This window comes from Rhinoderma darwinii, chromosome 7 (genome assembly GCF_050947455.1).
Source record: "Rhinoderma darwinii isolate aRhiDar2 chromosome 7, aRhiDar2.hap1, whole genome shotgun sequence".
Lineage (NCBI taxonomy): Eukaryota > Metazoa > Chordata > Amphibia > Anura > Rhinodermatidae > Rhinoderma > Rhinoderma darwinii.
Window position 1 is genome coordinate 139,344,084 of NC_134693.1, and position 236,047 is coordinate 139,580,130.

The 236,047-nt window shown below is 42.5% G+C and overlaps 7 protein-coding genes across 8 annotated transcripts; 4 read left to right on the forward strand and 3 right to left on the reverse strand.

The window, feature by feature from the left end:
• The first annotated feature begins 39,162 nt into the window (after window positions 1–39,162).
• Window positions 39,163–139,031, forward strand: PLXND1 (plexin D1). The gene is made up of 36 exons (XM_075831841.1): window positions 39,163–40,424; window positions 73,837–74,013; window positions 92,205–92,336; window positions 92,421–92,521; window positions 94,070–94,202; window positions 96,148–96,328; window positions 97,297–97,405; window positions 97,487–97,583; window positions 102,022–102,126; window positions 103,180–103,269; window positions 104,177–104,270; window positions 105,822–105,985; window positions 106,207–106,358; window positions 106,823–106,922; window positions 107,493–107,632; window positions 108,158–108,331; window positions 108,576–108,666; window positions 108,818–109,090; window positions 109,201–109,350; window positions 111,770–111,884; window positions 112,042–112,149; window positions 112,618–112,730; window positions 115,748–115,855; window positions 120,475–120,605; window positions 122,525–122,723; window positions 124,048–124,194; window positions 128,887–129,043; window positions 130,426–130,529; window positions 130,855–130,918; window positions 131,491–131,525; window positions 133,613–133,717; window positions 134,003–134,166; window positions 134,865–135,012; window positions 137,027–137,167; window positions 138,344–138,418; window positions 138,509–139,031. The coding sequence occupies exons 1-36, from the start codon at window positions 39,270–39,272 to the stop codon at window positions 138,623–138,625; spliced, it is 5,649 nt and encodes a 1,882-aa protein (XP_075687956.1). The 5' UTR covers window positions 39,163–39,269; the 3' UTR covers window positions 138,626–139,031.
• A 1,843-nt stretch (window positions 139,032–140,874) lies between these two features.
• H1-8 (H1.8 linker histone) lies at window positions 140,875–142,853 on the reverse strand. The gene is made up of 4 exons (XM_075832426.1): window positions 142,594–142,853; window positions 141,999–142,158; window positions 141,676–141,731; window positions 140,875–141,150 (listed from the first exon to the last, which is right to left on the reverse strand). Exons 1-4 carry the CDS (start codon window positions 142,831–142,833, stop codon window positions 140,956–140,958), a joined length of 651 nt encoding a protein of 216 aa, XP_075688541.1. The 5' UTR covers window positions 142,834–142,853; the 3' UTR covers window positions 140,875–140,955.
• An 8,691-nt stretch (window positions 142,854–151,544) lies between these two features.
• On the reverse strand, window positions 151,545–156,523 carry RHO (rhodopsin). The gene is made up of 5 exons (XM_075832427.1): window positions 156,066–156,523; window positions 155,532–155,700; window positions 154,675–154,840; window positions 154,316–154,555; window positions 151,545–153,476 (listed from the first exon to the last, which is right to left on the reverse strand). The coding sequence occupies exons 1-5, from the start codon at window positions 156,424–156,426 to the stop codon at window positions 153,348–153,350; spliced, it is 1,065 nt and encodes a 354-aa protein (XP_075688542.1). The 5' UTR covers window positions 156,427–156,523; the 3' UTR covers window positions 151,545–153,347.
• Window positions 156,524–163,786: 7,263 nt separating this feature from the next.
• On the reverse strand, window positions 163,787–205,673 carry IFT122 (intraflagellar transport 122). Its single transcript, XM_075831842.1, has 29 exons — window positions 205,489–205,673; window positions 201,681–201,747; window positions 201,310–201,394; window positions 200,551–200,629; window positions 200,341–200,417; window positions 200,073–200,139; window positions 199,581–199,727; window positions 199,350–199,425; window positions 197,644–197,835; window positions 197,420–197,558; window positions 195,171–195,373; window positions 194,388–194,525; window positions 192,501–192,665; window positions 192,100–192,297; window positions 191,386–191,526; window positions 189,867–189,920; window positions 185,025–185,186; window positions 183,725–183,891; window positions 180,511–180,682; window positions 179,582–179,684; window positions 179,314–179,454; window positions 178,342–178,439; window positions 176,733–176,833; window positions 176,446–176,611; window positions 171,724–171,835; window positions 166,292–166,420; window positions 165,737–165,813; window positions 164,940–165,104; window positions 163,787–163,994 (listed from the first exon to the last, which is right to left on the reverse strand). Exons 1-29 carry the CDS (start codon window positions 205,545–205,547, stop codon window positions 163,902–163,904), a joined length of 3,573 nt encoding a protein of 1,190 aa, XP_075687957.1. The 5' UTR covers window positions 205,548–205,673; the 3' UTR covers window positions 163,787–163,901.
• Window positions 205,674–205,678: 5 nt separating this feature from the next.
• Window positions 205,679–215,136, forward strand: MBD4 (methyl-CpG binding domain 4, DNA glycosylase). Its single transcript, XM_075831843.1, has 7 exons — window positions 205,679–205,774; window positions 207,150–207,362; window positions 208,289–209,043; window positions 210,704–210,838; window positions 211,314–211,463; window positions 211,649–211,752; window positions 214,931–215,136. The coding sequence occupies exons 1-7, from the start codon at window positions 205,752–205,754 to the stop codon at window positions 215,006–215,008; spliced, it is 1,458 nt and encodes a 485-aa protein (XP_075687958.1). The 5' UTR covers window positions 205,679–205,751; the 3' UTR covers window positions 215,009–215,136.
• Window positions 215,137–216,497: 1,361 nt separating this feature from the next.
• On the forward strand, window positions 216,498–227,151 carry EFCAB12 (EF-hand calcium binding domain 12). 2 transcript variants are annotated; one of them, XM_075832429.1, is made up of 9 exons: window positions 216,498–216,575; window positions 216,894–217,495; window positions 218,002–218,202; window positions 224,679–224,838; window positions 224,947–225,188; window positions 225,528–225,741; window positions 225,838–226,012; window positions 226,543–226,668; window positions 227,006–227,151. In XM_075832429.1, the coding sequence occupies exons 2-9, from the start codon at window positions 217,040–217,042 to the stop codon at window positions 227,124–227,126; spliced, it is 1,695 nt and encodes a 564-aa protein (XP_075688544.1). In that variant the 5' UTR covers window positions 216,498–216,575; window positions 216,894–217,039; the 3' UTR covers window positions 227,127–227,151. The 2 variants fall into 2 exon arrangements, with proteins under 2 accessions (XP_075688544.1, XP_075688545.1); XM_075832430.1 differs by having other exon boundaries at window positions 226,546–226,668.
• Window positions 227,152–227,779: 628 nt separating this feature from the next.
• Window positions 227,780–232,728, forward strand: RPL32 (ribosomal protein L32). Its single transcript, XM_075831844.1, has 4 exons — window positions 227,780–227,886; window positions 230,262–230,362; window positions 230,449–230,630; window positions 232,550–232,728. The coding sequence occupies exons 2-4, from the start codon at window positions 230,267–230,269 to the stop codon at window positions 232,677–232,679; spliced, it is 408 nt and encodes a 135-aa protein (XP_075687959.1). The 5' UTR covers window positions 227,780–227,886; window positions 230,262–230,266; the 3' UTR covers window positions 232,680–232,728.
• The last annotated feature ends 3,319 nt before the right edge of the window (window positions 232,729–236,047 follow it).

Genomic DNA, 236,047 nt, shown 5'->3' on the forward strand with positions numbered 1-236,047 from the left:
CAGCTGTACATATATAATTATATACAGAAGATACCCAGGTTATACCAGCATGCTCCATATCACTATATACAAGAAGATGTATAACTTATACCAGCTGTACATATATAATTATATACAGAAGATACCCAGGTTATACCAGCATGCTCCATATCACTATATATAAGAAGATGTATAACTTATACCAGCTGTACATATATAATTATATACAGAAGATACCCGGGTTATACCAGCATGCTCCATATCACTATATACAAGAAGATGTATAACTTATACTAGCTGTACATATATAATTATATACAGGAGATACCCAGGTTACACCAGCATGCTCCATATCACTATATACAAGAAGATGTATAACTTATACCAGCTGTACATATATAATTATATACAGGAGATACCCAGGTTATACCAGCATGCTCCATATCACTGTATACAAGAAGATGTATAACTTATACCAGCTGTACATATATAATTATATACAGGATATACCCAGGTTATACCAGCATGCTCCATATCACTATATACAAGAAGATGTATAACTTATACCAGCTGTACATATATAATTATATATAGAAGATACCCAGGTTATATCAGCATGTTCCATATCACTATATACAAGAAGATGTATAACTTATACCAGCTGTACATATATAATTATATACAGGAGATACCCAGGTTATACCAGCATGCTCCATATCACTATATACAAGAAGATGTATAACTTATACCAGCTGTACATATATAATAATATACAGAAGATACCCAGGTTATACCAGAATGCTCCATATCACTATATACAAGAAGATGTATAACTTATACCAGCTGTACACATATAATTATATACAGAAGATACCCAGGTTATACCAGCATGCTCCATATCACTATATACAAGAAGATGTATAACTTATACCAGCTGTACATATATAATTATATACAGAATATACCCAGGTTATACCAGCATGCTCCATATCACTATATACAAGAAGATATATAACTTATACCAGCTGTACAGATATAATTATATACAGAAGATACCCAGGTTATACCAGCACGCACCATATCCCTATATACAAGAAGATGTATAACTTATACCAGCTGTACATATATAATTATATACAGAAGATACCCAGGTTATACCAGCATGCTCCATATCACTATATACAAGAAGATGTATAACTTATACCAGCAGTACATATATAATTATATACAGAAGATGCCCGGGTTATACCAGCATGCTCCATATCACTATATACAAGAAGATGTATAACTTATACCAGCTGTACATATATAATTATATACAAAAGATACCCAGGTTACACGAGCATGCTCCATATCACTATATACAAGAAGATGTATAACTTATACCAGCTGTACATATATAATTATATACAAAAGATACCCAGGTTATACCAGCATGCTCCATATCACTGTATACAAGAAGATGTATAACTTATACCAGCTGTACATATATAATTATATACAGAAGATACCCAGGTTATACCAGCATGCTCCATATCACTATATACAAGAAGATGTATAACTTATACCAGCTGTACATATATAATTATATACAGAAGATACCCAGGTTATACCAGCATGCTCCATATCACTATATACAAGAAGATATATAACTTATACTAGCTGTACATATATAATTATATACAGGAGATACCCAGGTTATACCAGCATGCTCCATGTCACTATATACAAGAAGATGTATAACTTATACCAGCTGTACATATATAATTATATACAGGAGATACCCAGGTTATACCAGCACGCTCCATATCACTATATACAGGAAGATGTATAACTTATACCAGCTGTACATATATAATTATACACAGAAGATGCCCAGGTTATACCAGCATGCTCCATATCACTATATACAAAAAGATGTATAACTTATACCAGCTGTACATATATAACTATATACAGAAGATACCCAGGTTATACCAGCATGCTCCATATCACTATATACAAGAAGATGCATAACTTATACCAGCTGTACATATATAATTATATACAGAAGATACCCAGGTTATACCAGCATGCTCCATATCACTATATACAAGAAGATGTATAACTTATACCAGCTGTACATATATAATTATATAGAGAAGATACCCAGGTTATACCGGCATGCTCCATATCACTATATACAGGAAGATGTATAACTTATACCAGCTGTACATATATAATTATATACAGGAAGATACCCAGCTTATACCAGCATGCTCCATATCACTATATACAGGAAGATGTATAACTTATACCAGCTGTACATATATAATTATATACAGAAGATACCCAGGTTATACCGGCATGCTCCATATCACTATATACAAGAAGATGTATAACTTATACCAGCTGTACATATATAATCATATACAGAAGATGCCCAGGTTATACCAGCATGCTCCATATCACTATATACAAGAAGATGTATAACTTATACCAGCTGTACATATATAATTATATACAGAAGATACCCAGGTTATACCAGCATGCTCCATATCACTATATACAGGAAGATGTATAACTTATACCAGCTGTACATATATAATTATATATAGAAGATACCCAGGTTATATCAGCATGTTCCATATCACTATATACAAGAAGATGTATAACTTATACCAGCTGTACATATATAATTATATACAGGAGATACCCAGGTTATACCAGCATGCTCCATATCACTATATACAAGAAGATGTATAACTTATACCAGCTGTACATATATAATAATATACAGAAGATACCCAGGTTATACCAGAATGCTCCATATCACTATATACAAGAAGATGTATAACTTATACCAGCTGTACACATATAATTATATACAGAAGATACCCAGGTTATACCAGCATGCTCCATATCACTATATACAAGAAGATGTATAACTTATACCAGCTGTACATATATAATTATATACAGAATATACCCAGGTTATACCAGCATGCTCCATATCACTATATACAAGAAGATATATAACTTATACCAGCTGTACAGATATAATTATATACAGAAGATACCCAGGTTATACCAGCACGCACCATATCCCTATATACAAGAAGATGTATAACTTATACCAGCTGTACATATATAATTATATACAGAAGATACCCAGGTTATACCAGCATGCTCCATATCACTATATACAAGAAGATGTATAACTTATACCAGCAGTACATATATAATTATATACAGAAGATGCCCGGGTTATACCAGCATGCTCCATATCACTATATACAAGAAGATGTATAACTTATACCAGCTGTACATATATAATTATATACAAAAGATACCCAGGTTACACGAGCATGCTCCATATCACTATATACAAGAAGATGTATAACTTATACCAGCTGTACATATATAATTATATACAAAAGATACCCAGGTTATACCAGCATGCTCCATATCACTGTATACAAGAAGATGTATAACTTATACCAGCTGTACATATATAATTATATACAGAAGATACCCAGGTTATACCAGCATGCTCCATATCACTATATACAAGAAGATGTATAACTTATACCAGCTGTACATATATAATTATATACAGAAGATACCCAGGTTATACCAGCATGCTCCATATCACTATATACAAGAAGATATATAACTTATACTAGCTGTACATATATAATTATATACAGGAGATACCCAGGTTATACCAGCATGCTCCATGTCACTATATACAAGAAGATGTATAACTTATACCAGCTGTACATATATAATTATATACAGGAGATACCCAGGTTATACCAGCACGCTCCATATCACTATATACAGGAAGATGTATAACTTATACCAGCTGTACATATATAATTATACACAGAAGATGCCCAGGTTATACCAGCATGCTCCATATCACTATATACAAAAAGATGTATAACTTATACCAGCTGTACATATATAACTATATACAGAAGATACCCAGGTTATACCAGCATGCTCCATATCACTATATACAAGAAGATGCATAACTTATACCAGCTGTACATATATAATTATATACAGAAGATACCCAGGTTATACCAGCATGCTCCATATCACTATATACAAGAAGATGTATAACTTATACCAGCTGTACATATATAATTATATAGAGAAGATACCCAGGTTATACCGGCATGCTCCATATCACTATATACAGGAAGATGTATAACTTATACCAGCTGTACATATATAATTATATACAGGAAGATACCCAGCTTATACCAGCATGCTCCATATCACTATATACAGGAAGATGTATAACTTATACCAGCTGTACATATATAATTATATACAGAAGATACCCAGGTTATACCGGCATGCTCCATATCACTATATACAAGAAGATGTATAACTTATACCAGCTGTACATATATAATCATATACAGAAGATGCCCAGGTTATACCAGCATGCTCCATATCACTATATACAAGAAGATGTATAACTTATACCAGCTGTACATATATAATTATATACAGAAGATACCCAGGTTATACCAGCATGCTCCATATCACTATATACAGGAAGATGTATAACTTATACCAGCTGTACATATATAATTATATACAGAAGATACCCAGGTTATACCAGCATGCTCCATATCACTATATACAGGAAGATGTATAACTTATACCAGCTATACATATATAATTATATACAGAAGATACCCAGGTTATATCAGCATGCTCCATATCACTACATACAAGAAGATGTATAACTTATACCAGCTGTACACATATAATTATATACAGAAGATACCCAGGTTATACCAGCATGCTCCATATCACTATATACAGGAAGATGTATAACTTATACCAGCTGTACATATATAATTATATACAGAAGATACCCAGGTTATACCAGCATGCTTCAGATCACTATATACAAGAAGTATAACTTATACCAGCTGTACATATATAATTATATACAGAAGATACCCAGGTTATACCAGCATGCTCCATATCACTATATACAAGAAGATGTATAACTTATACCAGCTGTACATATATAATTATATACAGAAGATACCCAGGTTATACCAGCATGCTCCATATCACTATATACAAGAAGATGTATAACTTATACCAGCTGTACATATATAATTATATACAGAATATACCCAGGTTATACCAGCATGCTCCATATCACTATATACAAGAAGATGTGTAACTTATACCAGCTGTACATATATAATTATATACAGGAGATACCCAGGTTATACCAGCATGCTCCATATCACTATATACAAGAAGATGTATAACTTATACCAGCTGTACATATAATTATATACAGAAGATACCCAGGTTATACCAGCATACTCCATATCACTATATACAGGAAGATGTATAACTTATACCAGCTGTACATATATAATTATATACAGGAGATACCCAGGTTATACCAGCATGCTCCATATCATTATATACAAGAAGATGTATAACTTATACCAGCTGTACATATATAATTATATACAGAATATACCCAGGTTATACCAGCATGCTCCATATCACTATATACAAGAAGATATATAACTTATACCAGCTGTACAGATATAATTATATACAGAAGATACCCAGGTTATACCAGCACGCACCATATCCCTATATACAAGAAGATGTATAACTTATACCAGCTGTACATATATAATTATATACAGAAGATACCCAGGTTATACCAGCATGCTCCATATCACTATATACAAGAAGATGTATAACTTATACCAGCTGTACATATATAATTATATACAGAATATACCCAGGTTATACCAGCATGCTCCATATCACTATATACAAGAAGATATATAACTTATACCAGCTGTACAGATATAATTATATACAGAAGATACCCAGGTTATACCAGCACGCACCATATCCCTATATACAAGAAGATGTATAACTTATACCAGCTGTACATATATAATTATATACAGAAGATACCCAGGTTATACCAGCATGCTCCATATCACTATATACAAGAAGATGTATAACTTATACCAGCAGTACATATATAATTATATACAGAAGATGCCCGGGTTATACCAGCATGCTCCATATCACTATATACAAGAAGATGTATAACTTATACCAGCTGTACATATATAATTATATACAAAAGATACCCAGGTTACACGAGCATGCTCCATATCACTATATACAAGAAGATGTATAACTTATACCAGCTGTACATATATAATTATATACAAAAGATACCCAGGTTATACCAGCATGCTCCATATCACTGTATACAAGAAGATGTATAACTTATACCAGCTGTACATATATAATTATATACAGAAGATACCCAGGTTATACCAGCATGCTCCATATCACTATATACAAGAAGATGTATAACTTATACCAGCTGTACATATATAATTATATACAGAAGATACCCAGGTTATACCAGCATGCTCCATATCACTATATACAAGAAGATATATAACTTATACTAGCTGTACATATATAATTATATACAGGAGATACCCAGGTTATACCAGCATGCTCCATGTCACTATATACAAGAAGATGTATAACTTATACCAGCTGTACATATATAATTATATACAGGAGATACCCAGGTTATACCAGCACGCTCCATATCACTATATACAGGAAGATGTATAACTTATACCAGCTGTACATATATAATTATACACAGAAGATGCCCAGGTTATACCAGCATGCTCCATATCACTATATACAAAAAGATGTATAACTTATACCAGCTGTACATATATAACTATATACAGAAGATACCCAGGTTATACCAGCATGCTCCATATCACTATATACAAGAAGATGCATAACTTATACCAGCTGTACATATATAATTATATACAGAAGATACCCAGGTTATACCAGCATGCTCCATATCACTATATACAAGAAGATGTATAACTTATACCAGCTGTACATATATAATTATATAGAGAACCGGCATGCTCCATATCACTATATACAGGAAGATGTATAACTTATACCAGCTGTACATATATAATTATATACAGGAAGATACCCAGCTTATACCAGCATGCTCCATATCACTATATACAGGAAGATGTATAACTTATACCAGCTGTACATATATAATTATATACAGAAGATACCCAGGTTATACCGGCATGCTCCATATCACTATATACAAGAAGATGTATAACTTATACCAGCTGTACATATATAATCATATACAGAAGATGCCCAGGTTATACCAGCATGCTCCATATCACTATATACAAGAAGATGTATAACTTATACCAGCTGTACATATATAATTATATACAGAAGATACCCAGGTTATACCAGCATGCTCCATATCACTATATACAGGAAGATGTATAACTTATACCAGCTGTACATATATAATTATATACAGAAGATACCCAGGTTATACCAGCATGCTCCATATCACTATATACAGGAAGATGTATAACTTATACCAGCTATACATATATAATTATATACAGAAGATACCCAGGTTATATCAGCATGCTCCATATCACTACATACAAGAAGATGTATAACTTATACCAGCTGTACACATATAATTATATACAGAAGATACCCAGGTTATACCAGCATGCTCCATATCACTATATACAGGAAGATGTATAACTTATACCAGCTGTACATATATAATTATATACAGAAGATACCCAGGTTATACCAGCATGCTTCAGATCACTATATACAAGAAGTATAACTTATACCAGCTGTACATATATAATTATATACAGAAGATACCCAGGTTATACCAGCATGCTCCATATCACTATATACAAGAAGATGTATAACTTATACCAGCTGTACATATATAATTATATACAGAAGATACCCAGGTTATACCAGCATGCTCCATATCACTATATACAAGAAGATGTATAACTTATACCAGCTGTACATATATAATTATATACAGAATATACCCAGGTTATACCAGCATGCTCCATATCACTATATACAAGAAGATGTGTAACTTATACCAGCTGTACATATATAATTATATACAGGAGATACCCAGGTTATACCAGCATGCTCCATATCACTATATACAAGAAGATGTATAACTTATACCAGCTGTACATATAATTATATACAGAAGATACCCAGGTTATACCAGCATACTCCATATCACTATATACAGGAAGATGTATAACTTATACCAGCTGTACATATATAATTATATACAGGAGATACCCAGGTTATACCAGCATGCTCCATATCATTATATACAAGAAGATGTATAACTTATACCAGCTGTACATATATAATTATATACAGAATATACCCAGGTTATACCAGCATGCTCCATATCACTATATACAAGAAGATATATAACTTATACCAGCTGTACAGATATAATTATATACAGAAGATACCCAGGTTATACCAGCACGCACCATATCCCTATATACAAGAAGATGTATAACTTATACCAGCTGTACATATATAATTATATACAGAAGATACCCAGGTTATACCAGCATGCTCCATATCACTATATACAAGAAGATGTATAACTTATACCAGCTGTACATATATAATTATATACAGGAGATACCCAGGTTATACCAGCACGCTCCATATCACTATATACAGGAAGATGTATAACTTATACCAGCTGTACATATATAATTATACACAGAAGATGCCCAGGTTATACCAGCATGCTCCATATCACTATATACAAAAAGATGTATAACTTATACCAGCTGTACATATATAACTATATACAGAAGATACCCAGGTTATACCAGCATGCTCCATATCACTATATACAAGAAGATGCATAACTTATACCAGCTGTACATATATAATTATATACAGAAGATACCCAGGTTATACCAGCATGCTCCATATCACTATATACAAGAAGATGTATAACTTATACCAGCTGTACATATATAATTATATAGAGAAGATACCCAGGTTATACCGGCATGCTCCATATCACTATATACAGGAAGATGTATAACTTATACCAGCTGTACATATATAATTATATACAGGAAGATACCCAGCTTATACCAGCATGCTCCATATCACTATATACAGGAAGATGTATAACTTATACCAGCTGTACATATATAATTATATACAGAAGATACCCAGGTTATACCGGCATGCTCCATATCACTATATACAAGAAGATGTATAACTTATACCAGCTGTACATATATAATCATATACAGAAGATGCCCAGGTTATACCAGCATGCTCCATATCACTATATACAAGAAGATGTATAACTTATACCAGCTGTACATATATAATTATATACAGAAGATACCCAGGTTATACCAGCATGCTCCATATCACTATATACAGGAAGATGTATAACTTATACCAGCTGTACATATATAATTATATATAGAAGATACCCAGGTTATATCAGCATGTTCCATATCACTATATACAAGAAGATGTATAACTTATACCAGCTGTACATATATAATTATATACAGGAGATACCCAGGTTATACCAGCATGCTCCATATCACTATATACAAGAAGATGTATAACTTATACCAGCTGTACATATATAATAATATACAGAAGATACCCAGGTTATACCAGAATGCTCCATATCACTATATACAAGAAGATGTATAACTTATACCAGCTGTACACATATAATTATATACAGAAGATACCCAGGTTATACCAGCATGCTCCATATCACTATATACAAGAAGATGTATAACTTATACCAGCTGTACATATATAATTATATACAGAATATACCCAGGTTATACCAGCATGCTCCATATCACTATATACAAGAAGATATATAACTTATACCAGCTGTACAGATATAATTATATACAGAAGATACCCAGGTTATACCAGCACGCACCATATCCCTATATACAAGAAGATGTATAACTTATACCAGCTGTACATATATAATTATATACAGAAGATACCCAGGTTATACCAGCATGCTCCATATCACTATATACAAGAAGATGTATAACTTATACCAGCAGTACATATATAATTATATACAGAAGATGCCCGGGTTATACCAGCATGCTCCATATCACTATATACAAGAAGATGTATAACTTATACCAGCTGTACATATATAATTATATACAAAAGATACCCAGGTTACACGAGCATGCTCCATATCACTATATACAAGAAGATGTATAACTTATACCAGCTGTACATATATAATTATATACAAAAGATACCCAGGTTATACCAGCATGCTCCATATCACTGTATACAAGAAGATGTATAACTTATACCAGCTGTACATATATAATTATATACAGAAGATACCCAGGTTATACCAGCATGCTCCATATCACTATATACAAGAAGATGTATAACTTATACCAGCTGTACATATATAATTATATACAGAAGATACCCAGGTTATACCAGCATGCTCCATATCACTATATACAAGAAGATATATAACTTATACTAGCTGTACATATATAATTATATACAGGAGATACCCAGGTTATACCAGCATGCTCCATGTCACTATATACAAGAAGATGTATAACTTATACCAGCTGTACATATATAATTATATACAGGAGATACCCAGGTTATACCAGCACGCTCCATATCACTATATACAGGAAGATGTATAACTTATACCAGCTGTACATATATAATTATACACAGAAGATGCCCAGGTTATACCAGCATGCTCCATATCACTATATACAAAAAGATGTATAACTTATACCAGCTGTACATATATAACTATATACAGAAGATACCCAGGTTATACCAGCATGCTCCATATCACTATATACAAGAAGATGCATAACTTATACCAGCTGTACATATATAATTATATACAGAAGATACCCAGGTTATACCAGCATGCTCCATATCACTATATACAAGAAGATGTATAACTTATACCAGCTGTACATATATAATTATATAGAGAAGATACCCAGGTTATACCGGCATGCTCCATATCACTATATACAGGAAGATGTATAACTTATACCAGCTGTACATATATAATTATATACAGGAAGATACCCAGCTTATACCAGCATGCTCCATATCACTATATACAGGAAGATGTATAACTTATACCAGCTGTACATATATAATTATATACAGAAGATACCCAGGTTATACCGGCATGCTCCATATCACTATATACAAGAAGATGTATAACTTATACCAGCTGTACATATATAATCATATACAGAAGATGCCCAGGTTATACCAGCATGCTCCATATCACTATATACAAGAAGATGTATAACTTATACCAGCTGTACATATATAATTATATACAGAAGATACCCAGGTTATACCAGCATGCTCCATATCACTATATACAGGAAGATGTATAACTTATACCAGCTGTACATATATAATTATATACAGAAGATACCCAGGTTATACCAGCATGCTCCATATCACTATATACAGGAAGATGTATAACTTATACCAGCTATACATATATAATTATATACAGAAGATACCCAGGTTATATCAGCATGCTCCATATCACTACATACAAGAAGATGTATAACTTATACCAGCTGTACACATATAATTATATACAGAAGATACCCAGGTTATACCAGCATGCTCCATATCACTATATACAGGAAGATGTATAACTTATACCAGCTGTACATATATAATTATATACAGAAGATACCCAGGTTATACCAGCATGCTTCAGATCACTATATACAAGAAGTATAACTTATACCAGCTGTACATATATAATTATATACAGAAGATACCCAGGTTATACCAGCATGCTCCATATCACTATATACAAGAAGATGTATAACTTATACCAGCTGTACATATATAATTATATACAGAAGATACCCAGGTTATACCAGCATGCTCCATATCACTATATACAAGAAGATGTATAACTTATACCAGCTGTACATATATAATTATATACAGAATATACCCAGGTTATACCAGCATGCTCCATATCACTATATACAAGAAGATGTGTAACTTATACCAGCTGTACATATATAATTATATACAGGAGATACCCAGGTTATACCAGCATGCTCCATATCACTATATACAAGAAGATGTATAACTTATACCAGCTGTACATATAATTATATACAGAAGATACCCAGGTTATACCAGCATACTCCATATCACTATATACAGGAAGATGTATAACTTATACCAGCTGTACATATATAATTATATACAGGAGATACCCAGGTTATACCAGCATGCTCCATATCATTATATACAAGAAGATGTATAACTTATACCAGCTGTACATATATAATTATATACAGAATATACCCAGGTTATACCAGCATGCTCCATATCACTATATACAAGAAGATATATAACTTATACCAGCTGTACAGATATAATTATATACAGAAGATACCCAGGTTATACCAGCACGCACCATATCCCTATATACAAGAAGATGTATAACTTATACCAGCTGTACATATATAATTATATACAGAAGATACCCAGGTTATACCAGCATGCTCCATATCACTATATACAAGAAGATGTATAACTTATACCAGCAGTACATATATAATTATATACAGAAGATGCCCGGGTTATACCAGCATGCTCCATATCACTATATACAAGAAGATGTATAACTTATACCAGCTGTACATATATAATTATATACAAAAGATACCCAGGTTACACGAGCATGCTCCATATCACTATATACAAGAAGATGTATAACTTATACCAGCTGTACATATATAATTATATACAAAAGATACCCAGGTTATACCAGCATGCTCCATATCACTGTATACAAGAAGATGTATAACTTATACCAGCTGTACATATATAATTATATACAGAAGATACCCAGGTTATACCAGCATGCTCCATATCACTATATGCAAGAAGATGTATAACTTATACCAGCTGTACATATATAATTATATACAGAAGATACCCAGGTTATACCAGCATGCTCCATATCACTATATACAAGAAGATATATAACTTATACTAGCTGTACATATATAATTATATACAGGAGATACCCAGGTTATACCAGCATGCTCCATGTCACTATATACAAGAAGATGTATAACTTATACCAGCTGTACATATATAATTATATACAGGAGATACCCAGGTTATACCAGCACGCTCCATATCACTATATACAGGAAGATGTATAACTTATACCAGCTGTACATATATAATTATACACAGAAGATGCCCAGGTTATACCAGCATGCTCCATATCACTATATACAAAAAGATGTATAACTTATACCAGCTGTACATATATAACTATATACAGAAGATACCCAGGTTATACCAGCATGCTCCATATCACTATATACAAGAAGATGCATAACTTATACCAGCTGTACATATATAATTATATACAGAAGATACCCAGGTTATACCAGCATGCTCCATATCACTATATACAAGAAGATGTATAACTTATACCAGCTGTACATATATAATTATATAGAGAAGATACCCAGGTTATACCGGCATGCTCCATATCACTATATACAGGAAGATGTATAACTTATACCAGCTGTACATATATAATTATATACAGGAAGATACCCAGCTTATACCAGCATGCTCCATATCACTATATACAGGAAGATGTATAACTTATACCAGCTGTACATATATAATTATATACAGAAGATACCCAGGTTATACCGGCATGCTCCATATCACTATATACAAGAAGATGTATAACTTATACCAGCTGTACATATATAATCATATACAGAAGATGCCCAGGTTATACCAGCATGCTCCATATCACTATATACAAGAAGATGTATAACTTATACCAGCTGTACATATATAATTATATACAGAAGATACCCAGGTTATACCAGCATGCTCCATATCACTATATACAGGAAGATGTATAACTTATACCAGCTGTACATATATAATTATATACAGAAGATACCCAGGTTATACCAGCATGCTCCATATCACTATATACAGGAAGATGTATAACTTATACCAGCTATACATATATAATTATATACAGAAGATACCCAGGTTATATCAGCATGCTCCATATCACTACATACAAGAAGATGTATAACTTATACCAGCTGTACACATATAATTATATACAGAAGATACCCAGGTTATACCAGCATGCTCCATATCACTATATACAGGAAGATGTATAACTTATACCAGCTGTACATATATAATTATATACAGAAGATACCCAGGTTATACCAGCATGCTCCATATCACTATATACAGGAAGATGTATAACTTATACCAGCTATACATATATAATTATATACAGAAGATACCCAGGTTATACCAGCATGCTCCATATCACTATATACAAGATATATAACTTATACCAGCTGTACATATATAATTATATACAGAAGATACCCAGGTTATACCAGCATGCTCCATATCACTATATACAAGAAGATGTATAACTTATACCAGCTGTACATATATAATTATATACAGATGATACCCGGGTTATACCAGCATGCTCCATATCACTATATACAAGAAGATGTATAACTTATACCAGCTGTACATATATAATTATATACAGAAGATACCCAGGTTATACCTGCATGCTCCATATCACTATATACAAGAAGATGTATAACTTATACCAGCTGTACATATAATTATATACAGAAGATACCCAGGTTATACCAGCATGCTCCATATCACTATATACAAGAAGATATATAACTTATACCAGCTGTACATATAATTATATACAGAAGATACCCAGGTTATACCAGCATACTCCATATCACTATATACAAGAAGATGTATAACTTATACCAGCTGTACATATATAATTATATACAGAAGATACTCAGGTTATACCAGCATGCTCCATATCACTATATACAAGAAGATGTATAACTTATACCAGCTGTACATATATAATTATATACAGAAGATACCCAGGTTATACCAGCATGCTCCATATCACTGTATACAAGAAGATGTATAACTTATACCAGCTGTACATATATAATTATATATAGAAGATACCCAGGTTATACCAGCATGCTCCATATCACTATATACAAGAAGAAGTATAACTTATACCAGCTGTACATATATAATTATATACAGAAGATACCCAGGTTATACCAGCATGCTCCATATCACTATATACAAGAAGATGTATAACTTATACGAGATATACATATATAATTATATACAGAAGATACCCGGGTTATACCAGCATGCTCCATATCATTATATACAAGAAGATGTATAACTTATACCAGCTGTACATATATAATTATATACAGAAGATACCCAGGTTATACCAGCATGCTTCAGATCACTATATACAAGAAGTATAACTTATACCAGCTGTACATATATAATTATATACAGAAGATACCCAGGTTATACCAGCATGCTCCATATCACTATATACAAGAAGATGTATAACTTATACCAGCTGTACATATATAATTATATACAGAAGATACCCAGGTTATACCAGCATGCTCCATATCACTATATACAAGAAGATGTATAACTTATACCAGCTGTACATATATAATTATATACAGAATATACCCAGGTTATACCAGCATGCTCCATATCACTATATACAAGAAGATGTGTAACTTATACCAGCTGTACATATATAATTATATACAGGAGATACCCAGGTTATACCAGCATGCTCCATATCACTATATACAAGAAGATGTATAACTTATACCAGCTGTACATATAATTATATACAGAAGATACCCAGGTTATACCAGCATACTCCATATCACTATATACAGGAAGATGTATAACTTATACCAGCTGTACATATATAATTATATACAGGAGATACCCAGGTTATACCAGCATGCTCCATATCATTATATACAAGAAGATATATAACTTATACCAGCTGTACATATATAATTATATACAGAAGATACCCAGGTTATACCAGCATGCTTCATATCACTATATACAAGAAGTATAACTTATACGAGCTGTACATATATAATTATATACAGAAGATACCCAGGTTATACCAGCATGCTCCATATCACTCTATACAAGAAGATGTATAACTTATAAGAGCTGTACATATATAATTATATACAGAAGATACCCAGGTTATACCAGCATGCTCCATATCACTATATACAAGAAGATGTATAACTTATACCAGCTGTACATATATAATTATATACAGAAGATACCCAGGTTATACCAGCATGCTCCATATCACTATATACAAGAAGATGTGTAACTTATACCAGCTGTACATATATAATTATATACAGGAGATACCCAGGTTATACCAGCATGCTCCATATCACTATATAAAAGAAGATGTATAACTTATACCAGCTGTACATATAATTATATACAGAAGATACCCAGGTTATACCAGCATACTCCATATCACTATATACAAGAAGATGTGTAACTTATACCAGCTGTACATATATAATTATATACAGGAGATACCCAGGTTATACCAGCATGCTCCATATCACTATATACAAGAAGATGTATAACTTATACCAGCTGTACATATATAATTATATACAGAAGATACCCAGGTTATACCAGCATGCTCCATATCACTATATACAAGAAGATGTGTAACTTATACCAGCTGTACATATATAATTATATACAGGAGATACCCAGGTTATACCAGCATGCTCCATATCACTATATACAAGAAGATGTATAACTTATACCAGCTGTACATATAATTATATACAGAAGATACCCAGGTTATACCATCATACTCCATATCACTATATACAGGAAGATGTATAACTTATACCAGCTGTACATATATAATTATATACAGGAGATACCCAGGTTATACCAGCATGCTCCATATCACTATATACAAGAAGATATATAACTTATACCAGCTGTACATATAATTATATACAGAAGATACCCAGGTTATACCAGCATACTCCATATCACTATATACAAGAAGATGTATAACTTATACCAGCTGTACATATATAATTATATACAGGAGATACCCAGGTTATACCAGCATGCTCCATATCACTATATACAGGAAGATGTATAACTTATACCAGCTGTACATATATAATTATATATAGAAGATACCCAGGTTATACCAGCATGCTCCATATCACTATATACAAGAAGATGTATAACTTATACCAGCTGTACATATATAATTATATACAGAAGATACCCAGGTTATACCAGCATGCTCCATATCACTATATACAAGAAGATGTATAACTTATACCAGCTGTACATATATAATTATATACAGAAGATACCCAGGTTATACCAGCATGCTCCATATCACTATATACAAGATGTATAACTTATACCTGCTGTACATATATAATTATATAGAGAAGATACCCAGGTTATACCTGCATGCTCCATATCACTATATACAGGAAGATGTATAACTTATACCAGCTGTACACATATAATTATTATACAGAAGATACCCAGGTTATACCAGCATGCTCCATATCACTATATACAAGAAGATGTATAACTTATACCAGCTATACATATATAATTATATACAGAAGATACCCAGGTTATACCAGCATGCTCCATATCACTATATACAAGAAGATGTATAACTTATACCAGCTGTACATATATAATCATATACAGAAGATACCCAGGTTATACCAACATGCTCCATATCACTATATACAAGAAGATGTATAACCAGCTGTACATATATAATTATATACAGAAGATACCCAGGTTATACCAGCATGCTCCATATCACTATATACAGGAAGATGTATAACTTATACCAGCTGTACATATATAATTATATACAGAGGATACACAGGTTATACCAGCATGCTCCATATCACTATATACAAGAAGATGTATAACTTATACCAGATGTACATATATAATTATATACAGGAGATACCCAGGTTATATATAGTGATAGGTTACCCATATCACTATATACAAGAAGATGTATAACTTATACCAGATGTACATATATAATTATATACAGGAGATACCCAGGTTATACCAGCATGCTCCATATCACTATATACAAGAAGATGTATAACTTATACCAGCTGTACATATATAATTATACACAGAAGATACCCAGGTTATACCAGCATGCTCCATATCACTATATACAAGAAGATGTATAACTTATACCAGCTGTACATATATAATTATATACAGAAGATACCCAGGTTATACCAGCATGCTCCATATCACTATATACAAGAAGATGTGTAACTTATACCAGCTGTACATATATAATTATATACAGAAGATACCCAGGTTATACCAGCATGCTCCATATCACTATATACAGGAAGATGTATAACTTATACCAGCTGTACATATATAATTATATACAGAAGATACCCAGGTTATACCAGCATGCTCCATATCACTGTATACAAGAAGATGTATAACTTATACCAGCTGTACATATATAATTATATACAGAAGATACCCAGGTTATACCAGCGTGCTCCATATCACTATATACAAGATGTATAACTTATACCTGCTGTACATATATAATTATATAGAGAAGATACCCAGGTTATACCAGCATGCTCCATATCACTATATACAGGAAGATGTATAACTTATACCAGCTGTACACATATAATTATTATACAGAAGATACCCAGGTTATACCAGCATGCTCCATATCACTATATACAAGAAGATGTATAACTTATACCAGCTATACATATATAATTATATACAGAAGATACCCAGGTTATACCAGCATGCTCCATATCACTATATACAAGAAGATGTATAACTTATACCAGCTGTACATATATAATCATATACAGAAGATACCCAGGTTATACCAACATGCTCCATATCACTATATACAAGAAGATGTATAACCAGCTGTACATATATAATTATATACAGAAGATACCCAGGTTATACCAGCATGCTCCATATCACTATATACAGGAAGATGTATAACTTATACCAGCTGTACATATATAATTATATACAGAGGATACACAGGTTATACCAGCATGCTCCATATCACTATATACAAGAAGATGTATAACTTATACCAGCTGTACATATATAATTATATACAGAAGATACCCAGGTTATACCAGCATGCTCCATATCACTATATACAAGAAGATGTATTACTTATACCAGCTGTACATATATAATTATATACAGAAGATGCCCAGGTTATACCAGCATGCTCCATATCACTATATACAAGAAGATGTATAACTTATACCAGATGTACATATATAATTATATACAGGAGATACCCAGGTTATATATAGTGATAGGTTACCCATATCACTATATACAAGAAGATGTATAACTTATACCAGATGTACATATATAATTATATACAGGAGATACCCAGGTTATACCAGCATGCTCCATATCACTATATACAAGAAGATGTATAACTTATACCAGCTGTACATATATAATTATATACAGAAGATACCCAGGTTATACCAGCATGCTCCATATCACTATATACAAGAAGATGTATAACTTATACCAGATGTACATATATAATTATATACAGGAGATACCCAGGTTATATATAGTGATAGGTTACCCATATCACTATATACAAGAAGATGTATAACTTATACCAGATGTACATATATAATTATATACAGGAGATACCCAGGTTATACCAGCATGCTCCATATCACTATATACAAGAAGATGTATAACTTATACCAGCTGTACATATATAATTATACACAGAAGATACCCAGGTTATACCAGCATGCTCCATATCACTATATACAAGAAGATGTATAACTTATACCAGCTGTACATATATAATTATATACAGAAGATACCCAGGTTATACCAGCATGCTCCATATCACTATATACAAGAAGATGTGTAACTTATACCAGCTGTACATATATAATTATATACAGAAGATACCCAGGTTATACCAGCATGCTCCATATCACTATATACAGGAAGATGTATAACTTATACCAGCTGTACATATATAATTATATACAGAAGATACCCAGGTTATACCAGCATGCTCCATATCACTGTATACAAGAAGATGTATAACTTATACCAGCTGTACATATATAATTATATACAGAAGATACCCAGGTTATACCAGCATGCTCCATATCACTGTATACAAGAAGATGTATAACCTATAGCAGCTGTACATATATAGTGAATGATTACACCACAGGTCAAGTCTATATGTTAGTGATTTCCATCCATAAAATGATTTCTCCCCGGGGATATTACAGAATGATTTGCCGGCTACTAGTCTGAGATCCCCCACAGTCCCGGCTTTCCTGTATGGACATTGTACTTATATCCTTTTCCTCATGATGCTCCCGTCTCTTTTTTGTCTGGTTCCTGCCTCTAAACCTGCGTTTCCTTCAGCCATTTCCTTGTTTTAACATAACAGCAGATCCCTCCGGGTGCAGCCTGTTCTTATATTACGATTATTTGTGGAATTACAAATCCCAGCAGTGACCGGAGGTATCGCCAAGTGGGCAGCTATAGGGGGTGCAGGGGCAGCAGTTGCCAAAAGCCCCTCTGCCGCTGAGGAAGACACCAGTATTTTAAATGGGAGGTGGGGGGCCCCGTTACAGATTTTGCATTGGGGCCCCGGAGCTTCACGTTACTCCTCTGGGTATAGCTGGAAGGTCCTGGGCCCCAATGCTGAATCGATACCAGGGCCCCTCAACAGTCACATGCCAGTGCTGTTCTCTTATGTGGAAGGGGGAATCTTTAGACCCCCCCTCAGTCACTTTGGCAAAGGGTATTTACTGCAACCACTGACGCACCCCCCCCCCCCCCACCCGTATCTACAGCAGCGATTTACCAACCTTTGCACGATGCCGGGAGAATAGTAATGTTTTGCAAAAATAGTTGGGTCCCCAAAATACCAAAAAGTCCTCAAATTGTTCTCCCCTGCGTTTAAAATCCTATTTGTCTGTTTGGCCGAATTCAGACGACCGCATTAAAACGTGTGACGACCGCATTGAGACGTGTGACGACCGCAGTGAGACGTGTGAAGACCGCATTTAGACGTGTGACGACCGCAGTGAGACGTGTGACAACCGCATTTAGACGTGTGACGACCGCAGTGAGACGTGTGACGACCGCATTTAGACGTGTGACGACCGCAGTGAGACGTGTGACAACCGCATTTAGACGTGTGACGACCGCAGTGAGACGTGTGACGACCGCAGTAAGACGTGCGACGACCGCATTTAGACGTGCGACGACCGCAGTAAGGCGTGCGACGACCGCAGTAAGACGTGCGACGACCGCAGTAAGACGTGTGACGACCGCAGTGAGACGTGTGACAACCGCATTTAGATGTGTGACGACCGCAGTAAGACGTGTGACGACCGCAGTGAGACGTGTGACGACCGCAGTAAGACGTGTGACGACCGCAGTGAGACGTGTGACGACCGCAGTAAGACGTGTGACGACCGCAGTGAGACGTGCGACGACCGCATTTAGACGTGTGACGACCGCAGTAAGACGTGTGACGACCGCAGTAAGACGTGTGACGACCGCAGTAAGACGTGTGACGACCGCAGTAAGACGTGTGACGACCGCAGTAAGACGTGTGACGACCGCAGTAAGACGTGTGACGACCGCAGTGAGACGTGTGACGACCGCAGTGAGACGTGTGACGACCGCAGTAAGACGTGTGACGACCGCAGTAAGACGTGTGACGACCGCAGTGAGACGTGTGACGACCGCAGTAAGACGTGTGACGACCGTTAAAACATTGGAAATCACACGGACGCACGTTTTTCAATGGAGCCGTTTACACGGCCGTTGCTTCAATAAACCGTGTGAAGGGTCCGTTGAAAAATAGAACATTTCCTATTTTCTTCCGTTTTCACGGATCCCTCCATAGGGTCAAGTCTATGAGGATCCGTGAAAACGGGACCCACACGGGTGCAACTCGTACGTGAAAAACTACCGCTTTTCACATCCGAGTTTGCACTCGTTCATGTGAATCTGGCCTCATTATTATAGTTATATCTGTTGCTGGGAAAGCTGGGTGACGACTGATATGGCTGCCATAGTGACCCAGCTTTTCTATTCTCAAGAATGGCAAATGTGGCGATTTATTTATTGATCCGCCGCCTGCTCCCATATTATTACATAAATGGGCTGATTGGTTATTCAGGAGTCTGAGAAAGCTGAGTGACAGCTCATGTGGGAGCTCCATCTGCAGCTTTATATTGTAACTTCCGGAAAGCAGAATAGCTGGATATAACTTTTTGTAATGAATGAACATTGTCCACCCATCGTCCACTCGGTGCCAAGACAAGAAGCAGCCGCTGTCTAAACCCTTTGTAGGCCCCCGAAATCTGCGGCGGGTCCAGAGTACAAGCGTTTGAAGCGTGTGATCTCGTCGTGTTCCAGCGGGATCTGTTATATGTCACATGTGCCGCGTGTTGTGGAGGTGAGCGGGGAGTGGGTTTTATTTAGAAAACCTACAAAATCTGAGGTCGCTCATCACACGCAGCCATAGAAATGTATAGAGTCCGGACTGTCCTATATAAAAAACGCAACACGACCGGAACACTAGAAGGTGCCAACCAAGAAACATGGCAACCTTCCCAGAAACGACTGGACTACTGACAGAACAGGTAGTCCGTACAAATAAGGAGTCTGTCCGACAGTCACTGACCGCTCTGCCAGATGAATGGCTTTGTCCACTATTATGGAGGCACCCGGATACTTGTTATTAGGGCACTCTGAAATTGTTATGGGGCACTCCGGCATTCTTATAGGAGCACTCCGGAACTATCGGGAGACACTTTGGAAGTGTCATGGGGCACTCTAGAAGTATTTTGGACACTGGCATTGTTACGGGGCACTCTGGCACTGATATGGAATATTCTGTAATTGTTATGGGGCAATCTAGCATTGTTACAGGAACTCTCTGGAACTATCGGGAGAGACTCTGGAATTGTTAGGCTAGGTTCCCACGTGTCGGATACGCTGCGTAAAAACTGTGCAGCGTATCCAACCTGCAGCACCTTCCGTCCAAAAAATCGTACCATGTGCGGTTTTTCAGACAGAATTTCCGCTACAGAAAGCAGCGCTTGAAAAATAAAAAATAGTCGATACTTACCCCCTCCCTCTTCTCTGCGCGTAGTCCGGCCTCCTCTGAAGACGTTGCAGGCCATGTGACCTCTGCAGCCTGTGATTGGCTTCAGCGGTCACATGGGATGAAACGTCACCCCAGGAGGCCGGACTGCAGGAAGGAGGAGGGCGTTCTGGGTAAGTATAATTAATTTTTTTTCGGAGTTGCGATTTTTGCGGTGTAGTAGCTGCGGTTACGCCGCAAAAGTCGCAACACTGGGCTTTATGTTGCGGGTTTTACATCTCCATTCAATTCAATAGGCAAACCCACAACAGAAAATCTACAAAAAAGCAGCATGTTGTGGAATTAAATTCCGCACTGCTGGTCAATTTATTAACGTTTACGCTGCGTTTTTTTTGCGCAGAGTGGGCATGCGATTTTCAAAATCTCATACATTTTGCTGCTACTGTAAATGCTGCAGAATTTCCGTACTATGGCATTTTTTTTGGGCACTTGAGAATTGTTACGGGGGTGCTCTGGCATTGTTATGGGACACTCTGGCACGGATATGGAATACTTTAATTGTTATGGGGCACTCTGGAGACATTATGGGGCACTCTGGAGACATTATGGGGCACGCTGGAAACATTATGGGGCACGCTAGAGAAATTATGGGGCACGTGGAGATATTATGGGGCACGCTGGCGATAATATGGGGCACGATGAAGATATTATGGGGGATGCTGGAGATATTATGGGGGACGCTGGAGATATTATGGGGCACGCTGGAGATATTATGGGGGATGCTGGAGATATTATGGGGCACGCTGGAGATATTATGGGGCACGCTGGAGATATTATGGGGGATGCTGGAGATATTATGGGGGATGCTGGAGATATTATGGGGCACGCTGGAGATATTATGGGGCACGCTGGAGATATTATGGGGCACGCTGGAGATATTATGGGGCACGCTGGAGATATTATGGGGCACGCTGGAGATATTATGGGGCACGCTGGAGATATTATGGGGCACGCTGGAGATATTATGGGGCACGCTGGAGATATTATGGGGCACGCTGGAGATATTATGGGGGATGCTGGAGATATTATGGGGGACGCTGGAGATATTATGGGGCACGCTGGAGATATTATGGGGGATGCTGGAGATATTATGGGGGATGCTGGAGATATTATGGGGCACGCTGGAGATATTATGGGGCACGCTGGAGATATTATGGGGGACGCTGGAGATATTATGAGGCACGCTGGAGATATTATGGGGCACGCTGGAGATATTATGGGGCACGCTGGAGATATTATGGGGCACGCTGGAGATATTATGGGGGATGCTAGAGATATTATGGGGGATGCTAGAGATATTATGGGGGATGCTGGAGATATTATGGGGGACGCTGGAGATATTATGGGGCACGCTGGAGATATTATGGGGGATGCTGGAGATATTATGGGGCACGCTGGAGATATTATGGGGCACGCTGGAGATATTATGGGGCACGCTGGAGATATTATGGGGCACGCTGGAGATATTATGGGGCACGCTGGAGATATTATGGGGCACGCTGGAGATATTATGGGGCACGATGAAGATATTATGGGGGATGCTGGAGATATTATGGGGCACGCTGGAGATATTATGGGGGATGCTGGAGATATTATGGGGGATGCTGGAGATATTATGGGGCACGCTGGAGATATTATGGGGCACGCTGGAGATATTATGGGGGACGCTGGAGATATTATGAGGCACGCTGGAGATATTATGGGGCACGCTGGAGATATTATGGGGCACGCTGGAGATATTATGGGGCACGCTGGAGATATTATGGGGGATGCTAGAGATATTATGGGGGATGCTAGAGATATTATGGGGGATGCTGGAGATATTATGGGGGACGCTGGAGATATTATGGGGCACGCTGGAGATATTATGGGGGATGCTGGAGATATTATGGGGGACGCTGGAGATATTATGGGGGATGCTGGAGATATTATGGGGCACGCTGGAGATATTATGGGGCACGCTGGAGATATTATGGGGGATGCTGGAGATATTATGGGGCACGCTGGAGACATTATGGGGGATGCTGGAGATATTATGGGGGATGCTGGAGATATTATGGGGGACGCTGGAGATATGATGGGGCCCGCTGGAGATATTATGGGGGATGCTGGAGATATTATGGGGCACGCTGGAGATATTATGGGGCACGCTGGAGATATTATGGGGGACGCTGGAGATATTATGGGGCACGCTGGAGATATTATGGGGGATGCTGGAGATATTATGGGGGATGCTGGAGATATGGGGGACGCTGGAGATATTATGGGGGACGCTGGAGATATGGGGCACGCTGGAGATATTATGGGGGATGCTGGAGATATTATGGGGCACGCTGGAGATATTATGGGGCACGCTGGAGATATTATGGGGCACGCTGGAGATATTATGGGGCACGCTGGAGATATTATGGGGCACGCTGGAGATATTATGGGGAATGCTGGAGATATTATGGGGGATGCTGGAGATATTATGGGGCACGCTGGAGATATTATGGGGCACGCTGGAGATATTATGGGGCACGCTGGAGATATTATGGGGGACGCTGGAGATATTATGGGGCACGCTGGAGATATTATGGGGCACGCTGGAGATATTATGGGGCACGCTGGAGATATTATGGGGCACGCTGGAGATATTATGGGGCACGCTGGAGATATTATGGGGCACGCTGGAGATATTATGGGGCACGCTGGAGATATTATGGGGCACGCTGGAGATATTATGGGGGATGCTGGAGATATTATGGGGCACGCTGGAGATATTATGGGGCACGCTGGAGATATTATGGGGGATTCTGGAGATATTATGGGGCACGCTGGAGATATTATGGGGCACGCTGGAGATATTATGGGGGACGCTGGAGATATTATGGGGGACGCTGGAGATATTATGGGGGATGCTGGAGATATTATGGGGCACGCTGGAGATATTATGGGGCACGCTGGAGATATTATGGGGGATGCTGGAGATATTATGGGGCACGCTGGAGATATTATGGGGGATGCTGGAGATATTATGGGGCACGCTGGAGATATTATGGGGCACGCTGGAGATATTATGGGGGATGCTGGAGATATTATGGGGCACGCTGGAGATATTATGGGGGACGCTGGAGATATTATGGGGCACGCTGGAGATATTATGGGGGATGCTGGAGATATTATGGGGCACTCTGGCTGTTGATAAAGCTGCGTGGTTAGTTTTGGTGGGTGATGTACCTCATTTAGGGTCGTTGGTAAGTTTGTCTTAAACACGTCTTGACTTTTCATTGTCTTTAGTGATTACCGTAAATGAAATACTTATCAACAGTCCCAATTTTAACAGGACAGTCCAAAAATGGTGGGGGTTTTATATGAGTTTGCATCAAGTTTTTTTTTAGTGGCATTGCTGGGTAGAAGGGGTGATTTGGAATAGAAATGTTGGTAAGTATTAGATTGTAAGCTTCTGGGGACAGCGACACTTTTGAATGAAATAAAGCTTTGCAGTAGTCAGTGGCTATTGTCAGCCCAAAAATATTTCTGAAAAACTTTGTGCATAAATTGTATTTTCTTGCTCCCACATATTTGTCTCTGTAGTGGAGACGTCTGGTCAGCAGGTTAACGGGATGAGTCGCGAATCTGAAGCGATAAAATAACTCGTCTACACCGCGCTCACAGTGATGATGACTCAGATATGTGTTCACTGAGTAAACACAACTAATTATATCTATACAACATTTTAAAGAGCAATTCCTCGCCATTTTTAAGATCCCTGCTTGCTGTTGGTGCATGGGTACATCCATTGTTTACATTCATAAACTGAACACCTGTAGGAACCTAAAACTTCTCACAGCTGATTGTTGGTTACAATTGTATCCAGTCTGGACAATCCTATGTGAGATAAACAGCCTGGACTTCAGACCGATACATTTTGCCTGCACTGATACATTGTAACAAACTATCGGGACAGGAGAGAGTTGTGCTGCTAATGTGTTCAGCTCACAGGGCATGGTTCAGACTGGATAAAATTGTACAAAAAAACAAAACCACAATTGTGAGAAGTATTTGTCTGTACAGGTAAACAAGAATGTCCCCATTCAATGACAGCAAGCAGAACACCTGACAATGATAAGGAATTGAAACGCAAAGTAAATTAGAAAGTTACAATTCATTATACAATCATTAAGCTTATTTGCATAAAACTGGAAAATTATTTTACGTTGTCAGGGCTCCACCCCCTGTGGTTGTCATCACAGAATAATAACATTTTGTTTAAAGCCACAACAATATATTCAGGGTTGGACTGGCACGCAGGATCCTCCACAGGACAAAGCCCTATGTGCCTATGAGATCCAGCACTAGACCAAGCCATACGAAGCTGCGAGCTGAGCGCGTCTCATGCAACTGCGGTTAATACGTTTTCTTTATCAGAGTTATTTCACATTAGAATTGGTCAGTAAAATAAATAATTGGGTGGAGAAACCATTTAAATCCTCTTGTGTGCGGTTCAATAGTTATTACTGTGACTATTACATTTTTATTATTACTGTTAAACTGTTAATAATCTTACATGTTGTTCCACGGATGACCACTAGGGGCACTACCTCACCGGTTTCTAGGAATTGTTATATTATACAGAGCTGTAAAGGATGTTCATATTATTGCTAAATATTAATGTAGAAATACCAGAAATACATAACAACAAACTCCTCATCACCAGATATCAGAACTTCTCCCGGGTCAACTCCTGCCATAACAGGGTCACAGCTGATACCGAAGTCAAGTTTTCAGCCAAGACCTGAAAAATCAAGGAATTCCTCATCCCAGACCGGGCGGGAAGTCTCCAAACAACAGGAATTGGTGTTTCTCAGTCAACAGGTTAGCGCTGCCTGAAAACTTCCTTCCAACTGCTTCTAAGGTCTTACAGAGTCACAAACTCCCTTTCATCATTACCCTGCTCCTGTACAATGCCCCGAACCTTACACAATTTTTCCATTATAGATTTTGGGTTAAAACAATGACAGGAATTCAGCAAAGAAAATGTCTCTAAGATGTGATTAGAGAAAGTGTCCGGTTATACGCCCCACATGACAAAGATAATGAATGAGATTTCTGCCTCAAGAAGTGGTTGTCACTTTTCATTCCCATTATGTTAGTACTAGCGGATATAATACTGCCCCCTATGTACAAGAATATAACTACTATAATACTGCCCCATATGTACAAGAATATAACTACTATAATACTGCCCCATATGTACAAGAATATAACTACTATAATACTGCTCCTATATACAAGAATATAACAACTATAATACTGATCCTATATACAAGAATATAACTACTATAATACTGCCCCTATATACAAGAATATAACTACTATAATACTGCTCCTATATACAAGAATATAACTACTATATTACTGCTCCTATATACAAGAATATAACTACTATAATACTGCCTCTATATACAAGAATATAACTACTGTAATACTGCCCCCTATATACAAGAATATAACTACTATAATACTGCTCCCTATATACAAGAATATAACTACTATAATACTGCTCCCTATATACAAGAATATAACTACTATAATACTGCTCCCTATATACAAGAATATAACTACTATAATACTGGCCCTATATACAAGAATATAACTACTATAATACTGCCCCCTATATACAAGAATATAACTACTATAATACCGCTGCTATATACAAGAATATAACTACTATAATACTGCCTCCTATATACAAGAATATAACTATTATAATACTGCCCCTATATACAAGAATATAACTACTATAATACTGCCCCTATATACAAGAATATAACTACTATAATACTGCCCCTATATACAAGAATATAACTACTATAAGGGCGGGTTCACACATGGCGGAATTTCACTTAAATTCCGCTGCGGACACTCCGCAGCGTTAATCCGCAGCGGAGCCGTTTCTCCATTGACTTTCACTTTAATTTAGCAGTGTTCGTTTACACGATGCGTACAATTCCGCTGCGGAGCATAGGCTGCGGAGCGGAATTTGGTGTCCGCAGCATGCTCTGTCTGTTGCGGAGCAGTGGCGGACTGGTTGCGGACTCATGGCGGAATTTCTCCATTGACTTCAATGGAGAGTCAAAATTCCGCAATGAAGTCCGCAGATCTTATGTGTGCTGCGGAGCGTATTGATTTTACTACCATGACATTTCTTCATTCTGGCTGGACCTATGTATTTCTAGGTCTACAGCCAGACTGAGGAAGTCAATGGGGCTCCCGTAATGACGGGAGCGTTGCTAGGAGACGTCTGTAAATAGTCACTGTCCAGGGTGCTGAAAGAGTTACGCGATCGGCAGTAACTGTTTCTGCACCCGGGACAGTGACTACCGATCTCAATATACATGTATCTGTAAAAAAAAAATATAAGTTCATACTTACCGAGAACTCCCTGCGTCTGTCTCCAGTCCGGCCTCCCAGGATGACGTTTCAGTGTAAGTGACGGCTGCAGCCAATCACAGGCCAAGCACAGGCTGCAGCGGTCACATGGACTGGTGCGTCATCCAGGGAGGTTGGGCCGGATGCTGAAAGAGGGACGCGTCACCAAGACAACGGGCGGTAAGTATGAATTTCTTTGACTTTCACTAGGGAAAGTGCTGTCCCTTCTCTCTATCCTGCACTGAATAGGGAGAAGAGAAGCACTTTTCCTGCAGTCCGCAGCGGCCAGTCCGCATCAATTTTCTGCACATTTTGTGCAGATCCGCTGCAGAATCTGCAACGCAGATTCTGTGCGGCATTGATGCGGACAGTTGCGGAGGAATTCCGCCATGTGTGGTCATGCCCTAATACTGCTCCTATATACAAGAATATAACTACTATAATACTGCTCCCTATATACAAGAATATAACTACTATAATACTGCTCCTATATACAAGAATATAACTACTATAATACTGCTCCTATATACAAGAATATAACTACTATAATACTGCTCCCTATATACAAGAATATAACTACTATAATACTGCCCCCTATATACAAGTATATAACTACTATAATACTGCCCCCTATATACAAGAATATAACTACTATAATACTGCCCCCTATATACAAGAATATAACTACTATAATACTGATCCTATATACAAGAATATAACTACTATAATACTGCTCCCTATATACAAGAATATAACTACTATAATACTGCCCCCTATATACAAGTATATAACTACTATAATACTGCCCCCTATATACAAGAATATAACTACTATAATACTGCCCCCTATATACAAGAATATAACTACTATAATACTGATCCTATATATAAGAATATAACTACTATAATACTGCTCCCTATATACAAGAATATAACTAATATAATACTGCCCCCTATATACAAGTATATAACTACTATAATACTGCCCCCTATATACAAGAATATAACTGCTATAATACTGCCCCTATATACAAGAATATAACTACTATAATACTGCCCCCTATATACAAGAATATAACTACTATAATACTGCCTCCTATATACAAGAATATAATTACTATAATACTGCTCCTATATACAAGAATATAACTACTATAATACTGCTCCTATATACAAGAATATAATTACTATAATACTGCCCCCTATATACAAGAATATAACTACTATAATATTACCCCTATATACAAGAATATAACTACTATAATACTGCTCCTATATACAAGAATATAACTACTATAATACTGCTCCTATATACAAGAATATAACTACTATAATACTGCTCCTATATGCAAGAGTATAACTACTATAATACTGCCCCTATATACAAGAATATAACTACTATAATACTGCCCCTATATACAAGAATATAACTACTATAATACTGATCCTATATACAAGAATATAACTACTATAATACTGATCCTATATACAAGAATATAACTACTATAATACTGCCCCTATATACAAGAATATAACTACTATAATACTGCCCCTATATACAAGAATATAACTACTATAATACTGCCCCCTATATACAAGAATATAACTACTATAATACTGCCCCTATATACAAGAATATAACTACTATAATACTGCCCCTATATACAAGAATATAACTACTATAATACTGCCCCTATATACAAGAATATAACTACTATAATACTGCTCCCTATATACAAGAATATAACTACTATAATACTGCCCCCTATATACAAGAATATAATTACTATAATACTGCCCCCTATATACAAGAATATAACTACTATAATACTGCCCCCTATATACAAGAATATAACTACTATAATACTGCCCCCTATATACAAGAATATAACTACTATAATACTGCCCCCTATATACAAGAATATAACTACTATAATACTGCCCCCTATATACAAGAATATAACTACTATAATACTGCTCCTATATACAAGAATATAACTACTATAATACTGCCCCTATATACAAGAATATAACTACTATAATACTGCTCCTATATACAAGAATATAACTACTATAATACTGCTCCTATATACAAGAATATAACTACTATAATACTGCTCCGATATACAAGAGTATAACTACTATAATACTGCCCCTATATACAAGATTATAACTACTATAATACTGCCCCTATATACAAGAATTTAAAAACTATAGTACTGCCCCATATATACAAGAATATAACTACTATAATACTGCTCCGATATACAAGAATATAACTACTATAATACTGCCCCCTATATACAAGAATATAACTACTATAATACTGCCCCCTATATACAAGAATATAACTACTATAATACTGCTCCTATATACAAGAATATAACTACTATAATACTGCCCCCTATATACCAGAATATAACTACTATAATACTGCCCCCTATATACCAGAATATAACTACTATAATACTGCTCCCTATATACAAGAATATAACTACTATAAGGCTGGGTTCACACGTGGCGGAATTTCACTTAAATTCCGCTGCGGACACTCCGCAGCGTTAATCCGCAGCGGTGCCGTTTGTCCATTGACTTACACTTTAATTTAGCAGTGTTCGTTTAGACGAGGCGTAAAATTCCGCTGCGGAGCATAGGCTGCGGAGCGGAATTTGGTGTCCGCAGCATGCTCTGTCTGTTGCGGAGCAGTGGCGGACTCATGGCGGAATTTCTCCATTGACTTCAATGGAGAGTCAAAATTCCGCAATGAAGTCCGCAGATCTTATGTGTGCTGCGGAGCGTATTCGTTTTACTACCATGACATTTCTTCATTCTGGCTGGACCTATGTATTTCTAGGTCTACAGCCAGACTGAGGAAGTCAATGGGGCTCCCGTAATGACGGGAGCGTTGCTAGGAGACGTCTGTAAATAGTCACTGTCCAGGGTGCTGAAAGAGTTAAGCGATCGGCAGTAACTGTTTCTGCACCCGGGACAGTGACTACCGATCTCAATATACATGTATCTGTAAAAAAATAGATAAGTTCATACTTACCGAGAACTCCCTGCGTCTGTCTCCAGTCCGGCCTCCCAGGATGACGTTTCAGTCTATGTGACGGCTGCAGCCAATCACAGGCCAAGCACAGGCTGCAGCGGTCACATGGACTGGCGCGTCATCCAGGGAGGTCGGGCTGGATGCCGAAAGAGGGACGCGTCACCAAGACAACGGCCGGTAAGTATGAAAATCGTTTACTTTCACTAGGGAAAGTGCTGTCCCTTCTCTCTATCCTGCACTGATAGGGAGAAGGGAAGCACTTTTCCCGCAGTCCGCAGCAGCTAGTCCGCATCAATGTACTGCACATTTTGTGCAGATCCGCAGCAGAATCTGCAACGCAGATTCTGTGCGGCATTGATGCGGACAGTTGCGGAGGAAATCCGCCACGTGTGGTCATGCCCTAATACTGCTCCCTATATACAAGAATATAACTACTATAATACTGCTCCCTATATACAAGAATATAACTACTATAATACTGCCCCCTATATACAAGAATATAATTACTATAATACTGCCCCCTATATACAAGAATATAACTACTATAATACTGCCTCTATATACAAGAATATAACTACTATAATACTGCCCCCTATATACAAGAATATAACTACTATAATACTGCTCCTATATACAAGAATATAACTACTATAATACTGCCCCTATATACAAGAATATAACTACTATAATACTGCTCCGATATACAAGAGTATAACTACTATAATACTGCCCCTATATACAAGATTATAACTACTATAATACTGCCCCTATATACAAGAATTTAAAAACTATAGTACTGCCCCATATATACAAGAATATAACTACTATAATACTGCTCCGATATACAAGAATATAACTACTATAATACTGCCCCCTATATACAAGAATATAACTACTATAATACTGCCCCCTATATACAAGAATATAACTACTATAATACTGCTCCTATATACAAGAATATAACTACTATAATACTGCCCCCTATATACCAGAATATAACTACTATAATACTGCTCCCTATATACAAGAATATAACTACTATAATACTGCTCCCTATATACAAGAATATAACTACTATAATACTGCCCCCTATATACAGGAATATAACTACTATAATACTGCCCCTATATACAAGAATATAACTACTATAATACTGCTCCTATATACAAGAATATAACTACTATAATACTGCCCCTATGTACAAGAATATAGCTACTATAATACTGCCCCCTATATACAGGAATATAACTACTATAATACTGCCCCTATATACAAGAATATAACTACTATAATACTGCCCCTATATACAAGAATATAACTACTATAATACTGCTCCTATATACAAGAATATAACTACTATAATACTGCCCTCTATATACAAGAATATAACTACTATATTACTGCCCCTATATACAATATAACTACTAGAATACTGCTCCTATATACAAGAATATAACTACTATAATACTGCCCCTATATACAATAATATAACTACTATAATATTGCACCTATATACAAGAATATAACTACTATAATACTGCCCCCTATATACAAGAATATAACTACTATAATACTGCCCCCTATATACAAGAATATAACTACTATAATACTGCCCCCTATATACAAGAATATAACTACTATAATACTGCTCCTATATACAAGAATATAACTACTATAATACTGCCCCCTATATACAAGAATATAACTACTATAATACTGCTCCTATATACAAGAATATAACTACTATAATACTGCCCCCTATATACAAGAATATAACTACTATAATACTGCTCCTATATACAAGAATATAACTACTATAATACTGCCCCTATATACAAGAATTTAACTACTATAATACTGCTCCTATATACAAGAATATAACTACTATAATACTGCCCCCTGTATACAAGAATATAACTATTATAATACTGCTCCTATATACCAGAATATAACTACTATAATACTGCTCCTATATACAAGAATATAACTACTATAATACTGCCCCCTATATACAAGAATATAACTACTATAATACTGCTCCTATATACAAGAATATAACTACTATAATACTGCCCTCTATATACAAGAATATAACTACTATAATACTGCTCCACTATATACAAGAATATAACTACTATAATACTGCCCCCTATATAAAAGAATATAACTACTATAATACTGCCCCCTATATATAAGAATATAACTACTATAATACTGCCTCCTATATACAAGAATATAACTACTATAATACTGCTCCTATATACAAGAATATAACTACTATAATACTGCTCCTATATACAAGAATATAACCACTATAATACTGCCTCCTATATACAAGAATATAACTACTATAATACTGCTCCTATATACAAGAATATAACTACTATAATACTGCCCCCTATATACAAGAATATAACTACTATAATACTGCCCCCTATATACAAGAATATAACTACTATAATACTGCCCCCTATATACAAGAATATAACTACTATAATACTGCTCCTATGTACAAGAATATAACTACTATAATACTGCTCCACTATATACAAGAATATAACTACTATAATACTGCCCCTATATACAAGAATATAACTACTATATTACTGCCCCTATATACAATATAACTACTAGAATACTGCCCCCTATATACAAGTCTTTTATTCTATTGTCTGGTAATCCAGAATATTTGATAAACTGGTATATCTGTGGTTACAGGGATTCTAGGTCTATATAATGAATAGTTGGGGGGGGGGGGGTGAACTGCTCTGGTTGCCAGGACTCGGTGTCAGTGCTGTGCCCGGGCAGATTGGCATGTTGTGACACCGCCACATACTTTTATCATACATTAGTAGTGACACAGCCTGTGGCAGTGGGTGACACATATAGACGACACGCCGTGCGCTCTCTGACACTTTTCCTCGTGTTAAACAATCTTATTTTGGGGATTTTTTTTGTAAATCTCCAGGTGTGAAATATGTGAATCAGCCCCTAAAGCTCCGACACCTCTCAGGATCTTGTAAGACGTGAATGGTAAAGAACATCGCCCCTTAATCTTTAGGTCATTCTTGTCTATCAATTCTATTTAGTCATTTCCAAGGCTCCTGAACTGCAAATATTTCAACCTATGCAATGAAAGGGGAGCACGGATGTATCTGTGCAAATTTGGGCATTTTTGTTTTTCAGTAATATGAGAAAGTCAGGGTACAAGCAGCTGTAACTGCAGCCCTATTAGTGGTCACCCAGCTTTCCTAGACTCCTGAATGGCAAACAATTCTACCTATGCAATGAAATGAGAGTGAGGATGTATCAGTGCAGAAATGGGCAGATTTGCCATTCAGGGAACTAAGGGTATTAAACAACTGCAGCCGCATTGCCAGTCACCCGGCTTTCCCAGGAACAGATATAGCATTACGAGCTGAAAGGAATTCTTAACAATTGGATAGAAGAAGACAACTCAAGGACTTATATTTTCTGGGGATTTTTTTATGCCCCCCCCCCCCCCCAAAAAAAATACTGTGCAGGATCAGGTCCCCAGCTGCTCTGCCCCCCTCTTTATACGGGGTAATGGCCGCTGATTGGATGTACAGTTAAATTTAGGCAATTTATTTTTATCTCAGGGCCAAGGCCGGAACAGGGACTTGTGAGTATTGGGTGTCAGATCTCCAGTCAACTCCGATGAGGTTTAACCGCTTCAGTCTGAGCACTGCCGGTGCCTGATCATTACATATCACCGAAAATATTTCTGCTGCCTCAGCTTTTCTTGGGAATTGTTTCCACAAAATATTATTGTGTGTTATGCATCATAAATAAACCCGGAAATCCTCTCCGGTTTGTCAATGACCTATAGATGCATTCATCTTGAGTTTTTTCATTTTCATGAATGGAATGCAAAAATGCAGTGAAGACTGACACAAAGCTGAATAATAGGAAAAAATTATCCGGGTGGTGATGATGGTCATTCTGCATAATAATTCTAATGTTATTGCCATTTATATGACAAAAGTAAAAATGTCAGACCCCCACACGAGTACATGCAGATGTAGCCTAGGTCAGTGCCAATGACCCCAATGCTGCAGGGTATATGTGACTCTCCTTGAATTCTCTTTTTGCTTATTCCCAGCTCAGTGTATAACAAGGAATTATTTATTTTTTAACCAATAACAAGACGTTTGCCAGTTCTGGGTCTTGTGACATACCCGCTACATGATGAGATCATTGAAAAAGTATCGGCAGAAATGTAGCCGGGCACATGGATGGGCATTGTGGTGTGGAGGATAAACATGGCAACATCTACTCCTATAGGCATGCAGGACCGGGTAACTTATGCCCAATATCTAGCGCCCCCTTGTGGAAGGAATTTGTGCCAATGGTATTATCACAGAACTTCACTGCATGTTCTTTTTAAGGACTATTCCAACATAGCAATGCTGCATCAGGGACTGCCATCTATCTACAATCCCATGATCTACATACAGCATTGCTCATCCAGATCTTCAAGGTTCATGAAAAGAACTTCAGAGTGTATGGAGATAAGTATTTAGAAAATAAAAGGAGCGTGGAGGAGAGGGGGATAACAGCAGATTTATATGTCGTTCAGGGTCAATGGAAAGCGGAGTGATAAACCCTATTGGATGCTTTATAAATCTGTGTGCAGCGAACTCCCACTGGTGGCAGCTGGAGGAAGTACAACAGCAAATGGGTGAAGCAGCTCAGTGCCCCAGGGGCCCCTTAGTAGTCCAGTACCCTGCCTCTATGGTTGGCATGCCACTGCCCAGTCCAAATAATGAAATTTTACTTGAGTTAATGTTCCTGATTTCTTAGTCTGCGCCGTATTCCGCTCCTTCTTGTAGCAGTTTTTGCCCCAGAGCTGAAACAGGAAGTTAAAACTCTAGTCGGCCATTTTGGAGTCTATGGAGAGCAGTTGTTGGTCACCCAACCTTTATAAGACACTTCTCTGCTCTGTAATTCTTCCTCCATCTCTCTGTGGTTTTTTATTATGTATGTTGCCTCTTGAACACCCACATGACAGCCCACATGGGAGCCAGCAATAAAAACTTCTCCTTTTCGGGTTTCCATTCATTTCAGTGGAAGGTTCAGGCTGATAAAATACAGAAATGGAATGTAATATGGGAAGCGAAATGTTTTTTCGTGAACAACTAATCATTTTTTGTGTATTTCCAATTTATTTTTATTTATTTTTACAAATCGTTTGGGAATTTTTTGGCTTCATTGTTCATTTAGTTACCACATAGATGAGATTACGAGACGGCTGCACTTTCCAGAAATTCTATTTCATCATCCTAATGGAGCGCACACTGCGGTAACTGGGTCAAAAGCCCCAAATCAGGATCAAAGGAGACAACCAAGAATTCCCCAAGATCTGTCACCCTTCAGGACCCATGACACAGGGTTGATGGGACTTGTAGTTCTACAGCCAATAGACAGAGACCAGAAAAAGCCATTATGCTGAAACTTGTAGTTCTACAGCCGATGCTCATAAGACCACTTAGGTGCCAATGTGCTGGGACTTGTAGTTCTACAGCTGATAGACAGACCACTTAGGTGCCACTATGATGGGACTTGTAGTTCTACAGCCGGTCGACATAGACTGCTTAAGTGCCAATATGCTGGGACTTGTAGTTCTACAGCTGATAGTCCACTTAGGTGCCACTATGCTGGACCTTGTAGTGCTACATCTGATAGACATAGACTGCTTAGGTGCCACTTTGCTGGGCCTTGTAGTGCTACATCTGATAGACATAGACTGCTTAGGTGCCACTTTGCTGGGACTTGTAGTGCTACATCTGATAGACATAGACTGCTTAGGTGCCACTTTGCTGGGACTTGTAGTGCTACATCTGATAGACATAGACTGCTTAGGTGCCACTTTGCTGGAACTTGTAGTTCTACAGCCGATGGATATATGGCACTATGCTGGGACTTGTAGCTCCACAATAATTAGATCGCCAGTTGTCAGCGTACCCTGAGATGAAGTGCATGCAATGATTTCTTCCATATTATGCCTGGTACAATTAGAATCTGCCCAGTAGACAATGCCCAGTGCCCTGCTCGCTATACCCACCCTGTGCCGCTCTCTCATCAAATTGGTTTCATACAAAGGATTACATCTCTGCTAATGAGACCCTAAAGATCCAAATAATCTCCCCCTCCCCCAGTCATCCACCCCCTTACTCGTTATTCTGAATCTTATGAAGAGGGTGACAACGTTTATTTTTGCAACATTTGCAAACAAAATGATACAAAAAAAAACTCCCCAATGTAATGATTGTCACAAGACAAAACTGGGGAACAACGTGAATAGTAGAGAGGAGGGAGCTGGGGAGAGGGGAAGAGACGGGGCCGAGGATGAGAGAGACAATCTACAGGGATAAGTGACAGGCTACAAAGTTAGAGAACAAATGAGAGAGTGGAGCGGAGGGTAGAACTTCTGCAGGAGGAGTGGAGACAGAGGGGGAGGGTCACTGAGGCTGGGGGGGCTGAGAGACTGAGCATCAGTTTAGTAGAGAGATCCAGGAGAATAGAGAGAGGCAGAGAAGGAGCAGAGACCGCTCCAGTCACCCAGCTGTGCGGGACCTGATGCCATGCAGGACTGTGCCAGGACCAGCTGAGCTTGCCCTGTGCCCTCATGGCTCCAGTCCTTTGCATTGCGCTCAGCCGGTTCCTCCTGCTGCTGGTCCCGATTTTTGGGCTTGAACTGGTCAACAGGTTCCACTCCAGCCAGCCCACGAACAACTTCGCCCTGGACGGTGCAGGACACCGGGTCTACCTGGCTGCTGTCAACCACCTGTACCAGCTGAGAGCGGACTTACGCCTGGAGTTGGAGGAGGAGACGGGACCTGTGCAGGACTCCCCCCTGTGCCATGCCCCCCAAATCCCGGAGTCCTACTGCGAGTTCCCCAAGACCAGAACCCTAAACTATAACAAGATCCTGGAGCTGGACCTGGATCAGGGGCTCCTGCTGGTTTGTGGCTCCGTTCACCAAGGACTTTGTGAATTGCGGGTCCCGGGCAACATTACGCAGCGCGCAGTGCCGTTCCCCCCGCGCAATGTGGTGCCAAGCATGCTGAATGTCGCTGCCAATCACCCCAATGCCTCCACGGTGGGGCTGCTGCTCAGGAGCCAAGAAGGGGACACCAGGCTCCTGGTAGGGGCCACCTACACCGGCTATGGGAGCCAATTCTTCTCTTGGAACAACAGTGTGTCGGATTTGCGCTTTGAGAACAGCCCTGAGATCTCCATTCGGGCGCTAAACACCAGTCACCCCTCCAGGCTCTTCACCTTTGACATTAGCCCCTCGGATGATAATATATTCAAGGTCAAACAAGGCAACAAGTTCCAAAACCGCATGGTGTTCGTGCGAGCGTTCCAGCAGGGCGGGTTTGGTTATCTGGCGATGAATGTTGACCCCGCCTCCACGGAGAAGGAGAGTTTACCCAGCAGCGTCATAGCGCGAATCTGCCTCAAGCCGGACCCCAGGGGGGAACCACGGAAACTGACGGAATCTTACATCCAGCTAAGACTGCGCTGCGAGGGGCCCGCGGGATCACTGTATGGGCGCCTGCTGTCAGTGTATGCGGAACCTGGGCGGATATTCGGGGTGTTTGAGGGGCGGAGGGAGGCTGCGCTCTGCGCGTATGGGTTGGAGGAGGTGGGAAAGCAGATCCGCGGGGCGCGCAGAGGCTGCTTCGAGAGCCGGGACAATGGAGAGGTGTCTGTGCTGGCCAGTGTGGTGCAAGGAAGCGGACCCAGCTGCAAGGGGAGGAACAACGTCAACGTAAAGGTAATCTATGCAAATATGCATTATATGTGTATAAATGGTGAGTTCTGGTGACGTCACCATTCCGGTTTTCTTATATTGCATGTTAGAGATATAGTACCAACAAGTGTCCAAAAATATATGCACCCTACGGTAACCTTGGTAACATCTAAGCCTTTGTTATACCCCCCATCCCTACTTTGGAGAACTTTATATTGCTACAGAGGTGTCACCCCAAAAAATTATAACTGTTCGAAAAAGTTTTTAAAGGGGAAACGCAGTCAAAGATGGAGGTGAGAAGATCACATTAGTGAAGTCTATGATCTGGGGCACTACTGATTTCCAGAATGAAAGGACTCTATAGAGCTCAAAGCCCTTTATTACTGCTTAGAGATCCACACAAGGTCTCCATGCATCTGACGGAAATCAGAAGGGGCATGTTTTATCAGAATGTCTCAGTAGTGCAGCCTCAGGCTTTGGGCCTGCAACTTGAATCCTATCAATGAGTAAATTCGTTTTGGGATTATTGACCTGGAAGAATCCACTCTGACCCTCATAGTGACTGCTTTACAAGAAAACCGCGATCCCTCTCGCCAAACAGCCCAGAGAGGTGCTGTGTTGTAAATGATGTTCTCTTGGTTGATGATGGAAAGTCAGTGGCAAAAAAAGATCCTATTGAAAACAAGGGGATCAGTGAGAATTCAATGGGGTCATTGGATCGCTTGCATTTTTTTGGTCCAAAACCACATATGGCAGCCGTGGATTAACGCGGACAGAACTGATTGACCTGTGGTCGACTCTTATTGTCTGGTCCTTCGGCTCTGGCGATGCTAGGAGCCCGGCTCCCTGCAGTGTGTTCGGTCCGGGACTTGCGGCCGAAATACGTTCCGTCCTTTACGGACCAAACATGCTCGTGTGAATCCAGCCTCAGTGTTGAGAACACAATAGAATTGCATTTCATGGTCTCATCCGGTCTATCAGAACATGGCGGAGATCTCCAGCAGCAGAGTCTTTTTTCCTGTACCTGCAGAGACAACAGGAAACGTTCGCAACCCTTAGCAGAGCTGTGAATGACCTCTATTGAGTCCAAGATGTTCTGCAGCAGCATTCCCACACATATGACAAACTAAAATATTTGTGTTTCAATTCCCCTCATTTTTAAGAGCTATGCTTGCTGTAAATGAATGGGAACGTTCTTGTTTATATCCAGAGGCTGAAAACCTGATACTTCTCCCAGCTGAGTGTTTGTTACAATTGCATCCAGTCTAGACTCCTGTCCTGATAGTTTCTTACAATGTATCAGTATCTGGAGTCCAGGCTGTCTCTCTCATAGAGGAATGTATAGACTGGATGCAATGGTAGCAAATCCTCAGCTGTAAGAAGGGAAGTATGGATTTTCAGCCTCTGAATATGAACTAGAATGTGATCATTAACTGACAGCAAGCAGAGATCTTGAAACTGATGAGGAATTGCAACTTTATTGCAAACAACGAAAAACCTTCTTAACTATTGTCTGTGTCAGACCCGTAAACGCACTGGAATTGGCGCTGCTGATCTTGTGCACATAGGCAATTAATAGACTATTAATCACGTGTGACTTCGGTTGGGTCATTGCGCAACTAAGGCTTCGTTCACATCTGCGTCGGGACTCCGTTCATGGGTTCCATCAAAGTTTCCGTCAGGGGAACCCATGAATGGAATCCAAACTGAAACAAACGGAAACCATAGGTTTCCGTTTGCATCACCATTGATATCAATGGTGACGGATCCGGTCCCAATGTTTTCCGTTTGTCTCAGTTGTGCGAGGGTTTCGTCGTAGTTAACTGCGCTATTCATTCTGTCAAAACAACGGAACTTTTACACAACGGTGACAAATGGAAACCATCTGCACCGGATCCGTCACCATTGAAATCAATGGTGATGCAAACGGAAAACTATGGTTTCTGTTTGGATTCCGTTCATGGGTTCCCCTGATGGAAAGTTCCGATGGGAACCCATGAACGGAGAACTGACGCAGATGTGAATGAAGCCTAAGAAATCGTCTTTGTAGCCTGAAGTCTGTTGCTTTAAGAATGACCACACTTTAAAGATGCAAAAATTCCCATGGATTCTGCGGAGGTCGCTCCTCCGTAATTGTTAGACATATGTTATTCGGTTCCCACACACGTCACCTTTACAAACTGAAGACTGACCCTTGGCTGTGGGTGACCTCTCTGTTGCACCAGGGGCATGACCAGCATAACTGACCTTATGTAGTTTATTTATAGCTGTGGGTGAGAGTTGTCCGCTATTATTTGTCTGCCATGCTGCCACTTGTAGTTCTACAACTACCAAATTTCCTAAAATATTTTGTATTGTTTTTATGCCAAAATATGTGACGTCATCTCTGCACAGTGGAACCAGCCATTCAGATCACTAAGGACTAGTGACATCATCGACTTTGTGCCTCCCTGATGTCACTAGTGATTTAATGGCAGCCACTATCAAAAATCACCACCAACAGCGCACAGTGGCCTACAAGACGTCCAGCGTGAACCCGGCCAAACTGAGAAAATAAATATGTGCACAAAATATTTTTCTTTATGTCCATTCAGAAGGAAGAATAAAACCCAATAATCCTAATTAAAAGGGATGGACGTCATTCCGCACGTATATTTCCTGCGGCAAACAAGTGGCGGTTGTCAAATCTGACTAAGAGGAATGGGATCGTGTTTTATTGCTTGTTCTAGTAAAAAGGAAGCAAAGTGCTGGATTTTATGGACTGAGTAAACTTCCTCTCGCTACTTCAAGAAAAAAAAGATCTCGGGATCCGTTGTAAAATCGGAGCAGGGAACCTTTGTTGTGGCCGACAAATACGCTGACACCAAAATGTAACATTGTAACAGTCGCAGAGAACACAAAGACATTTAAATGTAAAATTTGTAATTTTGTCTAGAAAGTCGGGCTCAGTGTCTGTCCTTATACGGTCCCCAATAGTCCCTATTTTTGCATAATTTGGGGGAGAGACTTTAGTGCTATATGGATTGTTGCAGATATTGGCGTACAGTTGAATTTGACCCCAGCATGGCTTGCTGTATTGTGTCATGCACTGCTAAAATTGCACACAAAATTTGACAAAAAATCTTTACACAAATTCGTGATACACTTTTTCTCATGGACAGGATGTGACATTGTTATTCTTCATGGGTTCGGGGCCTTCGTTAGTGAAGGCAGCAATTTTGTGACGGTAACTCAAGTTTGGTAGTAAACTTTCTGGGGAATCCAGGAACGTTGTGTGGGAAGATCTCACAAAAATTAAAAAGCGGTCGCAAATAGTTAAAAACAACCGTCCCTTAAATGTAGACAATACATCTTGTAACCAGTTAGAGTTATTTCCCATCTTATCCTCCAATCATCACCAGAGCTGCTCTCAAAATTTTGCTGGTTGTCCTTGGAAACCGACAGCCTCTGATTTTCAGCCGTTTTTAAAGCATCAAACGTTTTTTAATGCGTTTTTTGGAACTGACTTTGTATTGACACAATGAAAACGGCTCCAAAAAAGTCTCCAGAAGTGACATGCACTTCTTTTCACGGGGCGTTCCTTTATGCACTTTTTCAAAAACGCGTATATAAAAATGCCTCGTCTGAACGAAACGCGTTTTTCCCATTGAAATCAATGGGCAGAGGTATGGAGGCGTTCAACTTCAGGTTTTTTCAGGCGTTTTTCGAAGGGCTTATGCCCCGAAATACGCCTGAAAACTCTGCGTGTGAACATGCCCTATTTGTGTACTTATCGTCTAAGCTTCCACAATGCACTGTGGTCTTGTATCAGGAAATCAGCAGAATTCTATATGCAGCTCTGGATGTGACTGGAGTATAAGACCAAATGTAATTTTGGATAACGTAAGCAAGGGCAACGTCACTCAATATTGTATGGATTCTATCTGATTACCGCCGACAATGCCGACAGGCTGGTTGTCTGCCCACGTTCAAGAAGGGGGTGGAGTTAGACCCTGTAGCCCCACCCTCTTAATATTACAAAAAAATTAGACAGATTTCATAGGAATGCTGCGTGACCACCCTAATGGGAGCTCTACTGGCGGCCATATTGGTTACCCAGCTTTTAATAGAAGACGACTCCATGACTTCTATTTATTATGGGATTTTTTTTGTTTTGTTATTTTAGGGGTAACTGTTTTTTCAATGGGGGCAGTGCAGGTTTAATGGGGGAAGAAGTGTCTGTTGTGTGACCCTGGTCCCAGCTGTGTGGGCAGACCTTGCTCCGGGACCTCGCTTATCAGCACAGGGGACAGGTTACAATTTGCAGCTACTCTCCTGGGAACAATGGGCTTTACGACATGTATATACACAGTACTGCTCCATTTGCATTTATGGGCTCACACCTGCACGCCGCACTATGAGAGGATCGGTACAGCGGCGGCGGTGAGGTCACACATTCAGCACCACAGGTGTTGGGGACTATTGACAGCACAATGCACAGGAGATGATTGAGCGCTATATAACAGTAAAGCGCTGATTGTAAAGCCGCCCTACACAATGCTCGCAATTTCATTAGATACTGCAAAAAAAAAAAAAGTTAAAAATTGGATGTTTTTCAAATTTTAATAGAATTGCTAAATTCTCTCTCCCTGGTCTAAAATTTTTGTATCCTGTCGTTTTCACATTGGACAAAAAAAAACCATTTGATCTTCTCATTTCTTCATTTCATGCTGATCTTTTGCTCCCTGTTATCAGTTCTTTCCGGCTGGGGAGCCGCTGACTGCCCCACACGTCCACATACAACATTCCACAGGTACAACGACATAGAACGTAGAATAACCTTTTAGCTTTATTGATCTTGTGTTACATGATGATGGTTTCTTCTCCATTCACATCTGAAGCTAAAGTCAGAATTCTGCTGGTTTCCGGTTACCAGAGAGCAGTGGACATGTGGGAGCCCCAATCTCAGTATTCAGGTTACATGGCTGACGACAGGGTGGGGCTAAACTGCTGTCTGTTTCCAAGGGCAACCAGCAGAAATTTGAAAGCAGCTTAGGATGTGAATGGAGAAAACATGAAAAACCAGTAAGACAAAATATTTGCAACTTTTTCTGTACCGCGTTTCTTTCAACACAAGGATCCCACAGCAGCCGCTTACGCATAGAATAACGTAAGTATATCTATTTGACGTGATACTCGATACCGCTATATATTTACGTTGCTGCTTTATGAGAGGGTTGTGGATTTAAAGATGCCAGAAGAGTGAATTCCGACTCCTCTTGTAGCCAATAAAGCATTTTCTGGGAGGGAAATAAAGGTTTTCATGAAGAGTGAGTTTGTTTTCCCACGTCCTCTGTCCCCGGCGCCTTAATGAGTCACAGACGCTCGAATCCCGCAGTGAGCTCACAGCTGCTCCATTTCCCACGTCCGCTTCGTGTGGAGATCCGGAATAGCGGCGCTACCTGAGATCCTTTACCTCATTGGTCCGCAACCTGTGGCCATTGGCCTGCGACTATCAGAGCATGCTGGGAGTTGTAGTTTCACAATAGCTAGAGAGCCACAGGTTGGAGTCCACAGAGATATCTGGATTCCATAGACAGAAGTTCCTTCCAAAATCAGCTGCATTGGCCACTTTAAATAATATTTCGAGGAATTACATTACAAGCAATTGTCTAATATGTTCTTAATGGGATCAATCCTATTACAGTCAGAAGCAGTTCCAGCAGTGATCCTATAAGGCTACATTCGCACGAACGTGGCCAACCTCGGACGTGAAAAACTTCAGTTTTTCAAGTCCGAGGTGCACCCGTGTGGGACGCGTTATCACGGATCTCCCATAGACTAGAGGGATGGGTGACGCACAAAAAATATGACATGTCCTGTTTTTTCACGGACCCTTCGCACGCTCCATTGAAACAATAGTCGTGTGAACGGCCAGAATGAAATACATGAGTCCGTGTGACGGCGGTTGTTTTAACTGCCGTCACACGGAGGTGATACACGCTCGTCTGAACGAGCCCTAATGCCTTATTCGGACGAACGTCGTATGCGTCCGTGTGCTGCGCATGGAAACAACGGACAGCACACGGACCTATGCATCTCAATGGGGCTATTCAGACATGCGCGATTTTTCACGCAGCGTGTTTCCTCTGCCTGTCCTATTTTAGTCCGTTTTTGCGGACCACGCAATGGGTGCGTGAAAACCACAGACAGCACGCGGACGTCAACTGGGGGGTGACGAGAGTGGATTTGATATTCCCCTAGCAAATGTATATATATATATACATATCTATATCATCCTTTATGTTTCTATTTCTGTGTTCTATAAAGTTTGGAAATGCTGAAAATAATGGTCTGCTGTTTCGGCGCTGCCGGAGCTGGAGGAACATTGATGTCTGGGAGTAATTTATAAAATGGCCATTTGGAGCACAATGCAGATTACATGATGTTTGTCAGATGTGTTTGCAGCGCAATGTTTGAGCTGGTTATAATAATCGCTCACCCGCCTCCTATGCAGCGTCTGCCATAGATTACCATACGGTTATGCGTTGGCTTCGTGACTGTTGCGTTGTACGTCCCTCCATTGTCCTCCGGTGACTCATCGTCATGTTGCAGAATTCGAGCCCAAAATGTTTCCTGGTAAAATAAAAAAAAAATTAAAATCTGTGGAAATTGTAAATGAATCTGCCTGATCTGTGGGTTATGAAAATAGACCCTACTCTGAGGAATCCGGGGGAAGCCGTGGCCTGTCAGGAGCATTTGGATTCTTTTCCAGGCTCCTGTGTTTTGTATTAACTCTTTGCCAATTGTCAGCGAGCGATCCAAGGTCGTCCGTCTGTGAACGAGACATTATAAATTACCGCGTCGTGGCCGTTTAAATATTGCATTGCCGAATCGGGAATCGAATTTGGTTTCAGAATGAAAAGTTTTAAGTTTATATGAAAGGGTTAATGAACGCCTCCAAATTCCTTTTCCTTAAAAATCAAATGTTCCTCAATGACTTTTAAGGCTAGGGCTACACGGCGACTTTAGTCGCGTGACATGAAGGTCACATTGCGACATCGCAAAATAATGCTCGGCAATGTGGTCGTGTTGCTACACGCGCCGTAATTATTGCAAACTCTAAATCGCGCGCTGCAACCAAATTGCAATCTAAAGTCGCGTGACTTTGATGCAACATCAGATCCCAGACAAATTTTATGTTGGGTGAATTGAAGCAGCGCAATCAACGCCACTGTGTAGCCCACGCCTCAGACCACATTCAGACCGGGCAAATTTGATGCGGTTTTCAATGCTGCTTCCGGGTTTTGAAAAATCTCATCCGCACGCAGCCGGAAAAATCTGTGCGGATTTTAAAGCGTGCTGCAAATCTTACAGATTCTCACTGCGGATTTCACTCCATGCAAATCCATGTAAGCCATGCGGATATTCCTGCGGAATTGTAGCAAAATCCAGTGTTAAATATCTGCCTCGTCTCAGCCCAACCCAAAGCCATGTTCACAAGGCAGATTTTCGCACGTATTTTGGCGCAGAAACTGCGCATATGCCGCGCCGAAATACTTGTGAAAACAGCGTCTCATTGATTTCATTGCAAAATCACCCCGTTGTTTATACAGGGCAAAATTATCCACGAGCGGAGTTGGAAGCCAGATCGCGGCTTTCAAGCAAAAACCGCGTCATGTAGCCACACGTGGATTAGCCTGATTGAATATCCCCAGCTGGTCAAAATGCAAATCCGCAGCAGAAATGCGAGGGCCAGAGTGTAACTAAACTTTTTAAATATTTTGACATGCCATAGTGACATATCAGAAGTTTTGATCGTTGGGGGTCCGAGCTCGGAGACCTCCACCAATTGCGAAAACGTAGCAGCAGCAGCGGTTGGGTGAGCGATGTACCAATCAATTTCTGAACGGCTTTGCTCGGAAAACTTCTGACACGTCACTATGGCATGTCAAAAGATTTTTTTAAGGTTTACTTAACCTTTAAATTGACATTTCCACTTGAAAAATCTGCCACGTGAGCATGGCGCAAGGGTACCCGTCCCACACACGTAGCGAATTTGTATTGGATTTTCAGCAGCAAAATCTGGACGTGTTACGTGTGGATTTTGCTGCGGATTTCACCACTTCTACATTAAAAAGGATAAAAACCGCCAGGGGGACATTCGTAACAGAACGAGCACGTTGCGGATTTGAGAAAGCGCAGCGTGCTCCGAGTTCTGTGCGGAAAAGTTCATCAACATGGGAATGAGATTTATTCAAATCTCCACCTCGTGGCTGTAATAAGCTGTTCATACAATATTGGAATATTCCAGGACGCATACATTGATAAGAAACGGGCAACACGTATTACGCCGCAGTCTGTGTCGTCGCACGATCATTTTATGCACGAATACAGAGGATTGATGACGCAGATCCCTATTTCCGGGCCTCACACTCTAAATGTTTCTTCACAGCCATTTTTGAGGCTTAGTGGAGTTTGTTCACTCGTCACATTCGTCACCGTCATATCCTCGGGGAACGGTGGTGGCGGGTGTTTTACTGGCTGTCATGGAGCATCCATAGCGTTTACGAGCCGCTCCCAGCATGCACTGGGAAACCGCAATGGCTCCCTGTCTCTAAAATGTGCGCTGGGTTTGTGTAAACAATTCATTGTGTCGTTTTTATAGAGTTACTCAGAGAAGAAGAAAAAAAAAAGAAGCCACAGACCAATTTTCCCAAATCTGGAGGACAATCCCCTCGGGGGAACGCAGAGAACATGCGTTCCTTGAATAATTCACTGCGGTTACAACAATATTCCCGCTATCAATCAATTTCAGATGAATATCAAGATCGGAAGAGCGTCAAAAACATGACGCTGGTAGCGCTGGTAAACGCGTCTTCTAAGGCCCTGTTCATACAGAGGGTTTTTTTTACACTTTTTTTGACGCGGAAACCGTCTCGCGGGAAAAAGAAGCGACATGCCCTATCTTCAGGCATTTATGTTTCTGACCTCCCATTGACATCAATGGGAGGGAGAGAAAGCGGTTTTTTTTCAATCGCCGCGGGTAAAAAATGCGGCAAATGGCGTGCAGGCAGATCAAATTCTGCCTGCAAAAAACTGAGTGTGAACAGGGGAGATTTTTGTACGCAGAAAAAAGGAATTTTGAGGCTGATTTTGAACTGCCAGCGTTGTTTTTACGTTGGTTTAACATGTTTTTTTTCATGTGTTCCGCTGCGTTTTTTGCCCACGGCCGTTAAATCTAATGCAAGGACAGACCAAAGGCAAAAAAACACCGCAAAAATAACAATGACGCTTTTTTCCCCGCAAAAACAAAACGCCTCTGCCTCCTATTTAAATCAATGGAGGAGGATTTCGGCAGTTTTTTGGCACTGATTCCGACGTAGTTTCTCTGTCGAAATAGCACCAAAAAACTCAGCGTGAACTGACCCTAAGAGTATGTTCACACGGCTTATTTTCAACCGTTTTTCAGGCCTTAAAAATACGGAGGCTGAATGCCTCCAAACACCTGCCCAATGATTTCAATGGGAAAAACGACAGTTCGTTCCGACGCGGGCGTTGTTTTTTACACGGCAGTTTGAAAAAACGGCCCGTAAAAAGCCTCATAAAAAAAGTGCATGTCACTTCTTGAGCCATTTTTTGGAGCAGTTTTTCATTGTCTCAATAGAAAAACAGCTCCAAAAACGGGCGTAAAAAAATGCAGCAAAAAACGCCTGATGCATTAAAAACGTATGAAAGTCAGAGGCTGTTTTCCCTTAAAAACTGCTCCGTATTTTACAGCCGTTTTTTTGTTTAGCGTGTGATTCACGTATCAAACTCCTTTAGGGCATGTCTACACGTAACGGAATTGCTGCATATTTTCCGTCCAGAATGGCAGTAGCAGCAAAGTGGCGTGAGATTTAACAAATCTCATCCACACGCTGCGTAAAATTTCCGAGCTGAAATTTACCTGCTGTGCGTTACTGCAGCGTGTCAATTCCTGCTGCGGAAAGTGAACTGAATTGCTGCGTTTTTCAGAGGAGACGTCACCATCTCCCATCATTGAAAAAAACGCCGCAAAGTCTGCTTCATTTTCCGCAGTAAAAAAAGTTTCTGCTAGTTTCTGTGGCAGAAGATATGACTCTTGAAAATGTTCCACTTGTGACCAATCCCCATTGGTGGGACATTTTCTAAGCCCCTTAGTACCCCACAAAACATCCAGGAAACTCCCTTAATCATTATTCTGGCACTGTTTATGGGGACACTCTTTGGCTGACTGTTTGTGAGGGCTGTTTGCCTGACACCGCACCGCTTATAGGGGCACTCTTCCGGACACGGTTAATGACGACACTTTTTGTGGGAGCATTTTGGGGCATGGTTTATGGGGTGACTCTGGCAGACACTGCTAATGGAGGCACTGTTTATGGGGTGACTGTCTGACACTCCTTATGGGGGCTCTTTGCCTGCCACCATCTATAGGAGCAGTCTGGCTCACACCAGGAGGGGACTGTTTATTGGGACGCTCTAGCTGTCGTTATGGGGCCTGGTCCAATATCTAACATCTCCCTGGAATCAATTATTGAAAGTTGTCACCTATGGTCTTTATAAAGAGACCCATATTGATAAAGCAGTCTAATAGTCTAATACCGAACCCATAATCGCCAGTCAGATGTTGGTTTATGTTACACTTGTAAAATGGCAGCTAGAATCTGGTAGCCTGAAGTCATAAAATGTCTGCCTCTGCTGTAGCCCATGGCAACCAATGAGATTGCCGCTTTAATTTTTTCAGAGCAGGTTGGACACATATAAGGAGTGATCTGATTGGTCGCTCTGGGTAACTACTGTCTCTGGTAATGGAGGCCCCGGCTGGTAGTCTTGTCTGTGAGACTTAGGGACAGGACAGACTCCTTTGTCCTGCTGACCCGGCCATTGTTTTAGTCGACGGTTCAGACGCCGTTATTACTAGTGACAGCTGTGTGTCTTGGCGCTCGTTACATCTCCATATTTATATTTTTCTTTCTCTCATCAAAGTGTGTGGTCCAAACTACGGTATGTGTTCTTTCTATTTGGTGTCGATGATTGAGACGGAGACGCAGATGGACGGCACATTTTTTAGTTAGGCCTTATTTACACGAACGTGTGCGTTTTTGCGCAGCGTTTTGCACGCGTCGCAGTTCCGTGCGTCATCAGTGCTTGGTGCGTGGCTGCGTTATTTTCGCGCGTATGCCATCCTTATGTCACGCGGTTTTGACGTTTAAAAAATGAAATGAAGGAGGTGTTTTTTCTTTTTCCCATCATTTCTTCAGCAACTGTTGCGCGAATCACGCACAGCACACGGAAGTGCGTCCGTGTGCTGTCCGTGATTTTCACGCACCCATTTACTTCAATGGGTGCGTGATGCGCGAAATACGCACAAAGAATGGACATGTCGTGAGTTTTTCGCAGCGGACACGCAACTGTCTGCACGGCCCCATAGACTTGCATAGGTCCGTTGCACGGACGTATATCCCGTTCGTCTGAATAAGCCCTAAAGGCGTTGTACAGGATTAAAAAACTGATTTCTTTTTTTCATCTATTTCTTGGTTAGATATTTAGTGGCGCGCGCCTTTCTTTGTTATACACGTGTTGTTGCAGCTCCGCTCCATCAAAGTAAATGAAGCTGAGCTGCAATACCACACACAACCTGTGGATCAGTGTGGCACTGTTTTTGGAAGAAATCAAGCATGCTTTTCTAATTATGTACCACCCCTTTAAGGGGGCATGGCTGGCAGACACTGTTATAGGGGGCACCGGGTTTTACTTTTCAATTTCAATGTTGGAGGATATGAATCCTAGAGAGGTCTCTGCAGTGGCTGCTGGGATCTCCGCTATTGGGGGGTCTTGTGGTTTATGGTGATTTACAGTTTCTGTCTGGAATTATCCATTAAACGGAGTTGCAGCCGGTGCCGGTTTTGCTTGGCATAGGTATAAATATCTTCAAACTTCATAACTGTGTCTTTCTGCAGGAAGTGGCAGCGTCGCCCTCATAGCGGCGCCTTCACAGACTTGACCCATATTAAAGGTTATAGCGGTTATTAACGAAACTTCTCAGGGTATGTGCACGCGCTCACTAAAAAACACGTCTGAAAATATGAAGCGGTTTTCAAGGGAAGACCGATCCTGGTTTTCAGACGTTTTTCTTTAGCAACTTGCGTTCTTCACGGCCGTTTTTCTATAGAGTCAATGAAAAACGGCTCAAGAAGTGACATGCACTTCTTTTACTTGGGCGTTTTTTTACGCGGCCATCTTCTAAAAACGGCCATGTAAAAAACGCCCCGTCGGAACAGAACACCGTTTTTTCCCATAGAAATCAATGGGCGGATGTTTGGAGGCGTTCTGCTTCCGATTTTTCGGCCGTTTCTGGCCCGAAAATAAGCCGTGTGCAAATCCCCTTAGGGTTTATATAGAGCCAAAAGTGCATCAGGCCTCGGACGTGTTGCTGTGAAGTGGACGGACTGACACCCTTAGGCTGGGTTCACACGAGCACATTAACGTCCGTAATGGACGGACGGATTTCGGCCGGAAGTCCCGGACCGAACACAGTGCAGGGAGCCGGGCTCCTAGCATCATAGTGATGTACGACGCTAGGAGTCCCTGCCTCGCTGCGGGACAACTGTCCCATACTGTAATCATGTTTTCAGTAGTTCCACGGAGAGGCAGCGACGTTAATGTGCTCGTGTGAACCCAGCCTTAGAGCACATTCAGACGTGGCGTAATTGCAGTGGAATTCCTTTGCAGACAGTTTGTCCGTTGGTTTCCACACCTTTTTAGTTATCTTCGTGCAGACGTGGCGGAAAACTCGGCTGCGGACCGTAGGCTGCGGTGCAGAATTTTCCCTCCCAGCATGCACTGTCTGTTTCGGAGAAGAAGCGGAATTTCACTGCGGATTTCAGCCTCTGCAATGCAAAAACTGAAATCTGTGGCAAGTCTGTGATATCTGCAACGTCTGAATTACCTGTCACATATGCAAATGTTGCTGCAGATTCGTTGCGTAATTGCCCCAAATCTGCACCAACATTTGCAGCGGAAAAACTCTGCCACGTCTGGCCGTGCCCTTATCTACTCACCACGCCAAACTCCTTGCAGCTGGCGTTGTGGGTGCTTTTTTCCCTATTATAACACTACAGTATATTCACATATTCTCTGAAGTTCTTTCTTCGTCATTTCAGGGGATACTATGATCAGTTGGACAGACATTTGGATTTTATTTTAGTAGTGATCTTAGTTTAGTACGCACTAAGGGTATGTTCACACGGCAGCGTCCGTTACGGCTGAAATTACGGGGCTGTTTTCAGGAGAAAACCGCTCCGTAATTTCAGCCGTAATGACATGTTGAGGCACTTTTTCGCTGCGTCAGTTACGGACATAATTGGAGCTGTTTTTCTATGGAGTCCATGGAAAACGGCTCTATTTAACGTCTGAAGAAGTGACAGGCACTTCTTTGACGCGGGGGTCTATTTACGCCCCGCATTTTGACAGCGGGGCGTAAAAAAAAAATGACCGTCGGAACAGAACATCGTAAGACCCATTCAAATGAATGGGCAGATGTTTGCCGACGCTATCGAGCCGCATTTTCGGACGTAAATCGAGGCGGAAAACGCCCGAATTACGTCCGTAAATAAGCCGTGTGAACATACCCTGACACTAGTGATGGTATTGAGAGTTTTTCTGCTGCTGGGACCCCACAGCGATCTGCTGCTATTAATGAGGGGAACCTGGCGCTGATTGTTAGTGTCATTACTTGACCCTTCCATAGCAGGCAACTATTCGCAGCGGCATCTTTAGGGCATGTCCGCACGTAACGGAATTGCTGCAGAAAATGGTGCGGATTTTGCTGCGTTTTTCTCAATGCTGGGACATGGTGACATTTCCTCTGAAAAACACAGCAATTCAGTTACTTTCCGCAGGAGGAATTTACATGCTGCGGTCTGAAAAATACGCACCGCAGGTCAATTTTCTTGTCTGAAGTTTTCCGCAACGTGTGGCTGAGACTTGTTAGATTTCACCCACTTTGCCGCTACTGTTTCCGGATGGAAAAAACACAACAATTCCGCTACATGTGGACAAGCCCTTACTTTGGTTTATAGAAGCGGGTCCCAACTGGGGACCACCCTCATTGCCTCAAAATAATTGGGCATTTTACAAGGGGCTATCTGACAACTCATTGTAATATAAACCCTTTTCTAATTCTAACTCTGGGCACTTGCGGTAGGGACAGTGTTGGGGGGGGGGGGGGGGTTTAAAGGCCTTGTTCACAGAGTGCAGATTTGCTGCAGATTTTGCATGCAGTTCTTAAGCTAAAACCATATTTGGATCCAGGAAAGCGGACCTATAAGTTTTTCCTTTATATATTTCTTCCCTTTAGGTTCCGTTCCCAGTTTTGGCTTAAAAAAAATGCACGCAAAAGCTGCATCAAATCTGCACTGTGTGAACAAGGTCCTAGAGTGCGACTCATCCAAGAAGTACTATCCGATGTGAAGACGTGCTGTATACAGGGGAGTACAGAGACGAAAAGGAGCCCCATGACCATGATTAAAATAGGGCCCTTTTTTGGTGCTAGGCGCCGTTTTAACCCCTAAACACCTTAGACAGTTTGACTTGATGCATCTTCTTTCCAGGATCCTTGGGTTTATTTCCCACACCTTTTCATGCTAATGTTGTAGGACCTGTGGTGACGGGATCCCTGCACTGGATCTCATTACAAAAAGGAAGCGTCTAACCTGATCTTGTCTTCTTCTTTTCACTAGCCTCATAGCAGCTGGCTCTATAGTATGAAGGGAGGAAGTAGCTAACTTCTCCTCCCACTTGGGTTCAAATAGAAATGAATATAGCTACAGCCTGGGACATCACTGCTGGGAAAAAAAAGGTCAGACTTACAAACACACGTAGCAGTTTTATTATTACACCCTGAGACACCGAACTTAAAAAAAAAGGGTTCGGCTACAATAATCTGCAGCTAGCTGTAGACTAACAAAACTGCACGGCCTGTGCTGGGTCCTACAAAGCGAGAGCTGTGCTGTGGTAAAAGAAGAGAAGAAAGGGACTACATCTGATTGAAAGATGCCGCTCCGTTAACTCCATATATCCTACCGACTGGGGGTTGTCCTCTTTACTATTAAATGTCTGGTTAATATCTATCATTTTGCAAATTATTTCCTTGTATTCTTCTGCTGTCACGAACTACAACTCCCAGCATTGCAGTACACTGAATTATTTCCCATGGGGCGGCGCTTGCATTTCCTCAGGGTCTCTTTTTACAAGAATTCTCACAACTCCTTTTCGGATGTCTATTTAATGGTGATACCTTCCTGACACAGCAAGTCACAAGCTGGAAATAAATGAGTTGTAAATAGACGTTTTACACCTTGAGCTGCTGCTTCACCTCGTTTTACCGTCACTGTTTATGGGGCTGAAATGTATCTCGGTTGTGTCAGTGCCCGGTGGTCTCTGGGGTTATTCATTACAGGACACTGACTCATATTACCGATATTCAACTAGAGATATTTCCCCCTAAAAAAGAAAAAAGGTAAAATATGGGATGTCCTTAAACTTTTATAGAGTCCTGAATGACATATCTGCCTAGTAATGTAGCCATAGGGGGAGAGGATAGATCACTGTAGAATTAGGCTGATTTACCATTCTGCAGAGCTGCAGTTACAATTTTGAAGGATCAGTACAGGATAAGTAATGTAATATATGTACACAGTGACTCCACCAGCAGAATAGTGAGTGCAGCTCTGGAGTATAATACAGGATGTAACTCAGGATCAGTACAGGATAAGTAATGTAATGTATGTACACAGTGACTCCACCAGCAGAATAGTGAGTGCAGCTCTGGAGTGTAATACAGGATGTAACTCAGGATCAGTACAGGATATGTAATGTATGTACACAGTGACTCCACCAGCAGAATAGTGAGTGCAGCTCTGGAATATAATACAGGATGTAACTCAGGATCAATACAGGATAAGTAATGTAATGTATGTACACAGTGACTCCACCAGCAGAATAGTGAGTGCAGCTCTGGAGTATAATACAGGATATAACTCAGGATGAGTACAGGATAAGTAATGTAATGTATGTACACAGTGACTCCACCAGCAGAATAGTGAGAGCAGCTCTGGAGTATAATACAGGATATAACTCAGGATGAGTACAGGATAAGTAATGTAATGTATGTACACAGTGACTCCACCAGCAGAATAGTGAGAGCAGCTCTGGAGTATAATACAGGATGTAACTCAGGATCAATACAGGATAACTAATGTAATGCAAGTACACAGTGACTCCACCAGCAGAATAGTGAGTGCAGCTCTGGAGTGTAATACAGGATGTAACTCAGGATCAGTACAGGATAAGTAATGTCATGTATGTACACAGTGACTCCACCAGCAGTATAGTGAGTGCAGCTCTGGAGTATAATACAGGATGTAACTCAGGATCAGTACAGGATAAGTAATGTATGTACACAGTGACTCCACCAGCAGAATAGTGAGTGCAGCTCTGGAGTATAATACAGGATGTAACTCAGGATCAGTACAGGATAAGTAATGTAATGTATGTACACAGTGACTCCACCAGCAGAATAGTGAGTGCAGCTCATGAGTATAATACAGAATGTAACTCAGGATCAGTACAGGATAAGTAATGTAATGTATGTACACAGTGACTCCACCAGCAGAATAGTGAGTGCAGCTCTGGAGTATAATACAGGATGTAACTCAGGATCAGTACAGGATAAGTAATGTAATGTATGTACACAGTGACTCCACCAGCAGAATAGTGAGTGCAACTCTGGAGTATAATACAGGATGTAACTCAGGATCAGAACAGGATAAGTAATGTCATGTATGTACACAGTGACTCCACCAGCAGTATAGTGAGTGCAGCTCTGGAGTATAATACAGGATATAACTCAGGATCAATACAGGATAAGTAATGTCATGTATGTACACAGTGACTCCACCAGCAGAATAGTGAGTGCAGCTCTGGAGCATAATACAGGATGTAACTCAGGATCAGTACAGGATAAGTAATGTAATGTATGTACACAGTGACTCCACCAGCAGAATAGTGAGTGCAGCCCTGGAGTATAATACAGGATATAACTCCAGATCAGTACAGGATAAGTAATGTAATGTATGTACACAGTGACTCCACAAGCAGAATAGTGAGTGCAGCTCTGGAGTATAATACAGGCTGTTACTCAGGTTTAGTCATGTAATGTATGTACACAGTGACTCCACCAGCAGAATAGTGAGTGCAGCTCTGGAGTATAATGCAGGATGTAACTCAGGATCAGTACAGGATAAGTAATGTAATATATGTACACAGTGACTCCACCAGCAGAATAGTGAGTGCAGCTCTGGAGTATAATACAGGATGTAACTCAGGATCAGTACAGGATAAGTAATGTAATGTATGCACACAGTGACTCCACCAGCAGAATAGTGAGTGCAGTTCTGGAGTATAATACAGGATATAACTCAGGATCAGTACAGGATAAGTAATGTAATGTATGTACACTGTGACTCCACCAGCAGAATAGTGAGTGCAGCTCTGGAGCATAATACAGGATGTAACTCAGGATCAGCAGTACAGGATAAGTAATGTAATGTATGTACACAGTGACTCCACCGGCAGAATAGTGAGTGCATCTCTGGAGTATAATACAGGATATAACTCCGGATCAGTGCAGGATAAGTAATGTAATGTATGTACACAGTGACTCCACCAGCAGAATAGTGAGTGCAGCTCTGGAGTATAAAACAGGATATAACTCAGAATCAGTACAGGATAAGTAAGGTAATGTATGTACACAGTGACTCCACCAGCAGAATAGTGAGTGCAGCTCTGAAGTATAATACAAGATGTAACTCAGGATCAGTACAGGATAAGTAATATATTTACAAAGTTACATGGCAACTGAAACAATTGCGGTCACAATGTGACTTAAATTTATTCCCTACGTTGACTCTCACAATCGGAACTTTTGCAGTAGTCGCTTGGTTTCTTACAACTTTGCAGCTTGAGCCTAAATGTTAAGGTATTTTTAGGTCAGTTGGTTTCGAGCCAGACCCTAATGGAAATATATAATACTCCACCCAGGGCAGACCACTAATTTAAAGCACAACTCCAGTCATTCGGTTGTGATTGAATCCATGAACAGCAGCCTGGTGTAAATTAAAGGATGAACATTTGTTAGCATTCAATTAAATAGAAGCCACATTAGTTGCAAATACTTACTGTTTTTTTAGTTAAAAAAGCGAGAGTTTTAATTCATTTCGTTTCTTTGTCATTTGCTTTTGATTTTGTCTGGCAATTTAAAGGAAAAGAAGACACCCAAAAAAATATCCCACCCCCCACAAATGTAATACTCAAGGACATTCTATAGGGTTAGCCCTTGTTTAGGGATGGAGTAACAAGTGTTGGACATGACAACTCCTGCCTAACCAGTAGGTGCAGCCAATAATAATAATGCCCATATAATTGTGTCACCCACATCATATTATTCATACACTAGTCCAGCAATATTGCACTGTCCGTCGGTCAGTGCTTTGCTATAACAGTGTCCATAACATAGTTCAAACGACATATGAGTGCCCTATTATTGCCCATATATATGTGCCAGCCTCAAAGCAGTACACATAGAATAGTACCAGCTTTAATAGTGTCAATATAAGGCCTTATTCACACGGACCTATATAATTTAATGTGTTTCAACGGACCGTGTGAAGGGTCTGTGAGAAAATAGGACATGTCCTATTTTTTCACGCTTCGCGCATCCCTCCACAGACTCTAGTCTATGGGGGATGCGTGATATTTAATCCCGAAGCGCAGAGCGTTTTTCACGTACGAAATGCACAAAGCCTGTGTGAATTAGGCCTAATAGTACCAACCATACTAGAATTTATATTATAGTATCAGCCGTACCAGTGTCCACATAACTGTACCAGCCCTACCAGGGGCCATATATTAGTACCAACCCTATCGGTGTCTATATATAAGTGTAACAACTCTACCAGGTAAATAGAAGGAGCCTTATTACTCATAAAATACTATCCTTATTAGTGTTCATATAGCAGTACCAACCCTACCAGTGGGCATGTAGTAGTACCAGCCCTACTGGTGCCCATTAAGTAGCAGGAGCCCTATTACTGCCCATATAATAATAATAATCTTTATTTATATAGCGCCAACATATTACGCAGCACTTTACGATTTAGAGGGAACATGAACAGAAAATATCAGACATTACATAGTGACAATTCAAACCAGAGGAGTGAGGACCCTGCTCGCAAGAGCTTACAATCTATGAGGAAATAAGGGAGACACAAAGTGTAAGGGGGAGTTCACACAGAGTGTTTTGGCAAGTTTTTCTACACGGAAACTGCGCCGCAAGACGCGCCAAAAAACGTCCGAAAATGTCTCCCATTGATTTCAATGGGAGGCGGAGGCGTTTTTTCCCGCGAGCGGAAATACCGGCTTGCGGGAAAAAGAAGGGACATGCCCTATCTTTGGGCGTTTATGTAGAAATTCCAAACTGAATTTTGAGGCAGATTTTCTGCCTGCAAAAAACTCAGTGTGAACCCAGACCCCAAACACAGTGTTTGCTTGTTCAGTACAATGGTCCGGCCATTTTTATGCACATGGGGTGGTAACATAAAGCTGCACGAGCCGGTCACCAGCCAGTGTCAGTGTATGACGCACATGAAGAGAAGGAGTGTGAGGGAATCCTATTCTGATTAATCTAAAAGGAGGGACATGGAAAGGAGTCAGACTAGGGAATGTTATCGGCCGGTCTAAATAGATGTGTTTTCAGGGCACGTTTAAAACTGTGGATATTGGGAATTAATCTGATTGTCTGGGGTAGCACATTCCAGTGGACGGAGCAGCACAAGAGAAATCCTGGAGACGGGAGTGGGAGGTTCGGATTATGGAGGATCTTAATCTAAGGTCGTTGCCCATGTTATATTATCCTTATACCTGCTCATATAATAGCATCAGCCCATCCAGTGTCCCTATAAGAGAACCAGCCCTACTAGTGCCCATATAATAGTACCAGTTCTAGCAGTGCCCATTAAATAGTAGCAGCCATATTACTGCCCATATGATACCAGCCATATATTTCTGTGTTGGACGCATTAGGTTCACCATCAGCTTCATCCCAGCGCGGCTTCCACCCCAGTCAGTAACTCCTCTTGTGCAATGAGCCCTTTAAAGGTAACTTTACCCAAAATTGAAAATTCATTCTTTGCAAGACCACGGATTTGTAGTTCTTCTACCTCTGACTGGTGATACTTTTCTGAGCCGTCAATCAGGATAAAACCCGTGCGCCGGCTGAACAATACAAAAAGCATGCAGGGCTGGAAGGAATCAGATTTCCGGTGTATTACATATCTCAGTAATAGAAACATTATGAAATTCTAGGTGAACATGCCAAAGAACAGGGAAGCGCATGTCAGACCGCAAATCTGTTCGTTATGTGGGATTCAAATTCATGTGTTTAAGATTCACGCAAGAATCCGGCCGTCTGTGTCATAATAACCGTAGATCGTAATATAGAAAGCTGGCCGGCTATTTCTTACTCTTATCAATTTGAGATCAAGCATTGCCTGGGCACCCCGTGGTTTATCAGCAATTGTAGCGCTACCAACAGACTTACAACATTAGACACTGATCTACAATGAGCTGCAGAGCCGTGTATCTAAGCCTAGTATGTGTGAGAATTCCTGCTGAGCCAGCGTATCTAAGCCTAGTATGTGTGGTACTGTCTACTAAACATGTATCTAAGCCTAGTATGTGTGAGAATTCCTGCTGAGCCAGCGTATCTAAGCCTAGTATGTGTGAGAATTCCTACTGAGCTAGCGTATCTAAGCCTAGTATGTGTGATACAGTCTGCTGAGCCAGCATATCTAAGCCTAGTATGTGTGAGAATTCCTACTGAGCTAGCGTATCTAAGCCTAGTATGTGTGATACAGTCTGCTGAGCCAGCGTATCTAAGCCTAGTATGTGTGGTACTGTCTACTAAACATGTATCTAAGCCTAGTATGTGTGAGAATTCCTGCTGAGCCAGCGTATCTAAGCCTAGTATGTGTGGTACTGTCTACTAAACATGTATCTAAGCCTAGTACGTGAGAATTCCTGCTGAGCCAGCGTATCTAAGCCTAGTATGTGTGGTACTGTCTACTAAACATGTATCTAAGCCTAGTATGTGTGAGAATTCCTACCGAGCCAGCATATCTAAGCCTAGTATGTGCAATACGGTCTGCTGATCCAGTGTATCTAAGCTTAGTATGTGTGATACTGTCTGCTGAGCTAGTGTATTGAAGCCTAGTATGTGTGAGAATTCCTACTGAGCTAGCGTATCTAAGCCTAGTATGTGTGAGAATTCCTGCTGAGCCAGCGTATCTAAGCCTAGTATGTGTGAGAATTCCTACTGAGCTAGCATATCTAAGCCTAGTATGTGTGATACAGTCTGCTGAGCCAGTGTATCTAAGCCTAGTATGTGATAATTCCTGCTGAGCCAGTGTATGTAAGCCTAGTATTTGTGATACTGTGTGCTGAGCCAGCGTATCTAAGCCTAGTATGTGTGGTACTGTCTACTAAACATGTATCTAAGCCTAGTATGTGTGAGAATTCCTACCGAGCCAGCATATCTAAGCCTAGTATGTGCGATACGGTCTGCTGATCCAGTGTATCTAAGCTTAGTATGTGTGATACTGTCTGCTGAGCTAGTGTATCGAAGCCTAGTATGTGTGAGAATTCCTACTGAGCTAGCGTATCTAAGCCTAGTATGTGTGATACAGTCTGCTGAGCCAGTGTATCTAAGCCTAGTATGTGATAATTCCTGCTGAGCCAGTGTATGTAAGCCTAGTATTTGTGATACTGTCTGCTGAGCCAGCGTATCTAAGCCTATTATGTATGATACTGTCTGCTGAGCCAGTGTATCTAAGCCTGTCATGTGAAAAATCATTTAAATACTGACCAGGATTCAATCGTTTTATGGCCACAGCAGTGATTTGTGTTTCCATCCGATATGATTAACCACTTTTCAGTAATCGTCCTGATTTCCTCCCCCGGCACCCAGGATTGCGAGCGTATTAGTAAGATGATCTACTTCAGTCACTCAGTTTTTCCCCACAAACCTTATAATGTGACAAGCAATTATATCACTCATTGAGATAATTCTAAGGGTATGTTCACATGTGGCAGATTTTGTTGCAGAAATTTATGCAACTGAAAATCAGTTCCACTCATCGGGATGTGATTGTCTCTGCAGCAAATACATGGATCTCTCAGATGAATAGAGCAGATCTTCAGTCACGGAAACGTCTGCAATAAAATCTGCTGCGTTTGACTGCACCCTAAGGCCTTGTTCACACAGTGCAGATTTGATGCAGATTTTGTATGTATTTTAAGCCAAACCCAGGAACGGAACCCAAACAGAAGAAATATCTAAATGAAGACCTTATAGGTCTGCTCTCCTGGATCCAATTCTGGCATTGGCTTAAAAAGTGCATGCGAGATCCTCATCAAATCTGCACTGTGTGAACGACGTCTAAGTGTATCAGAATATGCTCATTGAATCTGTAGGGTTACTATACACCATACATCTGCTGACCGTACAAAAATCACTACCCGTCAGTAAAGCAAAAACCACTGAAATGGGAGGAGTTTCCATTTACTTACACTTCATATGGGTCACGACCTCAAACCTCTCTTTATGGGAAATGGAGTTGTCACAGTTATTAGTTTATATAACATAACGGCTGTGAGAAGACGGAAACAAGAACATCTTTGGTGGTTTCCTTTTACGAACTGACAACACTAAAGATCTCATGGAAACAAGTAGCTGAGTGCGGAAATTAACAGAAAACGCTTAGGGTATGTTCACACGCACTAATTACGGACGTAATTCTAGCGTTTTTGCCCCGAATTACGTCCGAAAATAGCGCCTCAATAGCGCTGACGAACATCTGCCCATTGAAAGCAATGGGCAGACGTTTGTCTGTTCACACGAGGCGTAATTTACGCGCCGCTGTCAAATGACGGCGCGTAAATAGATACCCGCGTCAAAGAAGTGACCTGTCACTTCTTTGGGCGTAATTGGAGCCGCTATTCATTGACTCCAATGAATAGCAGTGCCAATTACGTCCGTAATGGACGCGGCGTTCAAGCGCCTGCACATGCCGTTACGGCTGAAATTACGGGGATGTTTTCAGGCTGAAACATCCCCGTAATTTCATCCATTACGGACGCCCTCGTGTGAACATACCCTTATATAGAAGTTCCAGAATATCATTGTCGCAATACCTCAAGAGACCACTGAACGCGATCTTCAAGGATACGTACACCTTTGAAATAGTTTACATATATATATATATACACACACACACACACACATATACCTAAATGTCTATCACTGTATTTGGTGCAACTTTCTAAATACTTTTTATTAAAATCTTTTTACTTTTTGAGATACAGCTGCTTTGTTTCCTGTATATAGAGTAGCTGTATTTAGCGCTGAGACCTGAATCCATCCGGTCAGTGGGACTGACGGGTTCAGTGTCAGCGGGTCCTGCTAAATTATGAACTGTCAGAGACATTCAGGACCCGCTGTCACTGAACCCACCATTCCCACTGACCGGATGGATTCAGGTCTCAGCGCTAGATACAGCTGCTCTATATACGGGATACAAAGCGGCTGTATCTCAAACAGTAAAAAGTTTTTAATAAAAAGTATTTTGAAACTGCACCAAACACACTGATTCACATTTTTATTTATAAAAAAAAAATAAAAAAGATTCCAAAAGGTGTACATAGCCTTTAATCTACTACACAGCTCTTCGAATCCCCAAAAGCTTCTCTGCCAGTCCGTCAGCAGGATACAGAATTATTCACCAAAATCTATTATCTAGATGCCTTGTAGTCTGCCAAGGACAAGGCCCATCCCCCAAGAGTGTATAGATTTAGATCTTTCCAGCAGCTAATAGAAGCAATTTTCCTTCATAGTGGTATATATATATATATATGTTTATGTGTGTATATACCGGGTATATTAAGTAATTTTTATGCAAGCAATTCCAAAGGGAATCCACACTTTAATAAATGCATGTAGATATAGGATTTTCTTCATTGCCTATCGGAAGTATACAGGATGCTTTCAAGAAAGTTGAATTATTGTAATGTGTTTGAATTCCTCACCATTTCTGCTTGCTGTCAGTAAATGAAAACCTTTTTTATATCCGGAAGCTGAAACCCAATCCTGAGCTCAGGACTTCAGTTTGTTACAATTGTATCCAATCTGGACTCCAGACTGATACATTTTACCTGCAGCTGATACTTTGTAGCGAACTATCAGGACAGGAGAGAGATTTGTGCTGCTGGTGTGTTTAGTTTATGGAGTGGATTGGCTAGACTGGATACAATTGCAGCAAACCCTCAGCTGTGAGAAGCATTAGGTTTGTTCAGTTTCATTCACTGACAGAATAGATTTTCAAAATGATGAGGGTTTCAATAAGGCCGGATTCACACGAGCGTGTGCGTTTTGCATGGGCAAAAAACGCGGCGTTTTTTGCGCGCAAAAGGTCCATAACCGCTCCGTGTGTCAGCTGCGTATGATGCATGGCTGCGTGATTTTCTCGCAGCCGCCATCATTATGACACTCTGTTTGTATGTTTGTAGCACGTGGTGCTTTTCTGTTTTCATTCATAGTTTTTACTGCTGTTGCGCGAATCACGCGCGTCACACGGAAGTGCTTCCGTGTGCTGCGCGTGATTTTCACGCAACCATTGACTTCAATGAGTGCGTGATGCGTGAAAAACGCACAAATATAGGACATATCGTGAGTTTTACGCAGCGGACACACGCTGTGTGAAAATCACGGACAGTCTGCACGGCCCCATAGACTAACATAGGTCCGTGCGAGGCGCGTGAAAATCACGAGCGTTGCACGGACGTATTACACGTTCGTCTGAATAAGCCCTAAGAAAGTTTTGCAGAACTATTCAGTAAGGGCTTATTCAGACGAACGTATAATACGTCCGTGCAACGCTCGTGATTTTCACGCACGTCGCACATACGTATGTTAGTCTATGGGGCCGTTCAGACTGTCAGTGATTTTCACGCAGCGTGTGTCCGCTGCGTAAAACTCACGACATGTCCTATATTTGTGCGTTTTTCGCGCATCACGCACCCATTGGAGTCAATGGGTGCGTGAAAACCGCGCACGGCACACGGAAGCCCTTCCGTGGGACGCGCGTGCTTCGCGCAACAGCAGTCAAAACTATGAATGAAAACAGAAAAGCACCACGTGCTACAAACATACAAACAGAGTGTCATAATGATGGCGTCTGCGCGAAAATCACGCAGCCAGGCATCATATGCTCATGACACACGGAGCTGTTATGGACCTTTTTCGCATGCAAAACGGCGTGTTTTTTGAGCGTGCAAAATGCACACGCTCGTGTGAATCCGGCCTTACACATTTGTCTGAATAAGCCCTTACCCTCTGACATCCTAGAGACCGGCCTTCTGGGATAACGTTTCATCCCATGTGACCGCTGCAGCCTGTTATTGGCTGCAGCTGTCACATGGGATGAAATGTCATCCCAGGAGGCCTGCCTGGACAAGGAAGCACAGAATTCTGGGTAAGTATACATATATTTATATTTTCCGACGCAAAAATCGCAACATCTGCTATTTGTCGTGGGTTTTACCTCCCCGTTGAATTCAATAGGGAAAACAAAAGCAGCGATAACGCAAATACAATTGATATGTTGCGAATTAAAAAAAAAAAAAACAATTTCAGGTCAAAATAGTTTTTTCCGCTTATCATTTACGCAGCGTGTGGAGGAGATTTGTTCAGATCTCATCCACTCTACTGCTACCTTATTATGCTGCGGATTTTCTGCCACAAAATATGTTGCGGAAAATCTGGAGTATTTACGCTACGGTAATTACACTGAGGTTATATTCACACATGCCAGATTTGTTGCAGAATTTACTGTGTCTGATAATCCATCCCATATGGAGAAGATTGTGCGGCGGGTGCACGGGTTTCTGCAAGTCTCATTGAGGCTGGGTTCACACGACCTATTTTCATGCGTAAACGAGGCGTATTATGCCTCGTTTTACGCCTGAAAATACGGCTCCAATACGTCGGCAAACATCTGCCCATTCATTTGAATGGGTTTGCCGACGTACTGTGCAGACGACCTGTCATTTACGCGTCGTCGTTTGACAGCTGTCAAACGACGACATGTAAATTGACTGCCTCGGCAAAGAAGTACAGGACACTTATATACATTATATGCAGGACACTTATACATTATATGCAGGACACTTATATACATTATATGCGGGACACTTATATACATTATATGCGGGACACTTCTATACATTATATGCAGGACACTTATATACATTATATGCGGGACACTTCTATACATTATATGCAGGACACTTATATACATTATATGCGGGACACTTATATACATTATATGCGGGACACTTATATACATTATATGCAGGACACTTATATACATTATATGCAGGACACTTATATACATTATATGCAGGACACTTATATACATTATATGCAGGACACTTATATACATTATATGCAGGACACTTATATACATTATATGCGGGACACTTATATACATTATATGCGGGACACTTATATACATTATATGCGGGACACTTATATACATTATATGCAGGACACTTCTATACATTATATGCAGGACACTTATATACATTATATGCGGGACACTTATATACATTATATGCGGGACACTTATATACATTATATGCGGGACACTTATATACATTATATGCGGGACACTTATATACATTATATGCAGGGCACTTATATACATTATATACGGGACACTTATATACATTATATGCAGGACACTTATATACATTATATGCGGGGCACTTATATACATTATATGCGGGACACTTATATACATTATATGCGGGACACTTATATACATTATATGCAGGACACTTATATACATTATATGCAGGGCACTTCTTTGCCACGTAATTTGAGCTGTTCTTCATTGAACTCAATGAAGAGCAGCTCAAGATATACGAGCGTCACAGACGCCTCGCAAAATGCGAGGAGGAGCATTTACGTGTGAAACGAGGCAGCTGTTTTCTCTTGAAAACAGTCTGTCTTTTCACACGTAAATGACAGCTAGCGTGTGCACATACCCTGAGACGAGTGGCAGTTGCAGAAATTTCTGTAACAAATCTGCCGCGTGTGAATTCCGACCTTGCATATTCTGCCGTCTGACCAGTGTAGCGACTTGCAGTTTGGCTGTGAAGGGTTAATGAGATGAGGAGATGATAACGCCCGACACTTTGTAGCATTATGGATTCTGACGGGTGTTGCTTTACTGCTGCCTTGATGCGGATAGAAATGTCTCTACGTCCCGGCCTGTCAGCACCTCCTAATCCCACTTCAGATGCTTTGGAAACACTAGTGCAGGGGGCAGCAGTGGTCCGGTAGCGATGATTACTTCTCTTAACATAAGGATCAGATTCTGGAGGCCGCCTCATGACCGTCACAAGTGAACAGGACAAGGGCAGCCGCAGTGTCAGGTTCCCACTTGGGGTTACAGGGCAAAGCCGAGCACCCACAACTACAATCCCAAGAGGGAAGTCTGATGGACACGTGGAAATGCTGCATCCCGTCGTCTGCCACCTAAATAAATGGGTAAAATATGTAATAAACTTGGCCGAGCTCCGCTGGTACCTGAGTATTACTACCAGCTGATGGTGGTGAGTTATTAAAGGGACATTGACCAAAAAATATAAGGTTGTGGGCCTGTCAAAGTGTACCTCAAGTATTACATAACTATTTATATGGCAAAGAGATGTTTCAAAAGTTTACATTGGTGGCGGTCCATGGGCTGGTACCCCCCATCAATAGAATAAGGGAGCTCCCAGCGCTCCTCTGAATATCAGACCCCTTCAAGTTTTAACTTCAAAGTCTCTGGATCTCCAAGACAATGCTGATGGCGCTCCCAGAGGGGTAACTTAAAACACCTGGACCTCAATGCAAAATCTGTAACAGGGCCCCCCATCTACCATGTGCCATTTATAAGACTGGTGTCTTCTTCTGTGATGAAGGGGCCCAGTCAGGCACCAGGTTATCTCTGCACCCCCTATAGCTACACCCCTGGCCGGTCCCATAGGTTTTATAAGTTCCAGGTTCCATTGCTTCCTTTGGGAGCACCATTAGCGCAAAGGAAATTACTATAAAAATCACTGGGGGCTTCTTCCTACTAGTGATCAGTGGGGGCCCCAGTTCATGGATCCAGTATAAATCTACATCTGTGTAATGGTGTATTTTACAGTCTTTTTACAGTGATTTGGTGCAATTTTACAAATGGCTGTAAAAACGCATGCGTTTTTCAGTGCGGTTTTGACACGCACGGCAAAAAACGCACAGTGTGAATACACCCCGAGGCCGTGTTCAGTTTGTGTTTCAGCATTACGTTCATTTGGACCATTTCAAACATGCATTTCAATGAATGCCCAGATCTATGCAGCTGTATGCCTAGGCACAATTATTTTGCGATGAGTGTTTATTACCCATTGAATTGACCTAAGAATCCGTGTGTTGTGCAGTATAACCCCCAGTGTGGTGGTGTCTAGGATCATGGTCCTGCTGATCCGTAAAACACATTGTATGGTTCACAGCCGATCCTCTGATGACTGGCGCTGAGATCTGTTCCGTTAAGGTTAATGTGAGACGCCACCTGTTGAATGTGACAGAAGCCAGCTGAGCTCGCAGGTACCCGCGCCGAGTGTCAAGAGCATCTGCTCCGTGCTCCAGATAACGTGTGAACAGCAGCGTCAGCCTGCCTGGAACCAACACTCTTTGACTCCATCTCCCTGCCACGCTCCTGACACTAATCTAATGAGTGCTGATAAAAAGCCTGATAATGCTCCACTCCATGATCTCGTATTCTGCTGAGCGTCAGCTGCCAGAGACCGCCACTCTTTACCCCCCAGAGCTCTGCAGGGGGATGCTTTATTGCAGCTGACTATGTGTGCCACCTGGGCCTGCCTGGGAACAGCTGCATCACTTCACCAGCAGGGTATGACTGAGTACAGCTGGATCAGTGTGCCACCTGGGTCTGATTGTCTATAGTCTTACCAGGGAACCATCTGAGCATGGCTGGGTACAGCTAGATGAGGGCACCACCAGGGTCTTAGTACAGTTGAATCAAGGTGACGATGGGTCTGATTGACTACAACCTTACAAGGGAACCACCTGAGCCTGGCATGGAACAGCTGGATGAGGGGGCCACCATGGTCTTACTGGGTACAGATGTATTAAGAAACCTATTGTCTGTCTGGTCACAACTGGATCAGGGCATTGTCTGGGTATAGCCGTATCACTTCCGTTTTTTGGGTACAGCTGTATCAGGGCACCACTTAGGTCTTCCTGGGTACAGCTGTATCAGGGCGCCACTTAGGTCTGCCTGGGTACAGCTGTATCAGGGCGCCACTTAGGTCTGCCTGGGTACAGTTTCATCAGGAAATCACCTGGGTTTGCCTTGGTACAGCTGGATACATGCTATCTGTTACAGTTGGATCGGTGTCTCACCTGGATAGATTAGAGTGTCTACCTGGTTACAGGTTGCCTCTTGTTTGTACATTGCAACGAATCAATTCTACCAGTCTAGTTCTGGAGCAGTGCATCACCTGGGGTTGACTGGGTACAGCAGGTTCCGTGCCACCCGAATCAGCACACTGGCCAATACAGGCCAGTCCTGTCGGCCCTGTTCGCACGGAGTAATTTGCAGGCAGAAAAATCTGCCTCAAAATTCCTTCAGGAATTTTGAGCCACAGTTTGACGTGCCGGCAGAACACTTGCCGTGTTTTTCGCAGCGTTTTTTAGCCAGCGGCCATTGAGCGCTGCGGGCAAAAACCGCCACTTAAAATGCGATCTCTGCCTCCCATTGATGTCGATAGGAGGTCAGAGACAGAAACGCCTGAAGAAAGGTCATGTCGCTTTTTCCCACAAGCGTTTTTACCACTTGCGGAAAATTTCAATGGGAGGTGATTTCGGGCGTTTTTTTTTTTGGCACTGTTTCCGACGCGGTTTTCTTATAAAAAAAACAGCGCCAAAATACTCTGTGTGAACTAACCCAAACAGTTCTAATCCGACCAAAAAAGGGGATTATACCAGTTGGTTGGCACTTACTCAATATTCAGACCAAATAATGGATAGCGCTATTTTATAGGTTGAATTGAACACCACAAACTGGTTACTTGGCCCTAAATTTTAAAAAACAACAGACCTTCCAGTCATTGTGCCACCATGAGGTCCTCGTATGCGGAGGAGAAATTTCAGAATACAATTTGACAAAGTCTATATCTTTCTATAGAGCCCTTGGGGGGCTCAACGGTCATGAGAATGACTGACTACATCCACCAGCGTTTCTGAAAGGAAATATGACTGGGCAGACGTCCGGAAAAATATAGAAATAAGCAGAACTTCTATTATAGTTTACGCCTGGTATTTGTGGGGAAGAGATAGGCCGTATACAAGGGGGTCCGGACCAACCTTCCTAACTCCATAGCGGTCGCTTTTAACCATCGTACTACCCTTGTTGGATTTATTGGACCAGTTCTTTTAATGGGGTTACATAACCCTTTGTCCTTTATTAATGACCAGTGCCAGAAAACGCCGGGCTCGCTTGTAAGCCATCATTGATGTCCCAGATCCTCTCCCTCTTTGTTTAACTGGCAGGGTCTGCAAACAGCTGTGACTATAAGGGGGGAGGTATTCCATAGACTCTTGATATATTCACACAACTGGAAACATCTGTGGCTGGAAATCCTGGAGAGCGCAGTGTGTGGGGAAGTGTGTGCGGCCAGCGGTATAATCCGGGCAGACCTACACATATTGCCACACCAGGCAATATAAGCACTGCGAGCATTCCTTCCAGCCTATAGCCAGGGATAGGATATCCAGGATAATCTCTGTCTGGGTCTTCACTGGAAAATCAGTGATACCTAATGAACATAATCCTTGTCCAACTTCCATTGTACAGTGGTTGAATAGAGTCTTAAAGGGGAAGTATTACCCCTGTCAATCGACCCTTTAAATGTTATTATAATTTAAAGGTTATGTCTACCTACGAAACTATTTTTTATTTACATTTTTTGTCGCAATGCATCTAAAATTAAAAATTAAGCAACTTCTCAAAAAGTCTTGATTAAAAATTTCCGATTTATTTTGTGTCTACAGCACCTTTGCAGACTTGTGTCTCCATGGTAACAGACTACAAACAAACCCTGTGTAGTCTGATCCTGCAGTCATTCTCCTTTCCGCCTGTCCCTTACTTCTTTCTAACCTATCGAATGTGTGTTAGCAAAAATAGGGTAGAGATGAAAGGGAGTATAACTGCAGGATCAGACTACACAGGGTTTATGTGTAGTCTGATACCATGGAGACACATAGATCTGCATAGGAGCTGTATACAGAAAAGGATAGGACTTTTTAGATCAAGTTTATTTGCATCATTTTTCATTTTAGATCATGCATTGGGACACTACAATAAAAAATGGTTATGAAAGTGGACATATCTTAAAAAATTGCAGTACCCCAGTGGGTTGGTGCCATAAATATCAATGCAACATGAATTCTGATAGTCTGGTCCTGTACGTTACTGATATAATAATCTTTGTGATAGATTTGGGATAATGTATCAGCAACAGGTTTCACTACCTGTGGGATTGTAATATGGGACAGTATCACCTGGCGACCTCAGGGTGAGATACTGAGCGCTTCTTGGCCGATAAGGATATGTTCACACGCAGTGAGCAAAAAAGTCTCAAAATACGGAGCTGTTTTCAAGGGAAAACAGCTCCTGATTTTCAGACGTTTTTTGAGCCACTTGCGTTTTTCGTGGCATTTTTTACGGCCGTTTTTTGGAGCTGTTTTCAATAGAGTCAATGGAAAAAACGTCCCTAGAAGTGTCCTGCACTTCTTTTGATGAGCCGTCATTTTACGCGCCGTATTTTGACAGCAAATCGTAAAATAAAGGCTCGTGGGAACAGAACATCGTAATTCCCATTGCAAGCAATGGGCAGATGTTTGTAGGCGGAATTGAGACGGTTTTTCAGGCGTAATTCGAGGCGTAAAACGCCTGAATTACGTCTGAAAATAGGTCGTGTGAACATACCCTAACAGGAAAGTTCTTGGCTGGTGTCATTCTCACAAACATCTGAACAAATACTGTAATAATTTTATAAATGTTGCTGACCCCTAATCCGTGACAATGGACCCAGAATGCAATATTTGGGGACTTGGGAATCCTGCAGCATAAGTGCAATGGAATTTTCTAAATTTAGGCTGAATGCTTCCCAGGGCTGGGAAAAAAGAAGAGGGGCGGGGGGGGGGGGGGGGGGTCTACATCTTGAGCACAAAAAGGAAGGAGGAAGAGAAGCCGTATATCCCAATAGATCAGAGGAAGCTTCCCTATAGAGTAATTCATAGGTGACATTACATCATATTAGATAAGACTGTAAGTTCTGACGTGTCATGTGACGCTTTATACCTATAGACCAGTGGTCCACACCTGTGGCTGTCTAGATATCGGGGAAACTACAACTACCAGCATGCTCTGATAGCTGAAAAAATGAATGTTCTGCAACTTTCTAATATACTTTGTTTCAATTCTTCACTATCTCCAAAATCTCTGCTTGCTGTCATGGAATGTCCTGTCCTAATTATTTCCAACATATATATAGTGATTCACCCCCCCCACCCAGTCATGACATATCTGTATCCTACATACAGGGTCATCTCATTTTCTTCTTCTTCAGTAAATACAAATGCACCAGCCAGGATGCATGCTGGGATTGTGCAGAGCGTTGCGCTCGTCCCCTGGGTGCAGTTTGTTTGAGAGTGTTTCTCTTTAGAAAAGTATTTTTATATTGTGTTTTATTTGCATGTGCACCAGCGGAAAATACATGGTGAGGGGGTGAGGCAGATGGGTGGGGTGGGGGTGGCAGCCGCCTTGGCACTATCCCAAATAACAGTTTGTAGTAATTATCCGGAGACTCCAGACAGAAACAATTAGACCCTGATTATTCAATCCCATGCTCAGTGGCAACTGTTGCGTGCGCCCTGGCAACCGTAGAGTTAATTGTCGAATCCTTTGACCTTTTTTCTGAAATGAGGGATTTACGCTACGAGGAACTCTGTTTTTTATGATCTGAAAATAATGCCCCCCCCCCCCCCTTAGTATTCTTCTCCTCTGGTTCTCGTAGCGTCTCCATGAAATTGATTGAGATAATGATGCCAATGTCTGCGTATAATAAGTGTGTTGTGTGCTGAGTGTCCTCTGTGCTGCTCTGACCGCTTCCCTTGTCTCACACTGCTCTCTATTCTTTACAGCTGCAGGAAGAGCAGTTGGACTGTGGAGCGGCTCATCTCCAGCACCCGCTAGCTATCAATCGGCCTCTGTCTGCCACCGCGCTCTTCACGGCTCCGGGTTTGACCTCGGTGGCAGTAGCCAATGTCAGCGGCTACACGGTGGCGTTTTTGGGCATGGCCGGCGGGCAGCTTCAGAAGGTAATTCACAAGATTGTGCCACTTGCTTCATAAATGAATGTGAAATAAAAGTTTATTTGTGGCATGTGATAAAGAGATTTATTTCTGTTACTTATTTACTGTATTTATTTTTGTTGCTTATATAATGGCAACATATTCTGCGGCGCTGTACAGAGATTGTCATCACTCACAATCTAAATTCCCTATCAGTATATTTGAGGAGTATGAGAGAAACACGAACACAGAGAGAACATACAAACTCCATGCAGATGTTATCCATGGTCGGATCCAAACCCATGATCCCAGCGCTGCAAGACAGCAAAGCTAGCCACCGAGATAGATAGATAGATAGATAGATAGATAGATAGATAGATAGATAGATATGAGATAGATAGATATGAGATAGATAGATATGAGATAGATAGATATGAGATAGATAGATATGAGATAGATAGATATGAGATAGATAGATATGAGATAGATAGATAGATAGATAGATATGAGAGATATGAGATAGATAGATAGATAGATATGAGATAGATAGATATGAGATAGATAGATAGATATGAGATAGATAGATATGAGATAGATAGATAGATAGATAGATATGAGATAGATAGATAGATAGATAGATAGATAGATAGATAGATAGATAGATAGATAGATAGATAGATAGATAGATAGATAGATAGATATGAGATAGATAGATATGAGATAGATAGATATGAGAGATAGATAGAGAGATATGAGAGATAGATAGAGAGATATGAGAGATAGATAGATAGATAGATTGATAGATAGATAGATAGATAGATAGATAGATAAATGGTAGATATGAGATAGATAGATAGATAGATAGATAGATAGATAGATAGATAGATAGATAGATAGATAGATAGATAGATAGATAGATAGATAAATGGTAGATATGAGATAGATAGATAAATGGTAGATATGAGATAGATAGATATGAGAGATAGATAGATAGATAGATAGATAGATAGATATGCGATAGATCGACAGACTCGTAATTTCAAATGTATTTTGCGTTTGTGTGTGAACATGGCCTTATGGTACCTGCAGACGTCTACATTGAGGGCGTCACTACTTCTGAGCACCCCCGGATGCTGCGCTCACTCTCCCCCCACATTTCCTTCTTTGCTGGGCACATATTTTGATATTCTCCACAACCACCAAACTATTACTAACTCCGCAACACATGGTCAGACGGTCACAAGTGTCACCGGTTATTCAGAGGGTGGGGGAGGGGACAGACGGCAGCAGCAAAATGTTTCCTTACACCAAACAACTGCACCTGTTCCTGTCTGACCCCACGGGGCGAGGTGACTGCCTGCTTCATCACATAACTCCACATTCATCAAACTTGGATTATTTTGAGAGGAGGGGTTTAAAATCCCAGCTTTCCAGGCTCCTGAATGGTATTTCTGCCGTTATGTAACAATATTTGAAATCGCTACTTACCCTGATACGTTTTCCATTCAGGATTCTCGGGAACGTTGTGTTGGGTCTGTTGACACTCCCCAAATTTTCACCTGTGCTTTCTTTTCCATCTGATGGGGGAAGGGTGGGGAAATGTACAGACAAGCAGTGGAAAAGTCTGGACTTTACTGCTCAAGGTCCATTCACACGTTGCGGTTGAGGCGCGGTTAGAACCGCAACCAAAAAACGCATTCTGTTTCACCATGACGTGGGCCGTTTTTAGATGCGGTTGTGGTAAAGTAACGCAACTTTATCAAAAAATGCACCAAGTTGCAAAAAAATTTAATAAAAACCTGCATGCGTTTGTTTTTTTTGCGGTTATAACTGCACCGCAATGTGTGAATGGACCCCATTAGCTAGGGGGGGGGGGTTCTAAAGTCTAACTTCTGTTTTGCCGCCACCCCCCCCCCCCCCCCAAAAAGAGGATATATCTATAAGACTACGGCCCCTGTATGTCCGCCACTGGAAATAAGATATGGCAGCTGAACAGACAGTATCACACATGGTAGGATTAGATACACAGCCCAGCAGACAGTATCACACATGATAGGATTAGATACACAGCCCAGCAGACAGTATCACACATGGTAGGATTAGATACACAGCCCAGCAGACAGTATCATACTTGGTAGGCTTTGATACAGCGGATTAGCAGACAGTATCACACATAGTAGGCTTAGATACAGGGCCCAGCACACAGTATTACACATGGTAGACTTAGATACAGCTTCTGAGCACACAATACCACACATGATAGGCTTAGATACAGGGCCCAACAGACAGTATCAAACATGGTAGGCTTAGATACAGCAGCTCAGCAGACAGTATCACACATGATAGGTTAGATACAGCAGCTCAACAGACCATATTGCACATGATAGGCTTAGATACACAGCTCAGCAGACAGTATCAAACATGGTAGGCTTAGATACAACAGCTCAGCAGACAGTATCACACATGATAGGATTAGATACAGCAGCAAAGCAGACAGTATCCCACATGATAGGCTTAGATACAGCAGCTCAGCAGACAGTATCACACATGATAGGATTAGATACAGCAGCTCAGCAGACAGTATCCCACATGATAGGCTTAGATACAGCAGCTCAGCAGACCGTATTGCACATGATAGGCTTAGATACAGGGCCCAGCAGACAGTTTTGCACATGATAGGATTAGATACACAGCTCAGCAGACAGTATCCCACATGATAGGCTTAGATACAGCAGCTCAGCAGACCGTATTTCACATGATAGGCTTAGATACAGCAGCTCAGCAGACCGTATTGCACATGATAGGCTTAGATACAGGGCCCAGCAGACAGTTTTGTACATGATAGGATTAGATACACAGCTCAGCAGACCGTATCACACATGATAGGATTAGATACATGACCCCAGTGTTCTTATACTTATCCTCTTTGCTCCTGAATCAGGTCTTCTTTGGCTGCGGGTGCAGCGCGGGTCGCGACGCCATTCAGCGTCATGACATTGTGTGCAGCATACATAACATTGTGACGCTGAAAGGCGTCCGGACTCAGCGCTACACTTGGACCTGTTTGAGGAGTGAGGTGGGTTACTGTTACACTGTTACTGTAGTTGCAGGGGCCCGTGTAGTTTAGTACAGTAACTCTGGATAGACATTGTGAGGAGAGTCATGTGGCCCCCCTGGCGTTGATCGCTGCGACCCCTATAATGCAGTAGGTAGGGGACAGTATGGGACTATAGATTTCTATCGTCGTATTACAGATCTGGACAACACGGATCCATAATGCGGTTGGTAACATCATTTTTTTCGTTACCTCTCTACCCCTGCCTCTATGTTACACTATGGAATATAGAATGAAATCCTTTCCTACCTTTTTCCTGGATGTAACGCGCAGAGGCCCAAAATGTGCTGCTCCTGATTCATGTCTCACCTTTACCTGGTAAATATGCGCTGCCTCCCCTCCCCCGCAGTACTTGTGTATTCTGTATTACACATATCCCTCACTGGTTCGTACCTTTCCTGTGAAAACTGCAAATTCTCTTAGCAGCAAATATAATTATTTTGCATGTAACGCGGCACATTCTGTGTTTGCAGCTTTGAAGTCGTAGACTGAAGCACAGAATATAAGTAATTATAACTGTTCACTATACAAAGCTCCGACTATGCATGAAGAGCAGGACCTAAATAGTATGGGAAATGGAAAAAAAGTATCTGGGTGCCTGCCACTATAGCTCCCATAGAGGTGGTCACACTGCTTTCCCAGGCGTCTGCATGGCAAGCCTGAAATGTTATGCACTGATATATCCAATGCCCCCTGTACTGTGAAAGCTGTAAAACTCCATCAGGCAACTTTATCTTCTCCTGGGATCAGCAAACAGGAGTTATTGTGTGAAGACCTCCACTTATCTTCAGTCCTGTGAAAGCCATCAGCAAACTCCCATCTTCTCTTCATTTGCTTTGCAATCAATCTATTGTTCCCTGTTATCAGCCATTACAGAATAGAGCGAGGCTGATTGTAGTGTTCTTCAAGGGGCAGTGCACAAAATAAACTCCCTGCCCCTCATAATCACTACATTATGTCACATTTCTCCAGTGCTGAGAACCTCAATATGTGTGACTGATATCAGCCGCTACTCCTATAACGCTACTGTACTGTTCTAAACTCCATAGGGGGCAGTATTATAGTAGTTATATTCTTGTATATAGGAGTAGTATTATAGTAGTTATATTCTTGTATATAGGGAACAGTATTATAGTAGTTATATTCTTGTATATAGGGGGCAGTATTATAGCAGTTATATTCTTGTATATAGGGGGCAGTATTATAGTAGTTATATTCTTGTATATAAGGGGCAGTATTATAGCAGTTATATTCTTGTATATAGGGGGCAGTATTATAGTAGTTATATTCTTATATATAGGAGGCAGTATTATAGTAGTTATATTCTTGTATATAGGGGCAGTATTATAGTAGTTATATTCTTGTATATAGGAGCAGTATTATAGTAGTTATATTCTTGTATATAGGGGGCAGTATTATAGCAGTTATATTCTTGTATATAGGGGGCAGTATTATAGTAGTTATATTCTTATATATAGGAGGCAGTATTATAGTAGTTATATTCTTGTATATAGGGGCAGTATTATAGTAGTTATATTCTTGTATATAGGAGCAGTATTATAGTAGTTATATTCTTGTATATAGGAGCAGTATTATAGTAGTTATATTCTTGTATATAGGAGCAGTATTATTGTAGTTATATTCTTGTATATAGGGGCAGTATTATAGTAGTTATATTCTTGTATATAGGGGGCAGTATTATAGTAGTTATATTCTTGTATATAGGAGCAGTATTATAGTAGTTATATTCTTGTATATAGAAGCAGTATTATAGTAGTTATATTCTTGTATATATGTGGCAGTATTATAGTAGTTATATTCTTGTATATAGGAGCAGTATTATAGTAGTTATATTCTTGTATATATGTGGCAGTATTATAGTAGTTATATTCTTGTATATAGGAGCAGTATTATAGTAGTTATATTCTTGTATATAGGGGGCAGTATTATAGTAGTTATATTCTTGTATATAGGGTCAGTATTATAGTAGTTATATTCTTGTATATAGGAGCAGTATTATAGTAGTTATATTCTTGTATATAGGAGCAGTTTTATAGTAGTTATATTCTTGTATATAGGGGCAGTATTATAGTAGTTATATTCTTGTATATAGGGCCAGTATTATAGTAGTTATATTCTTGTATATAGGGCCAGTATTATAGTAGTTATATTCTTGTATATAGGAGCAGTATTATAGTAGTTATATTCTTGTATATAGGGGGCAGTATTATAGTAGTTATATTCTTGTATATAGGGGCAGTATTATAGTATTATAGTCGTCTTGTATATAGGGGCAGTATTATAGTAGTTATATTCTTGTATATAGGGGCAGTATTATAGTAGTTATATTCTTGTATATAGGGGCAGTATTATAGTAGTTATATTCTTGTATATAGGGGCAGTATTATAGTAGTTATAGTCTTGTATATAGGGGGCAGTATTATAGTAGTTATATTCTTGTATATAGGGGCAGTATTATAGTAGTTATATTCTTGTATATAGGGGCAGTATTACAGTAGTTATATTCTTGTATACAGGAGCAGTATTACAGTAGTTATATTCTTGTATATAGGGGCAGTATTACAGTAGTTATATTCTTGTATACAGGAGCAGTATTATAGTAGTTATATTCTTGTATATAGGGGGCAGTATTATAGTAGTTATATTCTTGTATATAGGGGCAGTATTATAGTAGTTATATTCTTGTATATAGGGGGCATTATTATAGTAGTTATATTCTTGTATATAGGGGCAGTATTATGGTAGTTATATTCTTGTACATAGGGGCAGTATTATAGTAGTTATATTCTTGTATATAGGGAGAAGTATTATGGTAGCTATATTCTTGTATATAGGGGGCAGTATTATGGTAGTTATATTCTTGTACATAGGGGGCAGTATTATAGTAGTTATATTCTTGTATATAGGGGGCAGTATTATAGTAGTTATATTCTTGTATATAGGGGGCAGTATTATAGTAGTTATATTCTTGTATATAGGGGCAGTATTATAGTAGTTATATTCTTGTATATAGGGGCAGTATTATAGTAGTTATCATCTTGTATATAGGGGGCAGTATTATAGTAGTTCTATTCTTGTCCATAGGAGAGGATAGACGTGTGCTTGTGAGCTCCCTGTTAGGACTATGCATGGCTTCTGACCCAGGTGGAGGGGAGGGGTCCTGGCTGATGATCCTGGGAAAGCCCAGAGTCTGGAGTTTGGCCTGCAGCATGGAGATGGTGGAGGTGATGATCTGGAAATGGTGGCTGGTGAGTCAACTGAATCTCATGATGTTGGTGAATTGTGCACAAAAATGACAAAGAAAAATATCTTTAAAATGGAAATGCAAGTTCGCAAATTGAGAACTGAAATTAACCAAGAGACTGATCCAAAGGCAAAGCTGATGAAATGTGAGTGTCTGGATGTTTGCACACGTGAGCTGGTGATATTGAAGGAGAGATTGCAGAAAGAATCATGCACAGTACCCAAAATAAAGAACTGGGCAGTTGAGAACAAAAGGGAGACCAGAGCCCAAACTGTGAAGAGAAAAAATATCATTGCAAAAAAAGACACTGACTATAATATTGTGGCACAGGGAAACCCTGGAAGATATGAGTGTGCAGTGGCTGGAGGATCACATCTCTCATCATGTGTGAGGTCTGTGCAATCAGCCAACACAAATGCTGCTAAAGCTGCAGAGAAATTTGTGCCAGCTGACGAGGGGTTAACTGCAGTAGACTCTATGTGCAGTACAGATGAAGTGAATGCGAGTGGCACTCCTGGGAGTGAGCAAGAAAGTGCCGCATATACTGACATTGTAAGTGAGACCTCGCTCAGCGCGGTGATTGACAGTCTGATATCGGATGAACCAGCGGCACAGGCTGAGGCGGACATTGCAGACCCTGTTCTGGAGGTTCAGCCGTCCGCAGTGTCAGTGAATGGAGTGCAGGTTACACAGCGATCAGGAGCAGACACAGGAGGTTCTGCAGTACAATCAGCTGAGGAGAGGTCCAGTCCTGACCCACCTGCTGACAGACCTCAGTACAGGAGACTGTTCTCCAGCGTCACAAGACCGACTAACCCCGCACCTCAAAGGAGAAACGCGGTCAGAATCAGGTACTCAGGACCAGAGGAAAACCTCCCCTCCAGACTCCACATTGGGAAAGTTTTGCTGAAGGAGTTTATGAAGTTTAAAGCTTCTGAGGTGTTCGCTCTGATCCACGTTCCCTCCAGCAGGAATTATGACATCAGTTTCAAGCTGCAATATAGTCTAGACTTGTTCTGGAGTATTTATAACGATACAAAGGAGCACGCGATGTGGGAGCATCTACATGTCATCCAGCTGACTAAACCCCAGGTAGTCACCGCCACCGTCCTGTTCCAGTCTGAGGTGGTGGCTCTGGCAGATTTGCAGCACTGGTTGAGCAGATATTGTGAGGTGAAGAGAGTGCCAACAAAGATCTATGATGAGGAGGAGATCTGGAATGGAGGATATTCTGTCAAGATCCAGCTGGTTCAGGAGAATGGAGTGACCAGACATCTGCCGCACTCCTTCTACCTGGGCTCGGAGAGAGGCGTATGTTACTACCCTGGTCAACCGCGACTGTGCCATAGATGTGGGGCAGACACCTGGCATTCAACTGTTCCCGTATTAAGTGCTCACTATGTGGTCAGTTTGGGCATGTGAAGGACGATTGTACAGGACCTGTCATCTGTAACCTGTGCTTAGGACCTGGACATACATTCCGGGAGTGTCCACATGCAGAACATAATAAGGAGGAGACCTTTAAAGGAGCCATGGAGGAAGAGCAGGAGGATGTCTCCATATGTGTAGATATGACCCCAGAACCTGGAAGTCCCAACGATGATGTGAGCCAAAGTACCAGAGACCCTGCTCCAGGGACGAATGTCCCATCTGTGGATGCTGCACAAGTGTCACCAGCCACTGAAAATAGAGGTCATGCTAAAAGTAAAGTATCCAGTCACTCTGTCACCAAAACATCTAAACATCTGCCCAACACCAGTAAGGAACCAGCTGATCCAGCCGCAGCGACCAGTAAGGAACCAGCTGATCCAGCCGCAGTGACCAGTAAAAAACCAGCTGGGCCAGCAGCAGCGACCAGTAAAAAACAGCTGATCCAGCCGCAGCAACTAGTATCGATGAGGAGGGATTTCAGATGGTTAAAAGGAGAAGTAAAACAGATGATTCTTCTAGGAAAAAAATCACTGCTGCAAAGAAATCACCGGAGTCTCCAGTGCTGGCGATAACTGGGGGACGTTACTGTGCGCTGGGGGAAGATGACCAGGAAGAAGAAGCAGAGATGGAGCAAGTTTCCTCACACAACCCAGATGACGAACCTCAGGATGAAGATGCTGACCCCCCAATGTCCACCAAAAGATGGGGTGTTACAGGACATAGTAGTGGAAGAAGGAAAAAAAGTAGGAAAGACATGTAACCAGGATGAGGCTGAAAATCACCTCCTATTAATGTGAAGAATAGGAGCAGGCGGCAGGCGATATTCCAGCGTCTGTCTGACGACCAAAACCAATGTCCTCTTTATATAAGAGACTTATCTACAGAGTAATGTCCCTGCAGTCACCACATCTAGTGGGACAGTGAAACTCTCAGCTGCTGTATGGAGACTTCTAGCCCGAACTCAGTTCATATCATAGAGGTTTCCTATATGTCATAAATGTGGTGACCGTGTACCATCTGTGGTGTGCGCGATGCTGCCTGGTCACCAATAAAGAAGAACTCTCCTGTAATACTGTCTAGAATAATATCATGAAAAATAGTTGAAACAATCTATACTGGTGCAATATTCATATATTATGGTTTGTTTAATTGTGATGTTATTAAGAGACAAATGTTTATTTTCTTTATCTGTTATGAGTGTATTGCAAAGATATTGTAATAATTTGGTTGCAAGTTTTCAAATAAAAAAGATAATTAAGTAGTTATATTCTTGTATACAGGAGCAGTATTACAGTAGTTATATTCTTGTATATAGGGGCAGTATTACAGTAGTTATATTCTTGTATACAGGAGCAGTATTATAGTAGTTATATTCTTGTATATAGGGGGCAGTATTATAGTAGTTATATTCTTGTATATAGGGGCAGTATTATAGTAGTTATATTCTTGTATATAGGGGGCATTATTATAGTAGTTATATTCTTGTATATAGGGGGCAGTATTATGGTAGTTATATTCTTGTACATAGGGGCAGTATTATAGTAGTTATATTCTTGTATATAGGGAGAAGTATTATGGTAGCTATATTCTTGTATATAGGGGGCAGTATTATGGTAGTTATATTCTTGTACATAGGGGGCAGTATTATAGTAGTTATATTCTTGTATATAGGGGGCAGTATTATAGTAGTTATATTCTTGTATATAGGGGGCAGTATTATAGTAGTTATATTCTTGTATATAGGGGCAGTATTATAGTAGTTATATTCTTGTATATAGGGGACAGTATTATAGTAGTTATATTCTTGTATATAGGAGCAGTATTATAGTAGTTATATTCTTGTATATAGGGGGCAGTATTATAGTAGTTATATTCTTGTATATAGGGCCTGTATTATAGTAGTTATATTCTTGTATATAGGGGGCAGTATTATAGTAGTTATGTTCTTGTATATAGGGAGCAGTATTATAGTAGTTATATTCTTGTATATAAGAGCAGTATTATAGTAGTTATATTCTTGTATATAGGAGCAGTATTATAGTAGTTATATTCTTGTATATAGGGGGCAGTATTATAGTAGTTATATTCTTGTATATAGGGCCAGTATTATAGTAGATATATTCTTGTATATAGGGGGCAGTTTTATAGTAGTTATATTCTTGTATATAGGGGGCAGTATTATAGTAGTTATATTCTTGTATATAGGGCCAGTATTATAGTAGTTATATTCTTGTATATAGGAGCAGTATTATAGTAGTTATATTCTTGTATATAGGGCCAGTATTATAGTAGATATATTCTTGTATATAGGGGGCAGTTTTATAGTCGTTTATATTCTTGTATATAGGGGGCAGTATTATAGTAGTTATATTCTTATGAAAACTCACTAAACAGCAAGGGTTAAACATTGCAGGCTTCCGCTGTGACTGACTACAAAATAATTGTTTCTGACCACTAGAGAAATTCTATTAAAGCATTTCCCAAAATCGCACCCCACTTACTCCTCTTTTTCTCATTCATTGCCTTCATCACTGATAACATCAGATTCCTCACTCCTACATCCACGGCCCTTTGAGAATATCAAGCACATCAGTACCCCCGCAACATCAGCCATTCTCTCCTGCAGCCTCAATTACAGCCTTTTATTTTCATCTGTGTGGAAATGATTACATTAGTGCGACAGTGATGCCAAACATTGGGGTACCAGGGAAATAGGTGTGAGATTAAATACTGTGTCCGGGATCCCTAATGACAACTGTTCCCTCCGGAGGATTAGATCCTGGGGAAGCTTTCATTCCGAGTGTTAATGCAATATCACAACCTCTCCTAGAATTATAGATCTCAATTACACGCTATTAACGGAAGGTTAGAGATCTCCCTAAGTAGGTAGAATTGGATTAGTAAAGTGTCAGATGGGAAAATCAGTGATCGCTGTAGATAGGAGGTAGCTTACATTCAAATGCATCAAATCAAAAGTTTATCAGATAAACTTAGTTTGGCAAAAATGACTAGTGACCACTAATGGCCCAAGCCAACAGTGGAAAGTCTTAAAGAAACAGTATACCTAAAATCTATTTACCTTAATACAGCCCTATATGTACAGGAATATAACTACTATAATACTGCTCCCTATATACCAGAATATAACTACTATAATAATGCCCCTATATACAAGAATATAACTACTATAATACTGCTCCTATATACAAGAATATAACTACTATAATACTGTCCCTATATACAAAAATATAACTACTATAATACTGACCCTATATACAAGAATATAACTACTATAATACTGACCCTATATACAAGAATATAACTACTATAATACTGCTCCCTATATACAAGAATATAACTACTATAATACTGCCCCTATATACAAGAATATAACTACTATAAAACTGCCCCTATATACAAGAATATAACTACTATAATACTGCTCCTATATACAAGAATATAACTACTATAATACTGCCCCCTATATACAAGAATATGACTACTATAATACTACACCTATATACAAGAATATAACTACTATAATACTGCTCCTATATACAAGAATATAACTACTATAATACTGCCTCCTATATACAAGAGTATAACTACTATAATACTGCCTCCTATATACAAGACTATAACTACTATAAAATTGCTCCTATATACAAGAATATAACTACTATAATACTACTCCTATATACAAGAATATAACTACTATAATACTGCTCCTATATACAAGAATATAACTACTATAATACTTCTATATACAAGAATATAACTACTATAATACTGCTCCTATATACAAGAATATAACTACTATAATACTGCCTCCTATATACAAGAATATAACTACTATAATACTGCTCCTATATACAAGAATATAACTACTATAATACTGCTCCTATATACAAGAATATAACTGCTATAATACTGCCCCCTATATACAAGAATATAACTACTATAATACTGCTCCTATATACAAGAATATAACTACTATAACACTTCCCCCTATATACAAGAATATAACTACTATAATACTGCCCCTATATACAAGAATATAACTACTATAATACTGCCCCCTATATACAAGAATATAACTACTATAATACTGCCCCCTATATACAAGAATATAACTACTATAATGCTGCCCCTATATACAAGAATATAACTACTATAATACTGCCCCCTATATACAAGAATATAACTACTATAATACTGCTCCTATATATAAGAATATAACACTATAATACTGCCCCTATATACAAGAATATAACTACTATAATACTGCTCCTATATACAAGAATATAACTACTATAATACTGCTCCTATATACAAGAATATAACTACTATAATACTGCTCATATATACAAGAATATAACTATTTTAATACTGCCCCCTATATACAAGAATGTAACTACTATAATACTGCTCCTATATACAAGAATATAACTACTATAATACTGCTCCTATATACAAGAATATAACTACTATAATACTGCTCCTATATACAAGAATATAACTATTATAATACTGCCCCTATATACAAGAATATAACTACTATAATACTGCTCCTATATACAAGAATATAACTACTATAATACTTCTCCTATATACAAGAATATAACTACTATAATACTGCTCCTATATACAAGAATATAACTACTATAATACTGCCCCCTATATACAAGAATATAACTACTATAATGCTGCCCCTATATACAAGAATATAACTACTATAATACTGCCCCCTATATACAAGAATATAACTACTATAATACTTCTCCTATATATAAGAATATAACACTATAATACTGCCCCTATATACAAGAATATAACTAATATAATACTGCTCCTATATACAAGAATATAACTACTATAATACTGCTCCTATATACAAGAATATAACTACTATAATACTGCTCATATATACAAGAATATAACTATTTTAATACTGCCCCCTATATACAAGAATGTAACTACTATAATACTGCTCCTATATACAAGAATATAACTACTATAATACTGCTCCTATATACAAGAATATAACTACTATAATACTGCTCCTATATACAAGAATATAACTATTATAATACTGCCCCTATATACAAGAATATAACTACTATAATACTGCTCCTATATACAAGAATATAACTACTATAATACTTCTCCTATATACAAGAATATAACTACTATAATACTGCTCCTATATACAAGAATATAACTACTATAATACTGCCTCCTATATACAAGAATATAACTACTATAATACTGCTCCTATATACAAGAATATAACTACTATAATACTGCTCCTATATACAAGAATATAACTACTATAATACTGCTCCTATATACAAGAATATAACTACTATAATACTGCTCCTATATACAAGAATATAACTACTATAATACTGCTCCTATATACAAGAATATAACTACTATAATACTGCTCCTATATACAAGAATATAACTACTACAATACTGCCCCCTATATACAAGAATATAACTACTATAATACTACTCCTATGTACAAGAATATAACTACTATAATACTGACCCTATATACAAGAATATAACTACTATAATACTGCTCCTATATACAAGAATACACTACTATAATACTTCTCCCTATATACAAGAATATAACTACTATAATACTGCTCCTATATACAAGAATATAACTACTATAATACTGCTCCCTATTTACAAGAATATAACTACTATAATACTGCCTCCTATATACAAGAATATAACTACTATAATACTGCTCCCTATATGCAAGAATATAACTACTATAATACTGCCTCCTATATACAAGAATATAACTACTACAATACTGCTCCTATATACAAGAATATAACTACTATAATACTACTCCTATGTACAAGAATATAACTACTATAATACTGACCCTATATACAAGAATATAACTACTATAATACTGCTCCTATATACAAGAATACACTACTATAATACTGCTCCCTATATACAAGAATATAACTACTATAATACTGCTCCTATATACAAGAATATAACTACTATAATACTGCCTCCTATATACAAGAATATAACTACTATAATACTGCCCCCTATATACAAGAATATAACTACTATAATACTGCTCCTGTATACAAGAATATAACTACTACAATACTGCTCCTATATACAAGAATATAACTTCTATAATACTGTCCCCTATATACAAGAATATAACTACTATAATACTGTCCCCTATATACAAGAATATAACTACTATAATACTGCCTCCTATATACAAGAATTTAACTATTATAATACTGCTCCTATATACAAGAATATAACTACTATAATACTGACCCTATATACAAGAATATAAATACTATAATACTGACCCTATATACAAGAATATAACTACTATAATACTGACCCTATATACAAGAATATAACTACTATAATACTGACCCTATATACAAGAATATAACTACTATAATACTGCTCCCTATATACAAGAATATAACTACTATAACACTGCCCCTATATACAAGAATATAACTACTATAATACTGCCCCTTTATACAAGAATATAACTACTATAATACTGCTCCTATATACAAGAATATAACTACTATAATACTGCCCCCTATATACAAGAATATGACTACTATAATACTACCCCTATATACAAGAATATAACTACTATAATACTGCTCCCTATATACAAGAATATGACTACTATAATACTGCCCCTATATACAAGAATATAACTACTATAATACTGCCCTATATATACAAGAATATAACTACTATAATACTGCCCCCTATATACAAGAATATAACTACTATAATACTGCCCCTATATACAAGAATATAACTACTATAATACTGCCCCCTATATATAAGAATATAACTACTATAATACTGCCCCTATATACAAGAATATAACTACTATAATACTGCCCCCTATATACAAGAATATAACTACTATAATACTGCTCCTATATATAAGAATATAACTACTATAATACTGCCCCTATATACAAGAATATAACTACTATAATACTGCTCCTATATACAAGAATATAACTACTATAATACTGTCCCCTATATACAAGAATATAACTACTATAATACTGCTCCTATATACAAGAATATAACTACTATAATACTGCTCCTATATACAAGAATATAACTACTATAATACTGCCCCTATATACAAGAATATAACTATTATAATACTGCCCCTATATACAAGAATATAACTACTATAATACTGCCCCTATATACAAGAATATAACTACTATAATACTGCTCTATATACAAGAATATAACTACTATAATACTGCTCCTATATACAAGAATATAACTACTATAATATTGCCTCCTATATACAAGAATATAACTACTATAATACTGCCTCCTATATACAAGACTATAACTACTATAAAACTGCTCCTATATACAAGAATATAACTACTATAATACTACTCCTATATACAAGAATATAACTACTATAATACTGCTCCTATATACAAGAATATAACTACTATAATACTTCTCCTATATACAAGAATATAACTACTATAATACTGCTCCTATATACAAGAATATAACTACTATAATACTGCCTCCTATATACAAGAATATAACTACTATAATACTGCTCCTATATACAAGAATATAACTACTATAATACTGCTCCTATATACAAGAATATAACTACTATAATACTGCTCCTATATACAAGAATATAACTACTATAATACTGCTCCTATATACAAGAATATAACTACTATAATACTGCTCCTATATACAAGAATATAACTACTACAATACTGCCCCCTATATACAAGAATATAACTACTATAATACTACTCCTATGTACAAGAATATAACTACTATAAGGGCGGGTTCACACGTGGCGGAATTTCACTTAAATTCTGCTGCGGACACTCCGCAGCGTTAATCCGCAGCGGTGCCGTTTGTCCATTGACTTACACTTTAATTTAGCAGTGTTCGTTTAGACGAGGCGTAAAATTCCGCTGCGGAGCATAGGCTGCGGAGCGGAATTTGGTGTCCGCAGCATGCTCTGTCTGTTGCGGAGCAGTGGCGGACTCATGGCGGAATTTCTCCATTGACTTCAATGGAGAGTCAAAATTCCGCAATGAAGTCCGCAGATCTTATGTGTGCTGCGGAGCGTATTGTTTTTACTACCATGACATTTCTTCATTCTGGCTGGACCTATGTATTTCTAGGTCTACAGCCAGACTGAGGAAGTCAATGGGGCTCCCGTAATGACGGGAGCGTTGCTAGGAGACGTCTGTAAATAGTCACTGTCCAGGGTGCTGAAAGAGTTAAGCGATCGGCAGTAACTGTTTCTGCACCCGGGACAGTGACTACCGATCTCAATATACATGTATCTGTAAAAAACATATAAGTTCATACTTACCGAGAACTCCCTGCTTCTGTCTCCAGTCCAGCCTCCCAGGATGACGTTTCAGTCTAAGTGACGGCTGCAGCCAATCACAGGCCAAGCACAGGCTGCAGCGGTCACATGGACTGGTGCGTCATCCAGGGAGGTCGGGCTGGATGCCGAAAGAGGGACGCGTCACCAAGACAACGGCCGGTAAGTATGAAATTCTTTTACTTTCCCTAGGGAAAGTGCTGTCCCTTCTCTCTATCCTGCACTGATAGGGAGAAGGGAAGCACTTTTCCCGCAGTCCGCAGCAGCTAGTCCGCATCAATTTTCGGCACATTTTGTGCAGATCCGCAGCAGAATCTGTGCGGCATTGATGCGGACAGTTGCGGAGGAAATCCGCCACGTGTGGTCATGCCCTAATACTGACCCTATATACAAGAATATAACTACTATAATACTGCTCCTATATACAAGAATACACTACTATAATACTGCTCCCTATATACAAGAATATAACTACTATAATACTGCTCCTATATACAAGAATATAACTACTATAATACTGCTCCTATATACAAGAATATAACTACTATAATACTGCTCCTATATACAAGAATATAACTACTATAATAGTGCCCCCTATATACAAGAATATAACTACTATAATACTGCCCCCTATATACAAGAATATAACTACTATAATACTACTCCTATGTACAAGAATATAACTACTATAATACTGACCCTATATACAAGAATATAACTACTATAATACTGCTCCTATATACAAGAATACACTACTATAATACTGCTCCCTATATACAAGAATATAACTACTATAATACTGCTCCTATATACAAGAATATAACTACTATAATACTGCTCCCTATATACAAGAATATAACTACTATAATACTGCCCCTATATACAAGAATATAACTACTATAATACTGCTCCTATATACAAGAATATAACTACTATAATACTGCTCCCTATATACAAGAATATAACTACTACAATACTGCCCCCTATATACAAGAATATAACTACTATAATACTACTCCTATGTACAAGAATATAACTACTATAATACTGACCCTATATACAAGAATATAACTACTATAATACTGCTCCTATATACAAGAATACACTACCATAATACTGCTCCCTATATACAAGAATATAACTACTATAATACTGCTCCTATATACAAGAATATAACTACTATAATACTGCTCCCTATATACAAGAATATAACTACTATAATACTGCCTCCTATATACAAGAATATAACTACTATAATACTGCTCCCTATATACAAGAATATAAATACTATAATACTGCCTCCTATATACAAGAATATAACTACTACAATACTGCTCCTATATACAAGAATATAACTACTACAATACTGACCCTATATACAAGAATATAACTACTATAATACTGCTCCTATATAGAAGAATACACTACTATAATACTGCTCCCTATATACAAGAATATAACTACTATAATACTGCTCCTATATACAAGAATATAACTACTATAATACTGCTCCCTATATACAAGAATATAACTACTATAATACTGCTCCCTATATACAAGAATGTAACTACTACAATACTGCTCCCTATATACAAGAATATAACTACTATAATACTGCCCCCTATATACAAGAATATAACTACTATAATACTGCTCCTGTATACAAGAATATAACTACTACAATACTGCTCCTATATACAAGAATATAACTACTATAATACTGCCCCTATATACAAGAATATAACTACTATAATACTGCCCCTATATACAAGAATATAACTACTATAATACTGCCTCCTATATACAAGAATATAACTACTATAATACTGCCTCCTTTATACAAGAATATAACTGCTATAATACTGCCCCCTATATACTTTAGTCAACTGGACTTCAGCTTTAACTAAGATAAAAATGTAATACGACAGAGGGATTCAACTTCAAGATCTCATTGGTTTATATTTCTGCAGCTTAACCTTGATGCCGACATGAACATTGTCAGCAGACAGACCATACAGATAGCCCGGGGGCAGCCGGTCCACCACATCATGCAGTTTGACCCCGTCAATCCCACCTTCCTCTACGTGATGACCTCCCACCAGGTAACCTGTCATTTGTGTCCTATTGGTCCAAGTTTCAAAAGCTTAGTGTATTATGTGTATTCCTCAAAAATTCTCATTTTACAGATTACTCGAGTTAAAGTTGCAGATTGTGAGAAGTTCCTGACCTGTTCAGAGTGTCTACAAGCCATGGATCCTTATTGTGGATGGTGCACGATGGAAGCCAGGTCAGTTACTGGCCAGCCACCACCTTCACCTTTCTTGAGATGTTCATGGATCATTCCTTCTCACGTTCTTCATCTACTGACCTTAATAATCTTCCTTACTCTATCCCATCATTAACCATGTCCATCATTTTTTCTTCGCCACCTCTTATGTAATACATGTCTGATGTTGACTACCCCAACCCATTCTTAGAACATAGTGTGGAAGAGTGGTGGCCACAGACCTTGACCATCTCAAATAGGAACTCCAGTGTGTCCAACCAGGATACTATAGACTCTTGATGTTCCTCAGAACTTGGTTAGGGGTTCTCTGGAAGTCCCTTTCTCCATAGGGATGAAAGTGGTTCCTCTGGAGATGCCACCAAGGTGCCACCATGATGAAAAGGTTGGGATTTTCTGCTCTCAGGATTATTTTCTGGGGACAAAGATATCCCTCAGTGGTTTCCTGGATAGTTCTGCTTTATGTAGTCTTAAGATGCCATACACAGGACAATTTAGTCCAGACCTGCATTCTGATATTTGGCCCAGACAATGTGAGATATCTGCAAAAACCAAAATGATTTTCGATGTTCCCGTTGTAATTATTGCATTGCTACTGGATCTTCACATTCCATTGCACCCTCTTAGACCCACCCACTGACCTCAATGTTCTGCTTAAGCCACACCCCTTACAGTGCTCCTCCAATAATGGCAGCCATAGTACCAGCCATATCCAATATGTCGTCCCAGTATTATTATCCCGTTTCTTCTCGTGTGGTATGGAGACCATTGGTTAGCGCTGCAGCATTCGATGGCTACGGACTCAGTCCCAATACTTTTAGTATGTACCTTGTTCTTGTGTGTTTCCTTTATGCTCATACTTGATTAGATTGCAAGCTCTTCAGGCAAAAGGACTAATGTAATAGAATAAGGCTAGGTCCAGATATAGCAGACTTTTTCCCCCTGCGGATTTCATTGTAATTCTATGTTAGTTCCGCATCGAATCCGCTTTGTTACATTACAGATTTTATCGCAGGATTTGCCACGGATTTCACCCCTGGAATGGCCGGATTTGCACTCAGATCATTATCTGTTATAGTTGTGGAGAACTTAATTTGTCACTTGTCATAAAATCCTCTCACCTGTTAGCGGCATATCAACTAATCACGCGGCGCCAACAATATAACATCCAATGCGCTCATTATCGGCCCGGACGTAAATCACCGCCGACGTTCCTTGTTCACTCAGATGCTTCCATCTGATTAATTAGGCGGCAGATTAATATATGCTGTTACCGCTGATGGGAGCTCAGATACTGTCACTGAGTTGTGAAGGTCACCGGAAGCGAAACTGTCCGATACGCAGCTAATTACTCATCACTATTCCGGCTCAGACCGTATCAGTCTCATTAATTTCACATCAGCTCGCTCCTATTAACCTCGGAAATTTTCCATTGTCTCTGCTAATTCTGCATCTCCAGAGGGTGATATAAGGAGTCAGTGTACGTAGCGCTCTGGATACAGATAACCTCCTCTCGGTTTTCTCTCTTCATATATATATTTGTATATACAGGTGTTCCATTCAGCGGGAATGTCGGGATTCCGTGGACTCCATGTTCTGGACCGGCCCGAGCAGCGATGGCATGTACCGGTGCCCTGCCCTACAAGTCATCCCTAGTGAGATTGACATATCCTCAGATACCCAGGTGATAATACACAGGGTACTGAAACCTGTTACTATGAGGTAGGGGCGTAGATACGATTTTGTCAAGGGTGCATTCTGAGGCATGGACATAGATGTACGCACACACTTGCCAGTCACAGCCAGCGCACTCAAAACAAGGGCCCTAGAAATGTTACAGCAACAGCCACAGTGCCTCTATAATAGTGCCAGCCACAGCACCTCCTTATACAGCACCAGCCACAGTACCAGCAACAGTGCCTCTAAAACCGCACCAGCCACAGATCCTCCGTAACAGTGCCAGCCACAGTGCCTCCATAACAGCACCAACCACAGTGCCTCTACAATAGTGTCCCTATTACAGCACCAGCCACAGTGCCTCCATAACAGTGCCAGACATGGAGCCTCTATAACAGCACCAGCCATAGTGCCCCCATTAGAGTGCCAGTCGCTGATTCTTTCACCGTGAAAGTCAAAGTATCACCACATTAGTGCCAGCAACGGTGCCCTTATAAAAGTTTCAGTATTAATGCCCCCATTAGAGTGCCAGCGATAGTGGCACCATAATATTACCATCCACAGTGCCTCCATAACAGTGACAGCGACAGTACTCACATAACCATCCCAGCCACAGGCCCACTTACCAGTGTCTCTACTACATTCACCGGATTCACATTGTAAGGCCTCATGCACACGACCGTGCTCGTAATTACGACTCGTAATTACGAGCACGGGCGGCCACTGGCAGCCGGCCGCTTTTGCGAGCCGTGCTGCCATTATAAAGTATAGCATCATGGCCCGTAAAATGAAAAAATAGAACATGTTCTATTTTTTTAACGGCACGGGCACCTTCCCGTGAGAAAACGGAAGTCTATGGGCCCGTTATTGCGGGACGTAATTACGACCCGCAATAACGGGTGTTTTTACGGTCGTGTGCATGAGGCCTAATGGTGAGGAAATCAAACTGCACAAAAAATTCAGGTATAATTGCAGTTCACCCCGATATCCCACACCCTCCGATATCCCACACCCCCAGATATCTCACATCACCAGATATCCCACACACCCCAATATCCTGCACCCCCAGATATCCCGCACCACCAGATATCCCGCACCACCAGATATCCCGCACCACCAGATATCCCGCACCACCAGATATCCCGCACCACCAGATATCCCGCACCATCAGATATCCCGCACCATCAGATATCCCGCACCATCAGATATCCCACCCCTCTCCCACCCCACCCCCGATATCCCTCACCACCAGATATCCCACCCCTCTCCTCCCCCCGATATCTCACACCACCAGATATCCCGCACCACCAGATATCCCGCACCACCAGATATCCCGCACCACCAGATATCCCGCACCATCAGATATCCCGCACCACCAGATATCCCACCCCACCCCCGATATCCCTCACCACCAGATATACCACACCACCAGATATCCCACCCCTCTCCTCCCCCCGATATCTCACATCACCAGATATCCCGCACCACCAGATATCCCGCACCACCAGATATCCCGCACCACCAGATATACCACCCCCCCCCCCCCCCCGATATCCCTCACCACTAGATATCCCACACCACCAGATATACCACCCCTCTTCCCCCCCCCCATATCCCTCACCACCAGATATACCACCCCTCCCCCCCCCCCCCCCCCCACCGATATCACGCACCATCAGATATCCCACCCCTCTAAACCCCCCCCCCCCGGTATCTCACACCACCAGTCACAATAATCTGTTTCTGGCTACTTGACCCTGCAGAGCTGTTATTTAGTCAGAGATAGAAAATCCCCAGATCCTCATATCTCAGCTTCCTGGAGCTCTGTGAGTCTGACATGGAGGAGAGAGGACTGCGGAGGCGATCTGCAGTCACCCCTGAATATTCACGTTTTGGAAGGAGTCCTTGTATCCTGTATCTGCTGGTCTGACTTCTTCTATCTTCTCCCTTAGAAAATTCTTCTAGAAATCACAGGGAATCTCCCCAGCCTTGCGCTGATGAACACGTCCTGTGACTATGGGAATGGCGTTTCCATGCCGGCGACGACCGTCTACGATGCAGATGCTCCCAAGCACTGGGCCTGTTGCTCCTTCCTTCCAAATGACAAAATTCCAGAATTCCCTCCAAACCAAGGTACACAATTTCTACCTACTGGTGTCCGCTGCAGTCCCATGATACACATTTTTATTAACCCAAAAAAAACCTAAGGCCATTCTGCAACTTTTTTATATACTTTGTGTTTAAATTCTTGAATATCTCTGCATGCTGTCAGTAAATGGAAAAATTCTTTACATCCCAAGACTAAAAACCCACTCTGACCTAACACTTCTCACAGTGGAGGGTTTATATCCAGCCTGGACTCCAGACTGATACATTTTACCTGCACTGATACACTGTAACAAACTTTCAGGACAGGAGAGAGATTTGAACTGACATTTTGTTGAGCTCACAGAGGAATGTCTAGTCATGAAGATTGCCAGTTCTCTGATGTGTTGTAACAAACCCTCCTCTGTCAGCAGGACTACTGTAGGAGTTTTCATCCCCTGGATTTAAACAAGAATGTCTGCAAGCAGAGATCTTGAAAAAGTTTATTAGAAATTTACAATACCTTTTATTTTATGATTAAAGGGTAACTAAACGTTTAAGTGACATGTCAGAAGTTTTGATCGGTGGGGGTCCGAGCACTGGGACCAATCACCAAAACGAAGGGGCAAAAGCGCTCGGGTGAGCACTGAGCCACTTATTTTCGGATCGGCTTTTCTCAGAAAGCTGGGCAGTTGGTGTACGGGCTCATAGACTTTCTATTGAGCCCGTACACCAATTGCTCAGCTTTCCGACAAAAGCAAATCAGAATCAAAGCGGCTCAGCACTCACTCGAGCGCTTCTGCCCCTTCGTTCTAGCGATCAGTGGGGTTCTAAGTGCTCGGACCACCACCGATCAAAATTTCTGACATGTCACTATGATATTAATATAGTAACCCTGTACCTTTAAGGCATATCTTTCTTTCAAATATATATAATATCCCAATGACAATGTATTTTTTTTATAAGCAATTTTTGTATTTTTATAAGTCCTCACGCCCCCTCTGTCCATCATTCAGATCACGTGACCGTTACTATTGCTGTCACTGTAAACGGGATAAACATGGCTCAGCAGAACTTTGTCATCTATGATTGTGAGAGGACGCAAAGGATCCACCTTAAAACATCGTAAGATATTTGTTTGTCTAGATTTCATTGTAGAAATCACCTGATATAGAAGCGTTCACTAACCTTATCCTTATATTGCAGGTGCACAAGTTGTGTGACATCTCCATGGCCCTGTAAGTGGTGTGAGAAGCAGCACAAGTGCATGTACAACACTTCACAATGCGACATCGCTGTCAAGGTAAGAAAAACATTAAAGGTTGTTACAACACACTGTTCAAAGGTAGTAACCCGAGGACAACTTCTTGTCGGCTTCTCCAAATATCTGATTCCATTCTTGAACTGACCCAATGGATAGAAGTTGTTACTGCCCCTGCAGATTACACCATCCTGCTATGTAAAGATGCCCAAAACATTAGATAATTGGGTGATTTTGTGCTGCAGTCTTCCTGTCTATGATCAACATTGACCCGCCTTTCTCATGTAATAGCATTTCCACCTTTGATCTTCACTTTACATCCTATATATAGATAAAATCTACATAGTCACCGTGTACATACATTATATTACTTATCCTGTACTGATCCTGAGTTACATCCTGTATTATACTCCAGAGCTGCACTCACTATTCTGCTGGTGGAGTCACTGTATACATACATTACATTACTTATCCTGTACTGATCCTGAGTTACATCCTGTATTATACTCCAGAGCTGCACTCACTATTCTGCTGGTGGAATCACTGTGTACATACATTACATTACTTATCCTGAGTTACATCCTGTATTATACTCCAGAGCTGCACTCACTATTCTGCTGTTGCAGTCACTGTGTACATACATTACATTACTTATCCGGTACTGATCCTGAGTTCCATCCTGTATTATACTCCAGAGCTGCATTCACTATTCTGCTGGTGTAGTCAATGTGTACATACATTACATTACTCATCCTGTACTGATCCTGAGTTCCATCCTGTATTATACTCCAGAGCTGCACTCACTATTCTGCTGGTGGAGTCACTGTGTACATACATTATATTACTTATCCTGTACTGATCCTGAGTTACATCCTGTATTATACTCCAGAGCTGCACTCACTATTCTGCGGGTGGAGTCACTGTGTACATACATTATATTACTTATCCTGTACTGATCCTGAGTTATATCCTGTATTATACTCCAGAGCTGCACTCACTATTCTGCTGGTGGAGTCACTGTGTACATACATTACATTACTTATCCTGTACTGATCCTGAGTTACATCCTGTATTATACTCCAGAGCTGCACTCACTATTCTGCTGGTGGAGTCACTGTGTACATACATGACATTACTTATCCTGTACTGATCCTGAGTTACATCCTGTATTATACTCCAGAGCTGCACTCACTATTCTGCTGGTGGAGTCACTGTGTACATACATTACATTACTTATCCTGTGCTGATCCTGAGTTACATTCTGTATTACACTCCAGAGCTGCACTCACTATTCTGCTGGTGGAGTCACTGTGTACATACATTATATTACTTAGGCCCCATGCACACGGCCGTAATTTTGATCTGCAATTACAGACCGTAATTGCGGATCAAAATATTGATCCATTAATTTCTGTGGCCCACAGACACCTTCCCATATATTTACGGAAAGGTGTCTGGGCTATAGAAAGACTCCGCAAAAAATAGGACATGTCCCATTTTTTTATTTTACGGACTGTTCTCCCATACTTTTGCAAATGCGGGTGACTGTGCGCAGTTAAGGGGAACCCCCTATAACTCATGTGGTTAGGATATAATATAGAAGCAATTCAGTAGCAAATTAAAAAATTTCCTCTTGTGTTTGATGCCCATGCTGTGCCCGTCATGCAATTGCTGTAGGTGTAGCTGCCATTTGAGACTCAGCAAAACTAAAAGATTTGTTCATTAGTTCTTACCCTGAGTGTTTCTAAGGTGTCCACACAAACGACACAAAACTAATGAGGCCGCTACCTGAACTGTGAGGCCTCAGCCATAATCCCATTAAGCGTGCCCTGTAACAGGACTGAAATTGAATCTTCCTTTACCGAGCAATCTCATCTCCTAATTAAAAAAGATGGTCTGAAAACTCATTACCTTATTACCAACTGCATTAGGCCTGGTGGCTGGAGATGATTTTTGTTGTTTTTTTGTCCTGTTGACGTGAGAGATTGCAGGAAACTGTCATATACATTCACTGATATATCACACAGCCCTATGTGTTTAGTTTCATCTATGGCTATACATAAAACGTTGTGCACTTCATTTATACAAGTTTTCAATGTTTTTCACACACAGTTAGAAGTATGCAGGGTTATGGCCGTAAGAATTGTTTGTATACACAAGAGGGTTGAGTGCGTTCACAGTTTACTCAAGATGAGCAGCATTTCCTGTAGTATTGGGTTTCACATATAAGTAGTAAGAAGCTTTAGTGGCTTTATTGTTACTATCTAGCTCTATATACACTAGAGTTACTAGTACTGTTAGGGAGACAAGCAATGCCTCCTGGGAAAATAATATGCAAATTAAATGATCTCATAGTAAGACTTCTCAGCAAATGTTGATACATTGAAGAGGATTCTGTTAGTAAATGTTCAGCTTTTATTGGGCAATATACACAAACCTTAATCTACGACTGGCATAGTTTGCGCCAGTCACAGTGGAGGAGGTAGTTGAAGTGATTTGCGCCAAATTTATTAAAGGACACAATTAGCAGGTATATTTGAATATTTTTGGGGGTTTATTATTAGTTAATAAATGTGGCCTAAAATATGTCTCCTCAGAGAACTGAGGAGAAAAGTCACAAATGTTTATACAAATTTGGCGCGTGTCACGTTGCGAGTTTATAAAAGTAAATAAAAACTGTTCGATAAATGTGAGGCAATAAGTGACAGTACGGACAGAAGCAATAAGCAGTAAGATCTGCCCCCTGACACCACAAAAATGGGAAACATTATATTTTTTGAGGGAATCAGGACTGTAATGGAATTTCTCATGTGATTCCTTTTGGCTCGGCTGAAAAGCTAAGAGGACTCAAAAAGTGTAGGGTTATATGTGGCTTGTTATTTTTTCGAGAATTATTAGATCATCCTCAAGATACTCTAATGAAAAGTTATAATTTGGTGTCATAGAGTTTTAAAAAAAGAAATTCTAATATGTAACTTTTTGAAATTTTTTGAACATTTTGATACAATGTTTTACATAATTATCGAAGGGGTTGGATCTTCAGGTTCCTCAAAAATGAAGAGTCAATTTATCCCTGACACGCAGCCAAAATACCGACATTCCTGTGTGCGTCCTCATCCTTCATTGTACAAAAACCTGCATTCCCCATTTCAGACCACACACCACTCAACCTATTATCCAAATCCGAAGTAAAAATAACCGAGGTCACCTGTCCATGATCTGATCTCCCAAAACGGAAGCTCTAAAGACTCTGCTATTGTTTGCTGAGAGACGTGAATTGGAGGAAACTTGGACATTGAACAATAGGAGTACAGTATAAAATCCCATGAGATCATATGACTTAAGACTAAAGAAATATGTCAACCCACACCACTTCCTGCCGTACTCTATTATGTTCTTTATACGTGTGCTGATAAAGTCTTTTTGGGCAAATAGTTCATTCCTTCTTGAGCCTTGCACTATTCTGCACTATATTATCACTATGCCCTGCCTTCTGCACAATATGGGAAATAGAAAAAAGTAAAAAAATTGCTTGAAAAAGCCGCTGGGAGATTGCAGAGGGTAGGTGCACTAAAATAATGCCAGGTTGGTTGCTGAAAGCCCAAATAAAAAGGTATTGCAAAAGTTGAAGCAGAGCATGATAAATGATAGAGGTTATAGTTGTTTTTTATCATGTAGGTGCAGCCTAGAAGGAGTATGCAGTAAGGGAAAGAGCCAGGCATAGGTCTTACAGAGGATAGAAGGGTAAAATGTAGAAAGATAAGTGAAGAAAAAAGAAATAGCAGCAGCTCATTAAAAAAAAATGGACAAAACCATGAGTGTGGTGGCTACACTTAAGGGGCACTAGGGGGAAGTCTGGGCGATCTGCTTTTCCTCTGTTCCATTCCATTTTGGTCATGTGATTTTTCTTCTTGTCCTTTGACCCTCAGACTGATTTGCGTGTTGTGTTTAGATTTTTACCAGGATAAAAACATATTCATCAACCCAAGGTCAGCTGAAACCCCCGGGCCTCTTAATGAGACGATCTGATAGCTCCCTATAGTATATTTTCAGTAACAGAAAAAAATCCCATTTCAAAAAGTCCAGTAATAGATCCAAATCCCAAACGTGATGTTATGTTCCCTTTATGCAGTGCATTATGGGAACTAACGTTGATTGCCACAGTCATATGGTGTAGTATCATTGCAAACTGCCCTTGCTCCCACTTAAACTGATGTTTGTACAGACCCACGGCTGGAAAAGGCCATATTTGTGGTTCAGGTTCTGTAAAAAAAAAAATTTGGATCCAGGCAGAAAGGTTATCCTATCGAGGGAACATGGACCACACATATATAGTAATGTAAATGCAGTTCCTACATTTGGGGTGAGAGATTAAATATAATAAACAGAGACATAAATATAAAAAATAAAATAATTTACAGCACTATTTAATACGGCAGCTGTGCGGCACCTTACTGACATTTTTATTTATCTTACATAGAACAGCACAGATTGTCCCCAGATTTCCACCAGGCACATTGTACCTACACCAACGGGTATCCCCAAGAACTTCATCCTGTCTGTCGCAAATGTCAACATGTCCAAGGTAACGTATCTACTACTGCAGACATGAATATGGTCAGGAGCCGGGGCTATAATATAGTTTGAAATTCTGTAAGTCATATCAGTAACTTCTTATGACGCTAGGAAACCATTGTATGTGGCTAGAGGTATTATACCGCACCCCAAAATGGAAATAATGAGGGATTGGTAAGGAAAATTCCATCTAAATTGCAGAAAATTCATAATTTTTTAGTGGTGACAACTTTTCTAGAAGTTGTCACAGCCCCGCCCCTGTTACTCCCATTATAGAGGCCCTTATTTTTAAAGCTGGCCATAGAAATTAGATTTTATTGTCTATATACCCTAATATCATTTGGATCCACTGACCATGTTACATCTATGGTGCCAGTCAACCCTGATGTCAACTGGGTTGTATTTTTAGTTGTCTGAAATAAGTGGCATTAGATATGTCTGGCAGCCCCTTATCTCTTTCTTCCATATGTCTCTTTCTTATCCAATCTTCTCTTGACAAGGCTCCATCAAATTAAGCATCAGGATTGGAGTGCCATTCGTTTTGTTTTTTTTATTACATACTGTACCTAAAACTTTCTATTGGGTGTAGATGTCCCTTAAGTGACCACTCCAGAACTCCGCCTCCTGGTATAGATCTAATTTTCAATTATTTATATACAAATATATAATTATTTGTAGCATTAAAGGGGTTGTCTCAGTTGATCGCCACAGTTCTGGTTTGTCTGCCAGCTAGACACTTCCCCTGCAGCGGCCACTACAGGGGAAATGTAGTATTACATGGAATCTGTTTGCTCATAGAGGAGGTCCTGAGCGGGATACCCCCCACTATGACATCCATATACCCTAATAAGGCATATTAACAGGGGTTGTCTTCATGAGAAACCCCTTTTAGATATTCTGCAGCACTGCACATTAGCTTCTCTATCTCCACATACAAAGGCCGTAGTGTTCTGGAAGTTCCCACTAACATATACACAGAAGCGCTCAGTGGATGGGCTCGTACAGTATAAAGATAGCGGCGCTGCAGACCCGGCAGATGTTTTCTATGTCTCTCGCCCTCCAGGATCTCCCCTTGGAATGTGACTTTGGAGCAGAACAGAACTTCCCGGCCAGATGGTTAAATTCCACGTTGGTCCTGTGCAGCAACGTCCTGGTGAGGAGCATGATCTTCTATATGTATCAGTGCTGCATGTGTGATCCTGCTATAGTGTCACCCCGTGTATGTCACAGCCAGTCTATATGTATACTGACCCCATTGTGTGTCCATTACTGGGATAGTGACCGTCCTTCATGGACACAACTCCTCCGCTCTCCATCATCTGCAAAATCTGGACCAGACCTTCTCCAGGAGTGGTGTCCTAATGTGGTGGAGTGGACGTTGGGCCCCCTCAAGCACCCGGGGCTGGGTACCACTGCAACCTCCGCTCGCCCCTGTAACTCCAGTGCGCATATGATGGATGTTACCCCACAAAAACCATGCAAATTATAATAATTATAATTTATCTGTCTCTAGGAAAGCTGAGTAACAGCCTATATCAAAAGGTTGTCAACCTGATTTCTGAGTCACCTGAATGGCTAATCGTTTAGATATATTGATAAGGGAGCAGCGGATGTATCGCTGCATAACTAGGATGCTTTATCATGCAGGAGACTCAGAAAGCCTGGTGGCATATTGGTTGTTACCCAGCTTTCTTAGACTTCTGAATGGCAAATCATCCTAGTTACGTGATGGGTGTCCAGGATCTTGGACCCCAATTTGTGTCCTGAGAGGAAGGGTCCCAGCACCCAGTAAATGGTCAGGCTACCTCGGCTTTGATGACCACTTAACTGGGAATGTCCATCGCTCCGGATAGCAAATCATGGAAACTTGTTCATTTCAAAGGCGCAAAGTTCCTGCAAGACGTAGTATTGGATTTAGGTCTCTGTCTCCAGACCTGTGGCCTCCTTCTGGGTCTAGAGGTGCGCCCATATATCTCAAGGGTTGATGACCTCCCTAGAGAGGGACACGATACGTCTGTCTCCAGGACCCAGCACTGATCGACCATTTTTCCTCCTACCAGCTCCACACATCTGAGAGCAGCCAGAAATTCCCAGTGAATTTGCAGCTAATGGACCATTCTGGACAATTTCTTGACAATCCGCACATGCTGGCTGGTGAGATAATCGCATTTATCGTGGCTATTGCATTTATTATCTTGTATATTAGGTTTATTAGATAGGATTTATTGTGTTATTATATTGCATATGGATAAAATCAGACACTAGGCAGTGCCAGCGGTACCCAGATGGAGCAAGAACGTACAGATTGGGGGGTGGGGGACTTGTGGCCATGATTTTCTGCTTCGAGAATTTTTTAAAGGGCAACTCCAGACTCCCTTAATATTAACATGAATGATACAGTGACCATCCCTAAGATACATGCAGAACACGTTTCCTGAAATAGAGTTTGCAAAATACCTTTTCTTTGTGTTTTCCCATCATGTCTGATATATCTCGTAAATGTTGGAGAGAGGCCGGCCTGTCATTCTTACACTAAATGATATATAATATATACAAGGCGACAGCTCAGGATGATGAATTTGGCCACTGTTCTTTTTAAAAGTCATAAAAGTTACCCTGAAGAAAGACTCAGGAAGTTTTATCAGTGTGGGAGGAAGAGTCCGGGAGTTCAGACTTTTGGGATGTCTAATCATTTTTTACGCCCCTGTGCAGACAGGGGGAGATCTTTACAGTAAACACATAGGATATATGGTCTGCATGATGACCCCTGGGCGGACTGTCTGCTTGGAATGGGAGCAGACACATTGTAAAGGAAATTTTTGGGAAATGTTTTTGCTAGTTAACTACATACAATGTTAAATATAGCATGAAGTGTCTGTATGTAATTGCTTCCCTACCACATGGTTTTACAGTTTACATCTACATATAATCTACATATAAATAGGAAGAATTTTGCTTTACTTATCTTCTTGAATTATCCTGAGTTACATCGTTTCATACTCCAGTCACATCCAGAGCTGCATTCACAATTCTTTTGACTGCTGCTTGGAATCAGTCGATATTGTGTCAACAGACACACCCCTAAACTGCACTAAATTCTGGGAGTGTTTGTTATTTCTACATCTGACTACTGTGCCATTTTTTATGGGAAGACTACAACTCCTAGAATGAAAATCAGCAGACACTGAATCAGTAGGGGTTGCTGGAACTTGTGATATCAGAGCTTAGAATAAGCCAGCTTTGTGTAGGAGTATATGTGACTGGCGTATACAATAGGATGACAAGATCATCACAATAACATTTATGCAAATGTTATGTAAATTGTATTTAAAGCGAAATTTGCATTTTTAAAGTGCCCATCTCCTTTAATTTCCAAGTCAATGAGCAAAAGTAGTAAGCACTAGGGACAAGTGCTGTGAGACAGACAGACATCCGTTTAGCTGCGTCTGATTCTGGATAAGCTTAGTTGCAACCAATATGGCCACTAAAGGGGTTGTCACCCAGCTTGCCCAGATTCTGGTATGTCCCATATTGCAGGCCTGTCTTTTTGGACTTCATAACTGGGGTGTAAATAGGATTTGAAACAACTTGATAGAAAAGTTATAGACACTTTATTTAAGGGGGGAGTTGCTCTTTAAGAAAGATTCTTCTTCACCTTCTCTTTGACATTAAGATGAGGCTCTGAATCTGCATTTTGTCTTCCAGTTGAAGTCTATAACTGCGCTTCAGAAACCACGGACTGCTCTCGATGCCTTGGACGGACAGATTTAGGACACCTGTGCACGTGGAGTGAGAGCAGCGCCTCCTGCAGGCTGAACAGTGAACTGCTGCCCATGCAGAACACCTGTCCATCCCCTGAGATTAGGAAGGTAGCACCAACTATATATTTCTGGAATGAGGCCATAATTTTTGGAAAATAAAATCTGCTTTTAATATAAACTTGCAATGTTTTCCCCATGAAGACCTGCTCATTATTACAATTAACGGATCTGGCTCATAAATATGGCGACATTATCAGGAGCTCTGGGGACTCGCTGTGCAGCTCATGTAATTTTAATAACGCGGTTTGCTCATTTCCTTCCCTTTGCAGATAGAGCCGGTGAGCGGCCCCCTGCTCGGAGGCACATTGCTCACTATACAAGGGCGTAATCTTGGGAGTCGCTTTAGCGACATTGTTGACAAAGTGAAGATCGGAGACGTTCCTTGCTTCCCCGTCATGGAGAGATATCTGGTGTCCGAAGAGTGAGTGTTACACACAATTATTAATTATAAGGCATTACCACCTTAAATACCCAGTAAATAAAAGTCCTTATGGAAACCAATATGGCCGACTGCATAAGTAGCGCAATTTTTCAGGTGTCTAAGAAAGCTGGGTGACAACCAATCTGGTTGTCATTACAGGACATGTCACCACATAGTTCTGCAGGAATGCATTTTCTATTCCATATAACGCCATAACTAGTCAGCTTTACCGTTCGGGACACTGGGAAAGCTGAGTAATAACCCTGATAATGACAGATTTGACTATTTTAAATGCCTGATAAAAGCAGACAATAGCATGTAATGCTGCAGAGTAAAAGCCACCTATTCCAAATTTTAGTCATCATGATGCGTATATATTATGGGATCTACTATTGGATCCGCTTTTTATTACAGTGACATATAGAGGTATTGTCGACATTGTACATTGTGTTCTTTATTTAAAGGATTGTGTGTGAGACCGGAGAGTCCCCAACAGAGCTCAGTGACTGGGTGTCCGTGGACGTCAATGGGAGAGGTAGATCCAAGGAAAAATATTATTTTATGGTAAGTTTACTGTTAACTGATTATATTGGAATATCTGTTATGTCTCAGAAATTTAGTAATGAAAGTATCTAGATACTCCAGCTGGAATGGACCAAGTCACATTTAAGAAAAACTCTTGGCAGAAGATAAACACTGCTATGTCTAGTGCAGGATCTGCGGGGGCGGAGCCTGACAGGTATACTCTCCTTGGTGTTCTTAAATATCATGCTCCGCCCCCGCAGACCCTGCACTAGGCAAAGCATAGTGTATCCGTTCCGCCTTGAGTGTTTCTTTATTGGCTCTTTGCAGAGGATACATTGATATTCTTTATGAGTGTAACTACCAGAGTAGCAGCCACTATGGTAGTAGAGGGGGGCCCGTCTCCACTGGTCAATCACCTCAAAGATGGACAGGTAGTGGGGGGCAGGCAAAGAATTTTAGAAGTGATGAATAAAAAAACATCACTTGCCATTGATGGTGGTCGTGGTAGAGTGTGAGCTAGGTTCTTCATGGAGTCCCTCTGTTAGGCTATTATGTCATTATGATTTCAAGCATGTACCACAGATCTTTCCATATTTTGGGTGTTTGCAGTTACCAGAAGTCTTCAATCTGTTTCCAAATCTTGGCCCCAGAGCTGGAGGAACAAAGATCACCATATCCGGCAAACAACTAGACATCGGTGGAGAAGTTCATGTTCTGTTTAATGAAACCCTGGACTGCAGAGACCTTGTGTGAGCTACAAAATAAACTACATAATCACAAAATGTTTCCTCTTATCTCAGAAGTCTCCAGTTACCACCATCGGAATTGAAGTCTTAAGGGCCTTTTACACCGGCCGACAATAGGCCGATGCGGCGAGCGCCGATTAACGAGACATCGTTGATCGGTCTTCGTTTGATCCTGTCACACGGAGCTATGGATGGGGACGAGCGGTCGTTACTCCGATTGCTTGTCCCCATACATTATTATCATGTCGGCAGCGCGTCTCTCTGTAAACACCAAGATGTGCGGCCGACAACCAGAATATTTTAGTTTTTTAAAACGATACGATCAGCGGATGATCCAGTGTTTGCTCGTTCATCTGCTGATCGTTTCCCTGTTTACACAGCACAATTATCAGCATCGATATATGAACGCTCGTCTGCACGATAAGCGCCTGGTGTAAAAGGGCCTTTAGTATCTTTTTATCCATCCCCTTTCTTCTACTGGTTTCCATCCTTCATCTGAATGTCTTCTCCTTTACGTTATTTTATCAGGCGAACGGAGAATAGCATTCGGTGCACTGTTCCATTTATAGGGTCCATTCCCACCATTAGCGTCAACGTCTGTGTCCAGTTTGAACGGAGGTCGTGTCTGAATGGCAACCTCACATTTCAGTACAAGGAAAACCCAGTAATCGGCAGTATGGAGCCCCGGAGTAGTCACATGAGGTAAGGACATCTTATGGGTTCCACACCATGAGGACTACAGATGGTACCAAGTGATGGTACATCAGACACAAAGTAACCTTTCCTTTGCTTACATTGACTGACGGGCACTTTGACAGTTCGTAATGGGGCCTGTATTCAGATGATCACCCTTCCAAGACAGTCACAGAGTTAGGTGGACACATCATAATGGCTGAAGCACTTGTCAAAGTTTGCACGCTTACAATGTGTTTTATGTTGTCCTCAGCGGTGGCCGGATCATCACATTGACTGGAGAAAGATTCAACATGGTACAAGATATAAAGATGAAGATCAAAAATCACAAGGGGGGATTAATGGTGAGTATTCCTATTTCTAGAAGAACAGTGGTAAATGAAGTCATGAGCAATGGATAAGGTTGGGTCTACACAGCTGGAATATGTTCTGCTGAGTTAAAGGAGGCCATAGATCTTCAGAAACCATGCCTGACCCTTACATTACTCTTCCCAGAACTGCACCGTTCTCAGTGACGTGATGATCACGTGCCCTTCCCCCACTGCGCCAAACTCCACCCTGGAGAGAAAAAATGTCAGTGTGGGGTTCTACATCAATGGCGTCTATGTTTCCGATGAGAGAACCGACCTAAATGACGACCCAACTGCAGAGGAACATTTAGGCGACCGATTCAGCTTGGAGTATCAGCCCGACCCAATGTTCTTCACTGCTAAGAAGGAGAAGTTGATCAAGCACCATGTCGGGGAACCTTTGACTCTAGTGATACATGTAAGAAATCCAGAAAGTGATACCTTTACTTGGAGTCATGGAAGAAATCACGCATTGAGTTAATGAGGTTCGATTCTTGTCTAAATGTTTGTTTTCCTGATGTCTAACAGAAAGAACATGATGAGCTTGGCTTGAGGGTGGATGAATATCAAGTGAAGGTTGGACAAATTCCCTGCGAGCTGATCGTCTTTAATGACAAAGTTATTCACTGTAGCATCAATGAATCATTAAGTTCATCGGAACACTACCTACCTGTCACGGTAAGTAGTAACGGGTACTGAGATTTTCATGTCATCTGAACAATGTCCTCGTCAATGTCATCATCATATCACCGGTCAACATATCCTTCACCATATAATATTGCTCTATTATTACCATTGTAAGGAGGATAGTTATCCATTGACTGGTCCCAGTCATTCGTTATTACCTTAAAGTCATGAAAATGGTGTTATCTTGGTTAATATTTACCATGTTTGACTACATTTACTGGTTGTCGACGTCACATGGTCTCACCTTCATTCTCTTGATGGTCATCAAAACTTCAACTACAACACCTCACATGACCACCACTTCATAATGGTCTGCAAAACTTCAGCAAAGGGTCGTGAAAAGGATATGACCACATGACCGTCATAAAAACTTCTACCAAAATTCATCACTTGACCACTTCATCATTGTGATGGTCACCAAAACTGCTTCAACCATCTCTGCACTCTCTATAACTACAGTTTGGCATATTTAGTTATGACCATCTCTACTGATTCTTTTTCTATCCCCAAGTCCTTCCTATCCCCAAGTCCAATGTATCCTTGAATGAGACCATGGTTGACGAGTCCATGCCTGATGGTTTAATGAGTCCATGGCTGATGTCGGATGAGTCCATGACTGATAAGTACATGGATGATGTTGATAAATCTGTGGTTGACGAGTCCATGCCTGATGGTTAATGAGTCCATGGTTGATCGCGGATGAGTCCATGACTAATAAGTACATGGATGATGTTGATAAATCTGTGGTTGATGAGTCCATGGCTGATGTCGGATGAGTCCATGACTGATGAGTCCATGGTTGATGGCTGATGAGTCCATGGCTAATAAGGACCTGCCTGATGAGTCCATGGTTAATAAGTCCATGACTGATGGTTGATCAGTCCATGGCTAAAGAGTATTTGTTACATTGATTGGACACTAAGTGAAACGGGAAAAATTTCAATGGAGAACTGACCGGATATAAATGCAGGTTGTTTTGTTTGCAGCCTTTATAATGTGCCTTGACTAAGGACAGGCGATCTGTCTGAAACAAACGCGTAGGCTTACTGCTGAGGCAGCTACCTCCATACAATTTTATCTGAAATAAAGTTGGAATACCATTTCCTTTTAAACATACCAGCACAGGATCACATATTTTCCACTTGTTCCTAAAGAGTCCATGTCTGATGAGTCCATGTCTGATGAGTCCATGGCTGATGTCTGATGAGTTCATGGATAATGGCTGATTTCTGCTGGACTAAACCAGTTATTTCATGTAACCGCGTTTTATGTTACCCTTGTAATATCTGAGGTTGTCCAGCTGCACTCTTTTCAGTTGTGTTCATTGTCTTAGAATGACCCAGAGCTACACAGCAAATATCTAGTAATTTACAATGGTCACATGCTGGCAAAACCCTTCATCAAAAATGAAAATGATCAAAATAATCCTTGTTCTCTATTCTTGGCTTTATCTTTCCATGAAACGAAAATAAAATCCTGAAGTCTGGTCAGATGATGGAAGCCTTTACTGTAAGAGAATGGCTGAAATCCCCTATAAAATCGGAAATTCCCCATTGGGCTGGGAACAATGTAAAATGAAGGGAACTGATGGATACGTTGTTGACTTGCCAATGAGTTACAAAGATCTTGGTCTTAAAGGGGTTGTTCAGAATTAAAAAAAAAAAGGGTCTGCTTTTTTCCTGAATCAGCTTGTCCATGTGGCTGTGTTTGGTATTGCATCTTAGCCTTATTCAAGCCAAGTTTAGCCACTATACAACCCAAAGAACCATTGAAGCTGCACAGTCCTTCCACCTTCTCAATTTACTGGTCAAGTGGGCGGTGCAGTGTGAAGTAAACCCCGCCTACACCCAGACTCTCAGCCAATCAGCATCATCACGAGCTCTCTCGGTGATACTGATTGGCTGTGAGCAGGGATTCCTATACGTTGCACTAGTTTAATGAGAAGGCTGCCCCCAATGTTTACTGGGTTGCATAGTGGGTGCACTTAGCTTTAACCCCTTAACATGTTTACGTGGAAATTCTTTGAGCTTGCCTCAAATTGGAGCCAATTCCCATCCCCATGGGCACAATAATATATAACGTTGTTACTTTTACCCCAATCCCATATCCTTGCCCGTTCTATATAATATTAGGTATACATTTGCTTTGTGTATGGCAGCGTTTTCATCATTTATATCAGAGCATGGAGCTATTATTATATGCAGAGAATATATATTTTTTTTAATTTATTCAAACTCTTCTACGACGACGAAAAGTGACACGTTCCCTTGTGAAAACCAAGTGTGAAGTGTTGTCAGGTTGTCATTGGCAGGTACGAGTGTGTAGTCACTTTCAGCCTGACTGATACGAGTGTCACTTTCCGTCGCCTGCAGTGTATGTGTCACTATATATATATTTTTGCATTACATAGATACAAGTGGGTAAATTCAACCAGACCATCACCATGCTGCATTTGGCCGGGATAGAAACGTCAATCATCGTCTCCATCGTCGTCTTCGTCGTATTGTTACTACTCTGTGTAGTGGGTAAGTTTCACACCCAACACTCGTACAGTTGACTTTCTAGTTTACCAGCGCCCCATTGGGGGATTATCGGGGTCACCTGTATGATGTGACCATTTGTCAACCCGGCTGATCTTAAAGCTGTCATCTCTCTCCTCTCATTCTTTCTCTCATTTTTTAGCTCTCTTTGTTTTCTGCACCAAGAGTCGCAGGGCCGAGCGTTATTGGCAGAAAACTCTGGTGCAGATGGAGGAGATGGAGTCCCAGATACGGGAGGAGATTCGGAAAGGTAAAGAAAGAGATCACTTTTTTGCAGCAGCGTCACCTGTGAATGTGGCAAATACAACATTTCTCTAAAGTGTCCCTCCAATTCCGATCTCTTGCCCGATCTGACATCGGACTTGGAGATACGCCAGTGCACGCTGGGCAGTAAAGTTACCATTTAATTCAAATGCACTTGTTTTTATGGAAATTCATTATGATGTGGATGCAAGCAGAGGTGGAGTGTGATGCCCTATGGTCCTGGTGCTAATGATTTATCTTGGCCCACTACAATACAATACAATATAATATTAAGATCCGGTATTCATTTGGGCCCCCCCAAGATTTGAGGCCCAAATGTGGCTGATACCCCTGCTCCCCTATAGCTACACTACTGGGTGTAAGCTGTCAGTTTCTTCCTATCACCTGGATTATCCCGGGTTTTCAGTGCAGGATTCTTGATTTGTCGGTAAAGTTTCCGTTTTTTTCTTTGTAGGATTTGCAGAACTGCAGACCGATATGACAGACCTGACCAAGGAGTTGAACCGCAGCCAAGGAATCCCATTCCTGGAGTACAAACACTTCGTCACCCGCACTTTCTTTCCAAAGGTAAAGCAGCCTAAAAGAACAGTAAAGGGGGTTTTACACAGGACGATTATCGGGCAAATCATTAGTTCATATAACGCTCGTTTCCAATAATTGCCCAGTGTAAACAGGGGAACGATCAGCAGATAAACGAGCAAACACTCTATCATCTGCTGGTCGTATCGTTTTAACTGGTTGCCGACACAAGACGAGAATGCTTGTCCTGAGCGTTAGGACGAGCATTCTCGTCCTGTGTGACAGCCGTCTCTGCGGGCGATCGAGAGCGGGGCAACGGCTGTAATACACAGCCACGGCCCCGCTCTGACAGCGGAGAGGAGAGAAACATTTTCTCTCTGCCGTTAACCCTTTGAACGCCGCGATGAAAGCTGATCGCGGCGTTCAAAGAGGGGGGGGCTGCACATTGATCGCGTCACAGAATATGACTGTGACGCGATCAAAGCCCACAACTCGTATGGCCAGACAGCCCAGGGTCCATTGAAGTCCCAAAACATGAAATAATATAGACATATTTGGTATCGCCCCGACCGTAACAACCTGTACAACAAATGTATAACATTATTTATGATGATTGGCGTATGGTGTAAAAAAAAAAAAAATTAAAACTGCTGCGCAACTGCTTTTTTTCTGCATTTTCGCCAAAATAAAAATTTATAGAAATTAAACGATAATGTATTTGTACCAAAAAATGGTACCTACATAAAGTACAACTCGTCCCGCAAAAAACAAAGTCTCATACAACTACGTCGTACACAAAATAAAAGAGTTATGAGCGTCGGGATGCAAAGAGGGAAATGTAAAAAAATTGCTCTGTCCTCAAGACCAAAATTGGCCGTGTCCTTAAGGGGTTAAAAAAGTGAAATATTATCGTTGTCGGCAGCACGTCTCCCTGGGTAAACAATGTACTGCCGACAGGATAATAACGTATGGGGACGAGCGATCGGAGTATTGAGCGCTCGTCCCATACATAGCTCCGTGTGACAGGAGCAAACGAGCTGTTGATCGGCACTCGCTGCACCGGCCGCTTATCGGGCGGTGTGAAAGGGCCTTTACCCTATAGCAGGCGGCTTGTAATAGTGCAGCAGAGGAGACGCTGGTACCAGTCACACATATGGATGGAATTGTGTCTCCAATTGATGAACACTACTGTTAGCCTTTGCTCAGCCTGAAATGGCTGATAACAGGGAACAATGGATTGTATTCACCTGTCCCACAGTCCGTCTCACCTAGCCTAAAATGACTGATAACTGGGGACAATAGAGTGTGTTCACCTGTCCTATTGTCAGCCTCTCCCCAGACTGATAACAGGGAACAAAAAATTGTATTCATCTGTCCTACAATGTCTCACCTAACCTGAAATGTCTGATAACAGAGAACAATAGATTGTATTCACCTGTCCTACAGTCATCCTCCCCCCAGCCTGACATGTCTGATAACAGAGAACAATAGTTTGTATTAATCTGTCCTACAGTCCGTCTCTTCTAGCCTAAAATGGCAGATAACAGGGAACAATAGATTGTATTCACCTGTTCAGTCAGCCTCACCCAGCCGGAAATGGTTGATAACAGGGAACAATAGATTGTGTTTACTTGTCCTACAGTCAGACTCTTCCAAGTTTGAAATGGCTGATAACAGCGAGCAGTAGAATAAACTCAAACCAGCAGAATATGGAGAGAATTAGAAGTTTTTATGTTTTATGGGAGCGGCAACTTGCGGAGGCGCAGATTAAAAATCCCATTTCCATTTGCAGTGTGTGGATACGAGACCTATTTATATATAAGAGATACACAGATAATTACACAGGAGACAGAACAGACACATTTTATTTCTTTTGTAATTAGTATCTATTGTAGGGATTTGGATGAAGACCATGGATGTGGCGGGGGCTTCATCACGGGCACTAGGAGGAATGATAGTTGCAGGGGGGTCCGGCGGTATACGGAATCTGAGATGTGAGACTAAACTGCAAATATATAGAGGAAGTCACAATGAGTTCTCATCGCCAAGAGATGATTGTGGTGACCGCAGATCCTCATGTTCTGGTGATGGCATCTTTATTTTAAGTGGAAAAAAGGAAGGAAACCACATGTCTATATAATAAGGTGACATATTGTGATAGTCTCATGTTCTATCACAACTTCCCATTCTAGGTTCATAAAAAACAAGGGCAAAGATCATCATCATTGTCAGTCAAAGCTAGTGATATCAGTGGTGCATTAAATCTGTTAAAGGGGCTATCCGATTTAGAAAACCCATTTTCAAATACCTAATAGTGAATTCTGATATAATCGAGGGGTAAGGGGTCCCTCATTCAGAACCCTCTTCTTTTATCCAAAGCAAAGAACAGGCACAAAGAACATCTTTTGGTCTTGGAATATATCTGTACATGTGTAATTCCTAATTTCCCCTGTGGTGGCACTGCAGGGAAATTGAACACTTGTTCACAAGTGATCGCTAGGATTTCCAGCAGCAGAACACCCTGTGATCAAGTGATTATTTGGAAAACCTTCAAACAAAAAGGCATTGTCCAAAACCCCTTTCAGTGACTGGTGAAAAATTCCTTTAAAATACATTTTGCTAAATACCTATTTTTTAATCCCAAATATCACACTCATCATTTCTTACGAGGATGCACAGAGTTTTACATTCTCTTGGGAGGAGATTTCTCCTGTTGTCATTGTCGCCCCCTGCTGAGTAATACATTTTGTATGAGCTGCCAAGAGGAGTGGGGGAAGGGATGTGACAACTCCTATGAGCATATTTTTGTCTCACAAAAGTGGTTGTCAGTTTTCAAGCCTTATTTAGCCCTCGCCTGACAAACTGAGCTACACACCAGCACTAAATATAGTTATACTTTACCCAACGGCAAGAATATGGATGTTCTCGGGTAGTGGAGCTTTTATATATATGTGTGAAGAGTTCCACTTTAACCCAATGTGTAGTGAGAATTATAAATGCTAGAGATTAGGAAGAACTGTAGGACCATTCAAGAGACATATTTTTCACGACCCGTCCTTTCACAGTGTTCCTCCATCTATGAAGAATGTTACATCCTGCCCCCGCAGAACTTCAACAACCAGCTGGGGATACCGGTACCGGAGACGCACCCTTTACTGAGCTCAGAATGGAAGGTGAGTCTATTCCCCATTTATTGACATCAGATTTTCCCCCCGTGTGACTGAAAGTCCCCCAGAGATAATCGGCAAAATATTCTGAATATTGGAAATTTTCCGCTATTTCTACCCATTTCGGGGGTTTCCATTACTGCCTCGTAGGTCAAGGAGTTCAAGCTGCTGTATGCCTATTTCTGCTTCTTTCCAGCCTTCAGTTCCCTTCTCACCCTGCCTATGTTCTTTCTATATCCTGAATGTGTTGCCTCCCCATGCTCATCCTGCCTATCTTCTGTCCATATTCTGCTTGTTTTCGCTTCCCGTCTTGCCCTTGATCTCTCCTCGTTTTCATTCTGTCTGTATTTACTCCATATACTGCATATGTTCCCTACCTGTCCTGTCTATCTTCCCTCCCTGCCCTCTCTATATTCCCTTCCTGTCCTGTCTATGTTCCCTCCCTGTCCTGCCTATGTTCCCTCCCTGTCCTGCCTATGTTCCCTCCCTGTCCTGTCTATGTTCCCTCCCTGTCCTGCCTAAGTTCCCTCCCTGTCCTGCCTATGTTCCCTCCCTGTCCTGCCTATGTTCCCTCCCTGTCCTGCCTATGTTCCCTCCCTGTCCTGCCTATGTTCCCTCCCTGTCCTGCCTATGTTCCTTCCCTGTCCTGCCTATGTTCCTTCCCTGTCCTGCCTGTGTTCCCTCCCTGTCCTGCCTATGTTCCCTCCCTGTCCTGCCTATGTTGCCTCCCTGTCCTGCCTATGTTCCCTCCCTGTCCTGCCTATGTTCCCTCCCTGTCCTGCCTATGTTCCCTCCCTGTCCTGCCTATGTTCCCTCCCTGTCCTGCCTATGTTCCCTCCCTGTCCCGCCTATGTTCCCTCCCTGTCCCGCCTATGTTCCCTCCCTGTCCCGCCTATGTTCCCTCCCTGTCCCGCCTATGTTCCCTCCCTGTCCCGTCTATGTTCCCTCCCTGTCCCGTCTATGTTCCCTCCCTGTCCCGTCTATGTTCCCTCCCTGTCCCGTCTATGTTCCCTCCCTGTCCCGTCTATGTTCCCTCCCTGTCCCGTCTATGTTCCCTCCCTGTCCCGTCTATGTTCCCTCCCTGTCCCGTCTATGTTCCCTCCCTGTCCCGTCTATGTTCCCTCCCTGTCCCGTCTATGTTCCCTCCCTGTCCTGTCTATGTTCCCTCCCTGTCCTGTCTATGTTCCCTCCCTGCCCTGTCTATGTTCCCTCCCTGCCCTCTCTATATTCCCTCCCTGTCCTGTCTATATTCCCTCCTGGTTTTCTCTATGTTCCCTCCCTATCCTCCCTATGTTCCCTCCCTGTCCTGCCTATGTTCCCTCCCTGTCCTGCCTATGTTCCCTCCATGTCCTGCCTATGTTCCCTCCCTGTCCTGCCTATGTTCCCTCCCTGTCCTGCCTATGTTCCCTCCCTGTCCTGCCTATGTTCCCTCCCTGTCCTGCCTATGTTCCCTCCCTGTCCTGCCTATGTTCCTTCCCTGTCCTGCCTATGTTCCTTCCCTGTCCTGCCTGTGTTCCCTCCCTGTCCTGCCTATGTTCCCTCCCTGTCCTGCCTATGTTGCCTCCCTGTCCTGCCTATGTTCCCTCCCTGTCCTGCCTATGTTCCCTCCCTGTCCTGCCTATGTTCCCTCCCTGTCCTGCCTATGTTCCCTCCCTGTCCTGCCTATGTTCCCTCCCTGTCCTGCCTATGTTCCCTCCCTGTCCTGCCTATGTTCCTTCCCTGTCCTGCCTATGTTCCTTCCCTGTCCTGCCTGTGTTCCCTCCCTGTCCTGCCTATGTTCCCTCCCTGTCCTGCCTATGTTGCCTCCCTGTCCTGCCTATGTTCCCTCCCTGTCCTGCCTATGTTCCCTCCCTGTCCTGCCTATGTTCCCTCCCTGTCCTGCCTATGTTCCCTCCCTGTCCCGCCTATGTTCCCTCCCTGTCCCGCCTATGTTCCCTCCCTGTCCCGCCTATGTTCCCTCCCTGTCCTGCCTATGTTCCCTCCCTGTCCTGCCTATGTTCCCTCCCTGTCCTGCCTATGTTCCCTCCCTGTCCTGCCTATGTTCCCTCCCTGTCCTGCCTATGTTCCCTCCCTGTCCTGCCTATGTTCCCTCCCTGTCCTGCCTATGTTCCCTCCCTGTCCTGCCTATGTTCCCTCCCTGTCCTGCCTATGTTCCCTCCCTGTCCTGCCTATGTTCCCTCCCTGTCCTGCCTATGTTCCCTCCCTGTCCTGCCTATGTTCCCTCCCTGTCCTGCCTATGTTCCCTCCCTGTCCTGCCTATGTTCTCTCCCTGTCCTGCCTATGTTCCCTCCCTGTCCTGCCTATGTTCCCTCCCTGTCCTGCCTATGTTCCCTCCCTGTCCTGCCTATGTTCCCTCCCTGTCCTGCCTATGTTCCCTCCCTGTCCTGCCTATGTTCCCTCCCTGTCCGGTCTATGTTCCCTCCCTGTCCTGCCTATGTTCCCTCCCTGTCCTGTCTATGTTCCCTCCCTGTCCTGTCTATGTTCCCTCCCTGTCCTGTCTATGTTCCCTCCCTGTCCTGCCTATGTTCCCTCCCTGTCCTGTCTATGTTCCCTCCCTGTCCTGTCTATGTTCCCTCCCCGTCCTGCCTATGTTCTCTCCCCGTCCTGCCTATGTTCCCTCCCCGTCCTGCCTATGTTCCCTCCCCGTCCTGCCTATGTTCCCTCCCCGTCCTGTCTATGTTGTCTCCCCGTCCTGTCTATGTTGTCTCCCCGTCCTGTCTATGTTGTCTCCCCGTCCTGTCTATGTTGTCTCCCCGTCCTGTCTATGTTGTCTCCCCGTCCTGTCTATGTTGTCTCCCGGTCCTGTATATGTTGTCTCCCCGTCCTGACTATGTTGTCTCCCCGTCCTGTCTATGTTGTCTCCCCGTCCTGTCTATGTTGTCTCCCCGTCCTGTCTATGTTGTCTCCCCGTCCTGTCTATGTTGTCTCCCCGTCCTGTCTATGTTGTCTCCCCGTCCTGTCTATGTTGTCTCCCCGTCATGTATATGTTGTCTCCCCGTCCTGACTATGTTGTCTCCCCGTCCTGTCTATGTTCCCTCCCCGTCCTGCCTATGTTCCCTCCCCGTTCTATCTATATTCCCTCCCTGTCCTGTCTTTGTTCTCTCCCTGTCCTTCCTATGTTCACTCCCCGTACAATCCCTTTTCTTTGCCTTTTCTGCATCTGCTCCCTCCCTGTCCTGCCCATAGTTTCATCCCAACAAACAAAACATTGACCATTACAACGGTTCATTGGAAGACTTTAGAAAACATGACAATTGTTCTAATGATATTGTATTCTCCGGGTATCAGTAGCATTATACACCGGGGTATTATATGGTGGAGGTTATAGTCCCATGATCCTCAGACAGCAGTATGTAATGGCTGCCAATCCCTGCACTATATATAGAGAGGTTTTGTAAAAATACCACAATCTCCCACATCCCCGTAACCCGCTGCTGATCCCGGGCGCTGAAACCCGAGCTGAGTTTAGGGTTGGCGTAGAATTTAGAGTTAATGAAGTGTCCCGTGTGTTTATGTGATGTGATTAGTGAGGACGTCTCCTCATCCTCATTATAGAATTTTTGGGCTGCGACACTTAAATCCCTCAATCCTGTGGCCTAAATCCTGAGGTGGGGGAAACAAGAAAATCATCTGGACTGTTTTGTTTTGTCACTGGAAAGAGGATAAAACCCGGGCGGCGGGAAAGGGTTCTTTTACTTAAAATACGGGGAATCTTGGTTCACCGGCAACGCGCCATGTTTGTCATCCTCACTGTAAAATGTAACTTTTATGTGGTATACAGAGAGATCCGGACTTGTATATACTGGATATAAACCCCATCCACATCAATATCTACATCCTGCCTGTATATGTATATGTGCAAATATTGATGTATCTGGTCATCTGGATCTGAGCATGGTCTCCATGACGACTGACAGAAACCAGTTGGGCACATGTAGTCATCAGGATCTCTCAGTAGTGCAGCCTCAGGCTTCGGGCCTGTAAATTCAAGTTATCATATCTCAGCCTAGAAGTAAGATATTACAAAACCGTTTTGACATTTTTAATGCACACTAAAGAAACTTCTTTACATTCCCTCTTTAATAGTCACACATTTTGAAAAAAAATTCTACTAAAGGCTAGATCATACCAAGACTAAATAATCAAATTTCATTACATTAATCTAGGGAATGAGGACAGTCACATAATCTCTTTGAAGGTGGATAAGTGCCACATGATAAATCCTACCCCCCCCCCCTTATCGATTGGAAAGCAAGAAAGTCATATCTGATAGGTTGCAGGTAGGTCTCTGCTAGCTGTCAGTAAATGGAAACATTCTTGTTTGGACTTAGAATCCAACCTGACACAGGTACATGGCTCACTACAATAGAGAGCTCTGATACCCTGTAACAAGATGTGAAAAGTTACTTTGACATGATGGGTTTTCATCCTCTGGATAGAAACAAGAACGTTTCCATTCACTGAGAGTAAGCAGAGATCTTTAAAATGGCGAGTAATCGAAACACAAAGTATATTGTCATATATCTACCATACAACAGTGTTTGATAATTCCACAATAAATCCCTTGCAACGCTGCATATAAACACTTATAAGGACAGTTTTTATCCCCATTGTCCCTGTGGCAGGTTCCAGAAAATTGTCGTACAAACATGGAGGAAGGAACCGCGGCGTTGTCCACTCTACTCAGCAACCGTCACTTCCTCATCACTTTTATTCACGCGGTCGAGGCACAAAAGGACTTTGTCGTGCGAGACAGGTACCAGCGATATTCCACATTATATCTAACACGAACAAGAGACGATTAGGAAAAACATTATCATCATTTGGTTACTTTAGCCTCAAGCCTTGATGTAGGGACGTGTTTCATAGAAGGAAAAAATCTGCAAGTGAGAATTATATCCGAGATCTCACATATAACATTCACGTTTATTACATTTGAATGAATTTACATTTTTAAGCTTTTTTTTTTTTAATAGTTTTTGCTACTTGGTCTTATGTGTTTCATTTATATAAAAATAATTGGGTAGGGACTTAGGGTAGTGGCATAGCCTTCAAGGAGGGGTGGGGTTTAGGGTAGAGGGACAGCCTGTCGAAGAGTGGTCGGTCTTATAGTGGGACAGCCTGTAGAGTTGGGGCTGTGCTTGAGGTAGCGGGATAGTGTAGCCTATTAAGAATGGTTGGGGCTTTGGGTAGTGTGAGAGCCTATAGAGGAGGGGTCGGTCTGTCTTATAGTGGGACAGCCTGTCGAGGAGGGGTCGGTCTGTCTTATAGTGGGACAGCCTGTCGAGGAGGGGTCGGTCTGTCTTATAATGGGACAGCCTGTCGAGGAGGGGTCGGTCTGTTTTATAGTGGGACAGCCTGTCGAGGAGGGGTCGGTCTGTCTTATAGTGGGACAGCCTGTCGAGGAGGGGTCGGTCTGTCTTATAGTGGGACAGCCTGTCGAGGAGGGGTCGGTCTGTCTTATAGTGGGACAGCCTGTCGAGGAGGGGTCGGTCTGTCTTATAGTGGGACAGCCTGTCGAGGAGGGGCCGGTCTGTCTTGTAGTGGGACAGCCTATTGAGGACGGGTGGGGCTTATAGTGGGACAGCTTGTTGTGGAGGGGTGGGGCTTATGGTAGAGGGTCAGCCTGTCGAGGAGGGGTCAGTCTGTCTTATAGTGGGACAGCGTATCGAGGAGGGGTGAGGCTTATAGTGGAACAGCTTGTTGTGGAGGGGTGGGACTTATGGTAGAGGGACAGCCTGATTAGTTTTATAGTGGAATAGCCTGTAGTGAGGGGACTGGGGCTTATAGTAGGACAGCCTGTCGAGGAGGGGTGGGGTTTATAGTGGAGCAGGGTATCGAGGAGTAGTGGGGCTTATAGTAGGACAGCCTGTTAAGGAGCTGTGGAGCTTATAGTAGGACAGCCTGACGAGGAGGGGTGGGGTTTATAGTGGGGTAGCGTGTTGAGGAGGAGTGGGGCTTATAGTAGGACAGCCTGTCGGAAGGGTGGGGCTTATAGTAGGGCAGCCTGTCGAGGAGGGGTGGGTCTTAGGGTAGAGGGACAGCCTGTCGAGTAAGGGTCGGTCTTATAGAAGGACAGCCTGTCGAGGAGGGGTGAGGCTTAGGGTAGAGGGACAGACTATCAAGGAGATGTCGATCTTATAATGGAATAGAAGAAAGAAGAAAACTCTGATCCACTCACCATGCATTTTATGTATTTCTAACACCACGCTGTAGTTTTGTTTGGTGCTCGTAGACACAAACGATTCTGCGTCGGCTGCAAATGAGAACAGTAGATGTATAGAAGAAGATAATGTCCAGCACTTGATCCTTTAAAATCCAAAACTTTAAGTCGTCACTTTCAAACAAACTAAAAACATTCCCGGGAAGGTCGCTTACGCGTTTCGAACGAAAAGGTTCTTAGTCATAGCAGCTATTGGATTTTATTGGACCGAGTTCTGGACATTATCTTCTTCTATACTTATAATGGAATAGCCTGTAGGGGAGGGTTGAGGCTTAGGGTAGTCAATGAGACGTACAATATATGTGGCATTTTATATGTAGGTAACATCAAATAACTCACAAATCCAGACAGCTATCAACAAGCAGCAACGATTCGCAGAAGTTACCGTTTTTATTTGTCCCGTTTTCAGGTTCATCTGTCCCTTTTCTTCCCAATAATCTATCCATATTCAGGTGTAACTTGGCCTCTCTACTCACCATAGCCCTACATGGGAAGCTGGAGTATTACACAAGTATTATGAAGGATCTCCTGGTCGACCTCATAGACTCCTCCGCTTCCAAAAACCCCAAACTGATGCTGCGCAGGACAGAGTCGGTGGTGGAGAAGATGCTGACCAACTGGATGTCTATCTGCATGTACAGTTGTCTGAGGGTACGGAGATCACCAGTGCTGTACGGTGGGGGCTGTAATGTATATATTTTGCAGGGCTCAGCTCTATATATGGCACCAATTAAATCACAAGACTCTTGAGAAGAGACATCAGGGAGATTCTGAAATAGGCTGTATAAGGCCCCATGCACACGACCGTAAAAATCCTCCGTAATTGCGAACCCATTCACATCTATTGCCCACGGACACCATCACGTTTTTTTTATGGGCAGGTGTCCGGGCCATAGAAGTGTACCACAAAAGATAGGACATGTTCTATCTTTTGCTTTTTACGGGCCGTGCTCCCATACTTTGTATGGGAGCACGGGCCGAAAATACGGATGGCTGTCCGTGCCCGCAATCGCAGCCCGTGTGCAGGGGGCCTAAAGCAGCACGCATATTTTTTTTTTGCTGTATGCTTTTCCCATTTATATAGGACACCCCCCAAACTACAGGTTTTGAATCACAAATAGTGCATATGACCCCCTTTATCACACCCAAAAATAAATACAGACCCCTCTAAACTAATACAGAAACCTATAAATAAATACACTCCCCAAAGTCCCTAATCTAATATAGACTCCAAATTATGAAAACAATTATAGATTTAGCCCCAAAAATGAACTCCGTCATTAAACATAAGTATTTTTATATTGCTCGCTGCCGTCTTCCTGGCATTGAGGTGAGAGGTCGCAGGTTGTGTTGTGATAGTGCAGCCCCCCAGTAATAAGCGTGAGCTGTAAGGAGAGGAGCGGCCTGGAATTGATTAGTTCCAGTCAGTTGGATTGTGCAAACAAATCCTAATCTAATTACCACTGTGACAGGGAAATCCCAGAGATTGGGGGGAACAGCAGAGGGGATCGCACACTGACTGGCTGCAAGTTTCCATTCACTGCTTCCAGACGTCCTGTATTATAATAAAAGTCTTTAAGACTTTGGGGAAGAATCTCTAGGATTATCACTCGCGTCTGTGCTGCGATCAATGGATCGCCTCCATTCTCCCCGCAGCAAAATGGTTATATGTCATTGTTCTATCATATGACGGCGTCGCTGATCAGCTGCCGGACATCTGTCCCCGTGCTGGTGACATTAAATGTGCAGCTGAAATCCATACATTCCTGAGTCGTCCTCTTCTGTCTGGAATTCTATTCAGCTTGCTGATCAGTTCCTGGGAAAGTTGAGTGTCACCCATTTTGACTGCCCTATCATGCCACCCAGCTTTCTCGTGCCCCTGAATGGCAAATCTGCCTAGTTATGCGTCCAGCGCTGCTATATCCCTGCAGATTTTATTTTAGAATCTGAGGTTAATCTGATTTTCTTTCCGCAGGAGACAGTCGGAGAGCCGTTTTTCTTGCTTCTGTGCGCCATAAAGCAGCAAATTAACAAGGGTTCCATTGATGCCATCACGGGGAAGGCCAGATACACGCTGAACGAGGAATGGCTTCTGAGAGAGAACATTGAAGCCAAACCCATGGTAGGTAGCGCCACCCACAGGATGGGTAATAGTATAGCAAACACATCTGTTATTTTAGATGAGGTTAACCTGCCAAGTGATGGCCCCCATTGCTGCAGGCTGCTTCATGAGTGACAAGGAAGAAATACTGGCCTCATACAGGACAATTTACTCTCCGGGTCATGCATAGCAGAGAAGGGGCCCCCATAGCAAAAATCTAAATGGGGCCCCTTATAAGAGAGCGTTGGTCAGGCACCTACTATCCTTGGAGGTAATGTTGTGGTGAATTTCGAGAGGGCACGCTTCTCGCATGGTGGCAGGGCATGGGACGTCTATCCGGGCCCCCCACTTTATTAGCCCCAGGGGTTATGGGTGTCGGACCTCATAGCAAAATAAATTTGACAGGTGAAAGTTTTGTTCCTCGCAGTGGGCGTGGCTTCCTCTTGAGTACACACAGATTGACAGAATGAAAAATGAGCACAAAAATATTACAAAAACATTTGAAGTGTTACTTTGATATATGACGGAACGAATCCATTGTTTTTCGAGCAGTCTAACATTCCCTGAAATATCCCAGACAGAGGAAAGATTTAACCCACAGCCCCATCCGCTCCGTCCCAGAGAATGGATGTTAGAGCTCGTCCCCCAGGGGAGCTGTGATTTATGGCCCCTGCCTAACGGGGAGAGAGGTACAGACAGAAGGGGCGGCCGCTCATTTCCTATGTAGCCTTCCCAGCGAGAGGAGAGAATCTCCAGGCAAAGTGTCACCTGAGGAGTGCAACAAGAATCATGTTATACAAACTCCAATAGCGGAACACTCAATGTCAGGATCAATGCCTCCATTCACTGACACAGCCTTTCCGGAAACAGCGTAGGTCGCCGTTCTACGTTCTTTTCGGAACTCCCATCCACTTCAATTGGAGTTGTGTAGCCAAGCGAGATCGGCTGTTTCCATAACTCCCGACCACCTCGAGCCAAGTAAGGTTCAGGGGTTTAGGTTCAGAGGTGGGACACGCATCTATCGGACATTTATGGCATATCCTGTGAATATACCATAAATGTCCAAGATGGGAAAACCGCTTTAATCACCATATAATTAAACCTTTTGCAACTTTCTAATATACTTTGTGTTTCAATTTCTCAACATTTGCAAGAGCTCTGCTTGCTGACAGCGAATGGCAACATTCTAACATTTAATAAATATTACAGCTGAGGGTTTGTTACAATTTTATTCAGTCTAGACTCTAGACAATCTTCTGTGAGCTAGACAGCCTGGACTCCAGACTGATAGATTTCCCCTGCACTTATACATTGTAACAACCCATCAGGAAAGAAAATAGATTTGTGTTTCTGATATGTTTAGCTCAAAGAGGATGGTCTATACTAGATAAAAGTGTAACAAACCATCAGCTGTGAGAAGTAGTAGGTCTGTACAGATTTTTATCCTCTGGAAGTAAACCGGAATATTACCATTCAGTGACATCAAGCAGAGATCTTGAAAATTGTGAGAAATTTAAACAAAAAGTATATTAGAAAGTTTTACAACTTTCCATTATACAGTGAATAATTTGGAGGACAAGCCCAGTATTCCAGAAGCCTTTACTAGAATGTGTGATACATTGTTGTGTTGTAGCCCATTAGTGAAGTAACGGGGTAATGTCCGCACTCTGGATGGAAGTTATCTTATATCTAGTAATGGACGCCAGTCTCTCCGCCAGCCCCCCCCCCCCCCCCCCACCACCACCACTGACCTCTTGTGATGCCACAGCTGATAATATCAGCACAGTGTCTCTAAGACTTTACACCATCAGATTACATAGTAATCAAGTTATCCCATTAAGACGGAATTACACAAGAATGTTTTATAATAGCAAAATAAATAAACTAGACTCACAAGACGAGAAGTAGAACTGTAACATATTATCTTAGTATATTGTGCTGAGAAAATTGAGTTATATTTAAGGTGGCTCTCGGTTAAGACATTATATAATTTATACATAGAATACATCTATATAAACAGCAGATTCCCTATGTACATACATTACATTACTTATCCTGTACTGATCCTGAGTTACATCCTGTATTATACTCCAGAGCTGCACTCACTATTCTGCTGGTGGAGTCACTGTGTACATACATTACATTACTTATCCTGTACTGATCCTGAGATATATCCTGTATTATACTCCAGAGCTGCACTCACTATTCTGCTGGTGGAGTCACTGTGTACATACATTACATTACTTATCCTGTACTGATCCTGAGTTATATCCTGTATTATACTCCAGAGCTGCACTCACTATTCTGCTGGTGAGGTCACCGTGTACATACATTACATTACTTATCCTGTACTGATCCTGAGTTACATCCAGTATTACACTCCAGAGCTGCACTCACTATTCTGCTGGTGGAGTCACTGTGTACATACATTACATTACTTATCCTGTACTGATCCTGAGTTACATCCTGTATTATACTCCAGAGCTGCACTCACTATTCTGCTGGTAGAGTCACTGTGTACATACATTACATTACTTATCCTGTACTGATCCTGAGTTATATCCTGTATTATACTCCAGAGCTGCACTCACTATTCTGCTGGTGGAGTCACTGTGTACATACATTACATTACTTATCCTGTACTGATCCTGAGTTACATCCTGTATTATACTCCAGAGCTGCACTCACTATTCTGCTGGTGGAGTCACTGTGTACATACATTACATTACTTATCCTGTACTGATCCTGAGTTACATCCTGTATTATACTCCAGAGCTGCACTCACTATTCTGCTGGTGGAGTCACTGTGTACATACATTACATTACTTATCCTGTACTGATCCTGAGTTATATCCTGTATTATACTCCAGAGCTGCACTCACTATTCTGCTGGTGAGGTCACCGTGTACATACATTACATTACTTATCCTGTACTGATCCTGAGTTACAGCCTGTATTATACTCCAGAGCTGCACTCACTATTCTGCTGGTGGAGTCACTGTGTACATATATTACATTACTTATTCTGTACTGATCCTGAATTACATCCTGTATTACACTCCAGAGCTACACTCACTATTCTGCTGGTGGAGTCACCGTGTACATACATTATATTACTTATCCTGTACTGATCCTGAGTTACATCCTGTATTATACTCCAGAGCTGCACTCGCTATTCCGCTGGTGGAGTCACCGTGTACATATATTACATTACTTATCCTGTACTCATCCTGAGTTACATCCTGTATTACACTCCAGAGCTACACTCACTATTCTGCTGGTGGAGTCACCGTGTACATACATTATATTACTTATCCTGTACTGATCCTGAGTTACATCCTGTATTATACTCCAGAGCTGCACTCGCTATTCCGCTGGTGGAGTCACCGTGTACATATATTACATTACTTATCCTGTACTCATCCTGAGTTACATCCTGTATTATACTCCAGAGCTGCACTCACTATTCTGCTGGTGGAGTCACTGTGTACATACATTACATTACTTATCCTGTACTGATCCTGAGTTACATCCTGTATTATACTCCAGAGCTGCACTCACTATTCTGCTGGTGGAGTCACTGTGTACATACATTACATTACTTATCCTGTACTGATCCTGAGTTACATCCTGTATTAGGGTATGTTCACACGTGCACGTCCGTTACGGCCGAAATTACGGGGCTGTTTTCAGGAGAAAACAGCCCCGTCATTTCAGCCGTAATGGCATGTGCAGGTGCTTGAACGCCGCGTCCATTATGGACGTAATTGGCGCTGCTTTTCATTGGAGTCAATGAATAACGGCTCCAATTACGTCCCAAGAAGTGACAGAACACTTCTTTGGCGTGGGCGTCTATTTACGCGCCGTCTTTTGACAGCGACTCGTAAATATACGCCTCGTGTGAACAGACAAATGTCAGCCCATTGCTTTCAATGGGCAGATGTTTGTCAACGCATTCAAGCCGTAATTTCGGACGTAATTCCAGGCGTAAAACACCCGAATTACGTCTGTAATTTGGCCGTGTGAACATACCCTTATACTCCAGAGCTGCACTCACTATTCTGCTGGTGGAGTCACTGTGTACATACATTACATTACTTATCCTGTGCCGATCCTGAGTTACATCTTATATTATACTCCGGAGCTGCACTCACTATTCTGCTGGTGGAGTCACTGTGTAAATACGTTACTTATCCTGTACTGATCCCGAGTTACAGCCTGTATTATACTCCAGAGCTGCACTCACTATTCTTCTGGTGGAGTCAACTCTGTACATACATACATTACATACTGTACATACATTACATTACCTATCCTGTACTGATCTTGAGTTACAGCCTGTAATATACTACAGAGCTACATTCACAATTCTGTCAGTTGCTACTGGAAACAGTCAGCAAGCTTATAGACAGACATAACCTAACAGCTTAGCTGAGCTTCTATAATGTATTGGGGAGGTGTTCGTTTTTTCTACATTAGAGTCTGGTGTAAAGGTAAGATTTCCTAGAATGCGAATCACGAGCGCAAACTGTATGCAGACACTGAACAAGCAGGAAATATAGTGAGATTTCAGCTCTGAAGCCTGCAGAATTGTGAATGGTAATTCTTTCTTTATCCTTCCATTTCAAGGGTGTCATCATATATATGTCTAACTTCTATAGAGGTTCTATCATTGATCAGCGACTTATCCCCTCTCATTACCTCTTTTGGCAGAATATCAACGTCTCCTTCCAAGGCTGTGGCATGGACTCGTTGACCATACGCGTGCTGGATACGGACACTGTCAGCCAGTGTAAAGAGAAAATACTGGAAGCTTTCTGCAAGAACCTGCCGTACTCACAGTGGCCACAAGTGGAAGACGTGGACCTAGGTAAACATGGAAGTGTCCCCGTACATAAAGTAGAGTTACACCAATTTTCTTGTATTCGAACACAATTGGACATGAGTTGTATACAATCTGATTGTCTGGTTTTGATTGGATTAAATCAAACTTTTTCTAGACATGTAAAGATTTATCCAGTACAAATGCGTGTACGACCAGTTCTTAAAATGCGTGTGTATTACCACGTGTATGGATGTTACAGATTGGTTGTGCACATTCATACTCTAGTCATACACACGCGTTTTATGAACTGTGTCGTATAGAGCTTGTACATACATGGATGATACGGTTTGGTTATACACATGCATATTGTCATTTTGTTGTCACATACACATTACAGGTGGTCATACACATGCATTTTACGAATTTGTCGTGTGCGCGTTTTTTGAAGTTCACATGCACACGGGTTTTACGGTTTGGTTGTACACAAGTTATAGTTGGTTATAGTCTAATTTTACAAGTTGGTTATACACACGCATTTTATGACTGCTTCTTATGGAGCTAACACACATGGATTATGCGATTTGGTTGTACACATGAATACTATGTTTTTAGTAATGATGCATTTTATGAATCCAACATACACACGCGTTTTATGGAGTTAACATGCACATGGTTTGTACATACACACGCATTTTATGTACTGCATCTTATGGAGCCAACACTTATATGGATGGTATGAATTGGTTGTACATACACATTACAGGCGGTCATACACACGCATTTTACAAATTGGTCATGTGCACACGTTTTATGGAGTTAACATGCCCATGCATTTTACATATATTTATACTTTAGCATTATGATGATACACGCGGTTTGGTCATACACGCCTATTATGGGCTGAATCTTATCGAGTTAACACGCACCCTTTTTGATTCTACACATGTGTACTGTGGTCTGGTGATACACGCTACGGTTGGTCAATATAAATGGTTTCCGTTCGTCTCCGTTGCGTAAGGGTTTCGTCATTTTGATGGAATCAATACTGTAGTCAACTGCACTATTCATTCCATCAAAACGACGGAACCCTTACACAACGGTGACCAACGGGAACCATTTGCACCGGATCCGTCACCATTGAAATCAATTGTGATGCAATCGGAAACCTATGGTTTCCGTATGTTTCAGTTTGGATTCCGTTCATGGGTTCCCCTGATGGAAAGCTCCAACGGTACCCATGAACGGAGCCCTGACGCAGATGTGAGCGAAGCCTTAAAAAAACAACATGCACATACATTTTAAAGTTTGGTTATACCCACAACTTCCAGCTGTAGAAGCTAACCATTATATTCAGGTGAAGTCCGTAATATGTGTGCGTTTGACCAAACTCAGACTGTAACGTTTTATATATTTCCTCCTCCCTACAGAATGGTTTGCGTTCAGTTCGAGGGGCTACATCCTACGAGATCTTGATGACTCGTCCATCATGGAAGACCGAAGGAAGAAGCTGAACACGTTGTCGCACTACAAGGTACCCGGAAATGACTTTGTCCCCGGGAATAATTCAATGAATTGGCCATTAGTATTGTCCATGATGATCATGTGACCTCAGCGCCATAGTGATATAGCGCCAAATAATCTGACTTCCCAATAGCAAATACACACAGGCCAGCGGAGCAGAGGAAGCCACGTCCTCATCCTGGACAACCTGCCCACTGCTCATACAGAACCTCTCTGGAGTTTATACGTAGATTACAGCCACTTGTATATTGTATCATTATAATAAGTAAGGAGTGGTGTTATTTTTGTTGTTTTTTTTTATAACATGCATTTAATTATTGTTATTAATGTGCCAGGTCTGTGATGGGGCATCGCTGGCGATGAGTCTGAAAGATCAACGTGATAACACCCTTGGCCGAGGTGAGCTGGTGTGTAGGGTTAGAAGTTTTTGCGAAAAGTTCTGCAACTTTCCAATAGACGTCGTGTTTCAATTCACCATTTTCAAGATCTTCTTGCTGTCAGTGGATGGAAATATTCTTGTTTACATTCAAAGGCCGAAAAAATGTCTGTCGTATCTAGCTGACACACGTCTGATACATTGTAACGAGTCATGCAGCTGCGTCAGTTGGACGTGAGCAGGACGGGTTTTCAGCTTCTGGATGTAAACAATTTGTGTGATCGTATAGGAAAGGGGAGGATCAGACCCCGTCAGAGTTGGCATCATCACTGGCGGAGCAAAGAGTTCAAGCACGGGCATATGTCTCACCCGCTGTCGATGTGTGGTACATTTTTTGTGCCTATGGCCAATTTTACATTGGCCAATTGCTTGAGGAGTCTCATCTGTGGTTTATGAGAAGGGAAGGCAATAAATAAGACAATTTCCACAAAATTCCACCAGCGATCTGATATCAATTTACTATTGGGACGTTGGCCTTTAAAGGGCCATACACTACAATTACAATTAAGGATATTTTTGTTTTTGTTTTTTGCAGTGAAAGATTTAGACACGGACAAGTATTTTCATTTGGTAAGTAGTCGGGTTGTCTCATTGTCTGTACAGAGCATGCTCTCCTGTCTTGCATTGTTGGTGATATAGCATTATGCTCCAGTCACAGTCAGAGCTGCATGAACAAATTCATGTTCGCTCTGAGGCTACAGAAGTTCACATCGACCTGCTGCTTCAGCAAAGGGCTTGCTTTAACGATTTGTATTCTGGGAAATGCCATCTTTAGGATATATTTACACGCGGCAGATTTGTTGCAGATTTGTATGCAACTGGAGATCTGTTACATACATCTGAATGGGATTATTTCTGCAACAATTCTGCAGCGTTTATAGATATAGATATTATACCAGCACTGTACAGTCATCTGATGTAGGAAAAATTGACTGCATTATAGACACTTGGCTAAGCTCTTGGGCACTGTGTGTTCATAATCTATTTCCATTAACAACCAACAGAATTATGATTGCAGCTCTGGAGTATAATAAAGGCTGCTATTAACCCCTTCCCGACATTTGACGTATCCATACGCCAAAGTCGGGTAGGGGAAGTATGGAGCGGGCTCCCGGAGTGAACCCGCTTCATACGATGCTGGTGTCGCCTGTTTGATACAGCCGACACCTCAGAGTAACTAGCGGCATCGCGCTCGAGCGCGATCCCGCTAGTTTAACTCGTTAAATGCCGCGGTCAAAAGAGACCGCAGCATTTAAATCATTAGAAAGAGGGGGCGACGCAACGCAATCGCGGGGGGGGGGGGGGCGGGGCAATGATTGCTATGGCTGCCTGGGGGCCTAATGAAGACCCCCATGTCCGCCATCTTTGTACACCTATTAAGCCCTGCCTCCAGCAGGGCTTAATAGATGCCTGTCAGAATCACGATATACTGCAATACATTAGTATTGCAGTATATCGTGCAAGCGATCTAACAATCGCTGGTTGAAGTCCCCTAGGGGGACTAATAAAAAAAGTAAAAATTAGTTAAATAAAGTTGTTTTTTTGGTGTAAAAAAATTTTTTTTATTAAAAGTTCAAAAAACTCCCCTTTTCCCATTTTCCCCCTAGAGCATAGTAAAAAAATAAATAAATAAACATAATTGGTATCGCCGCATCCGTAAAAGTCTGAACTATTACAATATATCGTTATTTAACCCGCACGGTGAACGCCGTAAAAAAAAAATAATTGTAAACGCCAGAATCTCTCTTTTTTGGTCACCTCGTCTCCCACAAAAAATTTAATAAAAAGTGATCAAACCGTCGAATTTACACCAGAATTAATTTCTGATCACACAGACCGTTCTAATATTGACAGGACAAAAGCGCACGCTGCATGGGGACACATTTCCTTTTGTCACGTCTCTATGGTCGGCTTACCCGCAGGTGACTGGCACATACCTTATCTCAATATTGGAATCCCTATTCAGGGGACATTTTAAGACCCAGGAACATCCGTAAAAACCTCCCAGAAACGCCCACTTCTGGCTCATTAGCATAAGCCCCACCTCCTTTGAGGTCCGTTTGTCAGAACAATCCCGCAAAAAAAAACGGTACTGTCAGGAGGTACAGTATGATATAGATTCAAAAGAAAGCATAGTACCATAGAAAAGCTTCCTGCTGGGCTGGGGGCCCAAGAAGAGACGGGGCCCCTAGCACAGACTTGTATCCTCCTCCTTGCATGTGGGTGGGTGATCCTGAGTACCCTTTACCGGGGCAACCAAGGGAGAAGCAACCATCTCAAGGGTGACTGTCTTTCCCCTACAAGGATAAAAATAGCAATAGCAAAAGGGGGTTTGGAGAGTGGTATCGGGGGCGGCTTTCCCCTTCTTTGGCGTCAATCTAGCTTTGTGCTGCACAGCTGAGTCACTAGGATTTGGTTGCTAGGGACACACTGCCTAACAACCACAATCTTTTCAGTGGTGGTGTCCTTAGCAACCAGTCTGTCAGTTGCCCAGGTCTTTAGTTCCTGACAGAATTTACTCCTGAGGGCAGAGAGTGGGCAAGATACATTTAGGTGGAGAAGCCCTTTAATAGATGAAGGGTGTAGTGTCCACAATGCTACGGACCCGGACACACATATATATATGTCATTATTACTCGTCTTCCATCACATTCCAGGTCCTGCCAACCGACGACATCCAAGAACATAAGAAATCTCACCGACAAAGTCATAGGAAGAAGGTTCTACCTGAAATCTATCTGACCCGCCTCCTCTCTACAAAGGTACGAAAATCTGTTCCTGCCGAGAGCGCCAACACTTGTCAGCAGTGGAGAATTACACAGCGCGAGTCAGAAGTCAGGAGTGTGACTCCCCCTATTATGAAACATGAGCGGGGTAGCTACATCCCATGTACACCCATTGGTATTATATGTAATGGTGCTTCTCGGCTCGCCGTGTATACGGAATATCAATCACGCCCTGACCCCGCCCCTCATTACATCGTCCGTTTTTACATTGGTTGATGGTTCAGTTCTCCGGGGTCATCGGCTTTATCACTTGTTTTACAGGGAACATTGCAGAAATTCCTGGACGATCTTTTCCGAGCCATCCTCAGCATTCGCGAGGACCGGCCGCCCCTGGCCATCAAGTATTTCTTCGACTTCCTTGAGGAACAGGCAGAGAAAAGGGGGATCTCCGACCCAGATACCTTTCACATATGGAAGACCAACAGGTAAGAAGCAAATTGCTGCATCCAGGTCTGTGTGTATCTATATACAGATTAATCTCACAGGAATAGAGGATTTCTCCACTTTCAAGATCTCTGCTTGCTGTCAGTGAATACAAACATTCATATTTAGATCAGGAGGTTAACAACCTGTCATCATGATGATTTCTAGATGATTCAGGCGCACGACTTGTAAGGGTCAACTAACATTTTCTTTACAAAAACTGCAATATGACCGTGATGTCTAAATATACCCTTAAAAGACAGCTGTGATACACTGTAACGAGCCCTGCAGCTGTGTCGGTTAGGATGGATATGAATAAGGCCCCATGCACACGAACGTATATTTGCGGCCGCAATTCACCCGAAAATCTGCGGGTGAATTGCGGCTCCATTCATATCAATGGGGCCATGCACACGACGGTGGTTTCCACGGTCCGTGCATGGCCCAGGAGCCTGGACCGCAAAAGGAACGGACATGTCTTATTATGGCCGCATTTTGCGGTCCAGGCTCATAATAATGAATGCACGCGGCCATATGCGCGGCCCGCAATATGTGGGCGGCCCGCGGGTGACACTCCGCGGCCTTCCGAACCCCAAATTACAGTCGTGCACACCACTACGGTCGTGTGCATAAGGCCTAAGATGTAGTTGCAAAGTAGTTTCCGCGTCTTCATCTCGCCATTCTTCTTTTTTACCTTTAGTCTTCCTTTGCGCTTCTGGGTGAACATCCTGAAAAATCCAGAATTCGTATTTGACATGGAGAAGTCGGACCATATGGATGCCTGCCTGTCGGTCATCGCCCAAGCGTTCATCGATGCCTGCTCCATCTCCGATATGCAACTGGGCAAGGTGAGAAGAAGTCCCATGTCTTCAATTCAACGCTTTAGGCTGGGTTCACACAAGCATGTTCGGTCCGTAACGGACGGAACGTATTTCGGCCGCAAGTCCCGGACCGAACACAGCGCAGGGAGCCGGGCTCCTAGTATCATACTTATGTACGACGCTAGGAGTCCCTGCCTCTGCGTGGAACTACTGTCCCGTACTGAAAACATGATTACAGTACGGGACAGTTGTCCCGCAGCGAGGCAGGGACTCCTAGCGTCGTACATAACTATGATGCTAGGAGCTCGGCTCCCTGCACTGTGTTCCGTCCGGGACTTGCGGCCGAAATACGTTCCATCCATTACGGACGTAACACCGTCGTGTGAACCCAGCCTTACAATAAATGATGTATTTTCTTGTATAACAGCTCGAGGGCCGAACAGATCATCTCAGTTTATGTTTTCCCTACGAGATAAAATATTATTTGGAAGCATAACCCCGGGGCGCACACAACGTACATCTACAGCTGTTTACATTTTTTCACAAATCCGTTCTGTGGGAAAATACTCGCGATGTTACTCATAAACCCCGGCCAAGCTACATTCAGCCACACTTAATATGTCCTGTGCTCCATCGCTCGCTTTATAGTCAGCAAATATCAAACCCAGCTTCTCTGTAATATATATTCATTACCTGTTTTTGTACACTGTTGGGACATGGAAACCATCAGCAAGCAGGCCATTAACTAATTTTGCTTGGGCTTTTTCCTACCTTTCTTTTATTCTCATTGATACCCACAATAGTCCATCTCGTCAATACATGAAAACCGGTCACTCATTTTTACAAGAGGATCCAGTCTGATAAATATATATGGACACAAGAGTATATTCATGCGTTAATGAGGCAGGCTGCAGGTGGTATTAAAGAGTTAATAAGTCAATCAAACCATTTACATTAGGAAACAACAGAGACACATATGAAGAATAACAGACCCTTCAACATCAGCTTGCTGATGGTTTCCATGTACCAACAGGAGAAAAAAGAAAGAAAATGTAAAATCCAACATCGTTATTGTCGTTTTCTAACTATAGCGCAGATGGTAATCTAAGGTGGAGCTTCATTTCAACATAATATAGAGAATGTTTAAACCAGTCACATATATCAAGAGTAATTCTATATAACTGGAGGGTTGCTTACTTTTGGACATCATTTTACAGGTTAAATCTCAGTAAAAAGTTGATAACATTTGATTACTATTTGCTTTAATTATTTAGTATTGATTTTACATTACATCACGTTTAATACTCTAGTTACATCCAGAGCTGCTATTAAGAATCTGTACTCTAATTGATGACTATGAGATTTTTTTTTTTGATTTTTTTTTGTGCATTCAGTGAAATCACCCAGAACTGTTTCTAGTGATTCAGACCACCGGCCCTTACATATGTTCTGTGCAAATGACTAACATCTTGTAAAATGTTGATTGTTTCCTTTACGTGTCTCGTATGAAGCTGCAATAAGATCTGTATGACTCCAGGGGGTCAATCATTTACAAAAATGTGCAAGTAGATGATCCAAATCCCAGACCCTGCCCTTTACCACCGTACAAAGTGACGACATGTGACGGGGCTCGCCATTACTTGCACACGGTAAAAAGTGGGTGTTTTGTGAGTCTCTGATGTGGATTTGGCCTCTGTGGGTCACCGGCCGCCCTGCACAGCTGGGAATGTTTTCAGTGACGAGAGTTCAATGACCCACATGATAAATATTTGCAGGAAAATGCCTCTAGGGGGGGACATCAAAAGATTGCGGACTAACAGGCCCAGTGGCCACACACAGATTATGAGGAGGCGACGCGAGAACTCAGGGCGAGTGGGGAGGGGGTGTCGGAGAGCCCGCCCGGGAATGACCTGCCCCCAAAAGGACGGAAATGCTACCGTTTAAAGGAGAAATTCAGAGCGTATACGTAAAGATAGTACCGATAGTCATTCTAGTTCCTGGTGTCCTCATGTCTAACCATCCAATATGATATCTATCCCAGGATTCTCCCACCAACAAGCTGCTGTACGCCAAGGAAATCCCCGAATACAGGAAGATTGTGCAGAAATATTACCGACAGATCAAGGAGATGAGTCCTTTAAGCGAGCAGGAGATGAACGCCCATCTCGCCGAGGAGTCGCGGGTAAGAGAACGTTCCTTACCAGTCATAGGGTAAGTTCAGGACGGGCGGATACGCTGTGTAAAAGCACACAGCGTATCCGTCCTGGGCAGTGCCGGGAATTCCAGCCGAAAACCCACACCAAAATGTGGTACAGTTCTTCAGCCGGGACGTCCGCTGTGGAAAACTGCACACGAAGGCCGGATTCCCACGTAGCGTAAACGCTGCGGAATTTCCACAACGGAATGGTGTGCGGAAATTCCGTAGCGTTTTCAGTAGCAGCAAAGTGGATGAGATTTAGTACATCTCATGCCCACGCTGAGAAAAAAAACGCAGCGTAAAAGTTAATAACTTGACCTGCGGTGCAGAATTTAATACCGCAGCATGTCAATTTATGCTGCGTTCTTGCAGATTTCCGTTGCGATCCTGAATTCAATGGGGATGAATGCAAAAGCCGCAACAGAAAGCCAAGTGTTTGCGATTTTTGCGGCGTAATCGCAGTGTTTACGCCACAAAAAAATCGCAACGCCGGAAGGAAAAAAACAAAAAACATTTACCCAGAATGCTCTCCTTCCTACAGTCTGGCCTCCTGGGATGATGTTGCATCCCATGTGACCGCTGCAGCCAATCACAGGCTGAAGTCTCTCATGGCCTGCAACTTCATCCAGGGAGGCCGGAGCAGACGTTAGAGGAGGGAGGGGCTAAGTATGAACGGCTTTCCTCCGCAGCGGAATTTCCGGATGGAATGTCCTGCGGGTTCCAGGTCGGACATACTGCATGATTTTTACGCAGCCTATCTGTCCTGTGGAAACGCGGCCTTGAAAAAAACAAAACATTTTAGACTTACGTAGCCATGATGACACGTCCCACTGCAGCCCGACCTCCTGGAATGACGTTTGTGATTGGCAGCAGCGGTCACATGGGATGAAACCACGCTGCAGGTCAATTTATGAGCAGGTTTTCCGCTTATTTTTACGCAACGTGTGGATGAGATTTGCTGCTACTGTTTAATGCTGCAGATTTTTTTGCAACAAAATCTGTTGCAGGAAATTCTGCAGTATTTACGCTACGTGTGAACTTACCCTTGGGGGTTACGGTTCATGAAGCAATACGAGACATCGAGTGGTCTCCTCATGGCGGCTGTGTAGGATGACCCTCATCTTGTAACCTGTGTTTTCATCTTCTCTCCATTTATCGTAGAAATACCAGAATAAATTCAACACCAACGTGGCGTTGGCTGAAATCTACAAGTACGCCAAGAAATACCGCACCCAGGTAAGGCGGCTTCCCCTGAAACCTCATAAAACGCGACACCTCCGCAAGGTGGCCACGGGTCTAACCGGTTTGTACCTTCTTACCCCACAGATAGTCGATGCCCTAGAAGCAAATCCCATCACCAAACGTGGGCAGCTGCAGCACAAATTCGAGCAAGTCATTGTTCTAATGGAAGACGATATCTACACTTGTAGTAGTGAAGCATAGACGGGTCAGTATGGACGCCCCTTCACCTGGAGGGGGTCTAGGAAGAAAGTCCTTGTTGCAGAATCCTTGGTGGTGGAGCCTCCAGTCAGAATTCACTACCTCCAAGATGGCCGATATCAATGACCCTCAAGTTGTCCACTGGACTCTATGGACAGCAGACAGAGGTCCTCAAAAGGGTCATCTGGTCAACCACATAACAGAAATGGACAATGTCTTGGCCACACGAGGACAATCCCGGGCCATCAGTTGAACAAGAAGTGTTGAGCTCCTTTCATTGGCTTGAGCCGTCCTCTGGCCACTGCCAGTCCCAAAATACTTTATTTTTTGGTTTCACATTCTTAGGGTATGTTCACACGGCGGGGCTCCGTAACGGCTGAAATTACGGGGATGTTTCAGCCTGAAAACATCCCCGTAATTTCAGCCGTACCGGCATGTGCAGGCGCTTGAACGCCGCGTCAATTACGGCCGTAATTAGCGCTGCTATTCATTGGAGTCAATGAATAGCGACTCCAATTACGGCCAAAGAAGTGACAGGTCACTTCTTCTACGCGGGCGTCTATATACGCGCCGTCATTTGACAGCGGCGCGTAAATATACGCCTCGTGTGAACAGACAAACGTCTGCCCATTGCTTTCAATGGGCAGATGTTTGTCAGCGCTATTGAGGCGCTATTTTCAGACGTAATTCGGGGCAAAAACGCCCGAATTACGTCCGTAAATAGGCCGTGTGAACATACCCTTACTGACTTGGAAAGACTTTTGTTGTCCTCTCCAACAAGGTCTGCGAAACGCGACAGCACTGCCAGGGCACAACCACTGGAGTTAGGAGTTCCCTCCACAGCAGAACTGGGAACGTCTGACCTTGGGTTATATACACACACACACACGTATCGGCGAGTGCCTTAGTCATAGATCTCAGGATATTTTAAAGGGAGTGTAGGGATCGCCCAGATCTAGCGACGTGGTGCAACACTCTGCAGGAAACACGTGGCGCACCTGAGCCGGTCATTGTGCACTCAAATACATTCCAGAAACTTCTAATAGGGAGGGGGGGGGGGGGGTAGTAGGATTTCATTTGCATCATTGGAAACGGAGGCTGGACAGACATTTAGTAGGTTCATGCACATTTCTATATAAGATCAGACACTTTCACCTTCATCGTCCCCCACAGGATCACTAGAAGGAACAGACTACTGGCTTTTGGTCCTTGCAAGGTTCGAGACCTGCAAAACTTGGAGCACACATCTGCCGGCTTCCAACGTACCGCGTTATAGATCTGGTCCACGACCGCAACGTATACAATCAATATAGCGTATCACTTAGAGGGTGGGATTTCTGTGCAAGAACAATCCATGACGAGGTCACTGGTAACCCACCATCATGAACCACTCCAACCCAAAAAAAAATAAAAATATATATATATATATTAGAGCCAAGTACTAAATGCTGCAAATCTGCTGAGCAGAGAGATGAACCAGCACCATTGACCCCCCCCCCCCCCAGCCATTGCATGGAGACGCAGCATATCAATCAGTTGTCTGCAGCCGCCATACGGGACCCTGGTTGGCAAGTAAAGTAGGGCCCCCACTGCTATTTTACTTAAATGCTCCATCCCGACCACCACTCTTCATAGAGTAAGTTATGGCAGACCAGTCTGAAATTCAGACTTTAACCCTTTAATGCCTCGTGGCGGAGGCCCCTGCAGCGGAGGCGATTATGCACACTGTATGTAGATGTATATAAAGCAAGATCCTGTTTATGTATTAAAGTTCTATGGTGACTGTTCTTTGTAATAAAATATTTAAAGTCTGAGATTCCGTTCCAATTTGAGCCTTCGCTGTCGCCATTATCTTCCAATAAGTGTCATCTACTCAAGTCACATCCAGAGCTGCAGTCACATTTTGACCATTAATCCTCTCACTACCAAGACTCACATCATCCCGCCATCCGTATACGATATACAGTAACGTTGGGCAGAATTAGCGCAAGATAAGATTTCTCCCCTTTGAAGCCATCACCATGGTGCTGCCGATAGACCTATAAATGCTACATCTCCCACAAGGTAAAATATACATTCATTGTTGTCAGGCTGCTGGTTCACTGTCTGCAGAAAGCCAGCAAGATTGTACTCCAGTTACATCCAGAGCTGCATTTGAGACAAAGTGCAACAATTGATTGCACAACCCTACATCAGGCGTGCAAGGAAACATCAAGGACAGGGGTCCCAAACAACCACAACCAGGACAAACACACATTTTATTAACACTTTATTCAGGATAAGTTAAAGTCACATTTACACAAGTTAAAACCCATCTGTTGCCCCCGACCAGGTCACTTCTTCCCCTTCTTGCTGCTTCTGGCTGTAGTTTTCTCAGTCTCTTTAGCCTTGGCAGACTCTGCCTTCTTGGCCGGTTCCTTCTTGGGTTTTGCACCTTCCTCCGCAGCTTTGGACTTTGGTTTCTTAGCAGGTGCCGGGGCCTTCGCCGTCTTCTCCGGTGCCTCTTTCTTTGGTTTGGCCATCTTGGGCTTCATGTAACACAAATAATTAACCAATTCATGCAAAAAAAATAAAAATCACGTGCAAGATGTATAGCAAAACGATGGGCTGCGCTCCTAGACAGGAGTGTTCAGGGGCTATGAGTGGGGACGGATATCCCGCAATAAAGTAGAACAGAAAAGCCCCAGCACTCTACAGGTTATTCTATTATGTGCAAGATGGGCAGCAATTCTGGGGGCACTGATCATTGAGGACATTCCCCTGTGCCACACCATCCCCACCCAACAGGTATTTCACCACCATGTCATGAGCTTCGTCTTCCTCTGGGCAGCTCAGACATTCGGTGGAGTTTGGATCTTCTTGGAGACAGTCAGTGACGACATGTAGAACGCAGCGACTTACATATATCAGTGACGTCCAACTGCTGCAGGACTACGACTCCAACCATGGGGCAGGCTGGGAGTTGTGGTTTTGCAACAACTGGAGATCTCCAGCATTTTACTCATTGACAAGCTGCAAAGATCACACAATAGGGGAGAATTAGATGTTCTCACCTCAGCGGGAGTCTTTTCCTTCTTCTCTGTTACTTTGGCCTCCTCCGTCTTCTCATCTGTTTTAAAAAGAACAAGTCATGTAAAAAAAAAAAAAAGTGGTAACCGGGTCTAGCGGCGGCCGTCAGCAGCGGACCAGAGTAACGCAGCTCTATACAGACCAAGAGCAGAGCCGGACCAGTAGTGAAGGCCCAACACCATGTTACCCAGTCTTCTATGCCAACAGGGGGGGGGGGGGATATATTGGGCATGCCTAAACTTTCTCCTGGAAGGTATGAGGGGGGGGGGGGGGGGCGCAATATGACACTAAAGTATTACCCAAGTACCTTGAGATTCCTCTTTTTCAGCCTCTGGTTTCTTGGAGACCTTCTTGGCCACCTTCTTGGTGGCCTTTTCCTTGGTCTCCTTTGATTGCACATTAGGATCGGCATTCTCCGATATTTTACTGTCACTTCCCTCTTTAGATTTGGTGCCAGGCTTCGCAAGCTGTTGAGAAAAGAATAACCCCCAGTCAGGGACAGATGACCCCCGTGCAAAAAATTGGGGCCCCCCCCTTCTACCAGCATATCTCAATTAATGACTTAAAATATTTTTGCATGAAAACAGGTGGATAGACAAAATCCCTGGTGGGCTAGTGCAGCGAGGATTAACTCCTTGTGTAGTGGTTAACTAGCAGAAGGGGGGGCAAGAGAAGATACTTCTTAAAAAACGCTAGTGGGTCTACTCGCCCGGGCCCCTGTGTAGCTATGGCCTCCCCTGCCCCCAGAGGCTCAGAGCAAGGTGGGTTTAAAAAAAAACAAAAAATCATGGACCAGCACCAAAGATCCTTCCACCACTGCAGTGGGATACGGCCATGAATCCTAAGTATTTACATGGGCATCTTGACCCAAACTAGAAGACGGCTCATTTTCAGAGGATTACCTTGAATCGGCCGGTGGCCCCTGTCGCGCTGGAGTTGGCAGGCCGGACGAGGATCCCCTTCTCAATCCCCTTGTTCAAAGCCGATCTCAGTAGGAACTTCAGCCTCACCGGGTCCACAGTGGGATGCGCCGCCAGGATGTGAGCGCGGATGGCCGGCACAGACGTCCCCTTCCTCTCAGAGCTCTTCTTTAGGACTTCCACCACCATGGAGAGGGTCGGGGGGTGGCCCAGGGACTTCATCTTCACCACCTTGGGCTTTGCTTTAGTTTTCTCTGCAGATGTTTTATGACATTAACAAAAGAAGTCACCACAAGAAATAAGAAGCAGTCGGTACTTTATTCATTAGAGACCCCGTGTTTTCAGTATAGGGATTATTCCTTCTATTACCTCCATTTTTTTTATCCAGCCAGTCTGTTGGGCGACATGATCCAATGGTAACCGCCTGGGAATTCAACATGGTCACCATTTTCTGGCATGACCTTCTACCAGCTGCCAATAATTTTGAATCCGTGCCATGATGCCACTCCCGGCTGAGATTTGCCCCCTCTGTACCTCTTTATACCATCCCTGGCTTGGCATCACCACATCATTTATGTGAGCCATAGGCGCCTGCATAATGTGCTGTGGATCTGCATTGCTCATCAGAAGAGGATCTTGGGAGCTATAGTAAGAGCATTGCAACCAGACGAGGGACGGACTACTCTAAGAAGAAGCTCGTAACCCAAAAAATAAAAATAATGAACCTGCCACAGGTAAAGTAAGTAACGCTGTGGCGGGGGAGTTAATGCAATCATTGAATTACACCATATAATAACCAATTGGGGGAGGGGATTATAAGCGACCAGCACGCTTCTTTATACAATTCTAGAGCCAATAATTTAAAGGGTCCTGTCACATTATAGATGATCTCTTGAGTCACAGGTCCAACTGTGGAGACCCCCAGCAAACTGCGGATTTTCCTTGGGACATTTGCAGCCAACGGCTTGTTACCCCTGCAGTGGCCTCTGCAGGCAAGATGTAGTATTACACGCAGAAATTCAAGTGAACATAAGTCATGGACAAACCCGGTTCCCGATTTAGCATAGCATTTGTTTTTATTAACCCCTTAATTGCCAAGCTATTTTTAGGTTTATCGTCGCATTCAACTAGAACTTCATTTTTGCATCGGCCATAGCTGTACAAGGCATTTTTTTTTTTTTTTACAGGATAAGTTGTATTTTTTAATAGCACCATTTCAGGGTACGTATAATTTATGGATTAACTTTTTTTTGGGGGGGGGGGTAGAGCATAAAAAAAAAAATATATAAAAATTGCACCACACTTTTGCATCCTAAATTTACCGTGTGATTTAAAAAAAAAAAAAAAAAAAAAAAAATCATTCAGCGGGTCGTTACAATCATGGCGATTCCATATTTATATAGTTTGTTTTACACCGTAAAAAACTCGCCATATCAATTTTTTTGCCGATGCATTTAACTTTATTTTTTGTGGCATTCGCCTTGCGGGTTAAATAATGTGATAACTATAGGTTGGGGTCGTTACGGACACAGATATCAAATCAGTAGTTTTTTCATAAAAGCATTTAAGGGGAAAAAAATAAACATTTTTTTACTTCAGATTTTTATTTAATTATAAACTAACTTTTATTTTAGTCCCACTCGGGGACTTTACTGTGCGATCTGATCACTTTTATAATACACTGCAACGCTTCTGGCATGGCCTAACAGGCATCAACTAGAGGCAGACCTGGTGGCCTTTATTAGGCCCCCCGCCACCATGGAAGCCACCAGCACCCTGAGATCACATCACAGGGTGCCAGTGGGGTGAGGGGGGCCCCACTCCCTCTATAACCACTCAGATGCAGCATTCACAATGGAGCGCTGCATCTGAGGGGTTAAACAGGCAGGATGGATATAGATAGATATCTATCCCAGCCACCCAAGCAGGTCTGTTCCCAATCCTCAGCTACCTCCAGTATTCACCTGCTCCTGGCAGGGTTTATTTATTCTGATGCAGCACCCGAAAAACACCTTATGGGCAGTCACTAACAGGTTAAACGCAATGCCCTTCCATTGTACATTGCAGCAGCTTCTCAGCGCAGAAACAAAAACCTGTAGCAAATCTACAAAGCGTGAACTTTGCATCAGGACCCAGGAGCTTTTACATTGCACTTAATCAGTCAGTATTCACCATATACAGATGTAGCCATCTTTATCTTGGCTCTTAACACATTAAATACAGCGTCAAGAAAGTGGAACTTTACTTCTCAATGACATCACATTGCAGCAAGTTACCAGAGCCAAGATAAACTTGGCTACATCTGTACTCCACAATTACCAGTGTGATATTACATTAGAACTCCACATTATCCCTCCTTTTTCTCTTTACCTGCAGAGGCGCCTTGGTTTTCCTTCTCTACAGCAGGTGCAGCAGCCACTTTCTTAGGTGCCATGATCCTTCCTACACAAGAGTCCACTGATCTCCCTCCCCTGCCGCCTGTGCGGCTTATATACACCTGTCAATCTCTCCCAATCATCCCTGATGACGATCTGCGCTGCACCTGCCGCTCATTTCATCACATCAAAATTTCCTGACCTTTTTGCACAGCACCAAAAAGGTGTCCTGTGCCTTTAAGGGGCTAGAGTTCCTCAGCTTTGTTGCAGGACACATGTGAAACTATGTGAACCCCCAGGAATCATTAGGGCTGGAGTCTCACATTGCGGACGCATCGCCACCGAGGGGCCACCAGTGTGGTTTCAATTTGGAGGTTGGTAAAACCGCGTCCATCAAGGATATATTCACACCGCGTGTGGCGCAGTTTTGTGTTGCAGTGATTGGTCACCCGGTTTTCCTAGGTGAAATATACAAGATAAATGTGTTTTTATAAAACGCGCAGCCAATTACCGCATCGCAAAACCGGGGTAAAGCCCCATGCGTTTCCATTGTTCTGCAGCCAGCACCGGTGCAGCGCTTTAAAACCACAAAACCGCGACAACTTGCCGTAAAACTGTTGTGCGGTTCTCAACTGTGCGACAACAACCGTAGCCCAATCGCACAATATGAAGAGACCCTAAAGGCTTATTCACACGAACGTAGGAGACGTCCGTGTGACGCCCGTTAAAATAATGGCCGTCACGCGGACGCATGTATTTCAATGGGGCCGTTGTTTCAATAGACCGTGTGAAGAGTCCGTTGAAAAATAGAACATGTCCAATTTTCTACCGTTTTCACGGATCACTCCATAGACTCAAGTCTATGGGGATGCGTGAAAATGGGACCCGCACGGGGGCACCTCGGACGTGAAAAACTGCAGTTTTTTCAATGGAAGGCGGAGGTGTTTTTTTCCCGCGAGCGTAAAAACCGTCTCGCAGTAAAAAGAAGCGACCTGCCCTATCTTCAGGCGTTTACGTCTCTGACCTCCCATTGACATCAATAGGAGGCAGAGAAAGCGTACTTCGCTGCGTTTTTGCCCGTGGCGCTCAATGGGTGCGAGCGAAAAACTCTGCGAAAATTACAGGCAAACGGCGTGCAGGCAGATGAAAATCTGTCTCAAAATTCCAAACGGAATTTTGAGGCAGAATTTTCTGCCTGCAAAAAACTCTGTGTGAACAGGGCCTAATTGTAGTGCACACCAGGTTGCTAGGAGAGGGAAGGTCCGATACTCCATGTTTGATTCGTGTTCATTACTTATTGCAGATAAATATGTGAATAAAGAATATAAACCCCGGCCGCACCAGCGTTAACTCATTAGGTGTGCAACATATGTCAGATAGAGGCGGGTCCCACCTAATCCCCCGTTCTACTGCTCTGTGTTCCGGCTAATGCGTGTGATTTCCGACCATGAAGAAGAAAACAGCGTAGCTCGCTGATCTGCGCTGTTTCCGTAACTCCCATAGTAGTGAATGGCGTAGTGAATGGCAGTAACGGAAGGAGTGTAGCTCGCTGATCTGCGCTGTTTCCGTAACTCCCATAGTAGTGAATGGCAGTAACGGAAGGAGTGTAGCTCGCTGATCTGCGCTGTTTCCGTAACTCCCATAGTAGTGAATGGCAGTAACGGAAGGAGTGTAGCTCGCTGAGCTGCGCTGTTTCTGTAACTACCATTCAGTTCTATGGGACTTACGGAAACCGCTTCAGCTGAAACACTGAGCGGTAGAGCGGGGGTTTAGTGGGCCCCGTTCTAGAGATAGGTGCGGGTACCAGAGGTGGGACCCGCATCTATCTGACATTAGGGACATATCCTGTGGACGTGTCATAATTGTCCCTGATGGGATAACCACTTTAAGGTACAGAACGCCTTTAACATATTTGCTGCATTTTGCTGACACTTCGTGTGCAATGAAATATCTCATGTTTTCCATATAATACACCCGAGACATTCAGATTCTGCTTGTGAAGTCCTGCTGCGGTTTTACCTCATCCATTATACGCACAACCTCTCCTAACCTACCCCCTGGCAGTATATAGCAGCCTCACCTTGTGGCACTGTGTGTTTTGAAACCATATAACACTGTGGTGGCAGTGTATGGTACTTTTATGTAAGTACTGCTTGGTACTATGGCACTGTATGGTGGTATTATATGGGCACTGTATGGTGGTATTATGTGAGCACTGTATGGTGGTATTATATGGGCACTGTATGGTGGTATTATGTGAGCACTGTATGGTGGTATTATGTGAACACTGTATGGTGCTGTTATATGGGCACTGTATGGTGGTGTTATATGGGCACTGTATGGTGGTGTTATATGGGCACTGTATGGTGGTGTTATATGGGCACTGTATTGTGGTGTTATATGGGCACTGTATGGTGCTGTTATATGGGCACTGTATAGTAGTGTTATATGGGCACTGTATAGTAGTGTTATATGGGCACTGTATGATGCTGTTATATGGGCACTGTATGGTGCTGTTATATGGGCACTGTATGGTGCTGTTATATTTATGGTGCTGTTATATGGGCACTGTATGGTGCTGTTATATGGGCACTGTATGGTGCTGTTATATGGGCACTGTATGGTAGTGTTATATGGGCACTGTATTGTGCTGTTATATGGGCACTGCATGGTAGTGTTATATGGGCACTGTATGGTAGTGTTATATGGGCACTGTATGGCAGTTATGTGAGCACTGTATGGCAGTGTTATGTGGGCACTGTATGGCAGTGTTATATGGGCACTGTATAGTAGTGTAATATGGTACTGTTATGTGGCACTATTTGGTGGTATTTAGACACTATAAAGCACTCTTATGTGTTCACTGTATACATAGGCGTAATTAACAGGGTATCAGGCACAGCAGCTGCTATGGGGCCCGACAACTATTCGGGTCTAGTTCCACTCAGAGACAAGTTGCAGTAATTATGGATAATGTAAAACTGAATGGGGCCCCTATTACTGGTTATGCCCCCGCTGCGTGTATTATCCTTGTCCTGTGACATCATAGTTTGTTGATGGTTTGTTTTTTGCTGTGATGTCCGCGTGCAGGGTGACATTTTGGGCTGCATTATTCCTGTGCTCTGACATCATTGTGAGTCTTATCCCTGTACTGTGATATTACTCTATACATTATTCTCATATGCTATGACATCACTGTGTGCATTATCCTTATACTGTGACATCACTGTGTGCATCATCCCTTTATGGTGACATCATACAGTTTATGAATGATTCCTGTGCTGTAACTTCATTGGGTTGATTATCTCTTTACGGTGACATCTCTGTATTATCCCTGCGTTACAAAAAGACACATGGCCCACAACAACCATACGATTTACATGTTCTGACCATGCTGCAAAGTGGTCATTGAGGAGAGGGGCCCCTCTCTTTGTTTTGCTATGGGGCCCCATGGTTTCTTGTTACGCTTATGACTGTATGTCACTGTTATATGGCACTGTTTGGTCTCTATATGGTACTAGTATGTGGGTTCTGCATTGTATTATATGGCACAGTCTGTCAGTATTATTTATGTACAATATGGTACTATTATGTAGGCGCTATTTGTACTAGTATGTGGGAGCTGCATTATATTGATATTTGGCACTGTATGGCGGCATTATTTAGATACAATATGGTACAATTATGTAGGCACCATATGATACTAGTATGTGAATGCTGCATAGCAGTGCTATATGGCACTGTATACTAATATCATTTAGGCACAGCATGGCACTAGTAGGCGCTGTTGTACTAGTATGTGGATGCTGCATGGCAGTGTTATATGGCACTGCGTACTGATATTATTTACGTACACTAAGGTGCTATTATATGGGCACGGTATGCAGGGGTGTAGCTAGGGGGGGCAGGCAGGGCATGTGCCCCGGGCGCAAGGGAAGGGGGGGCGCCGAAGAGTAGCTGATCGCTGCTGACAGGCGCCCCGTATGTCGGACACCTGCAGCAGCTTAGGAAGAGCCAGGAAATTAGGGCGTTCTGACTGGGGTCTGTGACGGCCAGGGAGTGGACCAATACAGTCACCTTACCTGTCACCTGACCTCACGTCAGTGATATGAGGTCAGATGACTCAGGTCAGTGGACAGGTCCACTCCCGTGCTGCAAGGAGACATAGTGAGTGTCTGTCTGTCTGTGTGTAGTGTGAATACAGTGTGTGTCTCTGTGTTTGTATGTGTATATGTTACAGTGTGTGTGTGTCTCTGTCTGTCTGTGTCTCTGCATGTGTTTTGTCTCTTATATCTACTACATTATCTGTAATCAGGGAGTTATCACTGTGTGTTATCTGTGGTGTTACATAGGACTGCAGGTAACATCTACTACATTATCTGTGCTCAGAGAGTTATCACTGTGTGTTATCTGTGGTGTTACATAGGACTGCAGGTAACATCTACTACATTATCTGTACTCAGAGAGTTATCACTGTGTTATCTGTGGTGTTACATAGGACTGCAGGTAACATCTACTACATTATCTGTACTCAGAGAGTTATCACTGTGTTATCTGTGGTGTTACATAGGACTGCAGGTAACATCTACTACATTATCTGTACTCAGAGAGTTATCACTGTGTTATCTGTGGTGTTACATAGGACTGCAGGTAACATCTATTACATTATCTGTACTCAGAGAGTTATCACTGTGTTATCTGTGGTGTTACATAGGACTGCAGGTAACATCTACTACATTATCTGTACTCAGAGAGTTATCACTGTGTTATCTGTGGTGTTACATAGGACTGCAGGTTACATCTACTACATTATCTGTGCTGTGTACATATGTGCCTGTGTGGGTATATTTGGGTCTGTTTGTGAATGTGTCTTTGTGCTTGTATATTTGTGCCTTTTATGTATTTGTATATGTTCCTGTCTGTGTATTATCTGTGTGTGTGTGTGTGTGTGTGTGTGTGTGTATGTGTCTGTACGTCTATATATTTACCTGTATGTATGTATTCCAGATGTGTGTATGTATATTTGCCTGTATGTCTAAATATCTGTCTTTATGTATGTACAGTATATATGTTCCAGCGTGTCCATATATGTGGTTATGTTTTGGTTTGTGTAGGGGGCGGCAATAGAGCCCCGCACAGGGCGCCATCCAAGCTAAGGCCGGCCCTGGCTGTCACCAACCCTAGTCAGAAGGAACTCCGCCGCTGCCTGCGGCGCATGACCTCCTCGGCTCCTCCAGGCAGAGCGAAGAGTGGTAGCGGTAGGCTACCGCTCACCGGTCTGTTCACAGTGTGGCGCTAAGTACAAGGGGGGGGAGTGTGGCGCTATTTACAAGGGGGGGGGAGTGTGGCGCTATTTACAAGGGGGGGGGAGTGTGGCGCTATTTACAAGGGGGGGGGAGTGTGGCGCTATTTACAAGGGGGGGGGGAGTGTGACGCTATTTACAAGGGGGGGGGAGTGTGGCGCTATTTACAAGGGGGGGGGGAGTGTGGCGCTATTTACAAGGGGGGGGAGTGTGACGCTATTTACAAAGGGGCAGCGGGCTGTGTGTGGCGCTATCTACAGGGGGCTGTGTGTGGCGCTATCTACAGGGGGCTGTGTGTGGCGCTATCTACAGGGGGCTGTGTGTGGCGTTATCTACAGGGGGCTGTGTGTGGCGTTATCTACAGGGGGCTGTGTGTGGCGTTATCTACAGGGGGCTGTGTGTGGCCTCTTTAATTTATTTTTATGTTAATTACATTATAGAACTATATCGCTTGTAAAATGCAGAAATGCTTTACCTAGCTACGCCTCTGACGGTATTGTACTAGTATGTGGGCTCTGCATGGCAGTGTTATATGGCACTGCGTACTGATATTATTTCCGTACACTATGGTACTATTATATAGGCACGGTATGGTACTAGTGTGTGGATGCTGCATGGCAGTCTTGTATGGCGCTATTATTAAGGTACAATATGACTTTATTTTTGCCCAGTATTACTCTCTATTTGCCTCCTGCTAAAAAATTTGAAGAGGTTTCCCACATATTTTTTTTTTTTGTAGGGATCTCTACACCGACCCGACTTAAAAAATATGACTGGCCACTCACATTCCATCTTTTTAGATTGTGACTGGGACCTCCTTGGAGAAAAGTCTAAGGTATATCCAGCCATGGCTGATCTTGGATGCACAAAGCATCAAAATCTTCAATGTATTATAATATAAAATGTTACTAAGAGATCCGAGAAGTAGCCTGGGCCCCAATGCAATATCTGTACCAGGGGCCCAGCCGGCTGTCCTGTTGTGTGCAATGACCACATACTGACATTATAATATAGTAGGATAGTTATGACTCCTCTGCACTCCCCCCTTTACAATATTTCTGACCCCTCATAAACCAGAGGGCCCTTTGGGCCCTTTAGGCTCTGGCACAGAAGTACCAGAGTGGCCATAATGCCCTCTGGGCCCTTGTACAAATGAACCACTTGGTATGTATAATTATTTACCCTTGTCTCCTTTGTCGCCCCCTTGTGGTCAGCACAGGTATAACCAATCCATAAAAACATACCAAGAGACACATTTAAGCAGGAAACGTTTTATGTGGAAATTTCTTCTATAACATTGTACAGAAATAAATAACTACACCCCGGAAATATAGTATTACAGCGTTCATGATGCCACCGTTATAGCCACACAGAGTGCATACCTATACCGTGCGCGTGTACATGCCGGCGCGGGGGTATCTACGCATACACGCGCGCCTACACAATAATCTTGCAGGTACATTTCTATTTACAACTTTTGGACAGGTCCACAAATGGATGCCGCGTCTTGGCTTTTGCATTGATATCACCGAGGGCGACCTTTACCCCTTTTTGCCGTTGTCGCCTATACGGAACTTGCTGCTTATAAAAGATCAACACAATCTGCCTCCGTTCATAGAAAATCCATCTCCGAAGCATCAACCCGGAAAGCTGGCGTCCGAGGTGTCTGCATCTCCTGTAACAATGTCACTGCCAAGTGGAAATGCAAGAGGTGGCGAGTAGAAGACGCGATGTCCGTGGCCCACATTGACCTTGAATGACCTTCTCCGGCCAGTGGAAGATGCCACGGACTCACCGGCTTGCATTTCCCGGACAGTGAGACCATCAACGTCTTCAACCTTTCCAGAACAGAAACTAATAGGGTAAATGGACAACTAAGTAATCGAAGGGATTTTACATCATAGACCAAGAGGTATCTACAAATTTTTAAGGAGGGCCCAGTTGGGTTCCCATCATTTAAAGGGAACAAGACAAACAAAAGTTAGGGTTGACTGAAGGCGATCTGGGATCTACTAGCTGGACTTGAGTCCTGACTGTAAGCTCTTTGAGCAAGAATTGATTGCTCCCTATGGCGTTCCTTGCGCTCCTTGGTTCTAAGTGAACCTGGAGGGGACATCTTTTTTTTCCTAATACACCAGCCAAGCTCATAGACATCTCTCGGGGGAACCTACTCTTCCTACCAACCCATCTCCTGAGGAGGGAGCTGGTTGGTGACAGATGATGGGGTGTTCCAGGTGGCATTGACATATTTTCATGTCTTTCGATTCTGGAAGATGCCAAAGAAAACCTGAATCTAGTTGGGGTTGTGGTCGAAGAACTGGTGGTGGTAGTAGTCGTAGGGCGTTTTGCAATTTCTCTAGTGCCCCATGAAGTCTCCTTAGACGTTCTATACCAATAATTAATGCCAACAGAGGTCACCGATTTTGACCAGGTTTGAGGTGGTCTCCGGATTGTGAGGTGGTGGGATCAGGTCTGCGGGTGACGGGAACTTCAATTAAACATAGACATTTGATTTTTTTTTTTTGTTTTGTTTTTTTTACTTGCAAAGTGCCTTTTATTACAGGAGCACAGGGTCTGCCTATCCTTCACTACCGGAGCTCACCGAGAAAAAGCAGAAGACGGGAATCTGATAAAACCTTACAAAAAATATTCTTCTCTTCTGTTGCATTGCAAAAAATTAGAGGTATGAACTGGCCGGAGACTTTGCCGCCCCGGCGCATCAACCCCGGGAAGTGCCGGCGACAGGAGCGTCGCGTTGAGTCTCTCTTTTTCTTCGGAGGCGTTTTTAGTAACTAGTGGGAGGAATTCTTGGTGTATTCGGAAGACAACCCCTTCGCTGCAGTAATGGCCCCATTGCGTCGCAAAGCAATCAAGTCGGTTTCAGCAGCGAAGGGGTTCGGAGAGCTTCTTCTTCTTTATTTTTCTTGAGGAACAGATGCGTTTAATATAACGGAAGGGGAACGTTGCGTAATTCGCCGCCTTCGCAAGAAGGAGACGGCGTTGGGGTGGCGGGAGCTGTGTGAGGCAGCGGACCTGGAGACAGGCCTGGTTGAAGATCTTATGCAGGAGACACCTGGCTGGAAGACACAGAAGACGCTTCTGTTTTGGAAGTGGCAACAGAGGAGCCATCATCGTCTCCAAAGGGATTTTTGCCGCAGCACAGGGTGGTGATCATGCAGTTACGGAACTGTGGAAGAAAACCAGAGACGTTAGTGACGGTGGTGGGAGACATACGAAGAAGCTGAAGTAACGGGGCAACTAGTGCGGCTTTCGTCCCGCGTTCAGTGACTTCCTTCTTGAAAGTGAATGACATGAATGATACATGCAGGAGTGGAAATTATTTTCATCACTTTCCAATAGCTGTCATATTGGCTGTCACCCAGCTTTCCATAAACTTATGACTCAATTTTTTTTTCCTCCCTCCACCATGCTTTACAGTGCAGCCCTGTTCTTTTATGATACGGTTATGATCAGTGACTCCAAATTGGCTGCATTGTATTCTGGAGTCTAGGTAGTCTGAAATCTACTGCCCATCTCTTAAAGAAGCTAAGGTTGCTTCTTTTACTTCCATGCTTTACACTGCAGCTCTGCTTGTACAAATTGACTGCAGCGCAAGCTCAGAAGGAAGTCAGTGTATGGAGAGATTTATATTACAATAAGGACTGAATGATTATAAACTACAAGTAACTAAACCTTCTAGGGAGAAAAAGAAGATTATCATGGAACTGTCATATAGAGAGAGAGAGAGGAGCCTCGTAAGTGGGAGGGGCATTAATAAAGGAGAGGAGTCTGATTAATGATTAACCAAATTAGGGAGAATAAGGTGAAGATGAAAGCGGACTCTTCTTATCAACGTCTAAATGGACTTGTGTTTGGAAATTCTCTATGCCCCATTTTGTGATGGCCCCAGGCAGTTGCCTCATTTGTCAAACCCTTAAGTGTGGAAAGAGTCCAGAGGATCGGGAGGTCTGCGGATTGTGATGAGGATGTTTGGAAGTCGTCTGTGATGGTGTATAAGCCTCTTACCTGCTTGTTGAGCATAATGTAGATGACGGGGTTGTAGATGGCAGAACTCTTGGCAAAGAAAGCTGGCACAGTCATGAAGGTTGGGCCGAATTCAGAGCCTTGATGGGTGAAGATGAAGAACGCGACACTGGCATAGGGAACCCAACAAATCAGGAAGAAAACGACCATGATGATGACCATTTTGGTGACCTCTTTCTCGGCTTTCTGGGTTGAGGCTGATTCTTGCTGTTGGGCTGCGGCCTGTGGAGCGAGAACAAGAGTGAAGACGAACCGCAATAATGAGGCATCACCGACGAAGACCGAACGGAGACGCGCTGTGCCTCATACCTCACAGAATGTCATGTCCGCTTTATGCTCACCTCTTTCACCGTGCACACCAGGCGGCCATAGCAGAAGAAAATGACAACCAGGGGGATGAGAAAGTGAACCACGAACATGTAGATCACAAAGGACTCATTGTTGACCTCGGGCTTCAGGGTGTAGTAGTCGATTCCGCATGAGCACTGCAAACCCTCAGGGATGTATCTGGAAAATGATACCGCCGTTACAATGAGCGCCACCTGGTGGCAGAGGCATGTTAACCCCTCCCTGCTAACCCATGAATTCATCCATATTTTCTTATAATCAATTAATCTCTTTATGTATCTTAGATAATAGGATTAGATACACAGCTCAGCAGACCGTATCACACATGATAGGATTAGATACACAGATCAGCAGACCGTATCACACATTACAGATTGGATACACCAACTCAGCAGGCAGTATCACACATAATAGGCTTAGATACAGCTCAGCCGACAGTGTCACACATAATAGGATTAGATACAGGGCTCAGCAGACAGTGTCACACATGATAGGATTAGATACAGGACTCAGCAGACAGTGTCACACATGATAGGTTTAGATACACAGCTCAGCAGACCGTATCACACATGATAGGATTAGATACAGCTTCTCAGCAGACCGTATCACACATAATAGGATTAGATACAGCGGCTCAGCAGACAGTGTCACACATGATAGGATTAGATACACAGCTCAGCAGACAGTATCACACATGATAGGATTAGATACAGCGGCTCAGCAGACAGTATCACACATGATAGGATTAGATACATTAACTCAGCAGCACAGTGTCCCTGTAATTATTTTAGATTAGCGTTACATGATGGGGGTTGTAGTGCTATGTGGTCATATATGGTTCTAGACCTACCTGGACCATCCAAAGAGGGGAGGAATGGCACAAGCCAATGCCATGATCCAGGTGAACGCTACTCCCATGATGGCATGGTTCTCACCAAATCGGAAGTTGCTCATGGGCTTACAGACGACCACATATCGTTCAATGGCCAAGACCACCAGGGACCAAAGGGCAATTTCACCTGTCAGAGAGAAGAACGGAAATGAAGGAATAATCTTAGTAAACTTCTACCATAATAACCACATCGTAGTCTGTGATATTAGAGCAGAAGGTTTCAATATATATCAGTCAGCAGAATGACGTCTATTTAAAAAAAAAAAAAAAAATGGCCACTTTAGTAATACCCGAATGTGAACGATAACATATAGAACGTATCTGCTCCAAATGACCGAAATTTGGTCTAATAATCTAACATTCCCCCTCCCAGTTTCTTTAAAATCTGGCATCTTCCATTATAGGGTGCAAGCCCAACTAAAAAATCTGCCACCTACTAGACCCAGGACCACTGCCCGGACCGAAGGGTGAATGTCCAGAATAAGAACTCACCACCAAGGGTAGCAGCGAAGCCTTCAAAGTAGCAGCCGGTCGGTCCGAAGACGAAGTATCCGTGCAACGAGCTGTACATGGTGACGGTGAATCCACACAGGATCATGAAGTGATTGGCAAACGCCAAATTCAGCAGGATATAGTTTAAGGGTGTTCGGAGCTTCTTGTGCTGGACAGTGACGTACAAGGTCATGAAGTTGACTGGGAGCCCAAGAAGAATGAGCAAGAACATGTAAGCGGCCATAACGGAGTATTTCCATGGTTCTGCCAGGTAATATTGGGGGTAATCAAATGGGCTCCGTACCACCCCAGTCTTGTTGGACATAGGGATGTAAAAATTTGGGCCTTCTGTTCCGTTCATAGTGGCGGCTCTTTAATGTCCTCCCCCCAATCTAGAAAGAAAACACTTTTTTGTGTTTCTTCTGCCTCTCAGGGACACCCAAAAAAAAAGCTTGTTTTCCTGACAAAGCCGCTCTACAGAGTGAGCGCAGGACCCCTGCTTTTTATAACGTCCCACCTTGGGTAAAGCTGCCAATGCCGGTGTCAGCACCAAAGGATTTAGGTCTCTATTAATCATTTGTAATCCAAGCTAAGGTTGCAAAGTGTTAATTGGCTTCTCCTAAACGTATTAAGTCTACACCTGGCTGAGCGGTAAACACAGGAGAGGAAAGTGACAGGAAAAATCCAGGTCATGCAATAAATCGGGGCCACAATAGAGAATATGCCACATAAACAATGATCGACTGGATCGAATATGCTCCATAGAGAATACATTGCAAATTATAAGAGTTGTATAAAAAGTTAAAGCTTATAGTCCCCTCTGAACACCGTATTACATATAGGAAAAAAATCTACAAGAAAAAAATGGTCACTGTGCACATACATTACTGATCCTGAGTTATATCCTGTATTATACTCAAGAGCTGCACTCACTATTCTGCTGGTGGAGTCACTGTGTACATACATTACATTACTTATCCTGTACTGATCCTGAGTTACATCCTGTATTATATTTCAGAGCTGCACTCACTATTCTGCTGGTGGAGTGACTGTGTACATACATTGCATTACTTATCCTGTACTGATCCTGAGTTACATCCTGTATTATACTCCAGAGCTGCACTCACTATTCTGCTGGTGGAGTCACTGTGTACATACATTACATCACTTATCCTGCACTGATCCTGAGTTACATCCGGTATTATACTCCAGAGCTGTACTCACTATTCTGCTGGTGGAGTCACTGTGTACATACATTACATTACATTACATTACTTATCCTGTACTGATCCTGAGTTACATCCTGTATTATACTCCAGAGCTGCACTCACTATTCTGCTGGTGGAGTCACTGTGTACATTACATTACTTATCCTGTACTGATCCTGAGTTACATCCTGTATTATACTCCAGAGCTGTACTCGCTATTCTGCTGGTGGAGTCACTGTGTACATACATGACATTACTTATCCTGTACTGATCCTGAGTTACATCCTGTATTATACTCCAGAGCTGTACTCACTATTCTGCTGGTGGAGTCACTGTGTACATACATTACATTACTTATCCTGTACTGATCCTGAGCTACATCCTGTATTATACTCCAGAGCTGCACTCACTATTCTGCTGGTGGAGTCACTGTGTACACACATTACATTACTTATCCTGTACTGATCCTGAGTTACATCCTTTATTATACTCCAGAGCTGCACTCATTATTCTGCTGGTGGAGTCACTGTGTACATACATTACATTACTTATCCTGTACTGATGCTGAGTTACATCCTGTATTATACTTCAGAGCTGCACTCACTATTCTGCTGGTGGAGTCACTGTGTACATACATTACATCACTAATCCTGTACTGATCCTGAGTTACATCCTGTATTATACTCCAGAGCTGCACTCACTATTCTGCTGGTGGAGTGACTGTGAACATACATCACATTACTTATCCTGTACTGATCCTGAGTTACATCCTGTATTATACTCCTGAGCTGCACTAACTATTCTTCAGGCTTCATAGCTGAAATCTTCCAGCATTCCCGTGCTAAGTGTCTATACAGAGCTTAATCTAGTGATTTGCATTCTGGGATATGCAGTCTTTACACCAGTTACTGTAAAGTCCTAAACTAACTGCCCCCCCCCCCCTCGTATTACAGGAATTAAGTTATTAGGGTGTGTCTGTCAACGAGCTTGGGAAAACAGGAAAAATTGTACATGCTGCTTTGGACAATAATACAGAATGTGCCTCAATTAATTTTAGATGTAAATCAATGTCCAGCCCTGAATACCATTTTTTGTTTATCTAAATATGTCTGAAATTCTGTGCTTGAAATCTCTTGTATATACTGTATATAGATACATGATTAATTCTGGTTGCATTCAGTCACCACTAGAGGGAGGGCTATCGCTACTGATTATACATTGACCTCAACAGTATGCAGTAATCTCCTGAGCTCCCCCTAGTGGTGGCTGCAGGTAGTGAGAATTTTATCACGTATCAGAAAAACAGACCTCAGACTATTATATAAGGATATAATAAGAAATTAATCAGCAAAAATTATTGGACTAAAAAAACCTGATGATAAGAGGTGGAGATTCACTTTAGGCCTGATTTACACGAGCGTGTGCGTTTTGCGCGCACAAAAAAACGCTGCGTTTTGCGCGCGCAAAAGGCACTTGACAGCTCCGTGTGTCATCCGTGTATGATGCGCGGCTGCGTGATTTTCGCGCAGCCGCCATCATAGAGATGAGGCTAGTCGACGCCCGTCACTGTCCAAGGTGCTGAAGGAGCTAACTGATGGGCAGTAACTCTTTCAGCACCCTCGACAGTGAATGCCGAACACAATATACACTAACCTGTGAATAAAAAAAGACGTTCAAACTTACCATGAACTGCCTGCTTCCTCCAGTCCGGTCTCCCGGCCGTTGCCTTGGTGACGCGTTCCTCTCTTGTCATCCGGCCCCACCTCCCAGGATGACGCGGCAGTCCATGAGACCGCTGCAGCCTGTGATTGGCTGCAGCCTGTGCTTGGCCTGTGATTGGCTGCAGCTGTCACTTGGACTGAATTGTCATCCCGGGAGGTCGGACTGGAGGAAGGAGCCGGGAGTTATCGGTAAGTCCGAACTTCTGTTTTTTTTACACGTATATGTATATTGTGATCGAAAGTCACTGTCCATGGTTCTGAAACAGTTTAAGTCTTTCAGCACCGTGGGCAGTGACTGTCTCCTGACGTCGCGTACCCGAACATTTTTTGCCGGGTTCGGTCAAAACGAGTTCGGCCGAACCCGGTGAAGTTCGGTGCGCTCATCTCTAATTTGACACTCCGTTTGGATGTTTGTAAACAGAAAAGCACGTGGTGCTTTTCTATTTACATTCATCCTTTTGACAGCTCTTGCGCGAATCACGCAGTTCGCACGGAAGTGCTTCCGTGCGGCATGCGTGGTTTTCACGCACCCATTGACTTCAGTGGATGCGCGAAAAACGCACGATTATAAAACATGTCGTGAGTTTACGCAACGCACTCACGCTGTGCAAAATTCACGCATCGTCTAAACTGCCCCATAGAGTAATATAGGTGCGTACGACCCGCGTGAAAAGCACGCGCGTCGCATGCGCGTATATTACGCTCGTGTAAATGAGGCCTTTAAAGTCCTAGTGAGCAGAGACAGGGGTCAAATTAAAACGCTGTCATTTCTGTCGAATGCAAGCAACACATTTCAGAAAGGAGATGTTAAGTATATGTCACATGACACCGTCACCAGGACCAGCTGTTGGGTATCTCAGATATGGAGGTCCAAATCCCTGGTCACCCCTGTAGATGAGGTGAACCCCATTAAAGCCTAGTTATAACTGGTCAAGGATGGCCGTCTCCTGTAATGTTGAAGCTGGTCATAAACTAAATCATGGCTGACCAATAATTGAGTTGACACCCATAGGATACTAAGTCACTGGGTAAATGACCCTCATGTTATTGCAATGTTTAGGGGGGGGGGGTCTAGTTTGGAGAAGTATTTTTTTCCTTCTGCTCCGTCCCGACTGCTATTTCATCACAGGGGGTCTTGCGGCTGTCAGGTCCTCCTTGGTTGGGTCTCTCCTCCAGTATATAAAGGGTAGCCCTCTCTGTCACCACAAAATGCCCTAATAGGGTGGTACACAGTCTTCCAGAACCCCTTTAAAAAATTATAGGGGGTGGGGATTAAAGTTTAGAGAATGATGGATGGTTCGGTTCCCCTACTTTCTCTTCAGCCTTCATCCATCACTAGGGATGACTATATTCAGATCTATAGGATCTATGTATAACTCCCCTGATAGCATGCAGGAGTATATGCATTCTAATTCCCCACAAACGCCCCACAAATCTGTCAGCAGAACACAGGTGCTGTTTATGGCAGCCTGAGCTGCAAGACACATGATGTGTATTCTGCTGACCGTATTATGAAACGTGAATTCCTCACTGATCGCCCGCTCTATCACTAGATCGATCCTGCTTGAGAAGGGAGCAATTCTGATGGAATTGCCGATGATGCGATTGTATGTTTGCGGAAGGTGACCCTACACTTTAAAAATGAGACGCGTTTGGCTGGCAAGGGGTAAATGTGGGTGTTTTTAACCAAACGGAAATGTTGTGTGTATTTGTATTACATGACTTTATCGTCCATTGGATTGCACTAAATTCGTTTTATAGTAAGTCGCCGGCATCAGTGCAGATTCTCAATTTTGCTGCGGTAAGGAAGATGTTAACTGCAATCCCCGGTCACTTTACTGCAGCGTCAGCCCCTTTAATTACTGACCATCATTAATCCTGTCAATCATCCTGAGAAGTGAGGAGGATAAATAGCTCCACGTTCTCCCTCGTGGTCTCTGGATGGAAAAGATGTCACAGGACTCGACCAACGACCCAGACCAATGATTACTGTAAGGCCTTATTCACATGAACGTGTTATACGTCCGTGCTACGCGCCTCGCACGGACCTATGTAAGTGAATGGGGCCGTTCAGACTGTCCGTGAATTTCACGCAGTGTATGTGCGCTGTGTAAAACTCACGACATGTCCTATACTTGCCCGTGTTTCATGCAGCACGCACCCATTGAAGTCAATTCGCGCAACAGTAGTAGAATGAATGAAAACCGAAAAGCTCCTCGTGCTGTTTGTAAACATAAAACCAGAGTGTCATCATGATGCCGGCTGCGCGAAAATAACGCACCATATGCTGATGCCACACTGACCTTTTGCGCGTGCAAAACGCAGCGGTTTTTGCGCCCGCAAAACGGACACGTCCGTGTGAATAAGGCCTTATAAGATGTCCAGATTCTGCTGAGCCTGTGTATCTAATCCTCATGTGTGATACTGTCTGCTGAGCAGTATCTAAGCCTATCATGTGTGATACTGTCTGCTGAGCAGTATCTAAGCCTATCATGTGGGATACTGTCTGCTGAGCAGTATCTAAGCCTATCATGTGTGATACTGTCTGCTGAGCAGTATCTAAGCCTATCATGTGGGATACTGTCTGCTGAGCAGTATCTAAGCCTATCATGTGGGATACTGTCTGCTGAGCAGTATCTAAGCTTATCATGTGTGATACCGTCTGCCGAGCTGGTAAATCATTGGCTGGATTCACACGTCGCGTATTTGTTGCAGATCTTTGAGAGAAGTCAGAAGTGGACCCGGGAGGAACATGTGCGATGATTGAATTCAGCCTTTGGGTACATTCACATGTAGCGATACGAATCAGATGCAGATTACCCCCCTCCATACACTGAAGCCCTGAATGCCACAACATAATTGACATGCTGCAGATTTGATAATCCCCAGAATGCTCTCAATTCACTTGTTTTGGTTTTTTTCCGCTATATGTGAATGGGGTTTTTTGAAGACTCGCCCACATATATTGTCCTGAACTTTTCTGCGGAGTTGCGGTGCAGAATCTACTTCACAAATCCAGAACATCATTAGTGATACTGTCTACTGAGCCACTGTATCTAATCCTATCATGTGTGATACTGTCTGCTGAGCCAGTGTATCTAATCCTATCATGTGTGATACTGTCTGCTGAGCTGTGTATCTAATCCTCATGTGTGATACTGTCTGCTGAGCTGATGTATCTAATCCTATCATGCGTGATACTGTCTGCTGAGCAGTATCTAAGCCTATCATGTGGGATACTGTCTGCTGAGCAGTATCTAAGCCTATCATGTGTGATACTGTCTGCTGAGCAGTATCTAAGCCTATCATGTGGGATACTGTCTGCTGAGCAGTATCTAAGCCTATCATGTGGGATACTGTCTGCTGAGCAGTATCTAAGCTTATCATGTGTGATACCGTCTGCCGAGCTGGTAAATCATTGGCTGGATTCACACGTCGCGTATTTGTTGCAGATCTTTGAGAGAAGTCAGAAGTGGACCCGGGAGGAACATGTGCGATGATTGAATTCAGCCTTTGGGTACATTCACATGTAGCGATACGAATCAGATGCAGATTACCCCCCTCCATACACTGAAGCCCTGAATGCCACAACATAATTGACATGCTGCAGATTTGATAATCCCCAGAATGCTCTCAATTCACTTGTTTTGGTTTTTTTCCGCTATATGTGAATGGGGTTTTTTGAAGACTCGCCCACATATATTGTCCTGAACTTTTCTGCGGAGTTGCGGTGCAGAATCTACTTCACAAATCCAGAACATCATTAGTGATACTGTCTACTGAGCCACTGTATCTAATCCTATCATGTGTGATACTGTCTGCTGAGCCAGTGTATCTAATCCTATCATGTGTGATACTGTCTGCTGAGCTGTGTATCTAATCCTCATGTGTGATACTGTCTGCTGAGCTGATGTATCTAATCCTCATGTGTGATACTATCTGCTGAGCTGTATATCTAATCCTATTATGTGTGATACTCTCTGCGCGGTGTATCTAATCCTCTCGTGTGATACGGTCTGATGAGCTGTGTATCTAAGGGTATGTTCACGCGCCCTATTTACAGACGTAATTCAGGCGTTTTACGCCTCGAATTACGCCCGAAAAAACGGCTCCAAACATCTGCCCATTGAATTTAATGGGTCTTACGGTGTTCTGTGCAGTCAGGCTTTTTTTTTATGCGCCGCTGTCAAAAGATGGCGCGTAAAAAGACGGCCGCCTCAAAAGGAGTTCAGGTCACTTCTTGAGACGTAATCGGAGCCGTTTTTCATTGACTCTAGCGAAAAAAGCTCCAAAAAACGGCCGTAAAAAACGCAGCGAAAAATGCAGTGAAAATTGCGAGTGGCACAAAAAAGTCTGAAAATCAGGAGCTGTTTTCTCTTGAAAACAGCTCTGTATCGTGAGACGTTTTTGACTCTGCCTGTGAACGTACCCTAATCCTCTCGTGTGATACCGTCTGCTGAGCTGGTGTATCTAATCCTCTCGTGTGATACTGTCTGCTGAGCTGGTGTATCTAATCCTCTCGTGTGATACTGTCTGCTGAGCTGCTGTATCTAATCCTCTCGTGTGATACTGTCTGCTGAGCCGTGTATCTAATCCTATTATGTGTGATACTGTCTGCTGAGCCGTGTATCTAATCCTATCATGTGTGATACTGTCTGCCGAGCCACTGTATCTAATCCTATCATGTGTGATACTGTCTGCTGAGCTGTGTATCTAATCCTCATGTGTGCAAAAGCATTAGATACACGGCTCAGCAGACAGTATCAACCTCCATGGAAATACAGAGACAAAATCGTTGTGGAAATGATTTAATAATTTATACAAAATATTAATAATAAACATATTAAGCTCTGCTGGACGGCGCTGGCGATTCATGGTTGGGGGGGGGGGGGGAGGCACTGCTGGCCTTAACACTGGCTGGCCTCCTCGATGGGTTTCCGGCAGTACGGGCAACAGTTGTGTTGAAGGACGAGAAGTTCATAGTCTTCTGTGTGAAACATCTAGAATAAAAGAAACATCACTGAAATGCAGCAGGCAGGGATGTACGCAGGGGATGCAGAGCCGAGTTTGTCATTCAGCTCATTGTGAGATCGTGCTGTGCCCCCTCATTCTCCGTAGAAATACTGAGTGCAGTGCAGACCATAAACCGGTTAACAACCCATTGAGCTCTGCTACATCTGTTCATATAATCTCAGGGAGAGGAGCCTGAAGCTTGTGTAATAACGAGAAGTGAGAACTCTGCCTCTCCAAGTCTATAAGAGCGTTCCTCTCCCTCGTCTCACAGCCTCCTAATTCCTTCATCTCATTAGGCTACAGGAGGCGACGCGACCTGCGGGTTACTCAGGGCGACTTCCTGCCTGCGATTTAACATGACTTATATTCATATTGCAATCCCTGTGCGCTAAGTAATCGCGGACGTGTGAGAAATTTACCTGCATTACAAATATGAAGAGCGGAAATGATTCTGTGATGATAAATTTGTTAATATGTCTTTATAGAAGTGAGAGATCAGTTTTTAGATAAAAATGATATAATTCTTCCTGCAGCCACCACTAGGGGGAGCTCACTGAAGTCTATATTATTCAGTTCAATGGGAGCTGTATAAAATGTGTATACGTGAGCTCCCCCTAGTGGTGACTGCAGGCAGCCAGAATTTTATCATCTTTGTCTATGCGGAGGATTTGGAGCTCTGTATCAGGAAAACGGAGCTTCAGCCCCTATAAAGATGTATTATGGAATTAATTAGCACAGAGTTCCTAAACTATTTAGACGACACTCCGTGACAGGAGAGCCACAGGTTACAGATCACTGTATTACATCAAATTAGGTGCAGTCCAATTTTTTTTTTTTTTTTTTTTTTTGGGCTGCTGTGGTACAAGTATTACAAGTTTTAGGATGAGAAATGCACCTCTCATAGTGGGACCCCCCAGCCCTGTGTAACATACCTGAAAACAGGACTGGCACATGGTGATGGAGACATCGGGGAGCAGGGAGCGGTAATACTGCCACTTCAGGGGCTTCAACCAACGCTTCACCATGATGTCCCGCCGGCTCATAGACCTCAGGACCGAGCGGTTCACAATGACGGGGACAAACTCAGAGCCGCCTTGCTACAATGAATTGTGGGGAAAAAAAATAAAAGAACTTCAGCCGCATCTTAAAGGGGGATTCCGACATGTAAAATAGGATATGCCATAAATGTCTGATTGTTGGCGCTCCCCTGCTGATTCGGAGAAGAGAGTCCAGTGTTCATGTTACCACTCTAAGCTCGGGTCAAACGCGCAGGAGAAAACACTTTTCTGCCGCAGCAATTTAAATTGAGGTCTATGGTGAGCGACAAAACGTAAATGTTTCTGTCAACCCCCATATACTTCAATGGTGACGAATCCCCGATCCTCTCCCCTATTTTTACTCCTCAGTTGCTGGAGACCCCGGATCTGCATCTCCCACAGATCAAACCTTAATGGAGTATGTAGAGGAAGAATTTCTGGGGGTGGGACTAGTGGAGATAGTAGTCAAGCCACGCCCTTATATATGTAAATAGAGCGATAAATTCAGGCTGTACATTAATGGATAATCTTCAAGCCTGTATGTCTCATTTAACCCTTGCTCCTATATTGATGCAAAACTAAGCAGAGTTGCCATTCAGGACTCTGGGAAAGCTGGGTGACAAGTGCTTTAAATCAAGTCTATGACCTATGCACACATATGTATCTGGTATGTATAGACAAGAATAACTCACCTCAAAGCTTAACTTTGCCGTGAACGGGTCGTCGTCCACGATCATTTCGTCCTCGTCCAGCCGCAGAGTCTGTGAGTCTTTTGTTACGGTTAAGGTCACAAGCAGCTGTTGTACTCCACTGACATTATATACACGTCAATAGAGGTGTATAGTGTAGGTATATCCAGCACTCAGAATAAAAGTCATAGGGTTTATTAGGTCATGGTTAAAACAAAAAATTCTGCGACCACACTTACGCGTTTCAGACCAGTAAGGTCCTTAATCATAGCTAGATTATATACACGTGGCCTAGGACTGTATATAGTACTAATAACTATACCGTGGAGGTGAGTACCTTATATAGAGCTCTCCACGCTGCAGTTATCAGACCTACAATGTCTCTGATTACCTATTTTAATGGCTGATACCAGAGACCAGCAGCTTTACGGAGACTTATGTGAAGCTGCCTTCTCCATATAAAATCATTCATATGGTGGTAACGCTGGTCAGAGCCGAGGGCCGTACACGTGAGGGTATAATTGTGGTCACGTCTATGGGTGGCCGCAGTAAGGATACCAGCTGAGGACATCTCCTGCCATCGGTCTTTATTGGCGTTGATTCTCGGGGCTTCCAGGTCAATGAGGGCCGTGGCCTCTTCATCCGAGATTCCTTCTTCCAGGTAAAATTCCACCAGAGGCAAAATTTCTGCAACGAGAGAGAGAAAAAAATTCTAGAATGATAATGTCCACAGCGACTGTGGGGGGAGGGGCGGTTCTACACATGCGCACCTTCCCTGCACTGTCCCATTTAGATATTCGAGGAGAACCCCTCTGATATTTTATTAACCGAGACCCCCAAGTGGCTCCAAAATTCTGGGTCTATTGTTCCGCAGATTTTGCATCTCTACGATACAGATTTCAGTTCCCACTTTGTAAACCTCCTGCTGTTGGTGGAATCACGGTGGCACGGTGTCGGGTGGGCCCACGGTGGGCTGAGAATTGCCGTGCGGCCGGCGAGTCAGTGGTGAGAGATGACACGTCTACCTGGTTGGTCTCATAGGGTCGAGTAGCCGCGGACACTGGCCACAGCGAGGTGTAGGCGTGGTCCGGTTGGCAGGGTAGTGGGGTCATGGTGTCGTGATTTGGGCCGGGCTCCCCCGGGCTTTTGCCACAAAGTTTCCGCTAATAAATACCCCACCAGGTGGCAGCGCATCTGTTACATAAATCTACGTCAGTAAACATTGTCGGGTCCCAGACCCCAATCTTATAGGGTGTGTACACCTTTAAATCATTAACCTATTTGAAAAGGTTGGGGGGGGGGGGCTTAAAGGGGTTTTGTTGGAAAACCCATTTATCTCTTATCCACAGGATACATGTGTGATCGCTGGGGGTCTGACCCCCTCAGCCCCCTCAGCAATGAGGAAAACATGGGACCCAAAGTCCCCCTGAAGTGTTTCATGAAAATAAAAGCCTGGTGCGCGCGTTCATTTCTATGGGACTTCCAGGACCGATGTCTCCGGCAGCTCCATAGAAATGAATGGAGTGCTGGTCGAGCATGTGCACCAGCGCTCTATTCTCATGGAGAACTTCAGGGGGGACTTTCAGTCCCCTGTTCTACTCATCGGCAGAAGTCCCAGCGGTCGGACCCCCAGCGATCACACATGTATCCTGTGGATAAGGGATACATGTGTTTTGTGGAAAACCCCTTTAAGTCCAGACAAACCCCCCCCCCCCTTCCCACCATTAGTTACCAGGATGAAGGAGCAGCTTTTTTCCGTATCTCTGAATGACGCTGACGTTGCTCCTATTCTAATATGAAGGAATTGGGGGTCTCAGCGCTCGGACCCCCGTCACTGACAAGTCTTTTACCTCTTGACCTGGCAGATTCTCTATCTTGTATATTCGGGGACTTCCATGTTTCCCCCGTGTCGCAGGCCGCACAGCTCTACAAAGTGAGGACCCTGCAAACAGCTCCTCATATCTCAGCATCCTGGACCCCTGTGAGAGTTCTTGGGATTACCTGTCTTCATCCCTGAATTCACCTTGAACATTAGTACATACAGATTCCTGCTCCTGCCTCGTGGATATTAAAGTAGGGCTCTCTCTGCTCTAGATCCAATTAACCCTCTCCTCACAGGTTAACGGCAGAGATCTACCTCTAGACTGAAGCTACAAGATCATTGTCCGACCTGCGGAACTGGAGAAAATGGGGTAAAACCTTGAGCCTTGACTACGTCTATTAAAGTCAGACTTAGTGGCTAAACCTCAAATCAGCTTCTAAGGTGAGAGGTAATCCTGCAATACCTGCTGCTGAGTGTGATGACAGAGGATGAGCGCGCGGCGGAGGAGGAGACGGGACCGCCCCCCCCCATACACCTGCTGCTATTACCCCGACAATCACAACCGACAGCCAAAATAAAATCTTCTCCTGATACCAGTAGCCGCCTGCGATTGACTGCTGCAATATAAAGCGCTGAGAAAAGATCCCAATGTAAACGCTGAACTTGTCCGTAGAACCGACATATGACAAAAAAAATGTCTCACAGTAGTGCAGCCTCAGGCTTTGGGCCTGTAACATCAAGTGACACTGAATGATATTCTATCATGTTCTCCTGGTCAGTTTTTTTCTTTATGGACAAAAATGCTTTAAAGGGATTTTCCCCACAATTACCCTTTATGGCTGTACAAATCGACATGGGAAAAAATAAACTCCTTAAGGGGTTAAAAGACCGGCACAGTGCGCAACGGCCTATCTAATAGTAATTGATAACTGCATTGCTTTAATGGCACCTGTGTGAACATGGTCTAGAATAAAGAGCTGCGTGGCGCTGTACAGGATAATGCAGCCTTCCTGAGCTGTGATCTAACACTACAGAACCCGAGGCCCACAGGCTGAACGGGGCACAATCTGTCTATTTTTGGGGGTCCACGGGCGCTGAGTGAGGGTCGCAGCATTAAGCCGGAGGACTGTCTGCTCTCCCTGCAGAACGTCTGGTTAGATTCGATCACCGCTTGCCTATCTATAGCTGTAAATGACAGACGTATCACTAAACTGACTGCTAAACCTTGTTGTGCGGATTATAGGATTAACCTACTGTCCTGTAATTAATGGTGTGCGCGGACGCCTCAACGTGCCATATAATACTCCAAATTCCTTTCTCCTGTGCGCTCCTAACATGATAGATGGCACATGGGGAACAAACCGGATTCTGGGAGTAACCGCAGATTTCTGTATATGCCGCGGATATGTTTGTAAACTCTCCCTGTACTTATATGGGTTCGTGCCCCTCACCCCTCCTATGTCAGAGCTCCAAATCCCCTACACCCATAACGCTGCATGCTTAAATTCTGTCTGCAGCCACCGCTAGAGGGAGCTCTCTGCATACAGATTTATACAGCTCCCATTGACCTCAATACTAAATCCATCTTCAGTAAGCTCCCCCTAGTGGTGAAGACTGTTATCATGTAACTCTGTCTATGAGGGATTTTGGGGCTTTATAATAGAAAATGAAGCTCTGACCCCTATAAAGAGATATTATAAAATATTTTAGTTATCACCAACCGGTAAAGGTGTGCGTTCAATTATTGAAAATATTAGACTGCCTGAATGAACGTTTAAAATAAATGTATTGTATAAATATTAAAAGCTGGGCACTGATGCCCACATAAATCTGGTAACGGGCATTAGCCGACAGACCCAGCAGACGGATACAGTGTCTAGAGCGTTTGCTCAATGTAGCGTTTAGTATGGACACCTGTATCAGTAGCAGCAAATGTCAACTGGTCTGTTTGCTACGGATGTGTTCTTATCCCTACGCGTTTCTGCACCCCGATTTTATTCTGGGGAGCGACCTCAGGGGTAACACAGGTAGTGGTTATATTAGCCGGTCAGCAGTGTTGTGCTGTCAGTTTCTCTACCCTCAGGGGTAACCACTACCTGTGTTACCCCTGAGGACGCTCCCCAGAATAAAATCGGGGTGCAGAAACGCGTAGGGATAAGAACACATCCGTAGCAAACAGACCAGTTGACATTTGCTGCTACTGATACAGGTGTCCATACTAAACGCTACATTGAGCAAACGCTCTAGACACTGTATCCGTCTGCTGGGTCTGTCGGCTAATGCCCGTTACCAGATCTATGTGGGCATCAGTGCCCAGCTTTTAATATTTATACAATAAATTTATTTTAAACGTTCATTCAGGCAGTCTAATAAAATATTTTAGAGTCTATGAAAAAAATGTGAACGATAAATTCTGCTGAAACGCAATTAATTACCCGGCCAAGTGTAATATATGACTAGGTGGGTGGTAAGGGAAATGGAACAGACAGTCCCTGAAACGCACAGTCCATACCGGATTTAACAAGGACCATGACATGTGCAGAATATATGCATGAATAGTTAACCTAGTCTATATTGTGTGGGTCTGGGGGGAGGGAAATTAGATTGTAAGCTCCACTGCTGCAACAGATACGCTGGAGTTATATAAATAACGGATGACAGATACAGAACAATAATACATTGCGCACATTCCAGCGCGCCGCGTTACGTTGAGTTGGTAACGATTACAAGATGTGTTTTTTACACAGTCTCGGCTCCTATAAAGCAGTGTATACGCTGCGTGTCAGCCGGTCCTCCTATCCCCCCTGGATATCCCGTACACCATATGGAGATCGTTTACCCGGCATAGTTGTAGTTAGATTTGTATACATGTCTTGTGGGGGCCGTCATTGTGGAAACAAATTCCCCTTATAAAAGACAGAGACACCCGCCGATAGCCGGATATTAGAGGGAAGAGAGAACAACACGAGTTACACGGCTGGAACATTAATGAACAAGAGAGTAACATATAAATTGGCAGGAATTAGTAAAGAACAAACGGCTGCCACCCACACGGCATGTTTACATCTAGTACTGAGCGGACACCGCCGAGCCCACCGCCGAGCCCACCGCCCTGCAATCAGAATCCCTGCAGCGATGTATATTACACTATCTCTTCCTCATAGTGATATATTACACTGCCCATTCCTCGTAGTGTCTGCAGTGATATATATTACACCGTCTTAGTGTCTGCAGTGATATATACATGTATTACATCCATGTATGTGTATATAAATAAAATATGGTCTCTCCCAGTGTCTGCAGTGATGTATATTACACTGTCTCTTCCTCATAGTGATACATTACACTGCCTCTTGTGGCAGCGATGTATATTACACTGTCTCTTCCTCATAGTGATACATTACACTGCCTCTTGTGGCAGTGATATATACATATACTACATCCATACGTGTGTGTATATATATTACACCATCTTTCCCACTGTCTGCAGTGATGTATATTAGACTTCGTTCACATCTGTGTTGGAGCCGTCTTCACCGATCCTGTCAAATTCCGAAATACGGAAACTGCAAACTCTTAACAAAAACCCAACAGAATCCACGGATTGCGTTGGGCGCCTTTAGTGTCTGTCAGGCAATAGCTCCGGTACCTTCATTATTTTCGTTCTTTCATTCCTATGACGGAACACAAGAAGGGAAAAAAGGAGCGCAGTTGTGACCCCAGCCTCTTAGGGCCTGTTCACATCAGTATTCCGGTTCCGTTCACCCTTTCCGTCAGAGGAACCGATGAACGGAAACGATCGCTTCCGTTTGCATTCCCGCTGATTTCAATAGTAATGCTTCCATTTCGGTGTGTCAGTTCCGTAACGTTTCCGTGATTTTTTTTCATGGAAACAATAGCGTCGTCGACAGCACTATTGTTTCTGTTAAAAAAAAAAAAAAACACAAACTTTACGGAACAGAAACAAAGAGGAGCATTACCATTGAAATCAGCGCTAATGCAAACGGGAGCGATCGTTTCCGTTCATCGGTTCCTCTGACGGAAAGGTTGAACGGAACCCAAACGCTGAATGTGAACAGGCCCTTATGCTGCCTGTTCCTGGCGCTGTCTGTAGTGATGTATGTCACTCGGTCTCATCCTCCAGACCTGCAGATCGAGTCCAACTCACCGTACGAGGATGAAGAGAAGACAAATTGCTGCCGGCAGTTGATGCACACGTTCCCCAGGTTGTTGAGGAAAGGATTGTTGGTCGAGCATCTGTAACACATGGGGACGAGCTCCTGCGGAAAGAAGACGGGTACAGAGGGTCACACAGCCCGACACCTGCTGAAAGAGGCAGAACGCAGCAATGTCTCCGTTATAATAGAGGACCCCCCCCCCCCCCCCGCAGGGAACGTCTCCTTATTATAGACCATCACATGGACTTGGCCCAGGAGCTGGAAACTTCTCTTAGGAGCCGGCAAATTTGTAGGGAAAAGTTCCATTAATTGTGCTGGCGAGGTCCGTTCATGTACATCCCGCTATAATAACTTGGCACCGCCGCTAAAAAGCAGAATTTCATTACAGAATCTGTGTACCTGGTGTATAACGGGACACTGCTGGGTATTGTCAGCCGCCAGACGGCTCCGAGAACAAGGGGCTCTTCTCCGAGCTGGAAGCTGGCCGTCTTACCACACAGAGCATTTAAAGGAACACTCCAGGCGCAGCTCATTCACTGTGTTATGTCTAGCGCAGGGCCTAAGGGGGCGGAGCAAGACACAGGGATTTAAAGAGCACCAAAGAAAGAATTCCTGTGTCATGCCCCGCCCCCTCAGTCCCTGCGCTACGCAGTAGCCGTTCTGTAACCTTTAAAGTCTTGATGCAGATGACTATTTCTGCCAAGTGGCAGGTGCTGCAAAGCATGGGGGCACCCTGTAGAAGTGATCCAATGGGGGCATTATCTAAAGTGTATGGGCACCTTTAGTTGCAATGTCTGGGCGTACTATTTTTCACAGGGTTGTCCGCAAAATAAACCACAAGGGGTTGGGGCTCGTGTACAAAAATGGGTGTTTATGTGGGCGAATCAAAAGGTGGGACCTAAAATTTTCTGCAAATGGGAGAGATCCCAATGGTCAACTATTCTATTTCTTCTATCTCCTCCAGCTAAGGTCCGTTGTCTATTCCATTTCTCCGAATTAGGTCTTGGAGATCTGTACTGCGCTGAATGATGGGGTCAGTAGTTCCCGGACAATTGATGAGTTGCCTACATGTTGCCGTCATCCGGTATAACATGACAAACCCCATCATACCCTGCACCGTCAGCTCACAGCCCGGCCTCGCTCTACACCCACTGACGGGCTCTGCTGCTCCGGATGACCGGTTGACGTTCCCGAGCCGCTTATTAAAGAGCAGAAACCTCCTTTATATATCAGACGTGTCGGCAGCTCGAAAATGACACCACAGCCGGGACCTTGAACGTAACGCAGGCCGCTCCGCCAACCCTCCCCGAGTTCTTTATGACCTTAAAAATCTTGTGTGTAATTCTCTGGCAACTGGGAAGACTTAATGGAAACAGATGTGAACGTCTGCGCGGAAATTAACCCCCTCCCCGCCACGGCCTAATTCCATAATGATTTATTCTAGGTGAGCTCCAGCAGTTTATTTTACTAAGTGAGGCGCAGATGACAGTGTTTATGTTCGTATTAAACAAGCCTTCCAACATCATAAAGCCTGGAAGTGTACGGATCCACCAACGCCGATTCATCTCCCCGCTCTGATCTTAATTAAAGGGACAGTTACATGGGAGTCTTTTATAGGCCTCATGGCGGTCATGACAATGATACGTGCACGTTTGCAACCTTTTTTTTTTTTTTATAGCTTCAGTTCATCTAAAATAAAAAAAAATAAAGCAACTTCGCAAATACCCTTTTGTGTATACAGCTCCTATGCAGACCTATGTAGCCTGTATCCTCTGTCCTTTGGCAGAATACGGTCTGCTGTAAACACACAGCCTGTAGGGCGTAGGCGGGAAATTTAAAACCGGCAACATAATGGATGCACTGAGGGGTCCTGTGTTTTTATAAGATCAGGGGCCATATATATATATATATAGATGTTTGGACGTTCTCCCTTTTGCTTTCGTGGATTCTCTTACTACATTCCCAACGTATACGGATAGGTTAATTGGCGTTCCGTAAAAACGTCCCTCGAATGGTCCTAAAATAAGTCAATTAGATTGTAAATTATTCACAATGGTCCCTGTCTTTAGGGATGTCCTAATTGGGGCCATCCATTTAGGACCACCCTCTATTAGCCTGAGCAAGGCGAGTTGGAGGACTCTGCAATCCCAGGCTAACATTGGTGGCAGAAATAACCGCTGCTTCCCATGGAGCCCCCCAGGGATTAGATCGCCACCGGTGGAGCTGCCACAAGTAAAGAGCTGGCCTAGTTGAACAACCCCATTAAAGTGCACCCCCACCTTTACTCATTGCTGTGTTTAACGCTAGATGAATGCTTTGGCTTTGATTGGTTGAGCAGCTGGTAGTATGTTGCCCCCTTGTGGTCAGGTGTGATGGCTGCCTTTTGCGTTTTTCGGAAACTCCATTAGAATATTTGTTCTAAGAATATGTATGTACATGAATAAGTTTCTGAAGCCGTCAGATGCGGAGCTCCGACCCAGTCACAGTGGAGGAAGTCTATAGATGTAGCCTACATAGCATCAGACCTGTATCTGAAGACCGCCTGCCTTTCTAATGGACATGGCCGCTGTATTTTTAGCGCTGCATACTTGGGCTTATTATCCTGGAAATATTCCAAGAACATTGACCCGATGACGTCTCAAAGAGGAAGTGACCATTCATAAAATGCAGAGCGATAAATCTTACTCCCTATATTCCCCTATTCTACGGTTTCAGTAAAGACTACGACAGACATAACCCGGGCACAATACCGTTATGTAGTTCTGCCTACAATCCCAAATCCTGACCGGTACTGGATTATCAGACGTTTCAGATTAAAAGACAAGACTAACGTTACTTTTTACCCCTTAATGACCAAACTCATGTTAACAATTGGTTCGATGCGCTGGATAAACCGCTGTAAATGATTTGTGTGTTTGTTTTAAAAGTTAAAGGGGTTTTCCACTTTGTGATCAGATTATGGTCAAGAGACTCTTCTAACAAGTAGGGATCGTCCAAAGTGTCTCCCTGCTGGGAACCCAACGATCAGCTGTAATCTGTGGGGAAACCGGGCAGTAAGTGCTTCATTTCCCTGCAGCACCCCCAGAGGGGAAATAAAGCATTACACAGTGATCATTTATATCCATGTGGAACAAGCCTAACCCAGACCCTTGTCCTCAGCAATGCAGTATCTGTATATGCCATGCGCACAATGTATAAAACCTACACTGCTAAAGCTATATAGGCCTTCTACAATTAACCATAAGAGCAGGGATCCTCCAAAAAATATGGTTCTCTCAGTCCAGCTTTCAGTCTTAAAGGATTCAGTTTATCAAGCAGGGCTCATTCACACGGCCATATTACATTTCCATTATTTTGATATGGATCCGTAATATGGCACCGTGGCATGCGTGGGCCCATACTGTGCCTCTGATTTCCTACAGAGGCCATACAAGGCACTTTACCCTTAATCCGAGTGGAGAGCTACAACTAGGAGCATCTCTCGAACTAGGAGACCTGGCACATCTGTGCATTATATGGTGGCCCACTGACTTTATTGGCCATTGTGTAATGCCTCATTTCCCTTGCAGTATTGCTGCAGGAGAAGTGACTGATGCCCCAGCTTAAAAACCGCATGGCCAGCCGTTCACCTGGGGACATATGATCAGAGACCGACACATAAACCCGTAGCTACCGAAACCACTCGTGATCAAAGTGCAAATCCACCATAGACTATTATTAGGATCATGGAGGATAGAGCACCCTGTGGGTGAGCTTGTATTACACAATGTACATATCTTAGGCTGAGTTCACCTGGTTTTGGGGCTTACGACTGAGGTATACATTGAGTATTTCCTGACGTATACCTCTGACAGGAGGCTCCAACGTATGGTTCACACGGGCCGGATACGCTCCGTAAAAGCACGCAGCGTATCGGCCCTGTGCGCCGCTGTGAATTTCAGGCGAAAAACTGCACCAAACTGTGGTAGTTTTTCGCTCGGAACGTCTGCTGCGGAAAACTGTATCCTGGGATGAAACGTCATGTGATTGGCTGCAGCGGCAGTCACATGGGATGAAGCGTCTTCCCAGGAGGCTAGCCCTCTGACGTCATTCAGGCCGGCCTCTTGGGATATTTCATACCATGTGACCGCCTCTACAGCCTGTGATTGGCTGCAGCGGTCACATGGGATGAAACCTCACCCCAGGAGACAGGGCTGGAGGAAGAAACTCAGATTTCAGGGTAAGTATAAGATTTATATATTTTTTTGAGCTGCGTTTTTTGCGGTGGAATCGCTGTGAACCCGCCGCAAAAAAATGCAACAACCGCTATGTGTTGCGGGATTTAGCTCTCCATTGAATTCAATGGGGAAAACCCTCAACAAATAAGCAGCGTTTACGCAAATACAATTGACATGCTGCGGAATAAAATTCCGCACCGCAGGTCAATTTCGGAGCGTTTTTTCCGCTCGCTATTTACGCAGCGTGTGGATGGGATTTGTTTCATCACATCCACTTTGCTGCTGATTTTCCGCAACTAATTCCGTTGCGGGAAATCGGCAATATTTACGCAACGTGTGTACTGACACTATGAATACTCTTTTTAGCAAACATCGGGTCAATGTGGCCCTATGAATACATCCAGCATATGCAGCGGGAGCTTTCCTGGCACTTAAGCTGAACGTACACCGCAGACGCAGTGTGAATAGAGCCTTACGCTACCAACCAGCTCTTACCTCACTGTCATGGAATGGCTTGGAGCGGATGGTGAGAATTCCCAGCTCAATGGACTCCTGGAACTTGCTGGGAATACGGAGACCTTGGAGCCTCTCATATACGTGACGGGCCAGTTTATAGGCGCCCAGGGCCTTGCTCTGTTTGGCCAATGTGTACAACGTGTTCCTGATGCCGTGCGTCAAGGAGGATAACGGCGCGCGGAATAAATCTTCTACAGAGACTTCATTATAAACTCCAGGAATTGATAGCTGAGATACAAGTAATAACGAGCTGTAATGAAGGATACACTTTGGATATTCCCAGGGGACTTTCTTTGGTCAGACTGTGCAGCAGGAATCTGGAGATATTGAACAATGTTTCTGGTAAGTGAGAACTGAATGGTTCATCCTGAAATAAAACAGATGAGAATAGTCAAAAGTCTATACAACCAAGATGGTGAAGATATTTTTGAAGTATTATGTGAAAAAGTCTTTTAATATTCTATTCAGGCTTTGCTTGGTTTACTACAAAAGGTACAGATGCCGGACGACCATCACACATGTCCGCCATTGTTGTGACCAAGGATTTTTACAGCCCCCTGAATAGCGTATAAATCTGTACGGCTATATTTCCAACCCCTTGCTCACGTTCTGATAGTGTAGGTGTCAGTCTTCACTGTAGTTCTGGCATTCTGTTCAAGGGTGAACATTGCAAAAGTCTCTAAGATGAAGTACATTGAATTGCGGGAAATACAGTTTAAGTTGCAACAGGATTCAAATAAAACCCAATTATCTTTACTAAGCAAAGCTGCTCCCGTAGTGACCTGTGCGTGGCTGCTCCTGTAGTGACCTGTGCGTGGCTGCTCCTGTAGTGACCTGTGCGTGGCTGCTCCTGTAGTGACCTGTGCGTGGCTGCTCCTGTAGTGACCTGTGCGTGGCTGCTCCTGTAGTGACCTGTGCGTGGCGGCTCCTGTAGTGACCTGTGCGTGGCGGCTCCTGTAGTGACCTGTGCGTGGCGGCTCCTGTAGTGACCTGTGCGTGGCTGCTCCCGTAGTGACCTGTGCGCTGCTGCTCCCGTAGTGACCTGTGCGCTGCTGCTCCCGTAGTGATCTGTGCGTAGCCGCTCCCGTAGTGATCTGTGTGTAGTGATCTGTGCGTGGCGGCTCCTGTAGTGACCTGTGCGTGGCGGCTCCTGTAGTGACCTGTGCGTGGCGGCTCCGGTAGTGACCTGTGCGTGGCGGCTCCGGTAGTGACCTGTGCGTGGCGGCTCCCGTAGTGACCTGTGCGTGGCTGCCCCCGTAGTGACCTGTGCGTGGCTGCCCCCGTAGTGACCTGTGCGTGGCTGCCCCCGTAGTGACCTGTGCGTGGCTGCCCCCGTAGTGACCTGTGCGTGGCTGCCCCCGTAGTGACCTGTGCGTGGCTGCTCCCGTAGTGACCTGTGCGTGGCTGCTCCCGTAGTGACCTGTGCGTGGCTGCTCCCGTAGTGACCTGTGCGTGGCTGCTCCCGTAGTGACCTGTGCGTGGCTGCTCCCGTAGTGATCTGTGCGCTGCTGCTCCCGTAGTGATCTGTGCGTAGCCGCTCCCGTAGTGATCTGTGCGTAGTGACCCGTGCGTAGCCGCTCCCGTAGTGATCTGTGCGTAGTGACCCGCGCGCGGCTGCTCCCGAGGAGAGAAGGTGGGACTCTCGAATGCCACTAATATCTGTCATATGATGCTGGGGGTTGTAGTTATTCAGCAGTCACCTGCACTGCATTAACTAGTTACTCAACCGTGGTAAATCCAATAACTATACTGTGCACGCTCTCACAATCGTCGCGGCAGGCTAAGCAGAGGGGTTGTCCACAAACTCCCTTTGAATTCACACAAAAATATGAAATTGTTGTTAGAGAGCGGCTCGGTGTATTTCTCGTTACTCACTGTGTATCTCTGGATGGAGTGGTAGGCATGGTAAAGTTCGGCCAGATGCTGGAAATAGTGGAACTTCTGCAGCATGGCATCCTGCTTCTCCTCATTATCTACAGGAAGGAATAAACATGAAATCATTAACACAACATGAAGCTTCCTGTAAAACCTGCCGATCTGAACGTCAAGCGGATCATTTACACAAACTTATTATTGAAGGAACTTTAGTGAAATGAAACAATTGACCTCTTATGTCTCTATATGTGGATGGACACGGAGGCGCAACTTCACGCTCCTGGGCCCCAATGCAAAATCTGTACCAGGGCGCCCACCGCCCACGTGCCATGTATAATACTGGTGTCGTCTTAGGAAGCGCAGGTGACTTTGTGTCGGCACCGGCGCTCGCTGCAACCCCTGCACTCCCTAGCTGCACCCCTGAACTCCCTATCTACACCCCTGGACGGACATGGTAGTTCATGTTGAATAAATGGGAAGTTTAATGTTTCACTGACGACACGACAGAAGCACAAATAAAAATGGCGTCGTTGGGTGTCAAAAATGAAAAAGAAATGGGCTTCTCATACTGTCCTATCATACGGAAAATCGAATGTGAGAATATAATAACGAGTAGCAATTAATTTGTAGGATTTGGTAAATATGGTTGATACAACCGAGCACATGTGACGCTCGGCCGTCCTCGTATACACTGTGATAACGGGAGCTCAATGTTTACATGTGATATCGCCAGACAGCCAGATAAATGAAATATATCCATAGGGAACCATCGACATGTCGGATCCATAGAGCAGCTATACGTAAAACAATACACCCCCCCCCCCCTCTCGCTTTCTGGCAGCCTAATCATCCCGTGGTGACCCCAGTGTGGGGTGGTGCTGTTTTTGGAATGAAGCGGCCATGCTTTTCTAGTCCTGGACAAACCCTCTAATACATAAAGGAGTTGGCGCTTTGCTATGGACACCCGCTCACCTTGTGCAATATCGAGGCACTGCACAGACAGCATCCAGTAATAATAAGACGCATCATTAAATCTACTTTCCACCACGGCATTGTGGGTAAGCTGCTCCAGCACCCGGACCGCGTCATCCTGGCGACCGGCTTTGTGGAAGGCTATTAAAAGGAATACAGATAAAGAGCGAGTTTATAATAAAGCCGGACACTAAGGAGAGTTTAACACACAATTGCATTGCATGGAGCAGCCATTCCCGACGCACACAGCAACGATCTACGTATATACCCTTCTGAGCTTCTTCAAACCGGTCATTTTCTGCCAGCCACTGCGCGTACGGAACGTAGACCTCATCCTTATATTCAGGGTATTTCTCTGCCAAAGCAAAGGCCTGGAAATAGACATTGGAAAGTCGACAGGAACGATTACATGAGAATACAACGCTGCGCCGCACAGGGGCAAACGCAGGAGGTATCCAGGTGTGTTGGTGAACACCATGGAAAAGCAAAATGTCCCCCAATCATACAGACGCTGCCGACTTACTACATAAATGATATCATACGCTATTACATGGGGCGGTTTGGTGGTCTAGAGTGGTTTTGCGGTTAATACCGAATATCTCTGGTGGTCTGAAGTGAAGAAGGGGTTAATATTGATATACATTATACGTTGTTTAGGATGCTGTTGGGTGTTGGATTTCGCAGAAAAGTGGACCTATAATCTCATTTAATTTAATAAATAGGTCGAGAATTCTTATAAAGATCAGGTCTCTGATTTTGTTTAAAAAAATAAAATAAATTCCAGACTTCCGGAATTTGTAAAATAATAAAATTCTGTTTTACTGCACCTGCCACTAGGGGGAGCTCACTCAATAGGAATTTAGTTAATTTGCAGAAAGAATTAGTCTTTAAATAGATTTTTTTTTTTTCTCCTGAACTACTAAGAGGGGAGTTTGCAGGTATTGGGAAACCCCCTCTAAATTTGGCATAAATCCAGACAGGGTCCAACATGCATCGCATCCTGATTCTGCCTCCCCTGGACCATTTGCGGAGGGAGGGCAGCAGTGCAGACTTAGGAGACCACCTACTCAACGTCCCTCCCGATTGTCACAGGGGAGGCAGCATCGGCAGGCGGTACATGTTGGCAGGTTGTACCAGATTCCAACTGCTGCCTTTACTGAACCCCTTTACAGTTCCCAACCAGGACTGGTCCCTCACCTCTTCCCAGTGTTGCGTCTCCACGTGCAGCAGGACCAGCGCTTTCAGATCCCCGATCTTCATGTACGTTTCGGCAGCATAGCCATGATGCTGCAGCTTTTTTAAAAAGTAAGCGCACCTTGATAGCGGCTCCCTCTCCGCTTTGTCCAGCTTCCTCGCTATATCGATTAACCTAAAGACGAGGTGTGACAATTAACCGACCGCTCCCTGGTTGGCTTTTTTTACTTACACAAAAAAAAAAGAAATCACCTGTAAATATGAGTCATTGAGTTGTCAACTTCTGTCAAAGCGATTAATATTCTATTCAGTCATTATATCTGTTCCTGGGAAAGTTGGATGATATGCAATATGGCCGCCCTTACAGCTCCAACTTTGCTTTCCCAGACTCCTAAACGGCAAATCCGCCCTGTTCATGAAAGCTACACAGGAGTGGGAAACGTATCACTGTATAAATAGACAGGCTTGCCATTCTGGAGTCTAGGAAAGCTGGGTGCCAGCCCTTTGTGGGAGCTGTAATGGTGGCCATATTGATTGTCCCAGGAACAGAAACGTTTCAATGCAATATTTTACAACTTGCAGATGAGTGGGGAATTTTTACCTAATTGAAATTTTTTTGATTAAGAAAATGATCTTTAAAAGGGATTGTCCAGGTAAGAAAACCCTTTGTCATACACCCTATTAGTGAATTCTGGGTTAATATTGGGGGGGTCTTCTGGTCAGGATCCTTATCTCTTGGTCAGAGTGGAGAGCGGTTACATAGATCGTCTCTCCCTCTGGAGGACCTGTCCTGTATTACACAGACAACACATTGATATGAATGGACACTGTGTAATGCCTCATTTCCCCTGTGGTGGCGCTGCAGGGAAATTGAACACTTTCTGCCAGGTTTCCCCACAGATTACAGATGATCGCTGGGGGTCGTAGCAGGGGGAAAATTTGTGATCAGCTTATTGTCAAGGGATCCTTTAACAAGTAGGGGTTGTCCAAAGTGTAAACCCCCTTCAAAATGAAACAATTAATAGTAGGAAAGGCAAATACGACTATTGAACCTGTGCAAACAGAAAATCTGATGTAAGTCTCCCCTCCGGCGCTTCAGCCTCTTTGTTAGGAACGTTAATGAGAAACTTTGGTTTTGGGGCGCCTCTCCCTCTCAGCTGTTCTGCGATCAGGAAACGCACGCTCTTTAGCTGCTATTACATTTTATTGCCCTTCAAATTCAGCTATAAATCTCCCAGGATGTTTTTATGAGCAGAGGAGGGAGATCTAAACTACAGGAGAAAGTTTTATTATCCGAGACTGGGTCAGAAGGGGAATAAATTGGATATAAGGTACGCAGCTCGCCGTCAAGAGGAATGTCAGACACTGCTGTGGGGGCAGGGGGGGGGGCATTAATTAAAGTTCATTTTACCTCTGCTCCATTAGGCCATAGCTATGACTAGTGATTCCCACTTCGCTGCAATGTCTATTGGAGTCTGAGCTAGGCTACCTGCTGTTCACTCTCCCTGCCCCATGCTTTATACTGCAGCTCTGCTCTCCATGCTTATCTGGCAATAAGAAGATCGCAGTGGGTCCAACAAGTGCAGGTGGCTGCACATTTACCCTGCAGCAGAGACTCAGTATTTAACGGGTCCGATTCATATGTAATACATGGTTGAGCTGAGTCATCCAGAGCAAGAGCCGCTCTTTTCAGCAGCTCTCTTCTTCTGATTTAGCATCCTCATCTATTAACCATAGTGGAGAGCGGCAAAAAATAATGTGTCTGTCTCTGGAGGACCTGGCATGTCCCAGCATTAACGGGACAGCCCATTGCTTTCAATAGGCACTGTGTAATGCTTCATCTCTCCTGTGGCGGCGCTGCAGGGAAATTGAACACTCGCTTCCAGATCCTCCCACAGCCGATCGCTGGAGGACACCATGTGATCAGCTTATTTTCAACAGACCCTTCTAGCAAAAATGGATTGTCTGAAGCGAATCACCCCTTTATACGACTATCCAATTTTTTAGATCTTTAAGAATAATTTTTACGCCTATGGCCACCGGAAAGAGAAGCTTTGTGTATGACAGAAATGACCTGGACTGAAGAAAGAGCACAAAGCACGCGCCTCGAACAAACAAGGAAACTGGAAAAGATGAGCGGAGACGAGGCAGGACAGGAAACGGCGTCTTTGTTATCGCGCTGAATGGCTGCAAATAACCCTCTTCCTGCTCAGTTTTTTTTTTTTTTACTTGTTTTTCGGGTACGCAGCTAACAAAACAAAAGGCTAAATATAAGCGAAAAATGTCAGGAGCAGCTGCCGATGGGTTTTCCCTCCACCTGGTGAAGCCGCCTGTTGTCCTCTATATGGATGGTCTCATAGGACGCATTAGTAGAGTGGCGCGCAGGCGGCTGGGTCGGTAGAAAGGCCGGAAATGAGCTGGAAGACGTTTTCGATCTTAGGTCATTTAATGTCCTGCCCGTGTGCCCGGTCTGCAGGTGTTCCTGTCATCAACATATCCTGCCACACTACGTAATTATGGGACGCGGGCTCGGCCGCTCAGTCTGTGGAGGTCTATCAACATTAGGCTGCCCTGAATAAAGCAGCAATGTGGATCTAATAACTACTAGAACTGTGGAGCTGGCAGGTAACCCGCTACCGATACTGTCGCTTTATGAATCAAAGAACATTACATTATTTATCTTGGACTACTCCTGTATTCTAGTCCATAGAAGCATTCACAATTGAGCAATTGGAAACAGTCAGCAAGCATGTCATCAGACACACACCCCCTAACAGTTTATCTGAGAGCCTATCATACAGGAAGACAGTTAAGGCCCTTTTACACTGCAAATTATTGGGAGCACATCTCATTGTGCTCCCGACATGATGATAATGTATGGGGACGAGCGATCGGAGTAACGAGCGCTCGTCCCCGTATTAGCTCCATGTGAAAGGAGCAAACGAGCGCCGATCAACGAGCGGTTTCGTTGATCGGCGCTCGTTTACACGGCCCATTAGCCGTTCTTACAATCAGATTGATGAACAGCACCTAGCATAAAGACTACACTTCCCAGAATGCAAATCATTAGAGCGAGCTGTGTGCAGACACTGAACAAGCAGGAGATGCTGGGAGATTTCAGATTTGGAGCCTGCAGAATTGTAAAATAAGCAATTCTTTTAAATTCTCCATCCAAACTGAAAGATTAATTGAAAGCGAGATCTGGAAACAAACTTACATCTCAACCCAGCCGTGGTCCCCACTCAGCTCTATGGCCTTCATGTGCTCTCCGGCTGACAGATACATCTCTGCTGCTGCTTTTGGTTCCCGGATATTGCGGGCCCAGTCTGCCTGCTTGGTGATTAGAGTCTTGGTCTCTTTTGGGTCTCCAGATCCCAAAAATTCCTAAAAGAGACAGCTGGTTAGTGCATGGCATCACACTGTATACCTGGGTTAGCGCTCGGCCTAGCGAAGGCATGGAGAAAGCACGGTTGTCAAATATGGGATTTTTTTTTTTGTACCATGCCCTGCTGCACCACAATAAGCAATACCCAATAATAAACCCATGTAGGGGTGATCATTCTGCATTTAGTTCCGTATTTTAGCTTGCCGGTTCAGTATAAAAGTATTTTTACAAAGGTCAATTTTGACTTTCATTTTAATGCTGGTTGTAAAAAGAAATTTCCCGATGTTCCTCGATTAATTTTTAACGTGTCCCTGATGGAATATGCAGAACTTGTCAGTGAAGGCCGTACACATTTGAGCACACCTCATACAAACGTCACTGAGACCCCAATGGGAAACGTGCCAAATAATGATGCACTTCTCAATCCGGAGGTCCTGACGTGCTACGTTTTACTCAGGTTGCGATTATTAAATAACTTGAAATGCAGGAATCGGCCAGTTCAGGACATGAATTGTCACCGTGTGTTCATGATGGTCTATAATGGCGGCCATGCACAACCACAGGTCTTCCCGATGGTTGGCGACATCTGCTCATTCATGGACCCTCTCCGATATGGAGTCTGATTTCTCACTTTTATATGACAAATAAGAATGATTGGGTCGGCGCTCAGTTTTTTTTTTGTTTTTTTTATTTACATACCAGAAAATCGAGCGCTTCTCCTTACACACCCAACTCTCCCCCAACCATTGTGCAAACCAAATAAGACTACAATTTATGAAAGAAAGCAGCAGCATAAATGATTTAGAGCATTTTTCTAAATCACTCAGGCGTTCGGATTCTTCAATACAGACCACACACAAACTATGTTGCCTGCTTCCACCACTAGGTGGCGATCTGTATACCACTGCATATGGCTCCTACTGCCCTGTAGAGGAATTGCCCCCTAGTGCAGATTTTCACTCTGTTGGGGGGGGGGGGGGGGGAATAGAGGGTATTGGTGTTCTGTATTAAATAGGGGAGATGTCCAGTCTTATCATGTATATTAGGAAAATTATTCAATTGATTTATGCTGCTGGTTTCCTGTAATGACAGATTCCCCGTCATGAATGAATCCTCCATCTCCATACAATACCTTGGCATAGTCAAACATGCGCAGATCTGTGTACATACTGAGCGCCCGGCTCTCCTGTCCACCTTTCTTGTAGAGTTTGGCGGCCTCTGTAAACTTGCCCTGGTACGTGTAAACCTCTGCTAAAAATAAGTCGTCATTGGAATCCCCTCGCTTTTTCCGTTCCTTGAAAACACATGAATAGATAAAAAATATATAGTAGAGGGTAAGCGTTATTCGTTAATATTCAAATAGAATTCAGGGAAAATGTGCAATAACAAAGCAAAGCCGTAATGTGAACGTGTCTTATGTAAATGAAGAATAAAGGGTTAATCTAGACATTCATAGTATATCCACAGGAGGAGCCATAAATGTGTGATAGATGGAGGTCCCAGCTATGGTACCCGCACCCATATTGAGAATGGAAGTCACCCGACCCCCATTCCGTATGGTCAGACGCCCGCCGTCTGGCAATTCCAGGTGGGGCCTGTGTTGAGCGGTGGCCACGTATGCGCGCAGTCCTCTACATTCTGTTCAATGGGAGTTACGTAAACAGCCGAGCAGCGCTCGCCACATAGTCCCCATCTGGGATTAGCGGACGGCGCTACCTCAATACAGACCCCACCTCGATATAGTTGTGGGACCCATAGCTAGGACCCGCATCGATGAGACACAAATGTCCGAGATGGGAATGACCCTTTAATCATTTGTATCATGAAAAGTTCTGCAGCTTTCTAATATACTTTGCGTTTCAATTCTTCACAATTTCCAAGATCTCTGCTTGTTGTCAGTGAATGGAAACATTATTGTCCAGAGGCTGAAATCCTATGCAGAGCGAATACGTCTCATATATGAGGGTTTGCTACAATTATACCCAGTCTAGAGTTAAAGGCACTGGAATATAGATTGATAAATTTTACCTGCACTGATACACTGTAGCAAACTAACAAGATAGTAGAGAGATTTGTGCTGTTCCTGATGTTTTTAGGGCATTGTTTCGACTGGATCCATTTGTCAGCAGTGAGAACAATTAATACTGGGTTTCCGCCTCCTGGGTGTAAACAAAAATGTTCACATTCACTGACTGCAATCAGTTGATGGTTTGAAAATTTTGATCAAACACCAAGCATATTAGAAAGTTCCATATATTTTATTATATATATAAAACACTGGATTTAACATCTACCATAGGAACCTCCTGTAGACTCCGCTGCTTCTCACCCACAATTTGCTGCTATCTAATAACCCAAAGCATTTCAAGGGGTTAACTGCGATATCCTGACTCTAATGCAATAAGGTGATTGCAATCATTACAGAGTCTGGAAATAACAGGTGGCTCCGAGGGAACTTTGGGGGACCGAACCTCATTCCATAAGTGTGTGTCATACACTGTCTCAGGTGGGGACTGGAGTGAAAGGAGCATTGTGATTCAGCTGCTGTGTCAGCGCTGCGCTGACAGGATCCAGACTGGATTTAATATAAGACCCGACCATCCAGCCTATAAATCTAGTAACGTCCTAAATACACTGTCTGCAGCAGTTATTAGCTCCTGACTCCCGCCAGCGGATCTGCAGCGCATTCAATCACGATGCACAGCAGGGTTTTTAATAGCAAAAGTCACTGGTGTTATTCTCCCGACCTCGGCCTTAGTCATTCAACAGCTCCCAGCATGCCCCGGGTGCCCAATACGACCGAAGACGAGCGTTTCACGGATAACGCCTGAATCTAACAACGATAAAAAATCCATTCCATTGACCAGAATATTTATCTCCGCAGTTGGTATATTTATTCTGGACATGGAAGTAATGCAAGTAATTGATCGAATTAGGAAATCTTGTAATCCCCTCCATTAAGTGGTCCGTATGGACGAGCAGCAAGTTAGCAAGCTATAGCTCCCCTGCAGCCGTGATCCCTGATATATGATTTTGGGGACTGGACTTTAGGAAATGTGGACATTACATCTCATCGGTTTGGCTGCTTTATAAGGGAGTTGTAGTTTTATAAGCTGTTGTGAAACTACAACTCTCAGCATGCCCTGATGGCTATTTGCTGTCAGTGCATGCTGGGAGTTATAGCTTCAAAACAGTTGTAGGGCGGAGGGTTGCACACTGCTAGGATAGGACATGGGGGTCCAGCCGCTGGGATTCCCACGTGTCCAGAGTACGGGGCGGTTTTAGTCCCGATGGCAATGGGAGAGCAGGCTGGAGTAGTGAGCAGCGTCCGTTCTTCAATAGGAGGGACCACAGCCTGCTCTCCCAATTCTGATGGGACTAAAACCGCCCAGTACTCCCACCGATCCAATCAATAGATCATAAAACATGATTAGGAAAATCCCCCATATAATTGACATTTTTTTGTATTTACACCCAGGACTTATCTTCAGTGTTCAGGGTAAATCAGCGTCACTGATTTCAATGTTCTTGTTCTTCTCGAGGAAGGAAGAAATGTCTGTGTCTTATTTTGCGGTCACATATTTTTATTGGTTCATTTTAAGACTGCCATAAAAAAAATGTCTGTCCAGTCTCCGTAAAGTGGCGCAGTCCTGGACTGTCAGCGCCGTGTCACAGCTGTATACAGGAGCAGTCCTGGACTGTCAGCGCCGTGTCACAGCTGTATACAGGAGCAGTCCTGGACTGTCAGCGCCGTGTCACAGCTGTATACAGGAGCAGTCCTGGACTGTCAGCGCCGTGTCACAGCTGTATACCGGAGCAGTCCTGGACTGTCAGCGCCGTGTCACAGCTGTATACAGGAGCAGTCCTGGACTGTCAGCGCCGTGTCACAGCTGTATACAGGAGCAGTCCTGGACTGTCAGCGCCGTGTCACAGCTGTATACAGGAGCAGTCCTGGACTGTCAGCGCCGTGTCACAGCTGTATACAGGAGCAGTCCTGGACTGTCAGCGCCGTGTCACAGCTGTATACAGGAGCAGCACGGATATCGCGCAAGATAAGAGATTCAGATTGGAGGAAATTCTTATTTATAACACGAATGAGGTCATTGAGCTGCAAACAAACCAGCAAAGGAAGGAAAAGGGAAAAAGTGTGCAGAGTAATCTATGACACTCCCAGTCCCCGAGACCTACAATCCTGGCCCCAATATAGGGCTCATAAACAAAGCTGCTCTGCCGCTTCAGTGTCCCACAATGATCCCGGCCCCCATTTGGGGCCAAAATATAATTTCAACAAAACCACAAAAAAGGCCATACTCACTAGGTAGGTGGGTGGGTGAAAACCCGTTCCCATCAGGACGCAGACGGGTCAAAGAATGCTGCAGAAGGAGTGTGCATTAAATAGTGATAGCCCCTCCCACTAGTCTTGAGGGGAGTGGCGGACTAAGTGCTCAAAGGTGTGCGATAAATGAGTGTCAGTGTAGTGCTAGGGTGTGAATGGATGGTAAAAAATAAATATGTATGTATGAAAGTGTCAGAACTGTGTAATAATGTAATAAAAATAAATAAATAAATAAATGTGATGAATAGGGGTCAGTGCTGTGAATAGTACATGGGGTGTCAGTACTATGTGTAATACGTGGAGGGATAATGTGCTGGTCGTCAGGCATGGCGTATCTTGCCGAATAACAGCCTATTTGTAACGCCGCTAGTGTTAGCTAAAGCGGGCTGCTCTGCATTCCAAACCAAACGCCAGCACATCATGCCCTCCCAGCATATAAGACCCGGCTGCGTCCTGAAAAAAAGTGTAGTATACGTAGTAAGAAATATCCATGAAACATGGGGTATTAGTTGTTATTTTGGCCAAAATACGCAAAGCTCGCAACCCAACGTCAAGGGTCCCCAGTGCCTTGCGAGTATAATTTGCCTGTGTTGAAGTAAACTGTAAACAATTTCATTTCGTTGGGTCTTGGTAAATGCTAAAAGCTATGTACACCTTTGAAAACTTTTTAACACGTGTGTGTGTGTGTGTGTGTGTGTGTGTGTGTGTGTGTGTGTGTGTGTGTGTGTGTGTGTGTATCTAGCGCTGCGACCTGAATCCGTCAGGTCAGTGGGACTGACGGGTTCAGTGTCAGCGGGTCCTGCGTGTCTGACAGTTCATCACTTAGATCTAATCAATAACAGGTGGATCCTGCAGGACCCGCTGTTGCTGAAACTGTCAGTCCCGCTGATCTGACGGATTCAGGTCTCCGCGCACGATACAGCTGCTCTATATAAAGGATACAAAGCAGCTGTATCTCAAAAAGTAAAAATGTTTTTTTTAATAAAAACGAATTAGAAAGTTGCAGCAAACAGATATTTTTATGGAAAAAAGAAACAAAAAAACAAACTTTTTCATAGGTGTACATAGCCGTTAAACCTAGGGCTGCCACTGCAAGGAAATGGATCAGACAGGTTGGATTTTACCTGTTTGATCCTATTTTTTTTCCGGTTGATAAGCAGCGCCTCAGGTGTAGGTTCGACACACGTGTTATTGGAGGATTCTGGACTGACGGCTCTTGGCCAAACGATTCCTCGACCAAAGCAATCAAATGTCTATGGCTTCCTTAGAGGGGTTGTCCGGTTTAGGCAACCACTATCCATGTGAAAGGTCTTACAAGAAGCTGTGGAGGATCTGACTGCAGTGACATTAATGACCCTCTAGGTCATCCAAAGGGAGAGCAGCTCTTCAATGCTCCACTATCCTATAGCAAACAGAAGGGGGGCAAGCAGGGGGACCCCACTGTATCACAGCCTAAAGCTGACAAATCTTTTAAGTGACCATTTCATCAATGGCTTAATTAACCCCAATGTGTGTTGTTTGTTTTACAGGACGCAGTTGAACGAAGACGAAAATCTTGCAAACACATGAAATATATAAAGACTCCACCAAAAACTTGCACCAATTGGATTTGGCCCGTGACCCCTGTGATGCACATACCTCAATACTGTTAATCAGTTCCAGGTATCGAAGATCCCTTATGCGTATAAAAGCCTGATATAAGGAAAAATATATATATGGTTAGACAATGCATTCATACTATGTAAATTGCCGATGAGTATATGTATGTATAATTAAGAAAGGTGTCTACTTCTTTCTAGCGGTTATGGAATAAAAATTCCCAGCATGCCCTGCAAGTTTACCCCTGCTGTACTGAACAATTTAATTCACATGCAGAAATGACCGTCCGATCCGAGCATTTAATACTAGCAAGTTATATTATGAATTAAATAGCGCGGATTTGCTGCACATTTCTGTCTTTTGATCTGCATCAAAGATATGTAATTACCTAGACGACTTTTTAAATTGCATATGTACTCACGTTATCTAGAAAAAGCCTTCTGAACGTGACTCGCGCTAATAGGACAATAATGACGGACAACTGAACTTCTAGGGGTTCTCCGGTATGGATAACCCCCTACTTGTTAGAAGGGTCATTTGACAAAAAGCAGATCAAAGAGTCTCCCCCTGGGACCCCCAGCGATCGGCTGTAATTTGTGAGGACACCTGGCAGTGAGTGTTCAATTTCCCAGCAGTGCCCCCACAGGAGAAATGAAGCATTACACCATCCCCATTCATATCAATGTGTTGTCTGTATAATACAGGACGGGACAGGTCCTCCAGAGACGTGCTATGCAACGTCTCCACTCTGGCCAAGAGATGAGGACCCTGAGCAGAGGACCCCCCCTCTATTAAACCAGAATACACTAATAGTGTATGAAAACAGTTTCTCAAACCAAACAACCCCTTGAAATTTCTCAGAACACCGCTTTACATTACACACATGGAGATGTATGGAAAAACACTCTGAATATGATTGTATACATAAAATAGATCCTCGCGTGTGTGGTCTTGAATGGTTTGATAGCAGTCACTATAACCACATCTGCTGTATGTTTGATATAGCTTTACATAGGTGTCATTTAAGTTTAAAGGTGCATCACCTGTAATTATTTATGTTATGCTATATTTCCAGTGTGTTCGAGGATTGCGGTCAAACATATGGCCAGAAGTATGCAACTGTATAAAAAAAAAGTATAGCATGTGTTATATGGGTTGTTTCTTTTATCCAGTTGTATTGAAAATTGCAAGAGATTTCCAATACAGCTATACCGGCCATACATATGCCAAATGAATGCCAATTAAAGCCTATGCGCACATCAGGAGATTTTCCTGGCGTATAGGCTAAAAGTGAACCACAGTCCTATTGTGAATTTGGCTTTATGTGTATTGGTTATTCTGTTTGTGTACTCTGTAATACGGCATTCTTTTATTTGTTTTTTTAGCAGAGTTGGTGTTGGTGTCAGCAGTTTTACATCCGTGCCCCAGACAGGATGATCCTGTGAATTACAGGACGTGCCTGGGACCTTCAGTTTGGGAACGCACCGTAAACAAACAGATCGTATAAGGTCAGACATAGCAACAAAGCATCCTGGTCAAACAGGAAACATCTTGTCACCTTTTTAGCAGTCTCAAAATCCAGGCCTTCCAAAGATTCCATGGCCAACTCCCTCCAGTCCAGATCGGTGACCCCCAGGCAGGCAATCTGATAGGCCTCTCGGAACATCTTCCTTTCCAGGTACTGATACATTGGAGTAGACTGCAAGGAATGAAACATTGAAAATGAGACAAGTCGTGATAACGGAGACTGATCTAGTACAGTGCACTTTACCAGATATCGAAGATCCCTCTCTATTATTCCCAAAAATCCTGTTTCAGAATACCCCATAGACTGAAAAACCTGACAGTCTGGCATTTCCCAGCGACTATTGCTGTAAAGTGTGTCAGCCGGTCTATTTTCTTGTTGGACTGAACTTCAGCAAAATGCAGGCCGTCAAGTAAAAATAATTGATTACATTATCATAAAACAGCTGAATTTCTAGTAATGCTGCTCCAATAATTGACTATGGATTATATGCTTGAAGAATCACTGCAATGAAGTGGTCTTCGCTGTTGCATAACTACAACTCCCAGCATGTCTTAGAAGTTATATTTAGCATTAGCTGGAAAGCCACGGGTTGGTTGTAATGTTCTGAATGTAGTCAGGCGGCATTTTCCAGAATACCCGGTGTCTCATAATGGCGGCTTCCACTGAACGAGCTTGTGTGAGGTGAAGACACACTCACACCTCACACCATGAAACATTAGGGTAGCCGTAAGTTATCAGCCTCACCTGAGGGACGTCAACAGAAGACATGGAGTAGACGTGCAGACAAAAGATTTTGGAGCCGTTGTATCCGACCACAAACCCCTGGAGCTTCTGCTGGTGTACAGGGAAGTTACTGGCTTTGATGTTTAGGTATCCTCCTCCAGAAAAACACAACATGTCCTCGCACTGGGTGTTCCAGGCTACACTGTTAGCGTTGGGCTCCTAGGTGGACCGAGGCAGGATCAGAAAGAGAAAACAACACACTTGCATTATGGCCATATGGATCTTGTGTGCTATATGCGTTTGACGTTTAGCTGGTAGAGTTTTCAAATGTATTTCAAATGCGTTCTATTCCGTATGATGGGATCTTATATTCCACATCCAGCATAATGTCTAAATAAACTAGGACAATCTCCTTTCCTGACCTGAAACAACAACTCCTTGGTTGTGATGTCATACACCAGACACGTGTTGTTCTCATCCACCACGGCGAGCTTGTTGCGAGTGGCGCTCATGTCCAAGCACCGGACGGATGTCGCTTGTTTCAGTAAGGTGATGGCAAAGAGGTTGTCCACAAAGATCTTCAGGATCTAATAAAAAACAGAGTGATAAAAAATTACTAAAGGGCTGCTTCAAACAAGCAAATAAAATAAGCTTCACGAGAATGAAGCCTTGTGTGATCTGATATACAGGGACTATTATTTATATGTTCGGCCTCCCACACACACGAGCGTGCTTGGTCCGTGATATACGGTGCGTATGTCGGCCGCATTTCCCGGACCGAACACACTGCAGGGAGTCGCGCTCCTAGTCATCTATGACGCTCGTTACGGGACAACTGTCCTGCACTGTAATCATGTTTTCAGTACGGGACAGTTGTCCCGCAGTGAGGCAGGGACTCCTAGCGTCATAGAGAACTATGATGTTAGGAGCCCGGCTCCCTGCACTGTGTTCGGTCCGGGAAATGCGGCCGACATCCGGACCGTATATCACGGACCAAAGGGGGAGGCCTTATTGTGCTAAAAATATAAAAATGATTAAAAGTGTGAAAGTAAACATGTTGTCCACGATTAGGGAAAAGGGTCTTTTTTCCAGAAATATCGTCACTCACGTGCTGGGCTGTGTCTGGTATTGCAGATCAGACCAATTAACTTAGCTGGAAAAAAAAAAGTGCGTTACCAGTCACGGCCCAGGACAAGAGTAGCGCTGTGTCTGGGGAATAGCAGACTCTTTTTTTCTAGTATTATTATTTTATAACTCCATTTTATCTCAATACAATAGCTTTAGGGTAAGACCCAGGAGTCCCGGTCAGTGAACTATATCATCACGTCAACATTCACTAAAAATTCTCCACCCATGACTATAATAGATGGTGTTGAGAATAATTGGAGACCTAGAATTAAAGCAATAGCAAAGACCAACATTTATGGAAAGGAATAAAAGACTGCAGAAAGCTATTTAGGGAATATACCACTATGAATTTTTTTGTTAGGAAGAAAAGTTTTTTTATTACTTCTCCTTTAAATAACATCTGGAAATCTAATCGCAAAAAAATGAAATAGTCACACAGCGCCACCAAGTGTTCACGTGTTAGAATGTTACAAGCATTTTTCAACAGCAACTGTGTAAGGGTATGTTCACACGCAGTAGCAAAATACATCTGAAATTACGGAGTGGTTTTCGCCTGAAAACAGCTCCTGATTTTGACGTTTTTGTAACTACTCGCGTTTTTCGCGGCGTATTTTACGGACGTTATTGGAGCTGTTTTTCAATAGAGTCAATGAAAAACGGCTCCAAAAACGTCCCAAGAAGTGACCTGCGAAGTTTCATGCAAGCAATGGGCAGATGTTTGTAGGCGTAATGGAGACGTTTTTTCAGGGGTAATTCGAGGCGTAAAACACCCGAATTACGTCTGAAAACAGTGCGTGTGAACATACCCTAAAAGAGTAATGTTACACCTCCTGGAAGCTGTTTAGCCACAAGAGTTACGATAATTACCTGTAGGTTATTCCCCATCACCCTGTAATACGTGATATTGAGGAAAATATTGATGGAGCGGTGGCTGAGCATGTGTAGTACCGTTAAATTCACATAGGGGACTCGGGGACCCCAGTTATCAGGATTGGTGGGATCCCAGTGGTCGGACCCCCACCGATCAAAAATGTATCACCTTATAGGTGATAAATTATGATTAATCGGAAAACCCCTTTAAGGTCGCTCTTAATCTTCAATTTAATTTAGGGAACACCAGAAATTCCAGTTGTCTTTTGCCATTACTTTTCTATGCTTTGCACTAAGGGTTAATATATTACCTGTCCATTTTTCAGTCCCACTAACAAGCCTTCTCTGCCTGAAGAACCTCCGATAACCTTTATGTACCGAATTAAAGACTCCATCATCCACTCTCGCTCCTTCACACCTTTAAAGGACAAGCACTGCAAACGTTTCTCCTGTTTAGAGAGAGAGATGATTTATAGACACTCCACATCCAATCTGAACTGATTTTAGCCATGAAGACAATGATCAGCAATATAACGGATTCAAACTGCATGTAATAATAGATTTAGTTATTCCCCTTTGCGTATATATAATATCAACGTAATCCACAGCGCTGTACAGAGATTGTCATCACTCACATCAGTCCCTGTCCCCGCTGGCGGTCACAATATAATTTCCCTATCTATTACTAGAGATCATTATTTATAGGGATCCAATAAGCACATGATATTAACAGTGGAGTCTCCTTAGACATGGAGGACGTTCACACGGATATTACACAAACTTGCCAACCACTTTATATGTCAGGGGGCGCAGGGATATATAAATGTAGCTCTTGACTGACTTCACTCATCCCAAATGAAATACAAGCAGGTGACTTCCAAATTCTCTCTCATCTGCACATGTATGGATGCTCTTAAAGGAACGCTCAGGATAAAACTGATGCCTAGTGCAGGGCCCGAGGGGGTGGGCATGACTCAGGGATTCTTTGAATGTTCTTTGAATCCCTGGGACGTGCCCCCTAAGGCCGTGTAGTAGCCATAATACATATCAGTTTATAATTGAGAGTTTCTATAACGAAGATATACAGAGCTCACCTGGCACAGGATAACATGCTGTGAACAAACCACAAGCAGATTACATTCAAACTTTTTGACAATTTTTTCTTTGACGCGGTAATGCATGTCCGCAGCATCTTCAGAATACAGCTCGTATATCAAGATCTTCTCGGGCATCTGAATGGCCAGCCTGTTCTTATAGATGGCAATCTTCTTCACCAGCTCCCGGCACTTAATCCTCACTGGAAAAAAGGACAAAACACGAGTGTATGTTTACATAGGACTATCCATCATCACCGCTTTTTATATAGATAAAAACATCTCTAGCATCCAAACTAGGTGAATAAACTGTGGAGTAGATGGACAGGCAGCTCTGTCGTAGACGGCATACACTACATATACACTCATACACTACATATACACTCATACACTACATATACACTACATACATTACATATACACTCATACACTACATATACACTCATACACTACATATACACTACATACATTACATATACACTCATACACTACATATACACTCATACACTACATATACACTCATACACTACATATACACTACATACATTACATATACACTCATACACTACATATACACTCATAAACTACATATACACTACATACACTACATATACACTCATACACTACATATACACTCATACACTACATATACACTCATACACTACATATACACTCATACACTACATATACACTACATACATTACATATACACTCATACACTACATATACACTCATAAACTACATATACACTACATACATTACATATACACTCATACACTACATATACACTCATACACTACATATACACTCATACACTACATATACACTCATACACTACATATACACTCATAAACTACATATACACTACATACATTACATATACACTCATACACTACATACATTACATATACACTCATACACTACATATACACTCATACACTACATACATTACATATACACTCATACACTACATATACACTCATAAACTACATATACACTACATACATTACATATACACTCATACACTACATATACACTCATACACTACATATACACTCATACACTACATATACACTCATACACTACATATACACTCATAAACTACATATACACTACATACATTACATATACACTCATACACTACATATACACTCATAAACTACATATACACTCATACACTACATATACACTACATATACACTCATACACTACATACATTACATATACACTCATACACTACATATACACTCATACACTACATATACACTACATACATTACATATACACTCATACACTACATATACACTCATAAACTACATATACACTACATACATTACATATACACTCATACACTACATATACACTCATACACTACATATACACTCATACACTACATATACACTCATACACTACATATACACTCATAAACTACATATACACTCATAAACTACATATACACTACATACATTACATATACACTCATACACTACATACATTACATATACACTCATACACTACATATACACTCATACACTACATATACACTACATACATTACATATACACTCATACACTACATATACACTCATAAACTACATATACACTACATACATTACATATACACTCATACACTGCATATACACTACATACATTACATATACACTCATACACTACATATACACTCATACACACTCATACACTGCATATACACTACATACACTACATATACACTCATACGCTACATATACACTCATACGCTACATATACACTCATATGCTACATATACACTCATATGCTACATATACACTACATACACTACATATACCACAGACTCATACACTACATACATTACATATACACTCTCATACACTACATATACACTCATACACTCATATACTACATACACATACACTACATATACACTCATATACTACATACTCATACACTCATATACTACATACACATACACTACATATACACTCATATACTACATACTCATACACTACATATACACTCATACATTACATATACACTCATATACACACACTACATATACACTCATACACTACATATACACTCCATATACACTCATACACTACATATACACTCATACACTACATATACTCATATACTACATACACTATATACGCTAAATATACACCCATACACTACATATAAACCCATACACTACATACTCATACGCTACACACCCATACGCTACATACCCATACTCTCAGGACTGTCCTCTACCTTTTTGCTCAGTGATGAGATGCTGTACTATGACATCGGTCATGCAGTCCCTGAAGGCGTATCTGTCCTTGTAGAGTCCGTGCACTGTGCTGAAAATCAGCTGGTAGAAAGCAAGTGTTCCGTCTTGACATCCAATGACCTGAACCATAACACACACATAGGGTTAATAACTTTAGCACAACCCTACTCCGATTCTCACCCAGATATCGCTTACTCAGACTTACCACATAGTTTGAATCCGGTTTAACTTTGCATGTCCACACCCAGGAGTTCTGCTCCCCGATAGTGCCCAGCCGTACCCCATCTTTTGTGAACAGAGACACCTGCCGGTCAGAGCCGCTCAGGATAATATATTCACCTTTAGAGAAGTAGCTGATACAGCAGGGATCACAGCCCAGAGATCTGTCCTTCCCAACCTACAACACACATGAGAATAGATGAAATGCTAATACCACTTTACTAGATCAGATGATGGGCTATAAAAAACAGGTAATTCCTTTAATTCAGAATCAATGCAACCTGATAAATGCCGGATTATCAAACATTCCAGATAATTAGAGATTTATAAATAAGTATATAAAACGTATTGTAAGGGTAGAGAACCTTCAGAAAAATAGTCCTCGTAGAGCAATTATTTGTCTAATTTTTGCAAAGAACACCAGGTAGAATTCAACCGAGGATTGCTCTGCTAACATCTGGGTTGGCGATATGGGGTAGGTGTAGGAAATTAGGAAGAGCAATGTGAGGGACAAAAAAATTGATCCTAAGTGGGGTCTGAAGTGGGGTGTAATTAGTCCATGGCAATTCTCATCAGTGCAGCGATACGATAGGCATAAAGATTGGGCAACCTTAGGCCCCTATTAAGTTTGGGTTGATGTAGGACGTTGAATGGTATTCTAGGACGTTCCCCTTTTAGAGATGAACGAGCGATATTGAAAATTGATCTGTTTTTCATCCTTTAGGGGAGAGTGTAAGAGATAGAGAAGACGGGGGAACTGCACTGCAATTTAACAAGGTGGGTCCTGCAAACAGATGAAAGTGGGAGGTTTTGCCAAACTGCTAGTGTAGTTTCTAAGGATGATATATAGGGTGTCATATTGGCCCCATAGAGTCACATAGGTGATTTAGTGAGAAGTGCTCTCAGGTAGGTCATAGAAGATCCCCATTGAATTGGAAAGAAGCAGGTCCACATCAATTTTTCGGGGCCTCTGTTCTATCTAAAGTCTATGTGTATCCAGAAAGATTACCAAGGTCTTAGAGGTCACGTAACAGGGTCTGGAGGGTAGTAATTGGATTTTTGACAATGAGCAGAATGTCATTGAAATGGCGTACTAATACTTTAGACTGGAGACAGAGATTGAGGGTGAGCGGCGTTCGTGGGGGCTGTAAGTGGCAAAGGATTGGGTATAGGAAGAGGTTAAATAGCAAGGCTGATAGTGGACAGCCCTGTGGCATGGCTCTAAAAATTATGAAGGGTCTATTCACACCTGCGACAGAGGCACCGCCCCAGATCCGGCAGAGATTACTGGAAACCATAGCATAGCATGCTGCGTTGTTTCCGGTAAAACCATGGACACCCCGACAGAAAGCCATTAAGGGTGTCCATGGTGCCACGGAACCATTGCTTCTAGTTTTCCTTTGTTCTGCACCCCTGACAGAGCAATGGAAAGCCCTGACGCAGGTGTGAACATAGCCTGAGGAGAGTTATATCCATTGACTGGAAGTGTGGTCCGGGGCTGCCTGGATGTGATGAAGAAGTTTGCAGAAGGTCGGGCCGAACTGTCTGTGGTGTAAAATAGATAGAGTACCCGTTTCTTTTTCAGCTTTGGGTGGAGAAAGCTTTTTAATTTTGCACTCAGGTAATGAAATATATTTATAAATGTTCAACTCGAGAATCTGATAGGAACCAAGCGAGACGTCCAGGTCGTACCTGCTTGCCGCTGAGCTGATAAAAGGATAACTTCTGTCCCCAATCCGCCACCGCCAAGATGTCATTGTTCTCGTCTCTGATGTAAGAGGAAAGACTTGAATCATTAAGATGTATACAGATGTACTGGAAACTCGCATGCCCTAAACACCCTCTGAATACAATGTAGATTAGGAGTAAACAAGGGCTATGATCAAAAATCTATTTAACGTGGATTCCAACGGCAAAACTTACTTTGAAGGATTCCAGAAGATGGACCAGATCGGTGACAAAGATCCTCCAGGTCGCTCAATTTTTACTTTCTCCTCGCCATTCTTGTTCCTTATGCTTACGACTCCATTGAACATCCCCAGGGCAAGATACTGTCCATCATTTGTCCAGCTTGTAATGAAGCAAAGAACTATGGTATATAACAGACTGTGGGGAGGGGGGGGGGGGATCGTGTAATAAAGGACAGCGGGGGTTACAACAGACTGTCAAGTTAAAGGGGGCCATACACCTTCAATAGCTGATGTCCGAAAGCTCGTTCAGCTTCCTACATGAGGCACATTTCTTCTTTATTACTGCCCCCTAGTGTTAGAAATCTTTTTTTTCCCAAAACTAAGAAACCTAAAAAGCAGCAATCATTTTTGGGCTAATATTGAAGGGATATTATGAGACGTCACAGCGTTGGACGCAGTTTGTTAATATCCTGATGATAAGTGGCTCTGTACTCCGGCCTCTTACCTGCAGCAGGTGACCTTACTGCTCACTTTGTGTTTGGAAACGGACTTCTGCTCTGGAGACCAAAGACCTAATTAAAAAAAAAAAATAATATTCTTATAGGTAAACCTGATTCTTCAAGATAATCTTACAAAACAGAAGTTTTCCTCCACTATGAAAGCTGAAATATCCAATAGATGATCTGATTGAAGAGAGAGGAATACATCTCTACATGCATTGCTCTGTCTGATAGAAGGATTTGGGATGTCATGAGGTCTCACCAGGAACTCACCGAAATCACTGGAGGAACAGGATGCCAGCTGATGGGTGACCGGGTTGTAAGATACACACTGGATGGAATCATTGTGTCTGAAGATTGCAAAGAAGTCACTCCATTATAGTAACAATTACAACATTTCTAGTCATGTCAAATTCTAGCAAGACGTCATTTTGGGGAATTCAAACCGAACATAAATTTTCTTATAGGGTTAACTCTACTTACGTATATTTCAAAATTCCTTCCAGTTTGGAGGTCCATATGATGACACTTTTATCAGCAGATCCCGAGGCAAATCTTTTTCCTGAAATGACCAAAGGTTCGGGTATGTTCACACGAGGGCGTCCGTAACGGCTGAAATTACGGGGATGTTTCAGCCTGAAAACATCCCCGTAATTTCAGCCGTAACGGTATGTGCAGGCGCTTGAACGCCGCGTCCATTACGGGCGTAATTAGCGCTGCTATTCATTGGAGTCAATGAATAACGGCTCCAATTACGGCCAAAGAAGTGACAGGTCACTTCTTTGACGCGGGCGTCTATTTACGCGCCGTCTTTTGACAGCGGCGCGTAAATTACGCCTCGTGTGAACAGACAAACGTCTGCCCATTGCTTTCAATGGGCAGATGTTTGTCAGCGCTAGTGAGGCGCTATATTCGGACGTAAAAAACGCCCGAATTACGTCCGTAAATAGGCCGTGTGAACATACCCTTATAATGAGAGGACAAAAAGTCAACAAGAAAGAGAAACCCCAAATATGGCGCATTGTACAATAACAATACGCAGTACAAGTCGGAGAAAAATAGGACTCTAAAAACTGCGCTGAACTTTCATAGCGCTGTGAAATGTAAAAAACACAAAGAAAAAAAAATCACTTAAGGTTTATGTAATTGTGCAGCTACCAATGTGGAATTTGTGATGAATGTTCGGTGCAACATTCTGAGATTATTACAGATCTCACTTTAAATAGGGATCTGCAGATTTACCATCTTTGGCGTACGCCACAGAGTAGACCATGTCCTTGTGTCCCTTCAATGGCTGAAGTAAAGTCCCGTCTGATGTATCATAAACCTGAAAAGAAAAAATTTAAGTTTTGAAGGAAGTGAAATGTCAATGATAAGCTCAGACTTCTTCCTCCATACTTTACACTGCATCTTTGCTTTTTTAAATTGGGTGCTGTGTTACATCAAATACAGAATGATTATAAACTAAAAGCCGCGAGAAAAAAAAGATCAGGGAACTGCAGAACATAGACTGAGGGGAGGAGCCTCAATAAAGGGGAGGAGCATGGAATTTGCCTTGAGACCTATTCGCACATACGCATTAGTATATATCACATTGTAAAGACGTTACTTACTAGCACTTTGTTTCCTGCGGCCACGATCAGCTGAGTCCCATCAGGCTTAAAAGCAAGGTCATAAATACTGCAAAATAAGAGAAAACTTTATTATTCATCCTTGTCATTCGTTGTGTGCAGCCATGTGGACGCAGGAATAACACGTATGACATCTGTATGTACGCCTGCAGTCATATGTGTCCTCAGAACATGAGAATCCAGAGGTGTCAACTATTACCTGCTGGATGTTGTAGTTTCCCCACAGCTGGAGAGCGCAGGTTGCATCACGCTATCCTGCCGAGCTCCACCTGACCTACAACACTTCTCAATGCTGAGAGCTGGAGCACCGTGCACTTCTGCACCCCAGGCATTTCACCCCGGTCACCTCTCCGGACATGACGGTTTAAGTAAATACTTGTATTCCCCATGAAATCACAATTCTGGAACATATTTTCTTAGGAACTCTACATTGTGCCATTCCTCTGTTATACCTCCTGGAAATGTATGAATAAAATAATAACTGGGTGTTATAATTTCCCTTGTCAGTCTCACTCTCTGTCACCGCTGATTGGACATGGTCAGTTTCTGTAAGGACACATCCCCAACGGCAACGCCCAGTTGTCAACTTATTCATACATTTCTAGAAGGAATAACAGAGGAACTGCACAATTTAGAGTTCTAAGAAATGATTATCAACAACTTTTATTTTGTTGGTAATACAATTCGTTACAAAAACAGACGTGTCAGGAGAGGTGATGGGTCCTTTATAAGGCCTTATTCACACGAACGTGCTATACGTCCGTGATACGTGCGTGATTTTCACGCGCGTCGCACAGACTTATGTAAGTGAATGGGGCCGTTTAGATTGTCCAGTGAATTTCACGCAGCGTATGTGCGCTGCTTAAAACTCACGACATGTCCTATAATTGCCCGGTTTCGCGCAGCACGCACCCATTGAAGTCAATGGGTGCATGCAAATCGCGCACGGCACACGGAAACACTTCCGGGTGCCGCGCGTGATTTGCGCAACAGTAATAAATTAAATGAATCAAAACAGAAAAGCACCATGTGCTGTTTATCAACATAAAACCAGAGTGTCATAATGATGCCGGCTGCGCGAAAATGACACAGCCACGCACCATATGCTGCTGACACACGGACATTTTGCGCGCGCATAACGGACACGTCGTTGTGAATAAGGCCTAAGGCTGGATTTCCACACAGCATTTACTCGTGTTTTCGGTGGCGTTTTTCGCAGCAATTTTTTCCAAAGGTTTTTTTTGCAACCAGATGTTCCTTTGAAGTCTTTAGTAAAATATTGTAAAGCCTAAATACATAGCGTTTTGATTTGTGCCGTTGCAGGGCGTTTTTTACATGCGTTTTAAAACAATGACAAAAATGATGTGTGAAGAAGGCCAAAGGCCATGTTCACACGGAGGATTTTTACTGAGTCTCCCCGCCAGAAATCCAACCCTCAGTTTCTGCCGTGGCTTTGCAGTAAAAACTATCGCTTTTCTGCGCACAGATTAGCCCCGGTCAATAACACGTCACTTCTTTTTTTTTTTTAGCAACGTGGTTTTGAATTCCGCATCATATGAGTAACGGGGTGTTTTTTCATTGAAAATAATTGGAGGCACTTTACGATTGGAATTCACGCGAATTTCGATGCGGAAAATCTGTCAAATAGGTGTAAATTTTCCTGTGTGTAAACATAGCCTAAAGGGGTTTTCCACTTTTATAAAAGTTCTGCAGCTTTCTAATCTACTTTGTATTTCAAGATCTCTACTTTTTTCAGTGAATGAGAACATTCTTGTTTACATCCAGAGGCTGAAAACCTGTTCAGACCAGAGAGGGTTTGTTTCACTTGTATTCAGTCTAGACCGGGGGTCAGCAGCCTGCAGGACTGGAGCCACAGCCGGCACAAGGGACATGGTCTCCCGCACACTTCCCTCTTGCGGTGTCTAGTGCCGTTGTGTGCTTAGCGGCACTGAACACAGGATAAGAGTCCGGCGCTTCATTATGTGCTTGGCGGCGCTGATCATCAGGTTAAAGAGCAGTGGGTTTATCTCCGCTGAACACTTTGCAAGTGCACAATGCAGCACTACTTTCTCTCCTGGTGATCACCGCCGCAAGGATGTAGTTCAGTTACCACTCTTTTAACTGAAAAAAGTTAGCAAAAGTTGGCAGCTCTCTCTCCTATGTGCAGCCCCCCCAAGCTGGTGTTCAGTAGCCGCGGTCTCTCCTAAGTGCACCCAAGCAGCTGTTCAGTAGTTGCAGTGTCTCCTGTGTGCAGTTTCCTGACCCCTAGCTGGTGTTCAGTAGTCGTGGTTTCTCTTAAATGGGTTTTCCCATGAAGGACATTTATGACATATCCACAGGATATGTCATAAATGTCATCGAGATGCAGGTCCCACCTCCGGGCCCGCACCTATCTCTAGAACGGGGCCCCCTAAACCCTGTTCTAGGTTTTTGTGCTTCCACTTCCTGATTACATGGTCGGGAGTTACGGAAACAGCGTAACTCGCTGAGCTACGCTGTTTCCGTAAGTCCGATAGAATTGAATAGTAGTTACGGAAATAGCGTAGCTCGCATGCTACGCTGTTTCCATAACTCCCGACCATGTAATCAGGGCCGGGAGTCAGCGTGAGCTAGAATGGGCATTAGGGGTCCCCAGTCTAAAGACAGGTGCTCGCATCTATCCTGTGAATATGTCATAAATGTCCCTCATGGGAAAACCCCTTTAAGTGCACCCCTTCCCAGTTGGTGTTCAGTAGCCTGGGTCACCCGGTCAAAGCAGGTCAGGGACAAGGGTCACACTGAAAAGTTTGGTTTATGTCACATACATAGTAACCGTTTATTTTATATGACTTTCATGTTTGCATGGCACACTGTGTACTTCACCATTGATTTTTTATTTTTTTTTATCGGCACGCCATACAAAAAAAGTTTGCCTACCCCTGGTCTAGACAATCCTCTGTGAGCTAAACAGCCTGGACTCCAGACTGATACAATGTATCAGTGCAGGTAAAATGTAACAAAGATCAGGACAGGAGAGAGATTTGTACTGCTGATATGTTTGGCTCACAGAAGATTGTAACAAATCCTCTGTGAGAAGTATTAGGTCTGTACAGGTTTTCAGTTAGAATGTTACCATTCACTAACTGCAAGCAGAGATATTGAAAACACAAAGGAATGGAAACACAAAGTAATTTAGAAAGTTGCTAAACTTTCCATCATTCAAACATTCAGCTTTATTGACAGGGAACTGGATTGGCCCTTCATACACATTGACACCCCAATCTCTAGGGACAGTGTGCCTATGTATCTAAGCCTATGATGTTGGATACATCTTAGGGTATTCTATGCTTGAACTCAGACCAATTAGTTCCAGTTTCTGGAAGCCAATTTCCTAGTTGCTATGCACCTATCGACCCCCAGTAACCGATTACTATGCAGTCTTGGCCCCTAGTACCTGGTAACTATGCATCTCTGAGGGCCCATTTTCTGGTTGCTACGCACATTTAAACGCTTGGTAACCACTTACTATGCAGTCTTAGACACCCAGTACCTGGTTGCTATGCATCTCTTATAGCCCATTTTCTGGTTACTATGCACTTTTAGACCCTTGGTAACCGTTTACTATGCAGTCTTGAACCCCCAGTACCTGGTTGCTATGCATCTCTGAGAGCCCAGTTTCTGGTTGCCATGCACTTCTAGACCCCAAACACCCGGTTACTATGCACTTTTACAGTCCAAGCTGTCGGTTGCTAAGCACTTCCACCTCCCCAGTCCCTCTGCGGCTCTTTCCCCAGGACCGCGGCCTCCTTACCACTGCTCCACCTTATCCCTGTCATGGACTTTATCCACCCAGGTGGGTACGGCCCTCATAGCTCCGGTTTTCTGGGATTCCGGTATCGTTATTGACGTTCACCGGACTCCAGAGTTGCCACAACAGCTAGACGGGAGATTTCCATACCAGGCCACGCCTCTGGTCCTAGCTCGCACAGCGCATGCGCCTGATAGACAGGTATGTTTTGAGCTTGCGCAGTGGGAGCGTTCGATGAAGTCACATGACCCCTGCAGAGATCCAACATGGCCGCCCCCGTGCAGGACAGGTGATTACATGCTGGGAGTCGGGAATGATTATTTTGAGAGAGGAAACGGTGGTAGGATCAGTGTGCAGGAAGACGATGTGGTGCAGGCAGTTTTATATAAAAGTCCCTTTTGACTGACATCTCCAAAGTCCTGCATTTTCCTTTTGGATAGTGTACAACTGTAAGCAATTATTAAAGTGGAAGAAAGTAGAAGTAAACACAAATACTAGTAAAGTTACCTTACTATGGGGGTATATTTTGATGCTGGGGGCTGGAATAATGGGATTTAAAGGGGTTTTCTAGCTTGATGTATATAAAGCATAATAATTTGTATAATGTAAAGCTCTAGAACTTTCTAATAGACAGAGTTTTAATTCATCATCATTTTCTAGATCCCTGCTTGCAGTCTTTGAACAGGAACATTCGTGTGCACATCTATAGGCTGAAAACCTGTTCAGAGCTGATACTTCTCACAGCTGAGTGTTTGCTACAATTGTATCCAGTCTAGACAATCTTCTGTGAGCTACATATATCCGCCACACAAATCTTTCTCCTGTCCTGATAGTTTGTTACAATGTATTAGTGCAGGTAAAATGCATCAGTCTGGAGACTGTTTGGCTCACAGAAGATTGTCTAGACTGGACGCAATTGTAACAAACCCTCAGCTGTGAATAGTATTGGGTTATAATGGGATGTTCCTATTCACTTACCGTAAGTAGAAATATTGTGTATGGTGAGAAACTAAAATGTAAAGTATTTGTCCTATAAGTGCATATAACTATCATAGAGGATGATCCCTTCTCAGGACCCCCACCTATCAGCCAGAGCGGATATCCAAATTTGTCAAATCGAATAATAATATAATTCAAACATAGTAACTATTGTGACAGGAATCCGCGTACATCCAGATTTTACACGTATACCAGGATCACAATACTTTGTGTAATATTTTCACTATTTCTATACCTTACAATGATCTTGTACATATAAGGGCTCGTCCACACGTAGCGGAATTGCTGCATATTTTCCGTCCGGAATTGCGGAAAATATGCAGCAAAGTGGGTGAGGTTTAACAAATCTCATCCACACGCTGCGCAAAATTTCCGAGCAGAAATTGACCTGCGGTGCGTATTTTTCGTACATGTCAATTCCTGCTGCGGAAAGTGTCTGAATTGCTGCGTTTTTCAGAGGAGATGTCACCATGTCCCAGCATTGAGAAAAACGCCGCAAAATCCGCACCATTTTCTACAGTAAAAAACGTAGGAAATGGTGCGGTTTTTCTGCAGTGGAATGTCTGCTAGTTTTAACGGAAATGCTGCAGCAATTCCGTTACATGTGGACGAGCCCTAAAGCTGCTCTTGGGTTTATCCAATGTCATCTCCTGTTTTTCTCCCAGGGAACAAGGTGCTGATCCTAAGGAAGCCGACGTTCTGTATTCGCAGGAGTCTACATTGAATACTTGCATTGCTACAGAATTACCTCGAGATGAAGACAATAACAAGGATTCAGGTCCTGATGTCCCGGAAACACTCCCCGAAGGCTGGAAAAAAGTCATAACACAGAGGCGGTGCGGGAAAACAGCCGGAAAATACGATGTATTATTTGTGAGGTCAGTCATGTACAACACGTGTGTCATTCGTCTAAACTTGCAGCTGTGTATGACAACACCACTATATATATCGAAGACCGCATATCTGTAAGACTACGACCCCTATAGCTACGCTACTGGTTAGGATTAGATACATTCTCAGCAGACAGTATCACACAATAGGCGTAGATACTGGGCCCAAGCAGACAGTATCGCACATGATAGGCTTAGATACAAGGCCCCAGCAGTTAGTATTACATGTGACAGGCTTAGATACAGGGCCCCAGCAGGCAGTATCACACATGATAGGATAACATATATATCACAGCAGATAGTATCACACATGATGGGCTTAGATACAAGGCCCCAGCAGTCCGTATCGCACTTCATAAGATTATACTTACCCTCCCCGCTCCTGAATCGGGTCCTCTTCAGGTGCAGCACTGAATACTGATGCCATTCAGCGTCACATTGTTATATGTGCCGCCAAACAACGTTATGATGCTGAACGGTGTCGGGACCCAGTGCTCGGCGAGTGGAGAACCCGATTCCGGAGCGAGGAGGGTAAGTATACTGTTACTCTATTAACAGGGGCGGGTGTAGTTTACTACATAGGCCCCAGTTACTACAGTAACTGAGTGTGTGGACAGACATGTGTAGGGGTCATGGGCCCCCCTAGTTTCAGGGTCAGGTCGCAACCTAGACCGCTGCAACCCCTATGGCTAAGCCACTGTGCTGCGAATATTTTTGTAAGTGATTGGTGTTGGTTAAAATGCAGGCCCACCACTCTATGCCAGACTATCAGGTCATTTTCCGTTAATCTGGCATGAGACTATTTTTGGTGTTTGCAAAAGTAGCGCCAATTTCCACACCATTGATTGCCACATTAAGGAACTTCCATTGTATTTGAGTAATAATACATTTTGTATTCCTTTGTATGTTCCTAGCCCCCTCGGGACCAAACTCCGATCAAAATGTGCTCTTGTAAAATATCTCAACACCAATCACGTTAAGATGAAATTAGAAGAATTCGATTTTTCTGCTCCACCTCGGAAGCAATTAACAAAGTGGGAAAGGAAAAGGGTGACCGAGGGAACTGCAGCAGCAAGTAAGACTAAAGAGAATGGTGATGATCCTTCGGTCATCGAATCTCCACCAACTGAACATGGGACTGAGGGTTTATGTGATACCGGGAAGGTGCAGGATGCGGAAGACTATTTATTTACTGCGGGCGACAAGGAAAATAATGTCAACACGAAAAAAGATGGTGGAAGGAAAAGGGTAAGAAGTCTCAGAATTGCATCGGAAAGAGGGCTGAAATATACTGACCGAGTCAAACGACCAAGGAAGCGTTCAACGTCTAAGCAGGAGGTTCAGACTAAACTGAAGAAATACAATCAAAGAACTAACTTAAAAAAAAGAAACGGGGAAAGGGAAGTGGATTTGATAAATGACACACAATTACCAGTGCCCAGTGACTCTCAAAAAATAGAGAAGTCTGTAGACCAGTCTAAAACGGAAATAAAAGAGACAACACCAGACCAGTCAATATCCTGTACTTTACAGCAGCCTACTGACATTGAGGAGGAGGAAACAGCAAGTGATTGCCACCAGGATAATAGTGACCCAGATCCCATCCCAAGATCACAGGTGGAAAAGAGAAAGACCAGCCCATATTTTTCCAAAAAAGCCTTAAGTGAAGGTTTGTGTTGGTTGAAAGTATTTCTTCCTGATGTTTTATGTAAAAACAGATTTGGTATAATACGTCCAATAATAGAAAATCAAAAGGGATTGTCCAATTCTGGGGAACCACCAGGATAGTGAGTGCAGCTCTGGAGTATAATACAGGATGTAATTTAGGATCAGTACAGGATAAGTAATGTATGTACACAGTGACTCCACCAGAAGAATAGTGAGTGCAGCTCTGGAGTATAATACAGGGTGTAACTCAGGAACAGTACAGGATAAGTAATGTAATGTATGTACACAGTGACTCCACCAGCAGAATAGTGAGTGCAGCTCTGGAGTATAATACAGGATGTAACTCCGGATCAGTACAGGATAAGTAATGTAATGTATGTACACAGTGACTCCACCAGCAGAATAGTGAGTGCAGCTCTGGAGTATAATACAGGATGTAACTCAGGATCAGTACAGGATAATAATGTAATGTAGGTACACAGTGACTCCACCAGCAGAATAGTGAGTGCAGCTCTGGAGTATAATACAGGCTGTAACTCAGGATCAGTACAGGATAAGTAATGTAATGTATGTACACAGTGACTCCACCTGCAGAATAGTGAGTGCAGCTCTGGAGTATAATACAGGATATAACTCAGGATCAGTACATGATATGTAATGTAATGTATGTACACAGTGACTCCACCAGCAGAATAGTGAGTGCAGCTCTGGAGTATAATACAGGATATAACTCAGGATCAGTACATGATATGTAATGTAATGTATGTACACAGTGACTCCACCAGCAGAATAGTGACTGCAGCTCTGGAGTATAATACAGGATGTAACTCAGGATCAGTACAGGATAAGTTATGTAATGTATGTACACAGTGACTCCGCCAGCAGAATAGTGAGTGCAGCTCTGGAGTATAATACAGGATGTAACTCAGGATCAGTACAGGATAAGTAATGTAATGTATGTACACAGTGACTCCACCAGCAGAATAGTGAGTGCAGCTCTGGAGTATGATACAGGATGTAACTCAGGAACAGTACAGGATAAGTAATGTAATGTATGTACACAGTGACTCCACCAGCAGAATAGTGAGTGCAGCTCTGGAGTATAATACAGGATATAACTCAGGATCAGTACATGATATGTAATGTATGTACGCAGTGACTCCACCAGCAGAATAGTGAGTGCAGCTCTGGAGTATAATCTAGGATGTAACTCAGGATCAGTACAGGATAAGTAATTTATGTAAGAAGTTATGTAAAAAGTTTCTTATGTAGTTTAATTCTATACGTAATTTGTAAAATGAAATTCAAAAGTGGATATGTCCTTTAAGAACCCTCTATCAAGTAATGGGCTTGTTAAAGGGCTAGTCTACCTGAGGCCGCTTCTATGCACATGACTAGAGGTAAACTTCCTGATTACACCCTTGTATAGAACGTACACATGCAACAATGCACAGGAGCAATATTTTCAACGGTCAAAATCGCTGTCTACATAAAAAAATCATTGTAGATCTTTTGTAGTGTATGTCCCTTTAACAACCACTGTCCTAATCACAGAACGCTTGATGGATTAGACACGTTTCCTTTTATGCATAAATAATAATAAATACATTTTAGGTTGTATCTAGATTGTAAATACTGAGGTTTTTGCCCTTCCCTTGTAGCTATGGAGCGGCCCCGAAGGAAAGCTTTTTCCAAGTGGACTCCTCCTCGCTCTCCCTTTAATTTAGTCCAAGAAACGCTCTTTCACGACCCCTGGAAGCTTCTCATCGCCACCATCTTCCTGAACAAGACCTCCGGTGAGAACTTGTCACAGTCACATTGTATCAATTACAGACCAGTGCCCCTCAGTCCGGGCAGTCAGGATGGCATCTTACTGTATCTGGGGCCATCAATGTCCCTCTATAGTGCAGGCCTTGTGTCTAAAATACTTGTCCTGAAATAAAAAAAATCCTCAGTGAATATTAGTTTTTGGCTCAACCTCCTCATTGGTCAAATTGACAATATTCTATTTAGCTATTAACCAGTATGTTTGCCAACAGGGGATGTCACCCAGCTTTTCTAGAGCCCTGATTGGAAAATTTGCTAGTTATGCAATGATATTTGCCCCTTCACCATACAACTGCATAATTGGAAAGCGTTGCCGTTCAGGATTCTAGGAAAGCTGGGTAACAACTTCCTCTAGCTGTAATATTACCTGATCCTTTTCCAGAAACTGATACAACTAAAAAAAATCTAGACCGAAGAGGACGACTTATATTTACTTCTTCATAGGAAAAATGGCCATACCTGCCCTGTGGAGTTTCCTAGAGAAGTACCCGACCCCAGAAGTGGCCAGAGCTACAGATTGGAAGGAGATGTCTGCACTTCTGCAGCCCCTCGGACTCTATGAACTCAGAGCAAAGACCATCGTCAGGTTTTCGGGTATTTCTGAGATCAGTCATGATATAATGGGGTCCGGAATTAAAAACCCTTGATAGCTGAGTACGTCCAAAACAACCACAGCGGGGGGGGTCACTTATTAATCAAATCAACCCCTTACAGCGCAGGCTTCACCCACAAGGTACACTTGCTCTTTAACAAAATATGTATATATATTTTTCATGCAGATGAATACCTTACAAAGAAGTGGCGCTATCCGATCGAGCTTCACGGAATTGGAAAATATGGAAACGACTCTTATCGCATCTTCTGTGTGAATGAGTGGAAAGAGGTGCGGACTTGAGGACACAATATGTGAATATGATTATATAATAGTTTCCTGCTTATTTGGGATTGGCAGTTTTTAGATCTCCCCGTTTCTAGGGTGGGGGGTGGGGTATACTGCGCTGATGAGGAAGAGCGTTGTCAATGCTCTAAAACACGTGCATCAGCAGCACAATTCTCTCTCCTGACCTGATAGTTTGCTACAATGTACCAGTGCAGGTAAACGTATCAGCCTGGAGTCCAGATTGTTTAGACAGAATATTGAGTAGATTCGATACAATTGTAGCAAACCGTCAGCTTAAGGCCGGGTTCACACGTAGCGTAAATACTGCAGCATAATACAGTAGCAGCAAAGCGGATCAGATAGGAACAAATCTCATCCACGCGCTGCGTAAATAATGAGCGGAAAAAACGCTCAGAAATTAACCTGCGATGCGTTAATTTAATCCGCAGCATGTCCATTGTATTTGCATAATCGCTGCTTTTTTGTTATCTCATGATCTGCTATTTGTTGCGAGTTTGACCTCCTCATTGCATTCAATGGGGAAAACCGGCAATAAATAGCAGATGTTACAATTTTTGCGATTCTGCCTCAAAAATCGCAACTCAGAAAAAAAATTAGCTTATACTTACCCAGGATTCTGTGCTTCTTCGTTCAAACCGGCCTCCTGGGATGACGTTTCATCCCCTGTGACAGCTGTAGCCAATCACATACTGCAGTGGTTACATGGGTTGAAACGTCATCCCAGGAGGCGGGGCTGCAGGACGACCGAGGGACGCATTTCCATGGCTACGGGTAAGTATGATACTTTTTTTTTTTTCACGTGCAATTTTCCGCAGCGGACATTCCGGTTAAAAAACTTCACCACAACTTGGTGCGGTTTTTCATCCGGAATTCCCTGTGGTGACCATGGCGGATACGCGTATCCGCCCTGTGTGAACATACCCGTAAAACTTATTAAGTCAGGACAGGTTTGTGGGATTAAATAAGAATATTCCCCTTCACTGACAGCAAGTAGTTCAGGAATTGAAACACAAAGTATATTAGAAAGTTTCAGAACTTAACATGATACAATCCTTAGTTACATAAAACACCCATTTAATTAAGCAGGTCTTCCTACGCATGGTGTTTTCAGGGATCACACTAAGGACTTATTCCGACGAACGGCATATACCTCCGTGCAACGCACGTGATTTTCACGCACGGACCTATATTAGTCTATGGGGCCGTGCAGACAGTTGCGTGATTTTTACACAGCGTGAGTCCGCTGCGAAAAACTCACGACATGTCCGTTCTTTGAGCGTATTTCGCGCATCACGCACCCATTGAAGTCAATGGGTGCGTGAAAATCACGGGCACCACACAGAAGCACTTCCGTGGGATGCGCGTGATTCGCGCAACAGCAGTGAAAAGGATGAATGAAAACAGAAAAGCTTGACGTGCTACAAACATACATACAGAGTGTCATAATGATGGCGGCTGCGCGAAAATCACGCAGCCACGCATCATACAGGGATGACACACGCAGCTGTTAAGTACCTTTTGCGCGCACAAAACGCACACGCTCGTCTGAATCCGGCCTAAGGTCGGCGTCTTGATGTTTGATCTAAAGCATATATGGCACTCATTGAAATCAGCCGTCCTTCAAGGTGAGAACCACTCATAGCGACAACTATTTGCTCTGGCTAAAACAGGTGATTCAGTTGGAGGACCCCCCTGTATTAAATCCATGTGCTTTAAGGGTATATTCACATACTTAAAGAGGCTCTGTCACCAGATTTTGCAACCCCTATCTGCTATTGCAGCAGATCGGCGCTGCAATGTAGATTACAGTAACGTTTTTATTTTTAAAAAACGAGCATTTTTGGCCAAGTTATGACCATTTTTGTAATTATGCAAATGAGGCTTGCAAAAGTCCAAGTGGGTGTGTTTAAAAGTAAAAGTCCAAGTGGGCGTGTATTATGTGCGTACATCGGGGCGTTTTTAATACTTTTACTAGCTGGGCGTTGTGTATAGAAGTAACATCCTCTTCTCTTCAGAACGCCCAGCTTCTGACAGTGCAGATCTGTGACGTCACTCACAGGTCCTGCATCATGACGGCCACATCGGCAGCAGAGGCTACAGTTGATTCTGCAGCAGCATCAGCGTTTGCAGGTAAGATCGACTTACCTGCAAACGCTGATGCTGCTGCAGAATCAACTGTAGCCTCTGGTGCCGATGTGGCCGTCACGATGCAGGACCTGTGAGTGACGTCACAGATCTGCACTGTCAGAAGCTGGGCGTTCTGAAGAGAAGAGGATGTTACTTCTCTTCACAGCGCCCAGCTAGTAAAAGTATTAAAAACGCCCCGATGTACGCACCTAATACACGCCCACTTGGACTTTTACTTTTAAACACACCCACTTGGACTTTTGCAAGCCTCATTTGCATAATTACAAAAATGGTCATAACTTGGCCAAAAATGCTCGTTTTTTAAAAATAAAAACGTTACTGTAATCTACATTGCAGCGCCGATCTGCTGCAATAGCAGATAGGGGTTGCAAAATCTGGTGACAGAGCCTCTTTAACAAAAAAACACGGAAAATACTGAGCTGTTTTCAAGGGAAAACGCCCACTGATATTCAGCCGTTTTTTAAGCATCAAGCTTTTTTTTTGCGGCGTTATTTACGGCCGTTTTTGGTGCTGTTTTTCTATTCAGTCAATGAAAAACGGCTCCAAAAACAGTTCAAGAAGTGACATGTACGGTACTTCTTTTTACAGGGCGTTTTTCTTACGTGCCATATTTTTTAAACGGCCGTGTAAAAAATGCCCTGTGGGAACGGAACGCCATTTTTCCCATTGAAATCAATGGGCAGATGTTTGCCGACGCTTTCAAGCCGTATTTTCGGGCGTAATTCAAGGCGTAAAACGCCCGACTTGCGTCCGTAAATAGGGCGTGTGAACATACCCTAACAGAGCACATGGAAAAGGCTTGTCCAAAAAATGTAATCTCTTCAAAGGTACACTGTGGAAAACTGATAAACTGTGCTGTGCCTAAGGGGGCGGAGCATGACACGGATTCTCTCTTTTTGTGTTATTTGCCTGGACTATTCATTTAATCTACAAAAAAATATTTTTTACTGGGCTACATAAGAGATACAACATTGCTTGGCTCTTTATTTTCTGATTTTACGGTGTCATCCAGGTGCATCCAGAAGATCATAAACTGAATAAGTATCACGCCTGGCTGTGGGAGAACAAGGAAACGCTTGGATTAAGCTGAGGATTTTATCACTTTTGCTCCGCTCTTATTGCCGTCAGTCATGCACTTGTCTTGCGTTACCTTTATACATAAATTATTACATTGTCTGTCATTTCTTTGTGCAGTTTTTTAAATTTTGTAACTTTTATAACTGTAAAATAATTGTAATAAAACCTATTTTATATATTAAATGTTTTATACGACGGTTTGAGTCTGTCCATTATTTTATATTAAACCCTGTGGCCAGAAGCGCGGCCACTATAGATGCCAGGCAAGTGTACGGTGGCTCAGTGGTAGCAACTGGGTTCAAATCCGACGAAGAACAAAATCTGCTGGAGTTTGTATATTCTCCCTGTGTTTTGTGTGGTTTTCCAGGTTCTCTGGCTTCCTCCCAAAATCACATCAATAGGGTAATGGCTTCCTATGAAATTGTCCATATATAAGCAACAGACATTCATGTAGTTTGGCCGTCGTATATAAAGACGACAAAGAGGGTGAAAATTGCGGTGCTGCCAATGATTACACCAGAGTCACATTATGCATAGGGGGACACATGAGGCAATTCTTCTAGGGGAGGATACCTCTGTAGTACGGCATGAGATAAAACACACCATAAATGTTTTTCCGCCTGCGAAAATATTTTGTAATGTAATGGGTGGCACTCGGAGTTACAGTATGAGTCCTAGTATATAAAGGGAAATTAAGCGTTGTATTTACTCCTGGGCCCTGACACAAATCTAGTGTCTGAGTAACCGTATCCCCCCCCCCCCATTCCTACCTAACAACCACAAAAATATACCGCCACGAGCTGCCGTATATGGAGCAGCACCTGGACCCCTCACGGTTCTGCGGAACTGAACTTAAATTTGCCACAGAACCCTATAGTGATCTATGTGTGGCTCGTAAGAACCGTGGGGACCCGATTGTTGTGCCCATAATACGGGTATCTGAAACTGGTAATGTTCGTGTATATACTGTATGCATAATATATACACGTAGTCCATAGATTTTTGTATACAGCGGAGTGTAGTTCAGATCCCTTTATGGCAGCTGCCAGTTTGAAGGGAAAGAGGATTGGAGCTCAGACACCTAATAGAAGTTCCTAAAAGAATGTGCATTTATTTAAAAAAAAAAATAATAATAAAGATTTACTTGGAGCACAATCGCAAACATTGGTGATACCGTAACAGAAACCATCAGGCACGACAAAATATCTGTGTACCCCCCCCCCCCCCCCAATATACAGAATTACAAATTGTAGCATATATTTATAGCATATGTTACTTTTCATTTACATTATAAAATTAAACATTGATAATAGAATGTCTCAAGTACAGGAGCCATTCTGCTGAGGCCGAAACATAAAGTATCAGGCAGTTTTGATCTTCATAAAAATGGCCGCTTAGTGAGATTCCCATTACCCTGAGGAGACACACTTGCAGCTGGAGCTCTTAGGTCTGTTCTGAACTGTAAATAAATCCTACACCTTATCCAATCAGCGTGCAGAGGGCGGGGCAGTTACCATGGTGCTTGTAAACATCAAGTCTGAGGGGTTTTACTTCACTGTATGGAGGCATTGGCTGCAGAGGTTTGTATGGGGGAGGCTGGAGGGATAATCTACACCCACCTATCACTTCAGGGGGTTTATAAAGCGTAATCTACACCCAGCATTATTGTTTATATTCACAGGATGTGAAACTAAGATGTAATACTTTTCACAGCTGAGGGTTTGTTGCAATTGTATCCAGTCTAGACAATCCACTACGCACTAACCAGTCTGGACTCCAGACTGATACATAGTTTGCTACATTGTATCAGTGCAGGTTTATAGGGGGTCCGAGGACTGGCCTATTTGTAAGGCAGAGCAGAGCCAATAACACTTTTGTTGATTTTTTATTTTTTTTAGACTCCGCTATATGATGTTATTGGTCGTCTCCGATTGAGGAGCAATTACCTCACTACCATTTCAGCTTCTGACATCTTGGCGCTCCCATTACCCATGGTTTCCGGCCCTGTAAAACTTCCATTTGTGCGTCTACGCAGAATTTGACAATGGCTAAAGAGGTTTCCTTCCAAGACCTCCCGCTGTCAACCGAGTCCATGAGCTGGAAACCTCGAGACCTGTCCCAGACTCGGTTCTTCAAGGTGGCTTGCAGGACGTTTGGTCCTCCAAAGTCAAGGACGCGCCGAATCATTGCTCCCGCCATGGAAAAAGCTGAGTCTGGTACAGAAGAAGTGAATGTGGAGACGTCTGGGGCCTCCAGGAGCATCTTCAGGTCACAATCTGATCGGCCGAGTGGGATAGAAGAGCCAAGTCATGCTCCGAGAAGTGTTTCAGACTGGATATCCGAAAGGAAGAATTTAAGAACCCAGTTGGACAATATGGGGGATGTGGAAACGTGGCTGCAAGGAAAACCAGAGCTGACTGCTCTAGAGAGACGCGTACGGAATAAAATGGTAGAAAGACAGGCCGGAAGTAAGATGTCCTGGAAGAATGCTCAAGAAATGGTGGGTGCAGTAGTTACAGCGCTGCTATTAATGGTTAGAGCGCTGTCGTAATGTGACCGCAAAGAAGCGGAACACTTTAAAGGACACGTCCAGAAATGTCATTCGTGGAGGTCTGTGAGCGAGATTCCCTCCTATCATTAGAAGAAAGCGACTGCAGTTCTGTACTGAGCACCATGACCTCCCTCGGCGACATCTCCTATTTTTTGATGGCCAGTATTCACGGCCGATACAAAACCGGCAGTGTGAATACAGCCGTAGAACTACACTGTTCTGAAAACAGCCGTGGGAATGTAGCCTAAGTCATAATTTGAAGATTTCCAAATATCAGTGGTCTACAACCTGTGGCTCTACAGCTGTCCCAAAACTAAAACTCCCAACATAACTTCCAGCCTGAGAGTTGTAGTTCATGCACCAGGGTCCAGATACAATTACCGCCTCTGCTCCCCCTACAAGCCTGAGTGCTAAACTCCGCTAATGACTACTTCTCTGAAAAATCTTATTTGTAGGATGAAGAACGCAGCATGTCAAAGAGCGCACAACGCCGTGTCACTACACCCTCCATCCAGCAACCCAACCCTGAAGCCCTGGCCATTATGGACTATTACCTGCACCAACGACGACTTCGCCTTGTAGACCTCTATAACCAGACGAACAAAAGCAAAAAGAGGGAAATCTCCAGTCAAGACCTGAAGTCTGTGAGGAAGGAGGTGACGTAAATATGTACATGTATTCCATAATTATATTCTTGTATATAGGGGACAGTAATATAGTAGTTATAATACTGCCCCTATGTACAAGAATATAACTACTATAATACTGCTCCTATATACAAGAATATAACTACTATAATACTGCCCTCTATATACAAGAATATAACTACTATAATACTCTCCCTATATACAAGAATATAACTACTGTAATACTGCCCTCTATGTACAAGAATATAACTACTATAATACTGCTCCTATATACAAGAATATAACTACTATAATACTGCCCCTATATACAAGAATATAACTACTATAATACTGCTCCTATATACAAGAATATAACTACTATAATACTGCCCTCTATGTACAAGAATATAACTACTATAATACTGCTCCTATATACAAGAATATAACTACTATAATACTGCTCCTATATACAAGAATATAACTACTATAATACTGCTCCTATATACAAGAATATAACTACTATAATACTGCTCCTATATACAAGAATATAACTACTATAATACTGCCCCCATATACAAGAATATAACTACTATAATACTGCCCCTATATACAAGAATATAACTACTATAATACTGCTCCTATATACAAGAATATAACTACTATAATACTGCCCTCTATGTACAAGAATATAACTACTATAATACTGCTCCTATATACAAGAATATAACTACTATAATACTGCTCCCTATATACAAGAATATAACTACTATAATACTGCTCCTATATACAAGAATATAACTACTATAATACTGCCCCTATATACAAGAATATAACTACTATAATACTGCCCCTATGTACAGGAATATAATTACTATAATACTGCTCCTATATACAAGAATATAACTACTATAAGACTTCTCCTATATACAAGAATATAACTACTATAATACTGCCCCTATATACAAGAATATAACTACTATAATACTGCCCCTATATACAAGAATATAACTACCATAATACTGCCCCTATATACAAGAATATAACTACTATAATACTGCTCCTATATACAAGAATATAACTACTATAATACTGCCCCTATATACAAGAATATAACTACCATAATACTGCCCCTATATACAAGAATATAATTACTATAATACTGCTCCTATATACAAGAATATAACTACTATAATACTGCTCCTATATACAAGAATATAACTACTATAATACTGCCCCTATATACAAGAATATAACTACTATAATACTGCCCCTATATACAAGAATATAACTACCATAATACTGCCCCTATATACAAGAATATAACTACTATAATACTGCTCCTATATACAAGAATATAACTACTATAAGACTTATCCTATATACAAGAATATAACTACTATAATACTGCTCCTATATACAAGAATATAACTACTATAATACTGCCCCTATATACAAGAATATAACTACTATAATACTGCCCCTATATACAAGAATATAACTACTATAATACTGACCCTATATACAAGAATATAACTACTATAATACTGCCTCCTATATACAAGAATATAACTACTATAATACTGCTCCTATATACAAGAATATAACTACTATAATACCGCCCCTATATACAAGAATATAACTACTATAATACTGCTCATATATACAAGAATATAACTACTATAATACTGCCTCCTATATACAAGAATATAACTACTATAATACTGAGCCTATATACAAGAATATAACTACTATAATACTGCTCCTATATACAAGAATATAACTACTATAATACTGCCCCCTATATACAAGAATATAACTACTATAATACTGCTCATATATACAAGAATATAACTACTATAATACTGCTCCTATATACAAGAATATAACTACTATAATACTGCTCCTATATACAAGAATATAACTACTATAATACTGCCTTGTATATACAAGAATATAACTACTATAATACTGCTCCTATATACAAGAATATAACTACTATAATACTGCCTTGTATATACAAGAATATAACTACTATAATACTGCCCCTATATACAAGAATATAACTACTATAATACTGCTCCTATATACAAGAATATAACTACTATAATACTGCTCATATATACAAGAATATAACTACTATAATACTGCCTCCTATATACAAGAATATAACTACTATAATACTGAGCCTATATACAAGAATATAACTACTATAATACTGCTCCTATATACAAGAATATAACTACTATAATACAGCCCCCTATATACAAGAATATAACTACTATAATACTGCTCATATATACAAGAATATAACTACTATAATACTGCTCCTATATACAAGAATATAACTACTATAATACTGCTCCTATATACAAGAATATAACTACTATAATACTGCCTTGTATATACAAGAATATAACTACTATAATACTGCTCCTATATACAAGAATATAACTACTATAATACTGCCTTGTATATACAAGAATATAACTACTATAATACTGCCCCTATATACAAGAATATAACTACTATAATACTGCTCCTATATACAAGAATATAACTACTATAATACTGCCTTGTATATACAAGAATATAACTACTATAATACTGCTCCTATATACAAGAATATAACTACTATAATACTGCTCCTATATACAAGAATATAACGACTATAATACTGCTCCTATATACAAGAATATAACTACTATAATACTGCTCCTATATACAAGAATATAACTACTATAATACTGCCCCCATATACAAGAATATAACTACTATAATACTACCCCCTATATACAAGAATATAACTACTATAATACTGCTCCTATATACAAGAATATAACTACTATAATACTGCTCCTATATACAAGAATATAACTACTGTAATACTGCTCCTATATACAAGAATATAACTACTATAATACTGCTCCTATATACAAGAATATAACTACTATAATACTACTCCTATATACAAGAATATAACTAATATAATACAGCCCCCTATATACAAGAATATAACTACTATAATACTGCCCCTATATACAAGAATATAACTACTATAGTACTGCCCCTATATACAAGAATATAATTACTATAATACTGCCCCCTATATACAAGAATATAACTACTATAATACTGCCCCCTATATACAAGAATATAACTACTATAATACTGCTCCTATATACAAGAATATAACTACTATAATACTGCCCCTATATACAAGAATATAACTACTATAATACTGCCCCCTATATACAAGAATATAACTACTATAATACTGCCCCTATATACAAGAATATAACTACTATAATACTGCTCCTATATACAAGAATATAACGACTATAATACTGTCCCTATATACAAGAATATAACTACTATAATACTGCCCCTATATACAAGAATATAACTACTATAATATTGTTCCTATATACAAGAATATAACTACTATAATACTGCCCCCTATATACAAGAATATAACTACTATAATACTGCCCCTATATACAAGAATATAACTACTATAATACTGCTCCCTATATACAAGAATATAACTACTATAATACTGCCCCTATATACAAGAATATAACTACTATAATACTGCTCCTATATACAAGAATATAACAACTATAATACTGCCTCCTATATACAAGAATATAACTACTATAATACTGCTCCTATATACAAGAATATATCTACTATAATACTGCCCCTATATATAAGAATATAACTACTATAATACTGCCCCTATATACAAGAATATAACTACTATAATACTGCTCCTATATACAAGAATATAACTACTATAATACTGCTCCTATATACAAGAATATAACTACTATAATACTGCCCCTATATACAAGAATATAACTACTATAATACTGCTCCTATATACAAGAATATAACTACTATAATACTGCTCCTTTATACAAGAATATAACTACTATAATACTGTCCCCTATATGCAAGAATATAACTACTATAATACTGCCCCTATATACAGGAATATAACTACTATAATACTGCTCCCTATATACAAGAATATAACGACTATAATACTGCCCCTATATACAAGAATATAACTACTATAATACTGCCCCCTATATACAAGAATATAACTACTATAATACTGCTCCCTATATACAAGAATATAACTACTATAATACCGCTCCCTATATACAAGAATATAACTACTATAATACTGCCCCTATATACAGGAATATAACTACTATAATACTGCCCCTATATATAAGAATATAACTACTATAAGGGCATGACCACACATGGCGGAATTCCTCCGCAACTGTCCGCATCAATGCCGCACCTAATCCGGGTTGCGGATTACGGCTGCGGATCTGCACAAAATGTGCAGAAAATTGATGCGGACTGGCCGCTGCGGACTGCAGGAAAAGTGCTTCCCTTCTCCCTATCAGTGCAGGATAGAGAGAAGGGACAGCACTTTCCCTAGTGAAAGTAAAAGAAATTCATACTTACCGCCCGTTGTCTTGATGACGCGTCCCTCCTTCGGCATCCAGCCCGACCTCCCTGGATGACGCGCCAGTCCATGTGACCGCTGCAGCCTGTGCTTGGCCTGTGATTGGCTGCAGCCGTCACTTCCACTGAAACGTCATCCTGGGAGGCCGGACTGGAGACAGAAACAGGGAGTTCTCGGTAAGTATGAACTTATATGTTTTTTTACAGATACATGTATATTGGGATCGGTAGTCACTGTCCCGGGTGCAGAAACAGTTACTGCCGATCGCTTAACTCTTTCAGCACCCTGGACAGTGACTATTTACTGACGTCTCCTAGCAACGCTCCCGTCATTACGGGAGCCCCATTGACTTCCTCAGTCTGGCTGTAGACCTAGAAATACATAGGTCCAGCCAGAATGAAGAAATGTCATGTTAAAAAACCAATACGCTCCGCACCACACATAACATGTGCATGACAGCTGCGGACTTCATTGCGGAACTTAGAATCTCCATTGAAGTCAATGGAGAAATTCCGCCATGAGTCCGCAACCAGTCCGCCACTGCTCCGCAACAGACAGAGCATGCTGCGGACACCACATTCCGCTCCGCAGCCTATGCTCCGCAGCGGAATTGTACGCATCGTGTAAACGAACACTGCGAAATTAAAGTGAAAGTCAATGGAGAAACGGCTCCGCTGCGGATTAACGCTGCGGAGTGTCCGCAGCGGAATTTAAGTGAAAATCCGCCATGTGTGAACCCGCCCTAATACTGCCCCTATATACAAGAATATAACTACTATAATACTGCTCCTATATACAAGAATATAACTACTATAATACTGCTCCTATATACAAGAATATAACTACTATAATACTGCCCCTATATACAAGAATATAACTACTATAATACTGCTCCTATATACAAGAATATAACTACTATAATACTGCTCCTTTATACAAGAATATAACTACTATAATACTGTCCCCTATATGCAAGAATATAACTACTATAATACTGCCCCTATATACAAGTATATAACTACTATAATACTGCTCCCTATATACAAGAATATAACTACTATAATACTGCCCCCTATATACAAGAATATAACTACTACATACTGCCCCTATATACAAGAATATAACTGCTATAATACTGTCCCTATATACAAGAATATAACTACTATAATACTGCTTCTATATACAAGAATATAACTACTATAATACTGCTCCTATATACAAGAATATAACTACTATAATACTGTCCCCTATATACAGGAATATAACTACTATAATACTGCTCCTATATACAAGAATATAACTACTATAATACTGCCCCTATATACAAGAATATAACTACTATAATACTGCCCCTATATACAAGAATATAACCACTATAATACTGCGCCTGTATACAAGAATATAACTACTATAATAATGTCTCCTATATACAAGAATATAACTACTATAATACTGCCCCTGTATACAAGAATATAACTACTATAATACTGCCCCTATATACAAGAATATAACTACTATAATACTGCCCCTATATACAAGAATATAACTACTATAATACTGCCCCTATATACAAGAATATAACTACTATAATACTACTCCTATATACAAGAATATAACCACTATAATACTGCGCCTGTATACAAGAATATAACTACTATAATAATGTCTCCTATATACAAGAATATAACTACTATAATACTGCCCCTATATACAAGAATATAACTACTATAATACTGCCCCTATATACAAGAATATAACTACTATAATACTGCTCCCTATATACAAGAATATAACTACTATAATACTGCTCCTATATACAAGAATATAACTACTATAATACTGCCCCTATATACAAGAATATAACTACTATAATACTGCCCCCTATATACAAGAATATAACTACTATAATACTGCTCCTATATACAAGAATATAACTACTATAATACTGTCCCTACTATTTATATTTGTGTTTGTAGGGGCAGCATTATAGTTGTTAATTATCTTTTCTTTTTTTTATCAGGCTGAGATACCTATCAGTGACTTGCAATTTGATGATCTGGTTGTCTCACTTGGCAGCAAATATCCCAATCATATTAATTACAAGGAGCTTTCAGTAGGACGACATTTATGGTGGAAGAAAACAAGGGACGAGCGTAAGAAAGGCATGTCAGTAAACCCAGGTAGAGGAAAATTGTTATGGTCTATTAGACTCTCTGGATTATCAGATGCCGAATTTAAGGAATTTTACAGAACAACCGGTGCATTGCATATGTTTTATGTCTTTGCAGCAGCTGTAAAATGCTTCTTACCGCCCGGTAACGCCCAACCTGAGCCATCCGTTTCTAGAAGTCTCGATAGCTTGATGGATTCCAAATGGAAATCCCGTCCAGTTTACAGCGGACAAAGTGACAGCAGCAAATCACAGTTCTTACAGGTGCCACCGATTAGTCTGGATGAGATGAGACCCCTCAGCTACGAAGACATGGAGGAGATCGGAAAGAATTACAGGGAAAGGAGACGAAGAGCACAGGTAAAATGGTGGGACAGGAAGTGTGGCAGTGCAGTAGGGACTACAAGGCCCAGCATCCCACCATTATACTCGTTCAACATTTAACTGGTTAATAGATAAAACTTATGGTTTACATTTTATAATAACACTTTCAAACATTGCTCTGGGAAAGCTGGGTGACTACCTTTGGGGCAGCTGTAATAGTGGTCATATTGGTTGTCATCCAGCTTTTCCAGACGGAACACGAAATAGCTGAAGACGATTTTTATTTACTGGGGCGCTTTGCATTTTAGGTGGAAATGTTAACATCTTACAGTGTGAAGTAATGATCAAGTATTCGGTAATCCGTTTTCTCCTTAGAGTAACACCCGTCTATTAGAATGGCTGGAGCAGTGCCGTCTGGTGCGCACCGGTAATGCCGCTGTAGATGCCCACGCTCTGCCCTCTACCCTGGGAGAGGAGACAGCAGAGCTGGTGGAGCAGTTCAGAAGACAGGGCCTGCAGCAATACCACAAGATCTTAAAACTGTGCAAGGCCTATGGGGTGCCCCTCACAGAGACGCTGCTGGAACAAGGTGACACCCCATTCTCGTTATGAAGTCCTCGCCCTAGAAATGGTCCTTTCGGTCTGAGTCTGAGAATATCCGTTTTTTTCATGTCTCTATGGGCAGCTTTATTTTATCCGGGGGACAAGCTCATTTGTGAATCGGAAGAACATCTGCAGCTCCGACAGCCCGGGACAGCGCTCCCGTCCAAGGATAACGTCGAGGGGCAGAGTGATCGAGTGACATCTTCTCTGGAGGGAGCAAGAATGTTTAAGAAATGGAGAAATTCTTCGGAGACTTGGTAAGCCGCCACGCTGAATGAACACGTAAAACCATACTGGGTCGATTCCCCAAGAGGGATACATAGAGGGGGCTCCAAAAAGGAAATTAGTAAGCCCCCTTTATTTTGCTAATTCACACCCCCCCCCCTCCATACAGGTCATAAAGGGCCACTGGATATTATTACTATTGATGCGCTTGTAAAGAGTGGAAGCCGTGCTTAGGTTCTCACCACCTAATTAGAATGGGCATGGGGCCAACCGGACCTGGGGCCACTTTCTCCAAGGGCCCCAGAGCAGCCACTTGGGATGCCACTATGGTATGTATGCCCTCCTGGGAAAGCAAGACCCTTTATGATCAGGATATGGGGGTGTAAGGGCGTAAAGTGTCAGTCTTTACTGTAATCCTGGCCTTATGTTTATGAACCAGGAGGTGCAGGATGAACAGAGCTATGTCCTGGCCTGTCTGGAGGGTGATGCGGTGAACGGGAATGTGGAAGAATTAAAAAAGTTACTAGTAGAGTTTTAAATGATAACAAATTAGTATTTTTAGCAGTGGCCCATATCCTCCAGAAAAATATGTCAAGTTGGTCAAGAGAAAAGTCAGAGGCAAGAAGGAAGTCGGAACAGAAACGCTGAGGTGCTGGACGACGTTTGAGCAATTCGAGGAAATGAGCCGGTAAGATGAAAAGGCAAAAGCAGCGCTGGGTGCTGATGTAAAAAAAGAATGAAATTCATGAGCAGTGCAGAGTATTTCAGGAGAGGAGTGTAATGACCTTGTCGAAGGTCACAGACTGAGAGTTACATAGTGGAAGCAGCAGAAGCACCAGAGCAGCACAGAGTCCTTCAGGAGAGGAGTGTGCTGATCTTGTGAGGCGTCTTAGAATGGGAGTTACATGGGGGAAAGAGCAGGATCCCCCAGCAGCAGCACAGAGTATTTCAGGAGGGGAATGTGACATATGAAGATTATTGTGTGCTTAGAATTCATCATGTTCATATAATCTTTTTACTTTTAGAAACCTGAGGCACCGATTCCATCATCGCTTCTATACGTCCGATGACAACGCATTTTGGCCGGGACAGTTGCAGGAGAAGCTTCGTATCTATCTGCCCAAAGTAACCGACACTACCTTGTAATAAAATGGATTTTTCTTTATACAAATCTTCTTTATTTTATTTATTTTCAGTTGCGGTAAGACTCTCGCCATCTAAATATTCAGGGGTGACTACAGCAAACCCCCAATATTCCCCTCCTCCATGTCACACTCACAGGGGTTCAGAAAGCTGAGGTGAGAGAAGCTGGGGGGGGGGGGGAGTCCTCACACTGTAGCACGGCCTGTGATATGGAGGGCACTCGGGGGTCACTGGGAATTTTCCGTCAGGGTCAGGGAGGTAAAAATAGATTCCGATAGCGATATTCCATGATCTGTAATAACACCACCTGAGATTGTGGCTTCATTTTACAGTTGTGGTCTTGTAAAAAAATTGACATTTGCGCATATCAGATATAAAATATATATTCCACTTTTATATAATATGACCACGATTGCACCATTTTAAGGGAGTCCCATAAGGATTAATGGCCAGACTGCAGTTTCATACACAACCTCCTGCAAGGTCTTATGTTTGTTTCCTAACTCTTCATGGAGGACATTGGATTTGAAACTATTTAGAAATAATGACCCCAAAAAAATATAAAAAATTACAAGTGCAAACCAATCCCTGCAAAATCCAGCAGACACGTCACGTGGTTTCCATGGATGCAGTACAGCTGGGCGCCGCTACATAGTTGGCGCTGTTCCTTCCGGAAGTCTCGGGCTCTTCTTTACCTCGCCCAGCGCCTCTCACTCTCTCTCTTCCTCGGGCTGTCTGCGGAGAAGGCGGACGTTCCGAACCGGTGAGTGAATCCGTCGCCATCCGCGCTGATTTTATAACATCTTGTACCGGCTGATACATCATCGTGTGCCGGCAACTTGGAGGGGGTTCTCCGCTGTGTTATTTCTATAGGGACTGGGGATATAGACTGGATATGAGGTGTTAGGTCGGTACGGCCTGTGAGGAATATGGCGGCTTGTGTGTACATGGTGCGGGCTCTCACCGCTGCCTGGGCCCTGCTCTCTCATTACTGCATAGAAGGGGTTAATCTATGGAGATCTCTGTATACTGACAAACTGCGTGGGGTCTACAAGTCCCAGCATGGCGGCCTGGTCTTAGCGTCCCTTCTCTCTGTATTCGGTTATATTGTAACCAATATGAGAGAATCTCCGTTGCCGCCATGTTTCTTCCATGTCACAGGCAGCGCCGGGGGCAGCTATGTAAGGACCCTGCAGACAGCACCTCATAGCTCAGCTCCCTGGACCCCCATAAATATGACCTGCAGTCGCTCCTGTAGTTTTAGGTGGTGAGAGGAGTTGACCTTTACATTTTCTCATTGTAGTTTTTAGCGTTGGGGGCGGCAGGTCTGGGGTGTTCGGTGTAGCAGAGTCCAGATTGTGTTGGGTTAGCCGTGTAGTTGAGGTCTAGTATGGAGGTTACTGGAGGTGATTTTTATATACCGGACACCAGTAGGGTAAGAGGTGGTTGTACTGGTGACCTCCCCTCTGTTGCGCTTCATATATAGGATTGGCAGAGTTGGGTTTCTGGGACCCCAGAGATCAGCGGTTATCACCTGGAGAAGTGGCGTCTTCCGGCCCCCTGTAGTGATGTTTACGCTGCACGATGGGTGATCGTGTAAGGCTTGGGAGTCCTCGTCTGGTCATGGGGCTGTATTTTATACTGATGACCTATTGATCGGTGGAGGTCTGACCCCTGAACCCCACGCTGATCGGCTTTTCTGGCTGCCACCTGGTGCTGGAAGCAGAAGGCTCCAACTGTATAGTGGTGGTGCTGAGCTACTGCAGAACGGCTGCGATATAGTGGTTGGTACAGGGTCCGGGTTTCGGACCCCACTGATCATATACTGAAGACCTATCCTGTATATGAAAACAAAAAAACAGCCCCCAGCCTGGACAACCCCCTATAAGCCGGCCATACACTTTAGATAGCTGATTGTCCGGGAGCTGTTCCGCCCGACTCCCCCGTATGTTCAGGCGCTCTCTTCAGCCGAGTGCACGTATGTTCTCCGGGAGAATGTGGCGGCCGGACTCCTGGCAGCGGCTTCTCTAATAACAAGCAAAAAGAATCGGGCATTTTTAAATTCAACATGCCCAACTCTACGCTCCCCTGACATCTTCCGTCGGGCGAGAGTTGAGATGCTGCCATACACATTACATGCCAGTCCTGCCAAAATCAGCGGGTTTGGTGACGTACATCTAAAATCTATGGCCGTCCTTAGACGCTGTTATCAGAGTCTTGTCTCCAGAAAGCATGGAGGGGACGATGGCTGCCCTGAGGAGGGTCCTCTTACCGCAATGTCCGCAAGGATTTACATCAATGATTGCAACACAGGGAAGACGAGGGCTACAAACTTCTGCAAGTCTGTCTGGGATGATGGGTTTCTGGTGGTGTATATAGGGGTGTCCCACCTGTGGTATATAAATAGGGTGGGCTATAGGGTATGATCAGAGGGGGGCCAACTTCTGAGAACCCTTCAATATCTTAATGGGTTGCATCTTTAGTCATATGGCCTAACCTAGTGTCTCGCTGGAAGCATGGTGGGGGTTGCAATCCCTTTTTGGTGACCAGTTAGGGTGTGTTTACACCCTGAAATACGCCTGGAAAAAAAAAACTTTAACTCTTACAAACCTCTGGCCACAGAATTCAATGGGACAAACGACGTTTCTATCAGACAGAGCGTTTTTTACGCCGCAGTTTAAAAAAAACGCGTATAAAAGGAACATGTCGCTACTTGAGCTGTTTTTGGCGCTGTTTTTCATTGTCCATTAAAAACCGGCTCAAAACTATTTCAGCTTTAAAAATGGATGAAAATCAGTCTTTTCTCTGAAAACCGCTCCGGTGGTTTCAGCTATTTTTGACTTTGCGTGTGAACATTCCCTTAGGGTTCCAGCAGTTACACCCCCACCAAGCAGACATTCATGGCATAGTGTCGGGAAGTCTCCAGCGGCCGTCCCTTCCACCCTCCATACACGAGTCTGTGGGGCGCCCTGTGCTCTGGCAGCGTGTTCCTGGAGGGAGAGTACAGCAGTGTCACCCATTCTGCGGCTGGCCTCTCGTGTCAGTTGTCTGAAGTTTATCTGCGACATACGAATGATTGTGTCTCCTTTCAGCATTACAAAGATGGTTCAGTATTAACCAATCAGGTGTTGTCTTTAGATATCATGGCGGCGCTCCGACCGCTCATTAAACCCAGGATCGTCAAGAAGAGGACAAAGAAGTTCATCCGCCACCAGTCCGACCGTTATGTTAAGATTAAGGTCAGTGCGGCGACCTCCATATATAATATACGTGTGACGCCGGAGGGGACAATAACTCACGTGACCGTTTCTCTTCCTTCCTGCAGCGCAACTGGCGTAAACCCAGAGGTATTGACAACAGAGCCCGCAGGAAGTTCAAGGGACAGATCCTGATGCCCAACATTGGTTATGGTAGCAACAAGAAGACCAAACACATGCTGCCCACAGGATTCCGCAAGTTTCTGGTCCACAATGTCAAGGAACTAGAGGTTCTGATGATGAGCAACAAGTGAGTGGCTGGGGGACGACGACGCTGCAAATGACGGGTGCCTATGAGAGTCGAGGACACCATAAGTAGAGTCCCTTTCTCTTAAAGAGGCTCTGTCACCAGATTTTGCAACCCCTATCTGCTATTGCAGCAGATCGGCGCTGCAATGTAGATTACAGTAACGTTTTTATTTTAAAAAAACGAGCATTTTTGGCCAAGTTATGACCATTTTTGTAGTTATGCAAATGAGGCTTGCAAAAGTCCAAGTGGGTGTGTTTAAAAGTAAAAGTCCAAGTGGGCGTGTATTATGTGCGTACATCGGGGCGTTTTTAATACTTTCACTAGCTGGGCGCTCTGATGAGAAGTAACATCCTCTTCTCTTCAGAACGCCCAGCTTGTGACAGTGCAGATCTGTGACGTCACTCACAGGTCCTGCATCGTGACGGCCACATCGGCACCAGAGGCTACAGTTGATTCTGCAGCAGCATCAGCGTTTGCAGGTAAGTCGATCTTACCTGCAAACGCTGATGCTGCTGCAGAATCAACTGTAGCCTCTGCTGCCGATGTGGCCGTCACGATGCAGGACCTGTGAGTGACGTCACAGATCTGCACTGTCACAAGCTGGGCGTTCTGAAGAGAAGAGGATGTTACTTCTCTTCACAGCGCCCAGCTAGTAAAAGTATTAAAAACGCCCCGATGTACGCACCTAATACACACCCACTTGGACTTTTACTTTTAAACACACCCACTTGGACTTTTGCAAGCCTCATTTGCATAATTACAAAAATGGTCATAACTTGGCCAAAAATGCTCGTTTTTTTAAAAATAAAAACGTTACTGTAATATACATTGCAGCGCCGATCTGCTGCAATAGCAGATAGGGGTTGCAAAATCTGGTGACAGAGCCTCTTTAAAGGGGTTGTATCAGAAACGGCAATTATCACCTATCCACATGATAGGTGCTGATCGTTGGACCTGCTGAGCCCATGTTCCTTCTTACTGCATTAGTGAGGAGGACTAAGAAGAGACGGTCAATCATGTGCGCTTCTGCTCCATTCAAAGCATTGGACTGGTGGAAACGGCCAAGTACAGTGCTCAGCTGTTTCCATCCGTCTCAGACATTAAATGGAAAGGCACCGCGCATGCTTGACCGCCGCTCCTTACTGTGATCGGGCCCGGTCTATACTGGTACACCACTTTTTGAAGTAGGTTTATGTAGATGAAGCTTATATTCTCACGATTTTCTAGATCTCTGCTTGCTGTTAGTGAACAAATACAATATTTACCTGAAAACTTGTATAAGATGAGGTATAGTGGAGGAACAGAGAGGATGTTCTCTCTGCTTCCATAAAGTTGCACCTGCTGCCATTAATGTGTGTTCAGATGTTGAGGTGCAGTTGAAGATTGTTCCTAGTACTCAGAACTAGGCCAGTGCATGCTGGGAGTTGTAGATCCGCAGCTGGAAAAACCCATGCAGACCGTGCACCGAGAGATTCCCGCTATAGATTCTGATCTACATCAATAGGCCGGGGCTATACAGAACTGAACCGATCATGTGTGCACAGTAATGTACATTGCGCTATCACACGAAAGATTATATGGCGGGATCGTGTGACATCACATATGTACCTGCATTGTCCAGTGTCCGCGGTTCCAGTGTTGGATTTGTTTGCAATTACATAGATTCACTTGAGGCCCCTCTTTACTGCCCCTCCCCCGGCTTTCTGCAATTACTCTTAGCATGTTGCATGAGATTGTAATGTTGCGTCTTGGCCACAATCAGTCATTGGCGCTATCCTGACGCTACTGGCTATTACATGAAGGTCCCATTCAGGCCATAGTTTCAGGAATTGGGGGAAGGGGGGGGGGTTCTCCTGCACTTGAGTTGATTAGAATAAATCTGTTAATGATCACAATCTCACAAACTGTCCTTTTCCTAGGTCCTTCTGTGCAGAAATCGCTCACAATGTCTCCTCAAAGAACCGAAAGACCATTGTAGAAAGAGCAGCACAGCTCGCCATCAAAGTCACAAACCCCAACGCCAGACTGCGCAGCGAGGAGAACGAATAAACATCTGTGGTTATTTGTGCTAAATAAACTTTAAAAAAAAAAAAAGGGATTTAGCATTTTCTTCTTTTTAAAGCGTGCCGATATAAAAATAATAGTATGAGGAGGAATTGTCCGGGTTTTATGTATCACAAGCTTAAAGGAACACTCCACCAGGGCTTGAGGAGGCGGAGCATGACAACAGGAAGGAGAGAATCTGAGTAACGTTCCAGCCCCCCCACAGGAATTTTTCCTGGAGTTTAAGGTACTCTTGCACATGTTGTTTAATAGTGCTGACCCCTACCTATATCTGCAGGATAGGTCATCAGTATATGATCAGTGGGGGTCCGCCAACACCCGGGCCCTGCACCGATCTGTGACTGCTGCCTCTGGGTGCTGGTAACTATGCAGCGTCCGTGCCGGAAGCAAAAGAGTGGTCGGAGCCGGAGGCAGACAGAACCGCTATCTAGGTCATCAGTATAAAAAAAAAACAGCCCAAACCTGGACGATCCCTTTGAGAAAACGTCCATAGAACTAAGAAAAACCGTGTTCAGGTACACGCAGAAAAACCTCACCCTTATTTAACATGGTGGATGTCAATGTGAAAACCTGCGGCAGAATAAAGACCAATGGGGCAGGCTGCAGCTTTAAAAATACACAGCGAGCCCTGAGAACTAGGCGGCTTCCAACTGCATTGTGTGATTAATCTTATGAAAACCTATTCACTACAGTAACCTCTAAAATGTGCTGCAGTGTAGAAGTGCTTATACACACACGCTAAACATGCCTAAAAAAAATGTGAATCCACCCTTAAAGGGGTTGTCTAGTCCCTCAAAATTGATAGCCTAACCAAAGGATAGGCCATCAATAACTGATAGGTCGTGGTCCAACTAAGCTGGTTTTAAGGGGGTGCAGCGCGGCCTCCCCTTCTACTTGCTCACTGGATCGCTGACACGGATGTAGCGGTGATTCACTGGTATCGCAGCCTTCACTTCAATGGGAGAAAAGGCCACAATACCTGTGAATCAATGCTACATCTGTGCTGGTGATTCACAGTGAGCAAGTAGAATGAAGGGGAAGCGGCGCTCGTACGCGTGCTATACCCCCTTCAAAATAGCTGATCCACAGGGGTCCCGGGTGATGGACCTTGACCCATCAGCTATTGATGGCCCATCCTGAGGATAGACCATCAATTTTTAGGGACTAGACAATCTAAATTGTACCTCTTACTTTCAAAACCTCTAGACATGTCAGATGTTTTAAATGGTGGGGGTCTGAGCACTGAGACCCCCCCCCCCCCCCCACCGATCACTAAAACAAAGTGGCAGAAGTGCTCAGGTGAGTGATGTGCTTTGCTTCTGCTTTGGTTTTCCTTGCTGAGCGAGCGGTGTACAGACTTTCTATTGAACCCGTGCGCCACTCACTCTGCTTTCTGAGGGAAGCAAAGCAGAAATTATATGGCACAGCGCACACCTGAACTCTTCTGCCACTTGGGTTTATCGATCGGTGGGGGTCTGAGTGCTTGGACCCCCACCGATCAAAAGTTCTGACATGTAAAGTTTTGTTACCCTTTTTAATGACACTACAGCTTTTCAACAGAACTCATTTTTCTTCAGTATTAAGTTCCTACCATTTGGCTGCTGTGGAGCCTGTGGACGGCCGGTCTCCTGCAAATTCTAACTGGCCCCCTCTACTCAGGGAGGAGGTTGTACAGGGGGGAAAGCTGGCAAGTGTTCATGGAGGGCAGGACATGTTGGTATCCTAATGAAAACCGGTAAATCACAGGCTATCCAGATGCTTTCTCTATCCTCTGACCTGCTGTGTACAACCTCCTCCTTTCAGGCTTCATGCACACGACCGTGCCCGTAATTACGGGCACATCCAGCTGTTTTTACGTGCCGTGCTCCCATTATAAAGTATAGGAGCACGGTCCGTAAAATGAAAAAATAGAACACGTCCTATTTTTTTCGCCAGGCTTCTACGGCACGTTCACTTTCCTGTAGACATACGGGAAGGTGTCCGTTGACTATAAATGAATAGGCCCGTGATTACGGACGATTTTACGATCGTGTGCATGGGGCCTAAGGCCAGGGCAACACCTAGGCTTCTTGTAGCGCTACGGATTGGTTTTTAACTATTGGGCTACAGCTCCAGTCCAAATGAATTCGTTTGAGTTGCATGCAGTCTTACGTATTGCAGCAATCACTAGTATAAAATCAATCAGCGCTACAAAAAGCCACATGAACTTAAATTTAACCTGCGCATGGGATTCATGGACTTAGGCCTCGTGCACTCTTCAGGGTGCTAGCGGTTTTTCTGACGGCTAGCACCCTGACCCATTCATATCAATGGGGCCATGCTTGCTTCAGTTTTTTTGACGGTCCCGTTGCTCCGTTCCGACAAAAGTAGAGCATGTCCTACTTTGGTCAGAGATTCCGTGACCGTGAGGCCGTCAAAAAAACAAACAAAACTGAAGGCACACAAAAGCCGTCCGTGTGTGACGGAGCCGTTTCCTAGCAATGGCCAGGGCGGGCAGAAGTACGTTAGAGATATTGCGCTAATCGGCAGCCACTTCTCTATCCAGCACTGATCGAGATAAGAGGCTGCTGATAAAATAAAAAGCAGTTCATACGTACCCTGGTCGTTGTCTTGGTGACGAGTCCCTCTTCTTCCTCCAGTCCGACCTTTCTGTATGACGCAGCAGTCCATGTGGTTGCTGTAGCCTGTGATTGGCTGCAGAGGCGGTCATGTGGGATGAAGCGTCATCCCTGGAGGCCGGCCTTCTGACGTCATCTAGGCTTGCGTGACCGCCACTACAGCCTGTGATTGGCTGCAGCGGTGACATGGGAGGAAACGTCATCCCAGGAGGAAAAAGCAGGGAGTTCTGGGTAAGTAGGAACTGATTTTTTTATTTAATTAGAATTGTATTTTGCGAGCGCCGAGCATGGTCATTCTTCAGCGCTAGTCACTGTCCAGGGTGCTGAAAGCGTTACCGCCGATCAGTGCAGCCCATTAACTCTTTCAGCACCCTGTACAGTGCCTAGCGCTGAACAACCCTGCTCTTTCAGCACCCTGGACAGCACCATGCTCAGAAATGGAAACACGGAAATCACACGGGCACACGGATCCGTCAAAAACGGCCACCAAAACGGTGAAGGAAGTGCGCACGAGGCCTTAGGCTACATTTACACGAGCGTATCCGAGAGAAAAATCTGACCTAGACCTGATTTTGCGAGTTTATTTTTTAGCCAAAATTTCCTGTGGGCAACAGGGCGGATAGTCCGTGTACCTTTACGCTTTGTATCTGCCATGTGTGCACTTACCCTTATAGTTACATGATAAAATGTTGCCAGCCTACAGCCGCCACTAGGGGGCACTTAAGACAGTTTTGA

What these genes read in the sequence shown, in the direction of transcription:
- PLXND1 (XM_075831841.1), top strand. Translation starts at nt 39,270, where the DNA reads ATGGCTCCAGTCCTTTGCATTGCGCTCAGCCGGTTCCTCCTGCTGCTG. An exon ending in TGATAACACCCTTGGCCGAG is followed by an intron (nt 130,919 to 131,490) that starts GTGAGCTGGTGT and finishes TGTTTTTTGCAG; the next exon opens with TGAAAGATTTAGACACGGAC. An exon ending in CACATATGGAAGACCAACAG is followed by an intron (nt 134,167 to 134,864) that starts GTAAGAAGCAAA and finishes TTTTACCTTTAG; the next exon opens with TCTTCCTTTGCGCTTCTGGG.
- H1-8 (XM_075832426.1), bottom strand. Translation starts at nt 142,833, where the DNA reads ATGAAGTCCCTGGGCCACCCCCCGACCCTCTCCATGGTGGTGGAAGTC. An exon ending in GGGCCACCGGCCGATTCAAG is followed by an intron (nt 142,159 to 142,593) that starts GTAATCCTCTGA and finishes TTTTCTCAACAG; the next exon opens with CTTGCGAAGCCTGGCACCAA. An exon ending in TGAAAAAGAGGAATCTCAAG is followed by an intron (nt 141,732 to 141,998) that starts GTACTTGGGTAA and finishes TTTTTAAAACAG; the next exon opens with ATGAGAAGACGGAGGAGGCC.
- RHO (XM_075832427.1), bottom strand. Translation starts at nt 156,426, where the DNA reads ATGAACGGAACAGAAGGCCCAAATTTTTACATCCCTATGTCCAACAAG. An exon ending in CTTCGCTGCTACCCTTGGTG is followed by an intron (nt 155,701 to 156,065) that starts GTGAGTTCTTAT and finishes TCTCTCTGACAG; the next exon opens with GTGAAATTGCCCTTTGGTCC. An exon ending in CCCCTCTTTGGATGGTCCAG is followed by an intron (nt 154,841 to 155,531) that starts GTAGGTCTAGAA and finishes ATCATTTTCCAG; the next exon opens with ATACATCCCTGAGGGTTTGC.
- IFT122 (XM_075831842.1), bottom strand. Translation starts at nt 205,547, where the DNA reads ATGAGGGCCGTACCCACCTGGGTGGATAAAGTCCATGACAGGGATAAG. An exon ending in AGCATGTTATCCTGTGCCAG is followed by an intron (nt 194,526 to 195,170) that starts GTGAGCTCTGTA and finishes CTCTCTAAACAG; the next exon opens with GAGAAACGTTTGCAGTGCTT. An exon ending in GACCACGGCTGGGTTGAGAT is followed by an intron (nt 180,683 to 183,724) that starts GTAAGTTTGTTT and finishes CCTCGTCTTTAG; the next exon opens with GTTAATCGATATAGCGAGGA.
- MBD4 (XM_075831843.1), top strand. Translation starts at nt 205,752, where the DNA reads ATGGCCGCCCCCGTGCAGGACAG. An exon ending in GCCGCCCCCGTGCAGGACAG is followed by an intron (nt 205,775 to 207,149) that starts GTGATTACATGC and finishes TTTTTCTCCCAG; the next exon opens with GGAACAAGGTGCTGATCCTA. An exon ending in GTGTGAATGAGTGGAAAGAG is followed by an intron (nt 211,753 to 214,930) that starts GTGCGGACTTGA and finishes GGTGTCATCCAG; the next exon opens with GTGCATCCAGAAGATCATAA.
- EFCAB12 (XM_075832429.1), top strand. Translation starts at nt 217,040, where the DNA reads ATGGCTAAAGAGGTTTCCTTCCAAGACCTCCCGCTGTCAACCGAGTCC. An exon ending in TGAAGTCTGTGAGGAAGGAG is followed by an intron (nt 218,203 to 224,678) that starts GTGACGTAAATA and finishes TTTTTTTATCAG; the next exon opens with GCTGAGATACCTATCAGTGA. An exon ending in AAAGGAGACGAAGAGCACAG is followed by an intron (nt 225,189 to 225,527) that starts GTAAAATGGTGG and finishes TTTTCTCCTTAG; the next exon opens with AGTAACACCCGTCTATTAGA.
- RPL32 (XM_075831844.1), top strand. Translation starts at nt 230,267, where the DNA reads ATGGCGGCGCTCCGACCGCTCATTAAACCCAGGATCGTCAAGAAGAGG. An exon ending in ACCGTTATGTTAAGATTAAG is followed by an intron (nt 230,363 to 230,448) that starts GTCAGTGCGGCG and finishes TCCTTCCTGCAG; the next exon opens with CGCAACTGGCGTAAACCCAG. An exon ending in GTTCTGATGATGAGCAACAA is followed by an intron (nt 230,631 to 232,549) that starts GTGAGTGGCTGG and finishes TCCTTTTCCTAG; the next exon opens with GTCCTTCTGTGCAGAAATCG.